Source organism: Paramormyrops kingsleyae, chromosome 4, assembly GCF_048594095.1.
Source record: "Paramormyrops kingsleyae isolate MSU_618 chromosome 4, PKINGS_0.4, whole genome shotgun sequence".
Classification (NCBI taxonomy): Eukaryota; Metazoa; Chordata; class Actinopteri; order Osteoglossiformes; family Mormyridae; genus Paramormyrops; species Paramormyrops kingsleyae.
In genome coordinates this window covers 25218381-25506525 of record NC_132800.1, presented here as the reverse complement: position 1 = coordinate 25506525, position 288145 = coordinate 25218381, and the positions used below count along the sequence as shown (strand labels likewise).

At 45.2% G+C, this 288145-nt stretch overlaps 6 protein-coding genes and 2 pseudogenes across 8 annotated transcripts in view; all 8 read right to left on the bottom strand.

Moving 5' to 3' along the window:
* The window catches only part of LOC140588790 (NLR family CARD domain-containing protein 3-like), an 84610-nt gene extending 82309 nt beyond the window's left edge, over positions 1-2301 (bottom strand). Inside the window, exons 1-3 of one of the 3 annotated variants that reach the window (XM_072710956.1) lie at positions 1645-2301; positions 1435-1476; positions 1-1226 (exon numbers count right to left, since the gene is read on the bottom strand). The exon at positions 1-1226 is cut by the window's left edge and continues 524 nt beyond it. In XM_072710956.1, the coding sequence (XP_072567057.1) occupies positions 1-1226; positions 1435-1476; positions 1645-1981 (1605 nt within the window). In that variant the 5' untranslated portion in view covers positions 1982-2301. The remainder of the gene's footprint in view (positions 1227-1434; positions 1477-1644) is intronic. The other 2 variants (XM_072710957.1, XM_072710955.1) reach the window with 2 other exon arrangements.
* Positions 2302-34166: 31865 nt separating this feature from the next.
* Positions 34167-41445, bottom strand: LOC140588799 (uncharacterized). The gene is made up of 6 exons (XM_072710977.1): positions 41239-41445; positions 37361-37426; positions 37115-37212; positions 35894-36031; positions 35549-35654; positions 34167-35252 (listed from the first exon to the last, which is right to left on the bottom strand). Exons 3-6 carry the CDS (start codon positions 37169-37171, stop codon positions 34258-34260), a joined length of 1296 nt encoding a protein of 431 aa, XP_072567078.1. The 5' UTR covers positions 37172-37212; positions 37361-37426; positions 41239-41445; the 3' UTR covers positions 34167-34257.
* An 18662-nt stretch (positions 41446-60107) lies between these two features.
* On the bottom strand, positions 60108-262250 carry LOC111835269 (NACHT, LRR and PYD domains-containing protein 12-like; annotated as a pseudogene).
* Positions 77066-112283, bottom strand: LOC111842342 (NLR family CARD domain-containing protein 3-like; annotated as a pseudogene).
* Positions 140979-146014, bottom strand: LOC111843428 (uncharacterized). Its single transcript, XM_072711617.1, has 5 exons — positions 145903-146014; positions 145483-145589; positions 142468-142495; positions 142038-142153; positions 140979-141734 (listed from the first exon to the last, which is right to left on the bottom strand). The coding sequence occupies exons 1-5, from the start codon at positions 145903-145905 to the stop codon at positions 141131-141133; spliced, it is 858 nt and encodes a 285-aa protein (XP_072567718.1). The 5' UTR covers positions 145906-146014; the 3' UTR covers positions 140979-141130.
* LOC111847107 (tripartite motif-containing protein 16-like) lies at positions 155505-170684 on the bottom strand. Its single transcript, XM_072710974.1, has 6 exons — positions 169919-170684; positions 168774-168869; positions 167807-168040; positions 166967-167126; positions 166348-166407; positions 155505-158489 (listed from the first exon to the last, which is right to left on the bottom strand). The coding sequence occupies exons 1-6, from the start codon at positions 170507-170509 to the stop codon at positions 157954-157956; spliced, it is 1677 nt and encodes a 558-aa protein (XP_072567075.1). The 5' UTR covers positions 170510-170684; the 3' UTR covers positions 155505-157953.
* Positions 181047-205191, bottom strand: LOC140588789 (NACHT, LRR and PYD domains-containing protein 3-like). The gene is made up of 9 exons (XM_072710954.1): positions 204571-205191; positions 197600-197672; positions 196568-197502; positions 196367-196408; positions 194422-196186; positions 191311-191484; positions 187882-188055; positions 187721-187767; positions 181047-185845 (listed from the first exon to the last, which is right to left on the bottom strand). The coding sequence occupies exons 3-9, from the start codon at positions 196884-196886 to the stop codon at positions 185322-185324; spliced, it is 3045 nt and encodes a 1014-aa protein (XP_072567055.1). The 5' UTR covers positions 196887-197502; positions 197600-197672; positions 204571-205191; the 3' UTR covers positions 181047-185321.
* A 9355-nt stretch (positions 262251-271605) lies between the features above and the next one.
* LOC140588792 (uncharacterized) lies at positions 271606-277344 on the bottom strand. Its single transcript, XM_072710959.1, has 4 exons — positions 277260-277344; positions 274988-275125; positions 274638-274743; positions 271606-274343 (listed from the first exon to the last, which is right to left on the bottom strand). The coding sequence occupies exons 1-4, from the start codon at positions 277314-277316 to the stop codon at positions 272536-272538; spliced, it is 2109 nt and encodes a 702-aa protein (XP_072567060.1). The 5' UTR covers positions 277317-277344; the 3' UTR covers positions 271606-272535.
* Between the last annotated feature and the right edge of the window lie 10801 nt (positions 277345-288145).

Sequence of the window (288145 nt, the reverse complement as noted above, 5' to 3'; positions counted from 1 at the left end):
GTACACCTTCTCCCGATACAACCCATATTCCTCTTTAAAGACTTCTGTGCACACTCCAGAGTAAACTGAAGCTTCTCTGATGTCAAGGTCACTCTTTTCCAGATCTTTCTTATAAAATATGAGATTGCCTTTTTCAAGGCTATGAAAAGCCAGTTTACCGAGATTTAGAAGGAGGCGTCTAATATCATTAGTTTCATTGTTTTTCATCAATCCATCCTTCAGTTTCCTGTACCACTCTGTCCTATTCTGGGGCCTGTACTTGTTTTTAATTGATCTTGTCTGAAAGATCAGGAAGTGTGTGTACATTTCAGTCAGAGTCCTTGGAATTTCTCCACTGTCAGACTCACTAAAAAGACTCTCAAGGACAGTGGCTGAAATCGAGCAGAACACAGGAATGTGGCACATGATGAAGAGGCTCCTTGATGATTTCACATGTCTGATAATCCTTTCAGCCAGGCTCTCATTATTAAATCTCTTTCTGAAATACTCCTCCTTATGGGCATCACTGAACCCTCGTATCTCTGTCACCTGGTCGATGCACTCAGTAGGTACCTGATTGGTTGCTGCAGGCCGGGAGGTTATCCAGAGGAGAGCGGATGGAAGCAGATTCCCCTTAATGAGGTTAGTCAACAGCACATCCAGTGATGTTTCCTTTGTTACATCAAACCAGCTCTCATTGTTCTGAAAATCTAGAGGAAGTCGACACTCATCCAGACCATCAAAGATGAACAAGACTTTGTACCTAAACAGCTCAGTAGATTGAAATGAATTTAGTTCTGGGTCAAAGCGGTGAAGCAGTTCAATCAGACTGTATTTATCCTTAATCAAATTCAGGCTCCGGAAAGGAAGAGCAAATATGAAGTGAATGTCCTGGTTTGCTTTTCCATCTGCCCAGTCAAGAATAAATTTCTGCACAGAGACTGTTTTCCCGATACCTGCCACCCCTTTAGTGAGTACAGTTCTGATAGGTGTCTCACGCTCACATAAGGGTTTAAATATATCATTGCACTTGACTGTAGTATCTTCTGTTCGCCTTTTCTTGGATGCTGTTTCAATCTGTCTCACTTCATGTTCATCATTGACTCCTCCAGCTCCCCCTTCAGTTATGTAGAGTTCTGTGTAAATCTCTTTGAGAAGTGTTGGCTGTCCTTCCTTAGCTTTCCCTTCAGTGACAAACTCAAATTGCTTCTTCAGGTTACCTTTAATTCTGTCCATCATGAGCTCCCCTGAAGAAATATGGGAGGGAAATGGACAATTTCTCAACAGGATCCTGACCAGTGTGAGAGAAAGAATATAAAAAAAAACACACACACACACACACACACACACACAATGTTCACTATTTCACTGTGATAAATGAAACTTTAAATTTCACATCATACAGATTTTTTCTGAAACACCACATACATGTAGATAATAGCATACAGCTCTTACTTTTCTCTGATACGTCACCCAGCTCACTTCCTGCTCCGTTACCTGGAATAAGAAAGAATTTCATATTCATTTCTATCTTCAACATCAGTATGTAGCAAAAACTTAATTATTTCCCATATAATGTTATTTAATATATTTCTTTTTCAATACCTAAAAAAGGTTACATATGGTTTTATATGAAAAATAAGAAAAGTTAAAAAGCGTGATTACAATTCTGCAGGTCTTCCTTCAGTCTGTCAGCAAGGTCATTCAGGGTCATATTCTTCAGGATTTCAAGCATGACATTGAGAGCATCAACTTCACTGTAGGAACTTATCATCTTGCCTGCAAGGTCTGTCCTATCCAAGACCTTCACCTGACCCCTGGGAAGGGGCTTTAACTCTTTATACTTTGTGCGACTCAGTTTCGATTTAAACTTCTTCAGCTCTTCATCATCGAGCTCCTCCAGGTACTCCTCCAAGAGGTCGGGGAGCGAGGTCTGGGTCTGCAGAATGTCAGAGATGAGTCCATGAGACTCACAAACCCGTACATGGTCACTCCCACACATGCACTGACCTTTCTGTTAACAGAAGGCAGGTTTCCTGCTCACAGTCTTATATGTCTGCTGGAGACACCTGCTGTGATTCTTTCATTACTATATGAGACACACGTGTGTTTATTTCTGCATTATTATTTAACCTTATTTAAGCAGGTTAGTCTCACTGATTTAAAAAATTTCTTTTAAAAGAGAGACCTGTCCAATATAAACAGTTTCAAGTTAAGATCCAATACAGCACATTAAAACAATAGGGTCAAATCATAACAGACTGCAAACATTATGTTAAGGCAGCATCAAATATTATTATACACATTTTAGATAAAGTTATTCTGTTGCAGCCCGTCTATACCATTTGGTGTAGGGCGGTACGGAAGTAATATAATTATACATATTTTAGATTAAGTTATTCTGTACCAGCCCGTCTGTACCATTTGGTGTAGGGTGGTACGGAAGTAATATAATTATACATATTTTAGATTAAGTTATTCTGTTACAGCCCGTCTGTACCATTTGGTGTAGGGCGGTACGGAAGTAATATAATTATACATATTTTAGATTAAGTTATTCTGTTACAGCCCGTCTGTACCATTTGGTGTAGGGTAGTACGGAAGCAATATAATTATACATATTTTAGATGAAGTTATTCTGTTGCAGCCCGTCTGTAACATTTGGCGTAGGGCGGTACGGAAGTAATATAATTATACATATTTTAGATTAAGTTATTCTGTTGCAGCCCGTCTGTACCATTTGGTGTAGGGCGGTACGGAAGTAATATAATTATACATATTTTAGATTAAGTTATTCTGTTCCAGCCCGGTCTGTACCATTTGGTGTAGGGTGGTATGGAAGTAATATAATTCTACATATTTTAGAATAAGTTATTCTGTTGCAGCCCGTCTGTAACATTTGGTGTAGGGCGGTACGGAAGTAATATAATTATACATATTTTAGATTAAGTTATTCTGTTGCAGCCCGTCTGTACCATTTGGTGTAGGGTGGTACGGAAGTAATATAATTATACATATTTTAGAATAAGTTATTCTGTTCCAGCCCGTCTGTAACATTTGGCGTAGGGCGGTACGGAAGTAATGTAATTATACATATTTTAGATTAAGTTATTCTGTTCCAGCCCGTCTGTAACATTTGCTGTAGGGCGGTACGGAAGTAATATAATTATACATATTTCAGATTAAGTTATTCTGTACCAGCCCGTCTGTACCATTTGGTGTAGGGCGGTACGGAAGTAATATAATTATACATATTTCAGATTAAGTTATTCTGTTGCAGCCCGTCTGTACCATTTGGTGTAGGGCGGTACGGAAGTAATATAATTATACATATTTTAGATTAAGTTATTCTGTTCCAGCCCGGTCTGTACCATTTGGTGTAGGGTGGTACGGAAGTAATATAATTATACATATTTTAGAATAAGTTATTCTGTTCCAGCCCGTCTGTAACATTTGGTGTAGGGCGGTACGGAAGTAATGTAATTATACATATTTTAGATTAAGTTATTCTGTTGCAGCCCGTCTGTACCATTTGGTGTAGGGCGGTACGGAAGTAATATAATTATACATATTTTAGAATAAGTTATTCTGTTCCAGCCCGTCTGTAACATTTGGTGTAGGGCGGTACGGAAGTAATATAATTATACATATTTTAGATTAAGTTATTCTGTTCCAGCCCGTCTGTAACATTTGGTGTAGGGCGGTACGGAAGTAATATAATTATACATATTTTAGATTAAGTTATTCTGTACCAGCCCGTCTGTACCATTTGGTGTAGGGCGGTATGGAAGTAATATAATTATACATATTTTAGATTAAGTTATTCTGTTCCAGCCCGTCTGTACCATTTGGTGTAGGGCAGTACGGTACGGATGTAGCCTGGGGAAGAGCACTGCGGAGAGGGAGCTTTTTGTCTGCTATGTTCAGCAACCTTCAGCTGAAAATCGTTACTCAGCTTAAGCTTCCCTGCCTTTCATTGTCTGGTATTTATGGACAAAATGCATCAAATGCCGAAATGCTGTAGCCAAACCTCTTGGTGAGCCATTGCTTAGATGATTATGGCTGTAAGGAAACCAGGTCCTGTGTATCAGTCTGACTCTGCAATAAAAACCAAAAGTAATGTTAGCTTTACATTCAAAAGTCTTAACAGCTGCAATATCTTACAACCAAAGCAAACTGGTCAGTTTTTACTCACACAGGCAGTTTGCAGTCGCAGGGAGAGACGTCCACTGATCATTTGGACTCATAACTATGAGCCATATTTCACCCTGTGTTTAGGTCAAAAAAGGATACAGCCATTACACTGCATGTTCCTTCAGTACTCAATGGGCACTTTGGATATTAAACTATAAGGAGGGAGGCTGGCCTTGATGTGATGTGCAACCAGCCCCTCAAAGCATGACATCACCACTGAGGTGAGAGCGATTGTAGATCTTGGTGAGGATGCCAGAGAGCTGGGAAGGATATGCTTTGAGTATTTTGCCTGATCCTCTCAGGACCAGCTGCTTTCCTCGGGTTGACTTGCCTGAGTGCTCATCTCACTTGGTGTTCCTGCAGAGTGAGTGTGTGAGTGCTGGAGGCTGGGGGGGGGGGCAGTGTGACTGTGTCTGACCTGTGTGGCTCAAAGCGAGCAAAGAAGCTGTTTATACTCTGGTCACCAGAGCGAGGAAGTGGCTGTACCACCTGAGGCAGCTGAGGAGATTTAGGGTCACTCCAGTGATCCTAAAAACCTTCTACTCAGCTGCTGTGGAGAGCATCTTGACCATGAACATTACAGTATGGTTTGGGAGCTGTTCTCTAAAGGAGCACAAAGCCCTGCAGAGGGTGATCAGGGCGGCCGAGCGTCGTGTCAGATCTCCTCTGCCCTCCATGCTGGACACCTACAATAAACGCTGCAGGTCCAGAGGTACCAAGATAATTAAGGACTCCTCACACCCCGCAAACTGCCTGTTCCGCAGGCTGAACTCAGGCAGACGGTTCCGTTGCCTCATGTCCAGGACAGAGAGACTCAGGAAGCTTTTTCCCCCAGGCCATAAGGCTTCTCAGTTCACACTAATTCTGGTCCTTCTGTACACTACGTATGTTTGTACTGGTCCTACATTTTCAGTTTCTGTGCCATCTTGGCAGCTTTGATGCCCTTCCTCAGGTCATCTCTCCCTGTGCTGTACCCTGTCCCCTGTCCCCTGTCCTGAAGGCAGTATGGCGGTTCCTGATGAGTGAGTGGACTTCTGTCATCATCCAGGGTTTCTGGTTTGGAAAAACCTGGGCGGGTTTGTTGACACTGACATTGTCAGCACAGTTTGCAATGTAGAACAGCACAGTTTGTGTGTCCTGCTCTAAGCCCTGATATTCAAATAGACTCCAGTCATTGTGTGTAGCTGGGAAATAGCGCCCCCTGGCCAAGTCTTACTTTCTTCCTGAGGGGGATATAGGCTGGTATGAGGAGAAGAGCAAGGTGGTCTGACTGGCCTAAATGTGGTAAAGGCACAGTTCTGTAGCCATGCTTGATATTAGAATAAACACTGTCAAGAATGTTTTGCCCCCTGGTGGCAGAGTTCATGTATTGAGTGAATTTGGGGGGAATAGTGACTGTCTGTGGTTTGGCTGTGTGAAAACTGAAAGGCGACAAAGGGAGTACTGGCACTGAATAACAAGGGGAGCACTGGCACTGAATCATAAGGGTAGCACTGGCACCTGGCACTGAATAACAAGGGGAGCACTGGCACCTGGCACTGAATAACAAGGGGAGCACTGGCACTGAATCACAAGGGTAGCACTGGCACCTGGCACTGAATAACAAGGGGAGCACTGGCACCTGGCACTGAATAACAAGGGGAGTACTGGCACCTGGCACTGATTAACAAGGGGAGTACTGGCACCTGGCACTGATTAACAAGGGGAGTACTGGCACCTGGCACTGAATAAAAAGGGGAGTACTGGCACTGAATCACAAGGGGAAAACTGACACCTGGCACTGAATAACAAGGGGAGTACTGGCACCTGATTCTGAATAACAAGGGGAGTACTGGAACCTGGTACTAAATAACAAGGGGAGTACTGGAACCTGGTACTAAATAACAAGGGGAGTAGTGGCACCTGGCACTGATTAACAAGGGGAGTAGTGGCACCTGGAACTGAATCACAAGGGGAGTACTGGCACCTGGCACTGATTAACAAGGGGAGCACTGGCACCTGGCACTGAATCATAAGGGGAGTACTGACACCTGGCACTGATTAACAAGGGGAGCACTGGCACCTGGCACTGAATCATAAGGGGAGTACTGGCACCTGGCACTGATTAACAAGGGGAGTACTGGCACCTGGCACTGAATAAAAAGGGGAGTACTGGCACCTGGCACTGATTAACAAGGGGAGTACTGGCACCTGGCACTGAATAAAAAGGGGAGTACTGGCACTGAATCACAAGGGGAAAACTGACACCTGGCACTGAATAACAAGGGGAGTACTGGCACCTGATTCTGAATAACGAGGGGAGTACTGGCACCTGGCACTGAATCATAAGGGGAGTACTGTAATCTGGTACTGAATAACAAGGGGAGTAGTGGCACCTGGCACTGATTAACAACGGGAGTACTGGCACCTGGCACTGAATCACAATGGGAGTACTGACACCTGGCACTGATTAACAAGGGGAGTACTGGCACCTGGCACTGAATGAAAAGGGGAGTACTGGCACCTGGCACTGATTAACAAGGGGAGTACTGGTACCTGGCACTGAATAAAAAGGGGAGTACTGGCACCTGGCACTGATTAACAAGGGGAGTACTGGCACCTGGCACTGAATAACAAGGGGAGCACTGGCACCTGGCACTGAATAACAAGGGGAGTACTGGCACCTGGCACTGATTAACAAGGGGAGCACTGGCACCTGGCACTGAATCATAAGCGGAGTACTGACACCTGGCACTGATTAACAAGAGGAGCACTGGCACCTGGCACTGAATCATAAGGGGAGTACTGGCACCTGGCACTGATTAACAAGGGGAGTACTGGCACCTGGCACTGAATCACAATGGGAGTACTGGCACCTGGCACTGATTAACAAGGGGAGTACTGGCACCTGGCACTGAATAAAAAGGGGAGTACTGGCACCTGGCACTGATTAACAAGGGGAGTACTGGCACCTGGCACTGAATAAAAAGGGTAGTACTGGCACCTGGCACTGATTAACAAGGGGAGTACTGGCACCTGGCACTGAATAACAAGGGGAGCACTGGCACCTGGCGCTGAATAACAAGGGGAGTACTGGCACCTGGCACTGATTAACAAGGGGAGTACTGGCACCTGGCACTGAATAAAAAGGGGAGTACTGGCACTGAATCACAAGAGGAAAACTGACACCTGGCACTGAATAACAAGTGGAGTACTGGCACCTGATTATGAATAACAAGGGCAGTACTGGCACCTGGCACTGAATCATAAGGGGAGTACTGGAACCTGGTACTGAATAACAAGGGGAGTAGTGGCACCTGGCACTGATTAACAAGGGGAGTACTGGCACCTGGCACTGAATAACAAGGGGAGTAGTGGCACCTGGCACTGATTAACAAGGGGAGCACTGGCGCCTGACACTGAATCACAAGGGGAGTACTGGCACCTGGCACTGATTAACAAGGGAAGTACTGGCGCCTGACACTGAATAACAAGGGGAGCACTGGCACCTGGCACTGAATCATAAGGGGAGCACTGGCACCTGACACTGAATAACAAGGGGAGTACTGGCACCTGGCACTGATTAACAAGGGGAGCACTGGCGCCTGACACTGAATAACAAGGGGAGTACTGACACCTGGCACTGATTAACAAGGGGGGCACTGGCACCTGGTACTGATTAACAAGGGGAGTACTGGCACCTGGCACTGAATCATAAGGGGAGTACTGGCAACTGGTACTGATTATCAAGGGTAGTACTGGCACCTGGCACTGATTAACAAAGGGAGTACTGGCACCTGGCACTGATTAACAAGGGGAGCACTGGCGCCTGACACTGAATCACAAGGGGAGTACTGGCACCTGGCACTGATTAACAAGGGAAGTACTGGCGCCTGACACTGAATAACAAGGGGAGCACTGGCACCTGGCACTGAATCATAAGGGGAGCACTGGCACCTGACACTGAATAACAAGGGGAGTACTGGCACCTGGCACTGATTAACAAGGGGAGCACTGGCACCTGGCACTGAATCATAAGGGGAGCACTGGCACCTGACACTGAATAACAAGGGGAGTACTGGCACCTGGCACTGATTAACAAGGGGAGCACTGGCGCCTGACACTGAATAACAAGGGGAGTACTGACACCTGGCACTGATTAACAAGGGGAGCACTGGCACTGATTAACAAGGGGAGTACTGGCACCTGGGACTGAATCATAAGGGGAGTACTGGCAACTGGTACTGATTAACAAGGGGAGTACTGGCACCTGGCACTGATTAACAAAGGGAGTACTGGCACCTGGCACTGATTAACAAGGGGAGTACTGGCACCTGGCACTAATTAACAAGGGGAGCACTGGCGCCTGACACTGAATCGCAAGGGGAGTACTGGCACCTGGCATTGAATAACAAGGGGAGTACTGACACTGAATCACAAGGGGAGTACTGACACCTGGCACTGATTAACAAGGGGAGCACTGGCACCTGGCACTGAATCATAAGGGGAGTACTGGCACCTGGCACTGATTAACAAGGGGAGTACTGGCACCTGGCACTGAATAAAAAGGGGAGTACTGGCACCTGGCACTGATTAACAAGGGGAGTACTGGCACCTGGCACTGAATAAAAAGGGGAGTACTGGCACCTGGCACTGAATAAAAAGGGGAGTACTGGCACCTGGCACTGATTAACAAGGGGAGTACTGGCACCTGGCACTGAATAACAAGGGGAGCACTGGCACCTGGCACTGAATAACAAGGGGAGTACTGGCACCTGGCACTGATTAACAAGGGGAATACTGGCACCTGGCACTGAATAAAAAGGGGAGTACTGGCACTGAATCACAAGGGGAAAACTGACACCTGGCACTGAATAACAAGGGGAGTACTGACACCTGATTCTGAATAACGAGGGGAGTACTGGCACCTGGCACTGAATCATAAGGGGAGTACTGTAATCTGGTACTGAATAACAAAGGGAGTAGTGGCACCTGGCAGTGATTAACAAGGGGAGTACTGGCACCTGGCACTGAATCACAAGGGGAGTACTGGCACCTGGCACTGAATCATAAGGGGAGCACTGGCACCTTACACTGAATTACAAGGGTAGTACTGGCACCTGGCACTGATTAACAAGTTGAGCACTGGCACCTGGCACTGAATCATAAGGGGAGCACTGGCACCTGACACTGAATAACAAGGGGAGTACTGGCACCTGGCACTGATTAACAAGGGGAGCACTGGCGCCTGACACTGAATAACAGGGGGAGTACTGACACCTGACACTGATTAACAAGGGGAGCACTGGCACCTGGTACTGATTTACAAGGGGAGTACTGGCACCTGGGACTGAATCATAAGGGGAGTACTGGCAACTGGTACTGATTAACAAGGGGAGTACTGGCACCTGGCACTGATTAACAAAGGGAGTACTGGCACCTGGCACTGATTAACAAGGGGAGTACTGGCACCTGGCACTAATTAACAAGGGGAGCACTGGCGCCTGACACTGAATCGCAAGGGGAGTACTGGCACCTGGCACTGATTAACAAGGGAAGTACTGGCGCCTGACACTGAATAACAAGGGGAGTACTGACACCTGGCACTGATTAACAAAGGGAGTACTGGCACCTGGCACTGAATCATAAGGGGAGTACTGGCACCTGATTTTGAATAACAAGGCGAGTACTGGCACCTGGCACTGATTAACAAGGGGAGCACTGGTACCTGGCACTGATTAACAAGGGGAGCACTGGCACCTGGCACTGAATAACAAGCGGAGTACTGGCACCTAGTACTTAGGGTCGCTGGTCTACAGGAGAGTGGGTGGTTCAAGGAGCTGCTCATCAAAGGCTGTCAACGGTTTATACTCAACACTCACAATGAGTTCATTTACGCATCATGGCCATCACATGTACTCTTTATTCATTCCACGCGTCTTTAGTGCACCTACACACGGAATTAACGCTATGCATGTGCGAGATGCAGTACCACCAAAAATCTTGGAGGCAGTATGGTCACCTTTTGTCACAAAACTATGTGTTTATTTATGGTACAGTTTTAGTATAAAAGTAGCATCTCATCCTTTTTTTTAAGAGTAAATGGTCAGAAGTTACAACAAAATGTTTTCATATGCAGGAGAAAAACTCAAACACCTCGTACCAACTGTCAGGCACGGTGGTGGAGGGGTGATGATTTGGGCTTGTTTTGTAACCACAGGACCTGGGCACCTTGCAGTCATTGAGTCAAGCATGAACTCCTCTGTATACATGAGTATTGTAGAGTTAAATATGAGGTCATACGTCTGACAGATAAAGCTTGGCCAAAATTGGGTCATGAAACAGGACGATAATCCCAAGCACATCAGCAAACCTACAACAAAATGGCTAAAAAAGAAAAGAAGTTTTGCAATGGCCCAGTCAAAGTCCAGACCTCAAGCCGACTGAAATGCTGAAGCAGCGTCATACAGAAGAGTGAGTCAAAACTCCTCCATAATGATATGAGTGACTGATAAAGTCACACAGGAAATGATTACTTAGAGTCATTGCTGCTAAAGGTGGTGCTACAAGCTATTGAATGATTGTACTTAGTTTTTCACACACATCTTCTTCAGTTTGGTTTCATTATTGTTATAAATAACATAAATAAACAATAACATGCTGAACTGTTGTTTGTTTTTATATTGATCTGTGTGAGGAAATTCTCTTCATGCTTCCCCCAACTTGCTCACTGTAAGTGAGATCAAGTTGGTTATGAAGGGCAGCCACCCATAGCAGCACTCAGGGAGCTGGGAGTTAAGGGCCTTGCTGAGGAACCTGCAGATGTGCCAAGACTGATCTCAGACCAGTGACCTTCTGATCACAGGCACAGAGGCTTAGCCCACTGAACCACATGCTGCCCCCCACACCTGAAGACAGATTTAAATACATTTAGAACCTGGTAAGGTCCAGGTAATTTTTTTAGAGTATTATGTCCTTACATGCAAAACTTTCTTTTTCACTTGACTGTATGTTTTCTCATCATGTTACCTAATAGCAGCATTTAGGGAGAAAACAATAAAGGCCCAAGGACTGATCCCTGTGGTACTCCTTATTGGACCGGTGACTTTGACAACAGAGTACGGTTATTTGCCAGACGACACTGATGTCAATTAGTCAAAGAGGATTTAAACCAATTCAACGCCCTTCCACACATCCCACCATCAAATTCAAGTAATAAATTAAATTGGTCAATTGTCACGCTGTCAGGAACAATTGCCAGTGTTATGAATTATATGACTATAGTTAAGGCAGTTTCAGACAGAATCTTGTCTGGAATCGATCCAGTATTTTGTGTGTCTAAAAGTATGACTGCTGTAACTGAGCAGTAACTATCTTCTTCAGAACTCTGGACAGAAATGGTACATTAGAGACAGGTCTGTAATTGCTGAGCTTCTATGGGTCCAAACTTGGTTCCTTCAGTAGTGGTCTGATTACTGCTACTTTAAATTGGTCAGTGTCATTGCCTGGGGTGACAGTTATAGGTCTTGCCAGAATTCTCAAGGATTCTGTAAGAAGTGGAGTGGGGATTGGGTCCAGTGGACAAGTGGTCAGTTTGGTTTCAGTTATTATTGTTTGAACTCCTGCTCATTGATTATTTCAAAAACATCAAGGGAGTCTTCGTCAGAGTTATCTGTGACTCATTTGAATATGAGTCTTTACGAGCTGTAAGTTCCCCAGGGCTGTGCTCCTGTTTTTGCTTCAGCTCCGCCTACAGTATCTCGTCCACGCCATTCCTCACTTCTGGGTCCCAGAGTTGAAAAAGACACCGTCCAGCCGTCCCGACAGCTTTGCTCATCGATTCTGTTATTGCCTTTTCTGACTTGCATATTGCCACATATTGCATATTGCCCCCCCCCCCCTCGGACACTGTCACTCTGGCTTGTGTGCATGTTCTGCGTCTGTGATGGCATTGGTGCGTAGGGAGTGACCGCCATTTTGTTTGGCGAGTGTGTGTTTGACTCTGTTCCTTCGGTTAGGGAGTCAGGTGGAGTGTTTGTCTTTTGGTTTCCTTTTCTTTTGCTCTTAGCTGAGATCAGCCGTGGGTGGCTTGGTAGTTGGGAGTTTTGTTTGTTACTTTGGCCTTGGTCACTCCCGAAGTCGTCTGCACTGGGTTACTTGTTCAATGTCAGCATTGTGTGTGAATAAAATATAAAAGTACAAAGTAATCCCTTTGTCCACTGGTGTTCCCTTGTTCCCCTTATCCTCTTTGTCCCTTTATCCAATTCCCCTTTCCCTTCAACACTGTTACACTCCAACTATAGACTGGAGATCGTAACACATGTTTGAAGGCAATTGTTTGTAATTTTATTGTTAAAGTCCATAAAATGTTTCCTACCAATATTACTTGGTAGCAGAGGTTAGTTAGAAAAGCTACAGCCTTAATAAGGTAGTGAGGGTTATTTCTATTGCCATCAATAAGGTTAGAGTAACAGGCTGAATGAGTTCTATGTAGGGCTTGCTTGTATTGTTGCAGGCTGTTGGACCATGCAAACTTCAACCCTCTAAATGAATCTCCAGTGTGGGCAGATGAATGTATTACATCATAAAAGATGTATGATGCAGCATGTTGAACATGCTACAGCACCAAAACCAACTGACACACCAACTAGCTCATACACAACAGACACTCATGTACTCAGGTAGAGACTAATATGCTTGACATGATGGGTTTCATGATGGGTTTTTAATTACTAAGCCTAGGTTAAAAATATTAAATATTAAATTGATTTGATTTGATCTTCTATCTCAAGTTCAGGCATTGAGGCTGCCACCCATTATATCTGCTCTGGGGAAAATGCCCTCCTGTAGCCACTAGGGGAGCTCTCGCCTTCTCTCAACCCTGATAAATATCTGATTGTCTTATGCAGTCTAGCAAGCTTTATAATCTGTGTCAATGAGCACTGCCTTTACACTGACACCCCTGCTGAGAGGTAGTTAAGTTAAAGTTACATGACCAATTGCATACAGCAGTTTAACAGTAAATTCTCACTCTTTTATCATTTTCCCCAAAACTGGAACCATACATTTTATTCACTTTTATATCACAGGTGATGGTAAGGTGGCCAAATGTAACTTAAAATTCTAAGCCAGCACAGAAACACTGTTTTATAAGTTGAAACATTTTTTTACAGTGATAACAACTTCAATGCACTCAAATGAAGTACACTCCGAATACTACACTGACACAACTGAAAGTCAAAAACTGTTTGTTACAGTGTAACTCCTGGTTCCGATTCCACATTCACACACACCTCCATACAGAACTGGCAGCTACTGCTCCACTAAAATCATGCTGCCTGTTATTGTTCTGCTGCACATGTGGGTCACTTCAGGACTGTCACCAGTTCACACTGGAATCTGATTCTGGCCACATTTATAAAATAATGTAAATCAGGCTAACAAAAAAATCATATCTGAGCAGAAAATCAGAATTGAATATTTGAGATTGCTGTGTTGTCACCTGCACTGAGAAAATTTGCTTTATATTTTTATCTCAAGTTCTTGAAACAACTCATATTTAGGTAGCTAATTTTTGTAAGTTTAACCTGTGGAATTATTTACAATGTATAAGTGAAATTTGAGGCTGTTTGTACCCACATGGAAAGAACCTATATGAGGATATATGCGCCTATATGAAACCTATATGCAGTATATACACTCACCTAAAGGATTATTAGGAACACCATACTAATACGGTGTTTGACCCCCTTTCGCCTTCAGAACTGCCTTAATTCTACATGGCATTGATTCAACAAGGTGCTGAAAGCATTCTTTAGAAATGTTGGCCCATATTGATAGGATAGCATCTTGCAGTTGATGGAGATTTGTGGGATGCACATCCAGGGCACGAAGCTCCCGTTCCACCACATCCCAAAGATGCTCTATTGGGTTGAGATCTGGTGACTGTGGGGGCCATTTTAGTACAGTGAACTCATTGTCATGTTCAAGAAACCAATTTGAAATGATTCGAGCTTTGTGACATGGTGCATTATCCTGCTGGAAGTAGCCATCAGAGGATGGGTACATGGTGGTCATAAAGGGATGGACATGGTCAGAAACAATGCTCAGGTAGGCCGTGGCATTTAAACGATGCCCAATTGGCACTAAGGGGCCTAAAGTGTGCCAAGAAAACATCCCCCACACCATTACACCACCACCACCAGCCTGCACAGTGGTAACAAGGCATAATGGATCCATGTTTTCATTCTGTTTACGCCAAATTTTGACTCTACCATTTAAATGTCTCAACAGAAATCGAGACTCATCAGACCAGGCAACATTTTTCCAGTCTTCAACTGTCCAATCTTGGTGAGCTTGTGCAAATTGTAGCCTCTTTTTCCTATTTGTAGTGGAGATGAGTGGTACCCGGTGGGGTCTTCTGCTGTTGTAGCCCATCCGCCTCAAGGTTGTGCGTGTTGTGGCTTCACAAATGCTTTGCTGCATACCTCGGTTGTAACGAGTGGTTATTTCAGTCAAAGTTGCTCTTCTATCAGCTTGAATCAGTCGGCCCATTCTCCTCTGACCTCTAGCATCAACAAGGCATTTTCGCCCACAGCACTGCCGCATACTGGATGTTTTTCCCTTTGCACACCATTCTTTGTAAACCCTAGAAATGGTTGTGCGTGAAAATCCCAGTAACTGAGCAGATTGTGAAATACTCAGACCGGCCCGTCTGGCACCAACAACCATGCCACGCTCAAAATTGCTTAAATCACCTTTCTTTCCCATTCTGACATTCAGTTTGGAGTTCGGGAGATTGTCTTGACCAGGACCAAACCCCTACATACATTGAAGCAACTACTATGTGATTGGTTGATTAGATAATTGTATTAATGAGAAATTGAACAGGTGTTCCTAATAATCCTTTAGGTGAGTGTATATGATAATATATATGCTGCATATATGCGTATATATGCCACATATAGGCAAAATTGAGGTGCATATATGTGCATATACTGTACAGGCCATATAGGTCTCCTGTATTGCTTCTTTATATCCACATATAAGCCCTATATGTACATACAAGATATGTCTCCTACATAGCTCATGGCAGGATCTGGTCATTTTAGCTCATATCTCACTTTGGCAACTGTCATACATGATGCCTAGCTCATATTTTCTATTATCAAGGCAATAACTAAGAACTAACTAAAAAAAAAAAAAATGCAAAAAACTTATGTGCGAACACGTGAAATTGGTATCACATGTAATTGGCATGTTATGGAATTTAACTATGGCAAATAAGTGAGAGGAGATGGAAAGCTATGATGTCTACACGTTTTCCTGAAACATTTACTATGCAGTCCCATGAAACATTTACTATGCAGTTGTATTTAGAAGAACATTTATTTTTCACGCCAACCTTCGGAGGGAGAGGGAGAAACAGAGGAAAAAGAAAAGTAATTTAATGGTGGCAGTGGTACAGATGGGAGAGCGGGTCGTCCCATGATCGGAAGGTCAGGGGTTTGAATCCCGGCTCCTGCAGGTGCAGACTGTCGTTGTGGGACATGACACTTGCTAAATGTAAATAAAAAATTTTAATTTCTACATTTTGGGCTTTTATTTATGTTGTCTAGCAGCTATGGATTTTAATAATTTTAGTAACATATAGGTGAACATATAGGTGAACATATAGGTGCATATATGCACACACATATATATATATGCAAATATGTACCTATATAGGTACATATATGTACGCATATATGTGCATATATGTACATATAATATAGGAAAACGGCCAATTTTATATATGTCACATATATTAAAAACCTATATCAAACCCTATATTAAAACATATATGTTTCTATAGGTTAATTCCGTGTGGGTGTGGAAATTCAAAATGTATGACGCAAAATTAAATTTTTTATTTAATTTAATTTTTTAATTTTATGGTAAGTTTCCATTTTCTACTCTATGCTGAGGCTGGTCAGACAGGCCCTGCAAGTTCTACAGGAGCAGAGTATGTGTAACACGTAGATCACGCAGAAAACAAGCCCTGTGTTTATTACTAATATCACATTGGTCTATTCAGTAACTAATGTAACAAAGTACTGTGTGAGTAAGAATTACTACACAAAACAGCTCACAGAGGTACACTGAGACAGCCACGCAAAGACATAGCAACATTCTTATGTGGCTGATTATGCTGATTTAAAATTATTAATTTGTAAGAGTTTTTTTAATATTATTTTTACTTGGGTCTTTAGCATGTCACACTGGAATTAAAAATCATAAACTACTACAAAAGGAACTAAAATCATTTTGCTAAAATATTGTCCGTCTTACCTTAAGAACTGAACAGGAACGTAGACAAAACCTGGTGATACTGGCTTTGGAGAGAGAAGTCATTAGTTCTAAAGATGTTGCAACTTCCTTTTTTGTAGTCATGGGGCGGGACAGAGCACATGAAAGTGTGAAAGGAGGGTGGAACAGTTCAGTGGACGGACGGACAGATCCTGGTGGCTCTGGTCTTCCATCTACAGTAAATGACCTGCAGAGACTGTAGATCCGATCTGGTGCACCTTTAATGTCCTGGACACATCTGATCCCAAACCGGGAGGTGATGTTCACAGTCGAGACACTTTGTGGGAAAACGCAGAGTTGACGCTTGCAGCCGCAGTGCATTTACTTTTGAAGTTTGTGATTGTGTGCAGTCTGTGTCACATTTGGTCCGTGTCACCCTGGTGGAAGTGTGACTCTGCGCTCTCCCGGTACCAACGTTTCACGTGCTTTACAGCACTCCGAACCCCATATGAAGCAGCTTTGTTAGCGCTCATATCTCCGGTGGTGAGTCCTGCGTTTTACGCGTTCACTGCCTCACGGATAGTTCTATCCATCCATGGTTTTTGGTTAGCAAAGGTCTTTATTGTTGCCGTGGGGATTATATCATTAGCCAGGAGAAAGAGATGAAAGGGATGACTGAACTAGGCTGTGAAACAACAAGAGGACTAGAACAAGCAGGTGGAATGGGCGGAGCTGGTGCTGGGCATCATGACATTTACAAAAAGCCAATGGGACCAGGGACCAGGAACCACACAAGATCAGACATCAATGATACCCAGTGACCAGGGAAGATGACAACAGAGCATTGAACCAAAGGGGAATCAGGTCAGAACGAACATAAGACACCAAACACAGGTCAACAGAATGGGGAACACCACTGGGAACAGGACTTGGGGACTAGGGCAGTATGGATCACTGACAGGTCACCAGGGAGGACGGGCCAAGGGAATGTAACTGAGGGAAAGACCACGGGGACCAGGACTGAGAAAGGGGAAGGCCTGAGATCTGGAGGGAAGGTGGGACAGAAACTCGAGAACATATGAAGCTGGGGGCCCTACAGGCAGTCCATGGGGCCTCAGGCATTGGAACAAGAACTGGAGAGCGCTAGCTGCTGCGGGTCCAGCCCACGAGGAAGGTCTGGTTGGATTTGGGTCGAGTTAAGAGATTATTGCTGAGGATGGATTTGGGGCAGCAGGAGCTGGCAACACTGGCGCCTTGTGGTCCTGTGGTGAACCGGCAAGGGTCACTGAGTCGGCCCAGAAGGGATCTGGGTGGCACAAGCTCAGTCTGTGCCTTCGGCGTCCCTTCCAGGATATGGGGAGCCTATCTAACCTTCTTCAACACCGTTTATGATGTCAGTGGCCACCCCAGGTCTGGGAGATGTGAGGCTGAAGCTGGAACCTGCTGCTGGGCAATCATGACCAAGGAACTGGAACAGGGGCCAGAGCGACGGCCATAGCATCCAACTGCAGATCCTCCAGTGGGGCATCCTCTGGGTCACTGTCCACTGTAACTGAAAGTGGCCACAGGAGACAGAGGATAAATACTGTACTGAGGGGCCAGAGCGATGGTCATAGCATCCAACTGCAGATCCTCCAGTGGGGCATCCTCTGGGTCACTGTCCAGTGTAACTGAAAGCGGCCACAGCAGACAGAGGATAAATACTGTACTGAGGGGCCAGAGCGACGGCCATAGCATCCAACTGCAGATCCTCCAGTGGGGCATCCTCTGGTTCACTGTCCACTGTAACTGAAAGTGGCCACAGGAGACAGAGGATAAATACTGTACTGAGGGGCCAGAGCGATGGTCATAGCATCCAACTGCAGATGCTCCAGTGGGGCATCCTCTGGGTCACTGTCCACTGTAACTGAAAGCGGCCACAGCAGACAGAGGATAAATACTGTACTGAGGGGCCAGAGCGACGGCCATAGCATCCAACTGCAGATCCTCCAGTGGGGCATCCTATGGGTAACTGTCCACTGTAACTGAAAGTGGCCACAGGAGACAGAGGATAAATACTGTACTGAGGGGCCAGAGCGACGGCCATAGCATCCAACTGCAGATCCTCTAGTGGGGCATCCTCTGGGTCACTGTCCACTGTAACTGAAAGCGGCCACAGCAGACAGAGGATAAATACTGTACTGAGGGGCCAGAGCGACGGCCATAGCATCCAACTGCAGATCCTCCAGTGGGGCATTCTCTGGGTCACTGTCCACTGTAACTGAAAGTGGCCACAGCAGACAGAGGATAAATACTGTACTGAGGGGCCAGAGCGACGGCCATAGCATCCAACTGCAGATCCTCCAGTGGGGCATCCTCTGGGTCACTGTCCACTGTAACTGAAAGTGGCCACAGCAGACAGAGGATAAATACTGTACTGAGGGGCCAGAGCGACGGCCATAGCATCCAACTGCAGATCCTCCAGTGGGGCATCCTCTGGGTCACTGTCCACTGTAACTGAAAGCAGCCACAGAAGACAGAGGATAAATACTGTACTGAGGGGCGAGAGCGACGGCCATAGCATCCAACTGCAGATCCTCCAGTGGGGCATCCTCTGGGTCACTGTCCACTGTAACTGAAAGCGGCCACGGGAGACAGAGGATAAATACTGTACTGAGGGGCGAGAGCGACGGCCATAGCATCCAACTGCAGATCCTCTAGTGGGGCATCCTCTGGGTCACTGTCCACTGTAACTGAAAGCGGCCACAGGAGACAGAGGATAAATACTGTACTGAGGGGCGAGAGCGACGGCCATAGCATCCAACTGCAGATCCTCCAGTGGGGCATCCTCTGGGTCACTGTCCACTGTAACTGAAAGAGGCCACAGGAGACAGAGGATAAATACTGTACTGAGGGGCGAGAGCGACGGCCATAGCATCCAACTGCAGATCCTCCAGTGGGGCATCCTCTGGGTCACTGTCCACTGTAACTGAAAGCAGCCACAGGAGACAGAGGATAAATACTGTACTGAGGGGCGAGAGCGACGGCCATAGCATCCAACTGCAGATCCTCCAGTGGGGCATCCTCTGGGTCACTGTCCACTGTAACTGAAAGCAGCCACAGGAGACAGAGGATAAATACTGTACTGAGGGGCGAGAGCGATGGCCATAGCATCCAACTGCAGATCCTCCAGTGGGGCATCCTCTGGGTCACTGTCCACTGTAACTGAAAGCGGCCACAGGAGACAGAGGATAAATACTGTACTGAGGGGCCAGAGCGATGGTCATAGCATCCAACTGCAGATCCTCCAGTGGGGCATCCTCTGGGTCACTGTCCACTGTAACTGAAAGCGGCCACAGGAGACAGAGGATAAATACTGTACTGAGGGGCCAGAGCTACAGAATGCAGAGAAAAAGAAACAAAGGAAGCAGCAGCAGCAGTAATAGTGTTAGCAGCAGTAGAAGTAGCCATTAGCAGTAGTAGCATTAGTATTATTAACCTATAATCACCGTAAAATTAGCCAATGGCACAACACTTAGTAGTAGCTGGCAAAACCCTATAACTCTCCATCTACCCCTTGAAATAAAATGACTAAAACATAAACTGAAACGAAAATACATAAAGCATTAAATAGATGTCTGTTTAAAATAAAAACTAACACCACACTAAAGGTAAAACTAAATTGTATTTCAAATTGAAAATAATATAAAAACTAAATTAAAAAATCATAATTATAACAACACTGATGCAAGGACACAGACAAGTCTATGGTGTTGCAGTTATAAATGTATTTATTTCAGTTTGCAGCCATCTGGGAGTCGTTATAATGCTACAGCGAGGAATCATATCGGCTAAATGCCGGTATTTCTGGTTTTCCTCCACCAACCTTTCTTCAAATCAACCATCTGTATTTGTTTTCAGTCTTATCAACAAGGGAAGAAAAAGGAGTTTATGTACAATCTTCAGTCCAGTCTCCTTTATGACATTTTGCTTCTTTTATGTTACTCAATGGACTGTCTACGTCGTTTCAATTTCCAAGTGGTGCACGTCCTCGCCTGATGTATGAACCAGTCAACCATCGACCGAATCCTCGCACTGAGGGTTCTCATCGAGCGCAAGCGTGACTATCGCCAGAGGTTCTTTGCAGCCTTTGTCGATATTCGTAAAGTGTTTGAATCGGTTGATCGAGTTGCCCTGTGGGACATCCTGAGACTTTGCGGGATCCCCCTGAAGTTGCTGGACGTCATGGCCGGCTTATACACTGGTACTGTGAGTGTTATGCAGAGTGGAGGGAGAACCTCCGCGTTCTTCCCAGGTGATTCTGGGATTTGCCAGGGGTGTGAGTCTTGCTCCTACTCTGTACAATGCTTGTATGGACTGGGTGTGGGGCAGGGTTGTGGGGTCCAGCCGGGGCCGGTTTTAGACATGCATATATGACGGGGCAGACAGAAAGGGGGCACATGGTGGCGACAAAGGCGGGAAAGGGGTGAGGTGGTGCTCTGGATAACTGTTTTTGTCATGTAATTGGATTGCACTTTGTCAGGCCTCTACCCTAAGACCTGTCCAACTTGGGGGTCCCACCTGAAGGATAAGCTTCTGCTGGTGTAGCTCTTAGGGTCACTGAGGCACGCAAAGCCCCTGACTACAGTAAGGTGGCAATCCTTCAGGGGGAAAACTGAAAAGTAAAACAACAAAAAATAAAATAAAATATTCCTCATCAGATTGAAACAACTAAAAACATGACATTTACCTTAATTGGATGGCCTATATCAAACATATTTGAACCCAACAAAACACTTTTCACTATTGCCGATATTAACAAAACTAAAAAGGGTAGGCTAAGTTAAGGAAAGGGGTGTGTGGCGCTTCTGATATCTTTGCAAGAGGTCAAAGGTCCAAGTCTTTAGAGTCCTGGTGCTCCCTGTCTTGCTGTATGGCTGTGAGACATGGACGCTATCCAGTGATCTGAGATGAAGACTGGACTCCTTCGGTACTGTGCCTCTTTGGAGAATCCTCGGGTACTGCTGGTCGAATGAGCGTTTGCTAGAGGAGTCCCCTATGAGGCACATTGCATTGTGAGGTAGCGTCAGTTATGACACTAAGGCTAATCTGGCTCCCAGAAGCCTCTTTGCTGAGGACCCGAGCGGCTGGACCAGGCCGTGGGGACACCCACATTTTTGGAGTGTGGGACTGGACCGTGTGTCTGCCTGAGGGGTCGTCAGCCGGGATCCCGAGGAGTTTCGCCGTGTGGTGGGTGCAGCAACGTGCTCCATCAGCACATGCTCCCCAACCTGACCTGACCTGACCTTGCAGATCATTAGTTTGACCAAGTGATCTTCATGTTGTCGATCGAGTGTGTCATATTTCATAAGAATGCTGGCGTTTCTTCTTCATGATGTGGAATCTGCATAGAAATGGCCTCTGAATTGGCATAGAACAGTGTATTCACCTCCCGCTCGAAGTTTTTTTGTATTAAAAAGTTATGTAGTCAGTGTCATTTGTCATGAGTCATGCCATTAATTACTCAGAAAGCAATTTTTAAAATATAAATACAGCCCTGGTTTCTTAAGAGATGTGAAGTGCATGTATGTGCATCCAAACTTCTTTAGGAGGCATTATATCAATATATCGATATCTATTTGCATTATGTCAACATATGTTTGCATTTATTGATCTGATCAATATTTTTTCCTACCAGAATGGATTCTGCACCAGTTTTATGCTTTGAGTCCAATGGAGAGCTCACCCTGCGATCCTCACCTGAGGCACTGCTTGGGCAGAGAGCCCACGTGGGCCAGACTGGGACAGGTACACTGTGCGAGGTCAAGGATCCGGTGGCGGTCTGGATGGAGGCCACAAGCAGAGTGATGGCTCAAGGAGGAGACCCCCTGAAGAGGCAGGGCCAGAGGAGGAACATGACCCCACTATTTCCTCTTTGCATCTTACCGACAGTCCCCTCACTCTACACACCTCACCCGCTGTGGCAGAGCCCCACCGACACCTCAACCACCCATAGCCCCCCCACCGACACCTAAACCACCCATAGCCCCCCACCGACACCTCGACCACCAATAACCCCCCCCCCGACACCTCAACCACCCATAGCCCCCCACCGACACCTCAACCACCAATAGTCCCCCGCCGACACCTCAACCACCAATTGTCCCCCGCCGACACCTCAACCACCCATAGCCCCCCACGACACCTCGACCGCCCATAGCCCCCTGCCGACACCTCGACCTCCCATAGCCCCCCACCGACACCTGGGTCACCCATAGCCCCCCACGACACCTGGACCACCCACAGCCCCCCACCGACACCTGGACCACCCATAGCCCCCCACCGACACCTGGACCACCCATAGCCCCCCACGACACCTCGACCACCCATAGCCCCCCACCGACACCTCGACCACCCCTAACCCCCCACCGACACCTCAACCACCCATAGCCCCCCACCGACACCTCAACCACCCATAGCCCCCCACCGACACCTCGACCACCCATAGCCCCCCACCGACACCTCGACCACCCATAGCCCCCCACGACACCTCGACCACCCGTAACCCCCCACCGACACCTCGACCACCCCTAACCCCCCACCGACACCTCAACCACCCATAGCCCCCCACCGACACCTCAACCACCAATAGTCCCCCGCCGACACCTCAACCACCAATTGTCCCCCGCCGACACCTCAACCACCCATAGCCCCCCACGACACCTCGACCGCCCATAGCCCCCCGCCGACACCTCGACCACCCATAGCCCCCCACCGACACCTGGGTCACCCATAGCCCCCCACGACACCTGGACCACCCACAGCCCCCCACCGACACCTGGACCACCCATAGCCCCCCACCGACACCTGGACCACCCATAGCCCCCCACGACACCTCGACCACCCATAGCCCCCCACCGACACCTCGACCACCCCTAACCCCCCACCGACACCTCAACCACCCATAGCCCCCCACCGACACCTCAACCACCCATAGCCCCCCACCGACACCTCGACCACCCATAGCCCCCCACCGACACCTCAACCACCCATAGCCCCCCACGACACCTCGACCACCCGTAACCCCCCACCGACACCTCGACCACCCCTAACCCCCCACCGACACCTCAACCACCCATAGCCCCCCACCGACACCTCAACCACCCATAGCCCCCCACGACACCTCGACCACCCATAGCCCCCCACCGACACCTCGACCACCCCTAACCCCCCACCGACACCTCAACCACCCATAGCCCCCCACCGACACCTCAACCACCCATAGCCCCCCACCGACACCTCGACCACCCATAGCCCCCCACCGACACCTCAACCACTCATAGCCCCCCACCGACACCTCGACCACCTATAGCCCCCCACCGACACCTCGACCACCCATAGCCCCCCACCGACACCTGGACCACTCATAGCCCCCCACCGACACCTCAACCACCCATAGCCCCCCACCGACACTGCAGACTCCCTTTACTGTCCCACTGACACCCGCATCCACCCTTGCAGCCAGTCGCCCCGGCAACCTGCCCAGGTTAAAGCCGGAGCCCCCCCCCCCCCCCGAGTGGAAGGCAGCTGAAGCCTCGGCCAGGACACAGGGTCTCCCCCTCCCACCTCCTGTGAGCCATCAGCTCTACACCTGCAAGCAGTGTGGGCAACCACAGAAGGAGGAGGTTGGGTACAGAAGGTTCAAAATAAATTCTTATGTGAAAGGGCAGATGGGAAGAAATATGAAGAGGTGAAGGCTCAGCACAAGGAGCCGCAATCATTAAATGCTTTTTACAATTAATCACATTTTTATGATTGATGTTTCTTATGTTGTGTAATTTAAATTTATCTTTTATATCATAAATTATTATTTTTTTTTTTATTGTACTATTATATAGTACAATAAAAAGTAAGGTGTTTATAAGCCTTTGTTTCTGAATTAAAAGCTAAGTAAGTTATTTTTGCAGTAATTCCAGAGCTACGGCTGGAGCTGGATTCAGACCCATGAGCTCTTGTTCCGGAGCCCAGTGTTTCACTCCTAGGCAGACGTCTTAAAGGGGAAACGGCACTGGGGTATGTGGGACCCATAACCCTGCTTGACTGACAAGTCAGCTTCAGAGCGACAGAGCCGACCATCCAAGGTGAATTTCAGGGGCCCTCATGGCAAGTGGGGCCCTGCTGGGGCCCCTATGGGGGCCATGCTAATCTTCTCTCTATCATTCCATTTTTAGTATATGTGCTGCCATAGCAGGCAAAATGTTTCTATTTATACATGTAAGTACATTTATAAGCAGCATCTCACAATCTACACAGTTTATAACCCTTTAATGCGTCTTTTGAGTCCAAAGCTGTTTTGCCCATGGCCTCTGCAGCAACTGATCACTGGGTCTAACTTTGTCTGCATACCAGTTACACATAATGTACAAGGCAGGGAGTGAACAAGCAAATACATGTTCATTTAATCATCTCCCACTTCCAGAAAGCCCTGACGCATAATCACCACCTGACACTGTGTTTCTGCTGGATAGACTGTCAAATCCTCCAGTGACGACAAAGCAAATGAAATCAGCAAATCAATGTGGAGGGTGAAGGACCCAGTATGGTCACTGGTAAAATGGTATGTGATGCAGGACTGGAAAACTGGAAATGAATGCTCTACATAGCAGAGACATGCCAAACGTTAAGAGGAGGTGATCCAAAGTGCTGATACAGACAAACCGCTCTAACAGGTCCATCAGGCTCAGGTGTGCAGGGATTCCAGTGGTGGGGGGGGGGGGGGGGTCTGGACAGGCTGGGTGTGACGGAATGGAGGCTTCACTGATCCAACAGCGATTCACTGCCTACTGTGCTGAGCTGCTATTACAGTCCATATGTAAATATACAGGACATCTGTGTAAATTCAAAGCAGCCAATTACTGTAATATGGAAGCATCACATTAGACTGTGTTAATTATGAATTTTGCTTCTATGCAGTGAGAGTAATGTTAAGAATGGGGCACATTATATTAGAAACTATATAAACATCAGCATGAGCAAACAAACAAAATTTTCATTAGTTTATGCAGACAAATGTGTGTCTTAATCCACCGACACACTGTAATAGTGCTTCAAGACAATAATAACTGTGAGAAGTGTTTAAAAACCCAGGTCTGTCATGTGCGAGGGGCCATGGACCAGGAGACAGGAGCAGGACTCACGGAATCGGGTGAACAAGGGGTTTAATCAGGGAAGATACACTCAGGAACATCCAAAGGCTTAACACCATCACAACATTAATGACCGGACTAACGAAAGGCACACAGACACAGACTTAAATACACTGAACAAATGAAAAGAAAAGAAAGAAAAGAAGCTGAAGAACAGGTTTTCAGCCAATGACCCTGCAGCAGTATGGCAAGGCCTGCATGACATCACTAACTACAGGAGACCATCCCCCCCTGCTGAGGCAGACAAAGACCTGGCTGACGACCTGAACCACTTCTATTGTAGGTTTGAAAGAAACAAATTCAAACCCCACTCCAGCCCAGCAACCAGAGCCTCCATCACACCTCTGGCAGTCCCCCCTCCCCCCTCAGACACACAGGCTACACTCAAGATAGGCGAGAAGGATGTGATCCAGCTCTTCCGGAAACAGAAAACCAGGAAAGCACTGGGCCCAGACGGCGTCTGCCTCCTGTCTCAAAGTCTGTGCTGACCAACTGGCTACAGTCTTCACGCAGATCTTCAGCAGATCCCTGGAGCTGTGTGACGTCCCCTCCTGCTTCAAAAGCTCCACCATCATCCCAGTCCCCAAGAAACCCTCCACCACAGGACTGAATGGCTACAGGCCTGTCGCCCTGACGTCTGTAGTCATGAAGTCGTTTGAACGACTGGTGCTAGCCCACCTGAAGAACACCACTGACCACCTGCTCGATCCCCTGCAGTTCGCCTACCGGTCAAACAGGTCAGTGGACGGCTTAATCAACATGGGTCTGCACTTGATCCTGAAACACCTGGACTACCCAGGGGCTTATGCATGGATCCTGTTTGTGCACTTCAGCTTGGCTTTTAATACGATCATTCCCAAAATCCTTTCCTCCAAACTCTCACACCTCCACGTTTCCCCTGCCATCTGCAAGTGGATCACCAGCTTCCTAACAGACAGGAAGCAGCACGTGAGGCTGGGGGGCATGTCTTCTGGTACACGGACAGTCAGCACTGGTGCTCCCCAGGGCTGTGTTCTCAGACAGGAAGCAGCACGTGAGGCTGGGGGGCGTGTCTTCTGGTACACGGACAGTCGGCACTGGTGCTCCCCAGAGCTGTGTTCTCAGACAGGAAGCAGCACGTGAGGCTGGGGGACCAGTCTTCTGGTACACGGACAGTCGGCACTGGTGCTCCCCAGGGCTGTGTTCTCTCCCCACTGCTCTTCTCCCTCTACACTAACGACTGCACCTCCAATGACCCAGCGGTCAAATTCCTGAAGTTTGCAGATGACACTACAGTCATCGGACTTATCCAGGATGGTGACGAGTCTGCATATCGGCGGGAGGTTGACCGGCTGGTGTTCTGGTGCAGTCAGAACAACCTAGAGCTTAACACGCTCAAGACTGTGGAGATGACAGTGGACTTTAGGTGGCACCATCAGGCACTTCTTCTTCTCACTATATCCAACAGCCCTGTGGCAACGGTGGAGACCTTCAAGTTTCTGGGAACAACCATTTCCCAAGACTTGAAGTGGGAGCCCAACATCAACTGCGTCCTCAAAAAGGCCCAGCAAAGGATGTACTTCCTGCGGCAACTAAGGGGGTACGGTCTGCCACAGGAGCTGCTGAGCCAGTTCTACACTGCTGTCATTGAGTCTGTCCTTACGGTCTGACACGGGAGCCGCTGAGCCAGTTCTACACCGCAGTCATTGAGTCTGTCCTTACAGTCTGACATGGGAGCCGCTGAGCCAGTACACTGCTGTCATTGAGTCTGTCCTTACGGTCTGCCACGGGAGCCGCTGAGCCAGTTCTACACTGCTGTCATTGAGTCTGTCCTTACGGTCTGCCGCGGGAGCCGCTGAGCCAGTTCTACACAGCAGTCATTGAGACTGTCCTTATGGTCTGCCACGGGAGCCGCTGAGCCAGTTCTACACTGCTGTCATTGAGTCTGTCCTTACGGTCTGCCGCGGGAGCCGCTGAGCCAGTTCTACACAGCAGTCATTGAGACTGTCCTTATGGTCTGCCACGGGAGCCGCTGAGCCAGTTCTACACTGCTGTCATTGAGTCTGTCCTTACGGTCTGACACGGGAGCTGCTGAGCCAGTTCTACACTGCAGTCAGTGAGCCTGTCCTTTGCACATCAATCACAGTGTGGTTTGGAGCAACCAGTAAACAGGACCAAGGGAGACTGCAGTGAACAGTGAGGGCAGCGGAAAAAATCATCGGTGCCCCCCTGCCCTCCATCCAGGACTTGTGCTGCTCAAGGACTAGGAAACTGGCAGATAGAATCATTGCAGATCCGTCACACCCTGGACACAATCTTTTCTAGCTCCTCTCCTCTGGCAGGAGCTACAGAACTCTGTACACAAAAACCACCAGACACAGGAGCAGCTTCTTCCCTCAGGCCGTCACCCTCATAAACAGCTAAGCTGTCACCTGCCTTCTGTCAATGTCACCCCCATTTGCACTCTACCTCGCACCTTAAACTTGCACAGTGTTACCCATGTGTGTATATTTTTTTAAAAAATATAGTGTAATCTATTGTTTGTACAGTGTCGTTTATTGTCTGTACTAGAGAGTCTCAAGCTGCCGGAACCAAATTCCTTGTGTGCCCCAGCACACTGGGCGAGTAAAGCTGATTCTGATACACAACTAAAGACAGCTAATGACACGGGGATTCCACACGTAGCGAGGGGGGCGTGGCACACAGGAGGATCGGCACGAGCGGGGCATGACAGAACTACAGGCGACCGCCGGGCCGAAGTAAGGGGGACCGAAGGTGGGCCGCGGAGCAGGGGGGGTGGGACTCGACCCCGGCCAGGTGTCCTCTCTCTCTGCGGGGCACCGAAATAATGTTGTTTGTGGAACAGAATGTGTTTTGTGCATGATAATGAGCATTTCACACTTGGGACCGCATATGAGCAGCAAGAATTTCATTGTATAACATTTTAATGTGAAAATGGAAACTTGGCTGAATTCTGTCCATTATATGGTCTCTACGCGCATCTGAAGTCCATGGAGATGCATATGAATTTATAGTAAATTATACTGTGCACACAATATTAAAAAGAATCACCTTATGGGACTTCAGAGGCTCCGTAGAGACTTCCATAGGTATGAAGAGGCTTTTAAAAGCTCAGCTCTTTACAGCCTTTCCCGCTGTGATGCTGAGCTCGTGTCGTGACTCCGCCCTGCGACGTCACCATCAGAGGGGTCTGGCGCTTGGGGGGGAGATGTGAGGGGGGGGATGTAGTTACCAGCGAGGGAGGGGCCTGGCTCACGCACACGCTTTCCCTCCCGCACAACTAAGCTGCAAGGGGGGGGGGGGGGGGGCACTCACAGAGGATGGGGGTGGGAAGGGGGGGATGAGTGCATGTAGGTGTTTGTTTATTTATTTATGTATCTGCCCCCTGAATTATACAACAGCACCTGTTCTCCCCTTTAAGGAGAAACAGCATCTGTCCAGCAAATGGAGAGCTTATGATTTCTGTACAATTTATGGTAAAAGCCTCTTTAGTGGGACATAAAATATATATAGAGGAGGGTGGAGGGCAGAGCAGGTGGGTCTGTGGGCTAAATAGATGCATACAAAGAAATCCATGTCTGCATCTACCCCCCCCCCCCCCCCATTATACAACCATTACAGGTAACAATAAAGGCGGCTTGAGCAGATATATGAGATGAGGAGCATTTATTCAGGCTCTATGGTGACCAGAGGATCCTCTGACCAGTAGGTGGTATAGTGGTAAAAGAGCTGAAGGTTCAAATCCAGATTCTGCACAGAACCAAGTAGGTTCTTCAATAAAACATAAATAGCTCATTAGACTACAGAACCCCCTGTTTACATGTAAGTCCCTGGCAATACAGGAGTAAAATGCAAAATTATGTATCATTCACACTCATTACCCACAATTCACCTTTCTCCATTTCACACACCATACATTTGTGACTCTAATTACTCTGAACATATATACATGCTCAACATATGCTTGTAGTCCTTGCATTTTGAATGGGGTATTTTAATAGTGCATGTATGTCCTGGGTCAATTTGTGCAGAACATAAAGAGGAGCCTGTAATGAATATACACGCACATCAAAATGCACCACCTACAATAATGAGTGTATCAAATATGCAGTTTGTGGGGGCGGTGTGTGACTCAGCAGGGTAGGACGCCTGTGATCAGATGGTTGCTGGTTCAAATCCCAGGCTCAGCACAGTGATGTCACCACTGGGTCCCTGAGCGAGACGCTTAATCCCCAGTCACTCCAGGGACTGATTGACCCTGATTTCACAAAAGTGTAGATTGCTTTGGATAAAAGCATCTGCCAAATAAATTAAATGGAAATGGATGGTTATGATAGATTTTTTCAATGAAACCTCAGGTTCTTTTAGTTGAGTGATGAGGCAGGTTCTTTAAGCTTAAGCAGTTTATTAAGACAGAATGAAGATGTTACAGAAAGATGTTTCACACGGCCGGTTCAGTGTTTGTCTGTATCTGTCTCTGCCCCCCCTGAGGGAAACCGGCCCTTTATCTATGGTCTTCATACAGACTCCTGGAGCCGGGGGGTCAATTAATGAACTAAATGAACATAATTAAATAACTACAAATTAACTAGGGAAATCCCTCACTTGTTCTGCTGCTCCTGGCAGCTGGTGATGGTCTAGGTGCAGCAGATATCCGTGTCTTTTTTATATTTTCTGGGGGCACATCTGGAGCTGTGCTTTTCACCTAGTAGGATAACATTACAAATAAGGTTACAATGGAAAGTTCAAAATGACAGGTACTGTAGGCTGAGCATGAGATTGATGATGACCATTTTGCTTATCTTTCTAGGAAGACATTTCCCAGTCTTGTAGAAAATGGATGCATCCATTGTTCTCTTCAAATGCAGAAAAATAAGTGTAAAAACTGAAAATAGGTCAAGGTATTTGCATCTACTGTTTGTTGAATCCCATTGGCTAATCGAGGTGGAGCTTATAGTACCTTGACCAATCACAAATGCTTGTCAGAACTTGCCTTTTCACTCACACACAAAATATACACATAGATATCTTACTGCATCTCTGAAACAACCACTGGAATACAACTGAGGCATACTGTGCTGTATTATAACGGAGATGACGCGCTTCCACAACGAGAGGTCTCAAGAGATTTGTTTTATGTGAGCAAATGGAAAAACAACAGAGGAGATCCAGCAACAATTTTGCAAGCCTGGGCATCACAGTGAGAGCACTGCGATACCATTTCAGAGTGAGAAAACCTGGCCGTTCACGTCCAAGAAAACTTAATCAGTAAGCACACTGGCTCCTCGATGTAAAGTAGTATATATCATAAAATGTTATAAATAATCCATACTATACATTCCTGCAGGTATATCACTTTTGCTTTTTTTGTGTTTCACTTCCACAGTAACCTTCTGCTTGCCATTGATGACCTGACAAAAGCTAATGATGAGATGACTGCCCAAGAAGTAAAGCGGAAGATTGAAGCTGATTTCGGTGTTCAACTTAGCCTGACTACTGTGCGCCGCGCCCGCAGAAAGCTTGGATGGAAATACAGAAAGACTCCATACCAATGATCACAGATGAAACATCTATCGCTGGAACACTATGCCAGGCTTAGTTTTAAGAGGAAGGACCACTTTGTTGCCAAACCAACGCCCAAACATCCCCTTAAACTTCATGTCTGGGGGATGATTTCCCAACATGGCGCAGGACCATTGGTCATCTTTGAGGGAATCATGGACAGACACTACTTTGAGAACAGTATCATCAAAGAAGTTGCTGCACCATACACAGGGTTCTTGCAGGTTTTAGTAAGTTAAATTTGAGACGTTTTTAAGACCTTTTAAGACCATTATGAGTAAAAGACCAACACGATGCATTACTAGAAACATTCGAATGATACCAGAAATTCTCATATTTTATGTCACTCATATCCTTAGCCCAACATCCACATATCATATGTGTTTACAAAGTGCGTTTTAATAAGTTCACATGTGTTTAAAGCAAGTGGGAGTGGTATTTTAAGGCTTAAACTATAAAAAAGTTTATGTACTGTATATGGTCTTTCTATATCGCGGATTTTCAGCTATCGCTGATGGGTCTGGAACGTAACTTCCGCGATAGGTGGGGGATCCAGACCCATCAGCCATAGGTGAAAAAACTGCGTTTTTGTAAAGAAAGCGCCATCTCATGGTAACACCCTGCAAGTGAATAAATGGGCGGGTTTAGACAAGAATTTAGGCACACCCCCAGAAGGAGGGGGGTCACTCCCTTTGGCTGGAGGGGAAAATTGAGGGGGCTGCATCTGTATATGGGCAAAACTTCTTGTCCTCAACTTTACCTCAAATTCCAACAAAAAAAAACTTTATATACTGAAAGACAAAAATGTCAATTTGATGTGTGGCCGACCTTTATTTTCTACATGTAATTGCGCACGGGCAGAGACCGATACAGTTTGACCGGGATGACCTACGGGGATGTAAATAACAGCTGTATGTGAAAACTACTCCCCCCAACTTCAAAAAAGGGGGGTCACCCTCAATCCCTGGACTGTTGCAGGGGTCAGACACTACCCTACTCCCCCTCCCTGCCACTTTCACAAACACAGAAACTCTGTGACAAATCAGACAAATCCCACTCGTGTTCATAAGCACCCACACGCCAAGCCATTTTCTGCTTCATTTCAGTCTCCGCACTAGTCAAAATAAATAAATTAATAAAAAACCACCCGCGACAAATTTCACACCCCTCGCAACATCTGGAGATAATTAACAACACTGGCCACTACTCCTGGCCCCGCCCCCTAGTGACCTCTGTGACCCCTAACCCTTTGATCTTCGGGACCTTTGACCTGAGCGGTCGTTTTGACGAAAGCGGTATGCCTCTATCTCTCTCCAGAGATCCATTTTCTGTAGCAACAGGTGGGGATTTATCCGCCAAAGCAAAGGAAGTTTTCCCCTCCATTGACAAGGGTAAATTCATTCTCGAACTTGTTGACATGTGGTCATCCATAACCATGGTACAGGAGCTTCACACTAAGGGGGCTGCAAGGTTTTGGGCTGACGTCAACATACATCAGTTCCCTAACATTAAGAAATTGGCGCTTCTCATGCACAGCATGTTTGGATCAACATACACGTGTGAATCAAGCTTTTCGCACATGAACTCAATTAAAAGCAGCTCTCGTTCCTCCCTGAGAGATGGTACTCTTCACCAAAGCTTGGATAACATTAATAGTTCTATTTGATTTTGTTAAATGCATGTTTTGAGTGCCTGTGCCATGTTTCAAATGTTATTTCTAATGCTGTGCACTAATGTGTTCCAATGCTCTTTGAGATGTTTATTATATCAGACCCAAATGTTGCTTTTTTTAAGTAAAAAAAAAAAGAATAGCTTTTGTATTGTTTTTTGCACTTTTTGGTGTGCCTTTGTCAGAAGTGACCAAATTCAAAAATAATAAACAATAAACAAACATTACTTGTTTTTCAGTATATTCAGTTGTGTCATTACCTGGCCCAGTTAAATTTCTTGGTTTGAAAATCTGGCCCAGCTGAATTTGTAATTGAATAGCTCCAATCTAGTAAATGAAAACAAACAGTATTACCATAAAGCCAACCTTTTACAGCAAATTTCAACATATTTTTTTCTGAATGTTTGCAACTGAATAAAATAATTTTGGAATTCAGTGATCAGTAACACACCACAGCACACGACGACGAAACGGGTCCTCTGCATTTAATCTATTTGTGACATTGTGACATAGGTCACCACTGCCCTGTGTCATCTTGGTTTATTATTTTCAAAAAGTCTTAGTCTTTCTTGTAATGGGTTGGAGAAAAGTAACTAAAAAGAATGCAATTCAAACCCTTTTTTGTAAAACAGATTATTACACAGCGTTTAAGTGTACTAAGAGAAATTGACTTACCTTTGTCTTCTATATGACAAGTTTCATAACATTTTAAGACTCAAAAAACTCACCACAATTAAAGCTCATGTGATGAAAATAATTCTTGTTCACATGCTAACACAAAGCTCACGCAAAATTTTGGAAATAAACTACACTATACAACATTCTCATGTAGCCTCCTTAAAATTAAATATTTCATATGTTCCCAATCAATAAATGTGCAGGAATGCTACCAATTCTGTCATTTTCCACCAACACTGACATCTCCACTTGTGCGCCTAGATGAGGAAAGGGCCCCCGCGGGCGAGGAAAGGGCCCCCGCGGACGAGGAAAGGGCCCCCGCGGACGAGGAAAGGGCCCCTGTGTACTCTGCCCTGTGTTTGCAGGGGGCCTGAGGTCTGCAGCCAGCCTCTGACTAATGTCAGGATTCAGACCTTTTCCTCAGAATTCTCTGAATATTATTTCACGTGGCCCAAATTCTCTTCTGTAAAATACACAGTTTATAAAACTGCTTTGCAGTCAAAGACTACCTTCAAAATATACTAACTATTAAAACGCTGCCTCCAAATCTTTGTCAAACAAATCCTAAACATCAACAGGACTAATGAGGGAGACCCAACATACTGGTATTTCACAAATACAATTCAGAAAAATTCAAGAACAAATATTTATTGGACTGACTGATAATGAACTGTCAACTGAGTGGGTCTGGTGGTGCTTCTCAATGTGTCCTAATTGAGATAATCACTGGGAGCACTGGTAGGGCCTCTCTCCTGTGTGAATCTGCTGGTGCTTCTTTAGGGTTCCTAAATGTCTGAAGCTCTTCCCACACTGGGAGCACTGGTAGGGCCTCTCTCCTGTGTGAATCTGCTGGTGCTTCTTTAGGGTTCCTAAATGTCTGAAGCTCTTCCCACACTGGGAGCACTGGTAGGGCTTCTCTCCCATGTGAATCAGTTGGTGTTTCTTGAGGCTTCCTAACTCACTAAAGCTCTTCCCACACTCAGAGCACTGATATGGCCTCTCTCCTGTGTGAATCCGCTGATGTGTCTTTAGGTATACTAATCGACTGAAGCTCTTCCCACACTGGGAGCACTGGTAGGGCTTCTCTCCCGTGTGAATCAGTTGGTGTTTCTTGAAGCTTCCTAACTCACTAAAGCTCTTCCCACACTCAGAGCACTGATATGGCCTCTCTCCTGTGTGAATCCGCTGATGTCTCTTTAGGTATACTAATCGACTGAAGCTCTTCCCACACTGGGAGCACTGGTAGGGCCTCTCTCCCGTGTGAATCCGCTGATGTGTTTTTAGGTATGCTAATCGACTGAAGCTCTGCCCACACTGGGAGCACTGGTAGGGCATCTCTCCCGTGTGAATCAGTTGGTGATTCTTGAGGTTTCCTGACTGACTAAAGCTCTTCTCACACTGGGAGCACTGGTAGGGCCTCTCTCCTGTGTGAATCCGCTGATGTCTCTTTAGGTGTGCTAATCGACTGAAGTTCTTCCCACACTGGGAGCACTGGTAAGGCCTCTCTCCTGTGTGAATCTGCTGGTGCTTCTTTAGGATTTCGAATCCTAAAGAAGTTGGTGAATCCTGGGTTGTGTTGACAGATCCAGTCCTCAGCTGTCTGACATACTCCTTGGGGTGAGATCTTTTGATATGTCTGTGCAGGTCAATGTCTGCAGTGTAGGAGAATGGATCCTGAGAGCAAGCGAAGGTTTGGGAGGATTCATCCACTGTCCTTGCTGGGGGAAGATGGAGACACGGCCGTCAGTACTGAGATGGAACAAGGTTAACAGAGAAAAATAATCAGGAAAATAGTGAATAAGGCAAACATATCTTCCAAAGAGCATTCGTTACTCCATATGCAGTTCATGTTCACAGTGTGCTATTCACACTGCAATCTCTGATATACCTGAACTGAACTGCACAGAGTAACAACACTGCTGGTTTGAAATGGCAACTTGAAGTACAAAGTATTACCTCCAAATGTATCAAAACAATTGAGGTTTTGATGGTATATGTTAATAGCTAAAATCACCTGGGTTTGGAGGTTTCACACACTCTTTGCTCCTCCCATCAGTGTGTAACGAAAGGGAACCAGTCAGCTCCTCCTCAGTCACATCCTGAACCGCTGTGCCCTTCATCTTCAGCCATAAAGACCAAACAAGGCAGAATAAGCCGTTCACTTCATAAAGTTATACAGGCTGTTATATTTGCATAAAAGAGAAAAACTAAAATCATTTTCAAGTCAGACAAACTACATTATTGTCCTTTTCTGGTATAACCTGTATTTGGCTGCTTTTCAGATTAACACACAAAAATTAAACCACCTCAGAATGGACAAGTGACATTTGTGAAGAGACCCACATACACTCCACTTCACCTTGTAGGGGCTCTCGCTCGCAGTCCCTTCAACCTCAGATATCAGGAATTCTCCCTCCTCTTTTTTAACCTCTCCGACTCCCTGCTGGGAAGGTTTCTGGTTCGTGTGGCAGCTGGTTTCACTGCAGGAAGGCGTCTGCTGAAACCAAAATGGAATTAAACACTGAGACTGTGCCAGTTAGTCAGGGTGTCATAATGCACAGCCAGCAGCAGCTTGAGTTGACCACAAACAGACCCTCCTTCCCTGGTCTGTGGCATATGACTCTAACCCCACAGCAGGGGATCACTTCCGATCAGACCACCAGAATACAGGTTGGAAAACTCCTGGATGCTGAAGATACCAATGAACATTTCAGGCAGACTGCGTCACCCTAGGGAATATCCACAACGCTCCTACTTAGTGTTCTGGTCATCTATAGGCGCTTTCAACATCGCTGGAAGTATTTCCGGAACCAGAACCTTTTCCCAGAACCAGTTACCTTTGTCATGTTTACACTGTAGGAACTCGGCCCAATTGTAGTTCCTTGGAGGCAGTTCCAGTACTCCAGACTAGGTATGATTTGCTCAAACACAAACTACTGGGGAGGCACTTAGAGCGATTAACTTCTTGAATGGTCGACCACAAGCACCAACGCAAACTTGGAAGGTACATGGAAGTGCAGGAAATGAGATGCAGCAGAGCAAAAAGAGCAGACAATTGGGGTACAAAAATAATTCCATTTATGTATCAAGTAATACATGTTTTGCTTGCATCTCCAATTGTCTGCATCAGAAAATTCCATCACCACCTAATATAGTTTAGTCATATAGCTGGTGCCAGTGGTGAAACTTGCCATCGCTTATTAGCAGGACAATGTTACATATTCTTTTATTCTGCGGAGAATGAAAGATCGATCTGCTGGCCAGATTTAATAAAAATCATGAACATGTCATGGGTTATATTACAACCCCAAATCAGAAAAAGTTGGGACGGTATGTTAAATTAAAATCAAACTGAAAACAGTACTTTGTTGAATTATCTTTAACCTGTATTACATTGAAAACAATACAACAGCACATTATTTAATGTGTTCCTCATGAATTTGATTGTTTTTCTCAAAATAAACACGTATCACGATTGATCACCCAATAAACTGACAACTAACTAAATGACTCATCCAGCCTCCATTGTTTTGGCGTAGCGGTGAAGTTTCGTATGAAAACTGTGTAACGTTAAACTTACGAACTTCTCTTCATGTTCCTGTAGTGCACCTTCTCGCATCTCTGCAGCCGAATCCATTCAGCTTCGGAGAAATAGGCCCGGATATCCGAGTAATCCTCCTGCATGGAGACAGGGCCTTTCATGAGGCTGCTTCAAGCTTTACAGAGCAGACACAACGACACCAAAAAGCCACTGCACCCACTGGCCATGTCAGATATAACAGGCTGTCCTCAGTTTCAGCTGCCAGTTCTCCCCCAATTGCCTTACCTCAACTGACAAACTCATGCCCGAAGTCCTTTCTATCTTGTGTGGCGACCAAGTCCACGTTCCCACCTGAAATGTGTAATAAAATGTCAAATATGCAGAGGGGGGTAGGGGCGCACTACGCTTAATCTACTTTCAATGTAATCATTGAATATTCTGCAGTTTTATTTGAGTATATCTGCAAAATGCAATGCCTTTTCTCCTGAATCTCACCTTTTTGTCGACTTATTTGAGGCCGTTACCAGTGGTATTCAGCCACCCCATCAGTATCGTTCCACCCAAACCAATCCTTCCATCCAAACCACACCCAAGATCGATTTCATTGGATAACAGTATGAGGGCACTAATCCAAACCGCAGCCCAAATGTATGTCGCAGTCCACTTTTATCCTTGACATGAGGGAAAGCCGGGGTCCCGCCAGACAAAGAAGCCAATTCCGGCTAAGAATAACTCAGTCTAACTGACAGCAAATGTAATTGGGCTCAGGTAGGGAACACAGGTGTAAGGAATAAGAGGGCGGGTGCAGCGCTCTGATTTGCCACCACAGCAGACACCTCGAAACGCGCGAAAAAAGCATTGAGGTGTCTGCTGTGGTGGCAAATCAGAGCGCTGCACCCACCCCCGCTGCTGAACCGGCACCTCTGATACTGTCTGAACATGATGTGAGGAGAGCTCTGAGGGCAACCAACTGCAGGAAGGCAGCGGGACCAGATGGCATACCGGGACGTGTGCTAAGAGTATGTGCAGATCAGCTGACCACGGTATTCACCAGCATCTTCAATGCCTCCTTAGCCCAACAGATAGTCCCCACCTGCTTTAAAACATCAGTGATTGTTCCAATCCCGAAGAACACCCGCCCAGCCAGCCTCAATGATTACCGCCCAGTAGCCCTGACATCTATAGTGATGAAGTCCTTCGAGAGGCTCATGAAACCCTTCATCAGCTGCTTCCTTCCCTCTGACTTTGATTCATTGCAGTTTGCATACCGGACAAACAGATCCACCGGAGACGCTGTTGCACAGGTCCTGCACTCCACACTGAGCCATCTTGATGAGGGATGTGGTAACTATGTGAGAATGCTGTTCATAGACTACAGCTCAGCATTCAACACCATAGTCCCCCACACCCTCTCGGAAAAGCTCCAGGACTTGGGTTTCAGTACGTCCTTGTGCAGGTGGATACACAGCTTCCTGACCGCAAGACCACAGTCAGTGAGAATAGGGGATGTGTACTCCCATACACTCACACTGAACATAGGGGCCCCCCAGGGATGTGTGCTGAGCCCCCTTCTCTACTCCCTCTACACCGCGGACTGCAAGGCCAGGCACCCCACTAACTCCATTGTGAAGTTTGCTGACGACACAGTGGTGGTAGGACTCATCTCCAGGAATGACGAGAGGGCCTACCGGTGTGAGGTGGACGGTCTAGCAAAGTGGTGTAAGGCAAATCACCTCTCCATGAACATCAGTAAAACAAAGGAGATGGTGATTGACTTCAGGAGACAGAGAGATGAGCAAACTCACACCCACCTCCAGATCAACGGAACCCCTGTGGAGAGAGTCTCCCACTACAAATACCTCGGCGTCCACATTACTGAGGACCTCACCTGGAATACACACATGGACTTCCTCATCGGCAAAGGCAGACAGCGCCTCTATTACCTGAGGCGTCTAAAGAGGTTTAAGATCTCCGGAAACATCCAGAGGAGATTCTACACTGGAGTCATTGAGAGCATCCTGTGCAACAACATCACGGTGTGGTACGGGAACTGCACTGTTCAGCAACGGAAGGCCCTGCAGAGGGTAGTGCGCACAGCAGAACGCACCATGAGAACCCCTCTACCAGCACTGCAGGACATCTACACTGAAAGGTGCAAATCCCGGGCCATCAGGATCACCAGTGACTCCGGCCATCCCGCCCATAAACTGTTCAGGCCACTGAGGTCTGGGAAACGCCTCTGTAGCCTGAAAACAAGAACGGAACGGTTTAGGAGGAGTTTTTACCCACAAGCAGTGAGACTCCTAAACCATAGCACATAACTGGGCAACACAATGGACAACTACACACACAACTTAATTTCTTCCATCTGTAAATTATAAAAACATCTGTACCTCATGGCACATCTGCACCTTACCTTGTCTGCACCTATGGCACTTTATTTATTACATGGTAAATGCATATTTACTTCTGTATATAGATGTACATAAATTCATTTTTCCTCTTTTTATACTTATCCTCTGTTAGTACTTATACACTTATCCTACGTCTAGCACAGTCGGAGTTCAGCCAGGAAAACACATTTCACTGTATGTTGTACCAGCTATAACTACATGTGACAAATAAAGAATCTTGATCTTGATCTTGATCTACACTCGCAGAGTCTCGTATCTGCCAAAACGGTGGTTTATAGAACAGTATAATATAATGTAATACAGTGTAGACATACACCGGGTATTGAAAGGCAGCTCAGATACAAATTCTTGATCCCCCTTCATACCCCAAGGTGCTGAGTGTAGGTGTTGTGAGTACATCTGCATATAAAGAGTGACCTCCTGCAGTGTGAGGATCCTGAGGCAGGGAGAGGACAGGATGGAGACTTCCCCTGAGAGCAAGTGGTAGGCCAGCCACTTCTCTGGCCACTGTAAAGTTAATTACTCCCTTATCACCCTAATGGCGCCCACTGGAACCCCCAATCACTCTCTGACCTCCCCCACAACCTGCTAACACTGTCTGTATTCAGACGATCAACCAAGAACATTAGGGGATCTTTACTAATTTTCATTACACAGGATTAAACTTTGGTTTAACCTGAGACTTGACATTTGCTAAGGAACGATTTTCTTCACTTACACACCATGATCTTAGTTTGACTCCCAAATTTTACTTATTCAGATGATGCAACACAAAATTCAGCTGCCATTGTCAATAAAAAAGTGCTAGTGGCACACAAGTTTTTTATTATATATAATTTAATTTTTTTGCCAAGTATGGTGTTTATTTCACATTTAAAAAAAAAGGACCTTACTTTGTTACAATGCACTGTAAATGTATTTGTGAGTTTCACCTTGTTACTGAAATAAAAACGTAAGGTCACGAACATTGCGAATTATTTCAATTTTAGCGGTATTTTAAGAATCTTTGCAGCTCTTGTGCCACCTCTAAATGAAGTCCGATTGAGCTGAAATTTTATATGTGAGTACAACTTACCAAAAGGAAACTTTTTAGGGGGTGTCACTTCGATTTCTTAAAAAATTATTTTTTTTGGGACACCCTAATATATATACACACACACACACACACACATATATATATATATATATAGCCTAAAGTAAGGAATACTATATTATTTGCATTTTATATATATCCCACGTTTATTTATACAAAGAACCACTTAACATTCTGCTGTTAGCCAATGAAACCTCCCCAATGATTATCTATACTGTGGTTTTCCCATGTTGTTTTTGATTATCAAAAAGGTATATGGTCTTTTATTTGCACAGTTTGTGTTTATTTGGAGAGCATATTTTAATCTTAGATTTGATTCTTTATCTGTGCTGTTGATTAGAAAAGCCCGCAACTGTAAAGCTTGTTAATAACCAATTCCGATTTTGTAAACCAACGAGCTACTCCAGTAGTCTTTTTTTCTAGATTCTTTTACTCTCAGTAAAGTAGTTAGGTTGTTTATTACTTTTACCCCGACTTCAGGTGTTATAATATTGAAGTAACCGTACTTTTACTCGAGTACAGAATTCGACTACTCTACCCATTTCTGCAAACATACAAGCATGTTTTCCGTAACTAAAAGTCTCCCGGAGGAATGCGAAACTAGCTAGCTACATTAGCAGTCACAGCTACGAACCCATCCCCCACAAACGCCTTACCGTGCCACAAATGCCTCCTCCTGTCAGTGACTCGAAAGTTGTTTCCCCAAACAGTATTTTCCTGTTCGGTCGTGATTAAACCCACGACTGAAATGTCTGCTGACCGCTGCAGCCTGACCGAATAATTAGAAGTGTCTGGCTGCAGACCTTCACCAGGAGGATCTCAGCAGTGCGAATCTGGCAAGAATAAGGGGGAGACTTCCGGTCGCTATGTCCGCTTATTGTGTCAAAATAAAAGTTCGGTTTTAATAGGCGATTAATCCATTGAATGGTGAATTATGTGCAAGAATAATAATAAGTCCTGTGATATATTATACTTACATCGCCAAATTTTATCATAAATAAAAGTAAATGTATTAAAAGATTAAGAAACTTATATATTTACCTTATTTTATACCTAAAATACGTAAATTATTTTGTTTCTTACACAGCTTTCCTTACTTATTTTAAGTAAATTTTAACCATCCAAAATAAAAAAGTAAGAGAACTGCACAAACATTTATACCATATGTTGTTGCATAAAAGTAATCGTCAGCAAAACGTTTGCTGGGTTTGGAATATAGTGTCAGCAACGCGCAATTATGCCTGATTTTACATACCGGTCAAATGTACATGCATGAAACACAAATAAAGGATTGCGTCAGCTTCAAACCTAGCTAGGTACATTCTACTAAGGCTTCATTCTACACACTAATAAGGAGTGTGGGACCAAAATAAAAATTCATTTGAAAGGATTCTAATTTTGTCTCAGCTTCACATTTCAATCTAATTGATTGAAACCAGTTAAAGAAGGGGGACTTTACTGTATCAAGAACTGGACAACATTCTTCATTTATGTATGATGTTGTGTCTTCAGCTTCTTGTTGTACATTTAATTTTAGAACTTTAGATTTGATATTTGAAATACTCATCTCTACAGATTGTGTATAATATTTGCTTCCTAGTACAATGCAGACATCATGCACAATAGAACAAATTTCTTGCATAGAGGATTACTTTATCAGGATGCTGAATATGTACATCCCCACAGTGTATCTCTTATCTTTACCACTGTACTGCTTCTTACAAATTTCACTTGCCTGTCTCAGATGGCTTTTGGAGGATCTTACTATACAGAATTTTAAATCTTCCTGTGATGCACAACCACTGACAATTCTCCAACAGCGTTATAAATAGTGCTTCCTCCGAAGATCCTTGATGAGCACTCAGTCTCCTGGCTCCAAGGTCGAAGTCACCGCTGGGGGGTAAGTCGCAGTGTGCTTCACCATTTGATGTAGGCACCAAAGTGTACCCTGTAAACTGGACAGATAAGTTAACAAATCGCCATCTACAGTTTCTAACGTCACTTTCCCTCCTGGATATGGCATCGGCATGGGTCTCCCTGTGAGCACCTCGAACGGGGCCACCCCAGTGGCTTGGTGTGTCCTGGCCCCCATGCCAGTGTCTCCCTGTGAGCACCTCGAACGGGGCCACCCCAGTGGCTTGGTGTGTCCTGGCCCCCATGCCAGTGTCTCCCTGTGAGCACCTCGAACGGGGCCACCCCAGTGGCTTGGTGTGTCCTGGCCCCCATGGCAGTGTCTCCCTGTGAGCACCTCGAACGGGGCCACCCCAGTGGCTTGGTGTGTCCTGGCCCCCATGGCAGTGTCTCCCTGTGAGCACCTCGAACGGGGCCACCCCAGTGGCTTGGTGTGTCCTGGGCCCTATGGCAGTGAGCACAAGTGGGAGACCTGTCACCCAGCCCAACCCTGTCTCAGTACAAAACTTGGCAACTTTCCCTTTTATGGTCTGATTTGCCCTTTCAACTATTCTCCCACTAACAGAGCGCTCTTTTTAGGTCGGAGAACGCCTGAGAACTCCTTCCTCAGTCCAGTCCCCGGTCAGAGGGACGCAGTCCCTTCCCTCCATGCATTAAATCTTGGAGGGGCTGGGCCCTTTCTGCAAAATCCCGAATGCATGGATGGCAGTAGCCAATCATTCCCATCCATTTCATCAGCTGTTGTTTGCTTTGAGGTTCAGGTGCCTCTCTAATGGCCTTATTTCTTTTGGTTCCCAGCTGGGAATTAAGGACATGTCCGAGGTATTCTACCTCCTCTCGTACTAACTGCAGTTTTGTCTTTGAGGCGTTGTGGCCATTTTTTGCGTGATAATTTAGTAATGCGCATGTATCTTGTTCACATGTTTCCCTGCTGTCTGACCACAGCAACAAATCATCCACATATTGCACCAACTCACTTTTTCCCGGTGGAGAAAACCCTTCCAGATTTTTCCTAACTCCTGAGCGTACACACTCTGCGATTCTGTAGACCCTTGTGGCATTACAGTCCAGGTGTACCTTTTCCCTCGAAACGTGTGTGAAAACCAGTACTGTGAGTCTGGATGGACAGGGATGGAGGAAAATGCATTAGCTAAGTCTATGACAGAGAACCATTTTGCCTGAGGTGGGATGGAGGATAGTATAGTCACTGGATTTGGCACTATAGGCACTCTAGGATGCACTGCATCATTCACCCCCCTTAGGTCCTGCACACACCTCCATGATCCATCCGCCTTTTTCACTGGCAGAATTGGGAGTTCACCGGGGAGTACGGGATTTCCACTAACGCTCCTCTTTTGACGAGTTCGGCATGCACTGTGGCTGTCCCTTTCCCTGCATCCTGTGAGAGCGGATATTGTGCTTTTTGCGGTCTGTAGTCAGACTTTGGTTGTTTTCTCAGCGGTTCTGCGGTTTTGATTCTTCCAAAGTCATTTTTCCCTTGTGCCCATAATGTAGGTGGTAAGTCGGCCAGCCACAGTGGTTCCACTTCTGTTTCCTTTTCTTTTGTCACGTCAGAGTTCCAGCACATTTCTCTTCTCACTTCAACTGTACGATTCATGGCATATTTTTGAACAGTGCCATCACAGGTAATATATCTTGGGTATTTTGAGATATGTGAATGGTGAGGACGTGGCCGCGGTCCATCTAGCATAGCAGAATAACAACAGTTCGTTCGACATTCGTATTCAGATTCAGTGTGAATTTTTAAATCACGTTACACGGGTAACAAAGTTTATACTTGACAGATATGGCAGCTCCTTTTATGTGATGCACCGTGAGATACCAGCACCAGGAATAAATCACTCTCTAACATTAGGAATTCTAATGTCAGAGTGTCCACTAGGTGGTCATACAAGCACATTATTTCTGGTTAGGCTAGGGTTAGAAAAAGTATGGCATTTCCAGGCATCAAAATGTGTTTTTATGATAGGTCTGGAACCATCTGAAACCACACTTTAGCTTGCTTTAGTAGCTTATTTCCTACTTTGCAACAGCCTGTTGTTTCACCCGAAGGCCCCAAATAAGGGTTAGGGTTAGAAAACTGAGGCTAGGGTTACGATTGGAAAAAGTATGGCATTTTCAGGCATCAAAATGTGTTTTTATGACAATTCTGCTCCCCCATAGAATAGGAAACCACTATTGTATTCTTCGTTTTCAAGTTAGCCAGCATAAAACCACGGACAACTCAAAAGGTCTCTCCTTTATTTTTCTTCAAAAAGAAAACTCTTGCATGCTGGTATTTGCATGGTATCATGGGTAATGATGTTCAACCATATTGTATTATGTTATCATCAAATACAATTCAGTCTAATCAGAAACGAAATAATTATGCATATTAAATCAACAAACATAAATAATATATTATAATTAAACGAACAAACAACTTTAAATATATAGTTGCAACAGACTCCCCCCCGATGAACCCTTAGTTCATCATTTAAATCTCCAAATTATATAACAATTGAACTGGTCTTCTCAGTAAGGTTCCAGACGATGTGCGGACTGCACAGGACCGAACTTTCCCATCACGACCAGGAAACAGGTCCTCCACTCTTCCTAGCTTCCAAGTCTGTCTTGGCACGTTGTCATTCCCAAGGAGGACAATATCTCCCACCTTTAACAAAGTAGGTTGCAATGTGTTGGAACAATGGGCTGACTTTAGGCTCAACAGGTAATCCTTTCGCCAGCTGTTCCAGAAAATTGTAAGGAGCCGTTGCCGGTACCGCCATCTCTTTGTAATCTTTTCTCTGTTCAGATTGGCATTCTCAGAGTCAGCCGTAAACTGCTTTGGTGGTAAAGAGGTAAGTCTTTTTCCCACAAGAAAATGGGCTGGCGTCAGTGGCTGTGGTTCATCCAGGTCATTGCTGACAAATGTAAGTGGTCTGGAGTTTAGGATGGCTTCTACCTCTGTCAGAATGGTGGTAAGCTCTTCAAAGTTCAGGGAAGCACGTCCTAGAACCTTTCTCAGGCAGCTTTTCACTGATCTAACTAGCCTTTCCCAGAAACCACCCCACCAGGCAGCTCTTTCAGCGATGAATCGCCAATGTATACCCCTTTTTGAGAAATGTTCTAAAAGTTGCTGCTCTTTAATTCCTTGCCATAGCTCTTTCAGATCTCTGTCAGCTCGTTTGAAGGTTTTTTGCATTATCTGAATAAATGACCTTGCATTGTCCCCTTCTAGCGACAAATCTTTTCAGAGCTAACAGGAAATGTTCTGTTGTTTGACTGGAGACGAGCTCTAAATGTACTGCTCTGGTCACTGCACAAGTGAATAATGCAACATAGGCCTTGTCAAGGGTGCTGCCGCTCTTGACAAACAGTGGCCCAGCAAAATCCAAACCAGTGATTTCAAATGGAGGAGATTCTGTAATTCTGTCACGAGGCAATGGAGCAGTAACCTGTTGTACAGGCTTCGCCTTGAATCTTCTGCAGACATTACACCGCGATAGAACACTTTTCACCATCTGTCTCCCTCGCAATATCCAGTGTCTTTCTCTTAATTGAACCAGAGTGTCTCGCACACCTGCATGCATCAGGTGTTCATGGTTGTGCTGAACTAACAGTTCACAATATTTGCCTTTCGCAGGCAAGATCCATGGGTGCTGTTGCCTGAAGCTGAAGTCGGATTGCTGCAACCTGCCTCCAACACACAACAATCCATCCTCATCCAAGAACGGCCTTAACTCTCTAATCTTTGAATCTTTGTTTAAAGCCGTCCCAGTTTCCAAAAGTGACACTTCATTTGCAAAGCCTTGTCGTTGCGTCAACTTCATCCAGAACTTTTCTGCCTCAAACAATTCTTCTGCGGTCAGTTCTCCTTTCCTTTTTGTGGTCAAGCGTGTGTTGTCGGCAAATCTTCTTATCCAGGCTGTTATTCGCAATACTGTCACCAGCTTACTGTGTTTTTGTAGGTCTAATACTGGATTCGTTGCTTCATGCTCTTCACTGCTTAGCTGTACTGTTACATATTCACTTACTTCCAGCTCTTCTCTGACCATGTCATTTTCCACTGAATAGTCATCAGACTCTTTCTCAGGTTCAGATAAGACCAGAAACTCAGGCCCTCTCCACCACAGGTGACTCCGACTCAGGTTCACCACAGTCTGGCCACGGGTGGGGAGATCAGCTGGGTTCTCTTTACCCTTACAGTGAGACCATGATGCAGGGTCCGTCAGGGATTGAATTTCTGTCACTCGGTTGGCAACAAACTGTTTCCACTTATGTGCTGAGCTGTGAATCCAGTGTAGTACGATCATTGAGTCTGTCCACATGTAAAGTTGATAGGTTTCCATTTTAAGCAGATTTATCAAGTTTCTTCCCAGCCGGGCTCCTATCAGTGCTCCCATTAGCTCCAAACGCGGCAATGACAGCTTCTTCAAAGGAGCAACTCTGGATTTGGATGCAACCAGTCTAGCAGCCAGCTTTCTGTCTTTCTGCTCCAACTGTAAGTAGGCGACAGCACTGTACGCCTTTTCACTGGCGTCACAGAACACATGGAGTCTAGATGCACTGCCACTCTGCTCCACTCTTTCTCCATACCAGCGTGGTATAGATATTTGGTGAATCACTGGGAGCTCAGAACACCAGCTAATCCATTGTTGATTCAGATCAGGTGGAAGTTCTTCATCCCAGTCAAGCCCTCTTTCCCACATCTCTTGCAGCAGACATTTAACTCTTATGGTGAAAGGGGTTAAAAACCCTATGGGATCAAAGATGCTGGCTGAGTGCTGAAGAACACTCCTTTTGGTGCTCTTCCTCATTGGTTTTTTCAACAGAGGTCTTAGATCAAACACAAAGTCGTCAGTTTGGGTCCTCCACACTAAGCCAAGTACCTTGAGCACTGTTCCATGGGCCTCTGGTTCTTCAGCTTGGCCAATAGGTGTCTGCTTCCACCTTTCCTTCAGTGCTGTAGAGTTAGTCATCCACTTACACAGGTTCATGCCAGCAGCAGACATGATTTCCTTTGCTCTGGTTGTCACAGAGACTGCCTCTTCGACGTCAGCAACACTGGCAATAAAATCATCAACATATAATGACTCTTTAATAAGCTGGGCAATATGAGGCTGTTCTTCATACTGCCGAAGATGCTTTCTCACTGTAGCTGCTAACAAGAATGGACTTGATGACACTCCAAACACCACTCTGGTCATCCTCAACACGCGCAGCTTCTCATCAACATCTTCCTTCGGGGTAGCAGTGAACCACAAAAACCTCACCGCATCTCTGTCCCTTTCTGCAAGAGAGATCTGCAAAAAGGCTTGCTTAATGTCGGCCATAAATGCAATTTCATGCAGTCGGAATCTGATCAATATGCCAAGCAGATCTGGATTCAGGTTCGGACCAGTAGACAGACAGTTATTTAGTGAGGGACAGCCTTCTTCATGCGAAGAGGCATCAAACACCACTCTTAGCTTTGTTGTCATCTTATCCTCTCGTACCACAGCATGGTGAGGTAAGTAGTATTCGACAGGTGATGTTAAACACTCACCCTGGTTCACTTCTTCAGCAATGCCCTGTTGAAGATAATCCTCTATTACTTCACTGTATCTCTGGAAGATGACTGCATCTGACCGCAACCTCCGTTTCAGTCCTTCAAATCTTTTTCTTGCGATTCTGTAGTTGTCAGGGAGTTCTGGTTTCTCATGCCGCCATGGCAACTCCACTTCATATCGCCCATTCTTAAACTGTGCTGTTTTCTCAAACCTCTGAAGTGCCTTCTCCTCTTCTGGATCACCAGGGTCCAGTCTTGTGATGCCAAGAGATTCTATCTCCCAAAAGGCTTTCAGCTGGCTTGAGATCAGTCTATCCTCTTCAACATGAATATGCATACATGCTGCTTCATTAACGCTTGACATTGTCATTGGTCCCTGCACACACCATCCAAATACACTCTCAAGAGCGACCAGCGAGCCAGTAAGTCTTTCTACGCGGCCTGACACTGTGCTCCAGTAATAGTCTGCCCCTATTAACACTGACAGTTCGACCTCAGCAACGCCATCTTCAGTTACATCGGCCAACTGTAGACCTCTTCCTTTCAATTCATGCTGAATGCGGTCTCCTGGAACCTTCATCACAGCAGTGCACACTTGTGGTATTTCAATTGCTTCAATTTCTATTTTCTGTCCCTTGTCCCAAATGTTCTCCAGAATTACCTTTACAGTATTGCGTTTCGTTGTTACAGGTGCAGCGGTGGCAAATGTATGAAGAGTGAAGGTCTCTTGTCTTATAACAGGTAGCTTCAGAGCTCTCGCCTGCTTTTCACACACAAAACTCCTTTGACTTCCTCCATCTAGCAGGCAGCGTACTAATCTCCGTCCACCTGGACCTACTGCATGAGCCTGGGCAGTCTGTAGCAGCACTGTATTCTGGTTCCTTGGTTTCACCTTCATTGAATGTGTAGCAAATGAAGAGACCACATCTTCTAATTTGTCACTGGTGAGTGGTGTAGACCTTTCATGGGTTCCACATACAGCACTGTGATGTCTCTTTCCGCACTGGTCACATGAGGTGTCCTTAAACCTACAGTTTCTTGCTATGTGCCTCGGTCCAAGACACACGAAACATCTTCCCATCCTTTTAAGTTTTTCTCTTCGATCAGCTACATTGTAGTTAGGACAAAGTTCTGGTTTGTGCTCTACACCATCACAAAATACACAATTTAGTGTCCTCTGGCTAGCAGTGTGCAAAGCAGCAGCTGATGACAGACTCCTTTTATGTTTTAACTCAGTAGTTGCATCAGTCCTTTTAAATGGTGTATGGAGGCTATGACTATCTTTCTCTATATTGCCTCTTAACAACTGCGTTGTTCTCTCCCTGCTCAGGATCTCATTTTGTAGAAATTTCATCACCTCTGAGACTTGCCATTCTTCACTCAAACATCTTTGTCTATTATACAGGAGAGCTATGTCCTCGGGTATTAGCTGCAGCAGGACTGGGCAGAGCAGACTGCCATAAGTCTCTGACACAACCCCTAGTGACTCCAAACTACGTATCTGTATCTCACATTCATCATAGAGCTGTCTTAAAGCAGCAATGTCAGATGATTTCTTCACCGGTTTAAGATTCAGCAACTTTGTCATATGAGCATTCACTATAAGGTCTTTCCTTCCATATCTCTTTTGTAAAATCTCTAGTGCATGGTCGTAGTTGCTGTCTGATAACATTAGTCCAGTCACTGTTTTGGCTGCAGCGCCGGTAAGGTACGATTTTAAATACGTAAACTTTTCAGTTTTGCATAGCGTCTCATTTTTATGTATTGCCGTCTCAAATTGATTCCAAAATTCTCTCCATAAACTTAAATCGCCACTAAATCGTTGAATCGTCAATTTAGGTAACTTTACTGATTTCTGGCTTGGCAATCTCCCTGCCTCGCGCTCCCTTAGGCTACTCACGTTCTCTTGAACATTCCGGATCACTCTTTCTGCACGCGTCTTCATCGTAATAACTCGTTCCTTATATTCCTCCGCGTTCATGATTTCTCCTTCCAAATCTTCCGTGGCAGTTCTTTGTTCAATTTCTTTATCCAAATCCATCAGTGCTTCTTGTTTAACAGACAAGTTCGCTATTAACTCACTCAAACGTCCAACATCAGCATTTTCTTGGTTAACCTCCGTGTCGATACACTGCAGAAGTCTAGTTGTAGCCCCTCGTATTGCTCTTCGTTTCCTAATTAATCTACCCATTTGTTCATCCGTTTCCATTTCGACGTTTGTTGACTAACTTCCCGGGTTTCGGCACCAAATTTACTATTGTATTCTTCGTTTTCAAGTTAGCCAGCATAAAACCACGGACAACTCAAAAGGTCTCTCCTTTATTTTTCTTCAAAAAGAAAACTCTTGCATGCTGGTATTTGCATGGTATCATGGGTAATGATGTTCAACCATATTGTATTATGTTATCATCAAATACAATTCAGTCTAATCAGAAACGAAATAATTATGCATATTAAATCAACAAACATAGATAATATATTATAATTAAACGAACAAACAACTTTAAATATATAGTTGCAACAACCACATTTTAGTATGCATTAGTAACATATTTCGTACTTTCCAACAGCCTGTTGTTTAAATCCCGTATTCCTCACTCTAACGTGTCCTTCTCCTGCTTCCCCGCTCCTTTTCCCAGTAAATCCCGTATTCCTCACTCTAACGTGTCCTTCTCCTGCTTCCCCGCTCCGTGCACAGCAATCGGTTATGACAGTTATGACCTATTACAACAATTTACATTCAAATCCTTATGTGCACTTTCAAAATGCATTGGGTCAGTGTAGTTATTGGATTCTGTACAAATAGTATTTCCGTCCTGACAATGAAACAACCCAATATAGTCCAAAAATTTGACAAAATCTTATGGAATATATGTCATATGGCACGGTGTAGTACTACTTTTTGACACCAGATGGCAGAGAGGACTCCAATGCCAGATATTACTCATTTACATTCTAATATGTGAAGTTGTTTGAATTAGATTTTCTGGATTTTGACTATATTGTTCTGAAATCTTCGTTCAGTTCCTGACTTTACATATATAACTTTGTAACCATGCTCAAATAAAGGACCTGGTGGGAATTCCTGGTAGGGTGGTAATGGTGGTTCCTGGTATTGGTGTTTCCTGGTAGGGAGGTAGCGGAGGTTCCTGGTAGGGAGGTAGCGGAGGTTCCTGGTAGGGAGGTAGTGGTGGTTTCTAGTAGGGAGGTACTGGGATTTAGTGCACCTTCTTTAGCGTGGAGATCCATTGAGGTCCTTGTGGGAGTTCCTGGTAGAGAAGTAGTGGTGGTTCATGGTAGGGAGGTACTGGTGGTTCTTTGTAGAGAGGTAGCAGTGGTTCCTGTTAAGGAGGCAGCAGCGGTTCATGAATGAATGAATGAATGCCTTTTATTGTCGCTATACACATGTACAATGAGATTAAAAGCAGCTCCTCCATTGCAAACATGTATGTAGAACAACAAACAATAAATAAATAGTGTAAAAAGTTCTGCGGCGATATGTACATATGGAAAGAATAAATAAATAACTGTGTAGGTCATTGCACATTATTTAAATATTACACAGTATTGATGATCATGTGCAGTGAGCAGTGGGTGTTGGACACAGACCGATGATATTGTACAGTATACAGATATTGCACAGTTATTATCAGTACCATTTAGATATTGGATATTTCACATTTGTTGGATAGAAGGAAGTCCAGGGGTTGGGGGGTTAGACTGTGTAGTCAGTGCATGTGTGAGTTCAGAGTGGTTATGGCTTTTGGGAAAAAACTGTTCTTGAGTCTGTTTGTCTTTGCTGTGATGCACCTGTAGCGCCTCCCTGAGGGCAGCAGGCCAAACAGATCAGAGCCAGGGTGGGAGCTGTCCTTGGTGATGTTTTTGCTCTGCTGAGGCAGCGGGAGGTGTTAATATCCATCAGGGAGGGGAGAGGGCAGCCGATGATCTTCTGTGCTGCCTTTACTACTCTCTGAAGCCTCTCCCTGTCTGCCATGGTGCAGCTGCTGTACCACACTGTGATACAGTACTGTGATACCACGCTGTGATACAGTACTGTGATACCACACTGTGATACCATACTGTGATACCACGCTGTGATACAGTACTGTGATACCACACTGTGATACAGTACTGTGATACCAGACTGTGATGCCACACTGTGATACAGTACTGTGATACCACATTGTGATACAGTACTGTGATACCATACTGTGATACAGCATGTCAGCAGGCTCTCGATGGACGAGCGGAAGAAGGTCAGTAGCAGGTTGGAGTCCAGTCTGTGCTTCCTGAGGACCCTCAGGAAGTGTAACCGCTGCTGAGCCTTCTTGGTAACTGCTGTGATGTTGTCTGTCCAGGAGACGTCAGTGGAGATAAGGATGCTGAGAAAACGGAAGGTGTGGACCCTCTCCACACACTCGCCGTTGATGTAGAGGGGGGCTAAATCGGTGCTGTGCCTCCTGAAGTCGACTATGATCTTCTTTGTTTTCTTGGTGTTCAGAGCCAGATTGTTCTTTGAACACCAGGCAGCCAACTTCAGGACCTCCTCTCTGTAAGCTGCCTCGTCTCCCATTGAGATGAGTCCGATCACTGTGGTGTCGTCAACAAACTTGATGATGACGTTGTTTCTGTGGGCCGGACTACAGTCCTGGGTGTAGAGACAGTACAGGAGGGGGCTCAGCACACAGCCCTGTGGGGATCCAGTGTTCAGTGTGCGAATGGAGGAGAGGTGGGGGCCGAGTCTCACAGTCTGGAGCCGGTTGGTAAGAAAGTCCTTTATCCAGACACATGTGAGGGGGGGGAGGCTGAGAGTGACCAGTTTGGTAATGAGTAACGACGAAAAAGAGCACTGACAAGGAGAGCTGTGAGCCGCTGCAACCACGCTCACCGCCATCTAATATCATCTAATACAGTGGTTCCCAAACTGGGGGGCGCAGAGGTATGGCGGAGGGGCGCACCAGTGGCATGTGCCACCCTAAAATAATCTCTTCACAGACTGGATGATTAAACAAATAAAGCAGCGCAACATTACATTAACTAACAATAAATAAACCACTAACTTACGTGTACTATTAGAGCATTTATTTAAACTTTATTTTACCAGGTAAATTAACTGAAAACCAGTTCTCACTGCTTTACGTGATATTCGGGAGAAAAAGCAGATAACACAACGTGACTTCCTGGGATATAAACGTCATACAAAGGACACGTTCTTCAGCCAGTAAGGGCAAAGTTGTGTCGTCACGGAGGCTGTTCCAGTTTGTTCAGCCGGCTGAGAGGTGCTGTACGATCTGTCTTAAGTCGTCTTGCTCTCGCGAGGTTTTTGTACCATGTGACATGGTGATGCGTGACGACGTTTTGCAGCGCCGGACAAAAAAATCTAACCTAGATTTATATGATGTAATGCTTTATTTTACAAGGGATACTTTGAACAGAAATGTATGTTTTATAACACAGCTCTTTCTTATACTTGGAAAATTCCATATCCATAAAAGATAATGGTCTAGTGCTAAGCCAATTTTTTTTCTTTTTATTAAGGAGTTTAAACAATACAGTACCACTTTAAGTTATATTAAACAACAAAAAAGCTATGAGATCATACGAATTACTTTGTTTTTATAAACTTGCGTAATTACCCCTGACGCATTCTTATTTGTTAGACGTGGCTATTATATATTGTATTCTGTATGTCTGGTATTTGAAATGATTGTACATTGTCTGTTTTATGTATGTACAGTTCTTGTAAATTAAAAAATAAATAAAAAATCTAACCATGATGCATTGCGTCAAGACCAGAATGCATTGCTTTAAGCCAACGCTGTAAGAGGCTACACAAAGTCGAACGCACCCATAGTTACACTCTGGAAGTGGCATCAAGGAAAGTGCTGTTAGCCCAATAAATCATGAAAAACAAGGTTTAAAATTTTCTACATGAAGTGCAGGGAGACTATCAGTTAATGGGTATGATTTAGTGTTGTTTTCTGCTATAGTATAGGCTGAAAGCTGCGGTTATCATTAAAAACAAAATGCAGTAATCGTAAGACAAACTTTAATTTGTGTACGCCAATGAATATTAACAGGAATGTTAAATCTGCATTTGCATAATTTCAAACTTTATGCTGGACTTTTATTTTTAATTGATTGCTCTTTTTTCTCCCACAGTGGTGAAATTGCACCATTTGTATTTTGATATTGCATTTGTTTCACAAAAAAGGGAGTTGTATTTCAAATAAAGTTTGAATCTGAACCTGTGTAGTTTGAATGGGGGGGGGGGGGGGGGGGGGCTCAATAATGTTCCTATCTAGAAAAGGGGGGCCCTGCAGAGAAAGTTTGGGAACCACTGGCCTATAGAGTTATGTGTCATTTGTGTACAAAACTACAGTTTTGTGCACAAACTGTGTTTATGAGAGAGAGAATTGCCTTTATAGCCGTCATTTTTAAATAATGCTATGAGTAGATTTGGTGTCCAACTTAGTGGTATTTCAGCTGCCATAAAGTTACAGTTTGCAGGTGTTACAACTTCATGTATCATGTAATATTAGTAAAACTTTGCTGAAATGGATGATTTATCATTGATAGGTAACCAGAGAAATAACACTAGTGAAATGAACATTCCTGCCTAACCCTAACCTCTCTCTCTCTCACTCTCTCTCTCTGTGTTTCTTTGACATCCACTTTCACTTCAAGGTGGGAATTGTGACACTGTGGCCATCTCTCCCAAGATGAATCCCTGAGTAGTGAAAGAGCATATAATATTTTTTTTTACGTGGTTACTCTCTTCCTTGTAGGCTGCTACGCTCTATTTTAATTTTTGAAATCACACAACATACACATATATCCTCTGGTATGTCATGTGCTCTCGCATATCGTATAAATAATCATAGTGGGTCGCCATGACCAAAGAATGCCAGGGCCATCTTCTGGTCCCAGTCCAGCCCTGGGCAAGACATACAGTAATAATTGCTTAAACAAGTTATCAATCTGGTTTATAATAATATGCTGGTCCTTTCTGAATAACCCCTCACTCTGCTGAATACAGTGATCTGATGCCCATTGCTAATGTATGGGCTGCAGCACTTGAAACACACTCACAGGATGCTAATTCATTGCATGGAGATTTCGGTTCACTTACATTTTCTTCATATTGTGTGTGTAAGTGCAATAACCAGAGGAACCATGATAATCTACTCAAACATGTCTAGGTCTGATTTAGACATGGAGTCAAGGCAAGAGAAAATGTTATTTACTGATTTTCAAAGTGTTCTCTCATCGGTAACACTTTACCTGAGGGGCACAAATAATGTAGCATTATGCTGTTACTTCTGTATTAATTAACCACAAACTAAGTCTTAGCGATCAGCTTGATTTTGTCCGTGAATATGGCCGCTGCACACGATGCATCTAACCGCTGCTGTCATGGATTTTTAAAGGTCGCCGGGCAGGAAACGGCAACATCACGTTCATCTCAAACGGGAAAGTGCTGAACTTCAGCGGCGCGATGTCTGTTCCTGCAAAATATACGGATGATTTATGGTTCATAATATTTGATTTATTTTTATTATGAAAGAACGCAAATGACTATTTATTACAAACTGGCATAAAAAGAAGCGTCCCGTTAAAATGGAGTCGTCATGGTATTTTACAAATATCGCACATAGATCGGCTTTCTTATAATTTAATTCTGAACCTCTTATATTTAGTAATCTATGTTTTGTCGCCACCTAGTGGCCTCCCTGAAGAGTACACAGTGTTTCTGGATCGCTTGTTCTGTGAATTGACGTGTCCAGTGGATGTAAGAAATATGGCAGCAGCTTGATATACAGACATTATAACTGACTACAGCAGGGGTGCCCACACTTTTTCAGCTTGCGAGCTATTTATAAATGACCAGATCAAAATTATCTACCTACTATAAAAATGCAGAACATTCATGTATAAAAATATTGAGTATTCTTTATTATTATTATTATTATTATTAATAATAATAATAATAATAATAATAATAATAATAATAATAATAACAATAATAATAATTTCCCTTTGGGATAAATAAGAACATAAGAAATTTACAAACGAGAGGAGGCCATTCGGCCCATCAAGCTCGTTTGGGGAGAACTTAGCTAATAGCTCAGAGTTGTTAAAATCTTATCTAGCTCTGATTTAAAGGAACCCAGGGTTTTAGCTTCCACTACAATAGCAGGAAGACTATTCCATACTCTAACTACACGCTGTGTAAAGAAGTGCTTCCTCAAATTTGTTTTAAAATGTTCTCCCGCTAATTTCCACTTATGGCCACGAGTTCTAGTATTTAGACTAAGTAAGGGATAATGTACAGGCAGCCGGTAGTTATCGCAGAAATAAGCCCCGACAGTGTGATCAGGACCCGACGCGAAGCGGAAGGTCTTGTATCACACTGAAGGGGCTTATTTCGCGATAACTACCGGCTGCCTGTACATTATCCCGCTTATTACACGGCTACTTGCCACATAAGGAAAATGACATGGACATGAATATGAATTTGAAACATTTTATTGGCATATTTGTTTTAAAATAACATTTTTATCTTTCCGCGAAACGATATAGTACCACGTGACTATGCGTTATTACTTTGGAGCGGTTATTATTTGAAAATAATGAACCTGCAAATGTCTCAACTGACCAATCAGAATCAAGCATTCCAGAGAGCCGTGTAATAATATTGAAATAGTCATTTGGCTGAACAGCATCCAGACCCGTTAGAATCTTATAGACCTGAATCATATCCCCCCTTAGTCTCCTTTGCTCAAGGCTGAACAGATTCAGTTCCGCTAACCTCTCCTCATAAGACATTCCTCTAAGACCAGGAATCATTCTCGTAGCTCTTCGTTGCACCTTTTCTAAGGCAGCAATGTCCTTCTTGAGGTATGGTGACCAAACCTGCACACAGTATTCTAGGTGGGGTCTTACCAAGGAATTATATAAGTGTAACATCACCTCCCTTGACTTAAACTCCACACATCTAGAGATATAACCCAACATTCTGTTCGCCTTTTTTATTGCTTCCCCACACTGGCGAGAGTGGGACATGGAAGCATCAACATACATACCGAGATCTTTCTCGTAATCAGCTACCTTTATTTCAGTGGAACCCATAAAATATCTGTACTTTATATTTCTGCTCCCTGCATGGATTACCTTGCATTTATCTGTGTTAAATTTCATCTGCCAAGTATCAGCCCATTCGCTAATTAAATCCAGATCCCGTTGAAGCCTCTCTGCTGCTAGATTAGTATCTGCTACCCCGCCCACCTTGGTGTCGTGTGCAAATTTAACCAGTTTACTGTATGTATTTGTGTCAATATCATTAATGTAAATTAGGAACAATAGAGGTCCTAAAATTGAACCCTGCGGTACCCCACTATGAACGGAGGCCCACTGTGACATTGTGCCTCTAATAACTACTCGCTGCTTCCTTTCAGTTAGCCAGTTTTTGATCCAAGTTGCCACTGTTCCTAAAATCCCTGCAGCTTTAAGCTTTAGCAAGAGACGTTTGTGGGGGACAACATCAAAGGCCTTCTGGAAATCTAAGTAAATCACATCATAGGCCTTTTTGTGATCAATTTCACTTGTAGCTTCCTCAAAGAACTCAAGTAGATTCGTTAAGCAGGATCTACCTCTCCTAAATCCATGTTGGCTATCCTTTATGATGTTATTTGCATCTAGGTAATCTACCATTTTCACTTGAATTATAGCTTCCATTATTTTTCCAGTAATGCTAGTTAAACTGATTGGCCTATAGTTTGCTGGATTACTTCTATCCCCTTTTTTGAATATGGGTGTTATATTAGCATGCTTCCAATCTGATGGTACCACACCCGCAGATAACGATTTCTGGAATATTAAAGTTAAAGGTTGGCTAATAATATCCCTCATCTCTTTTAAGACTATAGGTAAGATGCCATCAGGCCCCTGCGATTTATTTATTTTGAGTTTAGCTAGGCTTAGTATCACATCAACCTCAGTTATACATATATTGGTCATAGACGATGCTGTATTCGTATTAATTGGTGGTAAGTTACTTGTGTTCTCTATTGTGAACACCCTTGAAAAATAATCATTAAACTCATTTACCATATCAATTTCATTATCAATTATAAGTCCCTTACTATCCTGCAAATTAGTGATTTCAGCTTTTAGTGCTCTCTGGAGTTAAAATATTGGAAGAAACCTTTACTGTCATGCTTAGCCTCCAATGCAATTTTTCTTTCTACATCCCTCTTGGATAGCCTAATGTCATTTTTTAACTCTGCCTGTAGACTTAGATACTCCTGCTTAATTTTGAAATCATTAGTTATTTTCCATTTTTGGAACAGAGCCCTTTTCCTCCTGACTTTATTCTTAATTTCCTTAGTAAACCACCTTGGTTGTCGTTTCCTAGATTTAGTTTTGCTGGAAATAGGTATGAAGTCCTCTTGCACTTGCAACAATGTGCTTTTGAAGAATTCCCATGCCTCTTCTACTGTTTTGCTATTTAACTCTGTCCAGTTTACAGTTTCTAATTTCCGTCTCATACCATTAAAGTTAGCCTTCCTAACATTGTATACTTTTAATTTCGACTTTGCTCTTCGGACACTAAAATTAACCTCGAATTTAACCATGTTATGATCACTACCGTACAATGGGTCTAAAACCTCTAATTTTCCAATCCTATCCTGGTTATTACAGAAAACCAGATCAAGAAGGGCTTCTCCCCTGGTAGGAGTATTAACAAACTGAGTAAAAAAACAATCCTGTACTAATTCCACCATCTCAAGTTCATTTACAGAAGAGCCAGAGATTGTGTCCCACTGTATCCCAGGTAAATTAAAATCACCCATAACCACCACATCATTTTTATTACTCATAATCCTGATATCATCATATAATATTCTGCCTTCCTCTACAGCTACATTAGGTGCTCTATAAATGAAGTATTTTTGAACTGAACTGGGATTTTAGTTCCTTCACCTTTCTCTTTCTCAGCACGTTTTCGGAGGGAAGTTAATGTCGTAGTTTTTATGAACAGTCTGAAAATGCCGCTCCACATTTCCCTTCTTCGGAATAGCAACTGCAGACTGACAGATGAGGCAAATGCACTTCGAATATGACATTGTGGAAGAAAAAACAGTCCCACCCCATTCCGCATGGAAGTGGTAGGTTTTTGGCTTCTTACTTGGTCCAGCTCCCCCATTCATTTTTATACCCATTCTTAAGTTTAGTAGAAATAAATCAGAGTCTAACTAGGTGACGCGGCCGCTTGCTGGAGTTTGGTAGCAGCTGGCGCGGTTGAACGCGTCACCCATCCTCTATTTTTTATGCCTTACGATCTACCCAGACTACCTTTGCGATCGACCAGTGAGGGGGGTAAGGGTGCCTGTCCGACGGGGGCGTAACCAGACCTTTCACAGTGGGGTGGGGGAGGCGAGAGTAGGTGGGCACCGGCCCCTTCAGCCCGACGGGGGAGTAAGCAGACCTTTCACAGTGGGGTGGGGGTGGCGAGAGTGGGCGGGCACCTGCCCCTTCTGTCCGACGGGGGCGTAACCAGACCGTTAACATTGGGGTGGGGGTGGCGAGAGTGGGCGGGCACCGGCCCCTTCTGCCCGACGGGGGCGTAACCAGACCTTTCACAGTGGGGTGGGGGTGGGCACCGGCCCCTTCTGTCCGACGGGGCGTAACCAGACCTTTCACAGTGGGGTGGGGGTGGCGAGAGTGGGTGGGCACCGGCCCCTTCTGCCCGACGGGGGCGTAACCAGACCTTTCACAGTGGGGTGGGTTATTATTTGGTAAAAACAAATTTCACTATTTAATCAAATAAATTAATAATTTTATTTACTTTAATCCACTGAACCAGGGCAGTAACTGGGTATTATTATATTTTCCAATGATTTTTGTTTCTATTATGTCTCCACTTAAATGGTTATTATTTACACTGATTTACTCTAATTGTGTCAGTAGTAAAGTGAATTAATTTAATTTAATCCACCAGACTGTGGTTTCATTATGTTACTCAGTTATGCTTTGGGTGACGCTGAAGCAGGACATTAATAGGACAGAACAGAAAGCCTTTATTGTCATTGTACAGGGAGGAAATACAGTAAATAGGCATAAATATATAAATGTACATATACAGGGGAGGGGGAAAGCCCCCCCCCCCCCATAAGGATTACATTTAGTTACATTTTAGTCAGAGAGAAAAACTATAAAATGATATCTTTGTTGTTTATTCAGCTCACTGAACACACACATTTATTTTAGTTAAACATACATTTCAGAGTAAAAATGATTATAAAGGTTAAAAAGCAGAGATTTTACCTTTTTGCCAGGAGAACCAGCAACACGTCACAGTGACACTGAGGAGTTTCTATCAACATAAAACCCTGGATAGAGGGGCTCAGTGAATGAGGAGGTGAATCTGTACAGGGGGGTCAGTCCATCAGAGGAGACTCTGTAGAAGGACAGAGCACCAGCCCCCCAGTCCAGATACACTCCTACTCTGCGGGAGCCTGAGGGCTCTATGGGTATGTCAGTCTGTTTCTTATTGTGACAGACACAGTATCTGTCAGGATAACAGATCAGACTCCATGACTTGTCATTGTTTCCAAGCCAACAGTCATTCCCTCCTTTCCTCCCGATCCCTGTATAAGTCACTCCTATCAGGGCTCCATCTCCATCCCACTCAGCCTCCCAGTAACAGCGGCCAGTCAGACTCTCTCTGCACAGAACTTGGGGCCACGCGCTATCAAATCTCTCTGGATGATCAGGATATGGCTGCCGCTTTGCCCCCCCTGTCACCTTCCTGTTCCCCCCTGACAGAGACAGGCGTCTGTTTGCTGTGTTGGGGTCCAGCGTCAGCTGGCTGGAGTCTGTAGGCAGGAGGAAGAATTATTAATACCATCAGGCAGCCTGTACTTTATGTTTCTGTACAATATAAAAACAGCACAGCTTCCCCGCACGAAGCGGGAAATGAAGTTTATGAAATAGCTCAGGAAATGTCGGACGGCGCGCGACGCCGGCGGGAAGAGCCGCCAAAATGCGGCGCGAGCTAAACTAACAGCTTAATTACGGGTAAATAAAATTACAAAGCAGCGACATTCATCGGATATATTCATCACAAGCATATTTACCACAAAACGGCACCAGATATTAATACTAAAAGTCAGTGTCTTTCCTTTTAACCGCTAAATCCGGCGCCTTGCTGCTCTCCGTCTTTCTACAGGGAGTTTACCTTTGAAAATGGCCATCAATAACAGAATATTTAAGTAATATTATTACATATTTAAAGTGATATTCAATAAAGGTTTGGACCTGGATCCTGATACAAACTTCCGAAGACGATTCCGGTCTGAATGCATCGGCTTATTTCCGTGAAGTGGGTCATACTGTATCATACTGTATCTGCTGATCCGGGAGAAACACTGCGGTGTCAAGCGGGGCGTAATAGGTGCCGCGCAAAGTCGGCAAACTAATGATAATACCGTTTACAAACCATCAATAAAAGCGGATTAAACTACACAGATCGTGCATCATGAAAAACAGAAAGGTTATCTCATTAATTCAGAAAAACAGGATGATTATTACATTAATTCGGAAAAGCAGAATTGACTGTTTTTCCGATTAATGCAATACGCTTCCATATTGATCCGCTTACCGCGCATGTGACTCTAGATGCGGCGCCGCTGCCCCGAGGCGTGAGCCCCGCATCTCGCGCAGGCACGTGGCCGCGCTAATCTGTTAACATGGGCACCGAGATGAAATTCGACATTTTCCGCCACCCATCCATTGTGTCCCGGGCGCAAATCTCTTTTAGCACCGTGGTTTGGGAAATCTTATTAATCATAAGCAAAGCCTCATTAATGTTTATCAGAGGGGCACTACCTGATTGGCCAGTGAACATCGACACGTGCTGCCTGTTTTTTCTGCCTAAGGCGGGGCTGCCCAAATCCAGTCCTGGGGGGCCGGCGCCCAGTGTAGCTTAGTTCTTTCCCTGTCCCACCATAAATGATTCAGCTCAAAAGCTGTGTGGTAATTAGCACAAGCAGTTGAATCCGGGGTGTTAAATGAGGGGGAACCCAAAAATGTGCAGGTCTCTGGCCCTCCAGGCCTGGATTTGGCCACCCCTGGTCTAAGGCATTCACTGCCCAATCAGGAATATACTCTCATGAATATTAAGGTGTGTTCCAGAACCACCATGTAAAAATGCAAATTCACATTTTGCACATGAGGAGAGAGTCCAGGATCACTGCCTATACAGTAGGTGCCGTCTTAGGACAATACTAACGAATCTCACACAGAAAACACATACACTCACAGCATGTGCAAAAAGAACAAATGCAAAGGATTCTTTTTTTAATTAAAGATATACAACTACATCAGAATATATTTTAACCATGTTACACTCCCACACAAACACAAAGATGATATGAGCAGCTATAAAAGTATTTGTAAAAAATATTTTTAAAAATGATTAAATGAATTGATAGTGTTTATAGGGACACTAGTTCTAGCTAGCTTCTCACTCCCAGTTAAACCTATAGTGTGAGGTGTAGAGCTGGGTGGGGATCGGTGCCATTGGCTTTGGATAAACTGAATTGACAGTGCTGTCACTCTAGCTTCACAATTGCTTGTGGGATTGGAGTGCTGACATTTCAGGGACTCCCCATGCCTGCATTCCCACCTGCCTCTCCCTCCTACTTATGCTGCCATAGCCATATCTGCCGGAGCATTGCACTTCATATTGCACTCATCTAACTTTTAGCACTGCCTATAGTCTCCCTTACTTTGACTAATTGCATTTATTTCCACCACCTTCTCCTGGGTGGTGCTACCTGGAGCCTTCAATCTATCAAGATGTCCAGCACACCCTGCAACATGTGACGTCGCCACTGCCAATGACGACCGTGCATCCAGCTCGCCGTTCTGCCAGTGTCATCTTCCTTGTATGACCCGCTCCCTGCCTTCTGGCTGCCTGGCGATTGGAGGAAGTGTTGGCACCGGCTTGTCATCTCCCCCCTGCTCCCCGTTTGTGTTTCAGACTAAACTGTATTTGACTCTCCCTGCCGGCCCCTGGAGGATGGGCTCCCCCTTTGAGTCTGGTCCCTCCCAAGGTTTCTTCCTTCTAGGGAGTTTTTCCTTGCCACTGTCGCCTATGGCTTACTCACTGGGGGCTTTGGGTGGGGATGCTGTAAAGCGCTTTGGGACAATGTAATGTTGTGATAATGCGCTATACAAAAATAAATTTGTTGTTGTTGTTGTTGTTTTTGGTGATGATTTTGATGTTTTATTACTCTCATTTGGATGTTGTCTAAAATGACACAAACAGAAATTCACCTAAACACAAACATGGAAATCCATCTACACACAATGCAAAAAGCCATACTCATCACAACAATAGTGTGAATACAACAATAACAAATTATTAATGGTATTATTAATAAAAACATGCAAACACACTTACATTTCTGTAAGCCTGGTCTGGTCCTGCACTCTCCACTGTGGTCCACACTATAGGAGAAGCAGAATGACATAGTGCTGCTGTATCCATTTATTTATTGGTGCCTCTTCTTCACATACATGCATAAGTATCTCTAGCGTGTCAGACACACACTCTGTACTCACTTCAGCTTCTCCAGTTTACAGCTGGAATCCTCCAGTACAGCAGAGAGCAGCTTCACTCCTGAGTCTCCTGGGTGATTGTAGCTCAGATCCAGCTCTCTCAGGTGTGAGGGGTTTGACCTCAGAGCTGAAGCCAGGGAAGAACAGCCTTCTTCTGTGACTCTACAGCCTGACAGCCTGCAGAGAGACAGACAAAAACTCCCCAATAAATAAGATCACCTCACCATTACAAGCATTACTTATAAGTAAAAGTTACTGCTGTAATAAATATTTCAATAATGGCGCGAAATGAACAACACCTTCCGAACATTTTACAAGAACCTATACTCCTCAGAACAAGAACCAGATGCAGTTGATATAGAGTCATTTAAAAATAATCTAGACTTACCCATATTAACCAATGAAATAGCAGATACCCTTGATGCACCATTAACATCAGAAGGACTCCATAAGTTCCTCAACCAAATGCCTAACAATAAAGTGCCCAGACCGGATGGTTTCCCTGCAGAAATCTATTAACATTTTTGGGATGTATTATCTCCACTCTTCAATAGACAGATAGAGAAATTAAACATACATCACAAATCCCATCACATATGAGAACAGCGACCATTACAGTGTTATTGAAACCTGATTAAGACCCAACACAGCCCTCCAGTTACCAGCCATTACAGTGTTATTGAAACCTGATAAAGACCCAACACAGCCCTCCAGTTACCAGCCATTACAGTGTTATTGAGACCTGATAAAGACCCAACACAGCCCTCCAGTTACCGGCCATTACAGTGTTATTGAAACCTGATAAAGACCCAACACAGCCCTCCAGTTACCGGCCATTACAGTGTTATTGAAACCTGATTAAGACCCAACACAGCCCTCCAGTTACCGGCCATTACAGTGTTATTGAAACCTGATAAAGACCCAACACAGCCCTCCAGTTACCGGCCATTACAGTGTTATTGAAACCTGATTAAGACCCAACACAGCCCTCCAGTTACCGGCCATTACAGTGTCATTGAAACCTGATAAAGACCCAACACAGCCCTCCAGTTACCAGCCATTACAGTGTTATTGAGACCTGATAAAGACGCAACACAGCCCTCCAGTTACCGGCCATTACAGTGTTATTGAAACCTGATAAAGACCCAACACAGCCCTCCAGTTACCGGCCATTACAGTGTTATTACAGTGTCATTGAAACCTGATAAAGACCCAACACAGCCCTCCAGTTACCAGCCATTACAGTGTTATTGAAACCTGATTAAGACCCAACACAGCCCTCCAGTTACCAGCCATTACAGTGTTATTGAAACCTGATAAAGACCCAACACAGCCCTCCAGTTACCAGCCATTACAGTGTTATTGAGACCTGATAAAGACCCAACACAGCCCTCCAGTTACCGGCCATTACAGTGTTATTGAAACCTGATAAAGACCCAACATAGCCCTCCAGTTACCGGCCATTACAGTGTTATTGAAACCTGATTAAGACCCAACACAGCCCTCCAGTTACCGGCCATTACAGTGTTATTACAGTGTCATTGAAACCTGATAAAGACCCAACACAGCCCTCCACTTACCAGCCATTACAGTGTTATTGAGACCTGATAAAGACGCAACACAGCCCTCCAGTTACTGGCCATTACAGTGTTATTGAAACCTGATAAAGACCCAACACAGCACTCTAGTTACCGCCCATTACAGAGTTATTGAAACCTGATAAAGACCCAACACAACCCTCCAGTTACCGGCCATTACAGTGTTATTGAAACCTGATAAAGACCCAACACAGCCCTCCAGTTACCGGCCATTACAGTGTTATTACAGTGTCATTGAAACCTGATAAAGACCCAACACAGCCCTCCAGTTACCAGCCATTACAGCAGGGGTCTCAAACTCAAATTGGCTGGGGGCCATTGCTGTGACTGATATTTCATAGGAGGGCCATTTTACCATTCAAGCGCAACATTTCTGGAAATTTACTTTAATTGCTGAGTTAACTTTCTTTTACGTTACATTACTAACATATTTCTGTTATACTTAAAAATATAAACAACAGTGTCTGTGTATTATGTTATATATTTTTTACTTTTTAATTAAGTTACCTACTTTATTTTAACTTAAGTTACTTATCAAAACTATTCTGAACAAACAACCTTACACTGAACAAATGCAATACATTTGCAAACTATGCTATTTCTTGCCAGACACCTGGCAGCGCTTTCGCTCACACAACTGCGCCACATTGGCCCTGATGGTGTTCACAGTTGAAACCCTTAGTACAGCTTCAAGATGAGCATCACTAAGCCTGGACCTGAACTTGCATTTGTTAAAGTTCATAGCTGAGAAAAGCTTCTCACACAGATATGTGCTTCCAAAAAGGCACATTAACCGACTGAACACTTTGGACAGCTCTGGGAAGCGTGGAGGTAATTCTCTCAAAAACTGTGCAGTCTTGTCTGCATTTCCCTGTGCCTCTCTGAATTTAGTTTTTAGCTCACTGTTGCACTGCAAGTCAATAAGTTCCATTTGCAACAAATTTGGGACACTCTCCACATCAGCTGAGAAGGGGTCTGCAAACAGCTGGAAAGTGTCACGGTGTGCAAAACGCTTATCAAATTCCTGAAGTAGGTTTTCAACAGCAGATGCATATTCATCACCATTGAATGCAATGCCCTCCTCCACAAGAGATCTGCATGTTGTGAAATGACTGAGGTTTTTTGCAGAAAGCTGAGTTTTCCACACTTTCATACGCTGCTGTGATAAGCTGACCAGGGCCCTGGAGCTTCAGGTTAAGTATGTTCAGTTCCTGTGTAATGTCCACTAGGAATGCAAGGTCCATGACCCATTTAGGATCATCAAATTCAGGAACATCCATTCTGCCATCTTCCATGAATCTCTTCACCTCTGTTCAAAAAATCTCTTCAAGACATTTCCCCTGCTGAGCCAGCGCACCTCAGTGAAGTAAAGTACATCACCATATGTTGCCTTAATTTCTTCTAAAAAGGCACGAAACTGGCGGTGCTGTAAACCCCTTGACCTGATGTAATTGATGCATTTTAGGACAATAGACATGACATGTTCATATTTCAAGCATTTGCTGCACAGAGCCTGTTGGTGTATAATGCAGTGCAGAACAACCGCTGGATCTGCATGTTCCTCTTCTAACTTTCTTTGCACCAGCGCCACCAGTCCATTTTTTTTACCTGTCATAGACGGGGCGCCATCGGTAGTATTGCCTACTAGTCTGTTCCTAGGTAAACCAGCGCGTTCAATCGCGTCGCCCAACTGCTGAAATATATCTTTGGCTGTTGTCCGGCCGTGCATTGGACACAAACTCAGCAATTCTTATGTCACCTCAAACTTTTCATTAATACCCCTGACGAAAATAGCTAGCTGAGCATTGTCAGTTTTATCTGTGCTTTCGTCAAGCGCCACAGAGTATGCAGTGAAAACCCCCGCTTTCCCGCGTAGCTGATCATAAATGTCACTCGATAATTCAGTAATCCGCTCTGCCACTGTATTTGCCGATAAAGAGAGATTGTTGAACATGTTCTTCTTTTCTGGACATAAAATATCAGCGGCCTTCAACATACAGTCCTTCATAAACTGCCCTTCAGTGAATGGCTTTCCTGCTTTAGCGATCATCTCACTCACCACATAACTCGCTTCAACTGCAGCATCAGCATCCTTTTTGGCTTTGTAGAAAAGAGTTTGCTGGGACGTTAGCTCTCTCTGCAACTGGGTGGCTCGATTTTTTCTTTCGTCTTCCTGGTACTTCTCATACTGGTCTCCATGTTTAGTAGAGTAATGACGCTTGAGATTGTATTCCTTTAGAACGGCAACTTTTTCTTTGCATATTAGACAGGTGGCATTTCCATTAAACTCCACAAAAAAATACTGCAGTGTCCATCTTTCCTGAAACTGTCTGCGTTCATCATCCACTTTCCTTTTCAGTTTGGAATAAGACATTTTCGTTCACAGCCAAACAAAAATAAACTGCTAAAGCCCCGAAACTAGCTCTCTTCTTAGCATGTCTGCTGGCATACGTAGGTTTTTTACGCTATCACTGTATTCATTTTTTTAACCGTATTTTTGTTTGTGTTGTTTTTGTATATTGAATGAGTAGTTTAAATTGCTATTAAATAACTACAAAAATGATAATTAATATTAATATTAAATATTGTTAATTAATATTTTGCGTGCCGGATTGCGTTATATTTTTAACGTCAGTTGCGGGCCGGAGGGAGGGGGAGGGAGGGCCGTAAATGGCCTGCGGGCTGGTAGTTTGAGACCCCTGCATTACAGTGTTATTACAGTGTTATTGAAACCTGATAAAGACCCAACACAGCCCTCCAGTTACCAGCCATTATAGTGTTATTGAGACCTGATAAAGACCCAACACAGCCCTCCAGTTACCAGACACTCTCACTAATGAATACAGACTTTAAAATCATTACAAAAGCTATTGCCACTCGGTTAGAGACAGTCATTCCTATAATAATCCATCCTGATCAAAGACTTCATCAAGACAAGACATGCCTCAGAAAACATCCGTAGATTATTTAATTTAGTCAATATTGCTCAGCATACCCACACTAAAACCATAATTACATCATTAGATGCAGAAAAGGCATCTGACAGTCAGGTGGACATTTCTCTTTAACACATTCCATAGATTTGGCTTCGGAGAGTCGTTCACCCACTGGATTAAAATGCTGTACACCTCAGCCAAAGCTACAGTGTCACAGATGGGATCACATCACCTGCATTTACACTCCGACAGGGAAGACGGCCTGCCTGCCCACTCTCTCCTTCATTGTTTGCCATCTTCATAGAACCACTTGCAGCAGCAATACGACAGAACAGTGAAATAAATGGAAATCATACCGATAACTCAATATAAAATTCTCTATGCAGATGATATCTTGCTGTTTGCACAAAACCCTCAACCCTCACTACATGAAATTTTAATTTTATTAATACATTTTCAAAACTATCAAACTACACAATAAACTGGAATAAACCCATAATATTCTCACTGTCTGAAGATGCCTGGGATTCTGCTGATCAGGATGGTCCATTTCACACCGGAAATATCCGGTACTTAGATATCAGCATCTCCCCCAGGCTGCCAGACTTATTTACCCTAAACTACACCCCCTTACTCAAAACAAAAGATGAATCTCCCACTCTCACTAATAGGACATATTTCAACAAACAAAATTAAAATTCTCCTCCAGATTAATTACTATTTCTCAATGCTTCCTATCATACCTTCAGAAAAATTCTCTCAAACTGTGAACTCATTAATGTCACATTTTTACTGGAAAAACAAAAATGCAAAAATCAAACATTCCACATATGAGAATTAATCTCAAGGCGGATTACAAGATCAGATATTTCTTCATTTTTAACTGCAACACTTAACTAAATGGTCACACTACATGGTTAGAGCAGGAGCAGCAGTACTGTAAAAATCTCAGACGTGCAGACTTACCCTTTCTCAATATTTCATTAAAGAAACATAACTGCTTTAACAATACTGCCATTTGCACAATGCTGACAGTGTCACGCCCCCAGGGGCGGATTAACGCACAGGCTAGATATGGCTTAAGCCTAGGGGCCCCACGTGTGCCAGCCGGCAAGGGGGCCCCCATTGGCGCGGAGCGGGGCTGGGTTGGGGGTCCAACAGACTACTATAGTCTAGGGGCCTCTGTACACCTTAATCCGCCCCTGCACGCCCCGCTCCGTACGATCCTGATGTGTGCCACGCCCCCTCGTTACCTCGTGTGAATCCCCGATTGTGATCACCTGTGTCCTGTTATGTCTGGCTAGTCTTTTGTATTTAGTCCTTGTCTCAGTCAGTGTACCCCAGATCCGTCATTATATTGTCATGTGCAGTTCGTTGTCCGTCAGTCTACCTACAATAAACCCCGTCTGTCCTTATTTACGGCTCCGATTGCCTGCTTCCCGGCTCGCCTTCTCCGCAAGTGTGACAGAATGATGGATCTCTGTGAAAGCACAAAGCGGCAGACCGAGCACGACCGGCTCGGTCTGCTGCAGGAATTTGTGTACTGGCGTTCCCAGCCAGAAGTCGAGGAGGACCCCGTAGCCCTGGAGTTGGCTAACCGGGGCACGGACCTCCTTGGCAAGGACCGCCCAGCCGGGCAGGAATACCCGCTCCAGAGAGCCCGGAAATGCCTCCGTCGCCTACAGTGCCGGCTCACCGAGCGAAGGGAGAAGCAGCAGGAAGAGACTCCATCGCTCTTCCTGGGAGCCTGCTCTCTCCTCCCCGCCTGGGATGACACCGCCGCTGCCTGCCTAGCCAGCTTCCACAGCGAGCAGCCGCCTCCGTTAGAGGCTTATTTTTATCGGCCGGAGCATCTGGGGCACGGCGGCATACGCGCCGTAAAAGACGCTATACCCCGGGTCTCTAAAGCCCTTAAAGGGGCAGCGCCTAGTCGATCGGCTCCCCTCCTGACGCCCGTTCCGGACCTGCCTGCTCCGGACCTGCCAGCGGCTACACCTGCTGCTGCTACTGCAGCTCTGCCCGCGGCACCGCTTGCTGCTGCTGCCGCTGCTCTGCCCGCGGCACCGCCTGCTGCTGCTGCCGCCGCCGCCGCTCTGCTCGCAGCAATGCCTGCGGCTGCCGCCGCACTGCCCACAGCACCGCTGGTCCAGCCTGACCCGCTCGTCCTGCCTGTGGTCCCTGCAGCTGCTGAGGCGCCCCCTGCTGGCCGCGTGTGAATGGTGCCCGCCGAGGCGCCCCCTGCTGGCCACGTGACGGCGGCGCCCGCCGAGGCGCCCCCTGCTGACCGCATGCTCGAGGTGCCCCCTGCTGGCCGCGTGACGGCGGTGCCCACAGAGGCGCCCCCTGCTGGCCACAAGCCCGAGGTGCCCGCAGAGGCGCCCCCTGCTGGCCACAAACCCGAGGTGCCCGCAGAGGCGCCCCCTGCTGGTCACGTGTCGGCGGCGCCTCGGTGCTGACCGCACGCCTGAGGTGCCCACCGAGGCACCCCCTGCTGGCCACACACCCGCGGCCCTGCCTGAGGCCGCCGCTCCTGTCCTGCCCGTGGCTCTGCCTGAGGCCGTCTCTCTGCCCGCGGCCCTACCCGAGGCCGCCGCTCAGCCCGTCCAGCCCTGCTCATCGGTCCAGCCGGCTCTGGACCTGCCTGCTCCTGACCCGCCTGTTCCCATCCTGCCCGCAGCTCCAGCTGCACCGCTCTGCCTGCGGCCCTGCCCAGGGTGGCCACGGCGCCCCCTGCTGGCCGGGAACTGAGGGTACCCGCTGCAGCTCCGCCCAAGGGCCTGGCTTCGCCTCCGCCTGCAGCGGAGGAAGCCGCTCTGCCCGTGGCGCCCCCTACTGGCCGCACGGCTGAGGCGCCTACTGAGGCGCCCCCTCCTGATCTGCCTGTCCTGCCCGTCCAGCCCGGCTCGCCTGTTCTGGCCATGGCTCCAGCTGCCCCGCCTGCGACCACGCCCGTGGCACCGGCTGCACCGCCTGCGGCCAAGCCCCCTGCTTTGCTCGAGCTTCCACCCTCAGGGACCTCCCATTTGACTCCCTCGCCCTTGCCCCGACAAGGCCGATACCCCCCAGGACCGCGCCTTTTGGTATCCCGGAAGGGACGGGGACATAGACGCCGGGCTTGGGTCCCGCCCGCCCTGCCCCCTGGCTTGCCCGTTCGGCCCCTGGCGGTGGCTCGGTGGCTGCGTTCCCTGTCCTCTGTCAGGTCTTGTCGTTTTTCTGGTCCCTGTTCCTGTTCTGTGTCTCTGTCCTGTTTCCTGTGATCACCTGTGTCCTGTTATGTCTGGCTAGTCTTTTGTATTTAGTCCTTGTCTCAGTCAGTGTACCCCAGATCCGTCATTGTATTGTCATGTGCAGTTCGTTGTCCGTCAGTCTACCTACAATAAACCCCGTCTGTCCTTATTTACGGCTCCGATTGCCTGCTTCCCGGCTCGCCTTCTCCGCAAGTGTGACAGACAGCTCAGTGGAAAGCCATTAAAATCACAAACTGCACTCTCAGACTCTGTAAATACACCCCAATATGGAATAATATGCAATTACTACTTCACAATCCCACTATTAACTATGACTCATGGGAACAGTCATTTCCATAAATACATAAATACGGAGTTGAGAATAGGAAATTTTTGGGTGTCACAGATGATTATCTGCATGCTATGTGGGCCTGTATACCTGCTCACAGTGCACCATGGGTGTCACAGATAATTATCTGCATGCTATGTGGGCCTGTACTGTAATCAGTACTGTGACCCCTAAAGTATTGTTTTGTGCAAGTAAATGTCTCTATCAAATCAATTGTCTTGTGGTCATTCAGACAGAAGCATTTAAAAAGTTAGCATTCCAAAAAGAACCCTATGATAAGGCATTGAAGCAAAGTCCCGTTTCCCACCCTGGAGCCAGGCCTGGGGGAGGGGCCCGTTGGCGAGTGCCTGGTGGCAGGGCCTTGGCCCATGGGGCCCGGCCGGGCATAGCCTGGTGCATTGTGGATTGGGTGGCGGCTAAGGGAGGCCCTGGCGGTCCGATCCCGACTGACAAAACTGGCTCTCGGGACATGGAATGTCACCTCTCTGGTGGGGAAGGAGCCTGAGCTTGTGCATGAGGTTGAGACTATATCGACTAGATATAGTCGGGCTCACCTCAACACATAGCGTGGGTTCTGGAACCAATCTCCTGGAGAGGGGCTGGACGTTCTTTTACTCTGGAGTTGCGGCAGGTGAGCGACGCCAGGCTGGGGTGGAGCTATTGGTGGCCCCACAGCTCGGTGCTTTAACAACAGAGTTTACCCCGATGAACGAGAGGGCTGTTTCTCTGCGCCTTCGGGTTGGGGATAGGTCTCTGACTGTCATCTTGCGCTTATGTGCCGAATGTCGGTTCAGAGTACCTGGCCTTCTTGGATTCCCTTAGTGGTATGCTGGTTGGATTGCCACGGGGGGATTCCATCGTTTTGCTGGGGGACTTCAACGCTCACGTGGGCAATGACAGTGTGACCTGGAGGGGGGTGATTGGGAGGAACGGCCTCCCTGATCTGAACCTGAGTGGTGTTCTGTTATTGGACTTCTGTGCAATGCATGGTTTGTCCATAACAAACACCATGTTCGAGCATAAGGGTGTCCATAAGTGGACATGGTACGAACATGCCTGGGGCTACAGGTCGATGATCGATTTCATAATCGTATCATCTGATCTATGGCCTTCCGTCTTGGACACTCAGGTAAAGAGAGGGGCAGAGCTGTCAACTGATCACCACCTGGTGGTGAGTTGGCTCAGGTGGCGGGGGAGGAAGCTGGTCAGACCTGGTAGGCCCAAGCGCATAGTGAGGATCTGCTGGGAATGTCTGTCAGAGGCTCCTGTTTGCCGGAGCTTTAACTCGCACCTCCGGCAGAATTCCAACTGCATACCGGGAGAGGTTGGGAACATTGAGTCTGAATGGACACTGTTCCAGACCTCCATTGTTGAAGCGGCCGTACGGAGTTGTGGCTGCAGGGTGGTCGGTGCCAGTCGTGGCGGTAACCCTCGTACCCGATGGTGGACACCAGAGGTGAGGGGGGCTGTCAAGCTGAAGAAGGAGGCTTACCAGGAATTATTAGTCCGGGGGTCTCCGGAGGCAGCTGACGGGTACCGGCGGGCCAAGCGGAACGCAGCTCGGGCAGTCGCAGAAGCAAAAACCCGGGCATGGGAGGAGTTTGGTGAGGCTATGGAAAGTGACTTTCGGTGGGCCTCAAAAAGGTTCTGGCAAACCATCCGGAATATCAGGAGGGGGAAGCAGCTCCTGTTTCCTACTATTTATATTGGGGAGAGGGTGCTGTTGACCTCACCTTGGGACATCACCCGGAGGTGGAAGGAATACTTTGAGGACCTCCTCAACCCTGCCTCAGATACATCTACGTACACTGCCTTTGAGACATCTGAGGGCACAGAGCCCAAGGGTGCTGGGGGGGCTTGCCCATCACTGGGGCTGAGGTGGCCAGGGTGGTTAAAGAGCTACATGGTGGCCGGGCCCCGGGGGTGGCCGAGATCCAACCAGAGTACCTGAATGCTGTGGATGTTGTGGGGCTGTCGTGGCTGACATGGTGTGCCGTTATTCGGGGCTTTATAAGGACTTTATTTGGAGGTTAAAGGCTGGCAGCCATTTGGCATCAGCAGAGGGAAATGCAGATACAGGAAAGTGAAAATCCAAGGTCATGGGGGGGGGGGGGCAGAAGAGTGAGGGTGCAAGGCTGCTCTGATTGGTCAGTTAGTGTTTAGAGTGCTGGTCAATGTTACTACTCTTGGAACACGGTGGGTGGCGCTGTCGAGTTATACCTCCCGGGCTGAAATCCTGCCCCCGAGTCTGTGTGCCTGTAGTTCATTGGATGTGTACTCTCACACAGCCCGGAAACAGGCACTTGGTTGGTTGAGAAGGCTGACACCTTCTCAACAGTGCGTGGAGGTCAGGGACAGTGCCACTGGATTGGCAGACCGGGGTGGTGGTCCCCTTATTTATGAAGGACCGGAGGGTGTGTTCCAACTACAGGGGAATCACACTTCTCAGCCTTCCTGGGAAAGTCTATTCCAGGGTACTGGAGAGGAGGGTGAGATCGATAGTCGAATCTCGGATTCAGGAGGAACAATGTGGTTTTCATCCTGGCCGTGGAACACTTGACCAGCTTACCACCCTTGCAAAGGTACTGGAGGAGGCCTGGGAGTTTGCCTATCCAGTCTACATGTGTTTTGTGGATTTGGAAAAGGCTTTCCGAGGTGCTCTGTGGGGGGTGCTTCGGGAGTATGGGGTCCAGGGTCCACTGTTGTGGGTGATTCGGGCCCTGTATGAATGGGGCAGAAGCTTGGTCCGCATTGCCGGTTATAAGTCAGACATGATGCCAGTGCAGGTTGGGCTCCGCCAGGGCTGCCCTTTGTCATCGGTCCTGTTTATAATATTTATGGACAGGATTTCTAGGCGCAGCCAGGGTGTTGAGAGTGTCCAGTTTGGTGGCCTCAGGATTGCCTCACTGCTTTTTTGCAGACGATGTCGTCCTGTTGGCTTCATCTGCTGGGGATCTCCAGCGTGCTCTGGGGCGGTTCACAGCCGAGTGCGAAGTGGCGGGGATGAGGATTAGCACCTCCAAGTCCGAGACCATGGTTCTCAGCAGGAAACGGGTGGATTGCCCTCCTCAGGTCAGGGAAGAGGTACTGCCTGAAGTGGAGGAGTTCAAGTATCTTGGGGTCTTGTTCACGAGTGAGGGTAGGCGAGATAGGGAGCTGGATAGACGAATCGGAGCGGCGTCTACAGTTTTGCAGGCGCTTAACCGGGTTGTCGTGGCTAAGAAAGAACTGAGCCAAAAAGCAAAGCTCTCGATCTATTGGTCCATCTTCGTCCTTACTCTCACCTATGGTCATGAGCTATGGGTAATGACCGAAAGAATGAGATCACGAATACAGGCGGCCAAAATGAGGTTTCTCCGCAGGGTGTCTGGGCTCTCCCTTAGAGATAGGGTGAGAAATCCGGGAGGGCCTCAGAGTAGAACCGCTGCTTCTTCACATCGAAAGGAGCCAGTTGAGGTGGTTTGGACACCTGGTGCGGATGCCTCCTGGGCAGCTACCCGGAGAGGTTTTCCGTGCATGTCCTACAGGGAGGAGGCCCCGGGGCAGACCCAGGACTCCCTGGAGGGATTATATCTCTCGGCTGGCCTGGGAACGCAACAGTATCCTCCCTGAGGAGCTGGTAGAGGTAGCTGGGGAGAGGGAGGTCTTCTCTCCTGAAGCTGCTACCCCCGCGACCCGAACCCCGGACAAGCGGTAGATGATGGATGGATGAAGTAAAGTTAAAGGTTGGATAATAATATCCCTCATCTTTTAAAAGTATAGGTAAGACGTCATCAGGGCCCTGTGATTTATTTATTTTGAGCTTAGTCAGGCTTTGTACCACATCAGCCTCAGTTATACATACAGTGCCCTCCGCAATTATTGGCACCCCTTTGTACAAGGGTAAGAAAAAATCCACCTTCTGGTGAAGTAGCTTCATGTCACACTGAAAAAATGAGAAAAATCCAACCTGTCACGATCAGCGCCGAACGATCCTCGTGTGTGCCACGCCCCCTCATTACCTCATGTCAATTCTTGATTGTTCCCACCTGTGTCTAGTTAATTCCAGCCTGTCCTGTGCACTTAGTCCGTGTCCGAGTCCAGTCTCGTGAGATCGGTCATTGACGTTAGTTGTGTGGTGTTGCCCTGTCTGTTATTGTCTACCCTGTTTACCCCCATTAAACCCCGTTTTGTCCGTCTAACCGGCTCCTCTCGACTTCCTGCTAGTCCGCCTACCACGCAACGTGACACAACCTTTCATTGAAATTAATTTATTAAAAAAAAACAAAACCTTCATCAAGAAATAATTATTTTTAACAAAAACACATGTGCTACGATTATTGGCACCCCTGCAAAATATAGTGAACTTTTAATGTCATCCTTAGCCTCCAATGCAATCTTCCTTTCGACATTCCACTTAACGAGTCTAATGTTATTTTTTAACTCAACCTGTAGACATAGATACTGTTGCTTTACTATAAAATCATTAGTTATTTTCTACCTTAGCATCTCCAGCGTACAGTATGAAATACCCAGTAATACTCACCTCACTACCCCCAGTTTACAGTGTGGAATACCCAGTAGTACTGACCTCAGTATCTCCAGTTTACAGTATGAATCCTCCAGTCCAGCAGAGAGTAGCTTCATTCCTGAGTCCTGCAGGTCATTGTCACTCAGGTCCAGCTCTCTCAGGGGTGAGGAGTTTGATCTTAAAGCTGAAGCCAGAGCCTCACAGCATTTCTCTGTGAGTTTACACTGGTCCACCCTTAGGAAAATGAAATAATTATAAAACCACTTTTTGCATTGCTGTAGTGTATAATACAGTAATGTGAACCATCACAGTCATCACAGAAGAGATTTTTTTAAAACAATGACTTAATTGTACAGTATTTAAAAAGCATATGAACAATCACACCGGTGTTGATTGGTGTCCATTATATTTTTATTAACTTTTGTTAAACCAATCACAGTTAAGTTCTAAACTGTCACTTTTTTTCATCTATTAGCTCTGCTAACGAACACAAATCGTGTGCTAAGAATTGCTGGTTTCCAGCTTATGTGCTTAATTATTTCTAACATGGTTTGACTTCTGACACACGACTCGGTCTGGAACCAAACTTCTGGGGAGGGACTGGGCTCTATCCCACTCTGGAGCTGCCCATGGTGAGAGGCGGAGGGCAGGGGTGGGTCTGCTTATAGCCCCCCGGTTCGGTGTCAGTATGTTGGAGTTCACCCCGATGGACGAGAAGGTCGCCTCCCTTCGACTTCGAGTCGGGGGACGGGCTCTGACTGTCATCTGTGTTTATGCACCGAACACCAGCTCAGAGTCTGCGGCGTTCTTGGAGACATTGGATGGGATGTTGGAAGGCGCCCCCCCCCTGGGGACTCCATTGTTCTGCTGGGGGACTTTAACGCTCACGTGGGTAACGACAGTGACACCTGGAGGGCTGTGATTGGGAGGAACAGCCTGGCCGACCAGAACCCGAGCTGCTCTCTTATTAGACTCCTGTGCTGACCACAGTCTGTCCATAACGAACACCGTGTTCCAGCATAAGGGTGTTTATAAGGGCACCGGGCACCAGAGCCCCCAGGCTGCAGCTCCATGGTCGACTATGTGACAGTAACTGATGCCAATGGCACTTTGTCACTTAATAGTTGTTCTTTAATGTTTCATGTTCTTTTATTTTTATTTTCATATTTATTCCTATGCTTTTACTTTATGCATTTTATTTCTTATCTTTCCTGTAAAGCACTTTGAATGACCTTGGTATTTGAACATGTGCTACATAAACAAACTTGACTTGAACTGACAAAAAATGTTCATACTCTACTCACTTCAGCTTCTCCAGTTTACAGCTGCGATCCTCCAGTACAGCAGAGAGCAGCTTCACTCCTGAGTCTCCTGGGTGATTGTAGCTCAGATCCAGCTCTCTCAGGTATGAGGGGTTTGACCTCAGAGCTGAAGCCAGGGAAGAACAGCCTTCTTCTGTGACTCTACATCCTGACAGCCTGCAGAGAGACAGATAAAGACTCCGAAATAAATAAGATCACCTCACCGTTACAAGCATTACTTTTAAGTGACTGCCGTAACAAATATTTCAATAATGACGTGAAATGAACAACACCTTAAATTTAAACTTTTAAGTAAAAGTGACTGCTGTAACAAATATTTCAATAGACGTGAAATGAACAACACCTTCCAAACATTTTACAAGAACCTATACTCCTCAGAACAAGAACCAGATGCAGTTGGTATAGAATCATTTTTAAACAATCTCTTCTCACTTCAGCTTCTCCAGTTTACAGCTGGGATCCTCCAGTCCTGCAGAGAGCAGCTTCACTCCTGAATCCTGCAGGTCATTGTCACTGAGGTCCAGCTCTCTCAGAGGTGAGGAGTTTAATCTGAGAGCTGAAGCCAGCACCTCACAGCATTTCTCTGTGAGAATACAGCTGTTCAGCCTGCAAAAGGAGCCATGTTATTATACACATAGACCGGTATACACTCACCTAAAGGATTATTAGGAACACCATACTAATACGGTGTTTGACCACCTTTCACCTTCAGAACTGCCTTAATTCTACATGGCATTGATTCAACAAGGTGCTGAAAGCATTCTTTAGAAATGTTGGCCCATATTGATAGGATAGCATCTTGCAGTTGATGGAGATTTGTGGGATGCACATCCAGGGCACGAAGCTCCCGTTCCACCACATTGCAAAGATGCTCTATTGGGTTGAGATCTGGTGACTGTGGGGGCCATTTTAGTACAGTGAACTCATTGTCATGTTCAAGAAACCAATTTGAAATGATTCAAGCTTTGTGACATGGTGCATTATCCTGCTGGAAGTAGCCATCAGAGGATGGGTACATGGTGGTCATAAAGGGATGGACATGGTCAGAAACAACGCTCAGGTAGGCCGTGGCATTTAAACGATGCCCAATTGGCACTAAGGGGCCTAAAGTGTGCCAAGAAAACATCCCCCACACCATTACACCACCACCACCAGCCTGCACAGTGGTAACAAGGCATGATGGATCCATGTTCTCATTCTGTTTATGCCAAATTCTGACTCTACCATTTGAATGTCTCAACAGAAATCGAGACTCATCAGACCAGGCAACATTTTTCCAGTCTTCAACTGTCCAATTTTGGTGAGCTCGTGCAAATTGTAGCCTCTTTTTCCTATTTGTAGTGGAGATGAGTGGTACCCAGTGGGGTCTTCTGCTGTTGTAGCCCATCCGCCTCAAGGTTGTGCGTGTTGTGGCTTCACAAATGCTTTGCTGCATACCTCGGTTGTAACGAGTGGTTATTTCAGTCAAAGTTGCTCTTCTATCAGCTTGAATCAGTCGGCCCATTCTCCTCTGACCTCTAGCATCAACAAGGCATTTTCGCCCACAGGACTGCTGCATACTGGATGTTTTTCCCTTTGCACACCATTCTTTGTAAACCCTAGAAATGGTTGTGCATGAAAATCCCAGTAACTGAGCAGATTGTGAAATACTCAGACAGGCCCGTCTGGCACCAACAACCATGCCACGCTCAAAATTGCTTAAATCACCTTTCTTTCCCATTCTGACATTCAGTTTGGAGTTCAGGAGATTGTCTTGACCAGGACCACACCCCTAAATGCATTGAAGCAACTGCCATGTGATTGGTTGATTAGATAATTGCATTAATGAGAAATTGAACAGGTGTTCCTAATAATCCTTTAGGTGAGTGTATATCCTACACATCACTGATCATAGTGGTACAAAATAACCAATCAAACTTTTATTTAAGCATAATAAGCGGCACAGACTCTGGTTCAAAGAGAATTAGTGGATAAACACAACACAAAATTAAATCACCACAGTTAGAAAAGTGATTAAACATTTTTAATGTTGGCCAATCCTCTGATGGTCATCATGTTCCCTGTCATGAAGAATATAGTTAACGTCTTCAGTTCAAAGCACAAATATCCTGTAAGGTTTTGTGTGCAGAATATTCAGGAACTGGATCAATCTACACACATGAGCAGCTGTTGGCACAATACAGGATCTCCTGTGAGTTTACTGTGTATTTTAGCCATTTTTTGCAGTCACATAATAATTGACAGTGGGTAAGTCTCATACATTAAAAGCGTATAGTTTAATTAAAACTGTACATTTTCATGTCATACAGACCATATTCCCAATAATGTTCTGTATGTGTTATTGCATTATCTTCCAGAGCCAGTTTGAATGAGAGCATGAGTGTGAATATGCTCTAAAATCCATTCAGTCACAGGTTAATTACAATATATCAGATATTTTGTTATTTCAATGTCATTGAAACCCTGCAACCAACAGCAAACCACTTTTTAATGCACTGCTGTTTAATGATCTTAAAGGTCCAGTTACCCTGTAATATCTGCATAAGTATTTTCATAAAGCTCTGAGCAGCGCCGGGGCTCAGTGATCAGCACTACAGCCGACCACCTAGGGTTTTGGGTTCAGTTCCTGCCTGGGATATGTGTATGTGTGTGTGTTTGTGTGTATGTGTGTGTGTGTGTGTTTATGTGGGATTTGAATGATGTCCAGAGGAGTTTATGCTTTTAAATGACACCTGAATTCCTGATCCTGTGAGTGAAATCCGTTTTTTCTGTATTGCTCTACCTGTGAACTTATGGAATCACCAAAACCCTAATTGTAGGACTAACAATCCTTTCAGATATACTTTTAAAAGGAACATTCATTTAAACAAAATGTTTATGAACAGTGACACTTAATTCATCCTCATGGGGAAATTGACTTTTCACCCATCCCATTCTGCTTCCTGAGACTCACAGACACACACAGGTGAGAGGACGTTTGGGGTCACAGCGCAGGGTCGGCCAGCATCCAGCCTCCTGTAGTGATTGACATTAAGGGATTTGCTCAAGGGCCCAGCAATGGTATCACTCTGCCGGCCAGGAGATCTGAACCAGCGGCCTTCCACTCACAGGCACAGAGTCCAAACATTCTGTGAAATTCTGGCTCTTGGCTGTTTTTCACACAAAGGACAGTCATGGAAAACCTGTCACTTTACTACATCACTAACTTCAGTCAATATAAAATCTGCCAGCCTCGTGATTAATTCACAGGGGAAATAAATGTTACATTTCATTATATACAGTGGTACCTCGGTTCTCGAACTTAATCTGTTCCGGACTCCGGATCGAATCCTAAAAAGTTTGAGTTCTGATCAAATTTTTCCCATAAAAAATAATGGAAAACCATTTAATTGGTTCCCAGCCCCCCAAAAATTACACCTAAATATATGTTTTTTTGTTTTTTTTTTAGCATTTAAACACAAAATGAACAGGATAAAACAAGAAGAGCATTTTTTTTCTTAATGGCTTCCAAAACGATAAAGATCTTATCCCAACATTACCCCTGTCCTGCCCCGATCGTCCGCTCCTTCCGTGTGCCACGCCCCCTCGTTAACCTCGTGTGGGATCCCCATATGATCAGCTATTTCTGGTTGTTCTCATTAGTCCTGTGTATTAAGTCCGCGTTTCAGTTTGTTTCCCCAGTCCGGTCATTGGGTGCGTTCAACTTGATAACAGCGCTGGCTTAAAGCAACGCAATCTGATCCTGACGCAATGCATTATGGTTAGATGCATTGTGACCTCTCACCCGGCTGCAGAAACTGGAACCGCCTCCGTGACGACACACCTTTGCCCTTATTGGCTGAAGAGTTTAGTTACACGCATGACGTTTGTATCCCAGGCAGTTCCGATGCGTAATCTGCTATTTCTCCCGAATATCATGTAAAGCAGTGAGAACTGGTTTTCAGTTAATTTACCTGGCAAAATAAAGTTTAAACAAATTACATAAATGCTCTAATAGTACACGTAAGTTAGTGGTTTATTTATTGTTAGCTACTGTAATGTTGCGCTGCTTTATTTGGTTAATCGTCCAGTCTGTGAAGAAGGCATTCAAGTAAGAATTGCATTGTAGTATGACTCATTTCCTGGTGCGTATAATTTATATTAGGTCAGCGTTCACGGTTCGACTTCTGATATTCAGATCAAGTTCTAGGTCAAACTTAGGGAACTTTCAAGAAATTCGAGTTCTAGTGAGTTCGTGAACCGAGGTACCACTGTACTTTATACAATGTTAATATATAACTGCCGACTGGAGGTGTTGTTATTGGTGGGAAAGCAGACAGAGTATCTTTGTACATATACTGTGACAATAAAGATATTCTATTCTATTCTCTCCTCAGCCAGGAGCAGCTGTGGCCAGCAGAGGCTGCCAGTGAGCAGCCAGAGACAGCAGTCATACGGAAGCACCCAGCTCTGGGCTCCATCACATGAACACGCCTGCTGACAATAACACTGACATACCACTTATACACCCTGTGGATAAAGAGCCCTCACTGTTTCTATAGCAGGTTAGGATGCTGTGCCTGTGATCAGAAGGAAGACTGGATGGGAACGGAAAAGTCACTTTTCTGTTTGTTACTGCATCACTACCTTCAGTCATTATAAAAAGAAAATCCAGCCTAGTTACTAATTTATATTTTATATATTGAAACATATCCATGTAAAACAAACCAGACATGATTTCCCATCCCCACGTCACTTACAGAGCCATCCTGGAGTTCTTGACCACAGGCAGCAGCCTGCTGTGCTCTTTATCTGATCTGATAAATTTCTTCAGATCAAACACATCCAGCTCCTCATCTGACATCAGCATCACAAAGGCCAGAGCTGAATACTGTGCAGGTGAGAGGTCTTCTGCTGAAAGGTTTCCTGAATTCAGGTATCTTTGTACTTCCTTTACTAGAGAATTGTCACCCAGCTCAGTCAGACAATGGAACAGGTTGATGGTCCTTTCTGGAGATAAATTCTCCTGTATTTTCCCCTTGATGTATTGGCCTGTTTCCTTAATGTTATGTGAGCTGGTTCTTGTCTGTCCCAGTAGCCTTTGTAACAGAGTCTTACTGGAGTCTGTTGAGAGGCCCAGGAGGAAGCGGAGGTAGAGGTCCAAGTGTCCATTCTTGCTCTTTAATGCCTGATCCACTGCAGCCTTCAGCAGGTCAGCTGATGAGTTTGACAGAAACACATACAAAGCAGCGAGATACTCCTGGACGCTCAGATGCACAAAGCAGTACACCTTTGTCTGATACAACCCATATTCCTCTTTAAAGACTTCTGTGCACACTCCAGAGTAAACTGAAGCTTCAGTGACATCAATGTCATTCTCTGTCAGATCTTGCTCATAAAATATGAGATTGCCTTTCTCAAGGTTGTCAAAAGCCAGTTTACCAAGTTTTAAAAGGAATTCCTTGCTGTATTCATTAAGCTTGAATTCATAGTTTTTTATATACTTGTCTTTTTTTAAACTTGTCTGAAAGATCAGGAAGTGTGTGTACATTTCAGTCAGAGTCCTTGGAATTTCTCCACTGTCAGTCTCACTAAAAAGCCTCTTAAGCACAGTGGCTGAAATCCAGCAGAACACAGGTATGTGGCACATGATGAAGAGGCTCCTTGATGATTTCACATGTCTGAAAATCCTGCTGGTCAGGTTCTCATCACTAAATCTCCTCCTGAAATACTCCTCCTTCTGGGAATCCCTGAACCCTCGTATCTCTGTCATCCGGTGGATGCAGTCAGGAGGTATCTGATTGGTTGCTGCAGGCCGGGAGGTTATCCAGAGGAGAGCGGATCGAAGCAGATTCCCCTTAATGAGGTTAGTCAACAGCACATCCAGTGACATTTTGTTTGTTACATCAAACCAGCTCTCATTGTTCTGAAAATCTAGAGGAAGGCGAAACTCATCCAGACCATCAAAGATGAACAAGACTTTGCACCTAAACAGCTCAGTGGATTCAAGTGATTTCAGTTCTGGGTCAAATCGGTGAAGCAGTTCAATCAGACTGTATTCATCCTTAATCAAGTTCAGGTCCCGGAAAGGAAGAGTAAATATGAAGTGAATGTCCTGGTTTGCTTTTCCTTCTGCCCAGTCGAGAATAAATTTCTGCACAGAGACTGTTTTCCCGATACCTGCCACCCCTTTAGTGAGTACAGTTCTGATAGGTGTCTCACGCCCACATAAGGGTTTAAATATATCATTGCACTTGACTGTAGTATCTTCTGTTTGCCTTTTCTTGGATGCTGTTTCAATCTGTCTCACTTCATGTTCATCATTGACTCCTCCAGTCCCACCTTCAGTTATGTAGAGTTCTGTGTAAATCTCACTGAGAAGTGTTGGCTGTCCTCCCTTAGCTATCCCTTCAAATACACACTCAAATTTCTGCTTCAGGGTACATTTCATCGTGCTGGACATGAGCTCCCCTGAAGAAAAATAAGAGGAAAATGCACTAATTCTCAACATGATCCTGACCATTGAGGTAGGAGGATTAAAACACACAACATTAATCCCAACATGACGACCTTAACCCTACCCAGTTACCAAACAAAAAACGAGATTTTTGGCATGTTTAGTTTTTTGATCGCATTCACAGATGTTTGTGGGGACCTGAGAAATGGTCCCCACACTGTAAAAATTATACATTATTTTTGTTGGGATACCTAATCCCCCCCCCCCCCACATACAAACACCTTTTACTATTTCATTGCTTTAAATTCCACATCCTACATATTCTTACTGAAGCCCCAGATATCTGTACAGCAGTTCCGGTCCTAGCTGATGTGGAGCCCTAAGACAGCATCACCACTGGCGCCCCCTGCCTGAGGCAAAGTGAAACTGGCTGGCAAGTCGGCGCCCCCTCAGAAGGTGGTGCCCTAGGCGGCCGCCTATGTCACCTATAGGACTGACCGGCCCTGGCTGGGGTGGCATTAAACCCGGCCAATAACAGCACCTAAGCCAGATTATAACTTTCTAAACACAAAGTAAACAGCAAGAGAAATTACAGCTGGCTGGCATTCATGCACAAAACCTCATTCAATGAGCACGTCGCTCACATGATAATGCTGTTTGCTGTGCATATAAGACTAAGTAATAAAAATGCAAAGGATTTAAACTATTAGTTAAAAAGGGGGATGGGAACAGAAAAGCATTTTATTTGCCTATTACAGTTACTATCCTGAGACAGATGCAGTGGACGGTTCATGCAGGTGCAGCAGGACACTTTAAATATAAAGTGTATTTCTGACAATGATGCTGTAGGTTATTCCCGATCCCAAACACCTGAAAAGTATTTCCAACTTTCCCTAATGAATTTACACAAGGAGGAACTGACATTAATTTTAGCTATTTATTAAATTAGCAAATGCCGAATTATCCAAGGTAAGCTAGTAACACTCTGCTCCACGGACCTCAGACAGTAACACGGTAATTACTCTGATTAGTGATTATTACATTTTTCCTGTTTTTCCTCCTCTTCTCTTCTTCTTTTTCCTCCCTGGGCATCGGAGGGCTTTGGTCTTTCTGATATGATAGTATCTGTTTGAATTAGATACCATTAATGGTGTCACACACTTATCAATCGTATCAATGTCACTTAAAGACGCCACAGTGTGTGATACAGAGGGGGGGGGGGGGGGGGTGCGCAGGGCAAAGCAAAGAATATTGTTTGTTTAAAAACCTTTTTCTAATTTTGAAATAATAGTGTAAAATAGTAGTAAATCAATATAGTAAAAGTCAAAATCTTAATTTCCCCCTTCCCTTTCTGCCCCTTTTGAATGGACGGCGCCCCTGACATGTTCCTGTACTGCCTATGCCACGGGGCGTCCTGATATACAGGGTTCAAGTCAATGTATTTTATATAGCGCCTTTCACTACCGAGTCCAAGGTGGCATGTTCCTGTACTGCCTATGCCACGGGCCGCCCTGATATACAGGGTTCAAGTCAATGTATTTTATATAGCGCCTTTCACTACCGAGTCCAAGGTGGCATGTTCCTGTACTGCCTATGCCACGGGCCGCCCTGAGCCCAACATGACGACCTTAACCCCTACCCAGCCCTAACCTTAACCATAAGTTACCAAACAAAATACGAGATTTTTGGCATGTTTAATTTTTTGATTGCATTCACCGATGTTAGTGGGGACCTGAGAAATGGTCCCCGCACCGTAGAAATAACAGGGCATTTTTGTTGGGATACCTAATCCCACCCCCCACACACACAAACACCTTTTACTATTTTATTGTGTTAAAATTAAGCTTTAAATTCCACATCCTACATATTCTTACTGAAGCCCCAGATATCTGTACGGCAGATCCGGTCCTAGCTGATGTGGAGCCCTAAGACAGCATCACCACCGGCGCCCCCTGCTTGAGGCAAAGTGAAACTGGCTGGCAAGTCGGCGCCCCCTCAGAAGGTGGTGCCCTAGGCGGCCGCCTATGTCACCTATAGGACTGACCGGCCCTGGCTGGGGTGGCATTAAACCCGGCCAATAACAGCACCTACGCCAGATTATAACTTTCTAAACACAAAGTAAACAGCAAGAGAAATTACAGCTGGCTGGCATTCATGCACAAAACCTCATTCAATGAGCACGTCGCTCACATGTTAATGCTGTTTGCTGTGCATATAAGACTAATCAGTAATAAAAATGCAAAGGATTTAAACTATTAGTTAAAAAGGGGGATGGGAACAGAAAAGCATTTTATTTGACTATTACAGTTACTATCCTGAGACAGACGCAGTGGACGGTTCATGCAGGTGCAGCAGGACACTTTAAAGATAAAGTGTATTTCTGACAATGATGCTGTAGGTTATTCCCGATCCCAAACACCTGAAAAGTATTTCCAACTTTCCCTAATGAATTTACACAAGGAGGAACTGACATTAATTCTAGATATTTATTAAATTAGCAAATGCCGAATTATCCAAGGTAAGCTAGTAACACTCTGCTCCACGGACCACAGACAGTAACACGGTAATTACTCTGATTAGTGATTATTACCTTTTTCCTGTTTTTCCTCCTCTTCTCTTCTTCTTTTTCTTCCCTGGGCACCGGAGGGCTTTGGTCTTTCTGACATGATAGTATCTGTTTGAATTAGATACCATTAATGGTGTCACACACTTATCAATCGTATCAATGTCACTTAAAGACGCCACAGTGTGTGATACGGAGGGGGGGGGGGGGGGGGGGGGGGGGGGGCGCAGGGCAAAGCAAAGAATATTGTTTGTTTAAAAACCTTTTTCTAATTTTGAAATAATAGTGTAAAATAGTAGTAAATCAATATAGTAAAAGTCAAAATCTTAATTTCCCCTTCCCTTTCTGCCCCTTTTGAATGGACGGCGCCCCTGACATTTTCCTGTACTGCCTATGCCACGGGCCGTCCGGATATACAGGGTTCAAGTCAATGTATTTTATATAGCGCCTTTCACTACCGAGTCCAAGGTGGCATGTTCCTGTACTGCCTATGCCACGGGCCGCCCTGATATACAGGGTTCAAGTCAATGTATTTTATATAGCGCCTTTCACTACCGAGTCCAAGGTGGCATTTTCCTGTACTGTCTATGCCACGGGCCGCCCTGATATACAGGGTTCAAGTCAATGTATTTTATATAGCGCCTTTCACTACTGAGTCCAAGGTGGCATTTTCCTGTACTGCCTATGTCACGGGCCGCCCTGTTATACAGGGTTCAAGTCAATGTATTTTATATAGCGCCTTTCACTACCGAGTCCAAGGTGGCATTTTCCTGTACTGCCTATGCCACGGGCCGCCCTGATATACAGGGTTCAAGTCAATGTATTTTATATAGCGCCTTGTACAAAATTATATAAATTATATATGATTACCCTTCTGCAGGTCTTCATTCAGCCTCTGAGCAAGTTCATTCACGTTCGTATTCTTCAGGATTATAACCATGACGTTGAGAGCATCAGCTTCACCGTAGTAATCTATCATCTTGTTGGCGAGGTCAATTATATCAAAGCCCTTCACCTGACCCCAGGGAAGGGGCTTTAACTCTTTATACTCTGTGTGACTCAGTTTCCATTTAAACTCCTTCAGCTGTTCACCATCGAGCTGCTTCAGATACTCCAGCAAGAGGTTGGGGAGCGAGGTCTGGGTCTGCAGAATGTCAGAGATGAGTCCATGAGACTCACAAACCCGTACATGGTCACTCACACACATGCACTGACCTTTCTGTTAACAGAAGGCAGGTTTCCTGCTCACAGTCTTATATGTCTGCTGGAGATACCTGCTGTGATTCTTTCATTACTATAGGAGACACGTGTGTTTATTTCTGCATTATTATTTAACCTTATTTAAGCAGGTTAGTCTCACTGATTTAAAAAATCTCTTTTAAAAGAGAGACCTGCCCAATATAAAGAGTTTCAAGTTAAGATCGAATACAGCACATTAAAACAATAGGGTCAAATCATAACAGACTGCATATTTTAGATTAAGTTATTCTGTTGCACCTGTCTGTACCATTTGGTGTAGGGCGGTAAGGAAGTAATATAATTATACATATTTTAGATTAAGTTATTCTGTTGCAGCCCGTCTGTACCATTTGGTGTAGGGCGGTACGGAAGTAATATAATTATACATATTTTAGATTAAGTTATTCTGTTGCAGCCCGTCTGTACCATTTGGTGTAGGGCGGTACGGAAGTAATATAATTATACATATTTTAGATTAAGTTATTCTGTTGCAGCCCGTCTGTACCATTTGGCGTAGGGCGGTACGGAAGTAATATAATTATACATATTTTAGATTAAGTTATTCTGTTGCACCTGTCTGTACCATTTGGTGTAGGGCGGTACGGAAGTAATATAATTATACATATTTTAGATTAAGTTATTCTGCTCCAGCCCGTCTATACCATTTGGTGTAGGATGGTACGGAAGTAATATAATTATACATATTTTAGATTAAGTTATTCTGTTCCAGCCCGTCTGTAACATTTGCTGTAGGGCGGTACAGAAGTAATATAATTATACATATTTTAGATTAAGTTATTCTGTTGCAGCCCGTCTGTACCATTTGGTGTAGGGCGGTACGGAAGTAATATAATTATACATATTTTAGATTAAGTTATCTGGTGCAGCCCATCTGTACCATTTGGTGTAGGATGGTACGGAAGTAATATAATTATACATATTTTAGATTAAGTTATTCTGTTCCAGCCCGTCTGTACCATTTGGTGTAGGGCGGTACGGTACGGAAGTAGCCTGGGGAAGAGCACTGTGGAGAGGGAGCTTTTTGTCTGCTATGTTCAGCAACCTTCAGGTGAAAATCGTTATTCAGCTTAAGCTTCCCTGCCTTTCAGTGTTTGGTATTTATGGACAAAATGCATCAAATGCCGAAATGCTGTAGCCAAACCTCTTGGTGAGCCATTGCTTAGATGATTATGGCTGTAAGGAAACCAGGTCCTGTGTATCAGTCTGACTCTGCAATAAAAACCAAAAGTAATGTTAGCTTCATATTCAAAAGTCTTAACAGCTGCAATATTTTACAACTAAAGCAAACTGGTCAGTTTTTACTCACACAGGCAGTTTGCAGTCGCAGGCAGAGATGTCCACTGATCATTTGGACTCATAACTATGGGCCATATTTCACCCTGTGTTTAGGTCAAAAAAGGATACAGCCATTACACTGCATGTTCCTTCAGTACTCAATGGGCACTTTGGATATTAAACTATACGCTTTTCTATCAATGTATTCAGTACTTGAAGTCGGTCAGTACTCACAGGTATGCAGTACCAGCACCTCTTTGTTTTTCTCTTCAGAGTACCGGCACCTCACAGTATCTGCTGAGAGTACTGGCACCTGGCACTGAATAACAAGGGGAGTACTGGCACCTAGCACTGAATAACAAGGGGAGTACTGGCACCTGAGACTGAATAACAATAGAATAGAATAGAAGCTTTATTGTCATTGTATATAAAATACACAACAAAACTAGGCATGCAACTACTGTTCAATGCAATAAAGAATCAGAAAAACACAGTCAAACAAATAAATATTGTCATGATCAGCTCCAAACGATCCTCATGTGTGCCACGCCCACCTCGTTACCTCCTTTTTCTGCCTGATTGTTCTCACCTGGTGCTCGTTAAACTCAGCCTGTGTTGTGTATATAGTCCTCGTCTCGGTTAGTTTTCCCGAGATTTGTCATTGACGTTTGTAGATGTGCTTTCCCCGGTCCTGTCTTCGGAATAAAACCCCGTTTCGTTGACTTCCTGGCTTGGTTTGCCTTCTTCCCCGTTCGCCTGCAGCACTTTACGTGACAAATACTTTTCTGTGTTTGCATATACAGTACTGTGCAAAAGTCTTAGGCAGTCCAAAGAAATGTTTAAAGCTGTTTATCTGGGTAGCAAGTGTACTTTGGCTTAGAACAAAAAACACAATTTAACATTAGAACATGTGCAAATTGAGAGTAACACAATAAAAACTAGTAATAATTTCTTCTGTTTTATAAAAAGTAACTGATATCTAGTTGGATGGCTAGATGAACACCGCTTCAGTTCCCAAACTTCTCCTCAGGGGCACCTCAGTCGTTACATGATTTTGTTAAATGTCACCAACAGCTCAATTAAATAATTAAATTAATTGGTTTAAAAAGTCAGTCACAGATTGACTAGTTGTATGGGGTGTGCTGGTGGCCAAGTCAAAAAATACATGGCTGCACTGGACAGTTGCTGCAAATACTGGGGTGATTTTAGCAGAGGTTCTGAAATGGCTAAGCTGACACACTTTGACAGGCATAATATCATAGTTTTACACCAACACGAGGATAATCTAAACATAATTTTATTTGCCAACTAAAGACAAATAGCAAGTAGCAAATATCAATCCTTGGGAAGAATAAGATTGGATTAGTATTATTAAACTGGGTTTTATAATCACTAAAGACTAATATTGCACACGGATTATTTTTTGTTGTTGTTCAGTGATCTCTTGGCCCAAGGGAAGACACTGTCCTTGAGTGTGGAGGTGCGTGTTTTAATGGACCCCTATCACCTACCAGAGGGCAGCAGGTCAAACAAGTGGCCCGTGGGATGGGCAGAGTCTCTGAGGATGTTTTGAGCTCTGGAGAGGCAGAGGGATCTGGAGATGGCCTCCAGGTGTCACACACGTACGGGGTACGGACCGGGAAGCAGAGGCAGGACTTCAGGAATCGGGGAACACGGGGTTTAATCAAAAAGTACAGACAAGCAGGGCAACGGAACAGGCAACAAACTCAAAATGACATTAATGACCGGACTGGAGAAACCTACTCAAACGCAGACTTGAATAGATCAGACTAATTCAGCAGTGTGACTGTGTCTGACCTGTGTGTCTCAAAGCGAGCAAAGAAGCAGTTTAGCTCCCCTGCCAGTGGGGCGTCTGCATTAACAGTATCGGTGTTGCTGCTCTTGTAGTCTGTGATCTGCTGTATTCCCTGCCACACCCGCCTTGGTTGCCGTCTGTGAAGTTGTCCTACATTTTCATTTTCTTTTGCTGTCTTGGCAGCTTTGATGCACTTCCTCAGGTCATCTCTCCCTGTGCAGTACTGTACCCTGTCCCCTGTGCTGTACTGTACCCTGTCCCCTGTGCAGTACTGTACCCTGTCCCCTGTGCAGTACTGCATCCTGTGCTGTACTGTACCCTGTCCCCTGTGCAGTACTGTCCCCTGTGCTGTACTGTCCCCTGTCCCCCTGTGCTGTACTGTACCCTGTGCAGTACTGCCCCCTGTGCTGTACTGTCCCCTGTCCCCTGTGCTGTACTGTACCCTGTCCCCTGTGCAGTACTGTGCCCTGTCCCCTGTGCTGTACTGTCCCCTGTGCAGTACTGCCCCCTGTGCTGTACTGTCCCCTGTCCCCTGTGCTGTACTGTACCCTGTCCCCTGTGCAGTACTGTGCCCTGTGCTGTACTGTACCCTGTCCCCTGTGCTGTACTGTACCCTGTCCCCTGTCCTGAAGGCAGTGTCACAGTTCCTGATGAGTGAGTGAACTTCTCTCATTATCCAGGGTTTCTGATTTGGAAAAACCTTGGCGAGTTTGTTGACACTGACATTGTCAGCACAGCTTGCAATGTAGAACAGCAGAGTTTGTTCGTCCTGCTCTAAGTCCTGATATTTAAATAGACTGCACTCATTGTGTGTAGTTGGGAAATAGCGCCCCCTGGGCAAGTCTTACTTTCTTCCTGAGGGGGATATAGGCTGGTATGAGGAGAAGAGCAAGGTGGTCTGACTGGCCTAAATGTGGTAAAGGCACAGTTCTGTAGCCATGCTTAATGTTAGAATAAACACTGTCAAGTGTGTTTGCCCCCTGCTGGCAGAGTTCATGTATTGAGTGAATTTGGGGAGAACAGTCTTTAGCCATCCCTGAATGAAGTCAGCAGCTATAAGATTAATTCCATCAGGATGAGCCTGCTGCTGCTTGTTTAAAGTACTGTATAGTTAGTTCTGGGCAGTGCAAACATTGGCATCCAGAGGGAGGTAAAGTTACTACAGTTAGCTCTCTCGGTAAATAAAAAGGTCTTTATATGACTGACAGAGCCTCCAAATCAGGAGAAAAGTGACTGTCTGTGGTTCGACTGTGTGAGAAGTGAAAGGTGACAAGGGGAGTACTGGCACCTGGCACTGAATAACAAGGGGAGCAATGGCATCTGATTCTGAATAACAAGAGGAGTACTGGCACCTGGCACTGAATAACAAGGGGAGCAATGGCATCTGATTCTGAATAACAAGAGGAGTACTGGCACCTGGCACTGAATAACAAGGGGAGCAATGGCATCTGATTCTGAATAACAAGAGGAGTACTGGCACCTGGCACTGAATAACAAGGGGAGCAATGGCATCTGATTCTGAATAACAAGAGGAGTACTGGCACCTGGCACTGAATAACAAGGGGAGTACCGGCACCTGGTACTGAATAACAAGGGGAGCACTGGCACCTGGCACTGAATAACAAGGGGAGTACTGGAACCTGGTACTGAATAACAAGAAGAGTACTGGCACCTGGCACTGAATAACAAGGGGAGTACTGGAACCTGGTACTGAATAACAAGGGGAGCAATGGCATCTGATTCTGAATAACAAGAGGAGTACTGGCACCTGGCACTGAATAACAAGGGGAGCAATGGCATCTGATTCTGAATAACAAGAGGAGTACTGGCACCTGGCACTGAATAACAAGGGGAGCAATGGCATCTGATTCTGAATAACAAGAGGAGTACTGGCACCTGGCACTGAATAACAAGGGGAGCAATGGCATCTGATTCTGAATAACAAGAGGAGTACTGGCACCTGGCACTGAATAACAAGGGGAGTACCGGCACCTGGTACTGAATAACAAGGGGAGCACTGGCACCTGGCACTGAATAACAAGGGGAGTACTGGAACCTGGTACTGAATAACAAGAAGAGTACTGGCACCTGGCACTGAATAACAAGGGGAGTACTGGAACCTGGTACTGAATAACAAGAAGAGTACTGGCACCTGGCACTGAATAACAAGGGGAGTACTGGCACCTGGCACTGAATAATAAGGGGAGTACCGGCACCTGGTACTGAATAACAAGGGGAGCACTGGCACCTGGCACTGAATAACAAGGGGAGTACTGGAACCTGGTACTGAATAACAAGAAGAGTACTGGCACCTGGCACTGAATAACAAGGGGAGTACTGGAACCTGGTACTGAATAACAAGGGGAGTATTGGCACTTGGCTTTGAATAACAAGGGGTTCACTGGCACCTGGCATTGAATAACAAAGGGAGCACTGGCACCTGGTACTGAATATCAAGGGGAGTACTGGCACTGGATAACAAGGGGAGCACTGGCACCTGGCACTGAATAACAAGGGGAGCACCGGCACCAGGCACTGAATAACAAGGGGAGTACCGGCACCTGGCACTGAATAACAAGGGGAGCACTGGCACCTGGCACTGAATAACAAGGGGAGTACTGGAACCTGGCACTGAATAACAAGGGGAGCAATGGCATCTGATTCTGAATAACAAGAGGAGTACTGGCACCTGGCACTGAATAACAAGGGGAGCAATGGCATCTGATTCTGAATAACAAGAGGAGTACTGGCACCTGGCACTGAATAACAAGGGGAGCAATGGCATCTGATTCTGAATAACAAGAGGAGTACTGGCACCTGGCACTGAATAACAAGGGGAGTACCGGCACCTGGTACTGAATAACAAGGGGAGCACTGGCACCTGGCACTGAATAACAAGGGGAGTACTGGAACCTGGTACTGAATAACAAGAAGAGTACTGGCACCTGGCACTGAATAACAAGGGGAGTACTGGAACCTGGTACTGAATAACAAGAAGAGTACTGGCACCTGGCACTGAATAACAAGGGGAGTACTGGCACCTGGCACTGAATAATAAGGGGAGTACCGGCACCTGGTACTGAATAACAAGGGGAGCACTGGCACCTGGCACTGAATAACAAGGGGAGTACTGGAACCTGGTACTGAATAACAAGAAGAGTACTGGCACCTGGCACTGAATAACAAGGGGAGTACTGGAACCTGGTACTGAATAACAAGGGGAGTATTGGCACTTGGCTTTGAATAACAAGGGGTTCACTGGCACCTGGCATTGAATAACAAAGGGAGCACTGGCACCTGGTACTGAATATCAAGGGGAGTACTGGCACTGGATAACAAGGGGAGCACTGGCACCTGGCACTGAATAACAAGGGGAGCACCGGCACCAGGCACTGAATAACAAGGGGAGTACCGGCACCTGGCACTGAATAACAAGGGGAGCACTGGCACCTGGCACTGAATAACAAGGGGAGTACTGGAACCTGGTACTGAATAACAAGGGGAGCACTGGCACCTGGCACAGAATAACAAGGGGCGTAAGGGCACCTGGCACTGAATAATAAGGGGAGTACCGGCACCTGGTACTGAATAACAAGGGGAGTACTGGCACCTGGCACTGAATAATAAGGGGAGTACCGGCACCTGGTACTGAATAACAAGGAGAGTACTGGCACCTGGTACTGAATAACAAGGGGAGTACTGGAACCTGGTACTGAATAACAAGAAGAGTACTGGCACCTGGCACTGAATAACAAGGGGAGTACTGGCACCTGGCACTGAATAACAAGGGGAGCAATGGCATCTGATTCTGAATAACAAGAGGAGTACTGGCACCTGGCACTGAATAACAAGGGGAGCAATGGCATCTGATTCTGAATAACAAGAGGAGTACTGGCACCTGGCACTGAATAACAAGGGGAGTACCGGCACCTGGTACTGAATAACAAGGGGAGCACTGGCACCTGGCACTGAATAACAAGGGGAGTACTGGAACCTGGTACTGAATAACAAGAAGAGTACTGGCACCTGGCACTGAATAACAAGGGGAGTACTGGAACCTGGTACTGAATAACAAGAAGAGTACTGGCACCTGGCACTGAATAACAAGGGGAGTACTGGCACCTGGCACTGAATAATAAGGGGAGTACCGGCACCTGGTACTGAATAACAAGGGGAGCACTGGCACCTGGCACTGAATAACAAGGGGAGTACTGGAACCTGGTACTGAATAACAAGAAGAGTACTGGCACCTGGCACTGAATAACAAGGGGAGTACTGGAACCTGGTACTGAATAACAAGGGGAGTATTGGCACTTGGCTTTGAATAACAAGGGGTTCACTGGCACCTGGCATTGAATAACAAAGGGAGCACTGGCACCTGGTACTGAATATCAAGGGGAGTACTGGCACTGGATAACAAGGGGAGCACTGGCACCTGGCACTGAATAACAAGGGGAGCACCGGCACCAGGCACTGAATAACAAGGGGAGTACCGGCACCTGGCACTGAATAACAAGGGGAGCACTGGCACCTGGCACTGAATAACAAGGGGAGTACTGGAACCTGGTACTGAATAACAAGGGGAGCACTGGCACCTGGCACAGAATAACAAGGGGCGTAAGGGCACCTGGCACTGAATAATAAGGGGAGTACCGGCACCTGGTACTGAATAACAAGGGGAGTACTGGCACCTGGCACTGAATAATAAGGGGAGTACCGGCACCTGGTACTGAATAACAAGGAGAGTACTGGCACCTGGTACTGAATAACAAGGGGAGTACTGGAACCTGGTACTGAATAACAAGAAGAGTACTGGCACCTGGCACTGAATAACAAGGGGAGTACTGGCACCTGGCACTGAATAACAAGGGGAGCAATGGCATCTGATTCTGAATAACAAGAGGAGTACTGGCACCTGGCACTGAATAACAAGGGGAGCAATGGCATCTGATTCTGAATAACAAGAGGAGTACTGGCACCTGGCACTGAATAACAAGGGGAGCAATGGCATCTGATTCTGAATAACAAGAGGAGTACTGGCACCTGGCACTGAATAACAAGGGGAGCAATGGCATCTGATTCTGAATAACAAGAGGAGTACTGGCACCTGGCACTGAATAACAAGGGGAGTACCGGCACCTGGTACTGAATAACAAGGGGAGCACTGGCACCTGGCACTGAATAACAAGGGGAGTACTGGAACCTGGTACTGAATAACAAGAAGAGTACTGGCACCTGGCACTGAATAACAAGGGGAGTACTGGAACCTGGTACTGAATAACAAGAAGAGTACTGGCACCTGGCACTGAATAACAAGGGGAGTACTGGCACCTGGCACTGAATAATAAGGGGAGTACCGGCACCTGGTACTGAATAACAAGGGGAGCACTGGCACCTGGCACTGAATAACAAGGGGAGTACTGGAACCTGGTACTGAATAACAAGAAGAGTACTGGCACCTGGCACTGAATAACAAGGGGAGTACTGGAACCTGGTACTGAATAACAAGGGGAGTATTGGCACTTGGCTTTGAATAACAAGGGGTTCACTGGCACCTGGCATTGAATAACAAAGGGAGCACTGGCACCTGGTACTGAATATCAAGGGGAGTACTGGCACTGGATAACAAGGGGAGCACTGGCACCTGGCACTGAATAACAAGGGGAGCACCGGCACCAGGCACTGAATAACAAGGGGAGTACCGGCACCTGGCACTGAATAACAAGGGGAGCACTGGCACCTGGCACTGAATAACAAGGGGAGTACTGGAACCTGGTACTGAATAACAAGGGGAGCACTGGCACCTGGCACAGAATAACAAGGGGCGTAAGGGCACCTGGCACTGAATAATAAGGGGAGTACCGGCACCTGGTACTGAATAACAAGGGGAGTACTGGCACCTGGCACTGAATAATAAGGGGAGTACCGGCACCTGGTACTGAATAACAAGGAGAGTACTGGCACCTGGTACTGAATAACAAGGGGAGTACTGGAACCTGGTACTGAATAACAAGAAGAGTACTGGCACCTGGCACTGAATAACAAGGGGAGTACTGGCACCTGGCACTGAATAACAAGGGGAGCAATGGCATCTGATTCTGAATAACAAGAGGAGTACTGGCACCTGGCACTGAATAACAAGGGGAGCAATGGCATCTGATTCTGAATAACAAGAGGAGTACTGGCACCTGGCACTGAATAACAAGGGGAGTACCGGCACCTGGTACTGAATAACAAGGGGAGCACTGGCACCTGGCACTGAATAACAAGGGGAGTACTGGAACCTGGTACTGAATAACAAGAAGAGTACTGGCACCTGGCACTGAATAACAAGGGGAGTACTGGAACCTGGTACTGAATAACAAGAAGAGTACTGGCACCTGGCACTGAATAACAAGGGGAGTACTGGCACCTGGCACTGAATAATAAGGGGAGTACCGGCACCTGGTACTGAATAACAAGGGGAGCACTGGCACCTGGCACTGAATAACAAGGGGAGTACTGGAACCTGGTACTGAATAACAAGAAGAGTACTGGCACCTGGCACTGAATAACAAGGGGAGTACTGGAACCTGGTACTGAATAACAAGGGGAGTATTGGCACTTGGCTTTGAATAACAAGGGGTTCACTGGCACCTGGCATTGAATAACAAAGGGAGCACTGGCACCTGGTACTGAATATCAAGGGGAGTACTGGCACTGGATAACAAGGGGAGCACTGGCACCTGGCACTGAATAACAAGGGGAGCACCGGCACCAGGCACTGAATAACAAGGGGAGTACCGGCACCTGGCACTGAATAACAAGGGGAGCACTGGCACCTGGCACTGAATAACAAGGGGAGTACTGGAACCTGGTACTGAATAACAAGGGGAGCACTGGCACCTGGCACAGAATAACAAGGGGCGTAAGGGCACCTGGCACTGAATAATAAGGGGAGTACCGGCACCTGGTACTGAATAACAAGGGGAGTACTGGCACCTGGCACTGAATAATAAGGGGAGTACCGGCACCTGGTACTGAATAACAAGGAGAGTACTGGCACCTGGTACTGAATAACAAGGGGAGTACTGGAACCTGGTACTGAATAACAAGAAGAGTACTGGCACCTGGCACTGAATAACAAGGGGAGTACTGGCACCTGGCACTGAATAACAAGGGGAGCAATGGCATCTGATTCTGAATAACAAGAGGAGTACTGGCACCTGGCACTGAATAACAAGGGGAGCAATGGCATCTGATTCTGAATAACAAGAGGAGTACTGGCACCTGGCACTGAATAACAAGGGGAGTACCGGCACCTGGTACTGAATAACAAGGGGAGCACTGGCACCTGGCACTGAATAACAAGGGGAGTACTGGAACCTGGTACTGAATAACAAGAAGAGTACTGGCACCTGGCACTGAATAACAAGGGGAGTACTGGAACCTGGTACTGAATAACAAGAAGAGTACTGGCACCTGGCACTGAATAACAAGGGGAGTACTGGCACCTGGCACTGAATAATAAGGGGAGTACCGGCACCTGGTACTGAATAACAAGGGGAGCACTGGCACCTGGCACTGAATAACAAGGGGAGTACTGGAACCTGGTACTGAATAACAAGAAGAGTACTGGCACCTGGCACTGAATAACAAGGGGAGTACTGGAACCTGGTACTGAATAACAAGGGGAGTATTGGCACTTGGCTTTGAATAACAAGGGGTTCACTGGCACCTGGCATTGAATAACAAAGGGAGCACTGGCACCTGGTACTGAATATCAAGGGGAGTACTGGCACTGGATAACAAGGGGAGCACTGGCACCTGGCACTGAATAACAAGGGGAGCACCGGCACCAGGCACTGAATAACAAGGGGAGTACCGGCACCTGGCACTGAATAACAAGGGGAGCACTGGCACCTGGCACTGAATAACAAGGGGAGTACTGGAACCTGGTACTGAATAACAAGGGGAGCACTGGCACCTGGCACAGAATAACAAGGGGCGTAAGGGCACCTGGCACTGAATAATAAGGGGAGTACCGGCACCTGGTACTGAATAACAAGGGGAGTACTGGCACCTGGCACTGAATAATAAGGGGAGTACCGGCACCTGGTACTGAATAACAAGGAGAGTACTGGCACCTGGTACTGAATAACTAGGAGAGTACTGGCACCTGGTACTGAATAACAAGGGGAGTACTGGCACCTGGCACTGAATAATAAGGGGAGGACTAGCACCAGGCACTGAATAACAAGAGGAGTACTGGCACCTGATTCTGAATAACAAGAGGAGCACTGGAACCTGGTACTGAATAACAAGGGGAGCACTGGCACCTGGCACTGAATAACAAGGGGAGTACTGGCACCTGGCACTGAATAACAAGGGGAGCAATGGCACCTGATTCTGAATAACAAGAGGAGTACTGGCACCTGGCACTGAATAACAAGGGGAGTACTGGCACCTGGCACTGAATAACAAGGGGAGCACTGGCAACTGGTACTGAATAACAAGGGGAGCACTGGCACCTGGCCTTGAAAAACAAGAGGAGCACTGGCACCTGGTACTGAATAACAAGGGGAGTACTGACACCTGGCACTGAATAACAAGTGGAGCACTGGCACCTGGCCCTGAAAAACAAGGGGAGCACTGGCACCTGGCACTGAATAACAAGGGGAGCACTGGCACCTGGCACTGAATAACAAAGGGAGCACTGGCACCTGGCACTCAATAATAAGGGGAGTACCGGCACCTGGTACTGAATAACAAGGAGAGTACTGGCACCTGGTACTGAATAACAAGGGGAGTACTGGCACCTGATTCTGAATAACAAGAGGAGCACTGGAACCTGGTACTGAATAACAAGGGGAGTACTGGCACTTGGCACTGAATAACAAGGGGAGCAATGGCACCTGATTCTGAATAACAAGAGGAGTACTGGCACCTGGCACTGAATAACAAGGGGAGCATTGGCACCTGATTCTGAATAACAAGAGGAGTACTGGCACCTGGCACTGAATAACAAGGGGAGTACTGGCACCTGGCACTGAATAGCAAGGGGAGCATTGGCACCTGATTCTGAATAACAAGAGGAGTACTGGCACCTGGCACTGAATAACAAGGGGAGTACTGGCACCTGGCACTGAATAACAAGGGGAGCAATGGCACCTGATTCTGAATAACAAGAGGAGTACTGGCACCTGGCACTGAATAACAAGGGGAGTACTGGAACCTGGCACTTAATAACATGGGGAGTACTGGCACCTGGCACTGAATAACAAGGGGAGCACTGGCAACTGGTACTGAATAACAAGGGGAGCACTGGCACCTGGCCTTGAAAAACAAGAGGAGCACTGGCACCTGGTACTGAATAACAAGGGGAGTACTGACACCTGGCACTGAATAACAAGTGGAGCACTGGCACCTGGCCCTGAAAAACAAGGGGAGCACCGGCACCTGGCACTGAATAACAAGGGGAGCACCGGCACCTGGCACTGAATAACAAGGGGAGCAGCGGCACCTGGCACTGAATAACAAGGGGAGCACTGGCACCTGGCCCTGAAAAACAAGGGGAGCACTGGCACCTGGCACTGAATAACAAGGGGAGCACTGGCACCTGGCACTGAATAACAAGGGGAGCACTGGCACCTGGCACTCAATAATAAGGGGAGTACCGGCACCTGGTACTGAATAACAAGGAGAGTACTGGCACCTGGTACTGAATAACAAGGGGAGTACTGGCACCTGATTCTGAATAACAAGAGGAGCACTGGAAACTGGTACTGAATAACAAGGGGAGTACTGGCACTTGGCACTGAATAACAAGGGGAGCAATGGCACCTGATTCTGAATAACAAGGGGAGTACTGGCACCTGGCACTGAATAACAAGGGGAGTACTGGCACCTGATTCTGAATAACAAGAGGAGCACTGGAACCTGGTACTGAATAACAAGGGGAGTACTAGCACCTGGCACTGAATAGCAAGGGGAGCATTGGCACCTGATTCTGAATAACAAGAGGAGTACTGGCACCTGGCACTGAATAACAAGGGGAGTACTGGCACCTGGCACTGAATAGCAAGGGGAGCATTGGCACCTGATTCTGAATAACAAGAGGAGTACTGGCACCTGGCACTGAATAACAAGGGGAGTACTGGCACCTGGCACTGAATAGCAAGGGGAGTACTTACACCTGGCACTGAATAACAAGGGGAGCACTGGCACCTGGCCCTGAAAAACAAGGGGAGCACTGGCACCTGGCACTGAATAATAAGGGGAGTAGCGGCACCTGGTACTGAATAACAAGGGGAGTACTGGCACCTGGTACTGAATAACAAGGGGAGTACTGGCACCTGGCACTGAATAACAAGGGGAGTACTGGCACCTGGTACTGAATAACAAGGGGAGTACCGGCACCTGGCACTGAATAACAAGGGGAGTACTGGCACCTGGCCCTGAAAAACAAGGGGAGCACCGGCACCTGGCACTGAATAACAAGGGGAGTACCGGCACCTGGCACTGAATAACAAGGGGAGTACCGACACCTGGCACTGAATAACAAGGGGAGTACCGGCACCTGGTACTGAATAACAAGGGGAGTACTGGCATCTGGTACTGAATAACTAGGAGAGTACTGGCACCTGGTACTGAATAACAAGGGGAGTACTAGCATGTATTTTGTGGAATTTGTGCCGTAAGTTTCGGGTACGTGCCGTAAGTGTTACGTGCCGTAAGTTTAGGAGGATGCCTGCAGGTCCTTCGGACGTCCTGCCCACTCGCCGATTGGTCAACTGCTCCCTCGACTCCGCCCTCTGGACCTGACCCCGCCTCCCTTGCCCTCGGAGCAGTTTCCGGTTCATCGGCTGAAGAGATTGCTTCTTTGTCCCTTCGTCTGCCCGCTACTTGCTTCTCGCCTGCTAGCTCGCTCTTTGTTCGCTTTTGCTTTGTTTGATTGACTGTGTATGACTGATTTGCCCTCGACTTTCGATTCTCGCCTCGCCCTTATTTGTACTTTCGCCTTGGTTTCTGATTGCTTGATTGGTTTTGGACTTTCGCCTGTGTTTCGACTTCGCCTCTCGGTTTTCCCTTTTGATACCATTGCCTTGGCTTGGTGTTTCGTGTTTCACTAGGTGTGTAGGGAGTGTCTGCCTTTTTGTTTATTCGTTAACGTGGGGATTATTGTTTGTTTGGTCAGGGAGGTAGATTTAGGCATTGTTGTTTCGTTTCACCATTTTCTTTGTGTTCCCTTAGGTAGTTCAGCTTGGGTTACTCGGTAGATGTGCTTTTGTTTGTTTCTTTGGCCTTTGTCACTCCTGACGTTCGTTACACCTAGTGTTTGTACTGTGTTTGTGAAAAACTATAAAAAAAACTATAAAAAAAGACTCCCTCTGTGTCCCGTGTTCCCTTCTCCTAGCCCTAGTTGTCCTGTCCTCCCCAATCCCTCCTTCCCTTTCACTTTGTTGCGGTCCAACCCTAGACTGGATCGTAACACCTGGCACTGAATAATAAGGGGAGTACTGGCACCTGGCACTGAATAACAAGGGGAGTACTGGCACCTGATTCTGAATAACAAGAGGAGCACTGGAACCTGGTACTGAATAACAAGGGGAGTACTAGCACCTGGCACTGAATAGCAAGGGGAGCATTGGCACCTGATTCTGAATAACAAGAGGAGTACTGGCACCTGGCACTGAATAACAAGGGGAGTACTGGCACCTGGCACTGAATAGCAAGGGGAGCATTGGCACCTGATTCTGAATAACAAGAGGAGTACTGGCACCTGGCACTGAATAACAAGGGGAGTACTGGCACCTGGCACTGAATAGCAAGGGGAGTACTTACACCTGGCACTGAATAACAAGGGGAGCACTGGCACCTGGCCCTGAAAAACAAGGGGAGCACTGGCACCTGGCACTGAATAATAAGGGGAGTAGCGGCACCTGGTACTGAATAACAAGGGGAGTACTGGCACCTGGTACTGAATAACAAGGGGAGTACTGGCACCTGGCACTGAATAACAAGGGGAGTACTGGCACCTGGTACTGAATAACAAGGGGAGTACCGGCACCTGGCACTGAATAACAAGGGGAGTACTGGCACCTGGCCCTGAAAAACAAGGGGAGCACCGGCACCTGGCACTGAATAACAAGGGGAGTACCGGCACCTGGCACTGAATAAAAAGGGGAGTACCGGCACCTGGCACTGAATAACAAGGGGAGTACCGACACCTGGCACTGAAAAACAAGGGGAGCACCGGCACCTGGCACTGAATAACAAGGGGAGTACCGGCACCTGGCACTGAATAACAAGGGGAGCACCGGCACCTGGCACTGAATAACAAGGGGAGTACCGGCACCTGGCACTGAATAACAAGGGGAGTACCGGCACCTGGTACTGAATAACAAGGGGAGTACTGGCATCTGGTACTGAATAACTAGGAGAGTACTGGCACCTGGTACTGAATAACAAGGGGAGTACTAGCATGTATTTTGTGGAATTTGTGCCGTAAGTTTCGGGTACGTGCCGTAAGTGTTACGTGCCGTAAGTTTAGGAGGATGCCTGCAGGTCCTTCGGACGTCCTGCCCACTCGCCGATTGGTCAACTGCTCCCTCGACTCCGCCCTCTGGACCTGACCCCGCCTCCCTTGCCCTCGGAGCAGTTTCCGGTTCATCGGCTGAAGAGATTGCTTCTTTGTCCCTTCGTCTGCCCGCTACTTGCTTCTCGCCTGCTAGCTCGCTCTTTGTTCACTTTTGCTTTGTTTGATTGACTGTGTATGACTGATTTGCCCTCGACTTTCGATTCTCGCCTCGCCCTTATTTGTACTTTCGCCTTGGTTTCTGATTGCTTGATTGGTTTTGGACTTTCGCCTGTGTTTCGACTTCGCCTCTCGGTTTTCCCTTTTGATACCATTGCCTTGGCTTGGTGTTTCGTGTTTCACTAGGTGTGTAGGGAGTGTCTGCCTTTTTGTTTATTCGTTAACGTGGGGATTATTGTTTGTTTGGTCAGGGAGGTAGATTTAGGCATTGTTGTTTCGTTTCACCATTTTCTTTGTGTTCCCTTAGGTAGTTCAGCTTGGGTTACTCGGTAGATGTGCTTTTGTTTGTTTCTTTGGCCTTTGTCACTCCTGACGTTCGTTACACCTAGTGTTTGTACTGTGTTTGTGAAAAACTATAAAAAAAACTATAAAAAAAGACTCCCTCTGTGTCCCGTGTTCCCTTCTCCTAGCCCTAGTTGTCCTGTCCTCCCCAATCCCTCCTTCCCTTTCACTTTGTTGCGGTCCAACCCTAGACTGGATCGTAACACCTGGCACTGAATAATAAGGGGAGTACTGGCACCTGGCCCTGAAAAACAAGGGGAGCACTGGCACCTGGCACTGAATAACAAGGGGAGTACCGGCACCTGGCACTGAATAATAAGGGGAGTACCGGCACCTGGCACTGAAGAACAAGGGGAGTTCTGGCACCTGGTACTGAATAACAAGGGGAGCAATGGCACCTGGCACTGAATAACAAAGGGAGTACCGGCACCTGGCACTGAATAACAAGGGGAGCACTGGCACCTGGCACTGAATAACAAGGGGAGTACCGGCACCTGGCACTGAATAATAAGGGGAGTACTGGCACCTGGTACTGAATAACAAGAGGAGTACTGGCACCTGGCATTGAATAACAAGGAGAGTACTGGCACCTGGCACTGAATAACAAGGGGAGCACCGGCACCTGGCGCTGAATAATAAGGGGAGTACTGGCACCTTGTACTGAATAACAAGGGGATTACCGGCACCTGGCACTGAATAATAAGGGGAGTACCGGCACCTGGTACTGAATAACAAGGAGAGTACTGGCACCTGGTACTGAATAACTACGATAGTACTGGCACCTGGTACTGAAAAACAAGGGGAGTACTGACACCTGGCACTGAATAATAAGGGGAGTACTGGCACCTGGTACTGAATAACTACGATAGTACTGGCACCTGGTACTGAAAAACAAGGGGAGTACTGACACCTGGCACTGAATAATAAGGGGAGTACTGGCACCTGATTCTGAATAACAAGAAGAGCACTGGCACCTGGTACTGAATAACAAGGGGAGTACTGGCACATGGTACTGAATAACAAGGGGAGTACTGGCACCTACTACTTAGGGCCACTGGTCCACAGGAGAGTGGGTGGTTCCAGGAGCTCATCAAAGGCTATCGAAGGTTTATACTCAACACTCACAACGAGTTCACTTACGCATCATTGCCATCACATGTATTCCTTATTCATTCCACGCATCTTCAACGCTATGCATGTGCGAGATGCAGTACCACCAATAATCTTGGAGGCAGTATTATGGAGTCAGAATAAAACCACTGGTGTCCTGCATAATACCATAACCGTACTACTGAATAATTACTGTATCATGAATTACTTGTTTTATATGTTCATGTAACAGAATAAAATACTACAGCACTCCTTTTAATAACATATCTATTCATTATTATTAGATTAGCTATGTACATTGTAAGACATTAAAAAACAAAACATTCACGGTCTTAGTAGACTGAAATGCTGAAGCAGCGTCGTACAGAAGAGTGAGTCAGAACTCCTCCATAATGATATGAGTGACTGATAAAGTCACACAGGAAATAATTACTTAGAGTCATTGCTGCTAAAGGTGATGCTACAAGCTATTGAATGATTGTACTTAGTTTTTCACACATGGCTTCTTCAGTTTGGTTTCATTATTGTTATAAATAACATAAATAAATAATAACATGCTGAACTGTTGTTTGTATTTATATTGATCTGTGTGGGGAAATTCTCTTTATGCTTCCGCCAACTTGCTCACTGTAAGTGAGATCAAGTTGGTTATGAAGGGCAGCCACCCATAGCAGCACTCAGGGAGCTGGGAGCTAAGGGCCTTGCTGAAGAACCTGCAGATGGGCTCAGACCAGTGACCTTCTGATCACAGGCACAGAGGCTTAGCCCACTGAACCACATGCTGCCCCCCACACCTGAAGGCAGATTTAAATACATTTAGAACCTGGTAAGGTCCAGGTAATTTTTTTCAATTATTATGCCCTTACATGCAAAACTTTCTTTTTCACTTGACTGTATGTTTTCTCATCATGTTACCTAATAGCAGCATTTAGGGAGAAAACAATAAAGGCCCAAGGACTGATCCCTGTGGTACTCCTTATTGGACCGGTGACTTTGACAACAGAGTACGGTTATTTGCCAGAGCATACTGATGTCAATTAGTCAAAGAGGATTTAAACCAATTCAACGCCTTTCCACATAATCCATCATCAAATTCAAGTCTATGTAATAGATTAAATTGGTCAATTGTCACGCTGTCAGGAACAATTGCCAGTGTTATGAATTATATGACTATAGTTAAAGCAGTTTCAGTTCTGTGTCCCTGACAGAATCCTGTCTGGAATCGATCCAATATTTTGTGTGTCTAAAAGTATGACTGCTGTAACTGAGCAGTAACTACTTCTTCTTCAGAACTCTGGACAGAAATGGTACATTAGAGACAGGTCTGTAATTGCTGAGCTTCTATGGGTCCAAACTTGGTTCCTTCAGTAGTGGTCTCATTCCTGCTACTTTACATTGGTCAGTGTCATTGCCTGGGGACAGGGACGCATTCATTGTGGCAGTTATGGGTCTTGCCAGAACTCCCTGGAATTCTGTAAGAAGTGGAGTGGGGATTGGGTCCAGAGGACAAGTGGTCAGTTTTGTTTCAGTTATTATTGTTTGAACTCCTGCTCATTGATTATTTCAAAAACATCAAGGGTGTCTTCGTCAGAGTTATCTGTGACTCATTTGAACATGAGTCTTTACGTGCTGTAAGTTCCCCAGGGCTGTGCTCGTGTTTTTTCCTCAGCTCCGTTACAGTATCTTATCCACGCCATTCCTCCCTTCTGGGTCCCAGAGTTGAAAAGGACGCTGTCCAGCCGTCCCGACAGCTTTGCTCATTGACTCTGTTATTGCCTTTTCTGACTTGCATATTGCCTGTGTATTGACTTTGGAATGTATTCTGTTTTGTGTTTAATTCTCGCCTCACCCATTATTACAGGAGTTTGGTCTACTACCAAACTACTGAGGTGCCTGACACCGGGCATGGCTTGGCTGACACGCTTGATGGTAACGATGCTAGACTTACCCTAGTTAACTTTGGTTGCTGTATATGCTACACAATTAGACGAATCTTGATGTTGAATACAAAGATGTCCATTTATTCCAATGCAGCACATAACAGGTATCACCAGTAAGTTCGTGACAAGCCGCACAACAAAGCGTTGCTTGTTCGGCGTCACGTAAGCGTAAGCGGTCAAAAACCCTTTGCCCTTCTGGGTCAAACGACCTGCCCACAACATTGAATTTGCTACCTTTATACCTGAAACAATTACATGCGCCACCCCGTGTTCCACCTGGGACATTACAACATTTAACAAAAGCAACATTTGGCGCTTACACCCATTTTGTACCTTTGCTGTGTTTGATTTGCTGTTTGGCTTTCGACCCCCCCGCTCGGTTTTCTTTCGTTTACGTCTTCGCCCCCCCCCCCCCTCGGACACTGTCACTCTGGCTTGTGTGCATGTTCTGCATCTGTGATGGCATTGGTGCGTAGGGAGTGACCGCCATTTTGTTTTGCGAGTGTGTGTTTGACTCTGTTCCTTTCGTTAGGTGTCAGGTGGAGTGTTTGTCTTTTGGTTTCCTTTTCTTTTGCTCTTAGCTGAGATCAGCCGTGGGTGGCTTGGTAGTTGGGAGTTTTGTTTGTTACTTTGGCCTTGGTCACTCCTGAAGTCGTCTGCACTGGGTTACTTGTTCAGTGTCAGCATTGTGTGTGAATAAAATATGAAAGTACAAAGTAATCCCTTTGTCCACTGGTGTTCCCTTGTTCCCCTTATCCTCTTTGTCCCTTTATCCAATTCCCCTTCCCTTTAATACTGTTACACTCCAACTATAGACTGGAGATCGTAACACATGTTTGAAGGCAATTGTTTGTAATTTTATTGTTAAAGTCCATAAAATGTTTCCTACCAATGTTACTTGGTAGCAGAGGTTAGTTAGAGAAGCTACAGCCTTAATAAGGTAGTGAGGGTTATTTCTATTGCCATCAATAAGGTCAGAGTAACAGGCTGAATGAGCTCTATGTAGGGCTTGCTTGTATTGTTGCAGGCTGTTGGACCATGCAAACTCCTCCCAGCGCACCTGTAGCAGGCATTCGGTGATCCTGATTGGCTGGGAGCTGGGAGGGAGCAAAAACATGGACCGTCTGGGGTTCGCCGAGGACTGGGTTGAGAAACACTGCTCTAAATGAATCTCCAGTGTGGCCAGATGAATGTATTACATCATAAAAGATGTATGATGTAGCATGTTGAACATGCTACAGCACCAAAACCAACTGACACACCAATTAGCTCATACACAACAAACACTCATGTACTCAGGTAGAGACTAATATGCTTGACATATCATTCTCGTTCATGATGGGTTTTTAATTACTAAGCCTAGGTTAAAAATATTAAATATTAAATTGATTTGATTTGATCTTCTACCTCAAGTTCAGGTCTAAAAGCATTGAGGCTGCCACCCATTATATCTGCTCTGGGGAAAATGCCCTCCTGTAGCCACTAGGGGAGCTCTCACCTTCTCTCAACCCTGATAAATATCTGATTGTCTTATGCAGTCTAGCAAGCTTTATAATCTGTGTCAATGAGCACTGCCTTTACACTGACACCCCTGCTTAGAGGTAGTTAAGTTAAAGTTACATGACCAATTGCATACAGCAGTTTAACAGTAAATTCTCACTCTTTTATCATTTTCCCCAAAACTGGAACCATATATTTTATTCACTTTTATATCACAGGTGATGGTAAGGTGGCCAAATGTAACTTAAAATTCTAAGCCAGCACAGAAACACTGTTTTATAAGTTGAAACATTTTTTTACAGTGATAACAACTTCAATGCACTCAAATGAAGTACACTCCGAATACTACACTGACACAACTGAAAGTCAAAAACTGTTTGTTACAGTGTAACTCCTGGCTCCGATTCCACATTCATACACACCTCCAAACAGAACTGGCAGCTACTGCTCCACTAAAATCATGCTGCCTGTTATTGTTCTGCTGCACATGTGGGTCACTGCAGGACTGTCACCAGTTCACACTGGAATCTGATTCTGGCCACATTTATAAAATAATGTAAATCAGGCTAACAAAAAAATCATATCTGAGCAGAAAATCAGAATTGAATATTTGGGATTGCTGTGTTGTCACCTGCACTGAGAAAATTTGCTTTATATTTTTATCTCAAGTTCTTGAAACAACTCATATTTAGGTAGCTAATTTTTGTAAGTTTAACCTGTGGAATTATTTACAATGTATAAGTGAAACTTGAGGCTGTTTGTACCCACATGGAAAGAACCTATATGAGGATATATGCGCATATACACTCACCTAAAGGATTATTAGGAACACCTGTTCAATTTCTCATTAATGCAATTATCTAGTCAACCAATCACATGGCAGTTGCTTCAATGCATTTAGGGGTGTGGTCCTAGTCAAGACAATCTCCTGAACTCCAAACTGAATGTCAGAATGGGAAAGAAAGGTGATTTAAGCAATTTTGAGCGTGGCATGGTTGTTGATGCCAGATGGGCCGGTCTGAGTATTTCACAATCTGCTCAGTTACTGGGATTTTCACGCACAACCATTTCTAGGGTTTACAAAGAATGATGTGCAAAGGGAAAAACATCCAGTATGCGGCAGTCCTGTGGGCGAAAATGCCTTGTTGATGCTAGAGGTCAGAGGAGAATGGACTGACTGATTCAAGCTGATAGAAGAGCAACTTTGACTGAAATAACCACTCGTTACAACCGAGGTATGCAGCAAAGCATTTGTGAAGCCACAACACGCACAACCTTGAGGCGGATGGGCTACAACAGCAGAAGACCCCACCGGGTACGACTCATCTCCACTACAAATAGGAAAAAGAGGTTACAATTTGCACGAGCTCACCAAAATTGGACAGTTGAAGACTGGAAAAATGTTGCCTGGTCTGATGAGTCTCGATTTCTGTTGAGACATTCAAATGGTAGAGTCAGAATTTGGCGTAACCAGAATGAGAACATGGATCCATCATGCCTTGTTACCACTGTGCAGGCTGGTGGTGAAGGTGTAATGGTGTGGGGGATGTTTTCTTGGCACACTTTAGGCCCCTTAGTGCCAATTGGGCATCGTTTAAATGCCAAGGCCTACCTGAGCATTGTTTCTGACCATGTCCATCCCTTTATGACCACCATGTACCCATCCTCTGATGGCTACTTCCAGCAGGATAATGCACCATGCCACAAAGCTCGAATCATTTCAAATTGGTTTCTTGAACATGACAATGAGTTCACTGTACTAAAATGGCCCCCACAGTCACCAGATCTCAACCCAATAGAGCACCTTTGGGATGTGGTGGAACGGGAGCTTCGTGCCCTGGATGTGCATCCCACAAATCTCCATCAACTGCAAGATGCTATCCTATCAGTATGGGCCAACATTTCTAAAGAATGCTTTCAGCACCTTGTTGAATCAATGCCACGTAGAATTAAGGCAGTTCTGAAGGCAAAAGGGGGTCAAACACCGTATTAGTATGGTGTTCCTAATAATCCTTTAGGTGAGTGTATGAAACCTATATGCAGTATATATGCATATATATGCTGCATATATGCGTATATAGGCAAAATTGAGGTGCATATATGTGCATATACAGGCCATATAGGTCTCCTGTATTGCTTCTTTATATCCACATATAAGCCCTATATGTACATACAAGATATGTCTCCTATATAGCTCATGGCAGGATCTGGTCATTTTAGCTCATATCTCACTTTGGCAACTGTCATACATGATGCCTAGCTCATATTTTCTATTATCAAGGCAATAACTAAGAACTAACAAAAAAAAAAAAAAAAAAAACTTATGTGCGAACACGTGAAATTGGTATCACATGTAATTGGCATGTTATGCAATTTAACTATGGCAAATAAGTGAGAGGAGATGGAAAGCTATGATGTCTACACGTTTTCCTGAAACATTTACTATGCAGTTGTATTTAGAAGAACATTTCTTTTTCACGCCAACCTTCGGAGGGAGAGGGAGAAACAGAGGAAAAAGAAAAAGCAATTTAATGGTGACAGTGGCACAGATGGGACAGTGGGTCGTTCCATGATCGGAAGGTCGGGGGTTTGAATCCTGGCTCCTGCAGGTGCAGATTGTCGTTGTGTGACATGACACTTGCTAAATGTTAATAAAAAAATTTTAATTTCTACATTTTGGGCTTTTATTTATGTTGTCTAGCAGCTATGGATTTTAATAATTTTAGTAACATATAGGTGAACATATAGGTAAACATATAGGTGCATATATGCACACACATATATATGCAAATATGTACCTATATAGGTACATATATGTACGCATATATGTGCATATATGTACATATAATATAGGAAACCGGCCAATTTTATATATGTCACATATATTAAAAACCTATATCAAACCCTATACATATATGTTTCTATAGGTTAATTCCGTGTGGGTGTGGAAATTCAAAATGTATGACGCAAAATTAATTTTTTTATTTAATTTCATTTTTTAATTTTATGGTAAGTTTCCATTTTCTACTCTATGCTGAGGCTGGTCAGACAGGCTCTGCAAGTTCTACAGGAGCAGGAAGCATGTGTAACACGTAGATCACGCAGAAAACAAGCCCTGTGTTTATTAATGATATCACATTGGTCTATTCAGTAACTAATGTAACAAAGTACTGTGTAAATGTATGACGCAAAATTAATTTTTTTATTTAATTTCATTTTTTAATTTTATGGTAAGTTTCCATTTTCTACTCTATGCTGAGGCTGGTCAGACAGGCTCTGCAAGTTCTACAGGAGCAGGAAGCATGTGTAACACGTAGATCACGCAGAAAACAAGCCCTGTGTTTATTAATGATATCACATTGGTCTATTCAGTAACTAATGTAACAAAGTACTGTGTAGTAAGAATTCCTGCACAAAACAGCTCACAGAGGAACACTGAGACACCCACGCAAAGACATAGCAACATTCTTATGTGGCTGATTATAGTGATTTAAAATTATTAATTTGTAAGAGTTTTTTTAATATTATTTTTACTTGGGTCTTTAGCATGTCACACTGGAATTAAAAATCATAAACTACTACAAAAGGAACTAAAATCATTTTGCTAAAATATTGTCCGTCTTACCTTGAGAACTGAACAGGAACGTAGACAAAACCTGGTGATGCTGGCTTTGAAGAGAGAAGTCATTAGTTCTAAAGATGTTGCAACTTCCTTTTTTGTAGTCATGGGGCGGGACAAAGCACATGAAAGTGTGAAAGGAGGGTGGAACAGTTCAGTGGACGGACGGACAGATCCTGGTGGTTCTGGTCTTCCATCCACAGTAAATGACCTGCAGATACTGTAGATCCGATCTGGTGCACCTTTAATGTCCTGGACACATCTGATCCCAAACCGGGAGGTGATGTTCACAGTCGAGACACTTTGTGGGAAAACTTTTGAAGTTTGTGATTGTGTGCAGTCTGTGCCACATTTGGTCCGTGTCACCCTGGTGGAAGTGTGACTCTGCACGCTCCCGATACCAGCATTTCACGTGCTTTACAGCACTCCGAACTCCATATGAAGCAGCTTTGTAAGCGCTCATATCTCCGGTGGTGAGTCCTGCGTTTTACGCGTTCACTGCCTCATGGATAGTTCTATCCACCCATGGTTTTTGATTAGCAAAGATCTTTATTGTTGCCGTGGGGATTACATCATTAGCCAGCAAAAAGAGATGAAAGGGATGACTGGACTAGGCTGTGAAACAACAAGAGTACTAGGACAAGCAGGTGGAATGGGCGGAGCTGGTGCTGGGCATCATGACCTTTACAAAAAGCCAATGGGACCAGGAACCACACAAGATCAGACATCAATGAGACCCAGGGAGCAGGGAAGATGGCAACAGAGCATTGAACCAAAGGGGAATCATGTCAGATAGAGGGAGCATAAGACACCAAACACAGGTCAACAGAATGGGGAGCACCACTGGGAACAGGACTTGGGGACTAGGGCAGTATGGATCACTGACAGGTCACCAGGGAGGACGGGCCAAGGGAATGCCACCGAGGGAAAGACACGGGGACCAGGACTGAGGAAGGGGAAGGCCTGAGATCTGGAGGGAAGGTGGGACAGAAACTCGAGAACATATGAAGCTGCGGGCCCTACAGGCAGTCCATGGGGCCTCAGGCATTGGGACAAGAACTGGAGAGCGCTAACTGCTGCGGGTCCGGCCCACGAGGAAGGCCTGGTTGGACTTGGGTCGAGTTAAGAGATTATTGCTGAGGATGGATTTGGGGCAGCAGGAGCTGGCAACACTGGCGCCTTGTGGTCCTGTGGTGAACCGGCAAGGGTCACTGAGTCGGCCCAGAAGGGATCTGGGTGGCACAAACTCAGTCTGTGCCTTCGGCGTCCCTCCAGGATATGGGGAGCCTATCTAACCTTCTTCACCACCGTTTATGATGTCAGTGGCCACCCCAGGTCTGGGAGATGTGAGGCTGAAGCTGGAACCTGCTGCTGGGCAATCATGACCAAGGAACTGGAACAGGGGCCAGAGCAACGGCCATAGCATCCAACTGCAGATCCTCCAGTGGGGCATCCTCTGGGTCACTGTCCACTGTAACTGAAAGCGGCCACAGGAGACAGAGGATAAATACTGTACTGAGGGGCGAGAGTGACGGCCATAGCATCCGACTGCAGATCCTCTAGTGGGGCATCCTCTGGGTCACTGTCCACTGTAACTGAAAGCGGCCAGAGGAGACAGAGGATAAATACTGTACTGAGGGGCGAGAGTCCAAGTCTTTAGAGTCCTGGTGCTCCCTGTGTTGCTGTATGGCTGTGAGACATGGACGCTATCCAGTGATCTGAGATGAAGACTGGACTCCTTCAGTACTGTGTCTATTCGGAGAATCCTTGGGTATCGTTGGTCGAATGAGCGTTTGCTAGAGGAGTCCCCTATGAGGCACATTGCATTGTGAGGTAGCGTCAGTTATGACACTAAGGCTAATCTGGCTCCCAGAAGCCTCATTGCTGAGGACCCGAGCAGCTGGACCAGGCCGAGGGGACACCCACATTTTCGGAGGGTGGGACTGGACCGTGTGTCTACCTGGGGGGTCGCCAGCTGGGATCCCGAGGAGTTTCGCCGTGTGGTGGGTGCAGCAACGTGCTCCATCAGCACATGCTCCCCAACCTGACCTGACCTGACCTTGCAGATCATTAGTTTGACCAAGTGATCTTCATGTTGTTGATTGAGTCATATTTCATAAGAATGCTGGCGTTTCTGCTTCATAATGTGAAATCTGCATAGAAATGGCCTCTGAAATGGCATAGAACAATGTATTCACCTCCCTCTCGATGTTTTTTTGCATTAAAAAGTTATGTAGTCAGTGTCATTTGTCATGAGTCCTGCCATTAATTACTCAGAAAGCAATTTTTAAAATATAAATACAGCCGCCCTGGTTTCTTAAGAGATGTGAAGTGCATGTATGTGCATCCAAACTTCTTTAGGAGGCATTATATCAATATATCGATATCTATTTGCATTATGTCAACATATGTTTGCATTTATTGACCTGATCAATATTTTTTCCTACCAGAATGGATTCTGCACCAGTTTTATGCTTTGAGTCCAATGGAGAGCTCACCCTGCGACCCTCACCTGAGGCACTGGCTGGGCAGAGAGCCCACGTGGGCCAGACTGGGACAGGTACATTGTGCGAGGTCAAGGATCCGGTGGCGGTCTGGATGGAGGCCACAAGCAGAGTGATGGCTCAAGGAGGAGACCCCCTGAAGAGGCAGGGCCAGAGGAGGAACATGACCCCACTATTTCCTCTTTGCATCTTACCGACAGTCCCCTCACTCTATACTCCTCACCCGCTGTGGCAGAGCCCCACGACACCTAAACCACCCATAGCCCCCCCACCGACACCTCAACCACCTATAACCCCCCGCCGACACCTCAACCACCAATAGCCCCCCGCCGACACCTCGACCACCCATAGCTCCCCGCCGACACCTCGACCACCCATAGCCCCCCGCCGACACCTCGACCACCCATAGCCCCCCACCGACACCTCGACCACCCATAGCCCCCCTCCGACACCTCGACCACCCATAGCCCCCCGCCGACACCTCCACCACCCATAGCCCCCCGCCGACACCTCGACTCGACCACCCATAGCCCCTCACCGACACTCCCTTTACTGTCCCACTGACACCCGCATCCACCCTTGCAGCCAGTCGCCCCGGCAACCTGCCCAGGTTAAAGCCGAAGCCCCCCCTGAGTGGAAGGCAGCTGAAGCCTCAGCCAGGACACAGGGTCTCCCCCTCCCACCTCCTGTGAGCCATCAGCTCTACACCTGCAAGCAGTGTGGGCAACCACAGAAGGAGGAGGTTGGGCACAGAAGGTTCAAAATAAATTCTTCTGTGAAAAGGCAGAAGGGAAGAAATATGAAGAGGTGAAGGCTCAGCACAAGGAGCCGCATTCATTAAATGCTTTTTACAATTAATTACATTTTTATGATTGATGTATCTTATGTTGTGTAATTTAAATTTATCTTTTATATAATAAATTATTGCATTTGTATATAGTTTATGTAATTTGTATAAATTATATATATATATATATATATATATATATTTATATATATATATATATATATATACACTCACCTAAAGGATTATTAGGAACACCATACTAATACGGTGTTTGACCCCCTTTCGCCTTCAGAACTGCCTTAATTCTACGTGGCATTGATTCAACAAGGTGCTGAAAGCATTCTTTAGAAATGTTGGCCCATATTGATAGGATAGCATCTTGCAGTTGATGGAGATTTGTGGGATGCACATCCAGGGCACGAAGCTCCCGTTCCACCACATCCCAAAGATGCTCTATTGGGTTGAGATCTGGTGACTGTGCGGGCCATTGTAGTACAGTGAACTCATTGTCATGTTCAAGAAACCAATTTGAAATGATTCGAGCTTTGTGACATGATGCATTATCCTGCTGGAAGTAGCCATCAGAGGATGGGTACATGGTGGTCATAAAGGGATGGACATGGTCAGAAATAATGCTCTTGTAGGCCGTGGCATTTAAACGATGCCCAATTGGCACTAAGGGGCCTAAAGTGTGCCAAGAAAACATCCCCCACACCATTACACCACCACCACCAGCCTGCACAGTGGTAACAAGGCATGATGGATCCATGTTCTCATTCTGTTTACGCCAAATTCTGACTCTACCATTTGAATGTCTCAACAGAAATCGAGGCTCGTCAGACCAGGCAACATTTTTCCAGTCTTCAACTGTCCAATTTTGGTGAGCTCATGCAAATTGTAGCCTCTTTTTCCTATTTGTAGTGGAGATGAGTGGTACCCGGTGGGGTCTTCTGCTGTTGTAGCCCATCCGCCTCAAGGTTGTGCGTGTTGTGGCTTCACAAATGCTTTGCTGCATACCTCGGTTGTAACGAGTGATTATTTCAGTCAAAATTGCTCTTCTATCAGCTTGAATCAGTCGGCCCATTCTCCTCTGACCTCTAGCATCAACAAGGCATTTTCGCCCACCGGACTGTCGCATACTGGATGTTTTTCCCTTTGCACACCATTCTTTATAAACCCTAGAAATGGTTGTGCGCGAAAATCCCAGTAACTGAGCAGATTGTGAAATACTCAGACCGGCCCGTCTGGCACCAACAACCATGCCAAGCTTAAAATTGCTTAAATCACCTTTCTTTCCCATTATGACATTCAGTTTGGAGTTCAGGAGATTGTCTTGACCAGGACCACACCCCTAAATGCATTGAAGCAACTGCCATGTGATTGGTTGATTAGATAATTGCATTAATGAGAAATTGAACAGGTGTTCCTAATAATCCTTTAGGTGAGTGTATATATATAATGTTTTGCTGAAGTAAGGTGTTTATAAGACTTTGTTTCCGAATTAAAAGCTAAGTTATTTTTTGCAGTTATTTCCAGAGCTACGACTGGAGCTGGATTCAGACCCACGAGCTCTTGGTCCAGAGCCCAGTGTTTCACTCCTAGGCAGACGTCTTATAGGGGCAACGGCACTGGGGTATGTGGGGCCCATAACCCAAGAGCGACAGAGCCGACCATCCATGGTGAATTTCAGGGGCCCTCGTGGCAAGTGGGGCCCCTATGGGGGCCATGCTAATCTTCTCTCTATCATTCCATTTTTAGTATATGTGCTGCCATAGCAAGCAAAATGCTTCTGTTTCTACATGTAAGTACATTTATAAGCAGCATCTCACAATCTACACAGTTTATAACCCTTTAATGCGTCTTTTTAGTGAGTCCAAAGCTGTTTTGCCCATGGCCTCTGCAACAACTGAGCACTGCGTCTAACTTTGTCTGCATACCAGTTGCACATAATGTACAAGGCAGGGACTGAACAAGCAAATACATGTTCATTTAATCATCACCCACTTCCAGAGAGCCCTGACGCATAATCACCACCTGACACTGTGTTTCTGCTGGATAGACTGTCAGATCTTCCAGTGACGGCAGATCAATGTGGAGGGTGAAGGACCCAGTATGGTCACTGGTAAAATGGTATGTGATGCAGGACTGGAAAACTGGAAAATAATACTCATTCAGGGTATTTTCCTTTGTTTCGTTCCACTCGTCAGGGTTGCCCATTAAGTCCTCTTTTATTTGCTGTTGCCATTGAACCACTCGCCGCTGCCTTCCGGTCCAATCCTCATATAACTGGACTGGTTAGAAACAGTCTTGATCAGAGAGTGTCTCTCTATGCTGACGATTTGCTACTTTACATTTCTAATATTTCTGTTTCAATTTCTGCTGTGCTTGATATTCTCGAGTCATTTGGTTGCATTTCTGGTTATAAGGTAAACTTGGACAAGAGCGAATTCCTTCCCTTGAACAATGCTGCCCGTAATATATCTTTGGATTTTCCATTCAAAATTGTTCAATCGGGTTTTACATACCTCGGTATTCAGGTGAGAGCCAAATTTAAGGACTTGTTTATGTTCCATTTTGCCCCCTTGCCGACTCGAATTCAGGAAGATTTTCATCGCTGGTCGTTATTGCCCTTGTCCCTGATAGCCAGGTTAACACAGTCAAAATGACTATTCCCCCCAAATTGTCATCTTTTTCAGTGCATACCAGTATTTCTTCCTCAAACTTTTTTTTTTTTCAAAACTGGACTCTTTAGTTTCAGAGTTTATTTGGAATAAGAAAGTTCCTCGACTCAGGAGAGAACTTTTACAGAACCCAAAGTCCCTTGGTGGTTTGGCCTCGCCTAATTTCAGGTTTTACTACTGGGCAACATATATCAGAATAATTCATCTGTGGACTCATCTAGAAGCGCAGCCAGACCCTCCTTGATGGCTGAACATGGAGTCAGTTTCTTCTAAACCGGCTTCATTGACGGCCCTCACTCATACTCCTCTTTCTTTTGCACTCTCCCTCTATTGTAAAAACATTATAGTTAGGACCACTTTACGAATTTGGAACCAGTTTCGACGCCACTTCGGTCTGCAGGCATTTTCTTTTTCGCCTCCAATATCAGCCAATCCTGTTTTTCACCCCTCTTTGATTGATGCTGCATTCTCTTTGTGGTCCAATCTGGGTATTAAGACATTCAGTGATTTATATATTAATTATACATTTGCATCATTTCAGCAGCTTCCACAAAAGTTTTTGTTGCCAAGTACACACTTTAGGTTTTTGCAGGTCCGTAGCTTTGTCCGCAATTTGAGCCCCCATTTTCCGAGTCTCCCAGGGACCTCACCCGTAGACTCCTTCCTGACCCCGTTCCTTTCCATAAAAGGGCTGATTTCACGTCTGTATAATCTTATTTCTGCGTTGCGTCCATCATCTCTTGATAATATTAAGGTGGGAGGGAGATTTGGGAGAGGTCATTCCAGAGGAGATGTGGGATGCCATTCTATGTCGAGTTCACTCTTCATCTATTTGTGCTAAACTTAGCTTGATTCAGTGTAAAATCCTACACCGTACTCACTTCACTAAAGTCAGGCTTTCCAAGATCTATAATGATGTTGACCCTACGTGTGAGAGATGTCACCAAGCCCCAGCTACTCATATTCATATGTTCTGCTCATGCCCTTCTTTACATGCCTTTTGGCTGCAGGTATTTAGTTCACTTTCTGTCTGTGTTGCGGTTCAAATTGAACCAGTTGCACTCACAGCACTATTTGGGGTGTTGCCCCTTAATCTACAGCTTCCAAAATATAAAGCAGATTTTGTGGCATTTGTTACTCTACTAGCTAGACGGCTGATTCTGCCGTCTTCTGTTCCTCCCCCTCACTCCTCATGGATTAAGGATGTTCTGTTTTTTGTTGAAAAGATAAGGTGTACACTGAATGCTTCACTGCATAAGTTTAATAAGATATGGGGTAATTTTTTTGCATATGTTCAAAAATTAGGGTTGGCAGCTATCCCTGAGTAACTGAGGTTTAATCTTATATTTTGTAGCCTTGCGGGTCTGGAATGTTGTCTGTTGTTTTTGCGTAATGACAATCCTGCATCTGGTTCCATTTACATTTACATTTTACGCCCTTAGCCAGAGCGACTTACATGATAAGTGCTTTAAGACTCTACAATGAATTTTTCCCGATACTAGCTCAATTAAACCAAGGCTATGAATACCATCGATCTAATACTCTGTTGGGAAAGTGCGTTTTTTTTTTTTTTTTATAAAAGGAAAAAACTGAGTATAATGTCAGAAGTGCTAATTCAGGTATTTCTGGAAAAGGTGTGTTTTAAGTCGTCTTTTGAAGACATTCAGTGACTCAGCTGTTCGGACATCTAGTGGGAGTTCATTCCACCAACTTGGTGCCAGAACAGAGAAGAGCCGAGAGGTGTGTCTTCCTTGTGCCTTGAGGGGTGGTGGGACCAGTCGAGCAGTGCTGGAGGATCGGAGAGATCGTGGTGCAGTGCGGGGTGTGATGAGGTCTTTTAGGTAGGATGGAGCCAGATCATCTTTGGCTTTAACATTGGGTGACCAACAGGTTTGACTATTAGCTACATATGGTGTTTTCTTTTTTTTTTTTTTCTCTTTTCCTTTTTTTTTGCAGGGGGGGGGGCTTTTTTCTCTTCTATGTCTGACTTTTCATTAATGCTGAAAATGTTTTCCTGTACATTTTCATGTCATTCAAAGTTCAATAAAAAAAAAAAAAGAAATGCCAAACGTTAAGAGGAGGTGATCCAAAGTGCTGATACAGGCAAACCGCTCTAACAGGTCCATCAGGCTCAGGTGTGCAGGAATTCCAGTGGGGGGGGGGGGGGGGGTGTGGACAGGCTGGGTGTGACGGAATGGAGGCTTCACTGATCCAACAGCAATGAGCTAGGTGTGCAGTGTAAATGACCATGGTAATATACTCTATGCAGAGCACACAGACACACACAGACCCCCCCCCCCCCACACACACACACACAAGTTGGTCTTCCTATCTTTTAATTTTTAAAATTTTTTTTATATTCCCTCCACCACCCCCCCTCTGCTTTATTTCTATTCAAATATTTATTTATTTATCTATTTATGTATTTATTTTTATTTACTTCCTCAAGAGAAGGAGAGGGAGAGAAAGGGGGGAAAAAAGGAGAAGAAGGGGGATAGAGAGAGAGGGAGAGAGAGAGAAAAAAAAAGAAAAAAAACAGTCTGCTAAAGAGAGAAAACAACAACCAACCAACATCTGTACAAATCACAACGTTAAATGTCTAAGACCCAACCTGACACATGCGTATAGACAAACAGGCGCTCACATACACAAGCATACGCTCCCACCCTCATGCACACATAAACAAGTATTCACCCATTCGCCCAACATGGAGACACACAGAAATGAACGCCGTACACACACTCACACTCCCCATATATACTCTATACTCCGACATCCAGGCACCACCGCCCCCAGAGGGGCAATCCGCCACCAGACCTCGGAGATGGATCCCTTTTTTCCTCTGGCGTGGGGACAAGAAGACCACCCCGGACCCCGCAGCAGCCGAGAAGCCCACCAGCCCAGACCCCGACCGGACGGCCAGCCCCCCCCCAGCCCCCGGCTCCAGATGGCAAACAGAGAATGGGGGTGTGAAAAGACCCCATGCTTCCCTTCGCCCGCTCAGATGTGGTGTTGGTGCGTGGTGCTTTAAAACAGGGGAAGGGCATGGCGCCAACCACCCTCTGCCAATCAACAGCTGGTGTCAGCTCGGCCCCTCCCCAGAACCCTCAATGTCTATGTGCCACTTAAAATTGAGAAGTGGGCACTGGCACCAGAGGTAAGGCTAAGTAAACAAGGTTTGACAAACTTTAAAAGCGCTAGGTGGATTGTGATCCACGGGAGCATCCTGGTGTTCACAGGAAAGTGAAAGCAGGGTTCCACTGGTTAGTGGGTACAGGGTTTCCACGGTTTAGTGGATGCAGGGTTTCCACGGGTTAGTGGATACAGGTCGGCAGGACTGTGGTCTTGTCGGGGTGTGCGTGGTTGGCAGACGTCTGTCCCAGAGGACTGTAAATGAGTGTGTGATGTGCACAGTATGAATGTGTAAGGCATGTGGCTTGGATGAGTGAGACGAGTGTGAAATCAGAAACCTGGCCAGTCAAAAATATCAGATAAACGAGCTCATAAGTATTTGGAAATACTTATTTTAAGCAGAAATTGAGGTGCAAAAGATTTCGTAAACTTATCGTAAGACGGAGAGGTCGGGACGGAAATCTCCGTATCGATTACCCCACGACTGCCTGGTCCCTATTATTGGAACTGCAATGCGGATTGAAATTCCTGCTGCCGGGATGTGCATTTGGCAAACATAAAATTGTGACTGTTTTGTGTTTTGTTTGATGTTTTGCATTGTAATAAGTTACCTGAATGTTGTTTTAATGAAGGAGTATTAGGAGTAGGATTGCGCAGTATAAAATTAACAGTCTGCTCTGTCGCAATGAAGAATCTGCTTTTGCTTTCCCACAACGATGAATTGCTTAATCTCTGTGTGTTTGTTTAGAGGATAACGGTTGAACGGTAAAAGAGTACAGAAATGGGTGGTTCAGACAGCAAAGAGAAAAATGGGGGGCCAGACCGCGCATATGACCCTGAGGGTCCGACAGAGATTGAGCAGCGAATGAGAAAGCATGGCTGGCGAGGGCCAGGAGAGAAGCGTACATGCCGAGATATTGTAGAAACTGAGATAGGAGAAGGTTTCAGGAAGGAATGTGCTGAATGGTGTAAAATTACGGGTGGGCGTTTGCCAGAAAATGGCACGTCTGACCCAGTAATAATACAGCAGAACTGAAGGTCGGAAAAGGCGAGTAATAAGGGACTGAGGGGGGGGGGCGCTAGAGAGCACCACATGGCGTGGACGTAAATTTAGAGTGCTCCCTCAAAACCTCGACAAATCTGTGTTTTTTTCTTCTATTTTCATCGTGAAAATTTGCTCGCCACTATATAGCAGTAAAATGAAGAAGGCTAAACTCAAGAAAGACGATTCACCAACTTTTTCAGGTAATCAGCGGGCAGAGAAATTGCCGTCTAATGAAAGCAAGGCGGTTGGCGATATTATCGCAGCCACAGATTCAACTGTCATTCTATCGGCGATTCAAACTATGAGTAATAGTATGAATGATAGATTTAACTCGCTGGAAGCTACTTTATCTCAGCTGCAAACGACACTCTCTGAAACCACCTCGTGTATTGCTGACCTTGAGGGCGCTAAAGCTGAGCATGAAGCCCGCATTTCTGTCCTGGAGGCCTCCTGTAAGGAAATTGTTGCAGTTAACAAGGCCCTACGTGCTAAATTGGATGACCTCGAGGGTCGTTCTCGACGAGCGAATATCAAGATCGTGGGGTTACCCGAGAACGTGGAGGCTGGCCGTCCAATTGAGTTTGTGGAACAACTCATCCCGAAACTTCTGGGTACTGAGAACTTTACCGAACGGATTAAAGTTGACCGTGCACACCGCACCGGGCCTTTACCATCAAGAGGAGGACGTCCCCGAATCATGATCGCGAGGATACATCATTATCCGGTCAAAGAGGCGATTTTGTGACTCGCGCGGCAACATGCCCCCTTAAAATTTGGCGGAGTACTCATCTCCATCTTCCCGGATTTCACGGCAGAGGTACTTTCTCAGCGGAGGGCGTTTGATGGCATGAAAAAGAAGCTAAAGGAGGCCGGTATCCGATTTGGATTGCTCTTTCCCGCACGTCTTATTTTCACCCAGGACAATAAAAAGAAGATCTTCGGCTCGGTGCCGGAGGCTGAAGAGTTTCTGAAGTCTATCGTGGGGCAGGACCCTTCTTGATCTGCAACGCAGGACTGTTTCTCAGTGCTGTGACCATTGTTGAAGGACTTAAACTTTTTGTTTATTGGCCTTTACTGGATGCTGTGAGTATATTCTCATACGGAAAAAAAAAAAGGGGGACATTTATAGATCGTTCAGAAAGCGATTTTTAAAATATAAATACAGCCGCCCTGGTTTCTTAAGAGATGTGAAGTGCATGTATGTGCATCCAAACTTCTTTAGGAGGCATTATATCAATATATCGATATCTATTTGCATTATGTCAACATATGTTTGCATTTATTGACCTGATCAATATTTTTTCCTACCAGAATGGATTCTGCACCAGTTTTATGCTTTGAGTCCAATGGAGAGCTCACCCTGCGACCCTCACCTGAGGCACTGGCTGGGCAGAGACCCCACATGGGCCAGACTGGGACAGGTACACTGTGCGAGGTCAAGGATCTGGTGGCGGTCTGGATGAAGGCTGAACGACAGTCTGCAACGCACACTTGGCGTCATTGGATTTCACACACATGTAAAAGAAAAGCTAACTTTTATGCGCAAGCTACGTTTGATACTTTTTCTCTATGTCTAAATGTTCACTCCTCGCAAATGTCTAACTTACATTTTACAATGCAGGGACTGTAACTAGAGATATGCTAGTTATAAATACAGTAATCATTACTTTATTTAGGCAGAATAAATTCGTTGTGGTTTCCAAGCTCATTAATGTTAACGTTAGCGGTCTTCCACTGATAGTGGCATTAGCTAGCTTTGTGGTTAGCTAGTCTATGATGAGCCATAATTTAGCAATGGATAACGTCATACTGCAAATTGTAAAACATACATTTTCAATATAACAGGCCAAGGAGAGATGATACGTCTTACTGCTATAACGGTCACGCTATTAAAGAAATACTTCAGTCTCATTGTCAAAAGTTAAAAGGACAGTCAGTCAACTACACTGTGAGGGTTTCGGTTGGGAATCAAGAGGACACTGGCGCGGAATCCGGTGCAAGGAGTTTTAATAATTCCTGACACTAAACAACAGTCCAAAGACCGAGAGGTCAGCCGGCGAAACGTATCCCTCAGAAACAAGGTAAGGAGCAGGCGGAATCGATGTCGTGGGACGGGCTGGGGTCGGGCGATCTGCGGAATCGGTCTTGGGGGGCTGGGCTGGTCTCGAAGTCGGGAAGCAGGCGAGGGTCAGGCGATCGGCGTCGGTCATCAAAAGGGCTAGGGCAGAAACTCGGGGTCTAAGAGGTAGAGCAACAATGGTCAGAATACACGGAGAGGCAGATAACAGGTAAACGCTTGAACTCTGGAAAATTCCTAGAAGATCTCGCATCAGGGTGCAAGATCGAACGGTAGATATAGTCCCTCCTTTCCGGACATAAGCAGTAACAGCTGGTGGAGGGTGATGAATCGAGAACCGGGAAAACCGGACAGTCCGGTAAAGCGGCGTCTGCCTGAAAGATCAAAACAACGGGAGGGCAGGAGCGAGGAATCCCCGATGGCGTGGCTGTGGTGACGTCAGTTGGGAACTCCCCGGGGTCGATCCGTGACACTACACTGTAACAACGTAACGTAATTACTAGCTAATTCCGCTTCACTCTCGGCTTATTTAACAGCAGCAAAACTGGACATGATAGTCACGAATTTTGTCATGCTTATTTGAGTTAAGAGAACTGATGGGGATGTTCTTTTAATTGTTATTCAAGCAACGTATGTCTTATGACCAACTCACCATGAACATACTTCACCGATGATCTCACTCGCGGATAACTGGTTCTCTCTGCCCGACTCTGGCTGGATCAGCAGGTTGCAGGAAGTGTGACGCGTTATACACGAGTGTTGCCAACAGGTGTAGAGTGCCCTTCTGGTGGACAAACTATACAACGCCGACACTCATGACATGCTTGAAGGGTGTTTCGTCCGTTTTTATTTTATTTTTGAAATATTCATTTATCGGCCATTATAAATGCCGATACCGATAGTTTGGAAAATGCCTAATATCGGCCGATAATATCGGCCTGCCGATAAATCGGTCGGGCTCTAATTTTTATGATTGATGTATCTTATGTTAACCTAGGCAGACGTCTTAAAGGGGCAACAGCACTGGGGTATGTGGGGCCCATAACCCAAGAGCGACAGAGCCGACCATCCATGGTGAATTTCAGGGGCCCTCATGGCAAGTGGGGCCCTGCTGGGGCCCCTATGAGGGCCATGCTAATCTTCTCTCTATCATTCCATTTTTAGTATATGTGCTGCCATAGCAAGCAAAATGCTTCTATTTCTACATGTAAGTACATTTATAAGCAGCATCTCACAATCTACACAGTTTATAACCCTTTAATGCGTCTTTTTAGAGAGTCCAAAGCTGTTTTGCCCATGGCCTCTGCAACAACTGAGCACTGCGTCTAACTTTGTCTGCATACCAGTTGCACATAATGTACAAGGCAGGGACTGAACAAGGAAATACATGTTCATTTAATCATCTCCCACTTCCAGAGAGCCCTGACACATAATCACCACCTGACACTGTGTTTCTGCTGGATAGACTGTCAAATCTTCCAGTGACGGCAGATCAATGTGGATGGTGAAGGACCCAGTATGGTCACTGGTAAAATGGTATGTGATGCAGGACTGGAAAACTGGAAACGAATGCTCTACCTGTAAATAGCAGAGAAATGCCAAATGTCAGTGTCATGCAGGCGCGTAGCCAGTAATGGGCCAGGGCGGCACTGGCCCGCCCACATTACTCCCTGGCCCACCCAGGCAAGTTTGATCAAAATACATTTTTAGTTTATTTTTATTATTCAAATGTATTAAAAAATATATATTCATATAAACCTGATTTATTTATTCATTGCCGAATAAAATCAGGTTTATGTGAATATATTTTCTTTAGGCCTAATTGGTTGTTGTGGTTGCTAGGGCGACAGGAAGACTCTCTGAGCGGCGGGTTCTGGCGGCATTCAGTGTTTTTGCAGTTTGTTTGTCTATTATTTTTTCTACTCTCTAAGGTTTAATTATTATTTAAGTAATATTTTTTCTAGGAAAAAATATAGGCCCGCTCACTTTTTCAATGGCCCGCCCAAAATACAATTTCTGCCTACGCCACTGGTGTCATGTACGGCGCTCCAGGTTCATCTGGCTCAGAGGCCCTGATTTCTTTAGATGCAGAGAAAGCCTTTGACCGGGTGGAGTGGGTTTATCTGTTTTACGCATTGGAGCGATTTGGATTTGGTCAGAGGTTCATTTCCTGGATAAAATTGCTCTATTCTTCCCCTACGGCATCAGTTAGAACAAATAATACTCATTCAGGGTATTTTCCTTTGTTTCGTTCCACTCGTCAGGGTTGCCCATTAAGTCCTCTTTTATTTGCTGTTGCCATTGAACCACTCGCCGCTGCCCTCCGGTCCGATCCTCATATAACTGGACTGGTTAGAAACAGTCTTGATCAGAGAGTGTCTCTCTATGCTGACGATTTGCTACTTTACATTTCTAATATTTCTGTTTCAATTTCTGCTGTGCTTGATATTCTCGAGTTATTTGGTTGCATTTCTGGTTATAAGGTAAACTTGGACAAGAGCGAATTCCTTCCCTTGAACAATGCCGCCCATAATATATCTTTGGATTTTCCATTCAAAATTGTCCAATCGGGTTTTACATACCTCGGTATTCAGGTGAGAGCCAAATTTAAGGACTTGTTTATGTTCCATTTTGCCCCCTTGCTGACTCAGATTCAGGAAGATTTTCATCGCTGGTCGTTATTGCCCTTGTCCCTGATAGCCCGGGTTAACATGGTCAAAATGACTATTCCCCCCAAATTGTCTTATCTTTTTCAGTGCATACCAGTATTTCTTCCTCAAACCTTTTTTTTTTCAAAACTGGACTCTTTAGTTTCAGAGTTTATTTGGAATAAGAAAGTTCCTCGACTCAGGAGAGAACTTTTACAGAACCCAAAGTCCCTTGGTGGTTTGGCCTCGCCTAATTTCAGGTTTTACTACTGGGCAACATATATCAGAATAATTCATCTGTGGATTCATCTAGAAGCACAGCCAGACCCTCCTTCATGACTGAACATGGAGTCAGTTTCTTCTAAACCGGCTTCATTGACGGCCCTCACTCATACTCCTCTTTCTTTTGCACTCTCCCCCTATTGTAAAAACATTATAGTTAGGACCACTTTACGAATTTGGAACCAGTTTCGATGCCACTTCGGTCTGCAGGCATTTTCTTTTTCGGCTCCAATATCAGCCAATCCTGTTTTTCACCCCTCTTTGATTGATGCTGCATTCTCTTTGTGGTCCAATCTGGGTATTAAGACATTCAGTGATTTATATATCAATCATACATTTGCATCATTTCAGCAGCTTCCACAAAAGTTTTTGTTGCCAAGTACACACTTTAGGTTTTTGCAGGTCCGTAGCTTTGTCCGCAATTTGAGCCCCCATTTTCCGAGTCTCCCAGGGACCTCACCCGTAGACTCCTTCCTGACCCCGTTCCTTTCCATAAAAGGGCTGATTTCACGTCTGTATAATCTTATTTCTGCGTTGCGTCCATCATCTCTTGATAATATTAAGGTGGGAGGGAGATTTGGGAGAGGTCGTTCCAGAGGAGATGTGGGATGCCATTCTATGTCGAGTTCACTCTTCATCTATTTGTGCTAAACTAAGCTTGATTCAGTGTAAAATCCTACACCGTACTCACTTCACTAAAGTCAGGCTTTCCGAGATCTATAATGATGTTGACCCTACGTGTGAGAGGTGTCACCACGCCCCAGCTACTCATGTTCATATGTTCTGGTCATGCCCTTCTTTACGTGCCTTTTGGCTGCAGGTATTTAGTTGAATTTCTGTCTGTGTTGCGGTTCAAATTGAACCAGTTGCATTCACAGCACTATTTGGGGTGTTGCCCCCTAATCTACTGCTTTCAAAATATAAAGCAGATTTTGTGGCATTTGTTACTCTACTAGCTAGACGGCTGACTCTGCCGTCTTCTGTTCCTCCCCCTCACTCCTCATGGATTAAGGATGTTCTGTTTTTTGTTGAAAAGATAAGGTGTACACTGAATGCTTCACTGCATAAGTTTAATAACATATGGGGTCCTTTTTTTGCACATGTTCAAAAATTAAGGTTGGCAGCCATCCCTGAGTAACTGAGGTTTAATGTTATATTTTGTAGCCTTGGCGGGTCTGGAATGTTGTCTGTTGTTTTTGCGTAATGACAATCCTGTATCTGGTTCCATTTACATTTACATTTTTACATTTACAGCATTTGGCAGACGCCCTTAGCCAGAGCGACTTACATAAGTGCTTTAAGACTCTACAATGAATTTTTCCCGATACTAGCTCAATAAAACCAAGGCTATGAATACCATCGATCTAATACTCTGTTGGGAAAGTGCGTTTTTTTTTTATAAAAGGAAAGAACTGAGTATAATGTCAGAAGTGCCAATTCAGGTATTTCTGGAAAAGGTGTGTTTTAAGTCGTCTTTTGAAGACATTCAGTGACTCAGCTGTTCGGACATCTAGGGGGAGTTCATTCCACCAACTTGGTGCCAGAACAGAGAAGAGCCGAGAGGTGTGTCTTCCTTGTGCCTTGAGGGGTGGTGGGACCAGTCGAGCAGTGCTGGAGGATCGGAGAGATCGTGGTGCAGTGCGGGGTGTGATGAGGTCTTTTAGGTAGGATGGAGCCAGATCATCTTTGGCTTTAACATTGGGTGACCAACAGGTTTGACTATTAGCTACATATGGTGTTTTCTTTTTTTTTTTTCTCTTTTCCTTTTTTTTTGCAGGGGGGGGGGCTTTTTTCTCTTCTATGTCTGACTTTTCATTAATGCTGAAAATGTTTTCCTGTACATTTTCATGTTGTTCAAAGTTCAATAAAAGAAAAAAAAAAAGAAATGCCAAACGTTAAGAGGAGGTGATCCAAAGTGCTGATACAGGCAAACCGCTCTAACAGGTCCATCAGGCTCAGATGTGCAGGAATTCCAGTTGGGGGGGGGGGGGTGTGGACAGGCTGGGTGTGACGGAATGGAGGCTTCACTGATCCAACAGCAATGAGCTAGGTGTGCAGTGTAAATGACCGTGGTAATATACTCTATGCAGAACACACAGACACACACTGACCCCCCCCCCCCCCCCACACACACACACACACACAGACCCCCCTCCCCCACATACACACACACAGACACCCCCCCCCCACACACACACACACACAAGTTGGTCTTCCTATCTTTATTCTTTATTATTTTTTTTATATTCCCTCCACCACCCCCCCTCTGCTTTATTTCTATTTAAATATTTATTTATTTATCTATTTATGTATTCATTTTTATTTACTTCCTCAAGAGAAGGAGAGGGAGAGAAAGGGGGGAAAAAAAGGAGAAGAAGGGGGATAGAGAGAGAGGGAGAGAGAGAGAAAAAAAAAGAAAAAAAAACAGTCTGCTAAAGAGAGAAAACAACAACCAACCAACATCTGTACAAATCACAACGTTAAATGTCTAAGACCCAACCTGACACATGCGTATAGACAAACAGGCGCTCACATACACAAGCATACGTTCCCACACTCATGCACACATAAACAAATATTCACTCATCCGCCCAACATGGAGACACACAGAAATGAACGCCGTACACACACTCACACTCCCCATATATGCTCTATACTCCGAGATCTAGGCACCACCACCCCCAGAGGGGCAATCCACCACCAGACCTCGGAGATGGATCCCTTTTTTCCTCTGGCGTGGGGACAAGAAGACCACCCCGGACCCCGCAGCAGCCGAGAAGCCCTCCAGCCCAGACCCCGACCGGACGGCCAGCCCCCCCCAGCCCCCGGCTCCAGATGGCGAACAGAGAATGGGGGTGTGAAAAGACCCCATGCTTCTTTTTTGGCTCCGATATCAGCCAATCCTGTTTTTCATCCCTCTTTGATTGATGCTGCATTCTCTTTGTGGTCCAATCTGGGTATTAAGACATTCAGTGATTTATATATCAATCATACATTTGCATCATTTCAGCAGCTTCCACAAAAGTTTTTGTTGCCAAGTGCACACTTTAGGTTTTTGCAGGTCCGTAGCTTTGTCCGCAATTTGAGCCCCCATTTTCCGAGTCTCCCAGGGGCCTCACCCGTAGACTCCTTCCTGACCCCGTTCCTTTCCATAAAAGGGCTGATTTCACATCTGTATAATCTTATTTCTGCGTTGCGTCCATCATCTCTTGATAATATTAAGGCCCAGTGGGAGGGAGATTTGGGAGAGGTCGTTCCAGAGGAGATGTGGGATGCCATTCTATGTCGAGTTCACTCTTCATCTATTTGTGCTAAACTTAGCTTGATTCAGTGTAAAATCCTACACCGTACACACTTCACTAAAGTCAGGCTTTCCAAGATCTATAATGATGTTTACCCTACGTGTGAGAGGTGTCACCAAGCCTCAGCTACTCATATTCATACTGTATGTTCTGGTCATGCCCTTCTTTATGTGCCTTTTGGCTGCAGGTATTTAGTTGAATTTCTGTCTGTGTTGCGGTTCAAATTGAACCAGTTGCACTCACAGCACTATTTGGGGTGTTGCCCCCTAATTTACTGCTTTCAAAATATAAAGCAGATTTTGTGGCATTTGTTACTCTACTAGCTAGACGGCTGATTCTGCCGTCTTCTGTTCCTCCCCCTCACTCCTCATGGATTAAGGATGTTTTTTGTTCCTTTTTTTGCACATGTTCAAAAATTAGGGTTGGCAGCTATCCCTGAGTAACTGAGGTTTAATGTTATATTTTGTAGCCTTGGCGGGTCTGGAATGTTGTCTGTTGTTTTTGCGTAATGACAATCCTGTATCTGGTTCCATTTACATTTACATTTTTACATTTACAGCATTTGGCAGACGCCCTTAGCCAGAGCGACTTACATAAGTGCTTTAAGACTCTACAATGAATTTTTCCCGATACTAGCTCAATAAAACCAAGGCTATGAATACCATCGATCTAATACTCTGTTGGGAAAGTGCGTTTTTTTTTTTTTTATAAAAGGAAAGAACTGAGTATAATGTCAGAAGTGCTAATTCAGGTATTTCTAGAAGGGGTGTGTTTTAAGTCGTCTTTTGAAGACATTCAGTGACTCAGCTGTTCGGACATCTAGGGGGAGTTCATTCCACCAACTTGGTGCCAGAACAGAGAAGAGCCGAGAGGTGTGTCTTCCTTGTGCCTTGAGGGGTGGTGGGACCAGTCAAGCAGTGCTGGAGGATCGGAGAGATCGTGGTGCAGTGCGGGGTGCGATGAGGTCTTTTAGGTAGGATGGAGCCAGATCATCTTTGGCTTTAACATTGGGTGACCAACAGGTTTGACTATTAGCTACATATGGTGTTTTCTTTTTTTTTTTTTTCTCTTTTCCTTTTTTTTTGCAGGGGGGGGGCTTTTTTCTCTTCTATGTCTGACTTTTCATTAATGCTGAAAATGTTTTCCTGTACATTTTCATGTTGTTCAAAGTTCAATAAAGAAAAAAAAAAAGAAATGCCAAACGTTAAGAGGAGGTGATCCAAAGTGCTGATACAGGCAAACCGCTCTAACAGGTCCATCAGGCTCAGGTGTGCAGGAATTCCAGTGGGGGGGGGGGGGGGGGGGTGTGTGGACAGGCTGGGTGTGACGGAATGGAGGCTTCACTGATCCAACAGCAATGGGCTAGGTGTGCAGTGTAAATGACCGTTGTAATATACTCTATGCAGAACACAGACACACACAGACCGCCCCCCCCACACACACACACACACAGACCGCCCCCCCCACACACACACACAGACCGCCCCCCCCCACACACACACACACAGACCCCCCCCCCACACACACACACACACACAAGTTAGTCTTCCTATCTTTTTATTTTTTTTATATTCCCTCCACCACCCCCCCTCTGCTTTATTTCTATTTAAATATTTATTTATTTATCTATTTATGTATTTATTTATTTTTATTTACTTCTTCAAGAGAAGGAGAGGGAGAGGAAGGGGGGAAAAAAGGAGAAGAAGGGGGATAGAGAGAGAGGGAGAGAGAGAGAAAAAAAAAGAAAAAAAACAGTCTGCTAAAGAGAGAAAACAACAACCAACCAACATCTGTACGAATCACAACGTTAAATGTCTAAGACCCAACCTGACACATGCGTATAGACAAACAGGCGCTCACATACACAAGCATACGTTCCCACCCTCATGCGCACATAAACAAATATTCACCCATTCGCCCAACATGGAGACACACAGAAATGAACGCCGTACACACACTCACACTCCCCATATATACTCTATACTCCGAGATCTAGGCACCACCACCCCCAGAGGGGCAATCCGCCACCAGACCCCGGAGATGGACCCCTTTTTTCCTCTGGCGTGGGGACAAGAAGACCACCCTGGACCCCGCAGCAGCCGAGAAGCCCTCCAGCCCAGACCCCGACCGGACGGCCAGCCCCCCCCCAGCCCCCGGCTCCAGATGGCGAACAGAGAATGGGGGTGTGAAAAGACCCCATGCTTCCCTTCGCCCGCTCAGATGTGGTGTTGGTGCGTGGTGCTTTAAAACAGGGGAAGGGCATGGCGCCAACCACCCTCTGCCAATCAACAGCTGGTGTCAGCTCAGCCCCTCCCCAGAACCCTCAATGTCTATGTGCAACTTAAAATTGAGAAGTGGGCACTGGCACCAGAGGTAAGGCTAAGTAAACAAGGTTTGACAAACTTTAAAAGCGCTACAGTAGGTGGATTGTGATCCACGGGAGCATCCTGGTGTTCACAGGAAAGTGAAAGCAGGGTTCCACTGGTTAGTGGGTACAGGGTTTCCACGGTTTAGTGGATGCAGGGTTTCCACGGGTTAATGGAAACAGGGCGGCAGGACTGTGGTCTTGTCGGGGTGTGCGTGGTTGGCAGACGTCTGTCCCAGAGGACTGTAAATGAGTGTGTGATGTGCACAGTATGAATGTGTAAGGCATGTGGCTTGGATGAGTGAGACGAGTGTGAAATCAGAAACCTGGCCAGTCAACAATATCAGATAAACGAGCTCATAAGTATTTGGAAATACTTATTTTAAGCAGAAATTGAGGTGCAAAAGATTTCGTAAACTTATCGTAAGACGGAGAGGTCGGGACGGAAATCTCCGTATCGATTACCTCACGACTGCCTGGTCCCTATTATTGGAACTGCAATGCGGATTGAAATTCCTGCTGCCGGGATGTGCATTTGGCAAACATAAAATTGTGACTGTTTTGTGTTTTGTTTGATGTTTTGCATTGTAATAAGTTACCTGAATGTTGTTTTAATGAAGGAGTATTAGGAGTAGGATTGCGCAGTATAAAATTAACAGTCTGCTCTGTCGCAATGAAGAATCTGCTTTTGCTTTCTCACAACGATGAATTGCTTAATCTCTGTGTGTTTGTTTAGAGGATAACGGGTGAACGGTAAAAGAGTACAGAAATGGGTGGTTCAGACAGCAAAGAGAAAAATCGGGGGCCAGACCGCGCATATGACCCTGAGGGTCCGACAGAGATTGAGCAGCGAATGAGAAAGCATGGCTGGCGAGGGCCAGGAGAGAAGCGTACATGCCGAGATATTGTAGAAACTGAGATAGGAGAAGGTTTCAGAAAGGAATGTGCTAAATGGTGTAAAATGACGGGTGGGCATCGGCCAGAAAATGGCACGTCTGACCCAGTAATAATACAGCATACAAGGAATGATAGAAAGTAAGAGGGGATGTTGTGGTAAAAAGGGAGGTTTAGAGAAGTGTGAGAAATGGAAATATTTGGCTACGGCAAAAGAGTTAGAGAAAGAAAAGGCGAGTAATAAGGGACTGAGGGACAAAGCGAATAAGGAAACGGCAGAACCGAAGGTCGGAAAAGACGAGTAATAAGGGACTGAGGGACAAAGCGAATAAGGAAACGGCAGAACCGAAGGTCGGAAAAGACGAGTAATAAGGGACTGAGGGACAAAGCGAATAAGGAAACGGCAGAACCGAAGGTCGGAAAAGACGAGTAATAAGGGACTGAGGGACAAAGCGAATAAGGAAACGGCAGAACCGAAGGTCGGAAAAGACGAGTAATAAGGGACTGAGGGACAAAGCGAATAAGGAAACGGCAGAACCGAAGGTCGGAAAAGACGAGTAATAAGGGACTGAGGGACAAAGCGAATAAGGAAACGGCAGAACCGAAGGTCGGAAAAGACGAGTAATAAGGGACTGAGGGACAAAGGGAATAAGGAAACGGCAGAACCGAAGGTCGGAAAAGGCGAGTAATAAGGGACTGAGGGACAAAGCGAATAAGGAAACGGCAGAACCGAAGGTCGGAAAAGGCGAGTAATAAGGGACTGAGGGACAAAGTGAATAAGGAAACGAACTGAAGGACTGAAGGTAGGAAAAGGCAGAAGCGAAACTCTCTAAGCATGGTGTTGTGCAGTGACGCTCCAAGTAAAACAAAGAAGAAACAGAAAGAGTGTTTTCTGTGCCCTCCATTGCCGCCCCCCCCCCCCCCCCCCTGCTTATCACCAAGCAGATCCAGCAGCGCCTGTGGGAGCCTCCGCCCCTCTCCAAGAAAATACAGAGGAAGAAGGGGGGGAGACCAGAGGAGCTGAGGCCCTGCCACGCAGACGAAGACAAAGTCAGAGGCTGCAGGACAGAGAGAGAGAGAGAGAGAGCGGGCTCAGTCCCGGCACCCCCAACAGGTCAGTACCCCTTGGTGGAAATGCCTGACCCAAGGGGCCCTGGTGTTGATGGAGTACAGAGAATGGTATACGTCCAACGCAACTGGGACCTGGCTGAGCTGAAGGAAGTGGTCAACTCTCTCCCAGATCCACGTGACGTTGGAGTAAATCAATTCTGGAAAGAAGTAACGAACCTGGATGTCATCTATCAACCAAGTGGCAGCGAATGGGTCCAGGTACTGCGTCAGAAACTGAAGGGGGAGTGGTCAGCAGTTCGAGGCGACTTTCTGGGAGGCAGATGAGACGCTGCTGAGTACCAAGCCAAGTGGATCACCCTGGGAAACAGAATAAAGGAAAAGTACAGAAGGAACCCGGATTAGGGAAAGATCCAATGGAGAAGCAACGAGAAGGAGAGACTGTCACTCAATGGGAACATCGCCTAGAAAAAGCCATGCCAGATTATTCTGCCATTGAAAACCAGGAAGAGCGGAAAGCAGCTATGAAGACTCTCTTTGTCGCTGGACTGAAGCCAAAGATCCAACAAATGGTGAAAATCACCTGCATTGAATGGCAGCCTAGCAATCCTAGATGACATTCGTCGCCATGCCATTCATGCTGAGAACACACAGCAGGAGCATGGGGAGAAGCAGGAACAATAGCTGACGATGGTCCAGCTCCAGTTCTACAATCAAGGTGGTCCACAGAACCGAGGCCGAGGCAGAGGAAGATTCAGAGGAAGAGGAGTCAGAGGTGGACTGGGGCGAGGCATGAGCAGACAAGGGCAAGACGAAGAGCAAGGGTGTTTCCAGTGCGGAAAAGCTGATCACTGGAGGAAACACTGTCCACTGCGAGGAAGAGGAGGCAGAAGCCAGTGGAACAACAGGATCCATCAGGATCAGCCCCATCCTCCTTCCTGGGGAGCTGATCAGCAGAATGCCTGAAGATGCGAGGGGGAGGGCGGGGAAGAGGGTCAATTCCTCACTCTGACCCGGTGTGCGAAGACTGACCCAATGATGTGTGTCTCTGTGGCTGGGAGGAGACTGGCTTTCCTAGGAAGAGGAGGCAGAAGCCAGTGGAACAACAGGATCCATCAGGATCAGCCCCATCCTCCTTCCTGGGGAGCTGATCAGCAGAATGCCTGAAGATGCGAGGGGGAGGGCGGGGAAGAGGGTCAATTCCTCACTCTGACCCGGTGTGCGAAGACTGACCCAATGATGTGTGTCTCTGTGGCTGGGAGGAGACTGGCTTTCCTAGTGGACACAGGGGCAACCAGATCTGCCATCAGATCAACAGACATACTGGGGGCCCCACGAGTAACAGCATGGCTATGGTTGTGGGTTTGTCAGACCTGCAACCAACTCTGCGTGAAACACTCCCGCTTCCAGTTGCCCAGCACATTTCCCCTTAATGACGCCTGTCCTGTCAACCTGATGGGAAGAGACCTGATGTGCAAGTTGGGATGCAGCATAACGCTGGATGAAGAAGGTGTGGAAGTCACCTCGTCCACATTAGGCCTCTTTCCCCTCCTGTGTGAGCAGCCAGCTGAAAGGGCTCCAGCATCCATCACCTGGACATTACGAGATGACACCATTGGAAGAGACCTGGTTCCCCCAGCCACGCACCATGACTCCACTGCACAGCTGCCAACATGGACAATCCTGGAGCTCCTACTTCACCCTCTGCAGTTTGCTTATAGATCTCACAGGGGGGTGAAGGACGCCACACTCACCATGTTTAATTTACTTTTTAAACATCTGGATAAAAATGGTTCTCATGCCAGACTTTTATTTCCTGACTTTTCCTCTGCTTTGCTTTCAGTTATTGTTAGTCTGCTCCAAGATAGTGAAACTGGTCATGGTCCCTTCATCAGTGACTTTGTCGAGTGGTGTGAGGTGTCCCACCTTCAGCTAAACGTGTCTGAGACAAAGGATATGCTCATTGACTTCAGGAAAAAGCCATTTGCTAAACAGAGTACTTTAATCAAAGGCCAAACTGTAGATTGTGTACAATCCTACAAATACCTGGGAACGATTATAGACTCAAAACTCACTTGTGAGGACCCCCCCCACCCAGCCACTAATGTTTTTAATATGATATTGATGTTTTTGAATTTGCTGAGGACCAAGCAGAGATGTGATGGTGTCTCCTGTCACCTGTCCTCGGCGGAATTCTGTCCACACGGAGGGGGGTGTAAATGAGCCTGACTGCAAGCCTGTTTGTGAAGCCCCCGCTCACGTACCAGTGCCGCTTTCCAGTTTCTAACACCGTGCCTGTTTGTGAAGCCCCCGCTCACGTACCAGTGCCGCTTTCCAGTTTCTAACACCGTGCCTGTTTGTGAAGCCCCCGCTCACGTACCAGTGCCGCTTTCCAGTTTCTAACACCGTGCCTGTTTGTGAAGCCCCCGCTCACGTACCAGTGCCGCTTTCCAGTTTCCAGTTTCTAACACCGTGCCTGTTTGTGAAGCCCCCGCTCACGTACCGGTGCCGCTTTCCAGTGTTTAACACCGTGCCTGTTTGTGAAGCCCCCGCTCACGTACCAGTGCCGCTTTCCAGTTTCCAGTTTCTAACACCGTGCCTGTTTGTGAAGCCCCCGCTCACGTACCAGTGCCCCTTTTCAGTTTCTAACACCGTTCCTGTTTGTGAAGCCCCCGCTCACGTACCAGTGCCGCTCTCCAGTTTCTAACACCGTGCCTGTTTGTGAAGCCCCCGCTCACGTACCAGTGACGCTTTCCAGTTTCCAGTTTCTAACACCGTGCCTGTTTGTGAAGCCCCCGCTCACGTACCAGTGACGCTTTCCAGTTTCCAGTTTCTAACGCCGTGCCTGTTTGTGAAGCCCCCGCTCACGTACCAGTGCCGCTTTCCAGTTTCTAACACCGTGCCTGTTTGTGAAGCCCCCGCTCACGTACCAGTGCCGCTTTCCAGTTTCCAGTTTCTAACACCGTGCCTGTTTGTGAAGCCCCCGCTCACGTACCGATGCCGCTTTCCAGTTTCTAACACCGTGCCTGTTTGTGAAACCCCCGCTCACGTACCAGTGCCGCTCTCCAGTTTCTATCACCGTGCTTGTTTGTGAAGCCCCCGCTCACGTACCAATGCCGCTTTCCAGTTTCTAACACCGTGCCTGTTTGTGAAGCCCCCGCTCACGTACCAGTGCCGCTCTCCAGTTTCTATCACCGTGCTTGTTTGTGAAACCCCCGCTCACGTACCGATGCCGCTTTACAGTTTCTAACACCGATCGTGACAAAGGCGTCCTTCTCAGTGAAAGCAGCACCGAACGCCCTATGAGGAAAACACAAGCCTGCATCGATCTTACCGGAGTACTCAAGCCAGGGCCGTGACTGATACCGAGCAGCAGAAAAGTCCCCCCTCTACCTCCAATAAGGGGTCATGGAGATGCTGTCAGACCTGGCTGGGTGGGGGGGGGGGGGTCCTCACTTATGGCATCTGGCACTGGGACATGTTTTGGGTAAGTGTAGCTGTGCTAAGGGGCGGATTAACAAACAGGCTCACCTAGGCTGCAGCCCAGGGGCTCAGAGCGATCAGGGGCCCCTATTGGCGGACTAGTCTGTTTGTTTATTATAATTTTTTAAAAGTGATCCTTTATTGGTCCTTTACTTGTTTGCGAGTTGGTGATTGGTTAAAACTGAATGGGGAGACCAATTCTAAATGTATCTCTTTTTTCATGCTATTTTTATGTCCTATTTGAATTTGCCCCTCTCTGTACAGTTATCTGTGATCTATGCCATCTACTGTAAATGTGTCTCGAGTGCACAGTGTGGATGCAGTGGACATGCACTGGATCAGAGTGCGATGTTTTTCAGTTGCCGCTATTGTGATGCCTTTATTCAGTGAGTCTCTGTTGTGCTCTTTCTGCTTGCTGCATATGACTGATGTGACAGTGTTAACTTGCCGGTTTGTTGTCCCCCTGATGTGACGGCTGTCCTCGGTAACAATGGCCACAGCTCATTCCACCTCGTCCCCGGGGCCCGGCCACAGCGCCGCCGTCACTCAGCGGGTTGCATTTGTTCCTGGTCTCAGCGTACAATACTCCATTACTCTTCTGGCTTGGGTGTCTATTGCAGCCCATAAATCTGTATGGTAATAAGTTTTGAAATTTGGCACACTGATTGGGGACAGTCTGCTCGCCAAGTTTCATGTTTGCATCTCGAGTGCTCTAGCCACCTTGAATGTGAAACGTGGAGGTACGTTTATGCATGGAACTTTTCAACTATGCCTGATTTTCAAAACTGAGGTACCCTTGGATTCCTTGACTCAAGCTGAGTTACACACATCCCGTGACCTCAATTTCCGCCATATTGGGTTGTCCAACATTTTGGATTTTATCGAAAAGTCTCTTAAAATCTTCACAGGTCACAAATTTTGTCCAGTTGTCATGAGCTTTAGCACAAGTGATCTTCAGACTAAGCCCCACACAAGTTATTTGCTGGCTTTTCGATTTGCCAAAGCGTTCATCTACTATAGCCAACACTTTAGTATTAAAATAACTCAATAAGCAACTTCATTTAAAATGTTTATCTGAAATTAAACAAATGTTAAGGTACCTCAATATGCTTTCTCGGGTTAAGTGGTGAATCTTTGTAGGCAGTGATGAAGTTTGTGCTCTCTCTCACACACACACACACACACACACATACACACACACACAAACAGACAGACACACACACACACACAGACACACACACACACTCAAAATAAATGTTGATTTAAGCTAATCCACTTAATCCTCTGTACATGTATGTTCTGGACACATCCTTCTGTATTTATGTCTTACACACTGGGATGCTAATGGGACACTGGGATTCTAATGGGACACTGGGATGCTAATGGGACACTGGGATGCTAATGGGACACTGGGATTCTAATGGGACACTGGGATTCTAATGGGATACTGGGATGCTAATGGGACACTGCGATGCTAATGGGACACTGGGATTCTAATGGGACACTGGGATCTTTGCATATACATACTTGACCCTTGATCGTATTAGTAACATGGCTGAAAAGATGCAGGAGGGAAATGAACATAAAGCCCATAATAAGCATGTGTAGATATTATTTGGATGAATGCAGACTAATCTGACTCGCTGTGGATCTACATGAACAAACACCCAGATACTCTATACACTCACATAGGCTGACTGTTTGTGCTTCACATGCTAACACTTGCTCACACTCTGTAATATAATTGTAACGGATGTCTTTGTAATTTTCGCTCTTGGTATTGATAAAGCTGATCAACTCAGCAATGTAACTCAAATAAAGCTCTATACTGATATGGAAAAATAAACACCTGAAACTGGGTGAACTTTACCAAACTTTTTTTCGCCCACTGGAGGGTGCTGTTGGGAGCTAGTAAGGAGCGCGCCATCGAGCCTGTGGCTTGATCTGCTGTTAATCTGACAGACCTGATTCTCCTCTGTTACTTCATATGCGGTTGATGGTATAAATATTTTGTATTTGGTTTCAGGTATTTGGTTGCTGTGTTCTGTGCTGGAGAGGAATGATAAGCCAGCGATTCCTTAGTCTCCTGACAGAAAACAGCCTCAACGCATGACGGCACACAAACTGCCCAGGCTGTTGTTCTGTTCAGTAACTGACTGTATCTGTTTTTGTCAGTTAGCATGTTCCTGTATGGACTCTTTAAAGAGGACAGTGGTAATGTGTGGGTGTGTGTGACTGAGCTCCTCCCTGCGGAGTCATTATGAGGAAGCTCTCAGGCTCTCAGTGCTGCCATCTGCTGGTGGGGAGGCCCAATTTTAAGACAGACCTTTTTGTCTGATGAAGTTTTTACTCACTCATGGTTTTCTAAATTCCTTTTCAGTCTTTTGCTTTCTGTATTCTTTTTCTCATCTGACCAAAAGATTTTTATGTCCGCACACAAACACACATATTCAAACATTGAGCTATTTTCTTCCAACACATAGACAGAGCTCTGTAATTGTTGCTGTGAAATTTATTAAATGGTTTCAAATCACAAGTGCATAATTAATAGTAGTCAGAGTATTAATATATGTTAGTAAATCAAGTTACAAAAACTCAAATCATTAATATTCATGGAAAGAAAAAAGATGAATATCCATTTGGACATGATTACAATGTGTCTCCCTCGGACAGGCATTTATTGTTGAAGTTGTTATTGTTATCCAGGCACTTCATGCAGGAGTTGGTGTTACATTTGTAGAGGGGGACCTTCTCTGCAACCACCTTCAGCGCAGAGGCCAACTCGGCCTTGTCTCTGTCCATCCTATAGACCTGACTGAACACAAAGGCCTTGGGACCGGGGTGACTGGTCAGTATACTGAGAGAGTCCAGGATGCACTTCTTGGTGTTGACCTTTCCTTGGTTCAGGCAGTGGTCCAGACATGGAGAGTTGTAGGTGTAGAACACCACACAGCCATTTTTGGCTTCCCCTCTGTTCAGCAGGTTTTCCACAGGAGTGACAGCTTGGCTGCTATCGCAGATGAGCAAGGCTCGCTCTGAGTGGATGGAGCCCTTTGGTCTGGCAGCGACCATCTGTTCTCCCCTGTAAAGTCTCGTCTTCCTGTCACTGAGATCTTTCTTGACTTTTTCTGTGTCCTCTCCGCTAAGGAAGTTGTTCTCATTGAAACTGGCCCCACACTGTTCTGCTGGGACGTTGATGGCCACAGCATACTGGGCACCTTCACCGCTGTCGGTCTTTTCAGATGGTTTATATCTTGGAGAAACAAAGAGTAAAAACAAGATAAATGAAGACCTGATGTTACTGATGCTGCACATCCCACAAGTGCACAAATACCATTTGTTCTTTTTATCAGTGAGGATTTTCCTGTGCCTGCTGAATTCACATACAAGTCATGATGACAAGCTGCATGCAATAGTCACAACAACTGCTTCTCGATCATACTTTTGACCAACCTTGAGGGATAACTACTAATATTTAAGAAGATTTGCTACAAATATTTATAGTTGTTTACTCTGATAAATAACTTAAACTATGATGGGAGTCCCACTCGCTTACTTGGTCTCAAAGAATCGAATGATTTTAGGGAGAGTGTTCAGATCGACCTCGACTGCTGAAACCACAGAGGAGAACAGGGAGAACAGGAGGAGTCCAGTCAGCACACCTGTACACACCTAGACCGGTAACAAAACACGAATGAGCACAATCACAGACCAGCAATCTAGAGAGAGGAACAAAGAAAAGATTACCTTACATTACTTATAAAAACTATTCAAGTTGTGCACATCCAACCCAAGCTGGAATCAGGTGCAGGACAAAGTTAAAGGTAAATGTAAAAAAGGAAGAATTCGCACAAACCGTATTTGATGCTCCCAAAAAGAATTTGACCCCTAGACCTTCTAAAGTCTGATGAAATGTTGCACATTATTAAACATTTTGGTAACATCAAATACAGTCTTCCTTTTTCATTTACACTACATCACATTACCATGATGGAGGCCGATGCGCTTGATATAAGTCAGATCTGAGAAGCTGAGATAGTTTCTTCTCCTGCTGTACTTAACCAGGCAGGCTGTAGCAGCAGTGGAGAGCGCTGGTATATATACTGTACTGTATGGGGTGAGGAAGTCCAGCCAGTAACACTGTAATGCTTCAGTTCCAGCCCATCATAAAGGCAGATTGGCTGAGGAAGCACAGCTGCTGCTATCTTTAGGATCTTGGCTTTCACAATAGTTCTCAGTTAGCACAACAATTTCATCCAGTAATTCAGTAACTTGTAAAGCAAATGCAGTGTTTGCCTGCACTTATAGTCTGTTATTATTCAAAAGTGATTTCCAATGTATATCCACTTATACATGTAAACAGAAACATCAGCGTTATAACTATATCTGCAGAACCTGGAGGGGTCATATCAACTCAGTTTTCTGTTTTTTTTAACACTGTCGGGAAAAACGTGTCACTGCTCCAATATTTGTGGAGGGGACTGTAAATGACACTTCCCTGTGGCGTGATGTGCCTGTGTGTACACTCCACACCCTCTTCTCTTCTCTTTGATTTCCAGTGAAAGCTGATTTACTGCAGCAGCAGATAATAAAGACCCTGTGCTGATTTAACAGGTGTAAGACTGGATGGCTTCAGAGGAAGAAAAAGATGAAGGAGATGAAGAAGAAGAAGAACAACAACAACAACAACTCTGGTGAGAGGAGGAAGGATGATGTGATGTGAAATTTCAGAGAACAGATTTATACTTTCTAATTCTTGAAAGAGGTTTTGATGGTGTGGTAGAAAAATTATAAATCAACCTCTCTGATAAGACAGAGAGGCACTTAGAATAAAAGTCTGGACCTCTCAGTTTGGTGAGTAAAGAAAATCTCTTTTATTCCAGCAGGTTCAGCAAAGTGCTCCCATCACACTCTGGCACTTGGTACCAAGTCACACCCGGCACACAGAGCAACCAGTAGATAAACCATAACTCCCAGGACTTCTAAGTCCTGATTGGTCATGAAACATCAACAAACTAAGCTGAAACGTATAACAAACACAATTCTCCTGTTCCATTGGTTCACCTTGGCTTCTAGACTCTACTTGAGATATGTATATAGATATTAATTATATGACATTGAATCACTGTTAATATTTGGGTGTTCCATTGATTAATGATTAACACATTGACGTATTGTCCCTGAATCACTGAAAATACATGGTTAACATATGATTAACATGATTACTTGTGCGATCAATTGCATAACATATTATATATTGTCTACTACAACTACTTTATTAAGCTATAACTCTTTGTGCACCAGTTGGGGCGGCTTCAAGTCTCTTCCTGCAAGTGGTTTCTCCCCCCCTTTGCTCCACTGTCTGCCTCTCCAAGGTCCGAGCTTCTGCGGAGCCACCTGCAGGCAGCTATCACAAAGCGAGGACACACAGTATTCAAAACAGTCTCTGCTTGCCTAAGGCCTTAAACATAACAGACCCAATATGCCTCCCCTCCCGGGCCTACTAATGTCCCATTTTACTTCCGCAATGGAAAAATGTGTTTCAACCTAACTGATAAATTAGACAAACATATTTACAAATTGTCTTGTGAACTTTCATGCAGTGAACCAAACCCAGTGCACAGATTTTTATTCTTCAGTAATATTGAAAATTGAATAAATGTTTAGTATGGTTAAAAGTTTAACTCTGAATGTGATCTGAATGTTTTACAGCCTCTGAAGGAGATTCTTCCTCCAACAACTCTCAAAGTGTGACTGTGTGTCTTCCTGCTGAACTGAGAGAGTAAGACAGTGTAATATGGAATAAAATCTGTGTGCGGAGTGAAAATCCAGCAGAAAAGCCTGTGCTAACATTAAATCTCAGCTCCGAGTTCTCTAGGAGAGAGGAGATGGAGATGAGGAACACACACACACACACACATTATTTCAGAGGATAATCTTGGTGTGAGTTTCTTCCTGTGTTTGGACAGAGGAGCTTTTTATTCTGAATCTGTTGTTCTTGCTGTAAAATGGGATTATTAGGGATTGTTAAGGTTTTATTTTTGGTGTAACTTCTCTTTCAGGAGTGTGTATGAGCTTCTTTCCTCTCTACATTTCTAAGATGATTTAGTGTAGAACTGAATCCAGATCATAAGGTCAGTACATGATACGTTTGATTTCCATCTTTCAGCTTTGAATCCAGTCAGATTTTCCTCAGGAGCTGAGATTTCCTCAAATCTCTCCCACAATGCATCTGTTATGTCACTGTAACCATCTCGAAGGAATAATAAAGTGGATTTTCTTCACTCTGTTTTATTTTAGAACTGTTCTTATAAAGCACATGATCTCAGGATCTGTTCTATATTTACTCTTACATTGCCTACTCTTAATACAGCTGTAGAAACACACACACACACACACCATCTCTATTCTAGATTTCTGTATACACTTTGTGTTTATTTGCCTAAATAAGTAAAATCAGTAACTATACCACAAACACTGCATTTCCAAACATCACCAACACACACTCAACACTGACGTTACAGCCAGCTATCAGCCTCTATCGTTTCTTTTCTGTTCTGCGCTTTTCTGATATTTATATTTATTATATATTTTTTTATTTATGAAAAAAAGGTTAACTGGTACCTTGGGCAGAGCCTGTTTTGTGGGCGGAGCTTAGTGGGTCTCATTTATGATGACATTTAAGCGGAGGGGTGTGTGACTCTTTATTCTGGTTGGTCCAGGGGTTATGTCCATATATGGTATCGGATATGCTTGTGCCACGTGTTGCTGATAAGGGGCCATATGGTTTGGGCGGGGGGTCTTTAAACTTTAATAGAACAAAAATTAATTACATGTATTTATTAATGTGTTATTTTTAATCACGTTTTAAGGAATAATAATAATACTTTTGACCAACCTTGAGGGATAACTACTAATATTTAAGAAGATTTGCTACAAATATTTATAGTTGTTTACTCTGATAAATAACTTAAACTATGATGGGAGTCCCACTCGCTTACTTGGTCTCAAAGAATCGAATGATTTTAGGGAGAGTGTTCAGATCGACCTCGACTGCTGAAACCACAGAGGAGAACAGGAGGAGTCCAGTCAGCACACCTGTACACAGCTAGACAGTAACAAAACACGAATGAGCACAATCACAGACCAGCAATCTAGAGAGAGGAACAAAGAAAAGATTACCTTACATTACTTTTAAAAACTATTCAAGTTGTGCACATCCAACCCAAGCTGGAATCAGGTGCAGGACAAAGTTAAAGGTAAATGTAAAAAAGGAAGAATTCGCACAAACCGTATTTGATGCTCCCAAAAAGAATTTGACCCCAAGACCTTCTAAAGTCTGATGAAATGTTGCACATTATTAAACATTTTGGTAACATCAAATACAGTCTTCCTTTTTTTTTTACACTACATCACATTACCATGATGGAGGCCGGTGGGCTTGGCGTAAGTCAGATCTGAGAAGCTGAGATAGTTTCTTCTCCTGCTGTACTTAACCAGGCAGGCTGTAGCAGCAGTGGAGAGCGCTGGTATATATACTGTACTGTATGGGGTGAGGAAGTCCAGCCGGTAACACTGTAATGCTTCTGTTCCAGCCCATCATAAAGGCAGATTTGCGGAGGAAGCACAGCTGTTGCTTTCTTTAGGATCTTGGCTTTCACAATAGTTCTCAGTTAGCACAACAATTTCATCCAGTAATTCAGTAACTTGTAAAGCAAATGCAGTGTTTGCCTGCACTTATAGTCTGTTATTATTCAAAAGTGATTTCCAATGTATATCCACTTATACATGTAAACAGAAACATCAGCGTTATAACTATATCTGCAGAACCTGGAGGGGTCATATCAACTCAGTTTTCTGTTTTTTTTAACACTGTCGGGAAAAACGTGTCACTGCTCCAATATTTGTGGAGGGGACTGTAAATGACACTTCCCTGTGGCGTGATGTGCCTGTGTGTACACTCCACACCCTCTTCTCTTCTCTTTGATTTCCAGTGAAAGCTGATTTACTGCAGCAGCAGATAATAAAGACCCTGTGCTGATTTAACAGGTGTAAGACTGGATGGCTTCAGAGGAAGAAAAAGATGAAGGAGATGAAGAAGAAGAAGAAGAACAACAACAACTCTGGTGAGAGGAGGAAGGATGATGTGATGTGAAATTTCAGAGAACAGATTTACACTTTCTAATTCTTGAAAGAGGTTTTGATGGTGTGGTAGAAAAATTATAAATCAACCTCTCTGATAAGACAGAGAGGCACTTAGAATAAAAGTCTGGACCTCTCAGTTTGGTGAGTAAAGAAAATCTCTTTTATTCCAGCAGGTTCAGCAAAGTGCTCCCATCACACTCTGGCACTTGGTACCAAGTCACACCCGGCACACAGAGCAACCAGTAGATAAAACATAACTACCAGGCCTTCTAAGGCCTGATTGGTCATGAAACATCAACAAACTAAGCTGAAACGTATAACAAACACAATTCTCCTGCTCCATTGGTTCACCTTGGTAGCAAGGTAAAATCCACCCATTGTACGCAACTTACTGGAGACAGCCTCGGCTTCTAGACTCTACATGAGATATGTATATAGATATTAATTATATGACATTGAATCACTGTTAATGTTTGGGTGTTCCATTGATTAATGATTAACACATTGACGTATTGTCCCTGAATCACTGAAAATCTGAGCCCACCCGCCGGCGCCCGCCGCCCCCGCCACACCCAGGACCCCTCAACAACCCCCCCCCCCAACCGCCCCCCACCCACCTTGATCATTGATGGTGTACATGTGTATGAGCTAAGGTGTCGTTAAGATATGGGGGAGCATATGGGGAAAAGACACCCACCGGCCCCCCCAAGCCCTAAGTGTCTAAAGTGGAGTTAAAATAGAGGGGAAGGGAGCTGTGCAGTCCAGCTGCGGGCTGCAGAAGCAGCCGACCCAGGACCTGCACAGCTCCCCCCGCCCTCCAAGGCCCTATGTGGATGAGTGGTGTGACGTGGATGTATTGTCTAAAATGCAGTTAAGATAATGAGGGGGTCGGGTAATTTTTAATATCTCCACCAATATGTTTGTAATGAATTAAAGTTTAATTAATTATTATTTAATGCTGATTATTAACCAATCGTTATGCCGAATCGCGGTATCCCTGTGAGTCTGTTAATGTGAGACTTAAATGGGATTCACTAATTACCAGTATCGCTTAGTAACCTGGGTTAGAAGGCTCGTCCAGCGAGCTGCATCACCAGGTAATGTACACGATTGGTAGCGAAGCTCACCTCACGGCCGATGAGACAGTCTCGCAATGTTTCAGGCGAGTTTGAGGATTAGAGCGTGTAGCAAGATCACACAGAGGCAGGGACTTAGTGTGAGTACTCAATGACGGAGGCTGAAATTGTGTAAAAGACATGCATTTATTCCTAACTAACACTACAACTAACATAAGACAGACATTACACCTAACACAAACAACAAACACGAAATAACGGAATAAACAAACGATGTAATTATGAACATGCAATGACCGGATTTAAATGAGTAACCTTAAATGGGAAATACTGTTCTGCAAAGCAAGCACAGTTTGTGGAAACACGACCCTAAAGTCATATAGCAGGTTAACAGAACAGCTTAAGTTGTTAGAATGAAAGGAAGCTGGTTTACTTGGTTGAAGAGTGGGGGGGGGGGGGGGGGTCTTGGCAGTTGATGGCAGAGCTGCTGAGCTGATGGCACTCAGGAAGGCGCGGCGTTTGGAGCAGTGGAGTGGAGCCCCTTTGGATTCTCTCTCCTGGTGAAGCTTTGTCTTGGATGCTGTTCTCTGTTCAGCTGGGCCTTCACCGGAAGACTTCTTGTGGGCTTCTGTTCTCCCGGGCTGATGGTCTTTTCTGCGCTGCTAATGGTTGTTCTGCGCTTTATGATCTGTTTGCCCCGGCTGATGGTTGTTCTCCTTCTTTGTTCTGAGGTGCCAGGGTTTTATGCTGTAAAGTTCATGAATAGGGATGACCAGGAATTCGACTCCTGGCCCAATGGCTGGCCATCCATTTGGCGGGCTTTTGGAAGGGGGTCTGTATCAGTCCTTTTGGGATTTATGACTTGACTGATTCTCCCTTTATTGATGATTTTCATTAAGCTGTTATAACTTTTGATACATCCACTTTTATGGTAATCACTGACCAGATTTGGAATCAGGGGTGATTAACAATCAGTTTGACACCAAACATGCCATACCAGCTTCACAGGTACATACCTCATACCCTCTGTATTAATTGATTAAACAATTAATTATTTTATCTATGTGACTGATTCACATCAGTATAGGATACAGGTGTTTTGGGTTGCACCTCAACAGATGTTACACTTTGTGCAGCTATTACATCAAATATTCATATTACAAACAGCACATCTTATCCATAGATAGGCGTGGCCGTTAGTTTGTGGTAATATCAATATAAGTTGCACATCTGGAAACAACATATCTTGATTGGTGTGGCTTATGCCAATTGATCTTCTCCAGAATGGATAAGATACACCTTAATTCAGTTCTTTTAACATAGCATGTTAGAACAAAGAAACTTGGTAATGGTCCACCAAGATCAGATAAGGACCACAAAGGAATGTTGGAAGAGAAAGGGGGGGGTTGTTAACAAAGAAGACTCTCTAAAAGTTAGGACACATTGGTTACACTCACTTTCCAGATTCTTCTGGTATACCATGAGAACATATATACAATGGTAGCTATACCTATCTATTTATTTAAATTTATATGTGTTCAAGTGCAAACGGGTAAAATAGGTGGTACTGTGTGAACATGGTTATAAGGGTGGCACACAAAACACTAAGATTATCTAAGGACACATCCAAACATAACCTATCTGTATATTGAGGCTAGTAGTCGTGAGTAAATCCTGTTCCTGACTGTTGTCATTAGTTCATTGTATTTAGTCCGTGTTTCTGTTTTCCGTTTCCTCATTTCTACATGCCACTTCCATGGACTTTTAATTTTAGATTATGTAGGGCAGCTTCCCTATTGTTACAGTGTATAGGGCACAATGGATAATTACAAATCCTACCCCAAACACTTTTAAATGTTTTCATAAAATTTAGCCTTTTCCACTACTACATGCCAAGCCTGGGGGACTTATTTCTGCATGCTACTTCCATGTTTAAATGTAACAGATGCTTTGCAATTTTCTTTTTCTTTCTTGTATTAATTATGATATAATGACTTGTACAGTGCCAACCAATGTGACGTTTCTATAATAGTGTCGATATTTCACATGAGTGTTTGCAAGGTATACAGTAGCCTTACTAATTATATGAGAAAATGAAACCAGACAACACAAAGATACAGTTCGATAGTGTTTCGATATGAAATGTACAAAAATACGTCAGAATACACTTTTTTGGTGAAAGAAACATTTTTATTTATTATTACGATTTATTTTATTTATCAAGAACAGGCACCCACAAACTGTGACGTTCATGGTAGCTGGACGTCCAAATCCAAATTATCCGCGACTAGAAAACGCTCAACATGATATAGATATAGAACATTAAAAAAAAAAAAAACAACCAACAATTAAATAATTGTTAAACATTAACAACAATAAGGATTTCGGACAATCGTATTGTACTCTGTAATATGGATGACAAAATTGCACTGGCTGAACGCGCAGCTGCTGCGCCTTCCTGAGCTCCTCGAATACCCCTTTGTTTACATCCAGCGTATACTCCACCCCTGCAGCCGACGGCAGATCACGCTCCACGTGACGTCAGCTGCAGACACACCTCGAACGCACCCCGTGATTAGGTAACGTCGTATGGGTTTCTTTCTATGCCACGTGATCTGTCTACGCGTCGTGCGTCTTTTGCGACACATCTGTTTATAAACACGGAATCCGCTGTTTGTAAACGGTCCGCATTTTACCCTCACCCCTGTTTGTAAACATTGCCTAACACGTGTCCCATACGCTAATGGAAACACGAGCAATATGGCTAAGCATCTCAAGCGTAGTCATGCTGATATAACGGTTCCTGAACGGAGGACAGACGAAAAGGTAACTGCAGGTAAACAAGTGTCTATCGAAAAAGCTTTTCAACAGACATACCCTGCTACATCCGATAAACATAAGAAAATAACCCGTGCAGTGGGAACGTTCATTGCTAAAGATTTGCAACCCTTTTCTTTTGTCGAAGATGCGGGTTTTTGCCACTTAATTAAAACGCTTGACCCACGTTATGTTGTGCCCTGCCGTACACATTTCAGCGACGTTATAATTCCCGACCTCTATGACAAAGCGCGCAAAGCCATCGAAAACGATTTGGCTCAAGCACAGAGCCTCGAGTGCAATATAGAGTGTTTAGAGCACTTTAAGAGGCACTTTAACATTTTTAAAGTGTTTTTGTTTACATTTTGTAAGTTTGAATTTTATACATGTATAGCTATTTTATACATAAATAAGAGGCAGTTTATTATTTGTTTTCTTGTGTTATTTATAGTGTTGTATTTAAACCGAACCGAAACCGTGGCCCAAATACCGAGGTACATACCGTACCGTGGGATACCTGTACCGTTGCACCCCTAGTGTCTTCGTATGTTGATGAGATCACGTGACCCCAGCATGGTGAGAGAGGTGCTGACCCAGGTGAGGCACAGCAGCAAAAACTGCGGTGACAGTCTGACTTCAGGTGTTCTGACCCAGCAGGCAGTACAATATGATGGGAAAGGTAGGTGATGGTGAAACATTCTGCAGGTGAATATGACTTAAACAACAAAATAAAACTAAAGACTTGCTTGTAGGCCTAAATCTTAAAAGAAAGAAGTTTTTACTTTAAAAAAAAATAGCAAAGCAAATAACAAACACACCCTGGACTGTATTAAAGATCCTTCCTCACTTTCCATTAAGAATAAGAACGAGCTGGCAATTAGTCTCCCTTCATATTCAGAAGAGAGTTTGCTTTTACGCACAAAGTTTCCAATAATTACTTTTCAATGTTGGCTCCATCAAACGTGGGCAAATACATTTAAGCAAAATCTTTTAAATGAACCAAATAAACATCCACCATTCATTACCAAACATGCTTCAACATATAAATGTACAGACGGCTCAGTTTTATTCCCCTAAAAGTCGGACGAGCCAGGAGACATTTTAGCTTCTGAAACACATGCAAAAGAAAGTTTGTTTCATGTGCAGCAGCTTACAAACACAAGCAGGTTAGCAATAAAAAGCAAAATGATCTTATTCACCATTCTAAGTTGTTAAATCAGATTTTACCGATGAAAAGAAGTTAGAAACAATGTTGTTAGAAACAAACATTCATCTCAAACTGTACCTGCTGCAAACGTTTTTTCCCATTGTGAATTTTTATACCAGTGCACCAATGCGAATCGGTCAGTCTTACCATCCCTAGTGTGGACTGACAGGGATTTAAAAAGGTTGTGGTACAAACTGGCTCGAAAAGAGTTAAGAACAGAGAATATCAGCTGGGAGGTTTGAAGCGGCGAATAGTTTTGCCTACTTACATAATTATTAGTCAAGCAATTCTAAGACAAGGGAGGGATCATTCTTCTTCAAGGAGTCAAAAAAAGCTTTTTCAGCTCATCACTGTTCAACACCTCATACAGCCTCCTCATCCTCTCCTGGCTGGTACTGGCAGCACGTATGTTATTGTACTTTTCCCTGCTGATGTGCTCATGGAGGTCGTCCAGTATGGGGTCAATCAGTGACACTTTTTGGATGATGGCTTTCCTGTGTTGGTCTACAAACGCCACAGCTGAATGACAAGAGGCCACTGGAGAACGACCTGAAATAAACAGTTTATACAACAAAGCCGTTATTCATTTAAAAGGAATCAGTTTGTTAATATGCCAAGATGAAGGATTGGGACAAATTGTAGTATGGAGCTGTCACTGTGAATTTCAAAACAGGAACAAATTGTTTGTAAATGATACAATTATCTTGTAATTAGCATTGACAATATGCCTATTGATAAACTAAACGTCTCAAAAGTAAATCATTCACCCTAAATAGATTCATAGGTGATGATTAGTATTCATTATGGAAAGGCTTCTGTAGCCCTACCTGTCATGATCCGCTCGTCCGCTCCTCCCGTGTGCCACGTCCCCTCATTGACCCCGTGTGGATTCCCCGTGTTCAACAGCTGTTTCTGATTGTTGTCATTAGTCCAGTGTATTTAGTCTGCATTTCCGTTCGTTTCCCAAGTCCGGTCATTGTACCGTTGTGTGAAACCATAATTATAGTAACATAATTATCATTACTATAACTGGGACTCCTGGCAGTCAGATTTATTAGGGTTAGGGTTAGCAAACTTGTGCTAATGCTAACTGGGACTCCTGGCAGTCAGATTTATTAGGGCCAGCTGATGGGTTCCACAAGTCCCGACGTGATCTGAGCCACAGATGCAGATAAACCGTCTGACAACAAGCCAGTGAAGTCAAACAGCCTGCGGGGCCAGACGCCCCATCTGGGCACAGGGTCCCAAAACAGAACATAGGCTTTTATTTCCTGACTTTGACTCACTATTGGGAAAATAGTGATAAACCAGCCTTCCCTCTGAGAGTTACCCCAAAACACATCATTTTAGTGCACTGTCTTTCACACACTGTTCTGTTGACCATGTCCCCAATGGGGAAGCCAGACTTCACCAGGATGGCAGCTGCTCACTGTAACATGCATTAAGAGACTGAATAGTGCCCCTTTTCCAGGTAGATCTTTCTAGATGGTGGATTACATCATTTTTGGCATCATTTGTCGTGTTTCCCTGAAGGTACCATCAGTCTACCAAAGAAAGAGATCAGTCTTCCAAAACAAAGACCTGAGTGCCTGTCCTCTCCTCCCTCCCTGCGGAATACTAATGGTAGCTGCTTCTTGGCAGCCGAGGTTGTACCATGAGCACATATATGGGGGTGGCTTGGTGTTTTTTCTCAGAAGGCTTAGCTTATGCTGGAGAGCATCCTGCCTGGATGCCAGCCGCTGCGATGGTCCCTGCCTTGTTCTGGGCTCTCCTGCTGTCTGTGGCTCGTTCTGCGCAGTCGCAGGAGATAAGCATTCCTCTGCCGGGTCGGGGGTCAGGGGTCAGGGGTCCACAAGGCCCTCCCTGCACTCCGGCTTCCCTTTCAGATGAGCTCTTAATTAAACAGCCTTGTGTGAGATTTAAATAAACAACATTCATTAATTTTGATTGACAAGCAGCAGACACTGTTTGAGCGCAGGATCACTGGTCCATGTAATGTGTACATTTGAGGCTTGGCATTGATTAAGAAAAAGATCAAATGGATCTCAGGAGGAAATTCTTTTGAAAGCAGCACAGACAAACATGCATGTAGTGCATCAGCTGTAAATAACAAACAGAAACTTGCTTCATGCCACACCCAGCAAACACCCAAAGTACACAAATAGGAAGCTGAAAAACAGAACAATAATCATAGCATCATAAATTAGTGATGGAAAATAAAATAGTGATGTGCAATGAAAAAACAGAGAGCCTTGGATTTTTGATGAAAAATGGATGTTCCAAAGGTATAGGACTAAACTGAAAAAAGGCTAAAAAATAGCAAAATTGAAAACAAAAAGGATAACGTAAATGTAGTTCGTGCAAATGTGATTCTGTCCTGAAGCAATTAAAGATATTTGTTGCAAAATCAGCATTTCAAACCTTTCATATTGCTCTTTATTTGCTATCATTTTCTAAAATGAAAGTCGACTTTAAAAGCTAGGTTTGCTCAGAAGGTGGCGCTGTTGCCACTCAAGTCCATTCAAGTCAAGTCGAGTGGAATTTACTGTCGTGTCAGCTACACACAAGTATACGGTGGTAAGAGACATTGTTTCCCCAGGACCACCGTGCAGCCTAAGACACATGGGGGCTGTATGTTCACAATTACAGGGGTAAATTGCAGATTAAGTACACGAATGCAAACATGGGGGTTGGTCACGGACCACACATAGTGCACATGCCACGATAGGAGGGCAGACATACAGTATATACATGAATAGGGTGAATGGAATGATGTATGGGGACTTTCATGGAATATAAACTTTACTTAAAACCCCTGTTCTGGCAAGCTGCATTGTAGATCGTCCATCTTTCCAGCATCCCTCACCATAACCGTACCAGTACCCAGTCCGCCCAGTACACCCACCAGCATCCTGAAATATCAGGCGAAACATCAACACAAGCAGATGGCTTCCATATTAATGAAATGGGAGCAGTAACAGCTGTGGTCAGCAGAGGGCGCTCAGCTCAGAGCAGCGAGCTTCATGGGAGGAGGGCAGAGTGTGTGTCCCTGTGCCTGAGAGTGTGTATGTGAATGTGTGTGTGTCCCTGTGCCTGAGAGTGTGTATCTGAATGTGTGAGTGTGTGTGTGTCCCTGAGAGTGTGTATGTGAATGTGTGAGTGTGTGTGTGTCCCTGAGAGTGTGTATGTGAATGTGTCACTGTGCCTGACAGTGGTGTATGTGAATGTGTGTGTGTGTGTGTGTACGGGTTTGTATTTACCGCGTTGTGAGGGACAAATATCCCAACAAAGTGTCAAAACCTGTTACTTTTTAGCTTGTGGGAACATTTCTCAGCTCTACACAATATAATCTTCAATTTTATAAAAGTCTGTGAATGCAATCAAACAATGAAATTACCCAAAAGTCTTGTATTTTGTTTGGTTACTTATGGTTCAGGTTAGAGCTGGGTAAAAGATGCTGTTATCTTAGTTAGGATCAGGGATATGCCCAGAGAAACTACAGTGACAGTCCTGTGACTGTCAAAGGACAGTTTACATGCGTGTTACATGTGTCACAGTAACTGGACACAACTGTGATAATTTGTATGCTTTTGTGTCACCAGAGGGATAAATATCCCTGTTTGCATGTGTGTCGCTGTCTGTAAGTATATCACAGATGTGAGAGAAGTGCTTGTGCATATAGGCTGTAAACCCTCATGCTCATGCATTTTAGTCTCTGTAAGTGTTACGTTCCGGCTGCTGTCAGACGCAGCATAAACGCACTCAGACCCAGGATGGCTCGATTGTCAGGGGTAATTTATTAACAAAGAGCACAAACAGGAGAGAACATAACAGAAAAGGACAATGAGACACTGATGCAGAGCCGAAGCCGCCGTGGTGGCTGCCACAGGATCGATTCCTCTCCCCTTAGCCGGGAACCCACCTTATACACCCACCCCCAGGGGAACAGGTGCACCATGTTTAAATTAGACAGGGGGGAGAGAAACAAACAAGCGGCCAGCAGAGGCAGCAGCACAGAATGTGGCGCTCGTCACTAGAGGGAGTGAGAATCCACCTTTCCATTGTTTTCAGGGGTATATCTGTATTGCTGCAATGCCACTGTGACTGTATTGGGGGTCACATTGTAGCTGACAGTCTCAATTCTAAATTGTGTGGAGTGAAAAAGGAACTTAACAAGTCATACCTGTCAGGCACAAACAAACAGGTAAGTTGGTACTATAACATGTATATAGTTAATATACAGCGAGCATTAATACAATCAATACATGAACATACACACACACACATCAGGATTCCTAATGAAACAGAATGTATGTTTTTTTCTGGTAATTGGTAATCACCTACACTGCATCATTGCTGATCAGGTGATTTTTTTGCTCACAAAATTTGATCACAAAATTCTAGTTGTAATATTAACGTAATTTATTAAGATTTTATGTTATTTATGTTTACTAAGTTATCATATGTTTAATATGATTATATTATTTATCTTTACTCAGTTACCTCAGGACCGTTGTAGGTTCTGAGTTAATAAAATGTCTGCTGCCCCCTGCTGGCCAAAGCATCACTGCTGCGATATCAGGCTGCTGTGCTCAGTCACCAGAGAGCGCGTATTAAGTGTGTTACTCGGTTACGCTCTGGGCAGCGCTGAACCGGGACATTGATAGGATAGAATAGAACATAAGAAATTTACAAACGAGAGGAGGCCATTCGGCCCATCAAGCTCGTTTGGGGAGAACTTAACTAATAGCTCAGAGTTGTTAAAATCTTATCTAGCTCTGATTTAAAGGAACCTATGGTTTTAGCTTCCGCTACACTAGCAGGAAGACTATTCCATACTCTAACTACACGCTGTGTAAAGAAGTGCTTCCTCAAATTTGTTTTAAAATGTTCTCCCGCTAATTTCCACTTATGGCCACGAGTTCTGGTATTTAGACTAATATTGAAATAGTCATTTGGCTGAACAGCATCCAGACCCGTTAGAATCTTATAGATCTGAATCATATCCCCCCTTAGTCTCCTTTGCTCAAGGCTGAACAGATTCAGTTCCGCTAACCTCTCCTCATAAGACATTCCTCTAAGACCAGGAATCATTCTCATAGCTCTTCGTTGCACCTTTTCTAAGGCAGCAATGTCCTTCTTGAGGTATGGTGACCAAACCTGCACACAGTATTCTAGGTGGGGTCTTACCAAGGAATTATATAAGTGTAACATCACCTCCCTTGACTTAAACTCCACACATCTAGAGATATAACCCAACATTCTGTTGGCCTTTTTTATTGCTTCCCCACACTGGCGAGAGTGGGACATAGAAGCATCAACATACACACCGAGATCTTTCTCGTATTCAGCTACCTTTATTTCAGTGGAACCCATAAAATATCTGTACTTTATATTTCTGCTCCCTGCATGGATTACCTTACATTTATCTGTGTTAAATTTCATCTGCCAAGTATCAGCCCATTCGCTAATTAAATCCAGATCCTGTTGAAGCCTCTCTGCTGCTAGATCAGTATCTGCTACCCCGCCCACCTTGGTGTCGTCTGCAAATTTAACCAGTTTACTGTATGTATTTGTGTCAATATCATTAATGTAAATTAGGAACAATAGTGGTCCTAAAATTGAACCCTGCGGTACCCCACTATGAACAGAGGCCCACTGTGACATTGTGCCTCTAATAACTACTCGCTGCTTCCTGTCAGTTAGCCAGTTTTCGATCCAAGCTGCCACAGTTCCTAAAATCCCTGCAGCTTTAAGCTTTAGCAAGAGCCGTTTGTGGGGGCCTTCTGGAAATCTAGGAAGCCTTTATTGTCAGTGTACAGGTAGGAAATACAATATATAGACAGAAATATATAAAATATTCATATAGAGGGGAGGGGAAATGCTCCCCCTAGTCATCAGGCTTACATTTCATTACATTTTATTTTATTCACAATCAGAATTCACTCTATTGGTACAACTGCATGTACTATGATTTTGTTTTGGCAGTTTTGGTGCATCATTCACAGACAACACAGAACATAAGTCAGAGAAAAACAGAAATTTTGCATGGGTTTGGCAAGCTGAACAAACATTCATTTATTTTTGTCTGACATACGTCACACTTCAGACAGAGTAAAAATGGTTATACTGGTTAAAAAAGCAGAGATTTTACCTTTTTGCCACGGAGAAGCAGCGGCATGTGACACTCGGATAAGGTAAAAATGATTCCTCCAGCACACAGTGAGCTATCCCAGCATGCACAGGGACACGGAGGAGTTTTTATGAACCTGAAACCCTGGATAGAGGGGCTCAGTGAATGAGAAGGTGAATCTGTACAGGGGGGTCAGTCCATCAGAGGAGACTCTGTAGAAGGACAGAGCACCAGCCCCCCAGTCCAGATACACTCCTACTCTGCGGGAGCCTGAGGGCTCTTTGGGTATGTCAATGTATTTATTATTGTGCCAGACAGAGTAACTGTCAGGATCACAGAACAGACTCCATGACTTGTCATTGTCTCCAAGCTTACAGTCCCTCCCTCCTTTCCTCCCGATCCCTTTATAAGTCACTCCTATCCAGGCTCCATATCTTCCATCCCACTCAGCCTCCCAGTAACAGCGGTCAGTCAGACTCTCTCTGCACAGAACTTGGGGCCGGCGGTCAAATCTCTCTGGATGATCAGGATATGGCTGCTCCTCCCACACATGTGTCACCTTCCTGTTCCCCCCTGACAGAGACAGCTCTCTGTTTGCTGTGTTGGGGTCCAGCGTCAGCTGGCAGGAGTCTAGGCAGAAGGAAGAGCGATTAATCCCATCACGAAGCCCAGCATCTCCATCATTATCACTGTCACACCTCACACACTCACTAACACAGAACTCGCTCCAATACACACATTTTATTCCCAATATACTCATGTAGCCGCCCGAGTCTGCGGCGCTGAGACACGCTGGGGATCGAACTGCACTTTAGCCTGCGCTCTATTATTCTGAACGATACATAAAATATAAAACAGCACAGCGTCCCCTAACGAAGCAGGAATTCAAGTATGTGAAATAGCTCAGGAAATGTCGGACGCCGCACGACGCCGGCGGGAAGACGCGCTGAAATGCTGCGCGTGTTAAACTAATATGCTTAATTACAGGTAAATAAAATTAGAAACAAAATTCATTAAACATATTAACCATAAAATTATACCACTAAAAGTGAGTTTGTCTTTCCGCCTCAATATGAACTTCTTTCAAACCACTTTGGACACACACCTCTCTCCAGCAGCATGCGGACGCTGACGCATCTAGGCTGGTTCCCCGCAAGTCGCAACACTTCATCGGTCAAGCTGTGTACTGTGCACATGCGCATGTGTCCTATTTAAGTATTATTATTAGTAAATTATTATTCTGATATTCCCTGCACACGTACCACAGCAGTGATGTCTGTTTATGTCTCCCTACGTTTTACAAATTCAGATAAGTGAATATACAGTTCACAGGGTTGCCAACTTTAATCAACTGGCTGGCGTGAGTCTGCACACACATGCACACGCATTCATATGTATGTTACAGTTTTATTGGGGTGGCAGTATGGTGACGTTTTGTCAGGGGACATTGTCTTTACTTACAGTACAGATAGTATTAAAGTAGCATCTGATTTTTTTAAGAATGAGTGGCCAGAACTGTATATTTTCAGAGGCAAGAAAGAAAATATTCCGAACACTATGGTGTCCTGTGTACAGCGTCTTCAAAATTAAGTATAAGTTTTTTAAAAAGCAGTGTCGTGTACAAGGAAATTCTAACTTGAAATTCTTAATTGCCTACTTTCATAAGTAGCGTTATTTTTCAATGCAGTTCCATCCATCCATTTTGTGGCCCTTATCTAATCTAATATATAACATATAATCTATATATAATGTAGTACCTGCCCTGAAACACCTCCCCAGGGAGCCGTCCAGAGGGCATCCCAGGTAGACGTCTGAACCATCAGCTGGCTCCTTTCAATGCAGTGAAGCAGCGGCTCTACTTTGAGCCCGAACGTCTGAGCTCCTCAGCCTCTCTCTAAGGCTGAGCCCAGACACCCTACTGAGGAAACTCATTTCTGCTGCTGGTATCGCAATCTCATTTTTTCGGTCATTACCCAGAGCTCATGACCATAGGTGAGGGTAGGAACGTAGATCAACTGGTAAATTGAGAGCTTTGCCTTCCAGCTCAGTTCCCTCTTTGTCCAAATTGCCGCACCGTGAACAAAGACCCCCAAGATCAAAGTCAAAGTCAAAGTGAACTTCATTGTCATCTCCACCATATATAAGTATACAGAGAGACAAAATGGCGAAGCTCAGGGACCACAGTGTAACATAAACTTAGTCCAATATAGAAAACAAGACAAGACAATGTGCAAAGGACTTACAGGATAGTGCAACTGAGGAAGAGGAATAGTAATGTGCAATTTACAGTAATGTGCAATATTGGGTAATGCGCAATATTCTTAGAACTATATGAAATACATGATGTTTTAATCAGTAAGACCTGAATTCACCATCATGTACATTGTAACAGCGTGAGTTCACAGTGTAAAACAGTGTATGATAATAGTAGTGATAGCAGTAAGACCTGAATTCACCATCATGTACATTGTAACAGCGTGAGTTCACAGTGTAAAACAATGTATGATAATAGTAGTGATAACAGTAAGACCTGAATTCACCATCATGTACATTGTAACAGCGTGAGTTCACAGTGTAAAACAGTGTATGATAATAGTAGTGATAACAGTAAGACCTGAATTCACCATCATGTACATTGTAACAGCGTGAGTTCACAGTGTAAAACAGTGTATGATAATAGTAGTGATAACAGTAAGACGTTTAAAATTTCTAACAGCTGAAAATAGGAACAGAAGCAGAATAATGGAGCAGACAGAGAATAATGGGGATTCTTCTTATCGCCCCCATGTCAGAGTGACAAAGTGTTAAGTGCAGTGCAGCGCTTAAGGGTCAGTCTGTGGCTTTTAGTTGTGGGTTAAGGGGGGGTTGAGGCAGTGATGAGGCAGAATGAGGGATCCTGGTGGGGCAGCATGGTGTTGAGGAGCCTGACAGCCTGGGGGTAAAAACTGCCACGCAGCCTGGCAGACCCGGCTCTGATGCTGCAGTATCTTCTCTCAGATGGCTAGAGTGTGAGATGACCATGTGAGGGATGTGATGGGTCCTGCACAATGCTGCAGACCTTGTGGACACTGAGTTTGCAAAAAGTGGCTTGTAGGGAAGGGAGAGGCATCCCATAATATTCTCTGCTGTCTTCACTACTCTCTGCAGGCCCTTGTGGTCAGATTTGTTACTGCTGCCATAGCAGATGGTGATGCAGTTAGTCAGAACACTCCCGATGGTGCCTCTGTAGAACATGGTGAGGATGGGAGGGGGAAGGTTGGCTTCTTTCAGCCGCCTCAGGAAGTATAGTCTCTGCTGGGCTTTCTTCAATAAGGAGGTGGTGTTTTTTGTCCATGTAAGTTCCTCAGTTATGTCCACACTGAGGAACTTGGTGCTCCTTACAATCTCCACAGCAGTACCGTTGATACTGAGTAGGGTGTGGGCAGGACGTGTCCTTCTGAAGTCCACAGTTATCTCCTTTGCCTTGTCAACGCTGAGAGATACATTGTTGTCTCTGCACTGTGTGGACAGCCTTTCCACCTCTTCTCTGCAAGCCGATTCATCATCTCTGCTTATTAGTCCCACCACAGCCGTATCCTCCGCAAACTTGATGATGTGGTTGGTGTTATGCGTGGCTGTGCAGGCCTGGATCAGCAAGGTGAAGAGCAGAGGACTAAGCAGCCTTGCAGAGCTCCAGTGCTCAGCGTGATGGTGTTGGACGTGTTGCAGCCCATACGTACTGACTGGCGCCTCTCTGTCAGGAAATCCAAGATCCAGCTGCAGAGAGTGGTGTTCAAGCTTAACCCCCTCAGTTCCACAATCAGTTTTTGAGGGACATATTGAAGGTAGAGCTGAAGTCTATGAATAACATTCTGACATATGTGACTCTCTTATCCAAATGTGTCAGGTAAAGGTGACGGGCAGAGGCTATGGTGTCCTCAGTAGACCCGTTGGACCGGTATGCAGATCGGAGAGGGTCTAGAGAGGTAGGAAGGTTGGTCTTTATGTGTGACATGACCAGCCTTTCCAAGCACTTCATGATGATCGACATGAGTGCTACTGGGCAGTAGTCATTCAGGCTTGTCACTGATGGCTTCTTCAGTACTGGGATGATGGTGGTTGATGTGAAAATATCTGTGAGGACACCAGCCAGGTGGTCAGTGCATTCTCTCAGCACACGGCCAGGTATGTTGTCAGGTCCTGCAGCCTTGCGTGGGTTGACTCTGGATAGAGTACTTCTCGCATCAGCTGTGGACAGACAGAGTAGCTCGTCACTGGGGGGAGGCGTCGGCTCCTTCTTCTGTACATCAGAGTCAGCAAAAAAGTCGTTTAGCTCGTCTGGAAGGGAGACATCACCACCACTGATGTGTGCGTTGGGCTTGTAGATCGTGATTGGCTGAATGCCCTGCCATATGCGGCATGTGTCTTAGGTGCAATTAAAGTGTTCACTGATCCTCTGCGCATGTGCCTGATTGGCTATCCTCATAGCTCGGGACAGGTTGTCTCTGGGCGTCCTGAGGGCAGCCTTGTCTTTAGGTCTGAAAGCTGCATTTCTGATTCTTAGCTGTGTGCGCACTTCCCTCATCATCCAGGGCTTTTGGTCGGCTCTCATGATCATAAATCACAGAGTTTATATACTCCTCCAGGTTGATGGAATCACCATTTATAGCAGCCTCCTTAAAAATGTCCCAGTCAGTAGATTCAAAGCAGTCTTGGAGAGCTGAGAGGCACCAGCTGGCCACACTCTTACTGACTGGTGTGATGAACTTCAGCAGGGATTTATACGCAGGAACCATGAACACAGAGACATGGTCTGAGTAGCCGAGGTGAGGGCGGGGAAGGGCCTTGTAGGGACGTGATCTGAGTAGCCGAGGTGAGGGCGGGAAGGGCCTTGTAGGGACGTGGTCTGAGTAGCCGAGGTGAGGGCAGGGAAGGGCCTTGTAGGGACGTGGTCTGAGTAGGCGAGGTGAGGGCGGGAAGGGCCTTGTAGGGACGTGGTCTGAGTAGCCGAGGTGAGGGGGGGAAGGGCCTTGTAGGGACGTGGTCTGAGTAGCCGAGGTGAGGGGGGGAAGGGCCTTGTAGGGACGTGGTCTGAGTAGCCGAGGTGAGGGGGGGAAGGGCCTTGTAGGGACGTGGTCTGAGTAGCCGAGGTGAGGGCGGGAAGGGCCTTGTAGGGACGTGGTCTGAGTAGCCGAGGTGAGGGGGGGAAGGGCCTTGTAGGGACGTGGTCTGAGTAGCCGAGGTGAGGGGGGGAAGGGCCTTGTAGGGACGTGGTCTGAGTAGCCGAGGTGAGGGCGGGAAGGGCCTTGTAGGGACGTGGTCTGAGTAGCCGAGGTGAGGGCGGGAAGGGCCTTGTAGGGACGTGGTCTGAGTAGCCGAGGTGAGGGGGGGAAGGGCCTTGTAGGGACGTGGTCTGAGTAGCCGAGGTGAGGGCGGGAAGGGCCTTGTAGGGACGTGGTCTGAGTAGCCGAGGTGAGGGCGGGAAGGGCCTTGTAGGGACGTGGTCTGAGTAGCCGAGGTGAGGGGGGGAAGGGCCTTGTAGGGACGTGGTCTGAGTAGCCGAGGTGAGGGGGGGAAGGGCCTTGTAGGGATGTGGTCTGAGTAGCCGAGGTGAGGGCGGGAAGGGCCTTGTAGGGACGTGGTCTGAGTAGCCGAGGTGAGGGGGGGAAGGGCCTTGTAGGCCTCACAAACGTTTGTGTAAACATTGGAAGTTCACATGTTGGAAGAATTTGGGGAAAACTGGCTTCAGATTTGCCTGACTGAAGTCTCCAGCAATAATGAAAAAAGACTCTGGATTAGCTTAACGACCGAGTCGTAGGAATGGAACTTGGTGGTTAAGTGAGGAGTGTCTGTATAGAGGATGCTGCAGCAGGACTACAAAATTAGCAACTCACTGTGGAGGCAGCGATTGTACAACATTTTGCCCCCAGTTTTATTGAACATTGTTTGTCAAAACAAGATAAAATAAAATAATATAGTAATGCAATAATACGGTAATGTATGATGAAATTATTCATATACAGTAAAACCAGTCTAAGTTGACACTCGCGGGACCAGCTTAAAAGTGACGACTTAGAGAATTGACAACATACACCTAAGTCAACACTTTGGCGACTTATGTCTATCTCGCCGTTTTGCCGACTTATAAAGTCGACACTTTGGCGACTTATGTCTATCTCGCCGTTTTGTCGACTAGTAAATATAACTCGCCGTTTTGCCGACTTATAAAGTCGACACTTCGGCGACATGTCTATCTCGCCGTTCTGCCGACTAGTAAATATAACACCATACCTCTACTCATCACGGCCTCGGCATCCAGGGAGCGACTAGTGCGATAGGTGGGGATTCCCCGTTTCTACATTGCCGTGGTGACAAGCAGGCGGTGTGAAGCAGGCGGCGGGAATGCAGCGATTGGGGTGTCGACTTACAGGTAGGAAAATCCATTCATTTGTGTTGTTCGGGACTGGGATTTAGGTGACGACTAAGGGAATTTGGCGACTTACAAGCGGCGATTTACACAAGGAATTTTAAAGGAAACACCATTAGGAAAAATCGGGACTTTTGCTTGAGCGTCGACTTTGCACATTGACGAGTTACAAGCCGGCGACTTAGACCAGTTTTACTGTACTTTTATACTAGCCGACAGCGGAAGAAAAGAGAAGAAGAGAAAGGAAAAGGAAAGACAAAGAAAAAAGAATGAAGGAAAGAGAGGGAGAGGGCAAATACAGTTCAAAGTCATTTTCAACCCTTTTGGCCAGAATCAAAGCTAGAACTTTATATTGGATGCCAATTATCAACTAAAAGAAAGACTTTATTAGGTTTTAAAATGATATTGATTATGATTCGGCATAATGTGGCAGGAAGTACTGAGTTTATTATGCTCTCATTATACACTCAGTAAGAAAGGAGCAGCTTTTGAGTGAAAGTTTTATAAAATTCCGAGGTTAGACTGTCTGTTCCTGGCAATTTATTATTTTTTAAGCAATTTATTGCAGCAGACATCTCAGTTAGATCAATTGGGACGTCACAAAGTTCACGATCTGCATCATTTATTCGTGTGATGTTTGGGAAGGAATCAAAAATCATGGGTCAAGACTGCTGACATACAAATTATTAAAGAACCCAGTGCAGAAGTTGGCTATTTTCTTGATGTCATCTGCAACAATTCCATAAATCCTCACCCACATAATGCAGTTGCTCCTTCTAGCCTAAAGAAATAGGCTGAGTTCTGCTCACCTTGTTCAAGCCATTTTTGCCACAATCTAACAAAGGCTCCTTCTGCCTTATGTTTAATCATCCAATTTTTTCTGTATCAGTAAGACGATTGACTGGTTTGCAGGTTAAAGCAGTAATCTCATTTATAATTTAGTTTTCTTCATCTCTTCTGATTTGAGCCAAGTCACTACTAAACCTTCTGACAAATTTTGCTGCATAATGTTTTACAAGTTATTATTACAATATTTTTTCTGTATTGGGTCTGTTCCAGTGTAAGTCAATTATTTATTCTATATTTAAAATAGCTATTTTATTTCTCAAGATTGAACTGTTTAATTTCCAGTATGAAGATATTTCTATATCCAGTAGACGATGACAATATGGATATATGGATGCCAATGGCTTGGTGGTCAGAAAATGGTGAAGGTATAATGTTTGTTCAAATATTTCCTAATTCATTAGAAGTAGCCAAAAATCAGTTTGTGACTGATTTGAAAAGGTGTTATTGTTCCATGGTAAAGGTCTTTGAAGTGGATATGGGTCATTTTCCAAACATCTGCTCAGTCAAACTCCTGAATAAAGTCCTTCAGGTAAGAATTACCACTGGCTGAATAATGCTGAGACCATCTGCTAGACTACTGAAACGGTGTCTTCACAGGTCTTGGTAATAAATCAATCAAACAGCGGCAGCTCATCCAGAATGCTGCCAGCAGAGTCCTCACTAACACCAAGGAAGTAGAGCATATTACACTGGTCCTTAAATCACTGCACTGGCTTTCTGAGTGTCACAGGATTGATTTTAAAATATTATTAATTGTCTACAAGGCACTAAATGGCACTAATTTCCTTGAACGTTGTGAAGCATCCAGACCCCTGAAGTTAACTGTTTATTTGTTTTTTGGGCTTTTAGACTTTTTAAAATTGTCTTTTAAATTGACAATGAACGTGTTTGTAAGTCCCACACCAAAGTTCTGAAGTACTGAAAAAGTACCCCAGCTGCAATGGTACGTTTCGTACTGGAACTTCTGATACTGGTACTTCACCGGAAGTCAATGGAAAAGGGAAAGAACCAAAAGTACCGTACCTGGTGCAGTGGAAAAGCGCCCTGAATAAACTTGCCTTACTTTGCAGTTGGATTCAAAGTCTACTGAGATAAAAAGCTCATGTAAATGTGAAAGACCAGGAGGCAGCGGAAGAGAGAAAGAGATGCTCCCCTAGCAGTAGAAAATTAAACACAATAAAACAGACTCCACCTCATACAGGGAGAGAGAAGCGTGTGTGTAAACAGACTCACAGTGTAAGAATTCTGCTCTGGTCCTGGGCACTAATATCGGTAGGTTGGTGTCTTTGGTAACTAGAAGGAGACAGAGAGAAACAGGGATGTGAGTAAAAGGAATTTACTTGTGGGAGATGGACTTCACTCACTGTGGAGACACCAGCAGTAGGGTATTATCATTATGAGGGACAATAACAGGCATTTTAACAAACTGCAAATCATGGTAAGTTACACATAGTACAGATTTTTGGTTCCTATAATGTAGAAGAAACATGTTTCATGTGATCTGGGTTTTGCAGCCAGTAGAATGTGAAGCTCTTTCACCAGTTATCACAGAGATTTAACCTTATTGAAAACAAACTGACTTGGTCACACAAATGTGAGGCTGACTGTATTGCATACTCTCTCTGCATGGTCTACATCAGGGGTGGCCAGTCTTACCCGCAAAGGGCCAACGTCTATGCAGGTCTTTGGGATAACCTTTAGGTCAGCTGTTCAACCCCAGGTGTGAGGACTCTTCAGCCAATCAGTCCTCTAATTAGTAATCCGGCAAAAGCCCACAGACAGCAGCCCTTTCTGGATAAGATTGACCACCCCTGGTCTATAGTAACATGATCAGATTAGAAAATGTATTAACCTGCATGATGGATCTTTGCCATTTTCTTTCTGCAAACATTCTCCAGTTGATCTTTCAGTTCAGAAACCACCTTCCTCAAATTCCCAAAATCAGATCTTGGACTGACAGAGATTCTGGGTCCAAATCCAGCTTCACGGGTGACAGGAAGAGCCTGGCGCCTCTACAGACACACAGTTTGATTAAACAGATTCATCAATACAAATGTGTATTGCAATCTATTTATCAGGACCTTTAACATCTGACAAATGACAGACTAGCTGAAATACAAATGACAATATGCATCTGTTATGATCTGGCTCAAAACCGTAACAAAAAGGAAAAAAAAGAAAATCCAAGAGAAGACACTGGACCCAAGCTTACCAGATAATTAAAGAATTTAAAAAGAATAAAAGAAAAAGAATGCTACACAACATATATAACGCATGGTTGTCAGTAGTGTCAGTAAGGCAGGCATGCAATGTTCATGTAGTGTAGAATAAATACAGAAAATGAACCCCAAACGAGCTTGATGGGCCGAATGGCCTCCTCTCGTTTGTAAATTTCTTATGTTCTTATGTTCTTATGAAAATGAAATACAAAAATAAAACCATAACAAAAGTCAAACAAATGGCAACATGCAACAGGCGCCTGAGCACGAGCCCCATTTTCCCCAAAGCCTGGCCATTTTAAAAGGGAACAAATCAGCTACAGCCTTAACAAGCATCGGGTGTAACTGGCTCAGAGTCATGACAATGAAAATTGCCAACACTTGATGACCAATCCAAAACCCACACTCAAGGTCGTCACAGCATCCATTTGAATATTCTGGTTTTCTTATTGCCACAGTAGCTGTTCTGTTACCTGGAGGAAATGGATGTGATCCTCTGTGTGTGAAAGCTGCTCCAGCTCAGAGTGTCTCCTCTTTAGTTCATCGATCTCCTGCTTCAGTCTCTCCATGTCTCCTTCAGCCTGACTCACTGCAGCCTTCTCCTGATCTCTGATCAGCTTTGTCACCTCAGAGCGTCTTCTCCCAATGGAACAGATCATCTCAGTGAAGATCCTCTCGCTGTCCTCCACTGCTGACTGTGCTGATCTCTGTTGGTGACACAGGGAGCAGAGGACAGTAAATTACAATTGGCCCCTTTTGAGACTCCAGAGAGCCTCATCGTACAATAGAGATGTGAGCTGACAGGAGGTATATAAACAGCACAGGGCTGGGGTTTGGAGTGTCACCATGCTGGATGCCTCAGGTACTGAAACCCAGCCAGCACTGACTGGAAATGATCACTGTAAATCTGTATTATATTCAAAGTGATATTTTAAAAGATGTATTTGTTTATTTATTTTTCATATCCTTTGTAACCAGTTGCACAGTCAAAAGAGTGGTTCAGGATACATGTCACTGCATGTTGTAACTGTATGACTGTGCATGTGACAATTAAAGAATCGTGAATCGCTCATTAAGCTCATACACTGTCAGCTGCAGGGATTTGGCAGAGACTGGTGGCTGTGGGGCAGGTTGGTTTCCACCATTAGGTCTCAGTTTAATAGGCGACTTTCTTGGTGTTTATATGCACAACAAAAGTTGCATTTTTCTCAAATGGGCCTTTTATGGTATTTTTTAAATAAACAAGCTACTTCTGCTGCAGCACTTGGTTAAACTCTGTTATCTAGCAACTTCATCCCATTCAACCTCTGACCCAGAATAACCCACAGCAGCATTAATTTGATTAATCCCCACAAGTCTGTAAATCTGCAATCTGTTGAATCTGAAAGATTCAATATGATCACAAGCCAGCTGTTATCTTCTCCTCAGGTCCATACTCACTGTGATAGAGGCCACAGCCTCTCTCAGCTCCTGCAGCTCCTTCTTTCTCATCTGAATTCTCTGCCGAAATTCCCTCAGTGTTTTACCCATTTGTTTCTACAGATAGGAAACAAGATGACAAAACAAGTTTGTTTCATTAGCTGAGATCACATTCATTAATCATCCTGTCCAGGGTGGAGCCCAGCCTTGGGCCCTATGCTGCCTGGGAAAGGCTCCAGACACTCCCCCTGAGCCTGACCTGGGTTACTGGTTAGGAGATGGATGGATGGATGGATGGAAATCATAATAGGTAGGATACAATGACCATGTGAACACGTGACCATGGTCATACGAAGCTTCGTTCTGCACTCAAGCACGTGACTGCTTTGGAAATTGAACATGAGGCGCAAATCTCATTAGCGGTTTCAAACGTGTTATAGAGCACATATATCAGCACATATATCAGCACACACACTGCAGGATAAGTTTTGGAGCTATGGAACCAGAAAGGAAAGAGGTCGTTCTGAAGTTTGGCTGCACTTCAAACTTGTATCAACAAATAAGGTTTGTCGGTTGGTAAATTGGAATATATATGTGTGTGTGTGTGTGTGTGTGTGTGTGTGTGTGTGTGTGTGTGTAACAGCTGTTATTTGTGGATTGGCCTGGTCCAGGTGGAATGTTTGCAGTGCAGTCATCAGCTAACCTATAGTAAGAGCACCTGAACAATGTTGAGACATTTCTGTGCTAAGCATGAAAATGTCCAGAATGTTCTATCCACCAGTCAGTCTACAAGAAGTCCATCCATCACCATAACCGCTTAATTCCAACTGGGGTCACGGGGGGGGGGGGGACCAGAGCCTATCGCAGTCACCAGCCCAGGGCAGTCACCCACCCACACACACAGCCAGCCACACTCACAGGGCCAATTTAGACTCAGCATTCAATCTGCCCTGCAAGCTTTTCAACCATGGGAGGAAACCAGAGCCCCCAGCGGAAACCTACTCGAACAAGGGGAGAGCATGTCAACTGCACAAAGAAACAACCCAGGACCAAACCCAAGACCTTCCAGCTGTGAGGCAGCAGTGCTAACCACTGCACCTCTGCACAAGACAAAATCCAGTCATTTAAAATTAACTTTATATTTATATGAGTACTTCTGGCCTGACCTGTATCTCCGCCCTTCCTGCAGCAGCTGAGACTGTATCATGGCCTCTGTGTTCATCCATCAAACAGGGATAACAGATACACTGTTGGTCGGTACGGCAGTAGACCTCCAGGGGTTTGTCATGGTGGGAACAGACCTTGTCCTGCAGACGTCCAGTGGCGACAGTCAGCTTGTGCTTCTTAAAAGCTGGAGACTCACAGTGAGGCTGGAGGTGAGTTTCACAGTAAGAGGCCAGACACACCAGGCAGGACCTGACAGCTTTGTGTTTTCTCCCAGTACAGACGTCACACTCCACATCTCCAGGTCCAGCATAATGGTCAGCAGGAGTAGTTGTCTGTAATCCAGTCTTCTTCAGTTTCTCCACCATTTCAGCCAGTATGGTGTTTCTGCCCAGAACAGGTCTGGGTATGAAGGTCTGTCTGCACTGGGGGCAGCTGTAAACTCCAAGATAATCCTCCAGATTCCAGCAGCTCTTAATGCAGCTCATGCAGTAACTGTGTCCACAGGGAATAGTCACTGGATCCTTCAGTAGATCCAGACAGATTGGGCAGCTGAACTGGTTCTGATCCAGTAAGACACTGGCTTCTGCCATTTTACCACGAGCTCTGAAAGGATTCAGTTTCGTTTTCTCTCACAGTCGTCTGTGTGTGAGAGTGGGAGGAACTTCCTGCTTCTCAGGCTGCAGTAGGTGTGGTTCTGGACTGAGGCCAGACTGAGAAGAGCAGACTGGGCAAACAGTGGAGCTGGAGTTTATAACTAAAACAGTACAGTATGCAAACTATACACACAACAGTTATTTATTTAGCTTTTATGAGAATATCTGTTACTGACATTGTTTTTTTTGTAAAAAAAAAAAAAAAAAGCTATAATCCAACTCTTTGATTGTACAGTAGATAGAAATTAGGTAGAAGGTTTTAAGGGCAGTTATACTGAGAATGAATTTCTGTGTCTGTTTAGAAACATGTTTGGGATCATGTGGTTTCAGGTGAAACATGCAGGTATGTGCAATTATAGACAGACTGTGTCAGGATTAGACAGAACAAGCTTTGACGAGTGCTGTCAGATTTGTTTCTTACATTAGTCTATATATAATATTCATGAAAATAAAGGGTGTAGCACATAAATGCCATATTTAATTCTCTCAGTGTGTTTGTGCTGGGAGTGTATTTGCATTAGGAAGGAGAGTCAGGTGACCAGGTTCAGAGTGATAATTTTTCGCACACAAAATTTTTCTGGAATATAATAATGGAAATTTATCCTAGAAATTCATTGAACACTATTAAGTAAAAGTCTTACATTTAAGCCAAACGTTTCCGCCATCCTCAGGAACAGAAAGATAAAGTATCAAAAAAGTATCCAACAAAATCCAATAAGTGCTTATCCAGTACAGGGTTATGGGACACACACATCACAGGAAGCACAGGGCACAAGGCAGAGGGACACCCTGGACGGGATGCCAGTCCATCACAGGGCACAAGGCAGAGGGACACCCTGGATGGGATGCCAGTCCATCACAGGGCACAGGGCAGGGGGACACCCTGGATGGGATGCCAGTCCATCACAGGGCACAAGGCAGAGGGACACCCTGGACGGGATGCCAGTCCATCACAGGGCACAAGGCAGAGGGACACCCTGGATGGGATGCCAGTCCATCACAGGGCACAGGGCAGGGGACACCCTGGATGGGATGCCAGTCCATCACAGGGCACAGGGCAGGGGGACACCCTGGATGGGATGCCAGTCCATCACAGGGCACAAGGCAGAGGGACACCCTGGATGGGATGCCAGTCCATCACAGGGCACAAGGCAGAGGGACACCCTGGATGGGATGCCAGTCCATCACAGGGCACAGGGCAGGGGACACCCTGGATGGGATGCCAGTCCATCACAGGGCACAGGGCAGAGGGACACCCTGGATGGGATGCCAGTCCATCACAGGGCACAGGGCAGAGGGACACCCTGGATGGGATGCCAGTCCATCACAGGGCACAGGGCAGGGGGACACCCTGGATGGGATGCCAGTCCATCACAGGGCACAGGGCAGGGGGACACCCTGGATGGGATGCCAGTCCATCACAGGGCACAGGGCAGGGGGACACCCTGGATGGGATGCCAGTCCATCACAGGGCACAAGGCAGAGGGACACCCTGGATGGGATGCCAGTCCATCACAGGGCACAGGGCAGGGGACACCCTGGATGGGATGCCAGTCCATCACAGGGCACAGGGCAGAGGGACACCCTGGATGGGATGCCAGTCCATCACAGGGCACAGGGCAGAGGGACACCCTGGATGGGATGCCAGTCCATCACAGGGCACAGGGCAGGGGGACACCCTGGATGGGATGCCAGTCCATCACAGGGCACAGGGCAGGGGGACACCCTGGATGGGATGCCAGTCCATCACAGGGCACAGGGCAGAGGGACACCCTGGATGGGATGCCAGTCCGTCACAGGGCACAAGGCAGAGACACCCTGGTGCCAGAGCGACCGACATCTCAGCAAATTTAAAAGTGCTGTCTAAAAATAAACGTAAATACTCTAAGATTATCATCCAAGTCGGCACTAATGATGTCCAGTTGAGGCAATCGGAGATCACGAAGTCAAATTTTATGGAGGTGTGCAACCTTGCGAAGAAGATGTGTGTGTCAGTAACGTGCTCTGGCCCCATCCCTGCTAGACGTGGCGATGAAATGTACAGCAGATTATCGTCGCTACATCGCTGGTAGTCGGAATGGTGCCCGATAAATGGTGTGGGTTATATAGACAACTGGCAGATGTTCTGGGGTAGGCCTGGGCTTTTGAAGAGGGACGGTATTCACCCAATTCAGCCAAGCCCAGGCGGCAGGCAAACCGGCATAACCGACCGCCTGCTAGTCGCCTAGAGTCGTCACCTCGGGTTCATTTTATTGAGACTGTGTCTGTTCCCGACATTTTTAATCATGGAAGCCTATTCCCCCGTAGTGTGTGCCATACTGTAATAACTTAATAAAAATTACAATGCCTGGTCTGATGAGTCTCGATTTCTGTTGAGACATTCAAATGGTAGAGTCAGAATTTGGCGTAAACAGAATGAGAACATGGATCCATCATGCCTTGTTACCACTGTGCAGGCTGGTGGTGGTGGTGTAATGGTGTGGGGGATGTTTTCTTGGCACACTTTAGGCCCCTTAGTGCCAATTGGGCATCGTTTAAATGCCACGGCCTACCTGAGCATTGTTTCTGACCATGTCCATCCCTTTATGACCACCATGTACCCATCCTCTGATGGCTACTTCCAGCAGGATAATGCACCATGTCACAAAGCTCGAATCATTTCAAATTGGTTTCTTGAACATGGCAATGAGTTCACTGTACTAAAATGGCCCCCACAGTCACCAGATCTCAACCCAATAGAGCATCTTTGGGATGTGGTGGAACGGGAGCTTCGTGCCCTGGATGTGCATCCCACAAATCTCCATCAACTGCAAGATGCTTTCCTATCAATATGGGCTAACTTTTCTAAAGAATGCTTTCATCACCTTGTTGAATCAATACAACGTAGAATTAAGGCAGTTCTGAAGGCGAAAGGGGGTCAAACACCGTATGAGTATGGTGTTCCTAATAATCCTTTAGGTGAGTGTATATGCATACCTTTTAGCTTAGCTGCATCAGTATAGCTAGTTGGCGGACCTGCTGCGCTGTTCCAAGGCAAACTAACAGCTAAGTGTCGACATGTGGTTTGGTGATGAGGACCCTTTGAAACCAACAAGGAGGATGTTGGATATTCACTCAAATAGCAAAGATATAAGGGTGGACCTGCCGGCTCCATTTACTGGTGATGGGAGCCAAAGTTTTCTCAGCTGGGTGAGACGGCTGCAGAGCATGTGAGCGGATCGGAGCGGAGCGTGAGCGAGGAGCGGAGCGGGCGGAATTTGGTCAGAGCGCGGAGCAGTTTTTTAATTATGGCTGGAGCGGTCGCTCTGTCTCGCTCCAATTTCGCTCAGATACCGCTCACACTACAATTCTGAGGCATGCCCAAATCTACCCAGAATTCATCTGTACAATTATCGAGACTGTTACACAAATCGGCCGAGATGGAATTCGCAAAGTATTTCACAAAAGAAACTGATAAATCATACAAGTGTACTATTCTTATCAAACGTATAGATGACAAGAATGTACAGCAAGAACAACAATGTGGTGAAACTGTTTCAGTGAGTAAAGATTCACTTTGGAATCACTTTTCTCAGAAACATGAGTGTGCTACGCGAACAAGCGGAAGCCAGAGCAAAACGCGTGCAAGTTTTATATGGTTGTAGCATATCAAGTCTATAAAGTAAAGTATAAAAGCCTATAAAGTAAATATTGGTAATCAAATAAATTCGTTTTGTCATTCAAAGTAGGTCTAATAAGATTTTTTTTTAATTTCACGTAACACAAAATTTTATTTTAGAGACGTGCTGCATCAACAGAAAAAAATTGAGGAATTTAAAACGTGTCTGTATATTCTTTAGGCTACTAAGCCCACTGATTCCTTTATTTTTAAGCCTATTTTTGTGTGGACAAACCTGTCCGTTGTTGCCGTTAGGTTGCTTAAAAATAAATATTTTCTGTTCTGACTGGCAATGTTGCCGTTGCTCATATTTCTTTATGACATAAGGCTTCGGTTTAAGGTGACATTTGTTAGGCATGCAGATTATTTGTCCCTCTTTTAAATTGGAGCGAGCGTGGAGCGATTTCACTGGAGCGGGAGGACATTTTAGTAGAGCGAGGAGCGGTGTTGAGTAGAGCGGCTTAGTGCGAATTAGAGCGGAGGAGCGGGCGGAGCCAACAGCCTCGTGAGCGAGGAGCGGAAATTCTCACCGCTCCGCTCCGCTCACATGCTCTGGACGGCTGGAGGTCGCTGTGAGTGCAATGGTGAGAGCTGGAGACTGTGATGCAGAGCTGGTGCGAATCCTACCCACCCGCCTGAGCAGTGCAGCCTTTTTGTTGTGGGATAGCTTTCCAGATGAAGTCAAATCGAACTATGCAGCGGTTAAAGAGAGACTTGGGGTGGCCTTTGGTCAGAGGCAGTTCATGGACCGCTTCAAGGCCAGCCTGTCAGCTCGGGTACGTGCTCCTGGAGAAAGTCTGGAGGTGTATGCTGCTGATGTGAGCCGGTTGGTTATGGAGGCCTTCCCAGACTATGGGGCTGTGGCACTGAGGGAGGAAAAGTTTCGGCATTTCCTCGCCGGCTTAGATCCAGCTTTGAGAGCCAAGTGCCTGGAGCAGGGCGCAACTGATCTGGAGGAGGCATTGATTATCACTGAGAGGTGTGAGAATGCAAGGGAAGCTCTGCATAGGGAATATGGGGGCGCCAGTCCTGGGGCCCTCCCAGCTGTGGAAGGTATGTCCATACAGTCAGTATCAGTGACCAATACCCTACAGAGAGCTGTGGATAAACTAACGGAAGAGATGTATTACATGAGGATGGAGATGAAGGCGATACGGGAGGAAAATCAGAGACTGAAGGGCCGGGACTCCGACAGGGGAGAGCAGAGATTCAGTTCTGCCCCAAGGGGACGTTATGGCTGCATGTGTGAGGCTACGGACGGTCGTTCCCCGAATCGGGAGTCACCTTCCCCTCAAAGGGGCTACTGGACACAGAGCCAAAGGCAGGACCCAGGGGTTGGCCCCTCACCAAGGTCCCCGGGGTACTGGAGCCCCAGCCCTGGTTGGCGAGACAGCCGACCAAGGGAGCAGCGGAGCCATGGTGTGCGTTTCCTGTCGCAGCAGCCAGAGGGGAACGGTGACCATCAGGGAAACGAACAGTAGCTGGTGTTGAGGCCCAGACACCGGCTTCTTCCCCTGAGGGCCGCCTAGAGGATTACCTTTCTGTGGACACTTTGTACATGGACAGTGTGAACTGCCCCACGTCTTATGTGAGGGGGGTAGTGGAAGGCACAGAAGTCTCCATGTTAGTGGACTCAGGGGCTTCGGTGTCTCTGATCAGTGAAAACTTTCGTATGTCGGTCCCTGTGCTGCGGAACCGGCCCCTGAAAAAGAACTATGTTGATTCTCGGGCAGTAAATGGACAGATATTGGACACCTTGGGCACAATGTCAGTGACCTTCCGCCTAGGTCCTTCTTCCTGGCAACATACATTTTATGTGCTAAGGGGATCAACTCAGGCTGTTCTACTTGGACTGGACTTTTTAACAAAAAATCATGCCTTGCTGGACTTGGAGTGGGGAGTGTTACAGTTATGGGACATTTGTGTGCCCTTGCTCCGGGGTGCCGAATTAATTCCTGCATGCTGCAATGTATCCCTGGCTGATGCTGTGACTGTTTCTCCCCTGAGTGAGGTTCTGGTGCCAGTGGCTGTGCTGGCACCAACTGGCATGGACTTGTCAGCTATCAGTTTTGAGGGATATTTGGAGCCTAACATCCCTGAGACAACGGGGCTGGTGGTGGCTCACACAGTCACTAGTGTCAAAGACGGTGTCTCAGTGGCTCGGATCCTCAATCCTACTGGACAAGCTGTTGAACTTAAGCGGGGGTTGCACCTGGGTGAGTTTTACCCGGTAGAGGAGTGTGGTGCGACACCAGTTATCCAACCTCCGGTGGCTGATTTGAACCAGGGGCCACCTGCTGCATCCCCTGTCACCCTAAGTGATTCCCCCATAACAGAGCAACAGAGAGCAGAATTGTCGCATCTGCTGCAGAGATTTGGGGATGTTTTCAACCTGTCTGGCACAAATACAGGCAGGTGCCCACTGCTCAGACACCACATTAGGACGGGTGATCACCCTCCCATTAAGCAGCGTGCCTATCGGGCGTCTCCTAAAAAGCGGGCAGAGATTGAGCGCCAGGTTGCTGCGCTGCTGGCGGATGGCTTAGTGGAGGAGAGCTGCAGCCCCTGGGCGTCTCCAGTGGTGCTGGTGAAAAAGAAAGGGGGGCAGTGGAGATTCTGCATTGATTATCGTCGTCTCAACTCTGTGACGGTTAAGGACTTTCACCCCCTGCCACGGGTCGATGACAGTCTGGACGCCCTAGCAGGTGCGACTTGGTTCAGTACACTTGACTTTTCCAATGGCTATTGGCAGGTGGAGGTCGCCGAGGAGGACCGGGAGAAAACAGCCTTTAAAACAGGCAGTGGTCTGTACCAGTGGCGGGCCATGCCTATGGGTCTAACCAACTCCCCTGCCACATTCCAGCGCATGATGGAGCTGATTCTTAGAGGCCTGCCATGGCACATTTGTCTGGTCTATCTGGACGACATATTGATTTACAGCCGAACATTTAGTGACCATCTTATACACTTGGAGGAGGTCTTGTCTAGGATTCAGAGGGCGGGCCTAGAGCTGAATCCCAGGAAATGCCACTTCGCCAGGGATCACGTGGTATTCTTGGGTCACGTGGTCTCCAGAGAAGGCCTCCAGCCGGACCCACGTAACACAGATAAGGTGAGAAGTTGGCCAACGCCTCGCACTCCCTCTGAGGTCAGGGCTTTTGTGGGCCTGTGTTCATATTACAGACGCTTTGTGAGGAATTCTTCACAGTGGGCGGCAGCCTTGAATCATCTGGCAGGAGAAAATGGGCCTTTTGAATGGACTGCTGACTGTGAGGCTGCATTTACCTACCTTAAACAGGTGCTCACCTCTTCGTCAGTGGTAACGCTGCCCAACTTTCTGCTCCCGTTCAAGATCTACACAGATGCATCTCAGGATGTTGTGGGGGCTGTGTTGCAACAGGATGCTGATGGACTTGAATGCGTGGTAGCCTGTGCCAGCCGGGCTCTCACACATACACAGAAGAGATGGTCTACTTTTGACAGGGAACTGTGGGCCATCGTGTGGGCAGTCTGTGAGTTTAAACATTATGTGGGCCTATCTGCATTCACCATTATCACTGACCATCGGCCCCTGCTGGGCCTCAGGAGGCTGGCTATTGAGAATGACTCCACAGGACGTAGGGGCCGGTGGGTACTGGAACTGGATCCATTTGAATGGACTATTGTGCACAGGGACGGCTCACGTCATGCAAACGCAGATGCCCTGTCGCGCAGGCCTGTTTCTTCTGACTCAGTCTAGTCAGGTGACCCTCCCTGTGGTTGGGCTTCTGTTACTTCTGTGGATGGACTAGACTGCCCACGAACTCAGCTGTCGCAGGGGGTGGCCATGGGCTTACAGTCTGGGTATTCTCTCTGCCACAGTGGTTCTGACCTGCAGTCATTACAGCGTGAGGATTCGGACATCAGTGTGGTGTTGGGCTGGCTGGAGCGGGGTGTAGCAAGGCCCCCTCGTCGGCAGTTGAGAGGAAATTGTGGACTGAATACAGTCGCCTGTCTATGGTTGGTGGACTGTTATGCCGCACCGTGCGCTCATCACATTCTGGGGAAGATCAGGCCCAGGTGGTGGTTCCGTTGGCCATGGTGCCAGACCTCCTGCACCAGCTGCATGGGGGACCGGCTGCTGCACATTTTTCTGCTGACCGTGTGTGGGAGAGGGCCAGGAAGACTTACTATTCGCCTTTTATGTTGAGGGACATTAAACGATGGTGTGACAAGTGCAGGGCTTGTCAGACTCGCCGATCCCCTGTCCCTAAACAGAGGGCTCCTATGGGGGGATCCCAGGCGGGCCGTCCGCTGCAACGGGTGTCTGCTGACATCCTGGAATTGCCGGTGACGTCGCAGGGGAACCGGTACATCTTAGTAGTGGAGGACTACTTCACTAAGTTTGTGAACTTGTATGCACTGCCTAATCAGACAGCGCACACAGTGGCCCGCTGCCTATTCGAGGACTATGTGTTAGTGCACGGGGTCCCGGAGGTTCTGCATAGTGACCAAGGCCGCCAGTTTGAAGCGGAGATTGTCCAGACCCTCTGTCAGCGACTGGGAATCAAGAAGACACGCACCACTGCCTATAACCCCAAGTCGGATGGTATGGTGGAGCGTCATAACAGGACTCTGGTTGACCAGCTGGCTAAGATGTTGCTCTCCCATGGGGGTGAGTGGGACTCTTATGTGAAACAAGTAGCTTTTGCATACAACACATCCGTACATGCCAGCACTCGTTTCACCCCTTTCTTCCTGATGCACGGCCGTGAGGCACGGGTGCCTGCTGAGGTGCTGGTGCCCACTTGTGTCCTGGACAGTCGGGGCCCGGGCGCTCTCCCGGCTTTTGTGTCCTCTCTGGTGGAGAGGCTGGGATCCGCTTTCAGGGCAGTTACCCTGAACGCAGCGGAGGCCCATGAGAAACAGAAACTGTATCATGACAAGGGTGTTTGCCGCTGTGCCTATGCAGTTGGTGCGTTGGTGTGGCTGCACAACCCCACTGAGAGCCGCACTAAGCTGGCTCCGCACTGGAAGGGCCCCTATCGTGTGGAGCAAGCCCTGGGCTCTGGTGAGGAGGCCGCTTTGACGTATCGCATTGTGAACCCTCTGGATCCGCTGGAAAGGGCTCAGGTGGTGCATCATGACAGGCTGAAGCGGTACACTCTGCCTCTTCCTTCACAGGCTGGTTCTGGGACTTGTCCTGCTGTTCCAGCTTCTCCTGCCTTGGGGGCATTGCCAGACTCCGAGTCTTCCCCGGCTGGGGACATGTCCGTTGACCTGGAGGTGGGACTATTGAGGCATGGTCCTGTGCAGTCTCGCGGGGGGGCGTGTGGTGCGCCCCCCTGCACGCCTTCAGGACTTTGTCAGGTTTTGAGTGTTCAATGTTTTGCCAGTTTTTTTTTATTCTGTTTCTTTCCTGCTGTGGTTTGCGGTTGTTTTGGGATGTTTATTCGGGCTCTGCATGTTACATGCCTGTGTTGCTTTTGTTGGTGGTGAAACGCGGACGTTTCTTGTGTATGGGGGGGACATATGTAACAGACTGTTCTTGTTGGATAGGTGTCTTATTGTGAAGGCATGTGGTTATGGGATAGCGGAAGTGTAACAGGAGGTTCCGGGGGGTTTTTGGGGTGACGAGTTGGAGATGTAGTTGGAATATAGCAATAAACAGATCGCGACTGGAGTTAAACATTCACAAGTCTGTTCCTCCTGTTTATTATTTCCTTTATTACAGTAAAGTCAGCCGAACCCGAATAACCGGCTACATTATTATTGAAATTATTATTATTATTGTTATTAGTAATAATAATAATAACAATAATAATAATTTCCCTTTGGGATAAATGAAGTATTTTTGAACTGAACTGGGATTTTAGTTCCTTCACCTTTCTCTTTCTCAGCTCGTTTTCGGAGGGAAGTTAATGTCGTAGTTTTTATGAACAGTCCGAAAATGCCGCTCCACATTTCCCTTCTTCGGAATAGCAACGGCAGACTGACAGATGAGGCAAACGCACTTCGAATATGACATGGTGGAAGAAAAAAACAGTCCCCCCCCGCATTCCGTATGGAAGTGGTAGGTTTTTGGCTTCTTACTTGGTCCAGCTCCCCAATTAATTTTTATACCATTTTTTAAGTTTAATAGAAATAAATCGGAGGCTAACTAGGTGACGCGGCCGCTTGCTGGAGTTTCGCAGCAGCTGGCGCGGTTGAACGCGTCATCCATCCTCTATTTTTTATGCCATACGATCTACCCAGACTACCTTTGCGATTGACCAGTCAGGGGGGTAAGGGTGCCTGTCCAACGGGGGCGTAACCAGACCTTTCACAGTGGGGTGGGGGAGGCGAGAGTGGGTGGGCAACGGCCCCTTCCGCCCGACGGGGGCGTAACCAGACCTTTCACAGTGTGGTGGGGGTGGCGATAGTGGGCGGGCACCGGCCCCTTCTGCCCGACGGGGGCGTAACCAGGCCTTTCACAGTGGGGTGGGGGTGGCGAGAGTGGGTGGGCACCGGCCCCTTCCGCCCGACGGGGGCGCAACCAGGTCTTTCACGGTGCGGTGGGTTATTATTTGATAAAAACAAATTTCATTATTTAATCAAATAAATTAATAAAAAAATTATTTACTTTAATCCACTGAACCAGGGCAGTAACTGGATATTATTATATTTTCCAATGATTTTTGTTTCTGTTAGGTCTCCAGTTAAATTGATATTATTTACACTGATTTACTCTAATTGTGTCAGTAGTAAAGTGAATTAATTTAATTTAATCCACCAGACCGTGGTTTCATTATGTTACTCAGTTATTCTTTGGGTGACGCTGAAGCAGGACATTAATAGGACAGAACAGAAAGCCTTTATTGTCACTGTACAGGGAGGAGATACAGTAAATGGGTGATTCTCGCGAAATCATATTTAGGAGGTGGCATGAAGCATTCTGATGAAAAAGTAAATGCTATCAAAATGAGAAGGATGCAGTGATAAACATCTCATCATAGGCTACCTTGCATATGTTTTAAAGTGAATATCATTAAAAAAAAAATATGTTGTTTTTTCACATTTAAGAGTAAAATTCTCATTACCGCAACGTGTCCATCACTGAGTTTGGGTTCTTTGAAATAGAAATTTTAATATTTAAAATAAATAAAAAAGAAAAAGCTTCAGTGCAAGTAAAACTACTAATGGTTACAGTTAGGGATGCACCGATACCACTTTTTTGAAAAACGAGTACGAGTACTTGCATTTCAGTACTCGCCAATACCGAGTACTGAATAAAAACATGATTTAAATTTACAGGTAACAGCTTTAGTCATATAATTTAACAAAAAAAACAAGGGACTAGTTTGGAATTAAGAACATTTATTTAAAATGAAAAGCATGTTGTATGCAACATATTACAGAATAAATAATTTAAACAGTGACAGTGCAACTCAAGTATTTTTTTCAGTTTGTTGTAAACTCTGCCGCTTTGGACAACACAAGGGGCATTAATAAACATCTTTGCTCTTTAGTGCACAATATTTGAATAAACTAACAACATCCACCAATATAGAACTGTGGCAGTCAGTGCAACTGAGGTAGGTATTAACATCAAGTCTAAGACGACTCACTTAATGGAGCCTATTTGGAAAAAGTGAGTGGCAGGTTTTTTTTTTTAAGAAAAGTAGCTTTTCTGCATTATCAGCAGTCAGCCTGTTTCTGTTTTCATCTATAATGTGTGACACTGAGCTAAAAAGCCTTTCACTTTCTACACTGCTACATGGGGCTGAGAGGTATTTCTGGGCCATTTTAGCCAAAGTGGGGAACCTGATTTTGTTGACACCCCAGTACTTCAGAGGACTGTCTTCACGGCAGACTTGGGAGCCCTGCGTCATTCATGGCTTTAATCATGTTTTTCGCATTGTCACGAAGCACAACATGTACTGATGTTTTATGTATACCCCATGTCTGGAGCATTTCCTCAAACACATGCGCTATAGCCTGGCTGGTGTGCGAGCCGCGGAATTGTTTCGCATGTAATATGGCTCGTTGCGGCGTGAAACTCTCGTCTATCCACTGGGAGGTTAGGCTAATTAGCGACACGGGGCTAACACTGCTTGTCCAAATATCCGTGGTGAAACTAAACGCAGAGGAGCGTTGCAATAGGCTGTGAATATGTTTTTTCACGGAGTCGTGTAGTTTAGGCAGCTCCGTGTCAGTCATGTAGCGGCGGCTTGGGACATCATATCTGGGCTCCAGAACATGGAGGAGACGCAGGAATCCCACATTTTCTACCTCCGAGAGTGGTTGGTCACTCAATGCAATGTACTCGATAATTGCCTGTGTTATTTTCACAGCACGTGGATTGCCTCTGGACATTTTCTCTCGTCTTGCAAGAGTTTGCTGCAGCGTGGGTTGTGTTGGTTTAGAAGCGTGGGTAAACTCTTTGTACTCGTTGTCGTGTTGGGATTTTAGGTGCTTGATTAAATTACTTGTGTTAAATGCGCTACCTTTTGAGCCTCCTCTGGACAATTTCGCTGAGCACAATTTGCAGTCCGCCTTTGTTTTGTCATCTTCATTCACTTTGAAATAGTTCCACACGGCTGACATGTCTCGCCTCGCCTTCTCCCCGCTCTGAGCTGCAGCCGGGGCCTGGGGGCGGGCACTCGGCACCTGTGATTAACCCCTTACACGCCGCTCAAACATAGACATTTCTCAGACCGTGGTATCGGTCCCCGGTATCGGGGGACTTTTAACGAGTACGAGTACTTTAGAAAATGTGGTATCGAGGCCGATACCAGATACCGGTATCGGTGCATCCCTAGTTACAATAAATAAACATGTGGTATTTGGCATTCATCGATAAAAGAAGAGAAAATATTAGAGAAAAGAAATTTGTCCATGACGAATTTTCTCATCCACCGCAATAATTTTCAATCGTTTTTTAAGTCTACAAAGAACTTACATATTCAAGGAATTTTGAAGAGGGGACACTACTGGCTGTGACACTCAAGATGGCCACCAGGTAAGTGGTTCATTCTTTATCTCTCCTGATAAAAGTGAAAAGTTTGCTCATTTGAGTGCCCACACAACTTTTTGTTTCTCATTACCGATATACAAAGTTTTTAACGTTTTAAAAATTGAACGGTTAAAAATTTTTGATTTATTATTTACCTCATTAAGGTCTAAATATAAACGGTCAGTGAACGTTTAGCTAGGCCTCATGGTGCCTTCACAGAGGACAAAAAAATTTAAGGTCACTCATACGCCGCAACAGCATTATCACTCACCGCAACAATTGAAGACCTATATTTTTTATGAAATGTTGTATTCAACTGTGATATGCCATTTATTTTTCAGACAAGGATATGTTGGGAAAAAAAAGGCAGCAGCAAAGGCTAGACTGTCTAAGTTCAGGGAGAAAATTTACAGCAATCCAGAACTACTTGAGGAGTACAGAAGAAAGGAGAGAGAGAGGTTAGGGGACAGGGTGATAACAGGGAAAATGTTTAACCTTACACAGACAGACAGACAGACAGGCAGACACACACACACACACACACACACACACTTCAAAAATGGAACAAACAAAATTTTGTTCTAATTCAAACATTACTTTCATTACTATGTCTATGCTCAAAAATGCATTTTACCTTCTTTTTTTCCATTTTCAGATATCAAAAACGTAAGGAGAATGGTAAAATAAAGACAGTTCAGGATCTAACTGAAAGACACCATGAGATGTGCAGGGGAAAACCGCTTCTTTGTCCCAAGCATCAGATATCCGGGAGAAAGGGTCTGGTACTACCGTGAGAACATAAGGGACATAATTCCAGAACCGCTTCCTGTCACCTCCTCTGCCAGACATTTCTGTGTTTTGCCTGATGTATGGGCAAAGCACAAAAGGCGCACATAAATGAGTAGCAGTTGAAAAAAAGCAGTCACTCGTCATTCATTTCGAGTTGTTAGCTCATTAATTTGAGTTGCTGCTATTTGATTCTTTACATGACATTAGTCTAACAAAAAGTTTAGGTTCAGATTACTGTTACATTGTAAACTAAAGTAGAAGACCACATATGTTGCATAATGAAATGATTATCAGAACCACATAAATATGTTAAACCCATATATGTTAAACTACAATCATTTTGATTGTAAATTAAATTGTTGTTAGTACTGTAATTTTATGGACAAATGATTATGAATTTTCATAAAATAAATATATTCTTTAAATTGTGGTATTGTGTCAAGTATGTCATCTAAGCTCAGAAATCCTTGCTAAACTATGAATATACAGCACTAAATCTCATTTCCGAAACATTGAATTTAATCTCCGAAACACCATTCTCATTACCGCTATATTTGTTTATTAGCAAATTATTTAATTATTAGACAATGATATTTAGTTTGTAATTGTATTTACACAATTTATAGCACTTCTTTTTTAATCTCTGTTACAGAAAATATATATATATCAGTTTTCAGTTAAAATATCCTAAAAAAACAAGATGTAAATCATCAAGTATGTTGCGGTAATGAGAGAAATGAAGAAAATGATAAAACATAAAATATAAAAAGTAATGTCTCCTGAGTTATATATACCGCTGAGCAAGAGTGTTAATAATCTACTTTAAAAATTACCAAAAATATACATTTTAAACCATATATTTGATGTAATGTCATGTTGCGGTAATGATATTTTTTTCTGGACTCCATGTCTAAAATACCAATAAATATATAGAATTTTTTTTTTTTTTTTAATCTGAAAATATTGTTTTTATTAAGTTCAGACATTAACCTTAAATGCTCAGAAGGAAATTTGTTTTTAAATGCCTTTTGAAAATTTTCATGTTGGATTCATTTTAAATCTGGATTTCGTGAGAATCACCCAAAATAGGCATAAATATATAAAATGTACATATACAGGGGAGGGGGAAAGCCCCCCCCCCCCCCATCAGGATTACATTTAGTTACATTTTAGTCAGAGAGAAAAGCTATAAAATTATATTTTTCTTGTTTATTCAGCTCACTGAACACAGGCATTTATTTTAGTCAAACATACATTTCAGAGTAAAAAGGATTATAAAGGTTAAAAAGCAGAGATCTTACCTTTTTGCCAGGAGAACCAGCAACACGTCACAGTGACACTGAGGAGTTCATATTATAAAGCCAAAACCCTGGATAGAGGGGCTCAGTGAATGAGGAGGTGAATCTGTACAGGGGGGTCAGTCCATCAGAGGAGACTCTGTAGAAGGACAGAGCACCAGCCCCCCAGTCCAGATACACTCCTACTCTGCGGGAGCATGAGGGCTTTATGGGTATGAGAGTCTGTTTATTATTGTGGAGGACAGAGTAACTGTCAGGATCACACCACAGAATCCATGACTTGTTATTGAATCCAAGCAGACAGTCATCATTCTCTCCTTTCCTCCCGATCCCTTTATAAGTCACTCCTATCTGGGCTCCATATCCATCCCACTCAGCCTCCCAGTAACAGCGGCCAGTCAGACTCTCTCTGCACAGAACTTGGGGCTCACAGTCAAATCTCTCTGGATGATCAGGATATGGCTGCTCTGCCCCCCATGTCACCTTCCTGTTCCCCCCTGACAGAGACAGCCAAGTGTGTGCTGTGTTGGGGTCCAGCGTCAGCTGGCAGGAGTCTGTAGGCAGGAGGAAGAATTATTAATACCATCAGGCAGCCTGTACTTTATGTTTCTGTACAATATAAAAACAGCACAGCTTCCCCGAACGAAGCGGGAACTGAACTTTATGAAATAGCTCAGGAAATGTCGGACGGCACGCGACGCCGGCGGGAAGAGCCGCCAAAATGCGGCGCGAGCCAAACTAACAGCTTAATTACGGGTAAATAAAATTACACAGCAGCGACATTCATCAGACACATTCATCACAAGCATATTTACCACAAAACGGCACCAGATATTAATACTAAAAGTCAGTGTCTTTCCTTCTAACCGCTAAAGCCGGCGCGTGCGGCTTGAAAATGGCCATCAATAAAAGAATAAATATTTAATAATAATACTTAAATAAAGTGATATTTAAAAGTTTGGACCTGGATTCCGATACAAACACCTCCGAAATTGCGCTCCGTCAGGATACAGTATTTGCAGCGATTGTCTGACATGGTCTTTAGTCACAGCAAAGCCGCTCTGAATGCATTTCACATGCATCGGCTTATTTCCGTGAAGCGTGTCATACTGTATCTACTGATCCGGGAGAAACACTGCGGTGTCAAGCGGGGCGGAATAGGTGCCGCGCAAAGTCGGCAAACTAATGATAATACCGTTTACAAACCATTAATAAAAGCGGATTAAAACTACACAGATCGTGCATCATGAAAAATAGAAAGGTTATGTCATTAATTCAGAAAAACAGAAAATTATCACTCAGAAAAACGGGATGATTATTACGTTAATTCGGAAAAGCAGAATTGATTGCTTCTCAGATGAATGCAATACGCTTCCATAGGGAACCGCTTACCGCGCGTGTGACTCTACATGAGGCGCCGCTGCCGCGAGCCGTGAGCCCCGCATCTCGCGCAGGCACATGGCCGCTCTAATAACTTAATTAACATGGGCGCCCAAATGAAATTCGATATTTTCCGCCGCACATCCAGTGTGTCCCAGGTGCAAATTTCTTTTAGCACCATGGTTCGGGAAATCTTATTAATATTCATAAGCGAAGCCCTACATGATTGGCTGGCTCATTAATATTTATTAGAGGGGCACTACCTGATTGGCCAGTGAACATCGATATGCGCTGCCTGCTTTTTCTGCTTAAGGCAGGGGTGTCCAAATCCAGTCCTGGGGAGCCAGAGCCCAGTGTAGCTTAGTTCTTTGCCTGTTCCACCATAAATGATTCAGCTCAAGTGCTGTGTGGTAATTAGCACAAGCAGTTGAATCAGGTGTGTTAAATGAGGGGAAACCCAAAAATGTGCAGGGCTCTGGCCCTCCAGGACTGGATTTGGGCACCCCTGGTCTAAGGCATTCAGTGGCCAATCAGGAATATTCTCTCATGAATAGTAAGGACTGTTCCAGAAACACCCTGTAAAAATGCAAATTCACATTTCGCGCTTGAGGAGAGTCCGGTGTCACTGCCTACGGGTGCCGTCTTAGGACAACACTAACGAATCTCGCACAGAAAACACATACACTCACAAGAACAAATGCAAAGGATTCTTTTTTTTGTGATATTAAAGATGTATAACTACATCAGAATATGTTTTAGCCATCTTACACTCCCACACAAAGACAATATAAGCAGCTATAAAGTATTTGTAAAAAATATTTTTTTTAAACAATTAAAGGACGTGATAGTGTTTTTGGTGATGATTTTATGTTTTGTTTTTCTCAATTGGATGTTGTCTAAAATGACACAAAGAGAAATTCACCTAAACACAAACATGGAAATCCATCTACACACAATGCAAAAAGCCACACTCATCACAACAATCGTGTGAATACAACCATAACATAGTATTAATGGTATTATTAATAAAAAGATGCAAGCACACTTACATTTCTGTAAGCCTGGTCTGGTCCTGCACTCTCCACTGTGGTCCACACTATAGGAGAAGCAGAATGACATAGTGCTGCTTTATCCATTTATTTACTGGTGCCTCTTCTTCACATACATGCATAAGTATCTGTAGCGTGTCAGACTCACACTCTGTACTCACTTCAGCTTCTCCAGTTTACAGCTGGGATCCTCCAGTACAGCAGAGAGCAGCTTCACTCCCGAGTCTCCTGGGTGATTGTAGCTCAGATCCAGCTCTCTCAGGTGTGAGGGGTTTGACCTCAGAGCTGAATCCAGGGAAGAACAGCCTTCTTCTGTGACTCTACAGCCTGACAGTCTGCAGAGAGACAGACAAAGACTCCTCAATAAATAAGATCACCTCACCATTACAAGTGTAACAGTGGACGTTTTGCTGTTTCCACTTGCATTCCTGTGTGAGCCAGCTTTTCCCATATACTGTACTAACGGAATAGTGGTTAAATACTGGCCTCTAGTGGTATCACAGTTTTGGAGATTAAGCCAGCGGTAAGTTCTATTTAAACAGCGCTCCGATGTAATTAATTATTCATGCTTCGGTGAACCTTCCAAATCAACACTGATTGATAGAGATTGCATCTCCCTCCTTGTAGATATTGTCAGTGTACTTTGTGTTGTTGTTGTTTATGTAGTTTTGAGTGGATTTTTGTCGAAGTTTAGAAACCACACGTGAGGATAGCTAATATTCCGTCTCTCCCCATACTAGCATTGCTTATGTATTCCAAGCTGTGCCGCCCTGCGGACTCCCAACCTTGTGTTGTTTGTGCCAGGTGAATAAAACCGCTGCATGGTCCCACATCCCCTCGTTCTTTGAGTGAAAACCACAACGCAGACACATGAGGGGTTACACAAGCATTACTTTTAAGTAAAAGTGACTGCTGTAATAAATATTTCAATAATGATGCGAAATTAACAACACCTTCCAAACATTTTACAAGAACCTATACTCAACAGAACAAGAACCAGATGCAGTTGATATAGAATCATTTTTAAACAATCTAGACTTACCCATAATAACCAATGAAATAGCAGATACCCTTGATGCACCATTAACATCAGAAGGACTCCATAAGTTCCTCAACCAAATGCCTAACAATAAAGTGCCCAGACCGGATGGTTTCCCTGCAGAAATCTATTAACATTTTTGGGATGCATTATCTCCACTCTTCAATAGACAGATAGAGAAATTAAACATACATCACAAATTCCATCACATATGAGAACAGCGACCATTGCAGTGTTATTGAAACCTGATTAAGACCCAACACAACCCTCCAGTTACCGGCCATTACAGTGTTATTGAAACCTGATAAAGACCCAACACAACCCTCCAGTTACCGGCTATTACAGTGTTATTGAAACCTGATAAAGACCCAACACAACCCTCCAGTTACCAGCCACTCTCACTAATGAATACAAACTTGAAAATCATTACAAAAGCTCTCGCCACTCGGTTAGAGACAGTCATTCCTACTATAATCCATCCTGATCAAACAGACTTCATCAAGACAAGACTTGCCTCAGAAAACATCCATAAATCATTTAATTTAGTCAATATTGCTCAGCATACCCACACTAAAACCATAATTACATCATTAGAAACAGAAAAGGCATCCAACAGTCAGGTGGACATTTCTCTTTAACACATTCCATAGATTTGGCTTCGGAGAGTCGTTCACCCACTGGGTTAAAATGCTGTACACCTCACCCAAAGCTACAGTGTCACAGATGGGATCACATCACCTGCATTTACACTCCGATGGGGAAGACGGCCTGCCTGCCCACTCTCTCCTTCATTGTTTGCCATCTTCGTAGAACCACTTGCGGCAGCAATATGACAGAACAGTGAAATAAATGGAATTCATACCGATAACTCAATATAAAATTCTATATGCAGATGACATCTTGTTGTTTGTACAAAACCCTCAATCCTCACTACATGAAATTTTAATTTTATTAATACCTTTTCAAAACTAACAAACTACACAATAAACTGGAATAAACCCATAATATTCTCACTGTCTGAAGATGCCTGGGATTCTGCTGATTAGGATGGTCCATTTCACACCGGAAATATCCGGTACTTGGGTATCAACATCTCCCCTAGGCTGCTAGACTTGTTTACCCTAAACTACACCCCCTTACTCAAAACAAATGATGAATCTCCTACCCTCACTAATAGGACATATTTCAACAAACAAAATAAAAATTCTCCTCCAGATTAATTACTATTTCTCAATGCTTCCTATCATACCTTCAGAAAAATTCTTTCAAACTCTGAACTCATTAATGTCACATTTTTTACTGGAAAAACAAAAACGCAAAAATCAAACATTCCACATCTCAAGGCGGATTACAAGCTCAGATTTTTCTTCATTTTTACTTAGCAAATCAACTGCAACACTTAACTAAATGGTCACACTACATGGTTAGAGCAGGAGCAGCTGTACTGTAAAAATCTCAGACGTGCAGACTTACCCTTTCTCAATATTTCATTAAAGAAACATAACTGCTTTAACAATACTGCCATTTGCACAACGCTGACAGCCCAGTGGAAAGCCATTAAAATCACAAACTGCACTCTCAGACCCTGTAAATACACCCCAATATGGAATAATCTGGAATTCCTACTTCACAATCACACTATTAACTATTACTCATGGAAACAGAAAGGGATTACACATGTCCATCTCCTTTTCAATAACAGTAATTTCATGACATTAAAAGACTCAATCCATAAATACGGAGTTGAGAATAGGCAATTTTTGGGTGTCTAAGATAATTATCTTCATAATATGTGGGCCTGTATACCTGTTCACAGTGCACCATGAGTGTCACAGATAATTGTCTGCGTGCTATGTGGGCCTGTATACCTGTTCACAGAGCACCATGGGTGTCACAGATAATTATCTGCGTGCTATGTGGTCCTGCATACCTGTTCACAGAGCACCATGGTTGTCACAGATAATTATCTGCGTGCTATGTGGGCCTGTATACCTGCTCACAGTGGCCCATGAGTGTCACAGATGATTATCTGCGTGCTATGTGGGCCTGTATACCTGCTCACAGTGGCCCATGAGTGTCACAGATGATTATCTGCGTGCTATGTGGGCCTGTATACCTGCTCACAGTGGCCCATGAGTGTCACAGATGATTATCTGCGTGCTATGTGGGCCTGTATACCTGCTCACAGTGGCCCATGAGTGTCACAGATGATTATCTGCGTGCTATGTGGGCCTGTATACCTGTTCACAGTGGCCCATGAGTGTCACAGATGATTATCTGCGTGCTATGTGGGCCTGTATACCTGTTCACAGTGGCCCATGAGTGTCACAGATGATTATCTGCGTGCTATGTGGGCCTGTATACCTGCTCACAGTGCACCATGGGTGTCACAGAAAATTATCTGCGTTCTCTGTGGGCCTGTATACCAGCTATTACTTTGAAATCATTGGTTATTTTCTACCTTAGTATCTCCAGTGTACAGTGTGGAATACCCAGTAATACTCACCTCACTACCCCCAGTTTACAGTGTGGAATACCCAGGAAGACTGACCTCAGTATCTCCAGCTTACAGTGTGAATCCCCCAGTCCAGCAGAGAGCAGCTTCACTCCTGAATCCTGCAGGTCATTGTCACTCAGGTCCAGCTCTCTCAGGGGTGAGGAGTTTGATCTGAGAGCTGAAGCCAACGTGTCACAGCATGTCTCTGTGAGATTACAGCTGTTCAGCCTGGAAAAAGAAAATATGTTAAGACACAGACACATATATAACCTACACATTGTTAATAGTACTGACAGCAACATTAAAACAAGCGAGCAGCACAGGCCACTGGGGGACTCAGAGGGGGAATGGGGGGGCAGTCACCACCCTAGTGACCGCATGGCTGAAAATGCCACTATTAGCTGCCCATCACACGGGTGCCCCCTTCACTGGAGTTGGTGCCTTATAGAGCGAGAAGATGTGATCAAGTGTATTAATGAGAGCCCTTCTAGTGGAGGATATGTGATGTAGTGCCCTAAAAGGTGCCCATACAATGGTATAAGCGGCTCCTATGGGTACCCTTCTAACGGAAAAGGGGACCATTATGAAGAGCCCTTCTAGTGGAGGATATGTGATGCAGTGCCCTAAAAGGTGCCCATACAATGTATAAGCGGCTCCTATGGGTACCCTTCTAATGGAAAAGGGGACCATTATGAAGAGCCCTTCTAGTGGAGGATATGTGATGCAGTGCCCTAAAAGGTGCCCATACAATGTATAAGCGGCTCCTATGGGTACCCTTCTAATGGAAAAGGGGACCATTATGAAGAGCCCTTCTAGTGGAGGATATGTGACGTAGTGCCCTAAAAGGTGCCCATACAATGTATAAGCGGCTCCTATGGGTACCCTTCTAATGGAAAAGGGGACCATTATGAAGAGCCCTTCTAGTGGATGATATGTGATATAATGCCCTAAAAGGTGCCCATACAATGGTATAAATCAGGATTCTTCAACTCATGGTCCTCGAGGTCTGAGCACTGCTGGTTTTCCAACCTTCCTTTACCTGTCAGTCAGGTGTGAAGCCTCTGACCAATCAGAATCAGTAATTATTAAACAACTACCTGGGAGAACTGAAAACACGGCCTGGATTTGGAATCGAGGTCCAGATTTGAAGAACCCTGGTATAAATGGTCCCTATGTGTATCCTTTCCATAGAAAAGGGTGCTGGACCAACCTATCCCAGGCCATCAGAGCAGCAAATAGTGCAAAAGCTGAGAGAATCCACAGCCACTCCCAAAACACTGGGGACGTACGACACATGTGGCAGGACATCTGGGCATCACCCACTACAGGACATCTCCACCTGCCTGTGACAGTGAGACCTCTCTTCCAGATGTGCTGAGTCACATCTATGCACGGTTTGAAGCACAGAATGTCATGGCAGCAAGGAAGATCACCCCTCCCCCCAGCGACCAGGTGCTCCACCTGACCATGAGTGATGTGAGGAGAACTCTGTTCACAATCATCTCACAGAAGGCCGCCGGACCAGACAACATTCCTGCTCTTCTATTACTGCATATGTGATACAATCCCAAGATTTTGGATGTTCCTTACAGCTGTTTTTATGAATTTTGATATTTCATTCATCTCCATGAGGAAATTGCCTTTTTACCTCCCCCATCTTGCTCTCCATGAAACTCACAGACACATACACAGGTAAGAGAAAGTTTGGGGGTAACAGCAAAGCTTTGGCCAGTATTCAGTACATCTGCAGTGACTGGCATTAAGGGACCTGCTCAAGGGGACCAGTGATGACATCACTCTGCCGGCCAGGAGATCTGAACCAACGGCCATCCGCTCACGGACACCGAGTCCGAACCCAAAGAGTCACGTTCCACACCCAGTATTTCCAGAAATTCTTCTTACAGTGTCCAGAACTGAAAAAGAATTTTTGAGTGGTTTGCCCAGTATTAAGACAAACTGGAACATTCTGTGAAATTCTGGCTCTTAGTTGTTTTTCACAAAAAGGATGGTTACTAACTAAAGCATTACTAACTTCAGCCAAAATCCATCCATCCATCCATATTCTGAAACCGCCAATCCTGTTCAGGGTCACGGGGCTCTGGTGCAGATCCCGGAGGCTATGGGTGCAAGGCAGGAAATAACGAGGCGTCAACCCATCACAGGGCACACACACACACAAACACACACACACACACACACACACACGCACACGCACACACACACACAAGGCAGGAAACAAACCAGGACAGGGTGCCAACCCATCACAGGGCACACGCACACACACACACACACACACACACACACAAACACACACACACACACACACACCAATGGGCAATTTGAACTTCAGCCAATATAAAACCTGAATTCCGAAAAATCTTTTTTGGTTATTAATCCAGGAGGGGGAAATAAATAAAATAGTTATACAATTTCAATACATATTTAATACAGTGCATCTGTACTACTGCAAAACTAGATGTGTTGTCACATCCTTAGCCAGGAGCAGCTGAGGCCAGCAGAGGGCACCAGTGAGCAGCCAGCGACAGCAGTCTTCTGGAAGCTCCCAGCTTTGGGTCCATCGTATGAACACGGCTGCTGACAATAAGTCTCACATAGCATTTCTGTGGAGCTGGTGTGAGACTCAGCAGGCTAAGCCTCTAGGCCTGTGGTCGGAAGACTGCTGGTTCGAGATTCGGCAGAATAGTCACATGTCTGTGGGCCCATGAGCAAGGCCCTTAAACCTCCAGTTCCAGGGGTGCTGGACGCCAGCCGACCCAGTGCTGTGACCCCTAAGCTTGTTCTCCCTGTAAATGTGTCTGTGTCTCTCATGGAGAGTGAGAAGAGAAGCAAACCAATATACCTGTACTTGTGCAAATAAAGGACCATTTCACCTATAAACCCTCCAGATAAAGAGCCTCTTTGTTTCTATAGCAGGTTAGGATGCTGTCCCAGTTATCGGAAGGCATAGTGCATGTTAGTGGAAATGTCACTTTTGTGTTTTTTATTACATCACTACCCTCAGTCATTATAAAATCTGGGTTCAAAAACAAATCTAGCCAAGTCATTAATGCATGCGGAGGAATAGATTGTATGTTTGGTATATTTCAAACAATACTAATAATTTACTGCCAGAGAAGACATGTTTTACATCCTTACATCACTTACAGAGCTGTCTTGCATGTCTTGACCACAGACAGCAGCCTCCAGTGCTCATGATCTGATCTGAAGAATTTCTTCAGATCAAACACATCCAGCTCCTCATCTGACATTAGTAACACAAAGGCCAGAGCTGAATACTGTGCAGGTGAGAGGTCTTCTGCTGAAAGGCTTCCTGAATTCAGGTATTTTTGCACCTCCTCTACTAGAGAATTGTCACCCAGTTCATTCAGACAGTGGAACAGGTTGATGGTCCTTTCTGGAGATAGATTCTCCTTTATTTTCCCCTTGATGTATTGCGCTGTTTCCCCAATGTTATGTGAGCTGAATCTTCTCTGTCCCAGTAGCCTTTGTAACAGAGTCTTACTGGAGTCTGTTGAGAGGCCCAGGAGGAATCGGAGGTAGAGGTCCAAGTGTCCATTCTTGCTCTTTAATGCCTTTTTCACTGCAGTCTTCAGCAGGTCAGCTGATGACTTTGATAGAAACACGTACAAAGCAGCGAGATACTCCTGGATGCTCAGATGCACAAAGCAGTACACCTTCTCCCGATACAACCCATATTCCTCTTTAAAGACTTCTGTGCACACTCCAGAGTAAACTGAAGCTTCTCTGACGTCAAGGTCACTCTTTTCCAGATCTTTCTCGTAAAATATGAGATTGCCTTTCTCAAGGTTATGAAAAGCCAGTTTACCGAGTTTTAGAAGGAGGCGTCTAATATCATTAGTTTCATTGTTTTTCATCCATCCATCGATCAGTTTTCTGAACCAGCTTGTCCAATTCTGGGTCATGGAGGTCTGGGGCCTATACTTGTCATTTTTTAAACTCACCTGAAAGATCAGGAAGTGTGTGTACATCTCAGTCAGAGTCCTTGGAATTTCTCCACTGTCAGTCTCACAAAAAAGACTTTCAAGCACAGTGGCTGAAATCCAGCAGAACACAGGTATGTGGCACATGATGAAGAGGCTCCTTGATGATTTCACATGTGTGATAATCCTGCTGGCCAGGCTCTCATCACTGAATCTCCTCCTGAAATACTCCTCCTTCTGGGCATCACTGAACCCTCGTATCTCTGTCACCTGGTGGACATACTTAGCAGGTATATGATTGGCTGCTGCTGGCCGGGAGGTTATCCAGAGGAGAGCGGATCGAAGCAGATTCCCCTTAATGAGGTTAGTCAACAGCACATCCAGTGATGTTTTCTTTGTTACATCAAACCAACTCACATTGTTCTGAAAATCTAGAGGAAGGCGACACTCATCCAGACCATCAAAGATGAACAAGATCTTGCACCTAAACAGCTCAGTGGATTGAAATAATTTTAGTTCTGGGTCAAAGTGGTAAAGAAGTTGAATCAGACTGAATTCACCCACAAGCAAATTCAGGTTCCGGAAAGAAAGAGCAAATATGAAGTGAACATCCTGGTTTGCTTTTCCTTCTGCCCAGTCGAGAATAAATTTCTGCACAGAGACTGTTTTCCCGATACCTGCCACCCCTTTAGTGAGTACAGTTCTGATAGGTGTCTCACGCCCGCATAAGGGTTTAAATATATCATTGCACTTGACTGTAGTATCTTCTGTTCGCCTTTTCTTGGGTGCTGTTTCAATCTGTCTCACTTCATGTTCATCATTGACTCCTCCAGCTCCCCCTTCAGTTATGTAGAGTTCTGTGTAAATCTCTTTGAGAAGTGTTGGCTGTCCTTCCTTAGCTTTCCCTTCAGTTACAAACTCAAATTGCTCCTTCAGGTTACATTTAATTCTGTTCAGCATGAGCTCCCCTGAAGAAATATGGGAGGAAAATGCAGTTATTCAAGAAGATTCTGACCAGTATGAGAAGAATATAAACACACACACACACACACGTTTTTCACTGTGATGAATGATACTTTAAGTTTCACATCATACACATTTATTTCTGAAACACCACATACATGCAGATAATACCATAAATATCTTACTTTTCTTCAATATGTCACCCAGCTCACTTCCTTCTTGGGGACCTGAAATTAGAAAGAATTTCAAATTCATTTCTATCTTCAACATCAGTCTGTAACAAACTGTTCATCATTTCCCATATAATGCTATATAATATATGCATTTAAGAGCTTAAAAGGATTACATTTTATATGAAAAACAAGAAAAGTTAAAAGCATGATTACACAGTCTCTCAGCAAGGTCATTCAGGTTCATATTCTTCAGGATTTCAAGTGTAACTTCAAGAGCACCAGCTTCCATATAGTAACTTATCATCTTGTCTGCAAGGTCTGTTCTATCCAAGACCTTCACCTGACCCCTGGGAAGGGGCTTTAACTGTTTATACTTTGTGCGACTCAGTTTCCATTTAAACTTCTTCAGCTCTTCATCATCGAGCTCCTCCAGATACTCCAGCAAGAGGTCGGGGAGCGAGGTCTGGGCCTGCAGAATGTCGGAGATGAGTCCATGAGACTCACAAACCCGTACATGGTCACTCACACACATGCACTGACCTTTCTGTTAACAGAAGGCAGGTTTCCTGCTCACAGTCTTATGTGGCTGCTGGAGACACCTGCTGTGATTCTTTCATTACTATAGGAGACACACGTGTGTTTATTTCTGCATTATTATTTAACCTTATTTAAGCAGGTTAGTCTCACTGATTTTAAAATCTGTTTTTAAATTCAGACCTGTCCAATATAAACAGCAATAAAAATAGTTTAAGACCCAATAGAGCACATAAAAACAATAGGGTCAAAATCAAGTTATTCTGTTCCAGCCCGTCTGTACCATTTGCTGTAGGGCAGTACGGAAGTAATATAATTATACATATTTTAGATTAAGTTATTCTGTACCAGCCTGTCTATACCATTTGGTGTAGGCAGTACGGTACGGAAGTAGCCTGGGGAAGAGCACTGTGGAGAGGGAGCTTTTTGTCTGCTATGTTCAGCAACCTTCAGCTGAAAATCGTTACTCAGCTTAAGCTTCCCTGCCTTTCAGTGTCTGGTATTTATGGACAAAATGCATCAAATGCCGAAATGCTGTAGCCAAACCTCTCGGTGAGCCATTACTTAGATGATTATGGCTGTAAGGAAACCAGGTCCTGTGTATCAGTCTGACTCTGCAATAAAAACCAAAAGTAATGTTAGCTTTATATTCAAAAGTCTTAACAGCTGCAATATCTTACAACCAAAGCAAACTGGTCAGTTTTTACTCACACAGGCAGTTTGCAGTCGCAGGGAGAGACGTCCACTGATCATTTGGACTCATAACTATGGGCCATATTTCACCCTGTGTTTAAGTCAAAAAATGGTATAGCCATTACACTGCATGTTCCTTCAGTACTCAATGGGTACTTTGGATATTAAACTATAAGGAGGGAGGCTGGCCTTGATGTAATGTGCAACCAGCTCCTCAAAGTACTTCATCACCACTGAGGTGAGAGTGATTGGCCTGTAATAACTGAGGCAGGTTATATCAGACTTTTTTGGGACAGGGATGATGGTGGATGACCTCAAGCAGGGAGGGATGGTGGGTTTGGTTAATGAGAGATTGTAGATCTTGGTGAGGATACCAGAGAGCTGGGAAGGACATGCTTTGAGTATTTTGCCTGATTCTCTCAGGACCAGCTGCTTTCCTCGGGTTGACTTGCCTGAGTGCTCATCTCACTTGGTGTTCCTGCAGAGTGAGTGTGTGAGTGCTGGAGGCTGGGGGGGGGGGGGGGGCAGTGTGACTGTGTCTGACCTGTGTGGCTCAAAGCGAGCAAAGAAGCTGTTTATACTCTGGTCACCAGAGCGAGGAAGCGGCTGTACCACCTGAGGCAGCTGAGGAGATTTAGGGTCACTCCAGTGATCCTAAAAACCTTCTACTCAGCTGCTGTGGAGAGCATCTTGACCATGAACATTACGGTATGTTTTGGGAACTGTTCTCTAAAGGAGCACATAGCCCTGCAGAGGGTGATCAGGGTGGCCGAGCGTCGTGTCAGATCTCCTCTGCCCTCCCTGCTGGACACCTACAATAAACGGTGCAGGTCCAGAGGTACCAAGATAATTAAGGACTCCTTACACCCCGCAAACTGTCTGTTCCGCGGGCTGAACTCAGGCAGACGGTTCCGTTGCCTCATGTCCAGGACAGAGAGACTCAGGAAGCTTTTTCCCCCAGGCCATAAGGCTTCTCAATTCACACTAATTCTGGTCATTCTGTACACTACGTATGTTTGTACTGGTCCTACATTTTCAGTTTCTGTGCCGTCTTGGCAGCTTTGATGCCCTTCCTCAGGTCATCTCTCCCTGTGCTGTACCCTGTCCCCAGTCCCCTGTCCTGAAGACAGTATGGCGGTTCCTGATGAGTGAGTGGACTTCTGTCATCATCCAGGGTTTCTGGTTTGGAAAAACCTGGGCGGGTTTGTTGACACTGACATTGTCAGCACAGTTTGCAATGTAGAACAGCACAGTTTGTGTGTCCTGCTCTAAATCCTGATATTCAAATAGACTCCAGTCGTTGTGTGTAGCTGGGAAATAGCGCCCCCTGGCCAAGTCTTACTTTCTTCCTGAGGGGGATATAGGCTGGTATGAGGAGAAGAGCAAGGTGGTCTGACTGGCCTAAATGTGGTAAAGGCACAGTTCTGTAGCCATGCTTGATATTAGAATAAACACTGTCAGGTATGTTTTGCCGCCTGGTGGCAGAGTTCATGTATTGAGTGAATTTGGGGGGAATAGTGACTGTCTGTGGTTTGGCTGTGTGAAAACTGAAAGGCGACAAAGGGAGTACTGGCACTGAATAACAAGGGGAGCATTGGCACCTGGCACTGAATAACAAGGGTAGCACTGGCACCTGGCACTGAATAACAAGGGGAGCACTGGCACTGAATCACAAGGGTAGCACTGGCATCTGGCACTGAATAACAAGGGGAGTACTGGCACCTGGCACTGAATAACAAGGGGAGTACTGGCACTGAATAACAAGGGTAGCACTGGCACTGAATCACAAGGGTAGCACTGGCACCTGGCACTGAATAACAAGGGGAGCACTGGCACTGAATCACAAGGGTAGCACTGGCACCTGGCACTGAATAACAAGGGGAGCACTGACACTGAATCACAAGGGTAGCACTGGCACCTGGCACTGAATAACAAGGGGAGCACTGGCACTGAATCACAAGGGTAGCACTGGCACCTGGCACTGAATAACAAGGGGAGTACTGGCACTGAATCACAAGGGGAGTACTGGCACTGAATCACAAGGGTAGCACTGGCACCTGGCACTGAATAACAAGGGGAGTACTGGCACCTGGCACTACATAACAAGGGGAGCACTGGCACCTGGCACTGAATCACAAGGGGAGTACTGGCACCTGGCACTGATTAACAAGGGGAGTACTGTCACCTGGCACTGAATCACAAGGGGAGTACTGGAATCTGGCACTGAGTCATAAGGGGAGTACTGGCACCTGGCACTGAATCATAAGGGGAGTACTGGAATCTGATTCTGAATAACAAGGGGAGTACTGGCACCTGGTACTGAATAACAAGGGGAGTACTGACACCTAGTACTTAATAATAAGGGGAGTACTGACACCTAGTACTTAATAATAAGGGGAGTACTGGCACCTGGTACTGAATAACAAGGGGAGTACTGGCACTTGGCATTGAATAACAAGGGGTTCACTGGTACCTGGCCCTGAATAACAAGGGGAGTACTGGCACCTGGCACTGAATAAGAAGGGGAGCACTGGCACCTGGCACTGAATAACAAGGGGAGTACTGGCACCTGGCACTGAATAACAAGGGGAGTACTGGCACCTGGTACTGAATAACAAGGGGAGTACTGGCACCTGGTACTTAATAATAAGGGGAGTACTGGCACCTGGTACTGAATAACAAGGGGAGTACTGGCACCTGGTACTGAATAACAAGGGGAGTACTGGCACCTGGCACTGAATAACAAGGGGAGTACTGGCACCTGGCACTGAATAACAAGGGGAGTACTGGCACTTGGCATTGAATAACAAGGGGAGTACTGGCACCTGGCACTGAATAATAAGGGGAGTACCGGCACCTTGTACTGAATAACAAGGGGAGTACTGGCACCTGGTACTGAATAACAAGGGGAGTACTGGCACCTGGTACTTAATAATAAGGGGAGTACTGGCACCTGGTACTGAATAACAAGGGGAGTACTGGCACCTGGTACTGAATAACAAGGGGAGTACTGGCACCTGACACTGAATCACAAGGGGAGTACTGACACCTGGTACTTAATAATAAGGGGAGTACTGGCACCTGGTACTGAATAACAAGGGGAGTACTGGCACTTGGCATTGAATAACAAGGGGTTCACTGGTACCTGGCCCTGAATAACAAGGGGAGTACTGACACCTGGTACTTAATAATAAGGGGAGTACTGGCACCTGGTACTGAATAACAAGGGGAGTACTGGCACTTGGCATTGAATAACAAGGGGTTCACTGGTACCTGGCCCTGAATAACAAGGGGAGTACTGGCACCTGGCACTGAATAAGAAGGGGAGCACTGGCACCTGGCACTGAATAACAAGGGGAGTACTGGCACCTGGCACTGAATAACAAGGGGAGTACTGGCACCTGGTACTGAATAACAAGGGGAGTACTGGCACCTGGTACTGAATAACAAGGGGAGTACTGGCACCTGGTACTGAATAACAAGGGGAGTACTGGCACCTGGCACTGAATAACAAGGGGAGTACTGGCACCTGGTACTGAATAACAAGGGGAGTACTGACACCTAGTACTTAATAATAAGGGGAGTACTGGCACCTGCTACTGAATAATAAGGCGAGTACTGGCACCTGCTACTGAATAACAAGGGGAGTACTGGCACTTGGCATTGAATAACAAGGGGTTCACTGGCACTTGGCATTGAATAACAAGGGGAGCACTGGCACCTGGTACTGAATAAGAAGGGGAGCACTGGCACCTGGCACTGAATAACAATGGGAGTACTGGCACCTGGCACTATATAACAAGGGGAGTACTGGCACCTGGCACTGAATAACAAGGGGAGTACTGGCACCTGGTACTGAATAACAAGGGGAGTACTGGCACCTGGTACTAAATAACAAGGGGAGCACTGGCACCTGGCACTGAATAACAAGGGGAGTACTGGCACCTAGTACTTAGGGTCACTGGTCTACAGGAGAGTGGGTGTTTCAAGGAGCTGCTCATCAAAGGCTGTCAACGGTTTATACTCAACACTCACAATGAGTTCATTTATGCATCATGGCCATCACATGTACTCTTTATTCATTCCACGCGTCTTTAGTGCACCTACACACGGAATTAACATTTGCATGTGCGAGATGCAGTACCACCAAAAATCTTGGAGGCAGTATGGTCACCTTTTGTCACAGAACTATGTGTTTATTTATGGTACAGTTTTAGTATAAAAGTATCATTTTTTTTTAAGAGTAAATGGTCAGAAGTTACAACAAAATGTTTTCATACGCAGGAGAAAAACACAAACACCTCGTACCAACTGTCAGGCACGGTGGTGGAGGGGTGATGATTTGGGCTTGTTTTGTAGCCACAGGACCTGGGCACCTTGCAGTCATTGAGTCAAGCATGAACTCCTCTGTATACATGAGTATTGTAGAGTTAAATATGAGGTCATCCATCTGACAGATAAAGCTTGGCCAAAATTGGGTCAAGCAACAGGATAATAATCCCAAGCACACCAGCAAATCTACAACAAAATGGCTAAAAAAGAAAAGAAGTCTTGCAATGGCCCAGTCAAAGTCCAGACCTCAAGCCGACTGAAATGCTGAAGCAGCGTCGTATAGAAGAGTGGGTCAAAACTCCTCCATAATGATATGAGTGACTGATAAAGTCACACAGGAAATGATTACTTAGAGTCATTGCTGCTAAAGGTGATGCTACAAGCTATTGAATAATTGTACTTAGTTTTTCACACACAGCTTTTTCAGTTTGGTTTCATTATTGTTATAAATAACATAAATAAACAATAACATGCTGAACTGTTGTTTGTTTTTATATTGATCTGTGTGAGGAAATTCTCTTCATGCTTCTGCCAACTTGCTCACTGTAAGTGAGATCAAGCTGGTTATGAAGGGCAGCCACCCATAGCAGCACTCAGGGAGCTGGGAGCTAAGGGCCTTGCTGAGGAACCTGCAGATGTGCCAAGACTGATCTCAGACCAGTGACCTTCTGATCACAGGCACAGAGGCTTAGCCCACTGAACCACATGCTGCCCCCACACCTGAAGGCAGATTTAAATACATTTAGAACCTGGTAAGGTCCAGGTAATTTTTTTAGAGTATTATGTCCTTACATGCAAAACTTTCTTTTTCACTTGACTGTATGTTTTCTCATCATGTTACCTAATAGCAGCATTTAGGGAGAAAACAATAAAGGCCCAAGGACTGATCCCTGTGGTACTCCTTATTGGACCGGTGACTTTGACAACAGAGTACGGTTATTTGCCAGAGCATACTGATGTCAATTAGTCAAAGAGGATTTAAACCAATTCAACGCACTTCCACACATCCCATCATCAAATTCAAGTCTATGTAATAGATTAAATTGGTCGATTGTCACGCTGTCAGGAACAATTGCCAGTGTTATGAATTATATGACTATAGTTAAGGCAGTTTCAGTTCTGAGTCCCTGACAGAATCCTGTCTGGAATCTATCCAGTATTTTGTGTGTCTAAAAGTATGACTGCTGTAACTGAGCAGTAACTATCTTCTTCAGAACTCTGGACAGAAATGGTACATTAGAGACAGCTAGGTCTGTAATTGCTGAGCTTCTGTGGGTCCAAACTTGGTTCCTTCAGTAGTGGTCTCATTCCTGCTACTTTACATTGGTCAGTGTTGGCCAATTGCCTGGGGACAGGGACGCATTCATTGTGGCAGTTATGGGTCTTGCCAGAACTCCCTGGGATTCTGTAAGAAGTGGAGTGGGGATTGGGTCCAGAGGACAAGTGGTCAGTTTGGTTTTAGTGATTATTGTCGTTTTTAACTTCTCTTCATTGTTTAATTCTAAAACATTAAGGGTGTGTGCATCAGTTACTTGTGAACCATTTGAATATGTTTGTAATTTTATTATTAAAGAAGTCCATAAAATGTTCATTATCAGTGTCACTTGGTAGCAGAGGTTCAGCCTTAGCTGTTAGATAAGCTATTGCCTTAAAAAAGCAGTGAGGGTTATTTCTATTGCCATCAATAAGGTTACAGTAATAGGCTGTACATTATAAAAGATGCAAGATGCAGCATGTTTAACAGTAAATTCTCACTGTTTTATCATTTTCCCCAAAACCATACATTTTATTCACTTTTATGTCACAGGTGATTGTGAGATGGCCCAGTGTAAGTTATTATTTTTTTTAAGCTCAAACAACATTTTTTGTTTATTGCAGTGCATATCAACTTCAGTGCACTCAAGTTAGGCACACTCAAAATAAGACACTGAAACAACTGAAAGTCAAAACTGTTTGTTACAGTGTAACTCCTGGCTCTGATTCCACATTCACACACACCTCCATACAGAACTGGTAGCTACTGCTCCACTAAAATCATGCTGCCTGTTATTGTTCTGCTGCACATGTGGGTCACTGCAGGACTGTCACCAGTTCACACTGGAATCTGATACTGACACTTCTGCATTTAATTTTTTTTTTTAAACATAGAAGTGAAACTTTTGAGGCCCTATGTTGTTTTAGGGAAATTATTAACATATGATGCTAAATTAAATTTTTTATTAATTTTTTTTTTTTTCTATTATAGAGCTTTTAAAATATATGGTAAGTTTCCATTTTGTACTCTGTGCTGAGGCTGGTCAGATAGTTCCTGCAAGTTCTACAGGAGCAGGAAGTATGTGTAACACATAGATCACGCAGAAAACAAGCCCTGTGTTTATTACTATTATCACATTGGTCTATTCAGTAACTAATGTAACAAAGTACTGTGTAAGTAAGAATTACTACACAAAACAGCTCACAGAGGAACACTGAGACAGCCACGCAAAGACATAGCAACATTCTTATGTGGCTGATTATACTGATTTAAAATATATATTTAAAAATACATTATTTTTCCTTGGGTCTTCAACATGTCACACTTCTAGTCCTGCAATTAAAAATCGTGAACTCCTACTAAAGTAACTGATATCATTTTGGTAAAATATTCTCCGTCTTACCTTGAGAACTGAACAGGAAGGCAGACAAAACTGGGAAATACTGGCTTTGGAGAGAGAAATTGCAATGCTAAAGATGTTGCAACTTCCTTTTTTGTAAGTATGGGGGGGGACAGAACACATGAAAGTTAAAGAGGGGTAGAACAGTTCAGTGGATGGATGGACGGATGGATAGATGGAAAGAAGATAAGATCAGAGGCGGCGCTACCATTAGGCAAAGTAGGCGAGCGCCTAGAGCCCCGAACTGCCAGGGCCCCATGACTTAAGTCGTACTAAGTATTTTTAGCAAGCACTTACAACTAACGTCTGAAATTATTAAAAATCCACTTGCTAAAACAGCATTTTTTCAAGTCTAGATTAAAAACGCACTTGTATAGCTTAGCGTATAGGAAACCTAGTCGATAGTCGCTCACTCCCAGTCAGACTAACAGTATGAGGTGAAGAGCTGGGTGGGGATCGGTGTCATTGGCTTTGGATAAACTGATGCGTCAGTGCTGTCACTCTAGCTTTACACTAGAGTGCTGATGTTCAGGGAGTCCCCATGCCTGTGTTCCCGCCTGTCTCTCCCTCTTTCTCATGCTGCTATAGCCAGATCTGCCAGAGCCTAGACAAATATTGCACTCGATCATTTTGCTTGCATTGCCTCTGGTTTCCTCAACTCTGGCTAATACACTATTTTCTTACTTCCTCCCTCACCCCTTCTGGGGTGTGCTGCCTGGAGCACCATGTCATCGAAGAATTTATGCCTCTGCTGCCTGCAAGACTACTGCCTTCACCGCCGGCAACTACCCTCCAACCTGCCTGCCCTTGGCTCACGCGATGCCTCTCCATCCTTCCCTGCGGCTGTGCCTCTATTAATCCTGCCATCGTGCATCAAGCACCCCGTGCCTGCACCGGTCGGCCACTGCATTGAGACTGATATTTCAACCCCTGTATTAGCTTAGTCATATCATCTTGTTTTGTTTGACTCATCTGCCAGCCCCTGGAGGATGGGCTCCCCCTTTGGGTCTGGTTCCTCCCAAGGTTTCTTCCTCTTAGGGAGTTTTTCCTTGCCACCGTTGCCTTTGGCTTACTCACTGGGGGGTCCTTACGTGCCAGAAATATAAAGCGCATTGAGACAATGTAATGTTGTGATAATGCGCTATATAAATAAAATTGCATTGCATTGCATTTGAAAATGCTCCGGCCCTGAGCTGATCCCAAAAGGTAAGACATTGAAACATAGACGGCCAAAGGGAGTGATAAACGTTGTGAGCTCCCCACTCTCTTGTGCTAAGGGTATCTGCCAAAACCCACTACCTGCATCCAGCTTTGTAAAAACCTGTCAGCCATTCAGCCGTGCTGATGACTGGTCCACTGAGGGCAATACATGCCTTTCTCTGCACACACCCTCATTGAGTTTGGTGAGGTCAACGCAAATTCTAATTTTAGCACTGGGTTTTGGGACCACTACTATCCCTGCACACCACTCACTGGGTTTCTCTATCTTTGAGATGACCCCCATTTCTTCCATTCATTTCAGATCTTTTACTTTTTCAGTTAAGGGGATCGGCTCGCTGCGAGGAGTAGTCAGAGCATAGGGGACAGCATTCTCTTTCAGGCGGATGTGATAATTACCATCAAGCCTCCCTAATCCAGTAAACACCTCTGGAAATTTATTTTTTGAAGATCTCCCCTGGGTCTTCTTTCTCACCCAGTGTGCTAAGTTCCTCCATTCGCTGAACAAGGTGTAATGCAGTGAGCACTGGTAAGCCCAGCAGTGGTCTGGCCAGGTTATCAATGACAAATACTGGCTGAGTGGAATTTTTATCCTTCCTTTCAAGTCTGCTCCGAATCTTTCCTACAACAGGCAACCTGTTGTTACTGGGGCCATACAGTCTTTTTGAGGTGTGCAGTGGGGGCCGTCTCTGCTGTAACTGTACAGTGTGGTAGGAATAGCTGTCAGTGCTGCCCCTGTATCCAGCTTAAAAGGCAGCACTTCCCCATTCATTCTGATATCTGAGTACCAGCCAGTGCTGTCTGACTTCCCCTCTTCCAGGAAAAGGCCACCCTGAAAGACTTCCTCTTCCTCTGCCATCTCATGCACAGGCTGCTTAGACCTGCAGACAGCAGCAAAGTGTCTTCATCTGCGACATTTCCTGCATTCAGCTTCTTTGGCAGGACAGTCTTTCCGATTGTGTGACGGTGATCTCCCGCAATTACGGAACACAGACGATGTTCCAGTGTTCGGTCTAGGTCTTTGTGGTGTTATCTCATTTTATTTGAGTAAATTCTACAGCTTATTTTTTCATGTACTGAATTACAGCACATTGCAGTATTTTATGGGAAACGTCATGGTTCTCATAAATATTGCCCAGAATGCATTTTCTCTAAAGTATTGTACCGTTTTACTGATAAACAGTATGTCAATGTAATAATTTCACTGTTTTTTTACAGCATTTTGTTACAGTTTAGATTCCTCAGACAGTTATCTGCCACAGGTGACCACGGTAAAGATAGTTTGCAGTTAGTGATTCCGGATTCGGTTTAATTAATCTCGACACTGTAGTGAGGCACACTAGTAAACAGGGTGGCATTTGGTAACTTGTGATTTGTGAATCCGGATGCCGTCGCCCCCCACCCCGAAATCTGCTGATATTATGCTTTGCCATTTTATTTTCAAATGCAAATAATTAAAAGACTTCACCATATAAACAGGACCATCCAGGCTCCTTCTGACCAGGCTGATTTGTGAATTTCTTCACAAATCAAATGTGGTCAGTCAGTCACAGGTCAGTGTGTATCAGGCAGGTGCTGGGAAAAAGCCCTGTTTTTACATGTAAACCTGACTGTCAATGAAAATACCCCCTAAAACACAATGTCCACGTTGTTCTTGACAAAACGTGATTTGTGAAGAAAATTACAAATATTTCCACACATATCATCACTTTCTTTACTGGCCACATGCCACGGCAGTAGATGTGCTATATCACAGAGCAGTGATTCAGTCTGAAGCCTCCCTGGGGAAGAATTTCAGGCATGTCTGTGCAGGAGGAGGCCCCGGGGAGACCCAGGACGCACCGGAGAGATTATATCTCTCGGTTCAGAGGAGCTGGAGGAGGTGGCTGGGGAGAGGGAGGTCTGGGCATCCCTGCTCAGACTGCTGCACCCAGGACCCGCAATCAGATAAACTGAGGAAGATGAATGGATGGATGTATACTTTCCACCAAAAAGGTCACAGCAACATTCCAGCACAGTGATAGGAATGGACAGAGTGCACAGAATGTATTAAAGGAGAAACAGCATCTGTCCAGCAAATGGAGAGCTTATGATTTCTGTACAATTTATGGTAAAAGGCTCTTCAGTGAGACATAAAATATATATAGAGAACGGTCCCCATGTAAGAAAGCGAGTGAGAGAATGAGGGTGGGGTATAGATGCATACAGATAAATCCATGTCTGCATCTACCCCCCCCCCCCCCCCATTATACAACCATTACATGTAACAATAAAGGCGGCTTGAGCAGATATATGAGATGAGGAGCATTTATTCAGGCTCCATGGTGATCTGAGGATCCTCTGACCAGTAGGTGGCATAGTGGTAAAAGAGTTGAAGGCTCAAATCCAGATTCTGCACAGAACCAAGTAGGTTCTTCAATAAAACATAATTAGCTCATTAGACTACAAAACCCCCTGTTTACATGTAAGTCCTTTGGCAATACAGGAGTAAAATGCAAAATTATGTATCATTCACACTCATTACCCACAATTCACCTTTCTCCATTTCACACACCATACATTTGTGACTCTAATTACTCTGAACATATATACATGCTCAACATATGCTTGTAGTCCTTGCATTTTGAATGGGGTATTTTAATAGTGCATGTATGTCCTGGGTCAATTTGTGCAGAACATAAAGAGGAGCCTGTAATGAATATACACGCACATCAAAATGTACGACCTACAATAATGAGTGTATCAAATATGCAGTTTGTGGGGGCGGTGTGTGACTCAGCAGGGTAGGACACCTGTGATCGGATGGTTGCTGGTTCAAATCCCAGGCTCAGCACAGTGATGTCACCACTGGGTCCCTGAGCGAGACGCTTAATCCCCAGTCACTCCAGGGACTGATTGACCCTGATTTCACAAAAGTGTAGATTGCTTTGGATAAAAGCATCTGCCAAATAAATTAAATGGAAATGGATGGTTATGATAGATTTTTTCAATGAAACCTCAGGTTCTTTTAGTTGAGTGATGAGGCAGGTTCCTTAAGCTTAAGCAGTTTATTAAGACAGAATGAAGATGTTACAGAAAGATGTTTCACACGGCCGGTTCAGTGTTTGTCTGTATCTGTCTCTGCCCCCCCTGAGGGAAACCGGCCCTTTATCTATGGTCTTCATACAGACTCCTGGAGCCTGGGGGTCAATTAATGAACTAAATGAACATAATTAAATAACTACAAATTAACTAGGGAAATCCCTCACTTGTTCTGCTGCTCCTGGCAGCTGGTGATGGTCTAGCTGCAGCAGATATCCGTGTCTTTTTTATATTTTCTGGGGGCACATCTGGAGCTCTGCTTTTCACCTAGTAGGATAACATTACAAATAAGGTTACAATGGAAAGTTCAAAATGACAGGTACTGTAGGCTGAGCATGAGATTGATGATGACCATTTTGCTTATCTTTCTAGGAAGACATTTCCCAGTCTTGTAGAAAATGGATGCATCCATTGTTCTCTTCAAATGCAGAAAAATAAGTGTAAAAACTGAAAATAGGTCAAGGTATTTGCATCTACTGTTTGTTGAATCCCATTGGCTAATCGAGGTGGAGCTTACAGTACCTTGACCAATCACAAATGCTTGTCAGAACTTGCCTTTTCACTCACACACAAAATATACACATAGATATCTTACTGCATCTCTGAAACAACCACTGGAATACAACTGAGGCATACTGTGCTGTATTATAACGGAGATGACGCGCTTCCACAACGAGAGGTCTCAAGAGATTTGTTTTATGTGAGCAAATGGAAAAACAACAGAGGAGATCCAGCAACATTTTGCAAGCCTGGGCATCACAGTGAGAGCACTGCGATACCACTTCAGAGTGAGAAAACCTGGCCGTCCACGTCCAAGAAAACAATCAGTAAGCACAACTGGCTCCTCGATGTAAAGTAGTATATATCATAAAATGTTATAAATAATCCATACTATACATTCCTGCAGGTATATCACTTTTGCTTTTTTTGTAATAGCTTTTGTGTTTCACTTCCACAGTAACCTTCTGCTTGCCATTGATGACCTGACAAAAGCTAATGATGAGATGACTGCCCAGGAAGTAAAGCGGAAGATTGAAGCTGATTTCAGTGTTCAACTTAGCCTGACTACTGTGCACCGCGCCCGCAGAAAGCTTGGATGGAAATACAGAAAGACTCCATACCAATGATCAAAGACCGCAACAAAGATGCAAGGCTAAGGCAAGCACTTCAGTGGATTGAGTCTGGGGAAATATGGAACAATGTGTTGTTTACAGATGAAACATCTGTATCTCTGGAACACTATGCCAGGCTTAGTTTTAAGAGGAAGGACCACTTTGTTGCCAAACCAACGCCCAAACATCCCCTTAAACTTCATGTCTGGGGGATGATTTCCCAACATGGCGCAGGACCATTGGTCATCTTTGAGGGAATCATGGACAGACACTACTTTGAGAACAGTATCATCAAAGAAGTTGCTGCACCATACACAGGGTTCTTGCAGGTTTCAGTAAGTTAAATTTGAGACGTTTTTAAGACCTTTTAAGACCATTATGAGTAAAAGACCAACACGATGCATTACTAGAAACATTCGAATGATACCAGAAATTCTCATATTTTATGTCACTCATATCCTTAGCCCAACATCCACATATCATATGTGTTTACAAAGTGCGTTTTAATAAGTTCACATGTGTTTAAAGCATGTGGGAGTGGTATTGTAAGGCTTAAACTATAAAAAAAGTTTATGTATATGGTCTTTCTATATCGCGGATTTTCACCTATCGCTGATGGGTCTGGAACGTAACTTCCGCAATAGGCGGGGGATCCAGACCCATCAGCCATAGGTGAAAAAACTGCGTTTTTGTAAAGAAAGCGCCATCTTATGGTAACACCCTGCAAGTGAATAAATGGGCGGGTTTAGACAAGAATTTAGGCACATCCCCAGAAGGAGGGGGGTCACTCCCTTTGGCTGGAGGGGAAAATTGAGGGGGCTGCATCTGTATATGGGCAAAACTTCTTGTCCTCAACTTTACCTCAAATTCCAACAAAAAAAAACTTTTTTATTTAATGAAAGACAAAAATGTCAATTTGATGTGTGGCCGACGTTTACTTTCTACATGTAATTGTGCACGGGCACAAAGACCGATACAGTTTGACCGGGATGACCTAGGGGGATGTAAATAACAGCTGTATGTGAAAACTACTCACCCCAACTTCAAAAAAGGGGGTCACCCTCAATCCCTGGACTGTTGCAGGGGTCAGACACTACCCTACTCCCCCTCCCTGCCACTTTCACAGACACAGAAACTCTGTGACAAATCAGACAAATCCCACTCGTATTCATAAGCACCCACACGCCAAGCCATTTTCTGCTTCATTTCAGTCTCCGCACTAGTCAAAATAAATAAATTAATAAAAAACCACCCGCGACAAATTTCACACCCCTCGCAACATCTGGAGATAATTAACAACACTGGCCACTACTCCTGGCCCCGCCCCCTAGTGACCTCTGTGACCCCTAACCCTTTGATCTTCGGGACCATTGACCTGAGCTGTCGTTTTGACGAAAGCGGTATGCCTCTATCTCTCTCCAGAGATCCATTTTCTGTAGCAACAGGTGGGGATTTATCTGCCAAAGCAAAGGAAGTTTTCCCCTCCATTGATAAGGGTAAATTCATTCTCGAACTTGTTGACATGTGGTCATCCATAACCGTGGTGCAAGGTTTTGGGCTGACGTCAACATACATCAGTTCCCTAACATTAAGAAATTGGCGCTTCTCATGCACAGCATGTTTGGATCAACATACACGTGTGAATCAAGCTTTTCGCACATTAACTCAATTAAAAGCAGCTCTCGTTCCTCCCTGAGCAACAGTACTCTTCACCAAAGCTTGGATAACATTAATAGTTCTATTTGATTTTGTTAAATGCATGTTTTGAGTGCCTGTGCTGTTTCAAATGTTATTGCTAATGCTGTGCACTAATGTGTTCCAATGCTCTTTGAGATGTTTATTATATCAGACCCAAATGTTGCTTTTTTAAGTAAAGAAAAAAGAATAGCTTTTGTATTGTTTTTTGCTCTTTTTGGTGTGCCTGTGTCATATGTGACCAAATTCAAAAGTGAAAAATAAACAAACATTACTTGTTTTTCAATATATTCAATTGTGTCATTACCTGGCCTAAATTTCTTGGTTTGAAAATCTGGCCCAGCTGAATTTGTAATTGAATAGCCCTGATCTAGTAAATGAAAACAAACAGTATTATCATAAAGGCAACCTTTTACAGCAAATTTCAACATATTTTTTTCTGAATGTTTGCAACTGAATAAAATAATTCTGGAATTCGGTGATTAGTGTTGACACACCACAGCACACGACGACAAAACGGGTCCTCTGCATTTAATCTATTTGTGACATTGTGACATAGCAGGGGACAGCTAATTCAGCTCCCAGGGAGCAGTGCTTGGGGGTGGTACCTTGATAGTCAGGGATTCGAACCAGCAACCTTCCGATTACAAGTGCACATCCCTAAGCATTAGGTCACCACTGCCCTGTGTCATCTTGGTTTATTATTTTCAAAAAGTCTTAGTCTTTCTTGTAATGGGTTGGAGAAAAGTAACTAAAAATAATGCAATTCAAACCCTTTTGTGTAAAACAGATGATTACACAGCGTTTAAGTACTAAGAGAAACTGACTTACCTCTGTCTTCTATATGACAAGTTTCATAACATTAAGACTCAAAAAACTCACCACAATTAAAGCTCATGTGATGAAAATAATTCTTGTTCACATGCTTACGCAAAGCTCACACAAAATTTTGGAAATAAACTACACTATACAACATTCTCATGTAGCCTCCTTAAAACTAAATATTTCATATGTTCCCAATCAATAAATGTGCAGAAATGTGCAGAAATGCTACCAATTCTGTCATTTTCCACCAACACTGATATCTCTACTTGCGCCCCTAGACGAGGAAAGGGCCCCCGCGGGCGAGGAAAGGGCCCCTGTGTACTCTGCCCTGTGTTTGCAGGGGGCCTGAGGTCTGCAGCCAGTCTCTGACTAATGTCAGGATTCAGACCTTTTCCTCAGAATTCTCTGAATATTACTTCACGTGGCCCAAATTCTCTTCTGTAAAATACACAATTTATAAAACTTTGCAGTCAAAGACTACCTTCAAAATATACTTTTTTTTTTTATATATTCCCTCCTCCACGGGGGACTACTTTATCTGTATCTATCTATTTATTTATTTATTAATTATTATTATTTTTTTATTATTATTTATTTATTTTATTTATTTTATATTTTTATTTACTTCCTCAAAAGAAGGAGAGGGAGGGGGGGGGGGGCGAAGGAGAAGGAGGGAAGAGAGAGAGAGGGAGAGAGAGGAATGGAAAGAAAAAAGAAAAAAAACAAAGAAAAAAAAAAAAACAAGAAAAAAACAAAACAGATAATCTGCTTCCATGTCTGCTGAAAAGAGAAAGACACCATACAACATCTGTACTAATCACAACGACCATCAAACGTTAAATGTTGTTGAACAGCACACACAACCAGCCTTACAACACATGCCCAGAAACAACAGCCGATCAAGACAGTGTGTGTCCGTGAGCACCTGTGTGCACACCTGTGTGTCAGCGCGCTGGTGTTCCTAAGGTTTCTCCATGTAAATGTCTAGTAGTGTGTGTGGGGAGCCACAGCCCCGCCCACCCAGGACATGAAGTCGACACGGAGGAGACCCGGGCCCCAGACATCCAGAGGCCCCCCAGGGCACGGGAACCCCAGGAGGACCAACGCAGGGACAATTGCAGCCCCCACCGAGAAAAGGGCAGAGGAGCGCTCCGGAGGGGGGCCATCCGGCAGCCACATCACAGGAGCCCCAGGGGGCCGTGGCGACGAGCACGCAGGCCCCGCCGGCGGCCGGCCACACCAGGGCAGACCAGACCCCGGGCCCAGAGATCCAAGGGCCCCCCCACCCCCCAGCCAGGGCCCCGACAGAGCCGGAAGGGCCAGCTCCTCCCAGCCCCCGGCCCCAGATGGTGAACAGAGAACGGGGGTGTGAAAAGACCCCATGCTTCCCTCCGCCCGCTCATATGTGGTGTTGGTGCGTGTTGTTCTAAAGTGCTTTAAAACAGGGGAAGGGCATGGTGCTAACCACCCTCTGCCAATCAGCAGCTGGTGTCAGCTTGGCCCCTCCCCAGAACCCTCAATGTCTATGTGCAACTTAAAATTGAGAAGTGGGCACTGGCACCAGAGGTAAGGCTGAATGAACAGACCGCCCTCTGGACGCCATTCCTTGTGCCCACCCCCAAGGCCCTAAATGTATGTGTCATGAGAGAGTAAGTAATGAGTGTCTAAGTTGTGATGTGTGATTGAGACACAGGTGGTCACGGGGGGACAGAGGAGGAATACCTCCCCTGCATCCCAGCGACGCACCTGCACCTCAAAGCCCTATATGTGTGTTGGGGTGACGGAGCGGGAGGAGGGAAGCATTTAGGGATGGGGACTACCTTCAAAATATACTAACTATTAAAACACTGCCTCCAAATCTTTGTCATATACACTCACCTAAAGGATTATTAGGTACACCTGTTCAATTTCTCATTAATGCAATTATCTATTCAACCAATCACATGGCAGTTGCTTCAATGCATTTAGGGGTGTGGTCCTGGTCAAGACAATCTCCTGAACTCCAAACTGAATGTCAGAATGGGAAAGAAAGGTGATTTAAGCAATTTTGAGCATGGCATGGTTGTTGGTGCCAGACGGGCCGGTCTGAGTATTTCACAATCTGCTCAGTTACTGGGATTTTCACGCACAACCATTTCTAGGGTTTACAAAGAATGGTGTGCAAAGGGAAAAACATCCAGTATGCGACAGTCCTGTGGGCGAAAATGCCTTGTTGATGCTAGAGGTCAGAGGAGAATGGGCCGACTGATTCAAGCTGATAGAAGAGCAACTTTGACTGAAATAACCACTCGTTACAACCGAGGTATGCAGCAAAGCATTTGTGAAGCCACAACACGTACAACCTTGAGGCGGATGGGCTACAACAGCAGAAGACCCCACCGGTACCACTCATCTCCACTACAAATAGGAAAAAGAAGCTACAATTTGCACGAGCTCACCAAAATTGGACAGTTGAAGACTGGAAAAATGTTGCCTGGTCTGATGAGTCTCGATTTCTGTTGAGACATTCAAATGGTAGAGTCAGAATTTGACGTAAACAGAATGAGAACATGGATCCATCATGCCTTGTTACCACTGTGCAGGCTGGTGGTGGTGGTGTAATGGTGTGGGGGATGTTTTCTTGGCACACTTTAGGCCCCTTAGTGCCAATTGGGCATCGTTTAAATGCCACGGCCTACCTGAGCATTGTTTCTGACCATGTCCATCCCTTTATGACCACCATGTACCCATCCTCTGATGGCTACTTCCAGCAGGATAATGCACCATGTCACAAAGCTCGAATCATTTCAAATTGGTTTCTTGAACATGACAATGAGTTCACTGTACTACAATGGCCCCCGCAGTCACCAGATCTCAACCCAATAGAGCATCTTTGGGATGTGGTGGAACGGGAGCTTCGTGCCCTGGATGTGCATCCCACAAATCTCCATCAACTGCAAGATGCTATCCTATCAATATGGCCCAACATTTCTAAAGAATGCTTTCAGCACCTTGTTGAATCAATGCCACGTAGAATTAAGGCAGTTCTGAAGGGGGTCAAACACCGTATTAGTATGGTGTTCCTAATAATCCTTTAGGTGAGTGTATATCCTCTGGTATGTCATGTGCTTTCGCATATCATATAAATAATCATATTGAGTCGCCATGACCAAAGAATGCCAGGGCCATCTTCTGGTCCCAGTCCAGCCCTGGGCAAGACATACAGTAATAATTGCTTAAACAAGTTATCGATCTGGTTTATAATAATACGCTGGCCCTTTCTGAATAACCCCTCACTCTGTTGAATACAGTGATCTGATGCCCATTGCTAATGTATGGGCTGCAGCACTTGAAACACACTCACAGGATGATAATTCATTGCATGGAGATTTCGGTTCACTTATGTTTTCTTCATATTGTGTGTGGTAAGTGCAATAACCAGAGGAACCATGATAATCTACTCAAACATGTCTAGGTCTGATTTAGATATGGAGTCAAGGCAAGAGAAAATGTTATTTACTGATTTTCAAAGTGTTGTCTCATCGGAAACACTTTACCTGAGGGGCACAAATAATGTAGCATTATGCTGTTACTTTTGTATTAATTAACCACAAACTAAGTCTTAGTGAACAGCTTGATTTCGTCCGTGAATATGGCCGCTGCACACGCTGCTGCATCTAACCGCTGCTGTCATGGATTTTTAAAGGTCGCCGGGCAGGAAACGGCAACATCACGTTCATCTCAAACGGGAAAGTGCTGAACTTCAGCGGCGCGATGTCTGTTTCTGCAAAATATACGGATGATTTATGGCTCATAATATTTGATTTATTTTTATTATGAAAGAACGCAAATGACTGTTAATAACAAACTGGCATAAAAAGAATCGTCCCGTTAAAATGGAGTCGTCATGGTATTTTACAAATATCGCACATAGATCTTATAATTTAATTCTGAACCTCTTATATTTAGTAATCTATGTTTTGTCTCCACCTAGTGGCCTCCATGAAAAGTACACATTGTTTCTGGATCGCTTGTTCTGTGAATTGACGTGTCCAGTGGATGTAAGAAATATGGCAGCAGCTTGATATACAGACATTATAACTGACTACAGCAGGGGTGCAAACACTTTTTCAGCTTGCGAGCTATTTATAAATGACCAGATCAAAATGATCTACCTACTATAAAAATGCAGAACAATAAAATAATTTCCCTTTGGGAACCAGACCTTTCACAGTGGGGTGGGGGTGGCGAGAGTGGGCGGGCACCGGCCCCTTCTGTCCGACGGGGGCGGAACCAGACCTTTCACAGTGGGGTGGGGGTGGCGAGAGTGGGCGGGCACCGGCCCCTTCTGTCCGACGGGGGCGTAACCAGACCTTTCACAGTGGGGTGGGGGTGGCGAGAGTGGGTGGGCACCGGCCCCTTCTGCCCGACGGGGGCGTAACCAGATCTTTCACAGTGGGGTGGGGGTGGCGAGAGTGGGTGGGCACCGGCCCCTTCTGCCCGACGGGGGCGTAACCAGACCTGTCAGAGTGGGGTGGGGGTGGCGAGAGTGGGTGGGCACTGGCCCCTTCTGCCCGACGGGGGCGTAACCAGACCTTTCACAGTGGGGTGGGGGTGGCGAGAGTGGGTGGGCACCGGTCCCTTCTGCCCGACGGGGGTGGAACCAGACCTTTCACAGTGGGCTGGGGGTGGCGCGAGTGGGTGGGCACCGGCCCCTACTGCCCGACGGGGGCGTAACCAGACCTTTCACAGTGGGTGGGCACCTGCACCTTCTGTCCGACGGGGGCGGAACCAGACCTTTCACAGTGGGGCGGGGGTGGCGAGAGTGGGCGGGCAACGGCCCCTTCTGTCCGACGGGGGCGGAACCAGACCTTTCACAGTGGGGCGGGGGTGGCGAGAGTGGGCGGGCACCGGCCCCTACTGCCCGACGGGGGCGGAACCAGACCTTTCACAGTGGGGCGGGGGTGGCGAGAGTGCGCGGGCACCGGCCCCTTCTGTCCGACGGGGGCGGAACCAGACCTTTCACAGTGGGGTGGGGGTGGCGAGAGTGGGCGGGCACCGGCCCCTTCTGTCCGACGGGGGCGGAACCAGACCTTTCACAGTGGGGTGGGGGTGGCGAGAGTGGGCGGGCACCGGCCCCTTCTGTCCGACGGGGGCGGAACCAGACCTTTCACAGTGGGGTGGGGGTGGCGAGAGTGGGCGGGCACCGGCCCCTTCTGTCCGACGGGGGCGTAACCAGACCTTTCACAGTGGGGAGGGGGTGGCGAGAGTGGGTGGGCACCGGCCCCTTCTGCCCGACGGGGGCGTAACCAGATCTTTCACGGTGGGGTGGGGGTGGCGAGAGTGGGTGGGCACCGGCCCCTTCTGCCCGACGGGGGCGTAACCAGACCTGTCAGAGTGGGGTGGGGGTGGCGAGAGTGGGTGGGCACCGGCCCCTTCTGCCCGACGGGGGCGTAACCAGACCTTTCACGGTGGGGTGGGGGTGGCGAGAGTGGGTGGGCACCGGCCCCTTCTGCCCGACGGGGGCGGAACCAGACCTTTCACTGTGGGGTGGGGGTGGCGAGAGTGGGCGGGCACCGGCCCCTTCTGCCCGACGGGGGCGTAACCAGACCTGTCAGAGTGGGGTGGGGGTGGCGAGAGTGGGCGGGCACCGGCCCCTTCTGTCCGACGGGGGCGGAACCAGACCTTTCACAGTGGGGTGGGGGTGGCGAGAGTGGGCGGGCACCGGCCCCTTCTGTCCGACGGGGGCGGAACCAGACCTTTCACAGTGGGGTGGGGGTGGCGAGAGTGGGCGGGCACCGGCCCCTTCTGTCCGACGGGGGCGGAACCAGACCTTTCACAGTGGGGTGGGGGTGGCGACAGTGGGCGGGCACCGGCCCCTTCTGTCCGACGGGGGCGGAACCAGACCTTTCACAGTGGGGTGGGGGTGGCGAGAGTGGGCGGGCACCGGCCCCTTCTGTCCGACGGGGGCGGAACCAGACCTTTCACAGTGGGGTGGGGGTGGCGAGAGTGGGCGGGCACCGGCCCCTTCTGTCCGACGGGGGCGGAACCAGACCTTTCACAGTGGGGTGGGGGTGGCGAGAGTGGGCGGGCACCGGCCCCTTCTGTCCGACGGGGGCGGAACCAGACCTTTCACAGTGGGGTGGGGGTGGCGAGAGTGGGCGGGCACCGGCCCCTTCTGTCCGACGGGGGCGGAACCAGACCTTTCACAGTGGGGTGGGGGTGGCGAGAGTGGGCGGGCACCGGCCCCTTCTGTCCGACGGGGGCGGAACCAGACCTTTCACAGTGGGGTGGGGGTGGCGAGAGTGGGCGGGCACCGGCCCCTTCTGTCCGACGGGGGCGTAACCAGACCTTTCACAGTGGGGTGGGGGTGGCGAGAGTGGGCGGGCACCGGCCCCTTCTGCCCGACGGGGGCGTAACCAGACCTGTCAGAGTGGGGTGGGGGTGGCGAGAGTGGGTGGGCACCGGCCCCTTCTGCCCGACGGGGGCGTAACCAGATCTCTCACAGTGGGGTGGGGGTGGCGAGAGTGGGTGGGCACCTGCCCCTCGTGTCCGTCGGGGGCGTAACCAGACCTTTCACAGTGGGGTGGGGGTGGCGAGAGTGGGTGGGCACCTGCCCCTTCTGCCCGTCGGGGGCGTAACCAGACCTTTCACAGTGGGGTGGGGGTGGTGAGAGTGGGTGGGCACCTGCCCCTTGTGTCCGTCGGGGGCGTAACCAGGCCTTTCACAATGAGGTGGGTTATTATTTGGTAAAAACAAATTTCACTATTTAATCAAATAAATTAATAATTTTATTTACTTTAATCCACTGAACCAGGGCAGTAACTGGATTTTATTATATTTTCCAGTGATTTTTGTTTCTGTTATGTCTCCACTTAAATGGTTATTATTTACACTGATTTACTCTAATTGTGTCAGTAGTAAAGTGAATTAATTTAATTTAATCCACCAGACTGTGGTGTCATTATGTTACTCAGTTATGCTTTGGGTGACGCTGAAGCAGGACATTAATAGGACAGAACAGAAAGCCTTTATTGTCATTGTACAAGGAGGAAATACAGTAAATAGGCATAAATATATAAATGTACATATACAGGGGAGGGGGAAAGCCCCCCCATCAGGATTACATTTAGTTACATTTTAGTCAGAGAGAAAAGCTATAAAATGATATTTTTCTTGTTTATTCAGCTCACTGAACACAGGCATTTATTTTAGTCAAACATACATTTCAGAGTAAAAAGTATTAAAGGTTAAAAAGCAGAGATTTTACCTTTTTGCCAGGAGAACCAGCAACACGTCACAGTGACACTGAGGAGTTTATATAAACCCGAAACCCTGGATAGAGGGGCTCAGTGAATGAGGAGGTGAATCTGTACAGGGGGGTCAGTCCATCAGAGGAGACTCTGTAGAAGGACAGAGCACCAGCCCCCCAGTCCAGATACAGTCCTACTCTGCGGGAGCCTGAGGGCTTTATGGGTAAGAGAGTCAGTTTATTATTGTGAGAGGCCTTGTAACTGTCAGCATCACAGTGCAGACACCATGACTTTTCATCGTCTCCAACCCGACATTTACCCCGTTGTTTCCTTCTGATCCCTTTATAAGTCACTCCTATCAGGGCTCCACGTCCATCCCACTCAGCCTCCCAGTAACAGCGGCCAGTCAGACTCTCTCTGCACAGAACTTGGGGCTCATCTTCAAATCTCTCTGGATGATCAGGATATGGCTGCTCCCCCTCTGTCACCTTCCTGTTCCCCTCTGACAGAGTCAGGTATCTGAATACTGTGTTGGGGTCCAGTGTCAGCTGGCAGGAGTCTGTAGGCAGGAGGGAGAATTATTAATACATCAGGCAGCCTGTACTTTATGTTTCTGTACAATATAAAAACAGCACAGCTTCCCCGAACGAAGCGGGAACTGAAGTTTTTGAAATAGCTCAGGAAATGTCGGACGGCGCGCGACGCCGGCGGGAAGAGCTGCTAAAATGCGGCGCGAGCTAAACTAACAGCTTAATTACGGGTAAATAAAATTACAAAGCAGCGACATTCATCAAACACATTCATCACAAGCATATTTACCACAAAACGGCACCAGATATTAATACTAAAAGTCAGTGTCTATACTTCTAACTGCTAAATCCGGCGCGTGCGGCGCCTTGCTGCTCTCCGTCTTTCTACAGGGAGTTTACCTTTGAAAATGGCCATCAATAACAGAATATTTAAGTAATATTATTACATATTTAAAGTGATATTCAATAAAGGTTTGGACCTGGATTCTGATACAAACTTCCGAAGACGATTCCGCTCTGAATGCATTTCACATGCATCGGCTTATTTCCGTGAAGCGGGTCATACTGTATCTGCTGATCAGGGAGAAACACTGCGGTGTCAAGCGGGGCGGAATAGGTGCCGCGCAAAGTCGGCAAACTAATGATAATACCGTTTACAAACCATCAATAAAAGCGGATTAAACTACACAGATCGTGCATCATGAAAAACAGAAAGGTTATCTCATTAATCCAGAAAAACAGGATGATTGTTACATTAATTCGGAAAAGCAGAATTGACTGTTTTTCCGATTAATGCAATACGCTTCCGTATTGATCCGCGTACTGCGCATGTGACTCTAGATGCGGTGCCGCTGCCGCGAGGCGTGAGCCCCGCATCTCGTGCAGGCACGTGGCCGCGCTAATCTGTTAACATGGGCGCCGAGATGAAATTCGACATTTTCCGCCGCACATCCAGTGTGTCTCGGGCGCAAATCTCTTTTAGCACAGTGGTTTGGGAAATCTTATTAATCATAAGCAAAGCCCTACATGATTGGCTGCCTCATTAATATTTATGAGAGGGGCACTACCTGATTGGCCAGTGAACATCGACACGCGCTGCCTGTTTTTTCTGCTTAAGGCAGGGGTGCCCAAATCCAGTCCTGGGGGGCCGGCGCCCAGTGTAGCTTAGTTCTTTCCCTGTTCCACCATAAATGATTCAGCTCAAAAGCTGTGTGGTAATTAGCACAGGCAGTTGAATCCGGGGTGTTAAATGAGGGGAAATCCAAAAATGTGCAGGTCTCTGGCCCTCCAGGCCTGGATTTGGCCACCCCTGGTCTAAGGCATTCACTGCCCAATCAGGAATATTCTCTCATGAATAGTAAGGTATGTTCCAGAACCACCATGTAAAAATGCAAATTCACATTTTGCACATGAGGAGAGAGTCCAGGATCACTGCCTATAGGTGCCGTCTTAGGACAATACTAACGAATCTCACACAGAAAACACATACACTCACAGCATGTGCAAAAAGAACAAATGCAAAGGATTCTTTTTAATATGAAATTAAAGATATACAACTACATCAGAATATATTTTAACCATGTTACACTCCCACACAAACACAAAGATGATATGAGCAGCTATAAAAGTATTTGTAAAAAATATTTTTAAAAACGATTAAATGAATTGATAGTTTTTTTGGTGATGATTTTGATGTTTTATTTCTCTCATTTGGATGTTGTCTAAAATGACACAAACAGAAATTCACCTAAACACAAACATGGAAATCCATCTACACACAGTGCAAAAAGCCACACTCATCACAACAATCTTGTGAATACAACAATAACAAAGTATTAATGGTATTATTAATAAAAACATGCAAACACACTTACATTTCTGTAAGCCTGGTCTGGTCCTGCACTCTCCACTGTGGTCCACACTATAGGAGAAGCAGAATGACATAGTGCTGCTGTATCCATTTATTTATTGGTGCCTCTTCTTCACATACATGCATAAGTATCTGTAGCGTGTCAGACACACACTCTGTACTCACTTCAGCTTCTCCAGTTTACAGCTGGGATCCTCCAGTACTGCAGAGAGCAGCTTCACTCCTGAGTCTCCTGGGTGATTGTAGCTCAGATCCAGCTCTCTCAGGTGTGAGGGGTTTGACCTCAGAGCTGAAGCCAGGGAGGAACAGCCTTCTTCTGAGACTCTACAGCCTGACAGCCTGCAGAGAGACAGAAAAAAACTCCCCAATAAATAAGATCACCTCACCATTACAAGCATTACTTATAAGTAAAAGTTACTGCTGTAATAAATATTTCAATAATCACGTGAAATTAACACCTTCCGAACATTTTATAAGAACCTATACTCCTCAGAACAAGAACCAGATGCAGTTGATATAGAATCATTTTTAAATAATCTGGATTTATGTAATCTGTTATGTAATCTGGACCCATATTAATCAATGAAATAGCAGATACCCTTGATGCACCATTAACATCAGAAGAACTACATAAGGTCCTCAACCAAATGCCTAACAACAAAGAGCCCAGAGCGGATGGTTTCCCTGCAGAAACCTATAAACATTTTTGGGATGTATTATCTTCACTCTTCAATCGCGTGGACGCCCTCCTATGCATTTATATGAAAAAATCTCTAATCAAAAACATAAAATGACTGCATTATTAAGTAGAAACAATGAATTTGATCAATAATATATAAAAATATATATTTTTATAATATATAAAAAAATGTATAATATATAAAAATTAGTGCTGTCAATCGATTAAAAAAAATTAACTAATTAATCGCACATTTTTTTGCAATTAATCGCGATTAATCACAATTAAAAGACTGAAACTTTTTGGATATGTAAATGTAAATACTTAATGTAAACTCAAGACAATGAAACTATTTAAATTCAAATATGATTGTTTATTGGAATTTTTGTTTAATTAACTCTTTCACTGTCGCCGCCTAGTGGTTCGGACGCATACGTCCGAATTTTCAATAACAAAAAAAAATGACGTTCAATAAAAGAAACAAATGTATCAAATCAACCAAAAACGGCTTGTTACACTACAAAAAACCTTTCAGATAATATCTGTAGAAAGTTGCGCAATTTTTGTGCCATGGTTTTTTTGTAACAAGTAAAAATAAAATGACCATGGTAGCCATCTTTAAACGGGTCGAGTGTCAGGAAGTAAAATATAAGTGTTAATAAAATGAAAACTAAGCACTTCAAACTATTTCTTTCACGGCCAATACTTCATAAACAGTCACAGTATTAAGACAAAACACGCATTTTTCCATAAATATGACTGTAATGCTCTCAAATAGCTTGCTCACTCATCGCGGAAAAATGTCAGTCGGCATTCTGTACATTCGTGCAATGTTTTTTATCTTCGGAGTTTTAGAAGAAAACCAATGAATAAAATGACAAAGTTACCCTCGTTTGAAAGCTTGATCTCTTATGTACATAAATCAATCACTGTAATCCTTCATTGTCAAGTATTTTTTCAGATATATGCTCTGCTTCCCTGCTAGCACATTATTTTTTACGCACTGAACCTTTGCCCATGGTTATGTTTCACCATAATAAACTTTTTACATGAACATCAAATTACAGTGTCATTTGCTTCATCCAATAGAGGTGTGTCTAAGGTTTGCAAAATGGTATGGGATGTGCTGATTGGGCATTGTTTTTCGCGCTGGGGACATGAATGCGCAACTTATTCTCTGCAGGTGCAGTATTTGTGGGAGTGTCTCGAGTACGCATTGCGCACGTAGTCTCCCCAGTTATTTTCGGACAACAACTTTTTTGACTGAAGAAAAATGGCTCGGATGACTTTCACTGTTGAGAAAGCACAGAAGATGATTTTGAAGAGTGGTTCGGGGGAAGAAAGTGTCGCTTTTATCCATTGATTCGATGGAGGAGGACGCTTTTTTGAGCGGAGAGGATGCAACGCTCGACATAAGTACATTTATTTACAGTTTACATTTTACTCTTTTATTCTATAGATTTTTATAATTCCGTGATTCAGCAAATTACAATTAACATTTGCTTTGGTAACACTTGTATTGTGGTACATTGGGAAAAGTTCCGCATCGCCTTTGTCAAGCTTTGAAGTGTGCAATGTAATGCAGCGCTTTTGGCTTTCACTTGGGCAAAGTTACGCGGGGCTTTGTTTGGGCAAAGTTATGCGGGGCACTTGTCGGCCTTGTTTGAGCAAAGTTATGTACAGTACTTGTCGGCTTTGTTTGGGCAACATTATGTACCGTACTTGTCGGCTTTGTTTGGGCAAAGTTTTATCCACAGAACCATCCGGCAGAGTTTTATACTGAAACTTTCCGTCTAAAAGTCCTTCCTTGGTGTTATCCATACTTCTTTGCACGTTGAACACACGTCGGCCACAACAGGAAATAAAAAAAACTGCAACCGCGTTAATTGCGTTAAATTTTTTTTAACTCGTTAAATATTTCAAATTAATCGCATGCGTTAACGCGCTAATTTTGACAGCACTAATAAAAATATATATCAGTAATACATAAAAATATATATACAGAATCCATGACGTCATTGAATCCAAGCTCACAGTAAAAAGGCCTCGCCGCCCTCGTACGCGCCTTGCCACCCTCCTACACGAGCGCCTTGCCACCCTCCTACGCGCGCGCCTTGCCACCCTCCTACGCGCGCGCCTTGCCACCCTCCTACGCGCGCGCCTTGCCACCCTCCTACGCGCGCGCCTTGCCACCCTCCTACGCACAGACACTCTCCTACGCGCGCGCCTTGCCACCCTCCTACGCGCGCGCCTTGCCACCCTCCTACGCGCGCGCCTTGCCACCCTCCTACGCGCGCGCCTTGCCACCCTCCTACGCGCGCGCCTTGCCACCCTCCTACGCGCGCGCCTTGCCACCCTCCTACGCGCGCGCCTTGCCACCCTCCTACGCGCGCGCCTTGCCACCCTCCTACGCGCGCGCCTTGCCACCCTCCTACGCGAGCGCCTTGCCACCCTCCTACGCACAGACACTCTCCTACGCGCGCGCCTTGCCACCCTCCTACGCACAGACACTCTCCTACGCGCGCGCCTTGCCACCCTCCTACGCGCGCGCCTTTCCGCCCTCCTACGCACAGACACTCTCCTACGCGCGCGCCTTGCCGCCCTCGTACGCACAGACACTCTCCTACGCGCGTGCCTTGCCACCCTCGTACGCACAGACACTCTCCTACGCGCGCGCCTTGCCGCCCTCGTACGCACAGACACTCTCCTACGCGCGTGCCTTGCCGCCCTCGTACGCACAGACACTCTCCTACGCGCGTGCCTTGCCACCCTCGTACGCACAGACACTCTCCTACGCGCGCGCCTTGCCGCCCTCCTACGCGCGCGCCTTGCCGCCCTCCTACGCGCGCGCCTTGCCGCCCTCCTACGCGCGCGCCTTGCCGCCCTCATATGCCCGGACGCCCTCCCCATGCGCGGACGCCCTCCCATGCGCGGACGCCCTCCCATGCGCGGACACTGTCCTACGCGCGCGCCTTGCCGCCCTCGTACGCAGACACTCACCTACGCGCGCCTTGCCGCCCTCCTACGCACAGACACTCACCTACGCGCGCCTTGCCACCCTCAAATGCCCGGACGCCCTCCCATGCGCGGACCCCCTCCCATGCGCGGACACTGTCCTACGCGCGCGCCTTGCCGCCCTCGTACGCAGACACTCACCTACGCGCGCCTTGCCGCCCTCGTACGCACAGACACTCACCTACGCGCGCCTTGCCACCCTCCTACGCGCGCGCCTTGCCACCCTCCTACGCGCGCGCCTTGCCGCCCTCGTATGCCCGAAAGCCCTCCCACGCGCGGACGCCCTCCAACGCGCGCCTTGCCACCCTCCTACGCGCGCACGCCCTCCCACGCGCGCCTTGCCGCCCTCGTATGCGCAGACGCCCTCGCCAAACGAACTCAGACCCCTTTGAAACTAACCAAACTGAGACTACATCGGGAGGTGGTCTCAGTCCAGTTTGCTTTTAGTCTGTGTCACGGTCTGTTTAACTTGTGCATTATGTACACAAAGTGGTCCTGGCTTGCTTCGACAATTTTTACCCTTTGGCTTTGCCGTAGGCAGATCACGTGGCACAGTTCCGGGAAACAAGCAAAAATAATGGCTGCAAGTGTGGGACGCGGAATAGTTTGTTCAGAGGAGGAGACTATGGCGCTTCTAGACATTTGGAACGAAGAAAACATAAAACATCAACTATCTACAACACAAAGTAAAGGTCTGAGAGCTTTAAGACCTTGAAGTGTGAACAGAAAAAGGACTGAGGCCCCATCTGAGCTGAAGTAAACCAGAAAGAGAACTGAGTCCCCTTTCAAACGAACTCGCATTGTGAACACAAAAAGAACTGACTTCCCTTCCTGTTGGTCCACTTTTGGGACCACTTCTAGAGGTCTGAGTTTGGTTCCTTTAAAGAGGACTATATGTGAAAACATCCTTAGATACTCCTGCTTTATTTTGAAATCATTAGTTATTTTCCACCTTAGTATCTCCAGCATACAGTGTGAAATACCCAGCAATACTCACCTCAGTACCCACAGTTTACAGTGTGGGATACCCAGTAATACTCACCTCAGTATCTCCAGCTTACAGTGTGAATCCTCCAGTCCTGCAGAGAGCAGCTTCACTCCTGAATCCTGCAGGTCATTGTCACTCAGGTCCAGCTCTCTCAGAGGTGAGGAGTTTGATCTGAGAGCTGAAGCCAGCGCCTCACAGCATTTCTCTGTGAGTTCACACTGGCCCACCCTTAAAAAAAAAATGTAACACTTTTAAATTCACTTTTTACACTGCAGCACTCTATTCAAATGAGACTAGAGGCCATGACATAATGGATTTTCAGAAAACAAATTACTAAAAATCATTTTAACAATCATTCCGATTCTGTTGGTGTCCATTATATTTTTGTTTAAATATATTTATGTTAAAATCAGCATGTTTAACTGTAACAGTACCGTGAACTTTGCTAACCAACACAAATGTTTTGCATGGATTATATGGTTGAATGGATGTTTCCTGCTTCACTGCTTAATTATTTCTAACATGGATCGAGGGCTGATAAGATTGTGGGATATAAGGAAGTAGGAGAAGAAAACAGAAGCTGTTTGTTTATTATGTAACTGCTGAAATGCATTGTGGGTTTTCCTGGTGTCCAGTTTGTTTTTTGTAAAAATGCATATTCTGTACTCACTTCAGCTTCTCCAGTTTACAGCTGGGATCCTCCAGTACAGCAGAGAGCAGCTTCACTCCTGAGTCTCCTGGGTGATTGTAGCTCAGATCCAGCTCTCTCAGGTGTGAGGGGTTTGACCTCAGAGCTGAAGCCAGGGAAGAACAGCCTTCTTCTGTGACTCTACAGCCTGACAGCCTACAGAAAGGAAATCACAAAATATCAGACAAAATACAGTTGGCAGCGAACCATCAAAATGCCAGTGTTAACTTGCCCAAAGCCAGACCACCAACTGGCGTGGACCCCCCCCCCCCCCCCGGACCAAACAGCCATTCAGCACCTCCCCCTTTTCCTCCATCCCTGCTCTCCTTGCTTCTGTTAAAAAGCTGCCATTTGGGGGCATTAGTCTGCACCCGGGTTTGACTGTGTGCCTCTGTTCCTGCGGCCCCCACACACTGTTCACTGAAGCTCACCTTTTAGCCACACTGACTGTGTAGAAACGGACATGAATAATCTGCCCAGCTGAAAATTAAACCATCCAGTGACAGCGACCCACTGCATGAAACTTAGACCTGGACTCCCTCATCCACAGTCCTGCCACAAGAAGAGCTCTGATGGCAGAGAGGATGAGGCCCTGCAGTGACGCCAAGAGCAAACAGTGTGACGCCACAGGGGCAGGAAAGTCGGCTAAATCCCAAAGAGGACGATCAGCACCACAGTGCCGGACAGAAACCACAAGATCCCCACGGTTGGCCGCAGAACCACCCATGAGGAAGTGAGGAATGTCAACAGGAGGCGGCTGGCAGCTGATAACAGCCCCAGAGAGAGGGGGGGATCGCCTCCCCCAGCACGGCTAAGAGCCTGCATCGTGGGCAGAGGGGGGGAGAGGGTGACTGGTGAGCAGCCTGCTTGTCGTCTCTCTCTCTAACACAGACGCCTGGAGGATGACCACCCACCCCCCACCTGCTCAGACAGCGACCAAGAAGCCGGGCCCAGCCGCGTGAGGAAGGAGCTAACTTCCACACTTCGGCGGCCCTTAAGCTGTCCATCCTAAATGCCCCCACCCTTATCCCCCTAAAATAAAGACCGCCCCTTTGGGGGTGTCCATATGAAATATTACATGGTACTGTATAACACATAGAGAATGTAATCATTAGGACGCCATTAAGAAGATGTAACGAGAAGTTGATGTAAACTATACAGAGTGTGACCTTGTAACCTTTAGGGAATGTGGACCAATTACTGCTGCTGCACAATGAGATTGAAAAAAAGCACCTTGTTAGCTTAGGAGTTTCTGTATCTGTCAGCTGTCTCATGTCAGATGAATATGCAATTTAATTGGTTTAACAGCTTCACAGTATTTTGAAGGCTCAGAATATTCCGTTCTATAGCTGAGCATCTCAGCACCAGCTGAAACTGCCAAGACTTTTTATTAGTGAAACTTGGGAAGTTTTGCTTTGCTTAGTGTCCTGGGCAAAAAAAAACAATATTGACTCTGTCATGTTTTCCAGAGGGTTAGACAAGCAGCAGAAATGACTGGCAGTGGTCAGACATCTTTCTGCCAGGTGTCCCCAAAGTGACTAGGAACTCTGACCGGAGGAGATGTGAACATCCCCAGCAGCTAATGCAGGCCAGTCAGGCCGACCTACCTGATGCACAGCTTGTTCTATATTAAAATCGTACAAATTATGAAGTTAAAAGTTAATTGCAAACAAATTAATGGATGCAACAGTACTTTCAGGAATCCTGTTTGAGAGACCTTAGCACATGAACATTTTAAACACTGTGGTCCACACAGATCTGTACAGTGCAGTGAGAGCTGATTACAGGAGTGATTCCTCTCTCATAGCTAATTTGACAAACTAATTTGACAGCTGGATTTCCGGTTGGGCGAACGCTGGCGCGAACTGACTGCCGCTGCTCGCTGGTATTGAGTCTTTCCTGGATCTGGATCTGCCCATTTGCCCATTGGACGTTTAAGTTGTCCGATCCTCGCTCACAATGTGGATCAATTGCATTTTTATCTGGTTTTATCTGGACTCCACTGTCACTTGTTTTCCAACCTGCGACGGGTCTGCTCCAATATTTGGCGGCTGAGCTTCTCCGGCTGCGTTTCCACCTGTCTGAACATCCGCTGACTATACTGCAGCTTTACCCGGACATCGCTTTCTGCCCTCGCCGGAGATACATTCACCGTGGGTCCCGCCGGGGTTTCCGGGCCGACACCTCGAAAACAATAAACTCCATCTGGTCCAGCTCCCGTCGTCCATGTAACTCCAGCAGGACTGTCGACCACAGTGTGCTAGCAAGCCTAGCTCGGTCGACTAGCACTACTACTACACTACGTGAAACTTCAACTGTAAACTTCGGTCTGTTAAACATCCGCTCACTTAAGAGCAAGGGACATCTCATCCAGGATCTCTTGATCGACCGGAAGTTTGACTTTTTCTGTCTAACTGAGACATGGCAACTGCCTGATGACTTTTCTCAGCTTAATGAATCTGCTCCTCCGGGGTTTGTTTACATCTCTGAACCCCGTGGTTCTGGCTGATAATTTACCGTGAGAAATGGAGAGTTTCGCCAGTGTCTGTTCAGGCATTTGGGTCCTTTGAATCCACTGTATGTCAACTGTCTGGACCTACTCCTACCATCATTGCAACTGTTTACCGTCCCCCTAAATCAAATACTGACTTTTTAAATGACTTTGCTACTTTTCTAACTAACTTATCTACGTTATCGTCAAATATAATATTGTTGGGGGATTTTAATATACACATGGACAATAATAATAATCCCTTTATAAGAGACTTTACATCTTGTCTCAAGAGTTTTGGACTTCAGCAGCACACTGATGTTCCGACTCATTCTAAAGGGCATATTTTGGACTTAATGTGCTGCTCTGGTGTTATCCCCTCTGATTGTACAGCAGTTGAACTCCCCATAACTGATCATAAAATGGATCATTTAAAGTTGAACTCACATTTTCTGTTCAGAAGTTCCCTCGTTTCATTTCCTTTCGCAATATTAAGAATATTAATCTGGATTTACTTAGTTCTAGCATTAATATTATAATATAATATAATTAATCTGGACATTTCCAATATATCCACCCCAGAAGAGTTAATTTCCTATTATAACTCCGGGCTTCGTGACATTCTTAACTCTGTTGCCCCATTAAAAACCAGATCTGTCTCTTTTTGTTTTTCTGCTCCCTGGTTTACATCTGAACTTTGGCTTTTAAAAACCAAAGGTCGCCAACTAGAGAGGCTTTACAGAAAACCTGGACTCACTGTTCACAAAGAGATGTTCAAAGACCACATATCATACTACAGGGATTCTATTGCTCAAACCAAATCCAACTATTATTCCCATATAATTTCATCCAATAAGTGTAATACTAAGGCATTGTTTTCAATACTCAACAATATTACCCGACCCCCGGATTTTCTACCATCACATCTTTATTCTACAGATCTCTGCAATTCCCTTACTGTATGTCCTTCTTTAATGAAAAAATACAGAGGATCCATCAGGACCTTGGATCAACCTCCACTAGTAGCTCATTTGAACTCCACTCCCCTACTCTGACATTTTCATCCTTTCAGCTTCCCACCCTTTCAGAAATTTCAGATCCAAGCCATCCACCTGTCAGTTGGACCCTCTACCCACAGATCTGGTTAAAGTCTGCCTCCCTTCTCTGATTCCCCTCATTTCTGCTATCATTTACTCTTCTTTCACCACTGGAACTGTTCCTCCATCCTTCAAAATTGCTGTCATAACTCCAATACTGAAACGACCTGGTGCTGATCCTACTGACTTCAATAACTTCCGTCCAATTTCTAACTTACCTTTTATCTCTAAAATTCTTGAAAAAACAGTAGCTATTCAACTTCATTCCCACTTATCTCACAGTAATTTGTATAAACAGTTCCAGTCTGGCTTTCACCCTCTTCATAGCACAGAAACTGCACTTATAAAAATCACTAACGACCTACTTATGGCAGCTGACTCTGGTTTACTAACTATTCTCATTCTTCTTGACCTGAGTGTGGCCTTTGATACCATTTGTCACAACACCCTCATAAATAGATTATCTTCTATTGGTATCAGGCACACTCCATTACACTGGATCAAATCTTATCTCTCTGGCCGTACTCAGTTCATTCAGATCAAATCCTTCACATCTCAGCCTTCCACTGTCACTTTAGGTGTGCCCCAGGGCTCTGTTCTGGGGCCCCTCCTCTTTATTATCTACCTCCTTCCCCTTGGCAATATCTTTCGCAAGTACAATATCAATTTCCACTGTTATGCAGATGACACTTTCTCAAACTAAATAATGACAAAACTGAGGATCTTCTAGTTGGAACTAAATCAGCACTATCCAACACTGACAGTTTTTCTCTAGTTATTGTTAACTCGTCTGTTTTCCCCTCACCACAGGTTAAGAGTCTGGGTGCCATCCTCGACAGTACCTTATCCTTCCAGTCTCACATCAATAACATCACCCGGTCTTCATATTTCCACCTACGTAATATTAATCGCCTACGTCCTTCCCTTACCCCACGTTCCACTGCTGTTCTTGTTAACAGTCTTGTTGCCACTCGCTTTGATTATTGCAATTCTCTCCTCTTTGGTCTCTCTAAGAAATCCCTTCATAAGCTACAATTGGTACAAAATTCAGCTGCCCGTATTATCACCCGAACCCCCTTCATCCACCACATCACTCCCATTTTACAGGAGCTTCACTGGCTGCCAGTTAAGTTCCGTATTGACTTTAAGATCTTGCTGTTAACATTTAAGGCCATCCACAACCTTGCCCCTCCATATCTGTCCGACCTCCTACAAGTTGCCACCCCCTCTTGCACCCTCAGATCCTCCTCCTCCATCCATTTCTCTATCCCCCTCGCCCATCTGGCCACCATGGGGAGCAGAGCTTTCAGTCACTCCTCAACTCTGGAACTCATTACCATCTGAGCTCAGAAACATTGACTCACTTCCTCTCTTCAAATCGAAACTTAAAACCCATCTGTTCAAGCTAGCTTTCTCTCTGTGAATTTAGTTGCTTTGTCTAATTTAACCTATGTATTTATTCCTGTATTTTTTGTATTATTATGGTTTTATTATTTATATTGTTCTTTTTGCATTCACTGTACGGTGTCCTTAAGTATATAGAAAGGCGCCTATAAATAAAATGTATTATTATTATTATTATTATTATTATTATAGCTGACAGGCGGCTGATGTGACACAGGAAGGTGTCCATGCAGCAGGTACCCAAAATAAAGGAGGATTTTATTTGGTGTAATTCCACCTGACCAAATGTGGTTTAGGTTCCTCTGTTATGAAACTGTGTAAAGTCCAGCCCAGGTATTTACTCTAGTATATTGTGTAACAATATTAAGTCAGTATAACAATATTAAAACAAAACATCTGCATCATGTCCTCTTTTCTGAGAACTAAAAAGCTGAAATCTATACCTGCTTAGTGGGTATGAAATGGTGTGAGTGCAGAGGTTCACTCGTGTGACTTGCCTTGCAAACATCACAGAAACAGTTTAGGCCTCGTCCACACGGACGTTCGACTGACCTCTGATCGCCATACGCGTTTTTCCTGCGTTTTGTAGCTGTGTTCGATTGGCGTTTCACTGGCGTTCGCTTGACGCTGTTTAACACCAGCCTGACGCCCAATCTGTAGTTTCGTGTATTTACCTGTGGGGGCAGTAATTACTCTTAAGGTTTCTAATGTATATTTCGAAATTTAAACAAGATGACGAAATCACATTGTAAAGTTCTAGTTTTACATTTAAAAATTACTTTCAAACGTGCATAATTTGCGTCTTTCATTTTCAGTTTTTTTGTGATTTTGTTTCGGGTTCAGTGTGTGTGTTTCAGTCGCCGTTTTCTGAGTATGTCGCACCGGTAATAAGTAGCCAAAGTTATGCTGTACTCTCGAATCCATCCGTAATTGTCGAGGCATTGGAGAGAAGCGGGGTTTATTAATTGCTTAAATTTGGGGGAGATCAGCTGCAGTGTGTAAACTAATTTTTAAGCTAGACGTCCAAGATGCATTTATGTAAACTTTATTTACATTCACACATCCATCAATCTCCCCACTGCTTATCCTAATCGGGGTTGCAAGGCTTAATGATAATTACGACCGTAATTGCTGTAACACTATAATTATTTATATCGCATGGTTTTATGCTGAAATATTTCTACAGCTTTTGTAACTTCATATTAACTACAGTTGAACCCTATGAGTAAAGCCAGTTGAAAAGAGAAAGCAGATACGGCGCATCAGTTAAACGAGTTTTTCTTTATAGATGTCCAGATTCCCAGTTGCCTACTGAGCTTTTTAAATTGGTATTTTAAGCGAAAATATTAGCACCAGTTGATCCGTCGGTTGGGTTACTCGTAATATCGGTATTGTACCAGCAGCTGATTAATTCACTGCTGGTACAATACCGATGTTACAAGTATCACATTTTCCGTAAAATGTGGTTTCTCGTAGTTGCCGTACAGAATCATGGGACATATTCGGTCCTCCAGAACGCCAACCGAACGCCATGTAAGCGCAACAGCGTCGTTTTCCTCGCGTTCGTCGGGATTTTGACGCCAAGAAAACGTTGCATGCAGCGTTTATTTGACGCCACCTGAACGCGTAGCCGGCCGAACGCCGGTGCTGAACGCCCGTGTGGACGCTTTGATTTGCTCCAATGAGCAGAAAAATGGTCGGCGCTCACCTGGCGCAACGAACGCCAGAAAAACGCCTGGTACAGACGTCCGTGTGAACGAGGCCTTATAATATAAAGTACTGACATAGTTCATGCTTAGACAGCTTGGATTCAGGATCAGCCGCATTACTGGCTGAGGCACATCAGACATGAGAGGCTTTTATAATATTAGTCCTTCTGCTGCATCTAGAGGCCTAAACAGGAGCTTAAGTCAGAGTAAATGAACTGGCCATGTGGCTGATCCCTCAGCCCTTCCCAGGATACTCCTGTCTGTGTCTGGAGGGTGGAGGGTGTCTCAATTGTGCTGTCAAATACCTGTGGTCTGTGGTTTAATCTGTGTCCCAGTTGCAGTGTTGTAGTAAAATACCAGTTTATTATTTGACCGGACAAATATGACTGACCTCAGTATCCCCAATTTACAGTTCAAAATACCCAGTAATACTGACCTCAGTATCTCCAGTTTATGGCGTGGGATACTCAGGAATACTGACCTCAGTATCTCCAGTTTACAGTATGAATCCCCCAGTCCAGCAGAGAGCAGCTTCACTCCTGAATCCTGCAGGTCATTGTCACTCAGGTCCAGCTCTCTCAGGGGTGAGGAGTTTGATCTGAGAGCTGAAGCCAGCGCCTCACAGCATTTCTTTGTGAGATTACAGCTGTTCATCCTGCAAAAGGAGTCATGTTATTATACACAGAGACCAGTATATATCCTACACATCAGTGATTATAGTGATACAAAATATCCAATCAAACTTTATTTCAGCATAATTTGTATTTTGGCCATTTTTTGCAGTCATATAATCATTGGTAGTGGGTAAATCTATCATGGGTTAAAAGTCTGTAGTTTGAATCAAACTGTACATTTTCAAGTCATACAGACCATCTTCCCAATAACGTTCTGTAGGTGTTATATTGCAGAGAAAGATGGAATGAGGGAATGAGTGTGAATATGCTCTAAAATCCATTCAGTCACAGGTTAATTAAAATATATCAGTTATTTTGTTGTTTCAATGTCCTTGAAACCCTGTACCCAACTGCAAACCACTTTTTAATGCACTGCTGTTTAATGATCTTAAAGGGCCAGTTACACTGAGACTTTAATATCTGCATAAGTATTTTCATAAAGCTCTGAGCAGCGCTGTAGCTCAGTGATCAGCACTACAGCCGACCACCTAGGGTTTTGGGTTCAGTTCCTGCCTGGGATATGTGTGTGTGTGTGTTTATGTGGGATTTGAATGATGTCCAGAGGAGTTTATGCTTTTTAAATGACACCTGAATTCCTGATCCTGTGAGTGAAATTATTTTTTCTGTATTGCTCTACCTGTGAACTTATGGAATCACCAAAACCCTAATTGTAGGACTACCAATCCTTTCAGATATACTTTTAAAAGGAACATTCATTTAAACAAAATGTTTATGAACAGTGACACTTAATTCATCCTCATGGGGAAATTGACTTTTCACCCATCCCATTCTGCTCCCTGAGACACACAGATACACACAGGTGAGAGGAAGTTTGGGGTCACAGCGCAGGGTCGGCCAGCATCCAGCCCCCTGTAGTGATTGGCATTAAGGGATTTGCTCAAGGGCCCAGCAATGGCATCACTCTTCTAGCCAGGAGATCTGAACCAGCAGCCTTCCACTCAGAGGCACAGAGTTCAAACATTCTGTGAAATTCTGGCTCTTGGCTGTTTGTCACACAAAGGACAGTCATGGAAAACCTGTCACTTTACTACATCACTAACTTCAGTCAATATAAAATCTGGCTTCCAGATTGTCATGGTGAAAAAATATCCAGCCTCATGATTAATCCACAGGGGAGATAAATGTTACATTTCATTATATACAGTGGTACCTCGGTTCTCGAACTTAATCTGTTCCGGACTCTGGATCGAATCCTAAAAAGTTTGAGTTCTGATCAAATTTTTCCCATAAAAAATAATGGAGAACCATTTAATTGGTTCCCAGCCCCCCAAAAATTACACCTAAATATGTTTTTTTTTTTTTTTTTTTAGCATTTAATCACAAAATGAACAGGATAAAACAAGAAGACCATTTTTTTCTTAATGGCTTCCAAAACGATAAAGATAATCCCTTCATAAGCTACAATTGGTACAAAATTCAGCTGCCCGTATTATCACCCGAACCCCCTTCATCCACCACATCACTCCCATTTTACAGGAGCTTCACTGGCTGCCAGTTAAGTTCCGTATTGACTTTAAGATCTTGCTGTTAACATTTAAGGCCATCCACAACCTTGCCCCTCCATATCTGTCCGACCTCCTACAAGTTGCCACCCCCTCTTGCACCCTCAGATCCTCCTCCTCCATCCATTTCTCTATCCCCCTCGCCCATCTGGCCACCATGGGGAGCAGAGCTTTCAGTCACTCCTCAACTCTGGAACTCATTACCATCTGAGCTCAGAAACATTGACTCACTTCCTCTCTTCAAATCGAAACTTAAAACCCATCTGTTCAAGCTAGCTTTCTCTCTGTGAATTTAGTTGCTTTGTCTAATTTAACCTATGTATTTATTCCTGTATTTTTTGTATTATTATGGTTTTATTATTTATATTGTTCTTTTTGCATTCACTGTACGGTGTCCTTAAGTATATAGAAAGGCGCCTATAAATAAAATGTATTATTATTATTATTATTATTATAGCTGACAGGCGGCTGATGTGACACAGGAAGGTGTCCATGCAGCAGGTACCCAAAATAAAGGAGGATTTTATTTGGTGTAATTCCACCTGACCAAATGTGGTTTAGGTTCCTCTGTTATGAAACTGTGTAAAGTCCAGCCCAGGTATTTACTCTAGTATATTGTGTAACAATATTAAGTCAGTATAACAATATTAAAACAAAACATCTGCATCATGTCCTCTTTTCTGAGAACTAAAAAGCTGAAATCTATACCTGCTTAGTGGGAATGAAATGGTGTGAGTGCAGAGGTTCACTCGTGTGACTTGCCTTGCAAACGTCACAGAAACACTTTATAATATAAAGCACTGACATAGTTCATGCTTAGACAGCTTGGATTCAGGATCAGCCGCATTACTGGCTGAGGCACTTCAGACATGAGAGGCTCTTATAATATTAGTCCTTCTGCTGCATCTAGAGGCCTAAACAGGAGCTTAAGTCAGAGTAAATGAACTGGCCATGTGGCTGATCCCTCAGCCCTTCCCAGGACACTCCTGTCTGTGTCTGCAGGGTGTCTCAATCGTGCTGTCAAACACCTGTGGCCTGTGGTTTGATCTGTGTCCCAGTTGCAGTGTTGTAGTGAAATACCAGTTTATTATTTGACCGCACAAATATGACTGACCTCAGTATCCGCAATTTACAGTTCAAAATACCCAGTAATACTGACCTCAGTATCTCCAGTTTACAGTGTGAATCCCCCAGTCCAGCAGAGAGCAGCTTCACTCCTGAATCCTGCAGGTCATTGTCACTCAGGTCCAGCTCTCTCAGGGGTGAGGAGTTTGATCTGAGAGCTGAAGCCAGCGCCTCACAGCATTTCTCTGTGAGATTACAGCTGTTCATCCTGCAAAAGGAGTCATGTTATTATACACAGAGACCAGTATATATCCTACACATCAGTGATTATAGTGATACAAAATATCCAATCAAACTTTATTTCAGCATAATTTGTATTTTGGCCATTTTTTGCAGTCATATGATCATTGGTAGTGGGTAAGTCTGTCATGGGTTAAAAGTCTGTAGTTTGAATCAAACTGTACATTTTCAAGTCATACAGACCATCTTCCCAATAACGTTCTGTATATGTTATATTGCAGAGAAAGATGGAATGAGGGAATGAGTGTGAATATGCTCTAAAATCCATTCAGTCACAGGTTAATTACAATATATCAGTTATTTTGTTGTTTCAATGTCCTTGAAACCCTGTACCCAACTGCAAACCACTTTTTAATGCACTGCTGTTTAATGATCTTAAAGGGCCAGTTACACTGAGACTTTAATATCTGCATAAGTATTTTCATAAAGCTCTGAGCAGCGCTGTAGCTCAGTGATCAGCACTACAGCCGACCACCTAGGGTTTTGGGTTCAGTTCCTGCCTGGGATATGTGTGTGTGTGTGTTTATGTGGGATTTGAATGATGTCCAGAGGAGTTTATGCTTTTTAAATGACACCTGAATTCCTGATCCTGTGAGTGAAATTATTTTTTCTGTATTGCTCTACCTGTGAACTTATGGAATCACCAAAACCCTAATTGTAGGACTACCAATCCTTTCAGATATACTTTTAAAAGGAACATTCATTTAAACAAAATGTTTATGAACAGTGACACTTAATTCATCCTCATGGGGAAATTGACTTTTCACCCATCCCATTCTGCTCCCTGAGACACACAGATACACACAGGTGAGAGGAAGTTTGGGGTCACAGCGCAGGGTCGGCCAGCATCCAGCCCCCTGTAGTGATTGGCATTAAGGGATTTGCTCAAGGGCCCAGCAATGGCATCACTCTTCTAGCCAGGAGATCTGAACCAGCAGCCTTCCACTCAGAGGCACAGAGTTCAAACATTCTGTGAAATTCTGGCTCTTGGCTGTTTGTCACACAAAGGACAGTCATGGAAAACCTGTCACTTTACTACATCACTAACTTCAGTCAATATAAAATCTGGCTTCCAGATTGTCATGGTGAAAAAAAATCCAGCCTCGTGATTAATTCACAGGGGAAATAAATGTTACATTTCATTATATACAGTGGTACCTCGGTTCTCGAACATAATCTGTTCCGGACTCCGAATCGAATCCTAAAAAGTTTGAGTTCTGATCAAATTTTTCCCATAAAAAATAATGGAGAACCATTTAATTGGTTCCCAGCCCCCCAAAAATTACACCTAAATATGTTTTTTTTTTTTTAGCATTTAAACACAAAATGAACAGGATAAAACAAGAGCAGCATTTTTTTCTTAATGGCTTCCAAAACGATAAAGATATTATGCCAACATTACCCCTGTCCTGCCCTGATCATCCGCTCCTTCCGTGTGCCACGCCCCCTCGTTAACCACGTGTGGGATCCCCATATGATCAGCTATTTCTGGTTGTTCTCATTAGCCCTCTGTATTAAGTCCGCGTTTCAGTTTGTTTCCCCAGTCCGGTCATTGGGTGCGTTCAACTTGATAACAGCGCTGGCTTAAAGCAACGCAATCTGATCCTGATGCAATGCATTATGGTTAGATGCATTGCAACCTCTCACCCGGCTGCAGAAACTGGAACCGCCTCCGTGACGACACACCTTTGCCCTTATTGGCTGAAGAGTTTAGTTACACGCATGACGTTTGTATTCCAGGCAGTTCCGATGCGTAATCTGCTATTTCTCCCGAATATCATGTAAAGCAGTGAGAACTGGATTTAAGTTAATTTACCTGGCAAAATAAAGTTTAAACAAATTACATAAATGCTCTAATAGTACACGTAGGTTAGTGGTTTATTTATTGTTAGCTACTGTAATGTTGCGCTGCTTTATTTGGTTAATCGTCCAGTCTGTGAAGAAGGCATTCAAGTAAGAATTGCATTGTAGTATGACTCATTTCCTGGTGCGTATAATTTATATTAGGTCAGCGTTCACGGTTCGACTTCTGATATTCAGATCAAGTTCTAGGTCAAACTGGTTTGTTCGACTTTCAAGAAATTCGAGTTCTAGTGAGTTCGTGAACCGAGGTACCACTGTACTTTATACAATGTTAATATATAACTGCCGACTGGAGGTGTTGTTATTTGGTGGGAAAGCAGACAGAGTTTCTTTGTACATATACTGTGACAATAAAGATATTCTATTCTATTCTCTCCTCAGCCAGGAGCAGCTGTGGCCAGCAGAGGCTGCCAGTGAGCAGCCAGAGATAGCAGTCATACGGAAGCACCCAGCTCTGGGCTCCATCACATGAACACGCCTGCTGACAATAACACTGACATACCACTTATACACCCTGTGGATAAAGAGCCCTCACTGTTTCTATAGCAGGTTAGGATGCTGTGCCTGTGATCAGAAGGCAGACTGGATGGGAACGGAAAAGTCACTTTTTTGTTTGTTACTGCATCACTACCTTCAGTCATTATAAAAAGAAAATCCAGCCTAGTTACTAATTTATATTTTATATATTGAAACATATCCAGACATGATTTCCCATCCCCACATCACTTACAGAGCCATTCTGGAGTTCTTGACCACAGGCAGCAGCCTGCAGTGCTCTTTATCTCGTCTGATAAATTTCTTCAGATCAAACACATCCAGCTCCTCATCTGACATCAGCATCACAAAGGCCAGAGCTGAGAACTGTGTAGGTGAGAGGTCTTCTGCTGAAAGGTTTCCTGAATTCAGGTATCTTTGTACTTCCTCTACTAGAGAATTGTCACCCAGCTCATTCAGACAATGGAACAGGTTGATGGTCCTTTCTGGAGATAAATTATCCTTTATTTTCTCCTTCGTGTATTGGGCTGTTTCCTCAATGTTATGTGAGCTGGTTCTTGTCTGTCCCAGTAGCCTTTGTAACAGAGTCTTACTGGAGTCAGTTGAGAGGCCCAGGAGGAAGCGGAGGTAGAGGTCCAAGTGTCCATTCTTGCTCTCTAATGCCTGATCCACTGCAGTCTTCAGTAGGTTAGCTGATGAGTTTGACAGACACACATATAAAGCAGCGAGATACTCCTGGATGCTCAGATGCACAAAGCAGTACACCTTATCCCGATACAACCCATATTCCTCTTTAAAGACTTCTGTGCACACTCCAGAGTAAACTGAAGCTTCACTGACATCAATGCCATTCTCTGTCAGCTCTTGCTCATAAAATATGAGATTCCCTTTCTCAAGGTTGACAAAAGCCAGTTTACCGAGTTTTAAAAGGAATTCCTTGCTGTGTTCATTAAGCTTGGTTTCATAGTTTTTCATATACTTGTCATTTTTTAAACTTGCCTGAAAGATCAGGAAGTGTGTGTACATTTCAGTCAGAGTCCTTGGAATTTCTCCCCTGTCATTCTCACTAAAAAGCTTCTTAAGAACAGTGGCTGAAATCCAGCAGAACACAGGTATGTGGCACATGATGAAGAGGCTCTTTGATGATTTCACATGTGTAATAATCCTGCTGGCCAGGCTCTGATCACTGAATCTCCTCCTGAAATACTCCTCCTTCAGGGCATCACTGAACCCTCGTATCTCTGTCACCTGGTGGACACACTCAGTAGGTATCTGATTGGCTGCTGCAGGCCGGGAGGTTATCCAGAGGAGAGCGGATGGAAACAGATTCCCCTTGATGAGATTAGTCAACAGCACATCCAGTGACATTTTCTTTGTTACATCAAACCAGCTCTCATTGTTCTGAAAATGTAGTGGAAGTCGACACTCATCCAGACCATCAAAGATGAACAAGACTTTGTACTTAAACAGCTTCGTGTATTCAAGTGATTTCAGTTCTGGGACAAAGCGGTGAAGCAGTTCAATCAGACTGTATTCATCCTTAATCAAATTCAGGTCCCGGAAAGGAAGAGCAAATATGAAGTGAATGTCCTGGTTTGCTTTTCCTTCTGCCCAGTCGAGAATAAATTTCTGCACAGAGACTGTTTTCCCGATACCTGCCACCCCTTTAGTGAGTACAGTTCTGATAGATGTCTCACGTCCACATAAGGGTTTAAATATATCATTGCACTTGACTGTAGTATCTTCTGTTCGCCTTTTCTTGGATGCTGTTTCAATCTGTCTCACTTCATGTTCATCATTGAGTCCTCCAGTCCCACCTTTAGTTATGTAGAGTTCTGTGTAAATCTCACTGAGAAGTGTTGGCTGTCCTTCCTTAGCTTTCCCTTCAAATACATGCTCAAATTGATTCTTAAGTTTACTTTTGATTTCTGGCTGATATTGCAGCATGAGTCCTGAAAAGAAATGAGAGGAAAATGCACTAATTCTCACCATGATCCTGAACGGTATGACAGGAAGAACATTTTCCAAAACACACTTTTTTTACACATAGAAGTCCAGATATTTCACTGTGACAAATGTGAAACTCAAGGTTTTATCGTATATATTTTACTGGAACACAACAAACAGGACCGTGCATAAGCCTTAGGCAGCCAAAGGAAATGCTTAAAGCCATTTATCTGGGCCGTAAGTGTATATTTCCTCAGAAAAAAAAAACACAAAACCCCTTTTCAGCCCCCAAACCTCCTCTGGGCACCACAGCCAGTCCATGTGTTCCTTACATTTCACCACAAGCTCACTTAATCAATTAATTAAATTAGTTTAAAAACTAATGAGATATTGATTAGCTACATGAGGTGGTCAAGTAAAAAAATATATGGGTATATTGTATGATTTCTGCAATACTAGGGTGATTTTGGGAGTGGTTCTGAAATGACAGATTTTCACAAACATACTGTCATATTTCTACAAACACATGAAGACCATTTAAACATCCATTCCTCTGGCTGCCTAAGACTTTAGCACAGTACTGTACACGTACAGAATGTTATGAGGCTCTTACCTTTCTCCAGTAAGTCAGCAAGATCATTTTGCTTCATGGTCCTCAGGATGTACAGTGTGATCTTCAGAGCTCCCCCTCTACCACAGGTCTTCTGCATCTGACCATCACTGTCCAGGTCATTGTCCTCCTCCAGCTGAGGCTCAGAGCATTCTGGGTAATTCTGATCTAGGTATCTCATAAACTTCTTCAGCTCATCCTTTAGGAACTTTATGGCTTTTTCCTCTAGTGACTAAAATAAACAGTCACAGTTAATTATTGCTACTTGCACCAAACCTTTTCAAAGTTTAATTTGTGAATCATAGTTTAAAATATATTTCCTTTAATCTGTTGAATATCTTATTATACAGCCGTATAAAATATATGTGGAAGATGGTGGCGCAGGAGGTAGTGCTATCGTTCGGCAACCAGAGGGTTGCCGGTTCAAGCCCCGGGTCCTCCTGACCCCATCAAAGTGTCCTTGAGCGTGGCGTGACGTGAAACCCCAAATTGCTCCCGGTGTGCAGGTTGGCGCCTTGCATGGCAGCCTTCGCCACTGGTGTGTGAATGGGTGAATGTGATGGGTGTGTGATACATGTATTGTAAAGCGCTTTGAGTACTCGTAGGAGTAGAAAAGTGCTATCTAAATGCAGTCCATTTACCATAAGCTAATTCACATTACAACCAAGAAAATACATATCAGTAATAAATACAAACCTTCAATACGGATGATAAACCCGATTTATCATGTAGATCTGAACTGCATTCTTCCATTTGGTCTCTGTGAATAAAACATAAACATAAAGACCTCAATTCATCTATGTAACAAAGACTGAAAATCTCCATGTTAAAACTGCTGAATAACCTTGTGGTATTTTATTTTGGAAAGATGTAACTGCCATGTTACTAGGGTGGCCTTTGTAATTTTCTCATGACAGCAGAAGAGAACCAGTGACATCAGGCTCCAGCACACAGACACACAGCAGGCAGGAAGGACAGTTTTCTATGCAGCCCTTTGTACCCAGTGACATTTACAGTGATTAACTTGATTAGCAGAGCTAAATACCAGCATTTGATTCAGTCAAGAAACTGGTTAATTAGCTTGTGAATTCATGATGGTCTTTTATAGAAAGCTGAATATTAGTATTGTGACAAACATATTTGACATTGAGGTATCCACTAGCCTCGGGTATAAGAGAAGTGATAACAGACGTGAAACAGATGTAAAATATTGTGGATTTTCTGTCCCCGGTCAAATCGCCATTGGGTACATTATTGATGGGTGTGTAAAATCTAATTAAGAGCTTTGCTGGAATGGGAACTGTGCAGTGGGAGGAGGAGCATCACCGGCTACAAGCAGCCAGGAAACACTGTGGGAGAAGGGAGTCGGTACAGTGCTAATGGGCCAAATCTGTCCTTCAGCAACTACAGGCTAATGGGCCGAATGTGTCCTACAGCAACTACAGGCTAATGGGCCGAATGTGTCCTACAGCAACTACAGGCTAATGGGCCGAATGTGTCCTACAGCAACTACAGGCTAATGGGCCGAATCTGTCCTTCGGCAACTACAGGCTAATGGGCCGAATGTGTCCTACAGCAACTACAGGCTAATGGGCCGAATCTGTCCTTCGGCAACTATAGGCTAATGGGCCGAATCTGTCCTTCGGCAACTACAGGCTAATGGGCCGAATGTGTCCTACGGCAACTACAGGCTAATGGGCCGAATCTGTCCTTCGGCAACTACAGGCTAATGGGCCGAATCTGTCCTTCGGCAACTACCGGCTAATGGGCCGAATCTGTCCTTCGGCACATACAGGCTAATGGGCCGAATCTGTCCTTCGGCAACTACAGGGTAATGGGCCGAATCTGTCCTTCGGCACATACAGGCTAATGGGCCGAATCTGTCCTTCGGCACCTACAGGCTAATGGGCCGAATCTGTCCTACAGCAACTACAGGGTAATGGGCCGAATCTGTCCTTCGGCACCTACAGGGCTAATGGGCCGAATCTGTCCTTCGGCACATACAGGGTAATGGGCCGAATCTGTACTTCAGCACCTACAGGCTAATGGGCCGAATCTGTCCTTCGGCACCTACATACAGGCTAACGGGCTGAATCTGTCCTTCAGCAACTACAGGCTAACGGGCCAAATCTGTCCTTCAGCAACTACAGGCTAACGGGCCGAATCTGTCCTTCGGCACCTACAGGGCTAATGGGCCAAATCTGTCCTTCGGCACCTACAGGCTAATGGGCCGAATCTGTCCTTCGGCACCTACAGGGCTAATGGGCCGAATCTGTCCTTCGGCACATACAGGCTAATGGGCCGAATCTGTCCTTCGGCACATACAGGCTAATGGGCCGAATCTGTCCTTCGGCAACTACAGGGTAATGGGCCGAATCTGTCCTACAGCAACTACAGGGTAATGGGCCGAATGTGTACTTCGGCACCTACAGGCTAATGGGCCGAATGTGTCCTACGGCAACTGCAGGTGAATGGGCCGAATGAGTCCTACGGCAACTACAGGCTAATGGGCCGAATCTGTCCTTCGGCACATACAGGCTAATGGGCCGAATCTGTCCTTCGGCACCTACAGGGCTAATGGGCCAAATCTGTCCTTCGGCACATGCAGGGTAATGGGCCGAATCTGTCCTTCGGCACCTACAGGGTAATGGGCCGAATCTGTCCTTCGGCACCTACATACAGGCTAACGGGTCGAATCTGTCCTTCAGCAACTACAGGCTAACGGGCCGAATCTGTCCTTCGACACCTACAGGGCTAATGGGCCGAATCTGTCCTTCGGCACATACAGGTTAATGGGCCGAATCTGTCCTTCGGCACCTACAAGGCTAATGGGCCGAATCTGTCCTTCGGCACCTACAGGCTAATGGGCCGAATCTGTACTTCAGCACCTACAGGCTAAGCAAAAGAAATGTCATCTCAAAAGTAAAATTTATAACTTGCAAACACGATTGGTCTTTTGATAATGTTTTCCTTTGTTTACGCTGCCAGCTTTCACTACTAGTGGGCAGTGAAAGTCCAGTCCTGCTGTTAATAAAAAATGTCTGTGGCACTGATCTGTCAGTCAAAACTTATTAGCCAATGGGGACGCGTCCCTGAAAAAAAAAACCGCCTACGCGAGAAGTTTGTGTCAGAATTGTAAGCAAAAAGTCAGGGAGCGCAAGCGAGAAAGCTGGCAGCGTAACCGCAAAGCAGAGTCCTGCACGGGTCCACTTTGGGAGACCCGCACCCGCACAGTACAGCACCGCACCCGCCCGGGCCCGTTAACATTCCACCCCTTACTCGCCCGTACCCGTGATAAATTACACACAATTATTTTTTCTATGCACCTCTCAACGTGACAAGCGCTAGGCCTACATGAATTTTGAATTGAAACGAAAAAGTCTGTTTAACACGAAATCAAATCAGATAGATCTAAGCTATCCATACTGTGACGAGCGTGAAAGAGAGAACACGATGACGCGTTGCAGCAAGGATTCAGACGTGTATATGAATGTTTGTCGAGGCTGTTATCTAATGTTGCGTTCGTTTTTCTCTCGGAACTCGGAAATTCCACATCACGTCTGACAATCTCCCGTTCGAACTACCACATCTCGGGACAAACATGGCTGCTTCCATGAACACGCTGCTGTGTGTTGTTGCTTTATATTTTAGCAGATTTGGAGTGAGATTATTTTTCCAAGAGACAAACAAACAAGAAACACAAACTAGTCAAACCACATTAAAAGCTTTATAAAATATTTTAGCATATTCATAGCAATATTCTTTTTTCGAGGCGAACTACAAACAAACTAAAGACACTAACAAGTCTGGTAAAAATCTGATATTGCATGATAAGATACTGTTTACGGTCATGATATGGAATTCTCTAAATCGAACACGTGCAGTTACATTTATAACTATTAATACTTTTCACAAAATAAACATTTTTAAAGATTTATGAAATAGAACTACTGTTGAGTGTGTAAGCCGCCATGTTGAAATTACATCACAGGGGCAACTCGGACAACAAAATCAAAGAGGCGTGTTTCCGACGGGAAGTGACGTTTTCGTGACGTTTTCATCAGAGTTCCGACTTGGAGAGAAATAATCGAAAGCACCGTAAGGTACCCCCGACATACTGAACACACTGTGATGATGACAATTTGTACATGATAGTCTAATACATAGATATTTTCACTTATATGTTATTTTTGCAGGCTACAACACGGTTTTGTTTGACCTGCTACCCGCCCGTGTGTAATGAATTACCCGCTCGCATACCTGCCCGTAAAATTCCAGAACATTAAAATCCACCTGTTTCAGCAACTATCTGTGCGGGATTCAGGCACACTCTCGCTTTTCAAGTCTAGATTAAAAACGCACTTGTATAGCTTAGCGTATAGGAAACCTAGTTCTGGTTCCAGCTAGTCCCTCACTCCCAGTCAGACTAACAGTATGAGGTGATGAGCTGGGTGGGGATCGGTGTCATTGGCTTTGGATAAACTGAGGCGTCAGTGCTGTCACTCTAGCTCTACACTAGAGTGCTGATGTTCAGGGAGTCCCCATGCCTGTGTTCCCGCCTGTCTCTCCCTCTTTCTCATGCTGCTATACTCAGATCTGCCGGAGCCTAGACGAATATTGCACTCGATCATTTTGCTTGCACTGCCTCTGATTTCCTCAACTCTGGCTAATACACAATTATTCTTACTTCCTCCCTCACCCCTTCTGGGGTGTGCTCCATGGAGCACAATGTCGTTGAAGAGTTTATGCCTCTGCGGCCTGCAAGACATCTACCTCGACCTCCGGCAACTACCCTCCAACCTGCCTGCCCTTGGCTCAACACGATGCCTCGCCATCCATCCTGCGGCTGTGTGTCTATTAATCCTGCCATCGTGCATCAAGCACCACGTGCCTGCACCGGTCGGCCGCTGCATTGAGACATATATTTCAACCCCTGTATTAGCTTAGTCACTTCCTCTTGTCTGTATTAGCTTAGTCATTTCATCTTGTTTGTTTGACTCATCTGCCGGCCCCTGGAGGATGGGCTCCCCCTTTGGGTCTGGTTCCTCCCAAGGTTTCTTCCTCTTAGGGAGTTTTTCCTTGCCACCGTTGCCTTTGGCTTACTCAATGGGGGGTCCTTACGAGGCAGAAATGTAAAGCGCATTGAGACAATGTAATGTTGTGATAATGCGCTATATAAATAAAATTGAATTGAATTGAATTGAATCTGCGGGTACCCGACCCAATGCAGGACTCTGCCACAAAGTCAGGGAGCCTGATGTTACTGTAACGAGCCAGTCAGCGTATGGAGGACGGGGGCCAGTCAGCCTGATGTTACTGTAACGAGCCAGTCAGCGTATGGAGGACGGGGGCCAGTGAGCCTGATGTTACTGTAACGTGCCAGTCAGCGAATGGAGGACGGGGGCCAGTTAGCCTGATGTTACTGTAACGTGCCAGTCGGCGTATGGAGGACGGGGGCCAGTGAGCCTGATGTTACTGTAACGTGCCAGTCAGCGAATGGAGGACGGGGGCCAGTTAGCCTGATGTTACTGTAACGTGCCAGTCGGCGTATGGAGGACGGGGGCCAGTGAGCCTGATGTTACTGTAACGCGCCAGGCGGCGTATGGAGGACGGGGGCCAGTCAGCCTGATGTTACTGTAACGTGCCAGTCAGGGTATGGAGGACGGGGGCCAGTGAGCCTGATGTTACTGTAACGCGCCAGTCAGCGTATGGAGGACGGGGGCCAGTCAGCCTGATGTTACTGTAACGTGCCAGTCAGCATATGGAGGACGGGGGCCAGTGATCCTGATGTTACTGTAACGCGCCAGTCAGCGTATGGAGGACGGGGGCCAGTGAGCCTGATGTTACTGTAACGTGCCAGTCGGCGTATGGAGGACGGGGGCCAGTGAGCCTGATGTTACTGTAACGTGCCAGTCGGCGTATGGAGGACGGGGGCCAGTCAGCCTGATGTTACTGTAACGCGCCAGTCAGTGTATGGAGGACGGGGGCCAGTGAGCCTGATGTTACTGTAACGTGCCAGTCAGCATATGGAGGACGGGGGCCAGTGAGCCTGATGTTACTGTAACGTGCCAGTCGGCGTGTGGAGGACGGGGGCCAGTGAGCCTGATGTTACTGTAACGTGCCAGTCGGCGTATGGAGGACGGGGGCCAGTGAGCCTGATGTTACTGTAACGTGCCAGTCGGCGTATGGAGGACGGGGGCCAGTGAGCCTGATGTTACTGTAATGTGCCAGTCGGCGTATGGAGGACGGGGGCCAGTGAGCCTGATGTTACTGTAACGTGCCAGTCGGCGTATGGAGGACGGGGGCCAGTGAGCCTGATGTTAATCTTGCCCCGCTGTCCATGCCGAGGACGCTATCTTGGAGCACCTTCAGCCACAGGTTCATTCCCCCACTGTGAGTTAAGAAGCTCTACTGGGGATCTTTCCTGCCACAATGCTGGAGAGTGTGTGTGAGGGGTGTGTGGGGTCATCCACGATGCAGGTGGATTTGCGGATGCAGCGTGTTTGATGAATGTTGGTTATGGAGGGAAGAGAGACCCCGATGATCTCAGCCGTTCTCACTATCCGTTGTAGGGTCTTGCGGTCTGTTACAGTGCAATTCCCATAGCAGACAGTGATACAGCTGCTCAGGATGCTCTCGATCGTCCCCTTGTAGAAAGTGGTGAGGATGGGTGGTGGCAGATGTGCTTTCCTCAGCCTCCGCAGAAAGTAGAGAGGCTTTCTTTCTTTCCTTCCTTCTTTCTTTCTTTCCTTCTTGTGAACACACCTGACCTCTTCTCTGCCGCATAAGTGGCCCGGCTACTCATGCAGGGCAGGCAGCCTAAAGGCTGACAACTGCAGCCGCATAACTGGGCCAGCTGCGCATGCAGGGCAGACAGCCTCAAAGCTGACAGGGCCTGGCGGAACACACCTAACCTCTTATCTGCAGCTGCATAACTGGCCCGGCTGCGCATACAAGGCAGGCAGCCTGAGAGCTGACAGGGCCTGGTTGAGCTGCGCGCTTTAGGAGCTCGATGGCTGCCTCCAGGTCAGAGAGACTCATGCGGCCCTCACTGTCCACTTACTCAGACTGGGTGCTAGTGAACGCCATCACAGCCTCAGCCAGAACACTCTGGGTCGCTCTCTGTGGCCATAACACTGTGGCCCACGCCTGCTAATCATAATACTATGAGTTGATTATTTTACTCTAAAAGCACCCTGATTGGTCCCGACTCATCACGTGGCCCAAGTCTGATTTAAACATGCTAGCCTTTCATTGTCTGATTGGTCACCCTACACTAGGGCTTCCAAATTCTGCCGGCGTATACCAAGTGCCCGGCATGTAATAAGTGCCCCAGGCGGCCGGCATATACCAAGTGCCCCAGGCGGCCGGCATATAGCAAGTGCCCCAGGCGGCCGGCATATAGCAAGTGCCCCAGGCGGCCGGCATATAGCAAGTGCCCCAGGCGGCCGGCATGTAATAAGTGCCCCAGGCGGCCGGCATATACCAAGTGCCCCAGGTGGCCGGCATATACAAAGTGCCCCAGGCGGCCGGCATATACCAAGTGCCCCAGGCGGCCGGCATATACCAAGTGCCCCAGGCGGCCGGCATATACCAAGTGCTCCAGGCGGCCGGCTTGCACTCTATATGCTGGGGGCCCAGGGAGTTAATGCTCACTGTATGTGGAAAGGTCCCCAGGGGCCACGTGGTCAGCATGGGCTCTATATGCAGGGGCCCTCATGCTTAATTTGCCCCATTAACCCAGTCCATAACTCAGCCAAGGCTTCAGGGGGCGCTATCTTTAGTTCTGTCTGTATTTTATGTAAATAACATCAAATGTTGTTTATATAGAATAGACAAAACTTTTATTGGAATTTCTTAAAGGTAAAACTTGGTGCATTCAACATATATATGATTTTTCTTCATAGCTTGTCTGTGCCTCTGTGCCATTTGACTGAGAGTCTGAGTGTTTTAAACAGTGTTTGTTTAAATGGACATTTATCTTTGATCTGTAGGAAAAGGAGAATTTGTCCCTGGGATCAACAAATCATCTTATTTTATACTCAGGGGATGAGAACCACTGCAGTGTCACATTTATTATGATCTGAATCAGCAAATATTTAGGTATCAACTTTGGCAAAGAAAGTATTAGTATTTTATGTCTGATGATCCTGGTTCATTATTAAGCGGCACGATTCTATTAAACATGTTAAACTGAAGCCTTAGTGTGAGCTTGATGTAATGGGTCCATGAGAATGCATTTATATATTATCAAAATAGAAGTGTTTGTCTCACAAGACGACAATCTATTGTCAAGTCAATCTTTAATGGATATGCAGCAGGGAACAGGGAAAACTGCTTTTTTCAAGCTCTGTGCTGAAATTCAAAATGCACTTTGCAATTAAATAACTTCCAATTCCAGCTCTCAGGAAGTCAGGTTTGACAATCATCCTCATTCATTTATCTCAGATGTTATTTATGCAGAATACAGACAAAACTGTTGTCTAAATTCTAAAAGGTGATGGAATCAGTTAAAGGTAAAAATTAATGCATTTATTATGTGTTTTTTCTTCATAGCCTGTATGTGTCTCTGTGCCGTTTGACTGAGAGTCTGGGTGTTTTAAACAGTGTTTGTTTAAATGCACTTTTACCTTTGATCTGTAGGAAAAGGTCCCTCTCTGAAGTTGAGTGCCTTTCCCATTGACGCGTCACTCTTCAGGGAAACACAGCTGGGTACAGGGGAGTCTGCTCTCTCCATCAGGACACTGTGGGCAGCGAGAGGAAACAAACCCTCATGGTATAAATATAATTCATACAATGGGGACGGCATCACACTGCTGTTTAGCTTCTGCTCTGCCTTCATGTACTTTGATATGCTGTGAAGCTCTTGATGTAAACAGACTAGTTTACAGTCAGTAATAATGTGAAATAAATTCTCACCTAAAAATTAGATTCCTATATGAAAGGTTTAGTATCACTGTTAAAAACCTCCATAACTAGACTTGACTGATGAGGCTTTTTACCTGTTTATATATTTATTTGTATGTCTGTTTAGTTTTATGTCGCTCGCCTCTAGCCTAAAATAACTTTTACTTTTATTTTATGGCCTGACTATAGACCCAGAGAGACATGCATGCTAGTGGCTGTAACACTGTTACCTCTCAGGCTCTTTCTCTTACACGCCACAGGGGGGCGCATTTCATGGCTTGCACTATAAATGTTGTGACTCACAGCTACTGGTAGTCCGAAACCCCCAGGCACTGGCCCCACTGCCCCGGTCCATAACCCAGCCGAGGCTCCAGGGGGCGCTGTCTTGGAGCACCTTCAGCCGCCGGCTCATTCCCCCACCGAGAGCTAAGAAGCTCTACTGGGGATCTTTCCTGCCTGCTGCCGTTAGACACCACAATGCCGGCTGTCGATGTGCAGCCCCCACAGCCAGCCTTAACGTCCCATTTGTAATGATTTTTACATTTTTATTTAAATGTATTTATTGAACAATATTGTATTTTCGGGTTTTTTTCTTTGTGTATTGGGTACTTCTTAAACTTAATTACCTATAGAAATTTTGTTTACTTCTAAAAATGTTTACTTATTTTACTAATACTAATAGTCTTTCTCTTTTTTGTCTGATGATTCTAGTTCATTATTAAGCGGCACGGGTCCATTAAACATGATAAATATGAAGCCTCAGTCTAAGCATGACGTAATGAGTCCATGAAAATTTATTTATTTACTATCAAAATAGACGCATTCGTGTCACAAGTTGACAGTCTGTTGTCGAGTTATTCTGTAATCGGCATGCAGCAGGGAACTGGGAGACCTTTTTTCCTCTTCTGTGCTGATGACTGAAATGTAAAATCCACTTTGCAATTAGATAACTTACAATTCCAGCTCTCTGGAAGTCAGGTTTGACAATCATCCTCATTCATTTATCTCAGAGGTTATTTATATAGAATACAGACAAAACTGTTGTCTAAATTCTCAAAGGTGATAAAGGAAACAAACCCTCATGGTATAAATATAATTCATACAATGGGGACGGCATCACACTGCTGTTTAGCTTCTGCTCTGCCTTCATGTACTTTGATATGCTGTGAAGCTCTTGATGTAAACAAACTAGTTTACAGTCAGTAATAATGTGAAATAAATTCTCACCTAAAAATTAGATTCCTATATGAAAGGTTTAATATCACTGTTAAAAACCTCCATAATTACACTTGACTGGTGTTACTTTTTACCTGTTTATATATTTATATGTTTGTTTGTTTAGTTTTGTTATGTGGCCATTTTGGACAGGAGGGATGATCTCTTGCTTGCCTCTAGTATAAAATAACTGGCTGATTGTGTAAGAAAAAGGCACAGAAAGAAGATGTTGAGGTCTTTTTATTAAGCTATACATATTACAGTGCTGCCCACTCAGCCAGCCCTAGCTAGGAGCCCAGTTTACTTTATGTTATGGCCTGACTATAGACCCAGAGAGACATGCATGACAGTGGCTGTAACACTCTTACCTCTCAGTGCTCTTTTTATTAAGCTACAGTACACATGTTACAGTGCTGCCCACTCAGCCAGCCCTAGCTAGGAGCCCAGTTTACTTTATGTTATGGCCTGACTATAGACCCAGAGAGACATGCATGACAGTGGCTGTAACACTCTTACCTCTCAGTGCTCTTACTGTTACACCCCACAGGGGGGCACATTTCAGAAGCAGCTCTTCTTTTTCCTCTCTTCTTTCCCATTTTAGTGCCGATCCAGACCAGATGATTCCTGCTGGGGCTTCTGTGAACATGAAGGGTTAATAGATACTTCCTACGTATAATATTTAAATTGTATTTCGTAATAGTGTTGTAATTAGTTCTCATTAGTCATTATTATATTAAATAAGTATTATTTCACACAATGCAAATGTGACTACTCCAATAATTCAGACTGCACTACAATAAAGTACTACTTTACACATTGTCATTATATTGCCAAATTTCATTTTTACTGGTGTTTGGTCGAACCACGCAACCACAATGCCTCCTTGTCTGTAATAATGTGCTTGTACATGTAATTTATTTTGGAATTTAACCGGAAACAACAAATGCTATTTTCTGATTGGCTGGTAGGTGGCTATTAACTCTGTATAACTCGGAACAGCTATGAACTTGGCAGAAAACTCCACTCTGTATGCTTGCACCTCGTCCATTAATCCTATATAACGGGACACCTTGGTGGGGGTTTATTCCTTAAGGCTGGTTACTTCTCAGAGTGAGAAACACAAGGTGTGGCGTGTGAACTGGTTGAAATGCGTGTGTCTCATGATCAATGCGTGAGACCTGAGAGCCCTGTGAACCGTAAGTAACCAATAAATGTCAGCGCAACTGGATTAAATATACTCCCTTATATATTATACATACTCCCTTATATATTATACATACTCCCTTATATATTATACATACAGTGGTACCTCAGTTCTCGAACTTAATCCGTTCCGGGCTCCGCATCGAATACTGAAAAGTTCGAGTTCTGATTGAATTTTTCCCATAAGAAATAATGGAAAACCAATTAATTGGTTCCCGACCCCCCAAAATTACACCTAAATATGTTTTTTTAAGCATTTAAACACAAAATGTACAGAATAAAACAAGAAGAGCATTTTTTTCTTAATGGCTTCCGAAACGATAAAGATCTTATCCCTACATTTCCCCTGTCCTGCCCTGATCGTCCGCTCCTTCCGTGTGTCACGCCCCCTCGTTAACCTCGTGTGGGATCCCCATGTGATCAGCTGTTTCTGGTTGTTGTCATTAGCCCTCTGTATTAAATCCGCGTTTCAGTTTGTTTCCCCAGTCCGGTCATTGGGTGCATTCGACTTGCTTTCAGTGCTGGCTCAAAGCAACGCATTCTGATCCTGACACAATGCACTACGGTTAGATGCATTGTGACCTCTCACCTTATTGGCTGAAGAGTTTAGTTACACGCATGACGTTTGTATCCCAGGCAGTTCCGATGCGTAATCTATTTCTCCCGAATATCACGTAAAGCAGTGAGAACTGGTTTTCAGCTAATTTACCTGGTAAAATAAAGTTTAAATAAATGACATAAATGCTCTAATAGTACACGTAAGTTAGTGGTTTATTTATTGTTACTGTAATGTTGTGCTGCTTTATTTGGTTAATCGTCCAGTCTGTGAAGAAGGCATTCAAGTAAGAATTACATTGTAGTATGACTCATTTCCTTCACGGTTCGACTTATGATATTCAGATCGAGTTCTAGGTCAAACTGGTTTGTTTGACTTTCAAGAAATTCGAGTTCTTGTGAGTTCGAGAACCGAGGTACCACTGTACTCCATTACATGTTATATATACTCCCTTATATGTTATATATACTCTCTTATATGTTATATATACTCCCTTATACGTTATATATACTCCCTTATACATTTTAAAACTCCATATTGAGGGGGTCGGGGCATCATGGTGGTAATTTAATCAAAAACATTGATACGGAAATTCAGATTTTTTTTAAAATACATTATAGGCCAATTTGTTGTTTTGAAATAAAAACATCTGGGCAACACTGAAGTTTGCCAGAGACTAGAGGTCGACCGATGTATCGGTTTTGCCGATTAATCGGCACCGATAGTTGATTCCCGGAACTATCGGTTATCGGCAAAAATCCACGCCGATAGTTTTTCCGGGTTGCGTCAGAGCTGAAGCGGCTGAGAACGGTCCGTTGTCCTTATACAGTGCGAGAGCCAACATATATATCTATGGCAAGAGCCGCCTCTGTAGGCGAGAATCGCTGTAAAGCACATGCTTTTGTTTTGACACGTGATACTGTTAGTTGCAAGGAGAGCGCAAGCTGCCTGGAGAGAGTGCGGTGCACGGACAACGCTGACACTTCAAATGCACGTTTAAAACACAGACAGCTAAAAGGTATGTATACAGTACACTACAGTACATATTTTCATCTCAATATAAAGTAATTCATTTGTTGATTAGATTCTGCATTGGAGAAAGAACAGCAGTATGTTTTTCGACAAGGCTGAGAGGACGCTAACATTAGCAGTACATCAAGCGGTTAAAATAATGTGGCAAAAATACACGCAAGTCCGACCCAAATGTTTAATGTCATGATTGTTACCATCAGGAATGCATTCGATTTCAGTTCTTTTTATCTTCAGGCACAGGGTGCGATTTGCCGGGGGGATCCGACTGGAGCGCTTCGAAACAGTGAATCTTTCTGCGACGCAGTGTTTTACTGATTCGGAGTTTCAAAAAGCTCTGTTGATACTTTGCTCACCTTCTCTGCATTGGCGGAGCTGGGGGGTGGCTTACTGGACTTAAGCCCGGGTTGTTGTTTCAGAAGCCCAGGGTCTTTTGGAGTGTAATTTATTTCATAGTTAGATGCCTGACTGACAACTGTATAAAACAAAAACTACACACAATATTCGAAGCATATAGCGCACAGTCGTAAATTCCCCCTAATTTTGGTATGATCCGAGCTCAGGCACTAGGCGACTGAGCACAGCACTTACGCATGTGAGCGAGGGGGGAGAAGCTGCTGCCTGCGAATTTGCTGTAGGAGAAGTGCAGACAGGCAGACAGAGGAGAGCTTAAGTTTGACCAGGTACCAAAGCAAATCATTCGTACTGTACAAATAATGTAAATATGACGCTGACAAAAGATTGATATCAAACTGATCACTTGACCCATATTACGTTACTTGCTCTTCGAGTGAATCAAGAAATGGCGAAATGAAAAGCCGAACAACAATGCTGTTTTTTTAGAGAGTCTTAGCTTACATGTGTGTTTATTTCATATTTTCAGTTGTTACCCTCCACGGCTAAATAAAGCACTCTAAATCGGTTTCAGTTATGTACTGATGTACACAACAATGGACATAAGGGGCTTAATTCTTTCAAAGAAAAAACTCAGGTAGCCTAAATGTTATTTTATATATTATGCTTTGTATGTTGTTCAATATATTTCTATGCAAAACAAGAGGAATTTCAATACACAGCAGTATATTCACAGTTGAAACCAAATATTTACATACACTTTAGGAAAAAAACATAAAAACATTTTTTTTACTGTTAAACATCAATTTAGAGTAAACTTTTTTGTTTTATATAAATAAATATTGAAATATCTTTTGAATTAGTTAAATGTCAGAATAAAGAGAGAGAGATTTTTTATCACTTTCATCAAATTTAGGAGTATATATATACACTAAGTTTATTGTGTCTTTAATTAATAAGAAAACTCCAGACGATTCCATTCTGAGTTTAAGAAGCTTCTGATAGGTTAGTAGTGTCAGGATCGGGATCGGGCGAGCCGGAAAGCAGGCGATCGGAGCCGTCAATACGGACAAACGGGGGTTTATTAGGAGCGGGAAGGCGGACAGGAACAAACATCCAAACAATACAATGACAGATCTGGGGAAGACAGACTGAGACTCGGACTAAATACAAAAGACTAGGCAGAAATAACAGGACACAGATGATCACAATTGGTAATCACACGAGGTAACGAGGTGGGCGTGGCACACATCGGGATCGAACGGAGCGGATCGTGACAGAACCCCCCCCCAAAGGCGCGCACACCGGGCGCGCTCGAGGGGAGGCGACGGACGAGACGGGGGAACAGGACCTGGAAGACAAAAGCAAAACATCAACGAGACACCGGAAACAGGACAGAGACACAGAACAGGAACAAGGACCAACAGAAAGACAGGACCTGACAAAGAACAGGGAACGCGGACAGGCAGACAAAGAAAGGAGACAGAGAGGGGACAGAAAACGGAGGAACAAAAGGGCCAGGAGTGAACGGAGGAGACAGAGAGGGACGAGGAGCAGAAACAGACGGGACGGAGGGAAAGGGAGGAGGAGCCAGGGGAGCCCGAAGGAACCCAGGCGGGCGACGGGCAGCGGCCGGAGGGGCCGCAGGCGAGAGGGAGAAGGGAACCGAAGGGGACCACCCAGGGGCCAAGGGAACGGGACGAGGGAGTGACGGAGGGGACACGGAGGGAGCAGGAGGGAACACCAGTGCAGGCGGGCAGGAGGGGGAAGCCGCGGCAGGCGGAGGCGCAGCCGGAGCCGGGGAAGGCGCCGTCCGACGCCAAGCCGGAGCAGGGGGGCCCGGAGGCGGCCGACACGGAGCCGGAGGCGGGACCGAGGACCGGCACCGAGGAACCAGGGGGGGACCCGGAGGCGACCGCCGACCCCGAGCCAGAGGACCCGCAGGCAGCCACCGAGCCACAGCCAGGGGCCGAACGGGCGAGCCAGGGGGCAGGGCGGGCGGGACCCGGGCCCTACGCCTGTGTCCCCGTCCCTTACGGGACACTGACAGGCGGGGTCCTGGGGGGTGTCGGCCTTGCCGGGGTAAGGGCGAGGGAGTCAGGAGGGAGGTCAAGTCTGGGCGGCCAAGAGTCGAGGCCTCTAAAGAGGCAGCCGGCGTGGCCGCAGGCGGGGCCGCGGGCAGAGCGGCGGCCTCAGGCGGGGCCGCGGGCAGAGCGGCGGCCTCAGGCGGGGCCGCGGGCAGAGCGGCGGCCTCAGGCGGGGCCGCGGGCAGAGCGGCGGCCTCAGGCGCGGCCGTAGCAGTGGGCGGAGCCGGCTGGACAGGCGAGACGGGCTGGGCCGGCGAGTGGTCAGCCAGGGGAGCTGCGGGCGTGCAGGGCTGGCCGATCAGGACAGGCGAGACGGGCAGGACCGGCGAGCAGGGCTGGCCGGACAGGACAGGCGAGACGGGCAGGACCGGCGAGCAGGGCTGGCCGGACAGGACAGGCGGGACGGGCAGGTCAGGCGAGACGGGCAGGTCAGGCGAGACGGGCTTGGGCGTGCGGCCAGCAGGGGACGCCTCGGCGGGCGCCGCCAGCACGCGACCAGCAGAGGGCGCAACCGCAGCCACCTCAGGCAGCTCGGGTGCCGGCAGGACAGGCGAGGCAGGCAGTTCGGGTGCCGGCAGGACAGGCGAGGCAGGCAGTTCGGGTGCCGGCAGGACAGGCGAGGCAGGCAGTTCGGGTGCCGGCAGGACAGGCGAGGCAGGCAGTTCAGGAGCCGGCAGGACGGGCGCCGCCATCACGCGGCCAGCAGGGGGCGTCGCGGCGGACGCCGCCATCCCGCGGCCAGCAGGGGGCGCCGTCGCGGGCGCCGCCATAACGCGGCCAGCAGGGGGCGCCGCAGCGGGCGCCGTCATCACGCGGCCAGCAGGGGGCGCCGCAGCGGCCGCCTCAGGCATTGCCCTAGGCAGAGCAGGCAGGACAGGCGGGTCAGGCAGGACAGGCGGGTCCGCTGGCAAAGCGGCGGAAGCTGCAGCAAGCGGTGCCGCGGGCAGAGCGGCGGCAGCTGCAGCAGGCAGGGCAGCCGCGGGCAGATCGGCGGCGGCGGCAGCAGCCGGCGGTGCCGCAGGCAGATCGGCAGCGGCAGCAGGCAGCGCAGCCGCGGGCAGATCGGCGGCGGCAGCAGGCAGCGCAGCCGCGGGCAGATCCGGAACATGCAGGTCTGCGATCGGCGCCAGGATCGGCGCCGGGCGTACAGGCGCTGCCCCTTTAAGGGCCTTGGGGATCCGGGGAATGGCATCCCAAACGGCCCTGGCCCCCCTATTGAACGGGCGTGCTGCCCGAAAGTCATATGCCGCCAAGGGTGGCGGCCTCTCCTCGGCGGGGCTGGCGAGGGGTACCAGTAAACCGGAAGCGGGGATAACGCCCGGGGTGATGGCAGCGGAGAGGGAGCAAGCCCCCAGAAAGATCGCCGGTCTCTCCTCCTGTCGGTGCTCTCTCCTTTTCTTCTTCCGCCTCCGGCTTGTGGCGGTGGAAGGAAGCGGCTGCGCCGTTTCTGTGGGGACAGAAGGCGGTACAGCAGCCCCAGCGCAGCACAATGCGACCAACTGGGCTCTCCGGTCTGTAACGCGCTGTATTAGCAGCCGAAGATTCTCGCGTACCTCCTGCAGGGGGTACGCGTTACCGGGTGGGGGTGCCTCACTAAGGAGGTCTCCACTCCGGCTGGCTAGGTCCCGAGCAGCGGGGTCTTCCTGGACCTCGGGTTGGGACAGCCAATATATCACCTCCTGCAGCAAGCCGATCCGTTGGTCTTCGGCTTGCTGCGGTGAATTGTTATGGAGATCTGTCATTCTGTCAGGATCGGGATCGGGCGAGCCGGAAAGCAGGCGATCGGAGCCGTCAATACGGACAAACGGGGGTTTATTAGGAGCGGGAAGGCGGACAGGAACAAACATCCAAACAATACAATGACAGATCTGGGGAAGACAGACTGAGACTCGGACTAAATACAAAAGACTAGGCAGAAATAACAGGACACAGATGATCACAATTGGTAATCACACGAGGTAACGAGGTGGGCGTGGCACACATCGGGATCGAACGGAGCGGATCGTGACAAGTAGAGTCACAGCCTAATAAATCTTCAACTTCACAGCATGTTTTTCAGTCATTTCTAACCCCCCCCCCCATCCCACATGAATACTACCCCGCATGCTAAGCCCCGGGTGTATAAAATGTCTGACTCCGCCTCTGCTTCTCTATATAATATATTTGTTGTTTGAAATGAAATCATTACTATTATAGGCCTAACTTACGATGTTTTTATTAAATTTGTTATCACGTAATACAGCTCCCTTCGTATTAAAACCATTTCATGACGTGACACTCATTATCTGGTTCTTGCCTAAAAAGACGGGTATATAATGAGCGTTGTTAACAGATTACACAAACAGTTTGGTCAACCTCTGCCTATGGAGAGAGAAAAAAGTTTTCAAAATAGAAGCAAATATAGTGGGAGACTACACATATAATATACATTTATATAATTAATATTATATATAATTATAATATATAATTATATAATTATTATTATAATTCATTTTGTATGTAACTTTTTTTTTATTTATTTGGAGTGTTACTTTTTCTTTCAGTTTGAAAGCATGTCTTTAATTTATCTCAATATTTATTAATATATTCATATTTATTTCATATAGCACATTTTCATGATTCAGTACTGTTTTTTTGTTTGGTTTTTGTAATAAAGTTTAGTACTATTTTACATGTAGTGTTGTGTTTTAATTTAGTTTTTTTTTTTTTTAATCCAGTATCCATTTTAAAAACTATCGGTTAATTAATCGGTTATCGGCAAGTACGGACCAACCTAGCTATCGGTATCGGTAAAATTCAATATCGATCGACCTCTACCAGAGACCCACCTAGACAAAGACTGGGACTTTAGGAACAACATGCTTTGGACAGATGAATCTGAAATGGAATTATTTGGGCGCAGTAACAGAGGACATGTTTGGCATAAAACATTGGAATAAATGTGTTTGAGCAAAATAACCTCAAACCAGCTGTGAAGCTTGGGGGTGGAAATGTCATGATTTGGGGCTGCTTTGCTGCAGCAGGACCTGGCCAGCTCACCGTCATAGAATCCAATAGGAATGGCATACAAGAAAGATATGGAGAGTTGGGGAATGGTCAAGTCAAAGCCTGGATCTGAATCCTATTGAGATGCTGTGGGGTGATTTGAAACAGAAGCGCATGCATGACACCCTTCAAACATCACACAGCTTAAGGAATTCTGCACTGGTGAGTGGGGAAGCCTTTCTGTCAGTCGATGCCAGAGACTGATAGATGGCTATAGGAAACGTCTCACTGAGGTTATTTCAGCCAAAGGGGGAAATACTAGCTATTAGGGCACAGGGTGTCCTAACATTTTCGTAGTTAATTTCCTTTCTTATATAAGTGAATTTGTTTCTTGTTTTTGCATAGGTGATGCAATTACATCACCTTTATCTATAGATATAATTTGAAAGATTTAATATTGATATTTTGATATTTATTAAGGAAGAATAAAATATTTCATAATTTTTTCACACGACTGTACTTATCCACACCTGGAAAACACCAAAATCAAACTCCATACTTTCCCGTACTGCATAGACACCCTGTAAATATATTTATCTATACAATTTCATTCCATTTTAAATAATTTATTTAGCAGACGGTTTTATGATAAACGACACATCATCCTAATCCGTCCGGTACTAAGCCTGTCTTTACGTACAAAATACGTAAGTATTTATGTACTAAGGAAAAAAGGGGAAAAAATACAGCAATGCCGTGGTATAGCCTTATTTAACCCGGGTTCCTTGGCACGCTAGCAGTTATTCCCTAACATCTTAAAACAAGCTCTTCGAAGTATTATAATTTAGCCCCATGTACATATTTAAGCAACACTGTATGTTAGGCGAAATCAGAATTGAGCGTAAATAATTAAATATTATTATAATTGTTGTTAATTCGCTTTACATTTGAAAGCTCAAAATAGTTTGTGACAGTTACTTACTGTAATGCACTGCGATATACTTAACGACTAATTATGTTGAGAACTATTAAATTCCAATATTTAAGTAAGTTAAACATGTATGTTTTACTATTGGTTTAATCTGTGGAGTATAATCTTACCTGGCAATAAGAATATCTTTTTATTTGTCCAGAATCTTATTCGTGTTTCTTGACAAAATGGCGACTCCAGTTTTAAATCGCTTTCACTTTCATTTACAGACAGGAAGTTCTTATATCAGCTTCGTATCAAACGCGGAAGCTGTCAAAGCGGAAATGGACGTGGATCCAGCATCTGAATGACCCCCCCGCGGGAGATCCGGTCTGGATGCGGAGGCCGTCACCCCTTAATCTCTCACTGATTCTTCTTTCATCAACAAGATCTGCACACGTCCCCCGAAGAGCCAGTGACAAGTTGGTCACACCAGTATTATGTTTTATGTCTCCCCATGACTGTCTGCTGTTTCACATGGAGTGTAGAACCGTGGACCAAACGGCGGCCAGCAGAAGAATGAGCCCATTGATCCCCAGGGGAATGATTTTAGCGCAGGGAGACTTTAGCACGGCTCTGCTATAGAGGCTATTAGCTTCTTCTCCGGGTCCGTGATCCATGACTTGGGAGCCTGGGTCCGAGAGGAGAAAGGGGAACTTGGCTGGCAGCAGATGAGTGCCCCCCCTGCACCCCCCCAACCCCTCCCCACCAGCTCTCCACATTCACAGCAAGGAGATCAAAATTGTCTCACTGCTCAGTCTGCCCTGGAAACTCCTCACATCCTGGACAAAATGAAGGGGGAAAAATAGAGAGAGAGAGACTGAAAAAGCAGAAAAGTTTCCCCGTGTAAATTTCTGGCAAGGTAGACGATAAAAGCGAGCCTGGGGGGGGGGGATAAAGGAGGGTATCTTTTATGGGATGTGGATTTATATGCCCAGAAACACCCACTCAGAATCAGATATTTCCTTTTACAAACCAAACATTTAGCTAACATTTAGGGAGACGGATGTCAGCACGCCGCTCGCCAGTCGTTTAAAATGGCGGCTGGATCGTTTATTTGATCTAACAGATAAGAAGATTGTATCGTGAATCATTTCTCTTAGCTTGTCTCCCATGTGCACAGGGGTTACAGATTGTGTGCTGAAACCAAAAGGTACAAGAAGTAAAGCAATTCCCACCTGCGCAGGGAAGCAAAAAGTTCACATGTAGATCTATTCCGGGGTGCGGAGATGTATTGCTTGACTTCAGATTGCTCTGACATTAGGGATTTACCTTAAAATGGCTTAAGAACCAAATCCATCACCTCTACAAATCTGTCTCGCAAATCAGTTATCTTAATAGATAATGGAAAATTGTAGTGACATGTATGATTTTCCTTTCCCCTTTTCTTTGAATTAGTTTTTTTTTAAATGGGGAAGCTTTAAAGACCAAACTTCCCCTGAGAATAAACTTTTATACATGTACTTTGAATCAATCCTTTTTCCATCCCGCTAAGGATTTTACCGGATAGCGCCTAACGTTACTGTCGGAGTACGAAGCACAAGCTTCCCATCGCCGCGCCGGTCCAGGCTGAGATATCAGCTACTGTAACACATTATCCTCTTAGACCCAGGGATTGTTTGGTAATAAGGTCCAAGAGCCACCACAGTCATTACACTCGACCAAATCGAGATGGGGGGGGGATTGGGGCAGTGACTGAGGAAAGCAAGCCGTCTCGATTTGCCCATTAAAGTTAATCAGTGTTCCTTTGCAGTTCCCACGTTTACTTCCAGTTCCGAATGGCCCCCATGTCTTTTCCCCCATAATGTCAATTTTAAAAAACAATTAACATCACTATGTATGGACAGCACACTTTTTAAGCTATATTGTTATTAGCATTTTACATGTTTTTAACGTCGCCATGGGATGCCAGTATGATATTTTTGATATAAATGACATTATAATCATGTTATATTGCTGCTGACAGACACACAGACAAAACCAACAAAAAGCATCATTAATGCAGAGTAATTTGAACAGAAATAGATGGGCCAAATTAATTTTCCAACAAAGAAAAAAAATTAACTGAACAATTAGATTTTATATAAAAAATCCTATGCTGACCTATGGTCACGAGTTGTGGGTAGTGACCGAAAGAATGAGATCGTGAGTACAAGCGGCCGAAATGAGTTTTCTCCGCATGGTGGCTGGGCTCTCCCTTAGAGATAGGGTGAGGAGCTCGGTCATTCGGGAGGGACTCAAAGTAGAGCCGCTGCTCCTCCTCATTGAGAGGAGCCAGATGAGGTGGCTCGGCATCTGCTTAGGATGCCTCCTGGACACCTCCCTGGTGAGGTGTTCCGGGCATGTCCCACTAGGAGGAGGCCCCAGGGAAGATCCAGGACACGCTGGAGGGACTATGTCTCTCGGCTGGCCTGGGAACGCCTCCGGATTCCCCCAGAGGAGCTGGAGGCAGAGGCGGCGCTACCATTAGGCAAAAGTAGGCGAGTGCCTAGAGCCCCGAACTGCCAGGGCCCCATGACTTAAGTCGTACTAAGTATTTTTAGCAAGCACTTACAACTAACGTCTGAAATTATTAAAAATCCACTTGCTAAAACAGCATTAGAATGCCATTACGCCACGCCAGTTGCTGAAGAATATTAGTCACCCCCCCGCCGCCCCCAACACACACTGCAATGGTACATTCCGTGTGACGAAAGCGGAAGGTTATTCACTGCAGTTTGATTAAGGAGCGGGAGACGTACTACTACAACCATGAAACGGAGTTACCCAAGTGGTGCAGAAAAACGGAAAAAACGGGAGGAGAACAGACAATTGATAGAGTCCTTGACAAAGGTAACAGCATTTTTTACACCAGTGCAGCAGACAGGTATTAACAACCCTAATAATGGTGATAGCAACAAAGTCGGGCAAGACGACACTGCTGTCACTAGCAGCACTACTTCCTGTTGATGAGCAAATGTTACCTACGGTGGCCGAGAGAGCTCAACGCGCTGCAACTTCAAGAAAACACATGCAAACATAAAAAAACACAACAAATTAAGAAAACGTCTCCATCAGTTTGACAACACAGGCGCTGCAAATACGGAAACGCGCAGCAAACACAAAAAACGCGCTGCAAACACAAAAAACGCGGTGCAAATACAAAAAACGTGCTGCAAACACAAAAAAAGCGCTGCAAATAGCAGGCACCACAACGGAAATGTTTCAGGGGGACCTCAAAAAGTGACGAACCCATCTGGGAGCTGATTATTTGTTCGTATTACCTCTGGGCACAGCCTGCCATGACACCTGGTCCTCACCTGCAGGTTTAGGGGCATTCTCCACGACAAAACTAACATTTCGCCCACATGAGCTACAAAATTTGTGCAAAGTTGGCCGCTGAAAGCCACAGAACGGACAATACATTTTGATCTGGAAAAATAAAAAATAACAATGTTACCGATTTTAGCATGCTTTATTTGTATTCCGTTGTTCATTATTATTAAGGGGTCTGAATAAATTGTAAAATAGATTTTTTCCCATCAATCTATAATGAATTTTGACCTGATTTTAACCATTAATGAAGCACTGCAGAATTTTGTCATTTATTTGCATATATTTATTTAGATATTTATTGGCAATTAAATTAATAACGTTCCACAGTTAAGTGTGTGATTCGTCAGATTAGTCTAATAATATCCAAAAGACCAATGAATCGTATGATCAGGTTGTTAAAAAAAAAAACACCTTCTAGTTCACGCACAACACCTCTGCTCTGACCAAAAGCCACTGAACAAATAATCAGCTCCCAGATGGGTTCGTCACTTTTTGAGGTCCCCCTGAAACATTTCCGTTGTGGTGCCTGCTATTTGCAGCGCTTTTTTTGTGCTTGCAGCACGTTTTTTGTGTTTGCACCGCGTTTTTTGTGTTTGCTCCGCGTTCGTGTGTTTGCAGCGCGTTTCCGTATTTGCAGCGCATGTGTTGTCAAACTGATGGAGACGTTTTCTTAATTTGTTGTGTTTTTTTATGTTTGCATGTGTTTTCTTGAAGTTGCAGCGCGTTGAGCTCTCTCGGCCACCGTAGTTACCACAATCAGCAGCAACAAGTGATGCAGCTGCTACGCCACTCTCAGAGCCTGTATCTTCTTGTGGAAATGCTGAAACAGAGAAGCAAATATCCTCTGTTGTATTAAGTGACAGTGTCAATGCTGTTAGTGTAGTGCAGGAGCCTATTGCTGGTTGTTCAAGCTATGCTGATAGAGCGAGCTCTAATGCACACATATATAGCGGATCACAACACGCTGGTTCCTCCACCCCTCCTAATGAATGTTTTATACTTGAAGATGACCCAGCATTATGGCCCAAGGAGCTTACAGACAAGGAGCGCTGCTCATTGGTGCTGAAAGGACCAGTTCAGGTGAAGAACAGAATATTTCCTAAGAATAAAGAGGGGCGCAGATTTACTAATAGTCACTACTACATACAATTGAAGAATGGAGAAGAGATAACCAGATCCTGGCTTGTGTACAGTGAAAAAAATGATTGTGTTCTCTGCTTTTGTTGCTGTTTGTTTGGAGACAGACAAAAAAATGCTCTTAGTGGGGAAGGATATAATGCTTGGAAAAATCTTGCAGCCCACTTGAAACACCAGGAGCGGTCCCCTGAACATATCACAAACATGGAGAGCTGGCACACTCTATCACACAGACTAAAAGGCTGGCAATGGGAATTTTCTTGGTCAAGTGGAATTGATGGCTCAGTTCGACCCTGTTATGTGTGAACATTTGAGAAAAATTCAGGCTAAAGAGGTCAGTGACACTTATTTTAGTAAAGACATTCAAAATGAACTTATCTCCCTTGCAGCAAAAAGTACAACTGATGCAATTGTCCAAAGAGTTAAGAAAGCCAAATACTATGCAGTAATTATTATAGACTGCACCCCAGACCTTAGTCACAATGAGCAGCTGTCTGTTGTTCTAAGGATCGTAAATTGTGAGGCCTCAAAAGGTATCTCCATTCATGAACATTTTGTTGGATTCCTTCAGGCACATGACACAACTGACAAAGGCTTATGTGAGTCATTTTTAGGACACTTAGAAACACTTGGTTTGGACCTTTCTAACTGTCCGGGCCAGTCATATGATAACGGAACTAAACAACAAAGCATTATGTATTCCTTGTGGAAGTCATACACTGAACCTTGTTGTCAGTGATGCAGCCAAGTCATCTGTGACTTCTATGAGCTTTTTTGGTCTGTTACAGCGGCTTTACACTCTGTTTAGTTCCTCAGTTCACCACTGGGCCATTCTCAGAGAACATGTCAAGGATCTCTCAGTGAAGGCACTATCAACAACCAGATGGGAGTGTCGGGTTGAAACTGTTAAAGCTGTTCGATACCAGCTGCCTGAAATATTGAAGGCTTTAACTGCTCTGATGAAGTACGCTACAGAGAAAGGGATGCAGAAGTTCTTTCAACAGCTGGGAGCCTCCTGCGGGAGATGCAAAGGTGGCCATTTATGGTAAGTACCATTATACGGTACAATGTATTGTTCCAGATAAATAAAGTCAGCAAGATCCTGCAGAGCCCCAAAATTTCAGTTGAAACTGTGAGGAGAGAGGTTATGGCAGTGGCAGAATTTCTTCAGGAATTTAGGGACCATGGATTCACCTCTGCAATATCAGATGCCAGGGAGATAGCAGAGAAGACTGAAACAGAGATGAGCTAGCCAGAGGGGCGTCAGAGAAAACAAAGAAGACAGTTTGACTATGATGGAGAAGATCAAACTCAGTTAACTGGTGAAGAGCAGTTTAAAACTAACTTTTTTCTTCAGTTAGTAGATACAGCACTTATGACAGTAAGAGAGAGATTTTCACATCTAGAGAGCATCAGTGAGTTGTATGGCTTTCTCTACGCCACTGATATCATGAGAAGCACAGTGCAGAGAGGGAGACTAAATGACTGCTGCTCCAGACTGGAGAAAACAATGCAAGATGTTGATGCTGGTGACCTGAAGCTGGAGATCAAGAGTGCCATCAGATCCTTTCCCACACACATCTCCAAACCATCTGAGATGTTTGATCACATATATAAAGAAAATATCCTGGACATATATCCAAATTTGAGTATAGCTCTCAGACTGTTACTTACTCTCCCTGTCACAGTTGCTTCAGGTGAGAGAAGTTTCTCATGCCTGAAACTTATTAAGACATACCTCAGGTCAACAATGTCACAGGAGCGGCTGTCTGCACTTGCTATTCTCTCCATTGAGCATGAAGTCAGAAAATCAGTGGATATGGAGTCAGTAACAACACAGTTTGCTGAAGCCAAAGCTCGCAAGGTCAGATTTTAGTGTCTTGACCAACACTATTCACCCCAGCCAAGCATAAAATAAGATTACTTAACTAATAAAAAAAACATTTTACCATTATTTTCATATTATTCTTGCTTCAACACCACAAGATTCATATGTTTTTTCCATCCACTAAAGCTCATTTGATGAAGGAAGAGTAAGCTATTTTAAAAACTTAAATAATGTCCAAAAAACTGGGGGAAAGAATAAAAGCTGGAGAAATACAGTGGCAGAAGAGGAGAAGAGAAGAAAAAACATGAAAATAACATTTGAGGATGAGAAAGTTAAAAGACAGCAAGGGACAGAATGACAAAGGAGAAGAGAGAGAGAGAGAGAGAGATCCAAATAAACAAAAAATCAATAAAGGAGAAGGGGAAAGGTGTAGAGAAAACATGCAAAAAGAAGAGGAAAGTAAATATAAGGATGACAGAAAAGAAGCAGGAGATTGGAAGGAGGGAAAGAAAGCAGTCAAGGAGCAAGAGAAATATATATAAATAAAAGCATTAAAGAAACAGAAGAAGAAAAAGAAGAAAACATAAAACCAAACAGACTGAATACAGAAGCAAAGAAGGGAAGGCAGGGATAAAGATAAGAGGTAATAATTTTAATAAGGATTATTTGTGTCGCTCCATTTACCTGTCATGGGTTTTCTTACTTTAGTGAAACAACATAGAAGACAGACGCCGATCATCAAATATTAATCTGCTGATCATGCTGGAATAAAAAGGTAACTGATCTGTGATATCAGATATGTCAACTGACAATGAGGTACTTTCTAATTGTAGAAAAAACATTTGGTTGTAAAAAGATTTTAAAGGTAATGCATTAGTTACCCTGTTAATATGTTTAGTTGTTTTTTTTCTACAGGGCTGTTCTAGACATCTGGATAAGATTGATCTGGGATGACAAGTGAAGAGAAGTTTAAGGTAGGCCTTATAAAAAAAAAGCACGTAATGCAGAGGGCCCCATATCCATGTTCGCCTTGAGCCCCAAAATTGCTAAATCCGCCACTGGGGGGGAGCCAACAGCCTCGTGAGCGAGGAGCGGAAATTCTCACCGCTCCACTCCGCTCACATGCTCTGGTACAAACTATATATATATATATAAGTGTGCACAAAATTGTGGACCCCAAGGAGCGAAAGCTCCTCAATTGCATCACCTTGGGTGCCACGTCTGATCCGGATTGATCGATACCTTAAAATGGCCCACAAAATAGAAGGGGAGGAGCTGAAGAAGCTGGTATTAAGTTCAGTTCAATTCAGTAGCATCTGTATGGTGCACCTTCACAACATTGCATTGTCTCAAAGCAGTTCACAGTATCTGTCCATGTAACCCAGGTGAGCTCAGCAAAGCGAGCTGCAGCCAGGGCAGCTCTGGAGGAGCATAAAAGGGCTTCCCAGGAGAAGAGCGGTGAGGTGGCGGCCCTGAAGCGACGGGTGCAGGAGCTGAAGAGTCTCCTGCAGCAGCCACCAGCTCAGACCACCTCTGCACCAGCGGCAGCCAACCAGGGCCGTGGTGCCGTACAGCTTTTCTTTATGGGTAAGAGGAATGGCAGTTTTAATATTATGACATGCAGCACAATGCCTTGTTGTCATCTTGACTGTCTTGTCCTTCTCAGAGGAAGTCCTGGCCAAATATAAGGTCACTTTGTTCCGCATTGGGGCTTCTTCCAAGGCAACTGATAACCAAAACCAGGAGCTGGAGAACGTTACAAAATCAAGTTCATGTGGGGCAATGCGGACGAGCCGCCACTGGCCCACCTGAGATATATTAATGGCCCCCCCAAATTTAATAATCAGCTGGAGCATCTGTCTGCCCTGTCTGACTGAGCAACAAGTGTCTCGTTGGCATCACCCGGCACATACGATGCCAGCTGCAGATCGTCAGACACAGGCAGACCGTTAAAGAAAGACCGGAAGGATGCCCCAGCAAGGTGACCTAGCGGCTCTGGTCACGGAGCTGCGTGGCAGGGTCCCCGACTGCCTTGGTAAGTCGATACCCATCAAATCCATACAATTCAGTACACTTTGTTTTTATATAGCGCCTTTCACAACATAGTCGTCCTAAGACGTTTTACATGGATGTGTTGTGATACAACACAGCATCATTAGAGAGAATAATACAGAATGGGGAAAGTGCACCGGTCATGTTTCTGAGGGCCCTGCTCACGTTTTGCTTCTTTCTTGAAGATGACCTGGCTGAATCACCACAAGACATCAACATAAGAAATAACTGCATCAACAATAGCAGCATGGGAGTGTGGAGCTCAGCAGGGACGTGGTTCCGCCGTTCACCTCAAGCCCCCTCGACCCGGTACCAGTGGAGAGTGCAGGCTTGCAGGTGCAGCTCAGCAGGGATGTGGTTCCGCCGTTCACCTCAAGCCACCTCGACCCGGTACCAGTGGAGAGTGCGGGCTTGCAGGTGGAGCTCAGCAGGGACGTGGTTCAGTCGCTCACTTCAAGCCCCCTCGACCTGGTACCAGTGGCGATAGGCAGGGGATCCAGACCCATCAGCGATAGCTGAAAATCCGCGATACACTCTCACCTGGACCACCAACAACACCTCCATCACCAAAAAGGCCCAGCAGCATCTCCACTTCCTCAGACGCCTGAAGCGGGCCTACCTTCCTCCTGCCACCCTCACTGTGTTCTACAGGGGCACCATAGAGAGCGTTCTGACCAGCTGCATCTCTGTGTGGTTTGGTAACTGCAAGGTCGGCGATCTCAGCCAGCTACAACGGACTGTTAAAGCAGAGCCCTCACACCCCTCTCATGGATTCTTCTCTCCCCTCCCATCCGACAGACGCTATCGCAGCATCGGGGCCCGATCCACCAGACTGCGAAACAGCTTTTTCCCACAAGCCATCAGACTCTTGAACTCACTACCTGCTCTCCCCCGCCCCCCCCCCCCACACACGGACTGTTAACTGACTCTACTGCACCACTGCACTTTACACCTCACTGTCTCTGTGAGGCAGATGCTGCTCTATGAACAATCCTACTCATGCTGCACTGAAACTAAACTCCATTTATGTTTGTGTCTGTTTATGTCTCTTTGTCTTTTATACCTTTTATTCTATTTATATATTACTGATTTTTTGTGACCTATTTGTTCTTTGCACTGTTTTTAAACTGGAGCTACATCATCTCGTCTCTCTGTACACAAATGTATATAGCAGAGATGACAATAAAGTTTACTTTGACTTTGAGCAATGCCAAGGATGGTTCAGACATGTGAAGAGATACTACCCTGTCTTAGCAAGTGAAAAAAAACTGTAAGAAAAGGAACAATACTAGCCTTTTTACAGTTTATAACATGCAAAGGATTAAACGTTGAATAAAATGTGCAATTACATTATATTACAGTAACAATACAAAACAATAAATGAATATTAGAACAACAAATTGTCACTCCTAATCCGAATTCCAAGCTTCAAAACAGTCCCTGTCTGGTTGAAGGCAGAGATAGAAAGCACATGCTTTGCACTTCCAAGGGGTTTTTGTATGTACTGTAAAATATCACAGCGCTGGATTAGTATGTACCAGCATGCTCGCTAGCCAAGTACCTAGCCCTGTTTGTCTCTGGTGTTGTAAGAGAACAGGACATGCTTTGACTTCTGAGGGGTTTTTGTGTGTACTGTATAATATCATAGCGCTGGATTAGTATGTACTGTATAATATCATAGTGCTGGATTAGTATGTACTGTATAATATCATAGCGCTGGATTAGTATGTACTGTATAATATCACAGCACTGGATTAGTATGTACCGGGCCCCCGCGGGCGAGGAAAGGGCCCCCGCGGGCGAGGAAAGGGCCCCCGCGGGCGAGGAAAGGGCCCCTGTGTACTCTGCCCTGTGTTTGCAGGGGGCCTGAGGTCTGCAGCCAGCCTCTGACTAATGTCAGGATTCAGACCTTTTCCTCAGAATTCTCTGAATATTATTTCACGTGGCCCAAATTCTCTTCTGTAAAATACACAGTTTATAAAACTGCTTTGCAGTCAAAGACTACCTTCAAAATATACTAACTATTAAAACGCTGCCTCCAAATCTTTGTCAAACAAATCCTAAACATCAACAGGACTAATGAGGGAGACCCAACATACTGGTATTTCACAAATACAATTCAGAAAAATTCAAGAACAAACACTTATTGGACTGACTGATAATGAACTGTCAACTGAGTGGGTCTGGTGGTGCTTCTCAATGTATCCTAATTGAGATAATCACTGGGAGCACTGGTAGGGCCTCTCTCCTGTGTGAATCTGCTGGTGCTTCTTTAGGGTTCCTAAATGTCTGAAGCTCTTCCCACACTGGGAGCACTGGTAGGGCCTCTCTCCCATGTGAATCAGTTGGTGTTTCTTGAGGTTTCCCAACTCACTAAAGCTCTTCCCACACTCAGAGCACTGGTAGGGCCTCTCTCCTGTGTGAATCCGCTGATGTGTCGTTAGGTATGCTAATCGACTGAAGCTCTTCCCACACTGGGAGCACTGGTAGTGCCTCTCTCCTGTGTGAATCCGCTGGTGATTCTTTAGGATTTCGAATCGACTGAAGCTCTTCCCACACTGGGAGCAATGGTAGGGCCTCTCTCCTGTGTGAATCCGCTGATGTCTTTTTAGGTATGCTAATCGACCGAAGCTCTTCCCACACTGGGAGCACTGGTAGGGCCTCTCTCCCGTGTGAATCAGTTGGTGTTTCTTGAGGCTTCCTGACTGACTAAAGCTCTTCCCACACTCAGAGCACTGGTAGGGCCTCTCTCCTGTGTGAATCCGCTGATGTGTCGTTAGGTATGCTAATCGACTGAAGCTCTTCCCACACTGGGAGCACTGGTAGGGCCTCTCTCCTGTGTGAATCCGCTGGTGATTCTTTAGGATTTCGAATCGACTGAAGCTCTTCCCACACTGGGAGCAATGGTAGGGCCTCTCTCCTGTGTGAATCCGCTGGTGATTCTTTAGGATTTTGAATCCACTGAAGCTTTTCCCACAGTGGGAGCACTGGTAGGGCCTCTCTCCTGTGTGAATACGCTGGTGATTCTTTAGGGTTCCTAAGTTATTAAAGCTCTTCCCACACTGGGAGCATTGGTAGGGGTTCTCCCCTGTGTGAATCCGCTGGTGCTTCTTTAGAATTCCTGACTGACTGAAGCTCTTCCCACACTGGGAGCACTGGTAGGGCCTCTCCCCTGTGTGAATCTGCTGGTGTGCCTTTAGGTGTCCTAAACGTCTGAAGCTCTTCCCACATTGGGAGCACTGGTAGGGCCTCTCTCCTGTGTGAATCCGCTGGTGCCTGTTTAGGTTTCCCAACTCACTAAAGCTCTTCCCACACTGGGAGCACTGGAAGGGGTTCTCCCCTGTGTGAATCCGCTGGTGTGTCTTTAGTCTTCCTAACTCACTAAACCTCTTCCCACACTGGGAGCACTGGTAGGGGTTCTCCCCTGTGTGAATCCGCTGGTGCCTTTTCAGGGTTCCTAAATGTCTGAAGCTCTTCCCACACTGGGAGCACTGGTAGGGCCTCTCCCCTGTGTGAATCTGCTGGTGTGCCTTTAGGTGTCCTAAACGTCTGAAGCTCTTCCCACACTGGGAGCACTGGTAGGGCCTCTTTCCTGTGTGAATCCGCTGATGTGTCTTTAGGCTTCCTAATTGAGTGAAGCTCTTCCCACACTCAGAACACCGATGGGACTTCTTCTCTGTGCGAGTCTGCCTGTGTATTTTACAGTCTCTGTTTATATTGACTGTCGTCTCACCCTGGGAACCCTGTTGTGCTGTCAGTGTGTCTGTACTGGCTTCTTCCAGGGTACTGAGTGTGTCTGTACTGGCTTCTTCCAGGGTACTGAGGGTGTCTGTACTGGTCTGAGTGGCACTGGGGCCAGCAGAAGTTGGTGAATTCTGGGTTGTGTTGACAGATCCAGTCCTCAGCTGACTGACATACTCCTTGGGGTGAGATCTTTTGATATATCTGTGCAGGTCAATGTCTGCAGTGTAGGAGAATGGATCCTGAGAGCAAGCGAAGGTTTGGGAGGATTCATCCACTCTCCTTGCTGGGGGAAGATGGAGACACGGCAGTCAGTACTGAGATGGAAAAGGGTTAACAGAGAAAAATAATCAGGAAAATAGTGAATAAGGCAAACATATCTTCCAAAGAGCATTCGTTACTCCATATGCAGTTCATGTTCAGTGTGCTATTCACACTGCAATCTCTGATATACCTGAACTGAACTGCACAGAGTAACAACACTGCTGGTTTGAAATGGCAACTTGAAGTACAAAGTATTACCTCTAAATGTACCAAAACAATTGAGGTTTTGATGGTATATGTGAATAGCTAAAATCACCTGGGTTTGGAGGTTTCACACACTCTTTGCTCCTCCCATCAGTGTGTAACGAAAGGGAACCAGTCAGCTCCTCCTCAGTCACATCCTGAACCGCTGCTCCCTTCATCTTCAGCCATAAAGACCAAACAAGGCAGAATAAGCCGTTCACTTCATAAATTTATACAGGCTGTTATATTTGCATAGAAGAGAAAAACTAAAATCATTTTCAAGTCAGACAAACTACATTTATGTCGTTTTCTGGTATAACCTATATTTGGCTGCTTTTCAGATTAACAAACAAAAATTAAACCACCTCAGAATGGACAAGTGACATTTGTGAAGAGACCCACATACAGTACACTCCACTTCACCTTGTAGGGGCTCTCACTCGCAGTCCCTTCAACCTCAGATATCAGGAATTCTCCCTCCTCTTTTTTAACCTCTCCGACTCCCTGCTGGGAAGGTTTCTGGTTCGTGTGGCAGCTGGTTTCCCTGCAGGAAGGCGTCTGCTGAAACCAAAATGGAATTAAACACTGAGACTGTGCCAGTTAGTCAGGGTGTCATAATGCACAGCCAGCAACAGCTTGAGTTGACCATGAACATTTCAGGCAGACTGCGTCACCCTAGGGAATATCCACAACGCTCCTACTTAGTGTTCTGGTCATCTATAGGCGCTTTCAACATCGCTGGAAGTATTTCCGGAACCAGAACCTTTTCCCAGAACCAGTTACCTTTGTCATGTTTATACTGTAGGAACTCGGCCCAATTGTAGTTCCTTGGAGGCAGTTCCAGAACTCTTTTCTAGTACCTACTCCAGACTAGGTTTGATATGAACTTGGAAGTTACAAGGAAGTGCAGAAAATGAGATGCAGCAGAGCAAAAATTGAGCAGACAATTGGGGTAGAAAAATAATTCCATTTATGTATCAAGTAATACATTTTTTGCTTGCATCTCCAAATGTCTGCATCAGAAAATTCCATCACCACCTAATATACACTCACCTAAAGGATTATTAGGAACACCTGTTCAATTTCTCATTAATGCAATTATCTAATCAACCAATCACATGGCAGTTGCTTCAATGCATTTAGGGGTGTGGTCCTGGTCAAGACAATCTCCTGAACTCCAAACTGAATGTCAGAATGGGAAAGAAAGGTGATTTAAGCAATTTTGAGCGTGGCATGGTTGTTGGTGCCAGACGGGCCGGTCTGAGTATTTCACAATCTGCTCAGTTACTGGGATTTTCACTCACAACCATTTCTAGGGTTTACAAAGAATGGTGTGCAAAGGGAAAAACATCCAGTATGCGGCAGTCCTGTGGGCGAAAATGCCTTGTTGATGCTAGAGGTCAGAGGAGAATGGGCCGACTGATTCAAGCTGATAGAAGAGCAACTTTGACTGAAATAACCACTCGTTATAACCGAGGTATGCAGCAAAGCATTTGTGAAGCCACAACACGCACAACCTTGAGGCGGATGGGCTACAACAGCAGAAGACCCCACCGGGTACCACTCATCTCCACTACAAATAGGAAAAAGAGGCTACAATTTGCACGAGCTCACCAAAATTGGACAGTTGAAGACTGGAAAAATGTTGCCTGGTCTGATGAGTCTCGATTTCTGTTGAGACATTCAAATGGTAGAGTCAGAATTTGGCGTAAACAGAATGAGAACATGGATCCATCATGCCTTGTTACCACTGTGCAGGCTGGTGGTGGTGGTGTAATGGTGTGGGGGATGTTTTCTTGGCACACTTTAGGCCCCTTAGTGCCAATTGGGCATCGTTTGAATGCCACGGCCTACCTGAGCATTGTTTCTGACCATGTCCATCCCTTTATGACCACCATGTACCCATCCTCTGATGGCTACTTCCAGCAGGATAATGCACCATGTCACAAAGCTCAAATCATTTCAAATTGGTTTCTTGAACATGACAATGAGTTCACTGTACTACAATGGCCCCCACAGTCACCAGATCTCAACCCAATAGAGCATCTTTGGGATGTGGTGGAACGGGAGCTTCGTGCCCTGGATGTGCATCCCACAAATCTCCATCAACTGCAAGATGCTATCCTATCAATATGGGCCAACATTTCTAAAGAATGCTTTCAGCACCTTGTTGAATCAATGCCACGTAGAATTAAGGCAGTTTTGAAGGCGAAAGGGGGTCAAACACCGTATTAGTATGGTGTTCCTAATAATCCTTTAGGTGAGTGTAGTTTTGTCATATAGCTGGTGCCAGTGGTGAAACTTGCCATCGCTTATTAGCAGGACAATGTTACATATTCTTTTATTCTGCGGAGAATGAAAGATCGATCTGCTGGCCAGATTTAATAAAAATCATGAACATGTCATGGGTTATATTACAACCCCAAATCAGAAAAAGTTGGGACGGTATGTTAAATTAAAATCAAACTGAAAACAGTACTTTGTTTAATTATCTTTAACCTGTATTACATTGAAAACAATACAACAGCACATTATTTAATGTGTTCCTCATGAATTTGATTGTTTTTCTCAAAATAAACACGCATCACGATTGATCACCCAATAAACTGACAACTAACTAAATGACTCATCCAGCCTCCATTGTTTTGGCGTAGCGGTGAAGTTTCGTATGAAAACTGTGTAACGTTAAACTTACGAACTTCTCTTCATGTTCCTGTAGTGCACCTTCTCGCATCTCTGCAGCCGAATCCATTCAGCTTTGGAGAAATAGGTCCGGATATCTGAGTAATCCTCCTGCATGGAGACAGGGTCTTTCATGAGGCTGCTTCAAGCTTTACAGAGCAGACACAACGACACCAAAAAGCCACTGCACCCACTGGCCATGTCAGATATAACAGGCTGTCCTTAGTTTCAGCTGCCAGTTCTCCCCCAATTGCCTTACCTCAACTTACAAACTCATGCCTGAAGTCCTTTCTATCTTGTGTGGCGACCGAGTCCACATTCCCACCTGAAATGTGTAATAAAATGTCAAATATGCAGAGGGGGGTAGGGGCGCACTACGCTTAATCTACTTTCAATGTAATCATTGAATATTCTGCAGTTTTATTTGAGTATATCTGCAAAATGCAATGCCTTTTCTCCTGAATCTCACCTTTTGTCGACTTATTTGAGGCTGTTACCAGTGGTATTCAGCCACCCCATCAGTATCGTTCCACCCAAACCAATCCTTCCATCCAAACCACACCCAAGATCGATTTCATTGGATAACAGTATGAGAGCACTAATCCAAACCGCAGCCCAAATGTATGTCGCAGTCCACTTTTATCCTTGACATGAGGGAAAGCCGGGGTCCCGCCAGACAAAGAAGCCAACTCCGGCTAAGAATAACTCAGTTTAACTGACAGCGAATGTAATTGGGCTCAGGTAGGGAACACAGGTGTAAGGAATCCACTCACAGAGTCTCGTATCTGCAAAACGGTGGTTTATTGAACAGTATAATATAATGTAATACAGTGTAGACATACACCGGGTATCGAAAGGCAGCTCAGATACAAGTTCTTGATCCCCCTTTATACCCCAACAAGGTGCTGTGTGTAGGTGTTGTGAGTAAGAACATAAGAACATAAGAAATTTACAAACGAGAGGAGGCCATTCGGCCCATCAAGCTCGTTTGGGGAGAACTTAGCTAATATCTCAGAGTTGTTAAAATCTTATCTAGCTCTGATTTAAAGGAACCCATGGTTTTAGCTTCCACTACAATAGCAGGAAGACTATTCCATACTCTGACTACACGCTGTGTAAAGAAGTGCTTCCTCAAATTTGTTTTAAAATGTTCTCCCGCTAATTTCCACTTATGGCCACGAGTTCTAGTATTTAGACTAATATTGAAATAGTCATTTGGCTGAACAGCATCCAGACCCGTTAGAATCTTATAGACCTGAATCATATCCCCCCTTAGTCGCCTTTGCTCAAGGCTGAACAGATTCAGTTCCGCTAACCTCTCCTCGTAAGACATTCCTCTAAGACCAGGAATCATTCTCGTAGCTCTTCGTTGCACCTTTTCTAAGGCAGCAATGTCCTTCTTGAGGTATGGTGACCAAACCTGCACACAGTATTCTAGGTGGGGTCTTACCAAGGAATTATATAAGCGTAACATCACCTCCCTTGACTTAAACTCCACACATCTAGAGATATAACCCAACATTCTGTTCGCCTTTTTTATTGCTTCCCCACATTGGCGAGAGTGGGACATGGAAGCATCAACATACATACCGAGATCTTTCTCGTAATCAGCTACCTTTATTTCAGTGGAACCCATAAAATATCTGTACTGTATATTTCTGCTCCCTGCATGGATTACCTTACATTTATCTGTGTTAAATTTCATCTGCCAAGTATCAGCCCATTCGCTAATTAAATCCAGATCCCGTTGAAGCCTCTCTGCTGCTAGATTAGTATCTGCTACCCCGCCCACCTTAGTGTCGTCTGCAAATTTAACCAGTTTACTATATGTATTCGTGTCAATATCATTAATGTAAATTAGGAACAATAGTGGTCCTAAAATTGAACCCTGCGGTACCCCACTATAAACGGAGGCCCACTGTGACATAGTGCCTCTAATAACTACTCTCTGCTTCCTATCAGTTAGCCAGTTTTTGATCCAAGCTGCCACAGGTCCTAAAATTCCTGCAGCTTTAAGCTTTAACAAGAGCCGTTTGTGGGGGACAACATCAAAGGCTTTCTGGAAATCTAAGTAAATCACATCGTAGGCCTTTTTGTGATCAATTTCACTTGTAGCTTCCTCAAAGAACTCAAGCAGATTCGTTAAGCAGGATCTACCTCTCCTAAATCCATGTTGGCTATCCTTTATAATGTTATTTGCATCTAGGTAATCTACCATTTTCACTTGAATTATAGCTTCCATTATTTTTCCAGTAATGCAAGTTAAACTGATTGGCCTATAGTTTGCTGGATTACTTCTATCCCCTTTTTTGAATATGGGTGTTATATTAGCATGCTTCCAATCTGATGGTACCACACCCGCAGATAACGATTTCTGGAATATTAAAGTCAAAGGTTGGCTAATAATATCCCTCATCTCTTTCAAGACTAAAGGTAAGATGCCATCAGGCCCCTGCGATTTATTTATTTTGAGTTTAGCTAGGCTTAGCATCACATCAACCTCAGTTATACATATATTGGTTATAGACGATGCTGTATTCGTATTAATTGGTGGTAAGTTACTTGTGTTCTCTATTGTGAACACCCTTGAAAAATAATCATTAAACTCGTTTACCATATCAATTTCATTATCAATTATAAGGCCCTTACTATCCTGCAAATTAGTGATTTCAGCTTTTAGTGCTCTCTTAGAGTTAAAATATTGGAAGAAACCTTTACTGTCATGCTTAGCCTCCAATGCAATTTTTCTTTCTACATCCCTCTTTGATAGCCTAATGTCATTTTTTAACTCTGCCTGTAGACTTAGATACTCCTGCTTGATTTTGAAATCATTAGTTATTTTCCAGTTGTGGAACAGAGCCCTTTTCCTCCTGACTTTATTCTTAATTTCCTTAGTAAACCACCTTGGTTGTCGTTTCCTAGATTTAGTTTTGCTGGAAACAGGTATGAAGTCCTCTTGCACTTGCAACAATGTGCTTTTGAAAAATTCCCATGCCTCTTCTACTGTTTTGCTATTTAACTCTGTCCAGTTTACAGTTTCTAATTTCCGTCTCATACCATTAAAGTTAGCCTTCCTAACATTGTATACTTTTAATTTAGACTTTGCTCTTCGGACACTAAAATTAACCTCGAATTTAACCATGTTATGATCACTACCGTACAATGGGTCTAAAACCTCTAATTTTCCAATCCTATCCTGGTTATTACAAAAAACGAGATCAAGAAGGGCTTCTCCCCTGGTAGGAGTATTAACAAACTGAGTAAAAAAACAATCCTGTACTAATTCCACCATCTCAAGTTCATTTACAGAAGAGCCAGAGACTGTGTCCCACTGTATCCCAGGTAAATTAAAATCACCCATAACCACCACATCATTTTTATTACTCATAATCCTGATATCATCATATAATATTCTGCTTTCCTCTACAGCTACATTAGGTGCCCTATAACAAACCCCGACAATTAGGCCATTTGAATCTTTAGCATCAAGTTTGAGCCATACAGCTTCCGAATTTTTATTTTTATCAGTGAGATCCCTTGCCTGCAAGTTTTCTTTTACGTATACTGCAACACCACCTCCCTTCTTGCCTATCCGGTCTCTACGGAACAACGTATAACCATCCATATTATATTCATCACCATCATTGTCACTCATCCATGTTTCAGTTATTCCTATAATGTCGTAATTGTCTGAAGAAATTAAAGCCTCTAAGTCATTAATTTTGTTTCTAATACTCCTAGCATTCAAATACAGACCACTAATGGTAGGCCTTTTACAGTGTCTACTTTTAATATTTATTTGGGCTTTCCGTCTCTCCCCACATAAATTCATAACTGACCTCCCTGCCCCCCCAGTCCCTAGTTTAAACATTCCTCAACTATTCTGCACATACGCCTCCCCAATACACTGGTTCCCCTATGGTTCAGATGCAACCCGTCCGGCTTGAACAGGTCCCACCTGTTCCAGAAGGTCTTCCAGTGCCCCATAAACCTGAACCCCTCTTTCCTACACCACCATTTTAGCCACGCATTTAATCCCCTTATCTCAGCTAATTTTGCCTGACTTGCACGTGGCACGGGAAGTATTCCAGAGAATACCACCGTGGATGTTCTGCTTCTAAGCTTATCCGCGACTTCTATAAATTTATCTTGCAGAACAGCCCTTCTGCCCTTTCCTATGTCATTGGTGCCAACATGCACCACGACCACTGGATCCACCCCGGCTGGGGCCAAAAGCCTGTCCACTCGATCTGGAAGGTCCCCTACCTGGGCACCAGGCAGGCAAGACACCGTACGGGACCCTCTATCACGGGTGCACACATAACTATCTACACCTCTTATAATTGAATCCCCTACTACCACAACCTCCCTCCTACTGGGGTTAGGTGGCTCCTTGGTGCCCAAGGGCCCACCTGCCTCCCCAGTCTCTTCCGGCTCTAAAGCTGGAAGCACCTGAAAGCGGTTAGAAACCGTTACTTCAGGTGATGCCGCCTCTGTGAACTGTGTACGTCCTTTTCTACCTCTACGACCTACGTTCACCCAGCTCTCTCGACCTATCTGTTCGTCATTCTCCCCCCTCCCCGCTTGTGACGTACACATAGTCTCCCTAGAAGGCGTATTAACTCTCTCCTTTAACTCATTGCTATGCTGGATGAGAGCCAGTCGCTCCTCTAGGTCACGAACCTGGACCATGAGTGAGTCAACTAACCCACATCGCTCGCAGACGAAGTCCGACTGGACGCAAGCATCCAGAAGGGCAAACATCTTGCAAACACAAGTACATCTGCATATAAAGAGCGACCTCCTGCAGTGTGAGTATCCTGAGGCAGGGACAGGACAGGAGGGAGACTTCCCCTGAGAGCAAGTGGTAGGCCAGCCACTTCTCTGGCCACTGTAAAGTTAATTACTCCCTTATCACCCTAATGGCGCCCACTGGGACCCCCATTCACTCCCTGACCTCCCCCACAATCTGCTAACACTGTCTGTATTCAGATGATCAACCAAGAACATTGGGGGATCTTTACTACTTTTCCTTACACAGGATTAAACTTTGGTTTAACCTGAGACTTGACATTTGCTAAGGAACGATTTTCTTCACTTACACACCATGATCTTAGTTTGACTCCCAAATTTTACTTATTCAGATGATGCAACACAAAATTCAGCTGCCATTGTCAATAAAAAAGTGCTAGTGGCACACAAGTTTTTTTATTATATATAATTTTATTTTTTTTGCCAAGTATGGTGTTTATTTCACATTTAAAAAAAAGGAAATGCTGTGTGTGTGTGTTATATACATATACAGTGATACCTCGGTTCTCGAACTTAATCTGTTCCGGACTCCGGATCGAATCCTAAAAAGTTCAAGTTCTGATCGAACTTTTCCCATAAGAAATAATGGAAAACCAATTAATTGGTTCCCGGCCCCCCAAAATTACACCTAAATATGTTTTTTTTTTCTTTTTGCATTTAAACACAAAATGAACAGGATAAAACAAGAGCAGCATTTTTTTTCTTAATGGCTTCCAAAACGATAAAGATCTTATCCCAACATTACACCTATCCTGCCCCGATCGTCCGCTCCTTCCGTGTGCCACGCCCCCTCGTTAACCTCGTGTGGGATCCTCATGTGATCAGCTGTTTCTGGTTGTTGTCATTAGTCCTCTGTATCAAGTCCGCGTTTCAGTTTGTTTCCCCAGTCCGGTCATTGGGTGCGTTCGACTTGCTTACAGCCCTGGCTTAAAGCAATGCATTCTGATCCTGACGCAATGCACTACGGTTAGATGCACTGCGACCTCTCACCCGGCTGCACAAACTGGAACCGCCTCCGTGACGACACACCTTTGCCCTTATTGGCTGAAGAGTTTAGTTACACGCATGACGTTTGTATCCCAGGCAGTTCCGATGCGTAATCTGCTATTTCTCACGAATATCACGTAAAGCAGTGAGAGCTGGTTTTCAGTTAATTTACCTGGTAAAATTTTAAAAGTAAAATTTTTTTTTTAAAAGTTTAAATAAATGACATAAATGCTCTAATAGTACACGTAAGGTAGTGGTTTATTTATTGTTAGTTACTGTAATGTTGCGCTGCTTTATTTGGTTAATCATCCAGTCTGTGAAGAAGGCATTCAAGTAAGAATTGCATTGTAGTATGACTCATTTCCTGGCGCGTACAATTTATATTAGGTCAGCGTTCACGGTTCGACTTCTGATATTAAGATCGAGTTCCAGGTCAAACTGGTTTGTTCGACTTTCAAGAAATTCGAGTTCTAATGAATTTGAGAACCGAGGTACTACTGTATATACATTATATAAGTATATATATATACACTCACCTAAAGGATTATTAGGAACACCTGTTCAATTTCTCATTAATGCAATTATCTAATCAACCAATCACATGGCAGCTGCTTCAATGCATTTAGGGGTGTGGTCCTGGTCAATACAATCTCTTGAACTCCAAACTGAATGTCAGAATGGGAAAGAAAGGTGATTTAAGCAATTTTGAGCGTGGCATGGTTGTTGGTGCCAGACGGGCCGGTCTGAGTATTTCACAATCTGCTCAGTTACTGGGATTTTCACGCACAACCATTTCTAGGGTTTAAAAAGAATGGTGTGCAAAGGGAAAAACATCCAGTATGCGGCAGTCCTGTGGGCGAAAATGCCTTGTTGATGCTAGAGGTCAGAGGAGAACGGGCCGACTGATTCAAGCTGATAGAAGAGCAACTTTGACTGAAATAACCACTCGTTACAACCGAGGTATGCAGCAAAGCATTTGTGAAGCCACAACACGCACAACCTTGAGGCGGATGGGCTACAACAGCAGAAGACCCCACCGGGTACCACTCATCTCCACTACAAATAGGAAAAAGAGGCTACAATTTGCACGAGCTCACCAAAATTGGACAGTTGAAGACTGGAAAAATGTTGCCTGGTCTGATGAGTCTCGATTTCTGTTGAGACATTCAAATGGTAGAGTCAGAATTTGGCGTAAACAGAATGAGAACATGGATCCATCATGCCTTGTTACCACTGTGCAGGCTGGTGGTGGTGGTGTAATGGTGTGGGGGATATTTTCTTGGCACACTTTAGGCCCCTTAGTGCCAATTGGACATCGTTTAAATGCCACGGCCTACCTGAGCATTGTTTCTGACCATGTCCATCCCTTTATGACCACCATGTACCCATCCTCTGATGGCTACTTCCAGCAGGATAATGCCCCATGTCACAAAGCTCGAATCATTTCAAATTGGTTTCTTGAACATGACAATGAGTTCACTGTACTAAAATGGCCCCCACAGTCACCAGATCTCAACCCAATAGAGCATCTTTGGGATGTGGTGGAACGGGAGCTTCGTGCCCTGGATGTGCATCCCACAAATCTCCATCAACTGCAAGATGCTATCCTATCAATATGGGCCAACATTTCTAAAGAATGCTTTCAGCACCTTGTTGAATCAATGCCACATAGAATTAAGGCAGTTCTGAAGGCGAAAGGGGGTCAAACACCGTATTAGTATGGTGTTCCTAATAATCTTTTAGGTGAGTGTATATACACACACACATGTAGAGATGATATATTAATATTAGGGTGTCCCAAAAAAAAATATTTTTTAAGAAATCGAAGTGACACCCCCTAAAAAGTTTCCTTTTGGTAAGTTGTACTCACATATAAAATTTCAGCTCAATCGGACTTCATTTAGAGGTGGCACAAGAGCTGCAAAGATTCGTAAAATACCGCTAAAATTGAAATAATTCGCAATGTTCGTGACCTTATAAGTTTTTATTTCAGTAACAAGGTGAAACTCACAAATACATTTACAGTGCATTGTAACAAAGTAAGGCAATTTAATTAAACTTAATTAAAACAAAATGACATCACTTCTGCTTCTTTAATGCTGAACGCTGATCACTGTAATCACTCAGTGTGACAAACTGGCAAATTACATAAGTAACACAGAACAGAAGTCACTAGTAGTAGCCTAGTCACTAGTCAGATTACATGCTGTGCAGTTCACTTAGGTTACACTGCTGAAAGGTACGTCTATGCTGTTCAACAACTTGAAGCATGTACTGCTTTTGTGTTTCGTCCTTTGTTGATGCGTTAAAATCATGTATCAACACAACACCACGTTCAGCACAGTCGTTCACACAAGCCAAATTTTGAACAGCTTCTTTGGCAGCAACAAATGATGGAGTTTCATCCCACAATAAAACTGGAACTGAGAGAAAGCTGTCATCAAGGCGAAGAACACTGAAAAACGATCGTGAAAGTGTAAGGTCAGCAATGTTATCAGGCAACATTGCTAACAAGTGTGGTCCACGTTCTGGTATGAGTTTTGTTACAAGCAGCGCTTTTTCATCTTCTGTCACCAGTGATGAGAAGAGACTCTCTTGATTTTAACGCATCAACAAAGGACGAAACACAAAAGCAGTACATGCAAAAGGAAACTTTTTAGGGGGTGTCACTTCGATTTCTTAAAAAATTATTTTTTTTGGGACACCTTAATATATATATATATATATATATATATATATATATATATATATATATATATATATATAGCCTAAAGTTAGGAATACTACATTATTTGCATTTTATATATATCCCACGTTTATTTATACAAAGAACCACTTAACATTCTGCTGTTAGCCAATGAAACCTCCCCAATGATTATCTATACTGTGGTTTTCCCATGCTGTTTTTGATTATCAAAAAGGTATATGGTCTTTTACTTGCACAGTTTGTGTTTATTTGGAGAGCATATTTTAATCTTAGATTTGATTCTTTATCTGTGCTGTTGATTATAAAAGCCCGCAACTGTAAAGCTTGTTAATAACCAATTCCGATTTTGTAAACCAACGAGCTACTCCAGTAGTCTTTTTTTCTAGATTATTTTACTCTCAGTAAAGTAGTGAGGTTGTTTATTACTTTTACCCCGACTTCAGGTGTTATAATATTGAAGTAACCGTACTTTTACTCGAGTACAGAATTCGACTACTCTACCCATTTCTGCAAACATACAAGCATGTTTTCCGTAACTAATCGTGCATTCCATTTGCCTCGGATTCCGATTTTCGGAATCCGAGATTACGTCACATCCGGTAAAAACTCGGAAAAACCGAGTTGGATACGTTCCATTTGCCAAAGAAGTAGCAATACCATCGACCCATATGAAAAAGCAAGATTTTTTGCTTAGCCGGACAACTTGTCGGATTTAAGGTACCTCAGTTTAAATGGCCTTTATTTTCGTTCACTTACAATTAGCCCGAACTACCTTAAATCCGACAAATAATCCGACTAATCATGAAATCCAATTCTAGACCGGTTAATTGGTAGCCATTGTTAGCCATATCACTTGATAACACATTACGCGCGGTGCTTCACGTATAAAACTCCGTAGCAACACGTCCACAGATAAGTTGGACGGTATAGTGTGTGCGACCGATTTAATGAGCCAGAAATGAGAAGTAGTGCTTAAACAGGATAAAACTACAACTTTCCCTTCTGTTGATAAAGGGCGCAGCCATCTTCGATTCTGAACTCGGGATCCTCTGCGTTATCCGAGATCATTCTCGGATCTCCGAGAAACGGGAGCGCGCATGTCGTCACTTCTGGCTTTGAAACTCGGAATCCAACTCGGAATCCGAGTTCCCAGGGCAAATGGAACGCACCATAAAAGTCTCCCGGCGGAATGCGAAACTAGCTAGCTACATTAGCAGTCACAGCTACGAACCCAACCCCCTCAAACGCCTTACCGTGCCACAAATGCCTCCTCCTGTCAGTGACTCGAAAGTTGTGTCCCCAAACAGTATTTTCCTGTTCGGTCGTGATTAAACCCACGACTGAAATGTCTGCTGACCGCTGCAGCCTGACCGAATAATTAGAAGTGTCTGGCTGCAGACCTTCACCAGGAGGATCTCAGCAGTGCGAATCTGGCAAGAATAAGGGGGAGACTTCCGGTCGCTATGTCCGCTTATTGTGTCAAAATAAAAGTTCGGTTTTAATAGGCGATTAATCCATTGAATGGTGAATTATGTGCAAGAAAGTCCTGTGATATATTATACTTACATCGCCAAATTTTATCATAAATAAAAGTAAATGTATTAAAAGATTAAGAAAGTTATATATTTACCTTATTTTATACCTAAAATACGTAAATTATTTTGTTTCTTACACAGCTTTCCTTACTTATTTTAAGTAAATTTTAACCATCCAAAATAAAAAAGTAAGACAACTGCACAAACATTTATACCATATGTTGTTGCATAAAAGTAATCGTCAGCAAAAAGTTTGCTGGGTTTGGAACATAGTGTCCCCAACGCGCAATTATGCCTGATTTTACATAGGTCAAATGTACATGCATTAAACACAAATAAAGGATTGTGTCAGCTTCAAACCTAGTTAGGTACATTCTACTAAGGCTTCATTCTACACACTACTAAGGAGTGTGGGACCAAAATAAAAATTTTGTCTCAGCTTCACATTTCAATCTAATTGATTGAAACCAGTTAAAGAAGGGGGACTTTACTGTATCAAGAACTGGACAACATTCTTCATTTATGTATGATGTTGTGTCTTCAGCTTCTTGTTGTACATTTAATTTTAGAACTTTAGATTTGATATTTGAAATACTCATCTCTACAGATTGTGTATAATATTTGCTTCCTAGTACAATGCAGACATCATGCACAATAGAACAAATTTCTTGCATAGAGGATGACTTTATCAGGATGCTGAATATGAACATCCCCACAGTGTATCTCTCATCTTTACCACTGTACTGCTTCTTACAAATTTCACTTGCCGGTCTCATCAGATGGCTTTTGCAGGATCTTACTATACAGAATTTTAAATCTTCCTGTGATGCACAACCACTGACAATTCTCCAACAGCGT

Excerpts from the sequence above, each read along its gene's own strand:
- LOC140588799 (XM_072710977.1), bottom strand. The coding sequence starts at position 37,171 with ATGGATTCGGCTGCAGAGATGCGAGAAGGTGCACTACAGGAACATGAA. Across the intron at positions 36,032-37,114 it reads AGGAACATGAAGAGAAGTTC|CAGACGCCTTCCTGCAGTGA; the intron begins GTAAGTTTAACG and ends TTTTGGTTTCAG. Across the intron at positions 35,655-35,893 it reads CGAGCGAGAGCCCCTACAAG|ATGAAGGGCACAGCGGTTCA; the intron begins GTGAAGTGGAGT and ends TTATGGCTGAAG.
- LOC111843428 (XM_072711617.1), bottom strand. Across the intron at positions 142,496-145,482 it reads ATTCGATTCTTTGAGACCAA|TATATCAAGCGCATCGGCCT; the intron begins GTAAGCGAGTGG and ends TCAGATCTGACT. Across the intron at positions 141,735-142,037 it reads ATTCGATTCTTTGAGACCAA|ATATAAACCATCTGAAAAGA; the intron begins GTAAGCGAGTGG and ends TGTTTCTCCAAG.
- LOC111847107 (XM_072710974.1), bottom strand. The coding sequence starts at position 170,509 with ATGGCAGAAGCCAGTGTCTTACTGGATCAGAACCAGTTCAGCTGCCCA. Across the intron at positions 167,127-167,806 it reads ATCACATCCATTTCCTCCAG|AGGCGCCAGGCTCTTCCTGT; the intron begins GTAACAGAACAG and ends GTGTGTCTGTAG. Across the intron at positions 166,408-166,966 it reads GGCAAAGATCCATCATGCAG|TTACCAAAGACACCAACCTA; the intron begins GTTAATACATTT and ends GTCTCCTTCTAG.
- LOC140588789 (XM_072710954.1), bottom strand. The coding sequence starts at position 196,886 with ATGTGTGTGAGTGACCATGTACGGGTTTGTGAGTCTCATGGACTCATC. Across the intron at positions 196,409-196,567 it reads TGACCTTGCTGAGAGACTGT|GTCCCCAAGAAGGAAGTGAG; the intron begins GTAATCATGCTT and ends TTCTAATTTCAG. Across the intron at positions 188,056-191,310 it reads TGTAAGCTGGAGATACTGAG|ACTGTCAGGCTGTAGAGTCA; the intron begins GTCAGTCTTCCT and ends GTCTCTCTGCAG.
- LOC140588792 (XM_072710959.1), bottom strand. The coding sequence starts at position 277,316 with ATGGATTCGGCTGCAGAGATGCGAGAAGGTGCACTACAGGAACATGAA. Across the intron at positions 274,744-274,987 it reads CGAGTGAGAGCCCCTACAAG|ATGAAGGGAGCAGCGGTTCA; the intron begins GTGAAGTGGAGT and ends TTATGGCTGAAG. Across the intron at positions 274,344-274,637 it reads TGTGAAACCTCCAAACCCAG|CAAGGAGAGTGGATGAATCC; the intron begins GTGATTTTAGCT and ends ATCTTCCCCCAG.